We start from the raw sequence: 253,503 nt of genomic DNA on the forward strand, positions 1-253,503 counted from the left end.
TCATCATTCACAGACAGAGACAGAAAGGCTCTGATGTAGGATCACTAAAGTGCAGGCTAGTGCTCCTTATGAAATACTGGCCGTAGCTCTTCTCTACTCATCCAGCACGTTCCTCGAGCTGCTTTCCGTCTGAGCGACTACGATGACACGAACAGGAACGCTTCAGCCTTGTGTGACAAAGATACAGGTCAGCAGAGCCAGTCGTTTCCCGGTCAGAGCCGAGAGGAGCAGGTGTCATGAAGCCGTGTTTAATAGGATCTCCCCAAGCCTCTTAGACATATTCCATGACTCCAGAGCTGTGTCCCACTTTCTGGGTAATATTACTCCTCATATCATCGCTCTGTCTGGTTTGTTGCTATGTGGTGCAGCGGCTAATCAGTCACAGTTAACTGTCATATCTGCTACTTCTTATTGGCTCTAATGGCGCTGCAGTTTTTATTACCTTTGGGTAATGCCTTTAATAAGCGTGCAGAGAAATATTTGACCGTAATGTTATGCATTGAAAGCAGAGAGAGGTCAGGTGTAGTCAGACAGCAATAACAGCTTTTTTATACGCTTATTTTGCGCTGTTTAACAGGGATTTATTCAGGAACCGCTTTATGTTTTAAATATACTTAATTAAAGGTCTAACACTTTTCAAGGCAAACACCTCCCACTCGTGCCTGCTGACCTGCTTTTCATCCTTCATTTTAAAAAACAAGGAAGAGAGAGCGTACCTGACTGCCATACATAAATAACAACAAGACACGGACATGCCATTCCCAGGGCAGGACCTTAAGGGACAAACAAACATAAACAAAGACACATATGCCTGCCCAGCTCATGACCTGCCCAGACAGCCTGGCACACCGAACCGTCTGTCGATTGTATGGTCAGCTGCTCATTACAAAGCCTCTTGACAGCTTTTGTCTTTATTTAGTTCTGTCACCTAGCTGGCTGTGGGTCAGCTCTGGCTTGCAAAAGGGCTTATTTCCTTACTTAGGTTGCCACAGCTTACATCCCTGGAGAGACAAAGGCCATCAGAGACTTTCTGTCTACATCACCCAGCTGACTGGACGAAGTGTCTGGGTGCATTGGGTGCTTTGTTGTTGGTTGTGGTGGTGAGACAGAGATCAAGGATCTGGCTTTGGTTAAATTTAGATTTGAAAAGACACTGTGCTTTCTCTTTTTTTTTTCTTTTCAAAGCACTTCACATAGCCAGAGCGGACACTACAAAGCAATGAAACATCTTTAGAAGGCACCAGCAGGAGTTGTGATCTAGTTCACTACTTTTCTGAAGGGAAACTTACATGTTTTTCACAGAGATTTTCAAGAAATAGACATTTTGGGAAATACACTTACAACCCTCTTATGTTTGTGCGTTAAGTATGAAGCTGGAGCCCAGAGGGAATTATTTTAGCTTAGCATGAGAAATGGTTAGCCTGGCTCTGTCAAACGGATCAAAAGAATGTGTCTACCAACACTTCTAAAGTTCACTAATTATTAACAGATGGTATCTCTGTTTAATCCACTCACAAACAGAAATATAAGAATGACAACTTGTGGTTGAGACGTACAGAAGCCAAGAACAGCCAATGGCTGCCATTATTCTTTTGATGCCGTTATCTCAAGATAACAAGTTATTTATTTTGTAAACTCTGGATAACAAAGTATGTTTTTTCATGATGAAAGGTTCAATTATTTTGTTATCCTGACGAAACAAAAAAGCTGGTTGTTGAACTGAAAAAATGTGTTTATTTAAAAATATATATATATAAGCCTGCTGTTTCTCCCTGCTTCCAGCCTTTCAGCTAAGCTAAGCTAAGCTAATCATGTCCTTGCTCTGGCTTCTTTAAGGCACAGACATGAGAGTGGTATCAAACTTCTCATCTAATTCTTGGCCAGCAGGTGAAACATATTTTAAGTTCTTAAATTTGAAACATTTTAGAGATTCTCCTTCTTCTTTCTAAGGAGTCTTCAAGCTTCACATCTACTGTACGGGACTGATAAGGAATTATTAGCTAAAACCGCTCTGCCCTACTCTCTGGTACATAACGATAATAGTTGCAGCATGTAGTAATGAACTCAGGTTGGACATATGGGATACATATACAGCAGATATGTAACCTAATAGTTGCACAATCCTGAGTAGCTCCACACAGCACTTACTGTAGGGGCACCTGACCCCTGCATTAACCCCTGCTCTGCCGCCACTGAGCCGAGCAAAGAGATAGATATATGCAAGCAAACATAATTAAACCTGTGGGTTGAAATAGATCACTAGAGGCGATGTGAGGGAGATGTAAGCATCTGTATCCTGACATGTTGTGGAGCTTCCTGCCTCCTCACACATAATGCTGCACATTTGTCACCCCCGCTCCCGCCTACACTCTCTGCCGCTGATGTGCAGGAGAGTTCATGCTCTTTGGAGTGGCAGCCTCACTTTTATAGCAACAAGCTAGTCCGGGGCAGACATGCTCGCTGGCGGACATATTCATTATTCAATAAACATTTTACATATTCAGAGTTATGAGAGCACAGCTCTGTCTTGGTGTGATTATCCTCTGTGGCTGTGTGCTCCGGGCTATCGGGAGAGATAAACTTGGCATACGGATGATCAATGTCTCCGAGGAAGGGCAATAATGATGTATTAAGTCAGATTTGATTGAACAGGGTTTTCAATACTCTGTCAATTTTTTAAAGTCCAAAAGTTTAAGCAGCCTGTAAATCAACGTTGGACTGAAGCACAAACAACTTTGCGCTGATGCGGACTCGACAAGATTTGATGTTTGTTTTGTGCCATCTTTGATATTTTATAAATCTTGTCATTATATACAGCACATTAAAACAAGAATACTGGAAGATGGAGCACTTTAACACAAACAGATCACTGACACTATTATTGTTTGTAAAGGATTACATGCTGCACAGTGTGGTGGTTGGAAATAGAATAAGCTGAGGGGTTAAGGTAAAAGGTTAAGGTTAACATGTAATGTTGAAGGTTAGGGGTTAAAGAATGAATATACACCGGTAGAGTTTTCTTACACACTGTGGGTGGGTACGTGTGTATGTGCTTCTGTGTTTGTTTTTTTATGTGTGCATCTGTGTCTGTTTCTGCAATGCTGAGCTATATTGAAAAGATAATCTGTGTTTTTGTGCCATTCCTGCCAAAAACAGTAGACTGATAACCTGATTTGCTGGTAACCTTACACTTGGGGGACACTGATGACAAATACCTTCCTGGGAGGCCTTGGCAGCCGCAGCCCATATATTACTGAGGGGTCACCTTGGCCCGGTCCCCATCTCATCACAAAATAGCGTTCAGTACCTCCTGACTGTGGACAAGGCCATACTTCATCCTGCCATATATCTTACCTGCCGGAGCATCTCTGGGTGTATCAATATAAATAGTAGAAAACTGATAAACTCAGATCCTTGCAGTGTTCTGCAAAAACAATAATATTTTCTACAGCGGCCCAGAGATAAAAAACTGCCTGCTCTCTGTTTCACATGAGAGATTAGACTTTCTCTGCGCCACACACACACTCACATGCAGGCACACACACATATGCATGGAGCCAGGCATACAAACAGACATGAAAACACTCATGCAGAGTATCATCCAAGACAAGTATAATACAAGATTAAGTATTGATGTGTCACAGCACCATAGCCTGAGGTATGAAACTGGATCTGGCATGTGTTACAGTAACTACAAAAGACAGTATTCCAAATGTGGAATAGGCCTTGTAGCAATTGTACTATGCAGCAACTTAAGACATGCAATAAAAGTAAAGAGTATAATAAAAAAAAAAGTAGAGAGGGGTTGATAAATGCTGGTTACCTAGCAACAAGCAGCTTAGAGCAAACTCAAACAATAGCTATGGCCCGTGTTCTGCGGGCAAGTGTCATATCATCTGTCATGATTAAGCACAGAGGCAGAGAGAGAGGCAAGTCAAATTCAGAGACAAACAATCATGGCTGTGTTAATGGCACGGCTGTTTCAGCCAAACCATTAGCTTTTGTTTTGTGGGATCGTTTCCAGATAGACAATAATCAAAAATTGTTACAAATGGTCACCGATTTTGTGGTGTTAGTTGTGTTTGTGAAAATGTAGCCCGTGGCAAAAGATGTCAGTTTTAGAGTGTTGGTCTAATGAATAGATATTTTGTCTGATTAGTTTAACACTGATGAATACTGGTGTCTGGCTCTGGTGGTGTGTGTGTGTGTGTGTGTGTGTGTGTGTGTGTGTGTGTGTGTGTGTGTGTGTGTGCGTGCGTGTGTGTGTGTGTAGTCTTGAGTAGGAGGAAAAGTTTGTGGGCTAGAATGCCAATAAGAGTGTGTGCGTAAACAGTTCTTATGAGTAAACTTGGGTGTGTGTGTGTTTGTGTTTGTGTGTGTGTGTGTGTGTGTGTGTGTGTGTGTGTGTGTGTGTGTGTGTGTGTGTGTGTGTGTGTGAGTAGAATCTGATAGGTGCTCCCTTTCTTCTCACTGTTTCACCCTCGATCAATGCCCTCCCACAGGAGACCCCATGACTTCACTCACAAAGAGATTCTGTTACCTTTTCCCCCTTGTCTAGGAAACACGACCCTCCTCAAACCAAAGAGCTTTTTTGTTTTTCAACCATTTTCTGTTCGGGGAGCCTCCATTTCATTACCCAGTCTTTTGTGTTACTTGCTCAGTCTTTTGTGTCACTTGCTTATCTGGATGGAGGGTCCCACTAATATGTACTGTACGCACACACAGACAACACAGCAGATGAAAGGTGCACTTGTCTCCTGCTAATTGATTCCCATCCACACTGTCTACTGTCAGACTGTTGGCAAACATAAATTTAAATGTATTATTTTTTAATAATATGTAGTATTATAGCTGTGTCTCTATGAATGTTGGCTGGAAATTCTCGCTATATGCTACTGTGACATTTGGATCAGGTTCGTCAAGTTGCAGTCAAATTGCCAACCAATTTCATCACTTCAATAAATGACATATTTGCATCAACACTTCCTGGACGTTGATGACATTTTCACTACGTACTGTCAGCATCAAGTCGAAATAACTGCACAAACGTGACACTGTCAAAATTGCTGGAGTGAAGGCGGCAGCGGGGATTTTGTGAGCTCCGACAACTAAATTAACCACACTTCCTGATACGATATCAGAACCCCTTTCCATCTCTTAGCGCCCAAACCATGTGCACAAAATTACAATTAATGCAGTGAACTGCAAAAGGTCTCCACAGGTTCAATGGCCATTAAAGGATAATTACAGTATATCAAAACATTGGCCTTGTTTTTGTCATCAGTTATGGGACACTGAAATCACACTGCAATATCCAGCCTGGTCCCACTGCCAATCATATCCCTCCGCATCTCATAGAGATGCAAAAAGTACCCTTCAGCGTCTGTATGAGACACACTGGGCTTTAAACTAACACCAATATAAACCCATCATAATACCCGGCTTTTGTCAATCAGCATTCACTCCAGTAGCCACGGGTATTTATCGGCTCCAGCTCCAATTGGCTGTGATTGAAACACAACACCAGGACGGACACGCTAATTTTTGCCCCTTTTTTAGGCACCGTGTTATGATACAAGCCTAAGTTAAGGATCCTGGCTTCTTAATACTTTTCCATCTCAAACATCATGCAGTCGCCTTTGAAAGCGAGACAGTAAAAGATATTTAATATCTAACCACCGTTTCTGTTCATTGTCAGTAGCTTCTGTGTCACTCTCCAAGTCCTGCCAGCTGCCTGAACAGTACTGCAAAATGAGCAACTCTCAACAGAGATGACAAAGAAGTGAGATGTCTCACTCATTAGCAACTTCCAACATCAGCGCCACAAAAAACAATGTGTCTAATCAAGAATCTTATTAAGACTTTAAAACAACTTGTAACATCTTGTGGATGTTGTCTGATTATGTATATGATCTGGTGCCTTGTCCTGTTCCCTATTTTTCCACCGTGTTCCTGATGACAAACAAGACACACAAGAAAATAAATAATCAGAATCTTGTGTCCTAGCAATGGGAAAATAAGTCAATTATGTATTTTTAGCTGATTTACCAACATTTAAAAAACCTGCATACACAGGCAAATTTTTGTGTAAAACCGACAAAGAAGCAACGGTATTTGACAAGCTGATATGAGAATGTGTGCAACATCAATAAGAGAAAATCAGATGGAACAAGAAACACAAAGACATCAGACAAGTTGTAAACATGCTGTACCAGTATTTTAGCCAGAGTGTCTGAAGCACTTTTTTGGAGGTAAAACTGATAGTGACTGCAGGCAAATTGTTAGTAATAATCCCTTATTGCACAGGAAAACTGCGCACGCAAACTGCGGTAAATACATGTTGCCAAAGGTGAGTGTGACTGGAGGTTTATGACATATAGTTTGGGACAAAAATTGCATTGTTTGTCTTCTAAAAAGGTGCGGCTGACCTGGTGGTTTGTTTAAAACCTGTGCTGATCATCTAACTGCCCATGTTTCTTGCCCTGGTGGTCTGATGCTGCAACCATGGCTTTTTTATCCCATATCGCAACACTTATATGTAACTTGACAACAATGCTATAAACATAAATAGGATGGGGAATGAGTGCCAAAACTCCAAAAATAAGACCCGAGTTTGAATAACCTGGAATTATCCTTGAAAAGTGGCGTTGCATGATGAGTACCTGCCCGACTCTTTACCCCAGTGTTGAAATTATATGTACAGCTTACTAGCTGATGTGGCTTAGTGGGAGTCAACCAGCAACTGTGAATTTTGCAAGTCTAAACATCATGTTCAGTGTAGCACTATGCAGAATTTACAGACGATATACACAGTGACGAAAAGGAGAAACTTTTAGATATTTTGGGAAAGTGTAGTCCCATGTTCTATTCTTTCTAGTTTGTAAATGTTAGAGCCAGGACTACAGTGTAGTGCCAAGCAAAATAATGAAAAATAAATACCAGTGTGGAAGAAGAGGAGAGTTAGGGACATTGTTTATGTGACAGAATGGTGGTGGTTGCAGGCCTTTGTTTCACCCCCTCAGTGAAGTACTCAAGCTGACTCCAAAAACTATGGTTCAACAACTTTGTGCTTACGATGGCAATTTTGGGGACATCTGAAAGTGGCTGCCGACTCATGCAGAAGGAGCAGGTTGACAGAATGATGATTCTCAGCCTCTCAGTGCTTAGCAAATACAGATGGTACAGTGTGTAAATGGAGGCTTAAGGATGCAGAGGGAAAAAGAGGGGGGAGATGCAATGAGACGTGTTCATCCAAATTGAGACAGTGAGCAGAGCCGAATGAAAACAGAGTGCGGGGGAATTAAAGGGGAAGATAATGGGACGGGGAAGAGGGAAAGAGATGAAGAGCGGCAATCGAGGTGGAGTGAGAGAACACAGGGAAGATACAGTGAATGGGCAGAGAGTGGGCTGAGCTGAGAGAAAGAGCTGTTTACCAGAGAGAGGAAGGCAGCGAACGAGAAAGAGACTGCAATAGAAGAGAGATAGATAATCGACGTGGGTGAGAGGGAATGAGAGAGGGGGTGGTCGAGAGTGAAACAGACAGTGACAGAGTGCACAACGGGTGGAGAATAAGATAAAGGTACGCAGGGGGCGAGGTTGTGAGGGAGAGATTTCCAACAAATGGGAGACAGTTCCCATCGCTCCTCCTGGACGCAGCGCTGGAGCCAACCACGGGGCAGCCAGGACGGATGCGACCCTGGTTGCGGCTGTGGAGGGCATTGGGCAGGACGAGCACTTGCGATGGGGACATTAACAAAGCGTGAAATTAAAGCTGCCGTGCTGCAGGGACCCTGGGCCCTCTCTTAACCCACCATCATCATCACCCCTCTGAGGCCTGCATGGAGGCTGGAGGGAGGCAGTGGCAGTGGGGCATTGACAGGGTGCTGAGGGGTAATAGAGCCTGCTGTATTACCGTAATGATGTGTGGAGAAAGGACAGACGAGGGAGATTATAAAAGGAGGCTCTAATCACTCCTGCGTGACAGCACGGCATGCTGGTACCACAGGCGGTAACGCCACCACACGCAGGTGGAGTGTTCATGGAGTGACAGCCCTTCTGAGCTGTGAATTAAAAAATGCTGACGAGGCGTGTGTGTGTGTGCGTGTGCGTGTGTGTGTGTGTCTTGCTTCCCAATTTGAACAACCGTGCACCTTGTCACTCACTGTATCACACCTGCTTGTCTGTTGTCTCAAGTGGAGTTCAGCTGACAAGATGAGGTGACATCCCGGTAAACACACTATTCAGCGTTTCGATTTATAGCTGACATACTGACATGAGATGGCAGTGGACATAACCACGCGTTTCCAAGTTTATGTTATGTTTTGGGTTTTTTTTAGTTTTCTATGAGCCTGAAATGAATGAGTCACCCTTCTGCAGCCTCTCTGCAGGTCACACGCAGCTTTTCCTCTACACTGCATTTTCTATTTCTATTTTCTGTAAAACCGCTGATATCTTGAAACTTCATTTATGGTTCAAATGTTATCTTGTAGCAGTTCTGTGCTTATGTTCTGGTTAGGTTTAGGCACAAAAAACCCAAAAAACTACTTGGTTAGAGTAAGGAAAAGATAATGTTTTAGCCTAAAATTACTGTTTTGGTCGCCACAAACACGGCAACAGATGTCCAGAGGCCTCGTTACAAATATATAGTTTTGTTGCCACAAACACAGCTGGAAAGGTCTCAACTTCCTGTTAAGTGCGAATATTTTATCCTGGCAACTGGGCTTTGTCGTTACAGAGGACATCCCAACAACATCTGTGGAGGGGTAAACAAATCACGACGAGATTGCTGCACTGAATAGATAAATCCATTAATCATTTTGTCAATCAAGAATTAACAGAACCAAGTAACTGTTTAAATGGCCATGCCAGTGACTTTGAATGTCTTAATATAAAAAAAAAACTAAACAGCTTTTTGTGAACCATTCTGTGGTTTAGAAATTGAAGCATGCCTTTGCTACCATTTTTGGCATCTATTGACTTCCATTTATGTAGGTTCACCATGTAGATAAATCAAATCATTTTGTCAGACTTGCATTATGAGGTAATTATATCCACACTTTTCACATCACTCAGCACTTTCAACAGTCTGCTAACTGATTTACATATAGTACTCTGTAAAAAAAAGACTGGAAATCAATAGTGGATATGATTTGCAGAGGAAGCTGATCACATATGTTTTTAAGTTATTTATTAATCAAAAATGTCACACATTCACTACCTCCAGCTTCTGAAATGTGAGGATTTGCTGATTTCTCTGTTTTGTAACACTTTAAATTAAATATATAAAACATTTAATATTTTAGACAAAACAAGCATTACTCCTTGGGCTCTGAGACAGGCATTTTTCTCTTTTATTTACATTTAAAAGACTAAGCAATTAATTGTTTAATTGCAAAAGTAATCAGCAGATGAATCAAAGATGAAAATAATTGTTAGTCGCAGCCCTGTAAGATTTCATGTTGATGGAAGGAGCACAAGTACAACGTTCTTCCCTCGGGTGATATGTGTATAATGAGATGATTTTTGTATCACTTAATAAAATGATGTGGTGGTCCTATGCAAACCACCACATCAGTGCAAATGTGCTGTTGAACTGTCTCTTCTCCTTGTGTCTGCAGTCATTGTGAAAAAAATCTAACTCGTGGTCCTTTTCCCCTTATAGATCTCAGTTAATTTCTCTCTTTGAGCCCTACATTTTAATCCTGAAAAGCTTTCAGTTTCAGCATTCAGTTAGTAGAAGGGAGAGACTGGAAGACAGTGCTATACTTTGTTCATGTCTGTGTCACTGTCAGGGGAGCTCTGGTGCTCTGCTGCAGTGGCGGCCAGTTAATAACCCTGGTGTGAGGTCTAGTGACGGGGCATCATCATCCGGCTCTGTGCTGCTGTCAGGAGCCATTTACCCCAAGCAGCTCCTGGCCTAATGGAACATCTGAGTCAATAAAAACAATCATGACTGCCAATCTTTCTGAAAGCAAGGAAATTATTTTAGGTGGTTAAGGAAAACATGGCTGAGGTGTTTGAATCTCTCTGTCCAGGGAGCGTCTTGATGTGCACTTAGCCAGACAACATATTACAGTCTTGATCTTCTGTATTTGTCTTGTGTGAAGACATTGATGATCGCAGCAGGGTTTGCTTCAGAGATGCAAAGGCGGCTGCAGCAGCAATGCAATGAACCGGCCATTGTTTGAGGATGCAGAACCTGTATTTCGATCTCTCTTGGTGGGCTTGGGTGGTTGTTTGGTGGGAAACAGAAATCTATGTCCGGCTGTGTTGGACGTGGTACAGACCTTATCAACAACCATGTTTTTACTCCCACCAAGGCTTAATGAACCACTCTCAGCATCCACTCAATATCCCTTCAGCGAGGACCTCCATTGTGCTTCTGAAAGGTCAATAGCTGGACAGTGTGTCTTTGAGAGGCTTTCTTCCTTACTCCAAGACTCTTAATGGTGTTCAATGGAGAGACCCACACGACATTCCCAAGAGGCCGTTCCCAGATATCCGCCCATGATACCTAATCCGGGCCCATTAGCTCTCCTTCCAGCCTTGAAAGAGCGCGGCTCCCTTGCATCTCAGGAATTAAAAATTAACCAGCTAATATCCATTTGTCTGATGGGATGCTGTGCGCGGTTGAAACAGCAGATTCCCCCAGCGATGGTCTGTGAGGGATGACTTGTGGAACCCAATCTGCTGGAGGGAAAACGCTGACAGACATGGCAGGAAGAAACAGAGGGATAATGCCTGTCCATCACATCCATCACAACTGACTCACATCAGTAACAGCTGGCTACCGAGAGATGACCTCCTCCATAAAATCAGAGTCTATTCCTGAGCTGTCATGTAGCACACATTACTCCGCGCTGTATCCTGTGCAGCAGTACATCATGACCTTGCTGTTATTGTCCTTACATGTGCAATATCTGCATTCTCAGTTGGCCAGAGTGGGAGCCATACATGGCACATACCACACGACATGCTGCATGTTCAGTCGTGTCCTGCGGTATATATTCAACATATCATGAATAATTAGTGAGTCATCACACAAGATGGCATGTTTGTCGTGCTCAAAAGTGCTGGACTGCAAAAAGGGAAACACTGTATTCACACTAGGCTCTAACATGTACATATCATCCATCACTGTCAAATATAAATCCTGCATGCTGTATGTACATGCATATACAACACATACTCATACCTAAACAACTGAATAGTCTGATTTCCAGCGACTCCCAAATGACATATACCACTGTTTCAAACAACACGACCTTTGCAGCATACCAACCACAGCCATACTGGACTTTTGTCGCAGGCTTGTAGTTTAGTTGGGTTTAGGCAAGAAAATTGCTTGGTTAGGTTTAGGAAAACATCGTGGTTTGGTCTAAATTAACTGTCTTATTTATTTAACTTCAATTACGAATGTACCTACATTACTTGTGAGTTAAAATAAGTCGCCGATTACTGTCACACTGGAGATGCACAGCCGTCTCCTGGATGAAAGTTCTGTACTTGTTTGACCCAATTATCCATCGCTCTTTATATTAATTTTCCTGAGTTCCTCCTTTGTTGCCTTAATAATTACTGCGTCCACAAGAGGTCACTGCCTAACAACGTAAATATGGGTCGTACTAAGCTGTTTTTACAGTCGACCTATATGGTAATTTTTCGGATGAGGGCAGCCTCTGCATATACTGTATATAGCCACCCACTTCATGTATCTAGAATAATCTATTACATAACCAGTGGTGGAATTACAGCAATTCTGAGCTACTTGTACTTTACTTGAATATTTCCATTTTCTGCTACTTTAAACTTCTACCCCACTACAGTTCAGAGGCAAACATTGTGCTTCTTACTCCACTACATTTATTGGACAACTTAAGTTACAAGTTTCTTGCAGGTTTAGTGTGATAATTTAAAATATAACCAAGAAATTAATTATGATATAATATTCTAGATCAATATGAAGCTTTACCGAGCCTCAGCTACCATAGTTACCCAGCAGATAAACTATATACCAGACTTCAAAAACTACATATTACCAGCCCCAAGCTTAAAGTGATTAAAACATTAATGCACCCATAATAATAAATTAGTAATATAAGATATCTTGCCAGTCTACATTATGAATACTTTCACTTTTAATACTCTAAGCATATCTGGATGCTAATACCTTTCTACTTTTACTTAAGTAAAAATGTAAGGCTCGACTTTTATTTGCAATCCATGTCTCTCCTGCTCCTGCTCATGCAGTAAAACACAAAATACATTTCAGATATCCCTGCCCACTTTATCCAATCAGGACAGAGAACTCCTTAAAGAGGCGGCAATGGGGGAACAGGTAAAGCTACCAATTTCTAGTGCTCCTGGTGACATATTTGGTGCTTATACTACCAAAAATGTCAAGCAAAGAAAAACTCTTGAGGAAAAGAAAGAGGCGAAAAGAGCTGCCTCAATAAAAGAAAGGATTTGTGTTAGTGTGGTGACGTAGAGAGGACGGAGGGGGTTGTTAACTGCAAAATGGACGGAAGTTAGCTAAACAACAATGCTCGCAGCAGCTTTAAGGAGATAAGAAGATCTGAGTACTTATTCCACCTCTGTACGAAACCCACACAGCATTTATTCCTTTGCACTAGTTGTATTGTTTATTGTTTACAGAAACATTGTATGTTGTTGGCTGTTGCTTTTTATATACTTATCCGTACACCTCTTTTCTGGCTTGCTTGTATGTTCAGTACACACAAGTCCTACTGTATGTTGAATGTCTATTTCTATCAGCCTGTAAATTGCTCCTGTAGCTGTGTGTAAGTACATTGAGAGCAATGTAAAACCACACTCAAATTCCTTGTGTACACATACTTGGCCAATAAAGGCGGATTCTGAGTCTGTATACTATATATTGTCACTGTTTTTCTTCGCTGCAAAAGCAGCATTCGACACTCAGCAAAATCCTCCACATTGCAGAATATAAACCAATTTGTGCTGTGTCGCCTCCTATTCCTTCTTAGATCCTTGTGCTCAAGGGCCTCGCCAACCTGCTGGCGACCATGCATCTCTTCTCTATTGCTGAGTGGCTAACTACTCTAACCACAGAGAAAAAAAAAACAAAGAAGAGGAAGACAGGCTTGTTTCTCTGCCCCCATCCCTCTGCAGGAATTTTATGCCTTTGATTTCTTCTTTTTTCAATAACCAAGGGCTCTTTTCGCTGTTGCCAACTCAATGAGAGCTTATATGTCCTTCATCCAATTCCAACCCACCACTCTCTTTTTCCCTCTCTCTTGCCGCCGCTGTCTCTTCCTCTTCGGTTCTCTGCATTGCCCCTTTTAAATATAGCCTCTGTGGAAATGCTGCTGTGTGTTTCTTGTGGCTCCAGGCTTTGAAGGAGCAGAGTATTTCAGATAATTCTTGTCTATCTCTCAAGGCTAAAGAGGTGTGCTTGTGATGCAGTAAAATGCTCTTTAGTTGATCACATTCACATTAACTACAATTACACTTTACACTTAAGCTAAATTCTTTAGCTGATGAATCAGTATTGTAGATACCAAACATGAATAGCTTATTAAACTAGGGAAGAAGAACTGCAATGAGATGCAACCTTATCCCCACTGATATATTAAAAAAACAGATTGATTTTTGAGGTAGTGATTGTCAGAGCTTTCATATTAAAAAGGTCTTAGTGTTGATATTATTATCTATATTATTGGCAACTGCTCTGAAGAATTAAAACATACCCATATCAACACCACAATGCTGTATCTCTGGTTAACTGGCACTAAAGAGTCTCAAGGATTTGATCATCAACTATTTTTCTGTGTGTTGCACTCAAAGACATGACTATTTGTAGCCTGAACTAATCAAAGATGAGGGAAATGAGTCACAACACAGACTAAATGAAAACCTTTTAATCTCATCACAGATGTCTAAGTATTCTATGTCTAATACTGTTCTTCTCCGTATCCTTCTAGTCATTTACGTGGCATCACTGCTGCATCTCACACATGTATTTTAGGCCTGAAATTGAAATCCGGAATCAGATCATAATGACTAGTTATTAGTGTGCTCAGTGCAACTTGCTGTGGTGTCCTTCCATCTCAAGAAATGCAGCAAGTTGCAGCAGCACCTCCGCATGTACCTACTTAAAACTGGGTCCTCATTCTGTCCGACTGCTGAGATAGAAACCGCAATCATTAACATGTTTGACTGCGTGTTGGTTAATGATACAAAGAGCTCGGTGTGTTCTCATCATTAACTTCCATTAACTGTTTTCCTGCCTCATTGAATCCTGCGTTAATTGTGCAACAGTTACCAGATGAAAGTATCCTGCTCTGGAGTCTAAGGTCCCCTGATCATTATGTATCAACACGTTTTTAGTGTTTTTTTCCAGAAGCTAATTAATAATGAATATAATACAATTAGTATAATAACATATTAAAGTTAAACTTAGATATCAGAGTGATCCAAATTACACATATTGTTTTTGATAGCTTGATAAAAATGTTTGATTATGATTCGGCACAGTTAAAATAAGTGCTATTAATACATCATTTTCTCTCTGAATTACTTTATAGAACATTTTATCACAAAAAAACATTTTATTCTGATTGCAAGGAGGCTGACAAAAATAGGTTGGAGCACAAGACAGCCAAAGTGTATGCAAGCTGTGTCTGAGAATGAATTTATCAGATTAAAATGGGAACATCTAATGTTTTCTGATGAAATGATGGGTTGTAACACACTCTAACACCCCAATCAGTCTCATGTGCAAACAATTTTCTGGTAAAAATCCAGAGAGAAAATCTAGGAATTAGCAGCATCTAATTTGGTTTGATAACACTGATGAAAACTGGAGATGCACGACCAACAAAAATTGAGACCAAACACAGACAATAGGATTTTCAAAAGGCTGGGAAACAAAGTTATCTCTGAGCTGAAATTAGCCAAATTCCACTTAGCTCAAAAATATGATTGAGACAAAGGGGAATTTGAGTTTCTCTCTGAGTGCAGGAAAACAAGCCATCTAAAAATAACATCACACACTAATATCAGTCAGTTTTCTCGAACTGATGAAGAACATGTGAACCAAATAAATTCCTTGAGAGGCTCAAAACCGATGATGCGTGTCTACTTGGCAGAAAGTACATTTAATTCCCCCCATTATACAGCAGGACACATTTCCTATGACATCCACAAGAAGTGGTTGTCAATCCTTTTATTAGGTGAAGACCACACTGGTGCAGTATTTATAGACCATTTCAAAGCCAATCATTTCCTGTTGTGTTCATAGAACTGTCATTGAACAACTGACAAAACAACTTAAAACCAGTAATTTACCTCCATATTTGATGAAATTGACCAAGAAAAATGAAACTTCTTCTACTTGTTATCTTGTAGCGCAATCAAAATCAAAGTTTATTGAATTCAGTGTGGTTTGTGATGTTGAGCCTGGATCTGTGAAAACTATTAGGCAATAATTTGAAGCAGCATTATAGTGCCAAAGGTATACACACTGAGGGATTTAATTTTTATTCTGTCCCACAACACTGTCATCATGTGAAATAAAACATGTATGCTGATGACAACATATATAGATACAGCAACACAAGCTGCAATCTGGTCATTACCAAAACTGGGACTTCATTTCTCTGAACACCAATTTTCAGGGTAAAAGATCGACATGGTCTGATTACAAATATCTTGGGCTCCAATGTAGCTAGAAACAAAAATTACAAAATATTTAATTCAGTATATTTTTGACAGTTTAAAAGCTGAGTCTCCAAAAACGTAACTAAGAAATTCACATGTTCCATGATTGTTTACCTCAGCCAAGCTGCTAGAATTAAGTGTTGGGACTGTATGTTTTCGTAAACCATGCCGTTGTTCAATTTGTACATTTCATACTTCAACATTACCACAACACGTGTCATAACAGATAACTTGTATATGAGCTGACCTTCGTGCCAGGAGGTGGAGGAGTTGGTGGTAACGTGGTGGCGTGACAGCTGAGACCACTGCTCAGGACAGTGTTTCAACATTTGAGAGCGCTACACCACATTGTCAATGAGATGTCAGGAAATTTCCCAGCCATGCTAGCGGCAACAAAACCCAACATTTTTGACAAGACATCGAGACTTTCGCAGCTGAAAAACATATATTTTTGACAAGACGGTGAGGCATTTTTCAGCAGTGTTAGTGGCAACAAGATAGGATATTTTTGGACGAGACATTGGGACAATATGCAGCTGAAAAGTGGGTACTTCTGACAAGTTGTCGGGAAAGCGTCTAGCTTCGTTTGTGGTGGCAGAACCAGGGACACCAAAAAATGAGCTTTTCTTCAACCAAGCGGTTTATGTGCCTAAACCCCAACAGACCATTAAAAAACATTGTCATAACATAAATTTGGTGCTTTGGGTTGGTTGGTCTGGCTGGCATCCAACCCAAAGCGAGACTAAAGGTCCAGTTTATAAGAGAGTTTATAATTAACTCTCTTATAAACTGGACCTTTAGTTTAAACACAAAGAAACAATTAAGTTCCAACATATCGCGCTTTGCAGTATCACACAATGTCAACATTTATTCTGGTAATTGGGTTGTTTCCCTTTTGTCTTACTGTGAAATAACTTCAGACCAACTTGATGAAATTATCATTTAACCTTAAACACTAAATAAACAGGCCACTGCTCATAAACTAAAGGGTTTTTCCTAACAACTAGAATTTAAAGCCAGGAAATGCAACCTGTTATGGCCACCAAAATGGATTGACATGGCCAATCATTACACAACAACTCAATACTGCCAGTTGGCTGTGAAAGATTTGTTTAGATCAGCCATGTTAATCAAAGCAGGGCTATTAACAATAAAGTAATACATGTTTTAAAAAAAAACACACACATAAAATGCTTTTTGTGGTAGTACTTTCTGAACTTTTCTGAGAATTTCAGATAGAAAAGATAATCAAACCCTCCTGACTATCGCTGGGTGAGAAAAAATACACTAAAATATGTAAATCAAGGACGTTTGAGTGCATATACTGTTTTATAACCTGCCAGGGGAATTGAAATCTGGTACAATACAGCAAATTTGTTTTTCGACACATCATCAAAACGTGCTCAGTGACTGTGAAAATCGAAATGTTGGTCTCATTTCTTTGCAACACAACTTTCTGTTGGTCTATATTCAATTTTTGATGACTCTTTGTAACTTGAATGGGGGACTGAAAAGTAACTGCACCAGGATTTAATCAGCCTTTAAACCATCAAGTACCAAGTGAGGGTGCTTCTTGATAGAAATGAATCTCTTTACAAGTAATTTCTCCCAACTAATTTCCCCATAGAGTTCAATAAAAAAATTAATAAGGAGGAACAGCTGATAAAGGGATCCATGTATGAAGCTTTATCCCAGGAATGTTATGGTTAGAGGCTGATTTGGTACCTCAGACTCTTTTTGATTTGCAGTAATTTAGTCAACCATTTATTCCAAACTGCAGCAATAATTAAGAGCAAGAAATAGTTTAGAGTGAGGGGTTTTGTTACAATACTCGGATGGTTATAAGATGTTTAATTGACTGAAAAAATGGGTTGAAGATTCTATATGTCATTCCTTAATTAATATAACATTCAGCTGCAGATTTTCTGTGTTATATTCAATAGTTATGTGAAACCTGATTGGACGAGAGGTTTATTATGTGCGGTTCAACACCAAACGTCCAGCTGAACAGGACCACAGCATCAAAAGTTATCAGGAAACGTTTGGTGCTCAGGTTAGAAAAATCTGTGAATTGGTGGATGCTTTTGTTGAATGTCTTGCAAGGGCAAAGCATGGTTGTCCTCTAAGGACTCTTTAGAACCATAAGTGCTAAAAAAAAAAAAAACAGCACTGGACATCTTCTTTGACCTCCACAAAGGTTGTTTCTAGGTCTCCTCCACTGTCCACAGGAGATGTCCAAGGCTGAAAAGCAGGCCTGCTGTTGGCCACCAGAGACACTTAACAGCATTATTGAGCACATGCACCAATTTCTCTGTCTGGCACCTACATATTGATGGTTGTTGTATCAAAACAATGGCCTTCCTCTGAGTGTAATAGTGCTGGCTGGGCCTCCTATTTGTCTGACAGGATCCTATTCCTGGAACATTGGCACTGTCCAAGGTTATCATTTGTAAGCTAAAAGGAACAGAAGTTGCTTTCAGTCACTGTGAGGTCGCATGATAACTCATTTTATTACATGAAGTAGAGGTGTGTATTGTATACGTGCGCCTGTTTGTGTGTGTGCATTCGTCCGTGTGTGTGGTGCGTGGAGGGCCTACATGATTTCTCAACTGCAAGAGACATTTATGGCAAGGTAAAACCTTGTGTAAACGTCATTTGCACCAGTCATTAGGAGGGTGTGCCAGGCGGCAGTTCAGCGGGAGTTCTGCCAAGCTAACGATTGATCACGGTAAGGTTAGAAGGCGGAGTAGATGGGTTGTCAGAATCCTAAAGATATTCAGGTCCTCATTACTGGGGGTCAGAGCGTCTATGCCCTGCACGTTCAACCGAGTCGCTTGAGTGCTCATGCACTAACAGCCAAGCTGCACTGTAAGCAGAGCCCTCGCTCTGTCCCCATTGCACTGCCTCACTTATGAATTCTGTAGTACCCAAAGTCTGTCCTTGATTGCCAGTTGGTTGTAATTAAATTGGAAATGCCAAATTAAGATTTGAAGCATTTTTGATGCCATCTTCAAATATGTGAATCACAGTTGAACTGAAAGGACCGCAGAGTTTGGGGCCTTTCTTAATATCCAAATGTGAATAAGTTGCAAAATCAGTGAAGACAGCTTGTTAACATGCTGTAACTGGACTGTGGGGAGTACTCCCTGCAACACTCTCCCAAGGCTGTCTTAAAAAACTATTTCAAGTACGGCGAAAAGAGCCCGAAACTTGGCCTGCACTTATAAATTAAAAATTATAGTCTTGTCCTGAGCCTATACAAGGTGAGAGCAAGGGTGACGATGAGTAGTGGGGCCATAGATGCATTTTATTTGCTGAAGAAAATGGGGATAATAGGGCAGTATTTATAAATGTTCTATTCTCAGTGATGATTCATGACTGCGTTTATTGGAGAGGCTCCCAGAGTGGGGCTGGGGGACCACCTGGATTAGCTGTAGGGGCTCCTCAGGAAAATGTCATAATGAGAGAGTGTAATATCAAGTCTGTGCTGTTGCTCATACCTCCTGTCAGATCCCCTAAATCATAATTCACCTCCATAATCTCCTTAGGCTGTGTTTCCTTGTGCAAAACCGTTGCAAATATAGGTTAATTATATGTTTTTTTTAGCAGGTGCTTAGTGTAAACAGAGGGATATAAAAAAAAACAAGAAACGACAGGCTTGTGATCTCCTCTGTGCGGGACTTGAGGGGCAGGAATGAATGGACACAGCAGCGAGTGTAGCCGAGTGAATCCGAAAATCCTGCTGACCGACCTGTATGCTGTTTTCTCCACAGAGGCAGAAAGAAGCGTGACTGTGAAGGGAGAGACGGAGCAGCTCCCCTACCTTCCACAGCTCCTCCTGGGGGGGACTGTGCCTACAGACTCGCGAACCAACTCGCAAGAGGACACAATTTTCACTCGCAAAAGAGAAGGAGAAATCACATTTGTGCTCGCCCTCTCTCGCACGCGGGCAGCGACACTGGACACTTGAGCGAAGCTGACGTTGATTTAACCCGTTAGCGGCAGCAGCGGCGGCGGCAGCAGCGGCGGAGCGACACGGGAGCTGCCACGAATAGATCCAGTATCCACGACCCCGGCCGGCCGACCGGGATAGGACCTCGTGTTTCGTCTGGCAGTGGACTCCTTACCTTTCCTCCCCACCCTGTACCCTCTCCTCTCTCTTCTTTAAGGCTCCGGGCTGGCTCTAACTCTTGTTATTTTGTGGCTGTTAATTACATGAAGTGGAATTTTGTGCTTGCTTCAAACTGAAGACGGGACTAAACGCAGCGGTTCAGCGAAGGAGAGAAATGCCAACGGCGGCGACAAAGAGGAGATTCAGTAAGTGCAGCGTTATCTTTTTTTTCTCTCTCCTACCCCCCCATTGAACTTGAGACGCGTTAGCTAACTCACTGGAAAAATTCGGGGTTGTTTATGTGTTTGTTGTGGACTTAACTTTGGAAATGCTCCTGTAAGGTGTAACGTTGACGGCGAGAGGTTTTAAGTCAGCTCCGGGCTGCCAAAATCGGTCCGAGTCGGCTAACGACAACACGGTTTGTTGCTGCTTTTAATCCATGCTAACTCTGAATGCAAAGCTAACAACAACTTTTTTATCTCAAGACCGAATGAGGGCCAAATAATAACGCTTGAAAGTGTCTCCCCTTGGAAATGCTCGGACTCCATTTTAACAAACAGAAATTAATGTGAATGGAGAGAGAGAGAGAGAGAGAGGGGGACAGAGAGAGGAGGCAGTGGTGTTGTACCATTCGTCTCAATCACTTATTTCACAAGTGATTTTCGATGCACAAACCTGCGCAGAGTTGTCAGCAAACTGAGCGCAGCCACTTCTCACTGAGCGGATTGACGTGGCTGTGGTCTTCGCAGGGATTGAAGGCTTCAATCAAGCAGAAAAATCTGCCGAGGATCACTAATGTGGAAATCATGAATGTGTGTGTGCGGTGGTGAACTGTGGGGCGTGAGCCAGGCTTCACCCCATTTTGTTGTCTTACTTGCAATGTAAGGATTTGTTTTTATTTTTTCCCTCCCCAGTTCATATTTAAGGTGCCATGGCTCCTTGCCTTTCTGCTCATGGGTGCGTGAGCGCCCCCCGGCATGTGAAATCTCCCCTCTTTTCTTCAGCTATTTGAGCTCTTGCATCTTCATCAGCTGCAAAGGCTCCTCTCAATGTATGTGTCATTCATCTGCCCTTAAAAATCACTAGTGCTGCTGCAGCGCTGGCTGCGGAGACAGGTTTGATGTCATGCATTTGCTCCTTTTGCAGCTGAGGTAAAAGCATAAATTTCATCCATTAGGGGATTCAGTTGTAATGGGAGTTTTTTGTGTCAGCGTTCACAGGTGCATCACTTCAAATTATAGCCTGAAGCCCTCTCGAGTTCTTGAACATATTTAAAACAAGGGAAGTGTTTTTTTTCTCTTTCTTTTCTTTTCGGTGGATATACAGAAAGATTGTCAGCACAGCATCAAGCCTGCAGCCCCGTTTGGTTTATTTAGAGAAAGGATTGGATGCAATTTTGTGGGTGAGTGACATCCTGAAGAAGCCTCATGGCCATCCTTTATCAATACATGAATCCGATTATAGCTGTCACAAGCACAATGAAGAGACCTAACCATGAGCCAAACTGTAACAGGATGATACAGGGTGGGTTAGTTTCTTGGAATTGCATCAGAGGCTTTTCTGCAACTGAATCCTAGGGCCCGCTGCATGTTTGGGGTTTTCTAACCTTCAACTTCTGCCTGCTGAAAAGGCAGTGATATGGCGTTCTTGATTCAGGCATATTTTATATTAAACTGTCCTGTAGACTGTAGGGAACACGCTACCACAGTATGAGGCCTCAGAGGGAAAGCCTGCTGTAAAATATTATGGCTTTTGCATGTGGGCTGTTTCATCGACACCGGAGAATCCATGCCGATTAGTGGAGCCACACTGTAATTTCTTTCATAAAGCAGATGTCTCTCTCTGGTACTGTTTGGATCTCTGATTCAGAGTAACCTGTTGTTATCTGGTGGATAGATATTCTATCATTAAACCTGTGTTGACAGTGCTGTTAGGTGCCACGCTGCTGTAGCATTAAGGTTTTCTTCAATCATGTTGTAGCGTAACTGCAAGGGGTCTCTACTGTGTTCATTCTATTTTCCTGTTTTTATCGTCTCTTTTTGTGGGCTGTGAGAGCTGTCATACTACGAGTATTTAACTTTTTGATGTTATCTATAAAATATGTGAATGTGTTTTGCCATAATTTGAGTACTGGTGTTTGTTTGCTGGTCCTGCACGCTATTAGGCCTACTTTATATTCCAAACACTTCATGAAGAGAAGAGAAGAAGACATATGACATATTTGACCTAACCCTTGTGACTCCTGAGGGATTACAGGGTGGGCCACAAAGGATCACTGCATTGCTTTCGTCTTTTGTTTCTTGCCAGAGGAGTCTACGGTTCATTTGGTGTTTCTGTTAGGTGCCTGTGAAAGAAAATAGCCTCGGCCCTTAGCTGGTGACATCATCTGTTAGGCGTACACATTGTCAAAAACTGGGCTGCATAGAAACAATTAGCATACATCAGGTAACTGATATTGTAGCAACGCCGTTTTAATTGTTGTTTGTCTATGGCTAGAAGAACAGAAACTCAAGTTTGATTTTTATTTCATTTATCTTTATTTTCTTCCATTTACCAGAGCTGAAGAGATTAATTTACAGGGGAATCAACAATATTGTTTGTTTCTCATCAGACTATTAAGCAAAAAATAGACCTGTTTCACAAGTTTTACAACTGATACAGATGAAAATAAAGTTGAAACAGCATCAGAAAACCTTAACATCTTTGGTTCAATTGTTTTGCAGTAGAATCCCTCTCATTGAAATACCTGTAAATTAATTTGTGAGTGACAACAATAACCAGTGTTGCATTTTAAATATGTGTGGCGTGCTAACCTTTGTAGGGCTGCACAATTGGGTCAAATCAGTCATTTTGTGATTATTTTGACAGGTATAATGATTGTGATATGATTCGGGATTAGTGGAAATTATTATTTCTGCATCACCATTTTCATTTTTGCTGAAAAAAGTAGAAATGTCATGGTGTGATATTTGTTGGGGTCTGTATCAAACAAACATGTTTTCTTTCATCTGGAGAATAAGATTTGTAAGCTCGCTCTGCAGCACTGCAGTCCTTTGTCATAATGCTGTTTCATCACACATTTTACCTTTACCAAGAAATGTCTGTGATTTGGATATTGCACCTGTGATTTTGATAATATTTCGACTAGAAGTGCAGGCCTGCTCTGTGTTGTTTTTATTTCTTCTTTTGAGGAACAAATTCTGCCCTCAGATGAATTTACTTCAATTTTTTAAGCTGTATCTCTTCTGTTTGTTGACCTGGGTACGCCTCTGGCTTGTGTGAGTATTTCAATGTAGTTGTATTTGGTATTTCCTAGCAGGTCTGGTCTGTGGCGAGTAGCCAGAGCATCTGCCTCAGCTTCCTCAAATGCCGGTGCTCCCTGGCAGTGGCAGGGCTTAATGGCACTGTTAAAGAAAACCAGCTCCTCTGTGACCACACGCTAAAAAACCACTCGGTACAACCCTTTCCCAGCTGATGCTTTCTCATGCTTTCCATATGGGTAAAATCTCCGTAATTTTGGGGCCCTGGAGTTCTAATGAGAGGTTTTGCTCAAAGTGTGTTGGTCTGTGGTGGGCGGGATCAGCGTTTCTCGGGTTTTATAGTGGATTATAACTGTTCAGAGATGCCTCACTGTCCCACTGTAAGGGCGTTGGCACAGAGAAACCAAGTACTCTTTTTAAACAGGCAAACTGGTTCAAACTGGTTGTGATTGGGCTCTTGTACATGGGGGTTACATGATCTAGGCTATAACCTAAAGTTTGCATTCAAAGCTGCAAATCAGGTCTAGTACTGTTGGTTTTAAGAGTCAAATTCAGCTACAGAAATGGGGTGTGCTGCTTTTCTGCTTATCAGGGTGTTTTACTCTTGCACCTATAGGGACACTGGGAGCAACTGCTTTTGTCCTGTTTAGCATGCCATCCCCACATAGAGACAGGGTGCTCTTAGTAGCACGCTTGGTGGATTTTTAACAATGCTTGTTCCTTAACGTCAGCAGCATAGAGGCAAGAAGAGTGATTTACTACTCTGTCTGCGAGGGTAATGTAGGAGCAATTTGACTGCTGATTGAAACCAGGTCTCCCATTTCAGAGTCCAGTGGTGGCATTATAAACCATTTACACCCATGTTTTACAGGGCACCCCTGCAATAGGGAGAGTGGAAACAGACACATGGCCTAAAAATGGCTTGCACTACCATCAGAGGCCTATTTTTATCCATTCTTTGCATGATTTGTTGTTTTTTCCTCAAAGCATGTTAGGGCTGCGAGTGAAGTAGTGAATATGAATGACATTGAAAGGTCAAATGCTAATCAGTTTTGTCTTTCATTTAAGCAGGAGGACTTCCTAGATATAGGGGGTCCGTCTGGTTTGGATTATGCAGCTTTTTCTGTGAGTGGTCGAGCTTTCTTCTCCAGCCATTATGTCTGAATCAGTCCAATTTCAGTGAAAATTGCTGTGTCAAGCCCTTGTGACATCTTTGCACTTGCTCTGTACCAACATATGTCAGTAGGTAGCCATTACGTAAATGGACCAAGCGGCCTTAATTACATTTTTACCACCTAAGCCTTAAACAACACACAACTAATTAGAGAGTCAAAGTGCTGCTGAAGTGCAAGAGCAGCAGAGTTCTTTATAAGAATAAGTGCAAAGACTAACGAATGAAGGATGTCGGAATTTGATGGCTGAATCTTGAGGTTGTCTGTGTTCTGTTAATGCTGCTGGTAATGACTAAACATTAGCTAACAACATTAGCTGCAACTGCTTCACAGTAAAAGCCTTCGAGCCAAGATATTGACTATTGTGCAGCAACTACAGGATGTGTTCAGTCATTAGTGGTGCCATTATACCTTCATTTTACTGTGTTTCAAAAAAGGTTAAAGATAGTCTAAATCTGCATGTGGATTTGTCACATTTTGTTTTTGTTCATCAATTACCATTATATAAGTTATTTACCACAGTCGGCATTAATGCTGCATGATAATTCAAATTAGGTTAATTGAATTGGATTTTTTATAAACACTCCCGATTAAGAAGTCAAAGATAAGAAGCAGGTCAAGGTTTCAACTCCTCAGTTTCCTTCCTTGCTGACAGCTCAGAAATATCACTGCTCTTTTTGCTGCTGGGAGATTTTCTGATGTGAGAAACTGAACTTTCAGACAACTGAAGAATATCATACTCACAATGTGCAGTTAGCTACCCATTGGTATGCATAACAAAGCCTGTAGTGAGATGTAGAAACTGTTGCTATTCATCTGCTGTCCCTGTGATCTCAGAGGCTCCCAGATGGCTTTGCATTCTCACCACACAGGCCATCTAATTATAACTTTTAACCACCAAACACATACAAGTGGATTGTTTACAGGTGTTGTAACTGTTCATTATTTATCCTTTCATTTTTTCCCAAATAAGGATACCTGCATATCTAGTCCCTTATTTTACCTCTCTGCACTGACATTTTAAAAGTCATAATGTGAAGCATATTATTTTGTGATGAACACCCACTGTAGCTGTAAATGGTTGAGATGTTGACAAAAGACCTTTTTTTATAATTTGTGATGACACTGTGTTTGCAAAAGTTTTTGTGTTTATTTTGTCTGCCATTATAGTCAGGGATTACAGATGCTTACAGAGTTAAACATCCATAACAGTGTGTTTAGCAAACTGGTCTGAACATCACGGGCATTGCTAGCCCACCCATGTGAAAATAAATTATTGTTTTTTGTCCAAACATAGTAATTACCGGTTTGGTTAGGTGCTTACTCATAACATGCCTGCTGGTAATGTGGGAAAATGTTTTTCATCAAGGTGTTTCTGTAAAGTATGTTCCGTTACCCGCAGTGAAAGGCCTTTTACTTTTTGTGAAATAATAATAAAATATTTCTGAAATAATCAGTCAAATAATTCATTGATTAATCATTAAGTACAAAAAAAGAGGAAAAATGGCAAACACTTGATGGTTTCAGCCTATAAAATGTGAGAATTTACTGCTTTTTTATGTTAGAATAGATTTTTTTTTTTTTTTTTTGGGCTCTCAGAACTTGTGAGATGTAACCAAATACCAGGATAGGCCTTGTATATTGTCAGAATTATGACAGTTTTTGAATTTATTGGACTGGCCATACACAAATTTGATGAGAACATTTATAAATGGTACTAACGGTTTGATTATATCTTGTGTTTATGGGGTATAACAATACATGCAGTGTGCTTGATCTGACACATGTGGATAATCAAACAATTGACCATGCAATTTACTCAGCATTTATCAAACAATACAGTGGTGTGGTTGTTCAGCTGAAGTGATGTCTCCTGCTTTGACACCACATGTAGTTGTTTTTGTTGTATTGTAAAGGGCTGCTTTGGTTTGGTCTAATCCCGCTGAGAAACCTCTCGAAATGGAACAAAGCTGTATTGTTTAATTTTGTGCTCTCGGATATTATACTTTTTATACTTTCATAAAGTTGAGTGCTGTAGTAAATTGAAAATGGAAATGTGAGACTCATTCTCAACAGTACTTATTTATCCAGCATTGAAAATATATAAAATTGTGTTGCCACTGTAATGCATCAAATCCAACTGTGAATTTTATGAATCATTAGAGCCCAAATAGCTTCATGTCCTACAGTTGTCACTTGTGGGTCATTACGTCTTTCGTTTGAGATCCTAACATGGATTCTGTATGGATGCTCATCCTGGTTTATGGCCCAGTAGACAGTTTTATCACATCTTGTGTATTGGTAAATGTACCAGGGAGTTGACAGGAACATGTGACAGGCGTGTAAGACCTCAGTGCCTTGGCTGTGCATCTGCCCAGTCAGCAGAAGTTCACAGATGACACACTATTTCATTTCAGACAAATGGAGCAACGGCTCGCTGGCTGGTGTCATTCGTTTTGCTTATCATTGTCAACCTATTCTTTTCAGGTTCTCATAATTAGAACACACACGGAGCCACACACACACACAACGGCAGCTGAACTGATGCAGAACACTACGTGAAGGTCAGTCAGCCGTCTCATCAGGCTGGACTTAAATGTGACAAATCCACATAGGTGATGTAGATTTATTTGACGGTAATGAACAATGAGCCAGTTTTCACACTGAACTTGGCCTGGAATCTCAATATTCAATAGCCCTTTATATTTGCACTGTAGGCAAGCAAAGCTACCCTTGAGAGATAGAAAATGTCCCTCTGGTATTACATTTACTTTATTGTTCACTGCTGACAATGAACATGCTGTAACCATGTTGCATAACTGATGATGTGATAGAAATATTTGACATCTGACAGTCAGAAAAATGTTAGAGAACAAATCGTGACTTTGCGTGCTTTAGCTTGCATGCTTTCATTCATTGGACATTCAGCACATCATCCCTGTTTTTTTTTTCCTCTAAAAGCTTCTTTCCTCACGGGAATCTCTGTCCAAGCCTTTACCAGTTTTGGCTAGAATACTCTTATACAAGCACACGGACATCAAAGATTTTGTGTGCACTTTGAGGTGCAAAAATCACGATGACTATCAGCTCCAAGACAGTTTTTCAGGACACTCAACCAGGTTGCTTTTAGCTTACAGAAGCGGTAAAGATGAAGGTGAAGAAGTTTTTGACTGACAGTTGGAACCACAAACACTTTTAGAAGGATGACTTTATGGCAGTGGCATCGAGATGAGGAAAGGTATTTTTTGTGTACATCAATAAAAATTCAGTAACTGACCATGTGTTGATTGTAGTAGTGAAGACTGACACTGGAACCCTCATTACCACTATCTGGGCATGCTAAAGCACAACAGTGAATGGCAGAAAAGTGCATGCCTTGCACTCCCTCTGCCCCCGCTGATACGGCAGATGGATAGCATTTTAGGGAGAGAGGGCGGGCCTCTTTGGCAGTGAGGGACAGAGATGACAGCTCTTCGTCCGTGGAGGGCTACCAGGGGCCTTGGCTCTGAGCACCTACTGTGTCCTCCTGACAGAGCCTTGATGCCATCATAGACCATTAGCGTTGACAGCATGTCATCATGTCACACTGGAGCTCATGGTCAAGCAATGAAAAGTAAGAACATTGAATTAAGATGGCAGGCTTAGGAATAAACAGGATTTTGCTGATGCCGATCTAAAGATTTCTTCCCACTTGACATCATTTTTACATTAAATCTCAACTGAGCTTACATATAAGCTCTACGGATGATGCTTCATTTTGCAATATCCTCAATGCCATCCAAATTCTGCCTTGGCTCGTGGCCTTCGCTATGAGCACAGACTGTCTAGAAAGCCTCCACAGCTAGTGTTGGAGATGTTTTTCAAGATGCCGAGATTTGATTAACCCCGAATGTATGACTCAAGTGAAGACAAGTGACTCCCATAAAGCCATGTAATGCAATAATTCAGTGACTGAATTAAGGCCTGAGCTAGGCTTAAAAGAGTGCTGTTCTCACAAGTAGGCTTAAATTGCACAACAAATATAAAGACTTAATGGGGAATTCCAGTATTTTAAAACCACGCTTGAATTTTTATCATTAAATTTTTCCCAAAGATTTGGAATTTGTCCAGTAGATCGCCTTAGCTGGCAGCTGTGGCAGTGCTGCAACATAATCCTTTGGGGCAACTCAGACCGCAAAAGTTGCATGCAGTAAAAGTCTTTCTCTGAAATCTTGTGAGAGGGAAGTTGTTGCAGGAACATGAAGGCGGAATAAGTTAGAGAGAGGAGTTTTAATTATCTAGAGGAACTGCCAGCAAGAAATTATTCAGAGTCATGGCTGAATTTTAACGTGTTTTTGCTTGTTGAGATTGTTATTCTGAGTGTATGACAACATTACAGAAATGATTCCTATGGAGAAAGACCTTTTTGTTAAATAAAAAGATTCCTTTTGTAACCAGAAAAACAAGTCTCATTCAAGGAGATGTCATGCTCTGAAATCTCGTGAGAAGAGTTGTTACAGTTGTCAACTCATCTAGATTGTCTATATCAGTTAAATATTCAGACATGGCTTTGGAAATAAATTCTTGCTGGCAGCTGCTCTTGATGAACTCCAAACTCCTCTCTCCAACACCTTCCACTGTCATCTTACTGCTACAACTCACCTGAGATTTCAGAGAGAGACTTTTAATGGACATAACATTGATGGTCGGAGTTGCCCCAAAGGATTATGTTGCAGTCGTTGTAGCTACAGCGATCTACACGACCGATTCCTAAACTTTTGGTAAGTCATGAATCATTTACAACCCAAAACATGTAAAGCGCTTGTGTTTAAAAATACCAACATACACACAAGTATGATGCTGCTTACTGTAAATAATTTACTCTAGCTTGTGCTTGTCAAATGTGGAACTATGTAAAGAAAGCTTCATATACTTAGACTGTAAAGAAGTCTATCATTTATCTTTAATATCTTCTATCTCCTTTATATCATTTATCTTTCTGTACTGTTAATAAGGGACACAGTTTTAAATTGCGAAAATTTGATGTAGTTAATGTGGACACAGTTGTCACAAGCATGCATATAAGTATTTTGTCTTTTAATTAAGACATATAAGACACATAAAAAATAGTTTTGGAGTATTCTAGGATGCTGGATGCTGGAAGTACCAGTCCAACAAAAGGGATGCACAGTAAATACTGATACTGAAACAACATTGCAGTCATTATCACAGATGATTTCTTCCTTTTAGCCTGTCAGTGTTAATAGTGTACTGAATAACTCACATGCTTAGTTTGTAGAATACACCTCTTATACCTCGCTATTTTTTTAATTGTCGAATCGCCTCAGTCATTTTCACACCAAAATGTCAATATTTTACTTGTTCCAGCTTCTTAAATGTGAAGATTTTCTTCTTCTCTTTGTCATTCATAATAGTAAATGAAGAGTCTCTGGGTTTTGGACTGTTGGTTGGTCAAATAAGGCAATTTGAAGATGTCACTTCCCGCTCTGGGAAATTCTGTTCAGCAAATTTCTTACAGTTTTTTGACCTTTTATAAATTCATTGTGAAAACAGTCTGCAGATCAATCAATAATGAAAATAATTGTTAGTTGTATCCCCGCTTCAGTGCTTGTTATTCAAGTCAGCCCAGTGTGATATTACTTAGATAAATCACAAACTATTTAAAGTTGAGAAAACTGCCAACAGATAAACCTAAAATGTATAATACTTTCCATCAGGGACATGGTATTACTGTTCCACTCTTATATCTTTGCACAAATAAATGAAGTAACAGGGAGTGAAGAAACACTGAGACTTTTGAACTTGCTTTTAATGAAATGTCTGCGCAGTGACCGAAATGATAAGTTGTTTCCTGTATCCTGTTTATATATAAATATGGGCTATGATAATATAAATGACCCACTACGTAGTTGCACATTACTAACATTAATCAGACTCGCAATAAGTACGTTTCAAGGTTACACACTGTAATGCAGAGCTGAAATCATGTACGTTTTCCTGAGTGTAGTCAGAAAGTAATGGAATATCACAGCACGGGGTCACAGAGTGGTGTAGGTGGTGGTGGGGGGAGGGGAACTCATTTGGCTTTATCTGTAATAAATGGAATTTATTGTATATTTAATGTTTATGGACACTGGATACAAAGGCTGCTTTTCATTTCAACAAGGTTTACAGGTTATTTTCCATTGCAGCATTCCATGGTTGTGGTAGATCCTTTATATAAATAAATATTTTGTATTAATTTTATGTTTATATTTATAGGGACAGATATACAGTGAAAGAACATTCTCGAACAAGGCTAATACTACATATCATAGCATTTACAGCCTGAGCTCATTTGTGATGTTTATTGCCAAATGGAGTTACATTGAAAGAAAATACATTTGCATGCCATAAAAAATACATATGCCATCATACAAGATAGAAACATAAATATAGAATACACATTAAAATAAATGTGCCATATACAGACATAAAATCCTAGAGGTTGACACCAGATCATCCATGACTACACGCCTGATCTGGTTCAGAAACTTGGATTTAAAGTGATCCTGGTTTTGATCCATTGCAAGTTATGTGGATAAAGAGTTCCACATATTGAACCCCTAAAGGTAGAAAGCTGTCTGTCCAAAGAAGGTTTTATGAGAGGACATTTTACAATTCCCTTTAGATCAACCCAGAAAAAATGAGCCAGAAATGTTTAACCGTGTTGCTGAACACATCCTGCTCCTGTAGACAAGCGTATATATGAGTTTGTATTTGCATAAATTTAATGATGTGATATTAAAGCCTAACATAAATCATTTCTTTAAACCATGGCAAAAAGGGAGATATTGCCAAGATATTTCAAGCTACCTCTGACAAAAGTATACAGCTACTTTTGGGAATAAAATGTAGAACTAGACAATAACAAATCTTTCACATTCCTGTTCTACAATTTCTTGTTACTGGACAAAATATTCAGCAAACGGCTATATCACCAGTCAGCTACCATTGGCATTGGCATTGGCCATTGCCTATAGCCTTACCTTCCATATAGATTGTTGATTTATTTCTCTTTTTATTTTTACAACCTACAAACCGCTGCCTTGTCTCCTCGTTTTTTCCCCCAAACTGTAAAGTATTACCTGGTGATGATATCTCAGAGTTCTCAGTCAAATTGCCCGATCCTTGCTTACTATTAATACCGTATGAACCCTGACCTTTGAAATAAAGTACTTATCCCATCGGGATTTGGTATATTCCAACCCAGCAGACTAACAATAGTTTACTGTAGAGGTGGCACTGCCAGCTTCATCCTCCAAACCTGGTTATTGCCTGCTGAGTCCTTATTCTTCATAACTTGATTTTTCGATCCCCCTGGTCATAGTTCAAACACTTTCCTTCACTCCCACCCTTTGTTTCTGCCTACTAGGACGAGTCAAGAAACCCTACGGACAGAGCAAGGTGAGATCCATGCTGCAGCTCCTCTAAAAGGGCAATGATTCATGAGGCTGGCTCTCCTGTCCCTGGGGCTGGGAGGAATAGCTGGCATTATCTTCTGCAAATGGGTTTGAAAATGCTCTTGGCCAGGTTGACCAGGGCACTGATTTATAGCTCAAGATGCGCTCAACGCTTAGGCTCTCCTTTCAAGCATAGGTATGAGCCCCTCCCCCCCACTACTGCATGCACGAACATGCACACAAACTCCCATGTGTACTCACACCTCCCCACTTCAGTGCTAGGAATCTGCATCTATGGTTTCAGTTTACTGTAGCCAAGAGAAAAAAAGAAAACTAAATTATGACACCAAAGTTGTGGAGTGAACGAAGAAGCCTTTTGTTCTTAATACGCCAAGCAAAGGATAAGCAGTTTTTCCACCTTTATCTTTCTTTGTCAAGGCCTATATATAGATATGAACCTTATCCTTGACTTGAAGTAGGAACCACTGTCAGAGAAATAAAAATTGCTTTCTGAAAATTGTTCCTTTTAATCTTGAATCTGAAGAGAAAACTCCTTTTCTCTGAAATAGTGTGAAATAGTGTGGTTAAGCCCTTCTGGATAGTTGAGTCTTAAGGAAGGCTGCTGATTGCTTTGTGTGTCTTCCTCCCTAATAAGCTTTATATCCATGTCTTAGCTTTGGAGTCTCCCAGCACTTCTGAATTTTTACTTTCAGCCAGGTAATATCGCCTACAATATTTGAGATAATTAATTGACAGAGTAAACCGAAAATGTTTGAAAAAGCTTGACTCACTTGAAATAGTGCAGATTTATTTGAAGCCTTCAATTGTCACAAAGCAATTAGTGTGCAAACAACTTCACTGAGCCCCATAGAAGGGCTAAGAATTTTCTAGTCCTTTTTAAGGCAGACAAACTCTTGTCTGATTCCCACGCTGGTTCATCTGCATTTCACAGCCATGGTGTTATGCTTCAGCATAAGCAGGCATCAGTCTCATTATAAGGATTACTAACTGAGTGTAAGTGATAGTCATGACAGAATAACCAGTATGTTTTCACATCAAGCATGCCCTTTCCTGTGATTGTGTGAAGGCTTTTCTCATCAGAAACACAGTGCCTGGCAGAACCAGGGGCAGGAAAGTCGGATAGCAAACAGGGGTTGCACAAACCGGATTTGACTGACTTTGTGAAGCGTTTAAAATGCAAGCTGACAGAGAATGTTTTCGCCAACATCACCTGCTTCTAGTGTTGCGGTTCACCCCATTAGAAAATTCCCAGTCCTGTCTCACCATTGTTACATAAGATCTACATGAAGGCAGAGAGGGAGCTCTCGTTTTCTTCTCTCCAAGGAGCCAGTGGAACTCTCTAGAGGATCTGCAGCAGTTGCTTTGGGATTTAATGAGTGACATCTAAAGTCGGTGTGTCTTATAAGGTCTCCACATGGTGCCAGTCCACGCTATCATCCATCTTCTAAACCTCCTGCGCCCTCACCCACCCATCAGAAAATTACCTTTTCCCAGCTAGATGCTAATGTTTCTAAATGGTGTACTTACAAGTGGATTATTTAAAAGGCTACGTGTCAGACAGATCTTTATCTGGCGGCTTGGCAGCTTGACTCGGACTCACTCGGCTTCCTGTCTCTGCATGTTGATTAGCTTGTTTTTCTCCTCTTTCCTTGCTTTGCTGTGCAGTCTTCTGTACTAACTCACCTCATGTGATTTGAGCCAAGTTGGAGAACTCCCAGAGAATGGTTAATCCTTGTCTTCCTCTTAGTAATCATAGTAAAGACTAGACTTATGTTTTAATACACAGAATAAACGATATGATGACATTTTTCATTTTGTATCACTAGTTTTATAGGCCACATTTTGAGTCTTTAAACCACATGCACCAGAAAAAATGTCTGAAATTGTATTGCTCTGGATGGTTTTTCATGCACAGACCATCGATTAGGGCTGCTATTGGGATGATGATGCTTGAATTGAAAAAAAGAAAATCTTGCTGAATAAAAACCAGACTGAAGTAGGATGTTTAAGATATTGTTTGACATCCGCAAGTGCACTGGCTATCTTCCATTTCATTCAAGAAAGGATTATGGTCCCTTTAACCCTTTGATCATCTTACTGTTGCTTGGCATAAACATTCTCGGCAGACTTACCCTTCAGTATGATCTTTTGGAGATGAGGCAAAGCAAGATAATATTTGGCAGAATAAAGCGCATTTTTAAGCAATATTCAAGTATTACATATCACATCAGAGTGTCACTTCAAGGTTAGATACCACCAAATAAACCCTTGTGTATTTTGCTGTGTTTCAGTGAACATTTTCCAAGTATGTGGAAAGGTGCATTGATATTGGTATTCATGATTGCTTTTCATACATGAAACTCTGAAGTGACAGAGGGATAAGTCAGAAGTTGCACACTAAGCTTTCAAGATGGGGTTGATTTAAGAAAAGCCCAATGCATTATTTACAACTCTGTTCTTGCAGTTTATTCTTGTCTTTTCACACCGTGTAGGGGCTGTCATGATACCATGCCTTGTTTAATATTCGGCTCTTTGTTGGAAAATCTGATTAAAAAAAAAAAAATAAGGCTACAGCAAGTACACTTGCTTAAAGGCGCACCAATAATATGTAGCAGCATAGCCTAACAAGGTATTTCTCATTTGTCTTGCTTTAAGTCTTATCTATGCTTTTGTACCTGCACAAAGCCCAGACACTTTGATCTGATCTGAAAGTAATGGGCAGGCATACTTTATCTGCCAAAGGAAGCACCACAACCAAGCAAATAGACATCAAAGTAAAGTCCAGCAAGTTGGGAAATAAGTGAGATTATTTTAATAGAAAAATTAATTGGGGTTGTTGTTGACTCTTTCTGAGGTAAACCTTTGGATGATATCTGATAGAAAGAAGGAAACGTGGTAAGACATTAAACAGTCATACTTAAAGTTTAAAGGATGTAATTAGGTGCTCAATTTTAGATAGGATACAGACCAGCCTACAGAATTATAGGGCTTATGTTTTTTATAATATTAAATCAGTTCGGTAATCTTAGTCCCTGGGTATAAATTGGTGTGTGTGCAGCATAGAATAGATTGAATCCAAATGTTGATGGTTCCATTTTCATCAAGAAAAATCAGAAAGGTTATTTATAAGTCTGCAGAAAAGTAGTTCATGAGTAAGGTTGGAAGTTTGGCAAATTTCCTATATAGTACAGCTGTTACTTAAACTGGGACTAATTTAAGATTTGAATATCTCTTTATCTCTATGGAGTACAAAGTTAAAGAGCAAAGTAAAACAAAGCAAGCCTTTGCTACTGGCTTTGCATGCCAATAATCATCTGTAAAGTGATGGCGTTTCACTTTCATCATTGTGCACTGGGTAATGGTTACAGTGTTTATTGGAGAGTTATTGGACATTCTTGTCAGCTAGTGTACCAGTAGTAGACAAAGGATTGGAAATGGATAGTTTAATACAGCTGATATTGATCCATCCAAAAAAAATGGCTGGTTTGGCGCCGATCCCAGTGAAGGACATCCATCTAACCACACAGGAAATTCTGACCACATCAGAATTGGCTGTAGTGGTCTGAACATAATGGTTTTACAGCTACGTTTGTAACTGTCCACTTGTGATTAGATCACCAAGGCAAGAGAGGGAACAAGGTCGACATAGGGACTTTCCATACCACTGGATTAAACGAATTAAGGCTCCAGTTTTAGGTTGAGAATCAACAATCTGTAGTCCTTCAAAATGCCAACAAACAAAAAATGATTTATAAGATAAGCTAAAATAATTTGTGGTCGTCTGCATATTCATTGCTGACTTGTCCCATTATTCAGAGGCTCATTTACATTTTAAGCAGCATATCATGGTCAAGGACTGTGTGTACTTCCTACTATGGGCCCCTGGAGCATTCCAATGAGTTTACTCTTTGAGGGAAGAGATGAGCCTATTGATTAGAGACAGCCTGACCTGTGGTGGTAGCAGATGAGCAGTCACACAGTTCTGAAGCTTCAAAGGCAACCGCATCAGTGATTGACCTTGTTCAAACTAAATTAAGACAACAAAAACGCTTATTCTGTAATCATGATTAAATATGCATAAATATCCTAATTGGGTTTGTCAGATCAATGGATTTATTGTGCAGTGAGTTTTTTAAGGAAAGGCAGGCCTTTCAACTTTCGATTTGCCATGATGTCTTGCCAATTATCTTACTCCCTCAGGCTTTCATCTGCAGGATTATTTGTCACAGATGTTGAGTTCAAGTAAATGTTTATCAATAATATGTCTCTCCGTCTGGATTGATAAATATGACATGTGTTGTGTTGGATGTGTGACAACCTAAATATAAGCAACACGTGTGACTAAGTTGTGAAATATCTAAGTGAGCTGTTAAGAGATGACATCGCACCATCCTTGGTGTTTGGCCAAGGAAGATTTGTGTAGATTGTTTTAATATTTAGTGACTTGCAGAAATCCTTAAGTAATGTTTTTTAGGGCCACAGACAAACTGATACTGTATGTTAGAGATATGTAAGACATCGATATGTTTGGAAAATGAGAAACAAGAGTGATAAATTATCCACTGATAAATTGGAAAATGTAATTACCAGCCTTATATTTTCCAATAATGGAATTTCAGCAGGTAATTACAACCAGTATTAAAAAATATACGACTGTTCTGGATATTGTGGTTTTTTTTTTACATATGTTGAGCAATTTCCGTGACTGGAGAATCATTTTATTGTATTTTTCATTGGGATGTGCAGAATTGAATGTGTTATTTGTGAGTGCATCCCTCTAGGCTACAGAATGATGAATTCATTGTTGCTTCTTTTTCACTGTTGCATCTTTTATAACTAACTTCTAAAACCAAACTGGTGTTTTTGAATGCTTTAGCTCATTCTAAAATGTTCTCATGCTGTGCGATGTAGCAGCTCTGTAGCAGCTGGACTTACTCTCATTCAACAGTCTGTGTGGGGGCTGAAACTTGGTATGGCGTACCTTGGTATGCATTCATTTACTCTTGGGAAACTCCAACACCTGATACTTTTGTTGTTGACGAATGCAGCCAAATTCACATCATCAAGCAAAGAATTTGATATTGGTTGGACTCCTGCATGTTTTTGCTTTTGTGCTTTCAAGGCATGCGCTTCAAAGCCTCATAATGAACATGAGGTGTATAGTCAGGAAAATAAATGTTTACTGCAGATGGTATTTACAGTAATTTTCATGTCAGTCTGGACTGAATATGTCACTGCTGTGGGATAGAATTGCAACGATTAATAGATTGGTTGATCATAAGACAATTTTGATAAACGGTCATTTCAGTCATTTTTCAAGACAAAATGTCAAACATTTGCTAGTTTCAACCTCTCTATATGAAGTTGTGCTGCTTTCTCTGGCATATAATGCCAGTAAATTACTTTTGGTTTTGCATTGTAAAAGAACCATTTTGAAGCAACACTTCTGGGAATTTTGAACATTTTGAACATTTTCATTATTTATGAAAATATTCGTTGGTTGCAGCCATGCTTTAAATATTGTCCATCTTAACATTCTTAAAGAACTTCATTGCACATAAATTATGGATTACAGTTAAAACTAGTGTCAAGGTACACAACATTGTTTTTATATAACCTACATTATATTAGTGCATTATTGCTAGTCTTGAGCCCTCAGTTCCAGTGCATTTTATGTACAAAAGCAAAATAGTAAAATTAACTATGGATTACAATATTTTCAATAGTTCACACCATAATCAGTCTACATTCCTATAATCATAGAGCACTCTTGTAACATTAAGATATATGAGAACATACTGTGCAATGGTTATATCTGTCTCGTGTAATTCAGAAGTCATAATACTCAAGAAGCATGTTGTCTAGTGCAGGCTGCAATTCATCTGAATATATCCAAATATGAACTGAATACAAATTCTGTAAAGCCTGTTGAGTACCAGATAAATTGCCCACATCCAAACGAAAAGCTGTGAAATTAAACAGTTCCTCTTGTGTGTGATACTTTTCAAGGTTATCTCCGTCATTAAACGGTGGGAGAGACTGACACAACAGGGGTTCATGCTGGATCTTAAAGAGCGCTGAGGCAGCCACAGGACCAGAGCTCAGTAGGTGTCTGTCCTGAGGCTCTTCTCCCCTCTGGTGCACTGCTCTAATGTGAGCATGTGCTTCTTCACATTAGCAAAAGCAACAGTGCAGCTGCCATTTGACTGAGCTGTTTAACAGGCAGACGCAATGTTTGTGTGTGATACTGACACAGGAGAAGCTGAAGTGAGAGCCTTTGCGGAGGACTGAATCCTCTGGCACATGTCAATAAACAGCTAGGAAGATGAGGATTATATTGCTCTTGTCAATCTAAAAATTCAGGATAAGTAAACGACAGTTTTGCCTGCGGATGGCTCCAAATAATGCAGTATCTTGGCTGCTGTATATGTCATTAATCTTCATGCTAAAGATTATACCCACTAGCAGGGTTTGACAATAACAATTGTCCTGTCGCTCCGGGCAAGTTGCTCTAAAAGAGCTTTTGGTCTTAATATGTGCTCAGAGTTAAGGCTGTTGTCTTTGCCTCTCTGCTCTGCTTTGGTCCGTCTCATCGTTTTTTGTCCTGAGAAAATGAGATTGGACATTATATCTGTCTATAGTATACTGTCTTTCTACTGTGTCAGATGGTCATGAAAAGCCTCTTTGTCTTATGAAGATCTTGTTTGATTATGCTTACAAAATGCAGGAAGAATGGTCAATTTCTTACACAAAATTATATGTGTGATTTGTGTTTTATTTTTTGTTTTATCACTCCCCTCGTCTCCATATTCTTCCAAGGTAGAAAAATAAGTGAGTTTAAATAAGTAGGTAGCTAGTGGAAAAGTAGCAGTAGTTGATTTGTGAGTCATGGAAGGCGCTACTGAAAGGTAAAATACAACACAGAAATGTTGTATTTGTTACATGACTTAACTTTTTTAGTGATTTACAAATATATATATATATATATATATATATATATATATATATATATTTTATTTATTTATTTATTTAATAAATATGTATTTACAAATGGCTATAAATTCCTGTTGTTGCAGATACCACTTCTGACCCATGTGCATTTCTGACTTACATGAAGATGATGTGATGTTAGCTAAGAATTTCCCCATGCTCGCTCAGTTTACACTATGCATAGTCATGATCGACTACAGTTTAATTTTAGTACTGCTGTGAGCTTGCAATCAAAGCTTTCCCACACTAGCCTACTTGTAAAGTCATAAATATATCCACTGAGGCTTATTTATTCCCTAAGTTTAATAAATAATTATTCTTATGATTCTTAGGGTATGCACTTCCATGTACTGTTATGAGCACTGCTCACTGATTTGTTTCATGATGATCAAAAAGGTTTTTGGGCTTACTAGCTTATTTTATCAATCAAATGATATAATAAAGCAAGGCACACACTCAGTATCATGCATTAAATGAAATCAAAGATGTTTGGTTTTGCACACAAGCCCATACAAGTGACTTTGGTCTTTATGCTAGTGATTTATTAAAGCAAGGCATGACGAATGTTTAACATGTTATCATGGAGTTGACTCTGTACTTCACAGCCTTTCAGTGTTCATTTTCCTGAAAAGTTTGAGTTGATAATTGCAAAATGTTACCTTTCACATAGAGGAGTCAAAAGCTAGAAAAAAACAAAAACAAAACAGTTTTGTGAGCTGGTTTAAATTGGTATGATTTTCATAATCAGCTCAGATTTTAATATTGAAATTTGTTCTGACAGCCTTACTGGATGTCACCTCAGAGTTAGTCAGAGGAGCACTTGGAGCAGATGTGACATCACGTAACTTTTGCAACTTTGACACAAAAGGAACTACTGCACGTTGTTTGTTCCATTGTGTAACCACTTTCAAGGCTGAAATGATGAATACGATTACATGTGTAGGCGATTGTTGTGTATGGCAGATGTATCTAGCTGACTTTTTAGGAAAAATACTGCAAACACTGACTAAATGGCCATACTGTAAGCAGAGCCAGCAGCACCTACTCTGCACAGTATGTTGGCATTGCAGCTTTTTCACACTCCCACATCAGGTCCCATTAATGTAGTGGCAAAACGGATGTGGAGACTAACTAGCCTCATGAATAGCCATTCTCCGTGATTTTCCATGTTAGTGCTGATTACACTTTCAGAAAGGCTTCTATCTGTTAGCAAAGAAGGCTTACTCATGAATACTAAATGTGCAGTGAGGGCCAATTAATATTATGGAGTTGTTAAAAATAATATATTTTAAATTATTCAGAGTCAGTTCAAGGAACACTAAGGGATTTTCCCAAGAATTTTCCCTAAAGGCTCCGACTTGCCCTGTAAAACAGCCGGTACAACACAGCATAATAATTAATGAAAAGATTAATCTGGTTAGTCAAAAATGATTAATTCAGTTTGTGCCTGTCCAACCAAACACAAAAACATCAGCTTCAATTAAAACTATTTCGTCCATATTAAGAGCTTTCCATAATGAGAATGACACACTAATGTTTTTACTAGTTTTAGTTTTTGCTGTTTCCTTTCATTTCTTGTGCTCCTTTTAGCCCTAACTACACTTGCCTATTCTGTCAACGAGTAAGATATAGTAGGTGTTTCATAAGTGACTCAGTATCCAGCTAACACACTCAAAATACACTATTTAATCCCCCGACTGACAATCAAAAAGTTTTTCCTTTTTAAGAACTTTGAATCCATGTAAAGCTTCTTTTCTTGTCACCGTTGCTCTATTTTGCACTCATCTCAAGATGTTTCTGCATTGCTTGAAGAGAATGAGAATGTTTTGCAGCATTAAACACAAGAAAATGACTGTTATCCGCTCGGGACAAATGAAATTGAAACTCATGACACATCCTAATGTGCTTCTTATGGTTGAATGACAAAAACGGCTTCTTCTTTTTGGACACAGAAATGCAAAAAAAACAAGTACACGCTCCATCCTTGGGTAAGGTAAAAAAAGGCCTGTTTCCAAGTGCCTTGTGACATCAGAGATTTTTTATGGTATGTTCGTTTCGATATGGGATGCCTCATGAACCGCCCCAAGATTTGTCTCATCAATCTACCATGAGGGAGTGGGCCTGTTCACAGGCTGTCTGCCATTCTTTCATTCCGGCCCTGTTGGGAATGGTGATTGGATCCCAGTCAACCAGCATAGATGGATTGGCCCTCGACCAAGATGATTGAGTGGCGCGGCTGTCTATGCACGTGTATATAGCTTTGTGTGTGGTGGTGCGTGGCTCTGCGTGCCTACCCTGTATGCATGCTGCTCTCTCTGAACAACAGCACATCTGTGTCACTCCATCTCCTCTCTCATTTGAATTTTGAGTTCTCTCAATCATTGCCAGTACTGCTGTGCTCTGTCCCTGGCTAGTTGGATGCAGAGAAGGGCGGTATTCCTGTGAACAAGTATTCTTGACTTCGCCATCAAATTATTATCAAGACACAGTTGAATGTAATCCTCATGGAAATGAGCATTCAGGCTGACACTGAGCATCTGTAGTGTAAGATGAGGGGGCATATGTAATGTGTGAGAGAAGACACACTTTGTTTCACATTCCTGATAAAAAAAGAGCAATTTCAGTGCAACTGTTTGTATGTAGAGATAATCAGAATTGATCCAAACTGCATCCATGCTAGATTGCACAAAAATCTAATACCAAGAAATTCACAGAATACACAGTTTGTACACACAAAATACATTTTTATTTTTGTTAAAAAAAATCCACGCCAGCTGATCTCAAGGCATGTCACTCATACTTGTGTGCACCATGTTGTATTAGTCTATTCCTTTTTTAATGACTTGGTAATTGCTTTGTCCCTGGTTATTGAGATGACTGCCATGCACTATTACACCAATTTAATGGTGTGTAACTATTCCTCTTAACAAAGCCATCAATCACAGGTGTTACTATGGTAACAGCATTAGCCATTATGCAGATGTTATAATGAAATGTATGACACACCTTGTCAGGTTGCACAAGTACAGCACACAGCCTCTTAATACATGAGGAGGTCAGGCTTTTTTGAAGAAAGAAAGCGCAACAATACAGATTCTGTGAATGCTGTCCTTTCTATGGAAGCTATTTATATTTTAATTGAAATGACGCCTCAAAATTGTCGGACAGTTTTTTTCCCTCCATACTTGAGTTACACTCTCTGAAAATTTTCACGGTCTGCAGAACAATCAGCAGAAATTCAATCATCTGTTTTTGTGTAGAAGGGCCAAGTTATTACAATCAGAGCCGCTAAAACCCTCGACTACTCCTTTTTACTCTGTTCAAGTTGTTTGATAGTTTTGTACTTCATTTATTCCATTTAGTATTGTCTATTTTGCCTTGAAACTGCAGCACATAAAATGGAGCATGGCTTTGCAGAAGACATTGTGTATCTGTTTTTTTGCCTATGTGTTGGGTCTTAAGCTATGGATAACCCTGGTTTAAGTACTGTGTGGTATTGACCCTCTGGAGATGACAAATGTCTGGAGTGTTTCTGCTACAAAAGAGGTTGTTAAAGATGTTTTTATTCAGTGTAGTAGCCTCCAGCTTGAAGACTATAGATTGCTGGTCCAACATGCTGCAGCGACTGCCCTGTTTCTCCATCTTGATAACAGAAAGACACTGTGAAGTGTACATTGAGGTTCAAGTTCCTTCTTTACCATATGTGCAACCCAATTAAAGTGAAGCAGTCATTAGCAATGAAAGTCTTGTCCTTGTCCGTACAAACGTCTGTTCGTACGTCCCATTCTTGTGAACGCGATATCTAGAGAATGGCTTGAAGGAATTTCTTTTTGGCACAAATGTCCACCTGGACTCAAGGATGAACTAGTTAGGACGCTGTGACCTCACCAAATATGTTTTGAGCCACAACTCAAGAATTCATGCTAATTAAGTGAGATTAAAGAAAGATGTCTAATAGGATAAGATGATGACATGATAACATTATATATCCAAAAGGTCAACTTCACTGTGAGATCGTAGTGTTCTGCCAAAACATTTTTCTAGAAATCAACACTATAACTCAGGAATAGATGGGGAGATTATTACCATATTTCACATTTGTTCGGATACTGAATTCTCCACCACAATCTCATTGGTTTTGCTGATATTGAACTTCAGGTGTTTGTCACTGCACCATGTGACAAAGCTTTCTCTCAGTCCTCTGTAAAAATACAGCATGTTTCTCACTAAAAGTCATTCACTATAATCAGACATTCAATATAGTGATAACTTCAATTACCCCACGAACTGTACTAAAAACCTGTGTATTCATCGCAAACTATTTGGTACAGGATGTTCAGTTTGGCCTGCAACATTTTCAGTTTAAAGCACCCAAATGGAATAATTACTACTGAGTTAGCCTTTACATTCCAGTAGGTCTTCATCTTAGCATGTGACGAACATACATTAAAATTTTTCAGTTTCTCCCGGAAAGCCTTGGCAGTTATCTGTTAACTTAAACATGCTAGTTGCTAGTTGTTTTTTTGAGTGTCTTTGTTATGAAAAATTAAAATAAGAAACCAGAGCTGGGTTGAAGAGTCTCCATTGTCACATAAATCCATCACACAGGAGCCTTATGGTTTCCTAGTAAGTTACAGGACAAAGAGTAATGGATGGAAACTATGACCCACAGTTGGCTACGTGTTTAGAAACTTAAACAACAATTTAAGACGGCATCACTTGCAGGGCTTGAGCAATGCTATGTTGTTCCTTCACATTGTGCTATTATGCCTGCCCTATATAAATGAGCAATCTCTCTTTTGGCTTTCTGCACGAATGGATGGACCTCCAGGGCTACTAAACTGTGTAAAACATGATAATGAAGTGAGTCGCTTTAACTAAGTGTGCAAAGCTTCAATTGCACTGCTGGCTCTAATTTAAGCAAACGACACTTGTCTTAATAGGCACATTTTTGGGCCAACTTTTGGCCATTGAGCCACATTTAGCAGTGTTTTTTCAAAAAATAAATAAAAAAATGTTATATTCAGTGATTCTTCGTTTATTGTATTGGAAAGATATTAAACTATGGCCGGCATACAAACCGTCAAAATTGTATACTGTTACACCTCCACAACAAAGGCATTCAGTTTATATTGTTAAGTGGAGAAAAGCATTACATTAGAAAAACAGTAATTACAGTAATTACTGACAGCTCCTCAGCAATTAATGAGGAGTTGTCTGAATGGTTGGCAGTGGCTGGTAGGTGGAGCTTATTTGCCTTGTGTTGCATAGTTTTTCCATCGTTTCTGAAAGTCTGACTAACTATTGGGTCATACACATTTATTCTACATATTTATTACCCATACCATGCTATTGGTAATCTGACTCTTTTGGAATGAGTACTTTGGGTATGGCATTGTGACTGGCTTGGCTATGCCCCACTTGCCTCGCACCCCCCACCCCTTGACCTCTTCATTAGACAAATAGGGCAGTCTATTCTCTGGCCCTCACTTGTGATGGACAGCATCTAGCTGTTTCCGATACCCACCGTGAGAAATGTGGAGACAAAAGCCTCCCTCTCCTTCCCTTTCTCATAGTTTCCTCCCTTTTCTTGCTCTTTCGTTTGCGTCTCTCAAAAACTGAGCATTGTACTATATCATATGTCTTTCAAAAGGTCCGCAGATGTAACAGAGGGTGGGACGGAGCAGATGCTGATTTTCCCCACTCGCCGTGTTGTTTTTCAGGAGGAAGTTAAATTGATCGGTCACACTTGCACCAGTACTGTGGTAATACATCCTCCTATGGCAACAATGCAGCACTGGTTGCCATTTTTCTCAGACATATCTTCATGCATTCCTGTGTGGATTTAGACACATTAAGGGAATTATTTGGCGTGTCAAGTCAATACCAGCCTCTCAGCTGATGTTCTCACCACAGAAACTGCTTTACTGTATAGCTTCTCTTCACGTTTGTTTCAAATATTACTTAAGGTACAGCTGCTAACTGAGAGGTGACTAATTCTAAGGCTGGGAACTTTAAAAGTACAAGCTGTATATTTCGTCATCCTCCATGTTGGGAAGCCGAGTTGTTGTTACATTTTGGTAATGGCTGCACCTAAAGGTGGAGTGTTGTAAGCTGGAAGTAGGTGTATTATTTCTTCATATTGAATTATAAGATTCCAATGATTTATGACTAATTTCATTGTTAGTTAATCTATTGATAAATTTTACAGTAAATTTGGCATCTGAAAAAAATTGATTAATGATTTATTCTATTTGCATCATAATGATGTAAAACAGATAAAAGCAACAAATGCTCACATTTATGATATGGTATGTTTTCCTTGAAAAATGACTCGTCCTCAATCCAAAACTCATTTGGGGACTTTCTGTTGGTCTACCACTTGCTTCAGTACTATTTACTCTTAAAGAGAACTATGAAATTCTTTGAGTAGAAGAGAGCTTTCCTAAGCTTTACGACTGTCATTTTGAGTATATTCTGGCCTGAACAATGAACACAGCCAGGCCTAATTCTGTTAGAAAGTTTGAAAAAGAACGAAGAACCTACATTAAAAGAAAATACTAAATCAATACTGTTGAATTGCAGAAATGTCACGGAAACACACAGTTTAGGCCTATATGTTGTGATATGCCCGAAAGCTAAGCAAAAAACATTTCATCAGCACTTCTGTCTCCTTACTCTATGTGCACTAGTGCAGGCAGACAGGCAATCCATCAGCAAGCAAATATAGTATGTGTCACTGAGAAAAGTACTCCCAACAGCAGTGTGAGTGCCTTATGCATCCATATATTTACTGTCCGTATTTGATGTCTGGTCTTCCTGGCTTGAAATTCAAAACCTTGGGTATCCTCCCGAGCACAACATGTAATTTGGTGAAAGTATTAAATTCTATAAAGTGGTTGATCTTACTGCATGCATTTAATTTATTTATTTAAAACATTTTTTTGCATGTTTTTTGAAAATAAATCCCAAGCATACCTATCATCAAACATGAGACCATAATTGCGTCTAGGATTTGATTTTTTTCTCTGAAATGTGTCACATTTTTCACAGTAGGAAGAAAATTTACAGGGGGTGGCATCTAAAAAAAAAAAAAAAAATCAAATGGATTTTTCAATATTCAACCTGATTCACTGCGACGGCACATTACCAAATGAGGCTTATGCTTATTGTTAGATTAGAAGTGCTTTCTGAAAGAGTGTTTGTGCCCTCCTCCTTTGCAGCTCATTTGGTAGGCAGGCTGACAGTTTTGAAAGAACAGGCCTAAGGGAATGCAGCGCACACGTCTGATGTCGTATCTCCTTGGTCCAGCACTTGTTCTTTTGGAGCTCTGCTGAACCAATCCTGCTCCTCATACTTACCAGACCCTCAGGCCCCACTTTGATCTCCCTTAACAACCAGGACAGCAGTTGAAGCATCTTGTTATATTTGACTGTTTAATCCATCAAATGTGTTTGTCTCAGCAATAGGCTAATGAACATCTCTATCTAGGCCTTTCCGCTGCTGAATAACTCCTGTGATAACAAGTTTATGTGGGATAGACTTGTGTGAAATTTCAAAAGGATAATTGCTTGTTCCTGCAAATTGCTAATGTCCTAGTATTGTTAAGTTTGACGCTTATTTTCCACACCTTCACAAAAATACTGTGACTTTGCATGAGGAATAGCTAATTCTAGCCACCATTAAGCATGGAATTTGAATAGTGTTCTCTGCTCTTGGTTGTTTGACAATGTTTTACACAATTTTAGAAGAGCATAGGATTTAGACTCCTGAATCAGCCTTTTAGGTTGTATCCTTCTGCTTGCATGTCCAATACAATTTACTGTATAAGCCCCCCTGTGGCTAAAATGCCAAGCCACTAAGCAGAATGTCTGAACTAATTAGGAGGTTTAGAGCAAAGCTGTAGAAATGCATCATATGAGTAACTTTCCTTTCTTCTTCTCAAACCTACCATATTGGTCTTATACTGTGACTCTATATCAGTGGGGTTTTTTTCATAAAAACCAAAGCAATTCAAAGTCAGAGTGACTGACATCTGATCTTAAGTTAGACTTAAAATTAGGGCTGCATATTTTATCAAAATGTTATTAAAATAATGATGTGACAACCTACAATTATTATAAACAAAGCATTATGTGGTGCTACAGAGACTGAACACTGGTGCTATAAATTATATTCTCCAGACATAAGGGAACATGCTTGTTTAGTAGAAACCCTAGCAAAACTCACATCTATCATTTTATCTTTTCTTAGTATAAATTAAATTACAGTAATTACCATTCCCACTAAAATCACGACTTATGTCGCAATTACAATATCTTTCAAATTGCAATTTTAATTTTTTTTCACTTATCATGCAGCCCTGGTTTCAATTCTCAAACTACATCCTAACTGAATTATATACTACGCTTGCCATAGGACTTTTATGTTATATGAGGAACGTCTTTAATTGGAGTCACATGTGTTCGAACAATACAAACGTAGCATGTTAATAAAAGTGTCATTCAGGTAGTTCATTCTCACTGTGTTTGGATCAACCATTATTTAAAAAAAGTGTTGCTGTTCGCACCTATGAATGATTGTTAGCTATTTAGAACAATGCTTTCATATGAAATGCTGCCAGGCTTTAGAAAAAAAAGTGTGAATATCAGCAGGAGTAGGCAAATTTTGAATTAATGTGTTGGAACTCAAGGGAATTTATATCCCACCTGTTTTTGCCCAGATTGACAATTTCCTAAAATATACCTAAAATCCTCTGCTCATTGTACTACACAAATGTGTTTTTAATACATTTGACTTTAGCAACTTCCTTTGAAGAACTCATTACTAATCAAAATACTGTGTAATGAAGTGAAGTGACTTTTTTAATTAACATTACATGGATTGCTAGCAATCAAGCAGAATGTTTGTACAGTCAGTCTCCAGCTAATTTAGACTTCAGTGTCTGGGCTAGCTTCCTATGTTTCCTGAATAAGTTATTGGATGTAATGATATCAACAGTGTCTTCCTGTTGTGGTGATTTGCCGGGGAAAAGACTCGTACAAATTTGATTATAGGTACAGTTTAATGCATTTGTAGCACATTCTTGTTCTTTCCCACACTTCTGTTATAAAATCCCACTGGGAACTATACATTATTGCAACTAATACAATTTCTATGCTCTTCGAGGTCTGTTTCAACTCCTGACAGACATTTCACTATTGTGTTTGTGTTCTCAGTGCTGCCGCTCCCAGGTGCTCAGTAGATCTGATCTGTATTTCATAACCATTTACATGGCTCACACAACAACACTTGATGTTCCTTTTCCCAATTTTGCATAGAACCTTGAATTAACGCTGAACTATTTTTGAGTCTTTGGGGTGGTGCTCCTTTCGTCTCGGTAATGTGTTTTGTTGCAGAAAACAAAGACACCTGGATTCTGTGTAAAATCCATAGGGGAGGGACAGAGTAGAGGATGTGTCTTGTTCATGAGGATGTATGGACTATCACAAGGATTGTCAGTTCTCATTTGTTTATTTCATGGCAAGCACTCTGGTGAAGCAAACTGACTGGCTCTCCTTGAGAGTATCTTGTGCACGTCAGTCTGTATTATTGATGCAGAGAAGCATGTAGAAAGGATAAGCCTCGGGGATCTCTGTCTCTATAAGTGGAAAAACCTCTGTTGCCCCTATTTTCTAACCTTTCTGAACCCAACAAAGACACACTTGCACTCAGCAATGTCCTTTATGTATCAAGTGTTACACCTGGAAGAAGGGATCTTGATGCACATTCTGACACTTAAATTAGATACTAAGTGCAGATCAGATACTGGTGGTCTTTTTCCTTTTTTTTCTCCTTCATTTTAAAATATTATAATCTCTACATGTGGAGCTGGTTAGGATTTTTTTTTTAACATGAGTTTTAACTATTCAATTACTACTATAAATATTCTTTTTAGGCCTTTGTAAAATTTAGGAGTGCAATTAAATATTAATTTCATTTTCAATTAATCTATCTGTCTTTTTTTGGATTACTTTTAATTTATTATTTAGTCTAAAAAAATGGTGAAAAACAAGTTTCTGTTTGTTGATGTCCAAAACCCAGGTAAGATATCCAATTTACAATGATATTAAGTGAGCTTGGTCACGAGGTTCACATTTGTGAACCTTTTTACTTTATTTTTTACTTGATTTTAATTCAAAGAGTTCTTGTTCATCAGAATCATGAAAATGTTACATTTTTCTATTCACATTAAATAGGAAACACCTGAAATCATAGTTTTTATATTGTTGGCCAGTGTTAAGCTCCAATGAAACTGTTGGAGGTTAAAGGCCTTTCTCCTCTCTGCTGACTTTTCCAGCTTGGCATTCAAACCAGGCTTGGCTAATGCTGCCCTCTAATATACAGCATATAATACCTCTGTTAGCAGCTTTCAGTGTGTGTCAAGTGCCCATTAAATTTGGGGCTGACACTAAGCTTGCTGAGGCTGGTTTTCATGCATATAATGCTGCTACTTATAATTTTAATGTGGAGGCATGTATCTTAGGCTTCACAATGTTCTAAAATTATGTTATAATATTTCATGTCTTTATTTTAACATTGGAAAAGAGGTAGGTGAGCCCACATACTGTGATTACCTGGATTTGAATCATGAGAAGTGAAGACCCCTCGGTCCTTCGTAGGCTCCGTGCATGACTATGATCCTTCTCCTCCATTCCACCCTTGCACTTTGCATAGAAGTTTGATAAACCTGACACCAGGAGATGGATTTCCCAGCCAACCTAGCTCTGAAGTAATGGGAATCCAGAGCGTAACAAATGGTGGTGCCAGTACAGAGCTGGCTCCGCTGGGTGTGCAGGTGGTCCTCCATTCCCCTTGTCAAACCCCCCACTGCTCCCCCAAAGTGGCCATGGAGACTTGAGCAAGATTATTTGGAGTTCAGGTTAGAGACCAGTTCTTTCACTACCCATTAGTCACACTCCAATTTCTGTGATGGGATTTTTTTTTACTCTCCCTTCACATTTTGTAAATGTATACACAGCCTTTCCCCCTCAGACTTGAAAGGTCACAGCATGTTTTTGTAATTTCTTGTCTGCTCTGATTATTTTCATCTTTACTGGGGTGCTGTGCCTGGGAAAGCTGATGTCATTTAGGCTGTACATTTGGAAATTATAGTGTGGCCTCATTTTGACATAAATGATGATGAATAAACGGTTTGCCATCGAGGTAAGAGGAAATATTCATTCAGATTTCAAGTCAGGAAGTTCAAAGGATTTCCTCTTAGACTTGATCTTGGTTTTCTTACAAATCCTGGCCCTTACTGAGCCAATAATGTGTATTGATTGAGTTCAGAGGCCTGTTTGCAATTGCAAATGGAGGCCTGTGTGTTGTTTTATCTGTGATTTGTGTGTAGATTTTACCTAAGGTATCTAAGATAAAAATGAACACCCGAGAAAATCCAGAAATATAGGCTATTAGACTCCAAGATTTTCTGAACAGTTGATACTGCTGTATGCCAGCAAATGTCAGGCTAAAGGGGGAATATATTTACTCTTTAAATTTATGTATTAAGCTAATGTGACACCCAAGACAGTTTTAATTGTTGAAATTTGATGTGGCTGTCCAACTTGCTACTGAAACTTGAGTCATATTTTGCCCCAGAGACTATTCTCATTCCCCCATTTGTATTATTTAGTCACTGTTAAGCTACTTGATTTAAATTGCCAATTTGGTTTAGGGTATTTGACATATAGACTAATCTGCATAGTCACTTTAGGGACACAAGGTTAGTTTAATTCAGCAGTGAACATATTTTGCTGCCACAGTGGCTTGTACGCCCACAAGTATTGGCCATCTGGTGACACAATTTCTAGACCTCTCCCCAGGAAAATTAGGCATAGGGTTTCCAGAGGAGTTATTTTCCCCAAGAATACATTATTATCACCACGGTAATGTGCAAGGGGTGGACACAATAACATAAACATTGCACAGTGTAATGGACAATGGCCCTGAAATAAATACCGTCTGTGTGAAGGTAATAATGTTCCATTTTAGTTGCAGTTTTCAAGGGTGTAGTCTGTTGTGTTTTTTACATTATACTGAAAGATATTCATGTTGTTTCATCCTACTATATGTTTACTGGGAAGGGACAAAGTAGCACAATGGTAGCTTTTATTGCAGGGCTCTTGTATTTGAATGCATTGCACTATTATGTACTTGAAGTAGAGTTAAACCAATTTTTGTGGCATATGCCGGTACCGATATTAGGGTGTTAAAGGATTGTGATAATGATCAGAGACCACACGTCAAATGTGGTTATCAAACACTTATGGCAAACATATAATAGACTCAACTCTCAGCTCATCTCAACTTTATTTATAAAGCGCTTTGCACACAACACAGTTGATCCAAATGGCCTGACAGGAGACAGAGGAAAGCCAAATAAAACAAAAGGAGACAAACACAAGAGAGGAAAAGGAAATAAGAGTAACGATACAGTAATAATAATCATTTAAAAATAATAACAGCAATAATAATATATTGTCACTGTTATTATAGCAGCATTCGTTTAACAACATTGGCAGCAATATAATTATTGATAATATATTGCCATCATATTGTAACAGCACCAACAGCAGTAACAATAGCTGTAATAATAAAAGTAGTGAAAGCACAGTTATAATTAGACACAGCATTAGGCACAGTTAAATGCTAATGAGTGAAAGTGTGTTTTAAGATGACTCTTGAAAATGTCGATAACGATGCAGGAAATTTTACAGTTTAACAATAAATTTTAATATTGTCAAAATGACATCATCAAACTTCACTGGAAATTCAGCAATTTTAAATTACCCCAAGCACCTTTTCTGCATTATGTTCTGTAAAAAGAAAGATTTCATATTTGTATATTGGACAGCATATACGCTGATACCCATATTTTAGAATATTTAATTATTTTATGGTCTTCCTGCAGTTATAATCTTTTTAGCAGGCATTGTCCTTTTGATTCTAGAAAGAACAACAGATTCTATCTGTACATCATTATGCATAAAGTAAAAACTTTTTACAATGGATGTTTTAAAATGTTATTAGATGTTACAGGCAGCACTCTTTTGTTATGGTTACACCAGTATTTACAATGCAAACAATCAAGGAGGGTTGCATAACTGTCAGCTGTATACACCTGAAACGTGAGATCTGGGCTAAAAATCAACATTGTGCACTGGCCTGGCTTGTACTCCTATCAGATCTCATTAACAGGTGGGCATATACGGCTCCAGTCTTGATGTTTCAGGTACCTGCATTAAATTATAATGTAAAAAAGACCAATCAGACAGTTCACATTGAAGTGTCAAATGTGGAAGCATCACCTTTGCCACATCCAAACACAAAGGTCACATCTAAAAGACAAGTGTAACCCTGGCCATTCACACATGGTGACAGAGAGGTGGCATTTGTCCACTGCAGTGCTGTACCTAATATTGTCAGAGATATAACTGGAGTGGCAAAACTCATTACAGAGATCTGAAGTGATCTGAACATTTTCCTAGCGGGAAGCCTCTTCATAGGCGAACACCAGGCGAAACGCATCAGGAGATGCTGGAGGAAATTACATCACGGTTCACCTACCATTTCAGTTTGGGGCTGTCCGATGGGATCAGCTGCATGGCTCCGAGCAGAGAGATCGACTTGTGGAACGAGCAGGGGCCGTACCTTTTTTGACAGACTAACTTTAAATCATGCAGCACCTCTTAAAGTCTGATCTGTGGTCATGATGGCATGCTGTGTTTACTGGGTAGCAATAGCTACAGTGTGACCTACAGTATGACTTTGACCTCGGCCTGAAATATATGATTGCTGTCGGAAGTGGGGGTTGTTCTTGGGTGCCTCAGTGCCACCCACATGGTGGACCTGTTAATGCCATGCTGGTAGGTCAGACAGTCGGGAGCCTAAATGGAATTAAGTAACTCCAAGAATGTTTATCCCTTTGACACACCCAGTGCACACGCAATAAGAACAAATCTATCTTATTTAGTTTGAGATGTAGTATTTTAACTTGTAATTACCAATAAACATACACAATATACAAGTAATACTGTTTGTAACCCTCAGAAGTTAGCATTAAATGACATTAAATCACTTAATTCAAATGGTATTACATTTAAGGTTTCTTTGATTAGCTATATTACACTTGGGTGCCTATATACAACATGCTACTGTCTCTTTGGAGGCAAAAAGGTAAACTATGACAGAGTGCATGAGTTAACAAATGTCTATAATTCATGAAAATTGTATAAGCATGGTTTTGAATCTTTTGCTTTTTGATTTTCAGCTCCGTGTTGCTGATCACATCCTCAAAGTCAGTACTTGTTTTTTCTGTCACATGAGCCACTGGCGTCAGAAAGTGACTTGACAGTTGGCCTGACTTGACTGTCAAAGTCCCAGAGGTCTTAGTAAGATTCGACATGTGCTCTAGGCAAGAGGGTGCAAAAATATTTCAATATGTCAATATAAGACATTCTGTGGAAGAGTGTGTATATATATATATATGTATGTGTGTGTGTATATGTATATATATATATGTGTGTGTGTATATGTATATATGTATGTATGTGTATATATATATATATATATGTGTATGTATGTGTGTGTGTGTATATGTGTATATATATATATGTGTGTGTGTATATTGTTAATAAGGCAAGACATTTGAGGACGTCATCTTGGGCTTTGGGGAACACTGATTAACATTTTCACCATTTTCTATTTAACTAATCTATTAATAGAGAAAATAAACAACAGATTAATTGACGTTGCGTATAATCATTAGTTACAGCCCTGCTATATGTATGCAGTATATGTATATAAAAAAATATATAATAGGTCTGAGTTGAAGGTTAGGATGTCTGGGTATTTTCCTCACTCACAGGTATATCTGTGTCTGAGATACAGTGTTTTCTTTTTTTTTTGGTTCCCAGCTCAAAGAGCTTCACTGCACTTTAGCACTTCTACTTTCCCCCATCAAGAGGTAAAAACGGCACAGAGGGCTATGGACTATTTGAAAAATTGTTCTTTCCCCCTGCAGCACTTAAGCTCAGATCTTTGTCATTATTAGCTTGCTCCTTTAGCCGCAGATTCCTCTTTTATAACGATAGAGACCAATGCCCTGAACCCAGTTTGCCTGATCTGCCACGCGTCAGAAATCCCAGAGATAAGTAATAGAAGGTGTAACACTTAAAAGGCTCAGTGAAGCTGAATGGGAGGAAAGGGAAATGACTGGCTTTGTTCTCCATTAGCACTCAAATTAATCCACTCATTTCTTCTCTATAAATTTATGAGCCACTGATGCTATAATAAGAAGTTTTATGTTGAATATTTCATTTCCTTAATTATTTTGGGCTAGCTTTGTAGTCAGTCAGTTGAGGTCCATTTGTTACTCTCTGCTATGCACGGTTAATGAAGAGAAAAGCACTAAGAATTCCTGTAAAACTGTGGTAGGTTCAGATTACTGTTTAGCCTTGGTCAGTTATTTAGTTATTTATTGAGTGTATTCAAAAACACTGTGTAATCCACTTGCAGGACAATCTTCAGCTCATACTTGTTATTTAACACCTCTTAAATATAGAGGATCCAGTATTACTGTCAGGTCTAGCCTAAGTCTAAGTTAGAAGTAAAATAAAACCACACGTTTAATCAGTCTTGTTGTAGTTCTTATAACCTTGGATACTCAATATTAATTTCCACACAAAACATCGGATCATTTTAGTCTCTTTTCTTTGATGTGTGCACCGTTTTGGTCAACAGAGGGCCCTTATCTTTCACTGTCAGTCCAGCTATTGTCGAGGAGAGAGACCCTGCAAATGCAAAATGGCATGAGTGATGGATTACTCTTTTATTTGGCAGGCTTTTCATCTGTTGAATTGTGTATGTGTGTACCCGCGCGCATGCATGTGTGTGTGTGTGAGCGCGCGCCACGTATCCTCGGCATGTTGACGTCTGTTTGGGACAAATGGGAGAATTTCTTTGGGTTTGTTTTGAATATGTGGAAGACCATGACTGATGCTGACTCAATTTTAACATCTCATTGTCTAATGGTTATATTTAAACTTTTAGACAACATTTAGTGACTGTAGGAGGAAAGCAAAATATAGGATACAGCCTGCACATTAAAGTTTCATTCTTACTATATCATATGTACTATATATATTGGATGTTGGATATATATTTTTTGTATCCAATATGTCAATATAATCATGTAATATTTAGATATATTTGCAAGCTATTGCTACTATATCATTATATAGCCTAAGCCATAAGTGCTCAGCCCATTATCAGTTTTTCATGCGAGGGGCGAGCTCATAATTTGTGGTTTATTTCCTTTTAGCAGTGTAAGCAGCCTACTCCAACAGAGGGAATAATTTCATTCCCTCTCCTTTCGATTCCACTAAAGTGATGCACTCTGGTGCAAAGCTTGGGGAGATTTCCTAATGAGAGCTATTAACAATGCTGAAGTTCATTTCTGGTTTTGAATGCATCCCTTTGTGTCCGAGTTGTTTTTCCTGCATGCCAATGTGAAATTATTAGAATAATAAAATGCTTTATAAAGACACATGACGGTTTGTTCTATGATAAAACAAGTCCAGGGAAGCATGAGAATCACTGTACAGAATCATATGTGGTCGTTTTTGTGTGGTTCAACATTGACGCTGAACATCCACAAAGCTTAGAGTGTATTTTAAAAGTAGTTGACACATTTCACTGTAGCCAGTCAGGCTACTTATCTTCTTGAGTGCTAGCACCTTATCCTCTGTGTGAGGCAGAAATTTATGGAGGGAAAGCATCTGGAAGGCTGTCTTGTCAGAGACAAAGTGTAGCCTCCTCGGGTTGGGAGAGACTCACTGCTCTGTGGGGCTTTTATTAGGAACCTCACTGAAAGTTTTTCAGATTTATCAAAGTCTCCTCAGCACACTGCATATTTTCTCCATCCGAGATACTGCAGGAAGTGCTAGCCCGTTTGGTTTGTATCCTTGACCTATTCTTTTGAAACATTTGATGTGTGTGCAAGTCTGTACTTGTTTTGATGATGGTTTTCTCAGCCACTGGGGAATATCTGTTTTAAGGGGAAAACGCACCAGAAGACACTTTAAAAAAGGCAGAATTTGCCATCGTGCTGTTAATCTCTGTAAAAATGTTGCTGTTTGTTGCTGGTTTTCCTTACTCTCTTGAGATGAGTGGCTAGATGAAAATGATTGTAGTTTGTAGTTGACAATTTTTTAACATGAGATAAGGACATGGTTTGACAAGATTCAGGGAGAACTACATCATAAAAGAAGCAGGTATCAGTTTCTCTGCTGACAAAAACATCACAGAATGCATTGTAGATCTTTGTGGATCTGTTGACGCTAGCCTGTGAAATGTAACACTGTTGAACAGCTGGCCATAGCACACCCCAGCATTACTCTTTCTCCATGCTGACTTTTCCTGACTGGAAAGCAAACTAGGCTGCTTTTGCTATCACTCTCCACCTAGACAAAAGGTGAGACGTCTTGCGATATCCTGCTCTCGTAACCCTTTTGTATACTTCAAGGAAACCGGCGAAGGAGAGTTTTGTTGTTTGTCAGTGCTGAGGTGGCTATCTGTTCTAAAAGTCTGCCTGACAGTAATCTCAGTGGAATGATCATTGATCAAAAAGACAAATAGAGGCCTGAAAATTAGACCAAGGGGAGTCGTATTCAGGTGAGAAAAGAAGTAGATTGAACCATGCAGGCTTTAGAGTAGGCAGAGGATGACATTGAAGGTCACCCGCTAAGACACGTTGGGATAAATGGAGCCAACATCCATATCATTGATCGCCAACATACCCTTTGAAGTTGCACAGAGTTGCATTTAGTCCCCAGTCTTGCACGCTGTTCCAGACCCTGCTGTATGCCTCTCCACCCATTGGGGATCTCCTCAGTGCTACAGAAGTGACTGTTACTCCCCAAGAGGACTCTGCAAAAATTCTGTATGCAAGATGAAACAATAAAAATAATGCTACGTCACTTGTGCTCTCACAAACAGAACCTCCCGATGTATTTCACCTCAAAGCGACTTTTCTGAGCCACCCGTTTCTTTGCTTTCATTGCCACCCCCGTACCCTTCACTGAGAGCAGTAGGCAAGGAAGTCAGTCTCTGGAGAGATTCAGGGAGTGCAGCGGGGCCAGAGGGTGAAGAGGGGGCACAGTGCTGTAAAGTGCCTCAATGTCGCTTCATTTCCCCATTTTAATTGGGCTATCTAAATGCACCCCCGGTTTGTCAATACCCGCCAGGGTCCCAGATAAAAATGATTTGTCTCATGCATTCGGCGGCACGCTCTGCTGTTCCCTTTAGAGAGCGTGCCCCGCCAGTTGTCAGCAGCAGAGTGTAATGGAGAGCGCTCGTTGTTTTTGATTTTCAACGAGGAGGAGGAAAATAAGTGCGTTCCCCTCGCACTTCTACCCGTCTTAGTCTTATTTCTTTATTCCTTTCTCTCACTCTGTCTGTAACTAACAAGTCAATATAGGCATGCATTCAAACGCACCTCCATGGACGCATATAGAAACGCAGACTAGGGGACACATGCACAAATTCACATGCTTAACACACACAGACACGTCTGTACAGGCACGTACACGCAGGCACTCACTGAAGGTCAACACAGCGAAGCCAATCTTATCTGTGTTTTTATGTGCTCTGTTTCCCACTGTCCTTGTCTTTTTCACACCTCCTGCCGTCGTGTGCCATCACCTTCCCTCTCAGCGCTGGAGCCAGCGTTATCTGCAGACAGTCCTGAGAAAAATTCTGGGCCAAAAGTGTGCCCTTGGTGTTTGGACTGTTTGGACATTTTCATTCATTTTTGCGGGCTCAGAGATGCATTGGCCTACTTTGCATTGTAAAGATAACCATTTTGTGCTCAGCTATCTACTCTGCCGCTCTTTTATTCACTTAACTGATGAATGAAAACATGATGGCTTGTATGGAGAAAATGACATATAATTAGATCACCAGATGTATAGCTCTCACATGCTGCCTGAGGTACATTACAGTGATAATTTGCAAGTACCCTTAACCACTGTTTGTTGGTTAGAATATGATCCATGTATAGGATATAAGAACTACCAGGACTTCAATCTGGAGTTAAATTAGCTTACAAATAGACCATAGCAGTAGCCAAGCCTCAGTAAATTGTGAATTGGGCTGGGAATTCTAAGCTAACAGGTGTTGCCCAGCTGTGCTCTTGGACGTGATGACATAGTGCTAGTCTTAAGAGCCCATCAGCAGCAGCACACTGACTTTCACAGCTCAGTGTTTACGACACAGGTCAGCATTTTTTCACAGGCATGCAGCCAGAATTGTGTTTATCAGTGACCCTCTGAATGGGGGATAAAGCACATTTGTTTTAGATGTCATTTAAAGGAAGTTTTTAAAAATGTATGACTTTAGATAATAGCTAATACTTTGTTGAATTGTGGTTTTAGATGGTGGTAGGCTGCAGTGTTTCCAAATGCAGTATATATTCCTATAATGATAGACATCAGTTATTCAGTCAATATGTGCTCTTCTGACACCAGACCAAAAAACTTGCTTTCTTACCTCGGAGCTGAATCTTGTTAAAATGTTTTGGCAGACTTGTTACACGGGGCAGAAAGTTTTATTGATAAAGCCCAGGGCCAATCCCATTGGTCATCAGCCAGTGCAGTTTCCCACCCAGTGATGCTGAGGTGTTGGGCTTGATCCAGGTGGTCTTTACCTGCAGGTAACCCTGGAGCTGCACAACAGATTTAGTAAATGTAATGTTTCACAAAATAAAGCCGAAAAGCCAGAAAAAACATTGATCTCATAAAATCAAGCTTTCACATAAATCTTTTATCTGATAGCAAAAAGTCAGTGAGAGGCCGCCCTTCTTCAGATGGAAGAGGTGTTGACCTTTTTTTCAGTCTAATGAAATGAGCGGGGGATGGGTGGTTGTCACAATGTTATAAATTCTCAGACTTGGTAGGGGGTGTTTCCAACTCTATTCAAGCTCTTGGGGGGTGGGGCAAGAGATAAGTCCTAAAACTGCCTGAGACACAATACCTCACTCGAGGCAACAGTTTTAATCTCGCATAGAGGGTTACTGTTGGAGTCCATCTGTGTTTTGAGTTTTACATTGCACTAAAATGAGATTACACTACTACAGATGAAATGGCTCATGTTGTGCAACTGACACACTACACTGCATTACTGTAGCTCACAATTAATTTTCTCACCCACTCTAATGTTAAGACCACCAGCCAATCTAATCTGTACTTCTACCTTTTACCACTGAGTGATTTGTTCAGCAATTTGATCTCAGATGAATGTGACATTTGAGTTGGCAGACTCTTTACACCCACAAAAATACTTTTTCTCCTCTCCTCAGGGCTGTGTGGGTGTAATAATTATTCTCCAGAAGGTTCCCTCAAACTCTCATGAGTTTGTAGGCTTCCAAAATGTCCAGATTGGTTGTTCTGCTTTTACAGATAGTTTTGATCTAAGTAGGGTGATGTAGGTAAATGGTCTGCTATATTATTTTAATTATTGATTAATCATTTAGTCTATGAAACTGTCAATATGCTCATCAAAATTTCTCAGAGCCCAAAGTGCCATTTTCATAGCTTCTTTTGTCCAACAAACAGTCCAAAACCCAGAAACTCTTCATTAAAAATCCTTACATGTCAGGTTGAGTTTTTGTGCATGTTGTATGCTTGAGATCCCATTTTTAATAGTAAGATTATTGCAGCACAAACAGCTTGAAAATGTTTATATGTCAGGCTGTACAAACTGAATTACTTTTTAATCAGATGGCCCACATCCTAGTTCTAAACTAGAAGGAAAAGTTAAAGATAAAACAATTCTTTCTCTTGCTGAAAAGTCTGTTATGTGCAGTGTGTTGCCTCCAGTAAAATCAGACTGTCTCCCATTGTTAACGACAAAGAGAAATCTAGAACACATTGCACTTCGCCATTTCCTACAGCAGAGTTTAAGCCTAAAAGACATTCGACATTGCTGCTCTTTGCGTGAAACCATCATACATGTTTTTTAGAACTTCACTCTGAATATCTTTTTTTATGGTCTTGACTGTGTCTGCAGTAGGGCTGCACAATTATTGGAAATATAATCAAAATTGAATCATGGCCAAGTGCAATATCCCAATCATGATAAAGGTTAAAATGTGTGACAAAGTAGCATTATAATGAAGAGCTGTATCACTGCAGAGTTGCACTGGTTGTCAAATCTTGTTCTCCAGATGTAAGAAAACATGTTTGTTTGGTCCAGACCCAAACAAATGTCCCATTATCATGTTTTTAATAGTTTTTTTCAGTGAAAATGAACATTGTGAGGCAAAAATTATCATTGTCCCTAATCATGAATCATATCGCAATCTCAATTTTTGGCAAAATAATCACATTATGATTTTTCTACCATATCATGTAGCCCTGATTTGCAGGACTGCCCTTTTTAGATCAATAGGAATTACACTAGCCAACAGTATGGCAATTCTTAAAGTTTATCTTCCCTTTCAGAAAGTACTTGCGTATTATGATATAGTTTGTAATGTATAATTTAATTGTTAATGCAACATGGTATTATATATGGCTCCATCTAAAAACATTTGTCCCGGACCAGGTCAGGCCTTGCAGCGTCAGCAGTGCCACTGAAATGCATAAAAAAAACATCATTACGTCGAGGGCGAAACATTGTTGAAGCATTGCTGGATGAGTCAAGTTACAGTCCACACAGTATTATTGGGATAAATGAGCAAACCTCTCCCCAAGGTCCTGAGGCTCTGTGATCTATTAAGGCGCTGTCGTCTCGGATGGTGAATCTCAGAGAGCGAGGGAATTTTGGGGGAAGAGAATGGTTGTGCTGACATCCTCTCTCAGTGCAATCCCTTGTCCTTGTAGGACGGAAGAGAAAAACAGCACCAGAGGCTGACTTGGCTGTTCCTCTGAGCTCTGTCATAAATCCAACTGAACATTTCTGAACATCTGTTGTGGATGATTAGCTCCATGGCTAGCAGAGTTTGACCGGAGGGAGTGAGAACCAGTGTGTTTGGGACTTGTGTATATGTGTGTGTACTCAACGCCTTGCTGATTTAAGAATGAGGATTTTGCATATTTATTTTCTTTTTTTTTCAGCAACAGAGAGAGAGCGAGAGAGAGAGAGAGAGAGAGAGGGCAAAAATAATTTCTTGAAACAAATTAATTACCCCCAAAACATGTTACCGGACATGTTATATTGGCACAGTCCTCTGGGAATGCTTGTTTGTTTCAAGGTCACATTTTGTTTACACCAATTGATTTTGAAATACACAAAGGACTTCCATTCAAAATTAGAATTGGGGATATTGGACATGCTGTTTTTGGTCCAGTTAAGGATAAGCCTGCATATGAGCGTACAATAGGTCACATTGGCCCCCTCAGAGGTGGTAGATAGAAAAGACATAATGGAGAATGGAGAATACATAACATCACGTGTACTCCTACCTCAAACCTTTTCTTCCTATATGCAGGTGCACTACAAAATTGTTTCTCATTGGTCAAGGTTCAAAAAGGTAAGGCCCCGCAGCCTCCTCCCTCTTCTCGCTGAAATTTGACACCAGTGACATCACATAGTGGGTTTGGCTTCTTGCAGGCAGTCCCTGAACACACGCTCAGTGTGTGAACAAGCTTTGCCTCTGAAGGATCTCTCCTCAAGCCACATTGCTGTATAGCCACAGCTGGAAACGTATTACTGGAGAGCCAAAAAGACAGTTCGTCTGTTTTAATGAAACGCTGTGAATGGAATAACTGAGCAGGAACTGGAGACTACTTTTCTCTCACACACTTTTTTATGAGACATCGTTCAGGGATAATCTTTTGTGGATACTGCTGGATTTTCTTTTCCATGATTTTGGATACTCTGTCTCTGGAATAAGGAATAAAAAGAATTTATTTAAGTGGACCTAACTGACATGCATGGGTAAGTGAATTTCGGATCACAGACTGTACCTTGTCACTGATGAAAACAGAAGTTCTTTAAAAAAAAAAAAAGATGAGGCTCAGGTTTGCTGGAAACTTGCTGGACTCTCCTAGACCCTGAACTTTATTTCTCTCTAGATCCCTGTTCCAGGATGTTGTTTTTCATCTCAGGATATACCTTTTAACTTATATTTAAAGTAGCAAAATAAGTTGATGTGTTACACTTCAATGGTCAGGTATTTTCTTACTATTCTTTTGTCCGCTTTTCTTTTGTCCTTGCTCACTCTTGCTTGTTAAGCCAAAACAATAGTTTAACCTCGTCTTGGCTTAGCTCTATTGGCTGGCTCTCTGGCAAATTGCCCTGTCTGGTGCAAGCCCTCCCCTACGTATTCAGAGGACTTTGAATAGAAGAGCCATAGAATGTCCCCTAGCTACTGCTGCTAAGGTGAGGCTCCCTACCGTTCTACTGCATTAGGCCTGCGCTGAGGCCAAACAACCTGTTTTTCTAGTTGTCTTTATCTCCCTGGGCAATCTGGAGGGTTAAATTTCAGCGACAAGAATTCCAGTTAGAAGGAGACACTGAAAGACTTTGAAATCCCAGATAAACTTCTGGAAGTCCGAAATTATAATTTTTAGAAAATGTTTGGACCTGGTTTTCAACAAAGTGTAACTGGTATGTGTCTAAAGTGTGATTCAAAGGTTTTCTGTTTGTTTTTCTCTTACTGTGAATATCAGCTATATCTTAGTTGAAAGATATTTTGGGGAAAGACTCTACTGACGTCACATGAAAACTTTCTGTACCTTTGTCTCTTCATCTTTACAAAGAGAAACCAACTAGAAATGTCCCCTTCAGCTGTAATTATGTCCTAAATCTTTTTTAATTTTTTTAATTTTTTTAATTTTTGATTACAACATAAAACTTTTATACGCTTGTATGAGAACTTTTGGACAGTTCATCTTGTTCTTGGTCGAAATAAATGTGGCAGTAGTTGCTCAATAGGTTTGTTGCTCAATACAAGGAGCTGTTGTCAGTTGAAAACATATCCTTTTTGCTACTCGCTCTTCTTTGTCAAAGCTGTCTTAAGCTTTCAAAGAACATAGTGTAGACAACATGTCTGTCTCGTTTTGTTTGGCCTTTGAAATGGCTAGACTTCCCTATGGGTCTGACTCACTGCAAAAGAAACTGTGTTTTCTTTCTTAGTTGAGCTGGGCTCGCTTTTCATTATTTATTGTTTATATTTTTCCTTTTTATTTAATGTTTTAGGAGTACAACCATCACTTTACAGCTCATCCCTGTTACGCTTGACTTGGAGTGGCAACCGAGACTTGATTAAAAAAATGACCTTGAGGTGAAACTTGAGATGGACTCTTGTTAAAATGTCTGTTCAGCTGCTCAGGAGTGTAAACAAACAAGACAAAAAACTGTCAGCTATCTTCATCCGTTCAAACTGGATGACCTGTGGGTCGTCCTCCTTCACCTCCACCTTTACCGCCACTGACCCTTCATTCCACTTTTATGACTGTGCTTCAGTCACTTTGTCACCGGTAATGTTCCAGAGAAACATTAAGTGATATTAGGAAGTGACCTGAGGAAATAACTACAGCCATTTGTATGCCTCTGCTCCTTATTAGATTTCCTGTCCAAACATACAAAATATCCCTCACTTTAATGACTGCAGTCTTTCCTTTTGGAATAAATTACTCTGTTTGGAGCAGTCAGTCACTCAGTTTCTCTCCCTATTGGATTCCTCAGAAGTAATTATGGGCTGAGTATATGGATTTTTCCATAGGACTTGATTTCTCATCATCGCTGAATTGGGTGATGTGTAATGGCCTGTTAACGTATGATGGATCCCCTTAGTCACTCTAGTCCCAGTTGGAACATGAAAAAGGTTGCTAACAATCACAGATCAATGTCTGTGAAGGCGATTGTGTCAGAGGAGCCAGACCTTTGTCTTTGACGCATACTGTAAGTAGACACAAGCCTACTAGCTTCTGTTGGGTTATTAAAGTTCAAAGCTTTGATGCTGTAGCTGAAGTGTAGACTTATTTATGATTAGGCCTCAGACTTGGCAGCAGAGGAAAGTTTCTCATTTATTTTCATGTCAGGAAGTGTTCCCTGATGGTGACAAGGTCATGAGTAGTTGTTTTATGATGACAAGGCCTAATTGTCAATCCTCCGATCTTTACTAAATCAGATGTTTATGCAGTGTGGGGTGAGTGTGCTGGATTTGCTCTTGCGTAATGTGCTGTGTCAATCAACGGCCACCGCCTGTGTGATGTGTTAGCTGTGTTGATAGTCACTTTTTGGTCTCAGTTGTGACACCTCTTTCTCTCAAACAGTCGCTCATTCATTGTGACAGGTGCTGAGGAGAAGGTTTAGAAAAAAGGATTTCTTTATCACAAAATTCACCAGTGTTTTGACACAAACACTTATCTTCAGCTGCCCCAAGCAGAGAGCTCTTTTGATTGAACTCTGTCTATGTCTATGCTTTGACATCTACACACGCTTGCTAAACACACCTTGAGGTTTTGACAAGGGACCATATTCAAATAAACAAACAGGTTTATTTTAGAGAAGGTGATGTTATTTTTGCTGCCAATTAGTGCCTAAATGGAAATTGAGTTGATCACAGTGCTCAGGCTCAGATCGTATTCAGTTCTATTATTACCTTGAGTCCTTTTCTGTTCTCTTTCTACGCTATATGTTCTACTCTGAATTCTTAATGTACCCATCTACATTTTATGCCCAGTTATCAACAGCCGCCAGAGGTCTGTTTTGTGCTCATATTCTTGCACCTTTTGATTTAAACCGTTACACTATACATTACAACCATGGGTTTCTCAACGGGAACACAAATCCGCTTTGTCAGAGAGGACATTTCCCTCCTTGCACAAAAACTCATTTCAATTCCACATCATCCCATTACGCCTCCACACTGATTGAAAAAGCCTACATTTCCAGGGGCAGCTGGGTTTTTTTTTTGTGTGCTATGTATGTATGACAGGGCCAAAGCTTGTGCTTATGTGTTTGAAATGTGCAGCAATGCTGGTTAGGGTCACACTGCATTGTGGCCATAGCAAATATAAATTCTACCATGAATTACGCTACTATCTGAAAATAGGGGAAGACCAGGGATTACTGTTCATTTCTTTGATGTTATATCAGTGAATTACTCTATGATACGCTGTGAATATATTGTATTTAATATTGTTTTTTTCTGCAGAGAGGTCAGATTGGTTGCATTTAGACTGCCATTGTGAATTAAAGGTCACAGCTTTACCTTGGTCTCGAGTATGAGGGGATAACTGTGATGCTAAACTGCAGTAAAGCAAATAAAATTGAATGTAGGTTTGATTTATTTGGTGCTTGCTTCTGGGAGTACAGTCATGTGGCTGATTTATCCCTCTGCCTCTACCACCCCCCCTTGTTTACTCAGCTTCCCAATTTCTTCAAATGCCTGGCTTAGACTCAACATTCTACTTGATTACTTTATCAGCCCTCCTGCCACTTCCTCCAAAGTTATGACTTCTTCTTCAACAGTCCACTGCTGCTGATCTCAAATAGCAGCAAGCAGGACTGGTTCCTCACTATCAATAAGGTGTCATATAATGGCATAATAAGTCTTCACAGTCACAAACAGGCTACTCAAAGACAGGCTTGGACCTGCTCACACTGAGAGAATGGCACGTGTGTTGCATGTTTTACAGTGGGATGTATTCAGCATCAGTACAACGTTTGGCTTTTGTTCATCTCGTGGTTCGTCCTCAAACGCAGGCAATAACTCTTCTTCCTGCAGAACTCTGAGGTCCCTGGCTTGTTTTGGGAAGATGGATGGAGATTCATTTGGTTCCATTATAATGCCTGACTTATTTATAGCCTGCCTGTGCAGCGCCTGTTGGCCCACTGTGGCCCTGTAAGGATGCTGGGGGCTGAGGCGTTGATGAAACATTCCTGTGTCCAGGGGGTATTCTCTGAGGAGAGCACTGCTTGTTTAAGGGAGGGCAGGGGGGTGACAATGCAAGAAGAACCGTGGGCAAGGCTGCTGAAATCTAATTCCACCAGCCCTGCCTAGCTACAGCATTCCTGTTTGAGCGCTTTCGCCTATCAAAAGTCTTACACTGTGGGGGTGTTGGGCTATATAATGATACCACATCCCAGCCCAACAACATGGGAGAAAATATATAATATGATCTGGCCCTATAAAAGAAGTTACCACAAAAAAGGAAGCAAATTTGCTAAGAAGAAATAGCTCCCCTGAAACTTTCACATTTTGCTTATGCACAGTTTGGAGTTTGTAGTTCCACAGCACCAATCCCAAACCTTTATCTGGATCTCCCCCCTCAGCCTCAGAGATTACCGCTTCACAACCCTGGAGCAGGGATGCTGTCTGCCTGGTAATTTGATGGCTAATCCCCTGCCTCTTCCCTACAAATCTCTTCCCTGATAAAGGGGTTGCTTCTACATTAGTAAACATGGGAGACTTGGCTGCCTAGGCTGACAGTCAGACAAGAGGACTGGTTGAGGAAAGGGGAGATAGAGGGATAACCAGTTCTTTATAGTTCATAGGAAAGCCCCCTTGCATCTCATCCTTGGAAACTCAACTGAAGTGCCAAGAAGATGAAGATTTAAACCATGGAAATGCCTTGAAGCTTGCTAGTAAGGCGATCTAATTTTATGTATGAGGTAAATAATGCATAGCCCTTTTTTGAACATGTTGGTCAGTGTTTGAAAAAAAAATCCCAGTGCTCAGTATCTCATGAAGCTAGTGGTTTTAATGGTTTGATGGTGAGCTGTGAATGTCTGCCAAAGTGCTGTGCTTTACAGAGAGTCTCCATACAGTCCATTGTTAATGCACATTCATTAGCTTTTTGACCCGAATATGTTATCCTAATGATCACTGCCCTACTGCTGAGGCTAGACACGATGGCTCACTTAAAAGGAATTTGCTTTCTCAGATCTTTCTTCACAGGCTACACTGAGCTGTATGGACTGACTACGTGACCATGCGTGGCTGTAGTCCTTATAAGAGTTGTATTATGGAGCGTTAGCCTATGCCCCCTACATGATTTCTGTTTCCTGGCTGGTTGCTCAGCTCCTGTGATGGTGCATCAACAATGAACTAAAGCAGAGGAATCAAAAGTGACGCCTTGAGCCTAAACATGCTCAGCCAAGTTTAACAGGACCTGGCAAGATAGCATTTAACCAGTCTATGGAATGACTTCAGCTTGATGACTGCAGCATTGGCTGTGATGGCTTTTCATTTGTTGACCTGACAGAAGCACTTTAGGCGTCAGGGTGGATCTGGTGGGGTGAGTGACAGGTCCTGTCCCTGCGTGTCTTTCTGCTATGTGTAATGGCTTGGTGTTCAGTCTAATCGTTGTCAGAGAGTGAGATGAAATGTCAGGAAGAATTTGGTGCGATCTCTGGTTTCAGCACATAGCAGACCAGTCAAACGCTATAACTACACAAATGGACTACAGTGAGGGCTCAAAGTTTTGCATGTTTGTGCATGTTTTTTTTTTTTTACTTTGTAATCATTTACAAATGCAAGCAATACACTTTCACACACATCTTTGAACAACATATGGGTATATTGTTGAGTCAAACGTTTAGTTGTAGCAGTAGCTCTGCTGTTATCTAAGGTTCTTAATTCATGTCTCAACATGTGATAGCAATTCCTGAAACAGCCTAATTTTTAAGTTTTCCTGATTTCTCCATAAATGTTGCAGGTTTATTTTCTTGAGATAGCTTTTCTGGTGTCTTCACCTATTAATTTCCGCTCTCCTGTCACACATGATTAAAATATCAGTTTGCTTGATTGGATGGATTCAGGCTCTTGTTTAAGTTGAAGAGGATTTTCACCCAACTCTTTGATTAGTCAGTAAAATCCTCACAGTCAGCTCAGAATTTCTCTAACTGGATGTGTCCAACAGATCTGTGTGTGTGTGTGTGTGAGTGCACTGTGTCTATGTGTGTATGTCTTGTTAGTCAAGCTGCAGAACAGTGACTCTACACTGGTGGTAATTGATAGTCTGGAGGCTGTCTCAGCTGCAGGTAAATCCTATCTGCAGCTGTACTATGAGGGAGAAGGGTGGGGTGGGGAGATGGTATAAATAAGTCTTCCAAGGACTAAGGATTTCAGAATAACTAGAGGAGCTGGTGGGGGGACGAAGGGCGAGGAGAGCAGATAGCATAGCTGAAAGACAGGTTGATATGGCAGAAGTTTTCCCTCGCAGACAGTTCACATTTCTTTGAGATTGCACAGGCTTAAATCCACACTTTGGCTTCATTTTTTAAAGAACATTTCTCTGAAGAACATTGTATTACCCCGTGTTGTCTTTGTTCTGTATGCTTGCCTTGTGCTTGAAGCTAAGTGCTGAGGCTTAGGTGTGGCTTTTTGCCTCCTTTAAAGCATGTCCATCAGATTGACAGAGTGAAATTCAGTCTTATGCTGTGCTCCGGGAGATGTACTGTGGAGAGAAGCAACATAGAGCGAAAACGGGAAGAGCGCGAGAGAGATTGGTCCCAGTGAGAGACTCATAGGTAGTAATGAGGACGTTGGTGGAGTGCAGGTCGTCGTGTTGTGGCTCCGGCCTGTCAGTATAATGGACCTTGCTAGTCAGCTGGCAATCGATTGTACTGCTCACAACCTCGTCTGCCTGTTGTTCTTCACTCCTGCTGTCTGTCAAACTGCCACCCAGAGATGGAAGGGCGAAGCAGAATCTGCTCCCAGACGACAGATACAGCGTCCAGATACTTTCTCATTACCTGTAAGGTGGTCTGAGGTGAGGTGGGAAGGAAGGCCGGTCTGACTTCTCATTTCCAGCTGAGGTAACTTCAAGAGAAAGCCTCAGGAGTAACAGTTTAATTATTTTCTGTTTATCTTTGCTGGTAGCTGTCAGCGTTAAGTTGGTGTAATAAATTGCGAACTTGTTTTCAGGGTTCCCGCAGCTCCTTTAAAAGGTCTTGAAATAAAAGCAAGTGAATTGAGGTAATTAATTGTTGTTGTTGGTTTTGTGTGTTTTTAAGGCTGATGGGAAAATTGTAGCCTACCATAAAATGCCCATTAATATGTATTTCTTTGAATAACGTCATTACTAGTTCTACATGAAGTTGACGTTCCATAAGCTACCTATAGACGTTGGTGTAAAGCTTTGTCTGATCTTTTAGTTATCGTCAGTTGTGGTTGCTAGCTAGCTAAAAAACTGAAGTTTTGGATGCGACTGGCACCGGCAGAAAATTAAGCAAGCTATAGTTGATGCTGAGGTTCACGTTAAATCTGAAAAGCACCAGTAGTACACAGGGGCAACATGTGGGGTTCTACTGATGCCTGTATTGTTGGCACATACCACACCCGAAACTTCCTGACTCATTCGCAACTTCTTAACGGTCAGCATTGAGCAAAAACAGTGCTAAAGTGCTGGAGGGTCTTCAGTGGTGAGCAGGCACTATTCATTCAAGACATAAGTTGTCTTTCTATTTTATCAAATAATTTTTTTTCGACATACTTGAGGTCTTACATTTATATTTGTTTAATAATATAATATTGATTTTCACTGATTTTGACTTTAAAGTATTTGCAAAAGCCCTTGTGTTTTTTTCGGATCCCAACTAATCGTTCATTGGTGAATCGGTCAATCCCAGAACCAAAGGCACAATTTCTTGTTCTGCTTGACCAACCATCCATAAACCAAATATATTCAATCAAGTTCACACATTTGAGAAGCTAGGAGCAGAATTTATGGTATATTTTTTATTTATTTGCTGAAATGTTTTGGTGATCATCGAAATTGTAGCAGACAGATTAGTTCTCTGTTCATTGACTAATCAATGAAATACACAATTTTCATCTAAATCTTCAGCATAAGTAGAAAAAAAACTGTCATGTTGTCATCTTTGAAGCTGGAACCAGAAAACCTTTGCAAACCTTTTTTCCTTGGTAACAGACGCGATAAATTTGTTATCGATTCATTTTCTATAGACAGAAGAAAATCTATGGGCATCTGTTACCAATAGAAATACATTATCTGGCTCTGCTCATATCTTGTAAGGATTAGACACTGAGTAAGCACAGATATGCCAAGTCACTGGTGAGTTTAGAGTCCACATATTTCATAGTTCATTGCTCTATAGCTCAGTCATTGTGTTTGGGAGCACTGTACTTGTTTGATGAACATGGTCTTAGCTGAGAGTCCTTACTTCTCTTGCCCTTTATCGACTGGTCCCTGCCTATTCCGCACTCATCTCTTTTACATTTTAAATCCTCAGGCCTCCGGAGAGCAATGGGGATATATGGTTCCATCTGCTCCAACAGACTGGCTCAGGGCTCAGACAGAAAGAAAGAGACAGAGAAGGAGACGTGGCCAGGGAGAGGTGGAGGAAACAGGGGGATGGAGAGAAACGCAGACTGACAGAAAGACAGAACGGCTTATTAGACTCTGCCTCTTTTCACTAGTTAGACAGCGGCTGAGAGGATAGCCGTCTGTAATAGAACGCAGGAAAGGAGTTGGATTAGAGCTTTGGGATCCTTTTTTTCACATTTGAAATGGCAACTAACCCATGTTAAATCTGTTAGGTCTTAACTGTTTCAGGTAGTCCAGGAGTCTCGGCTTTTCATTGTGTAAGACAGGTTTCTTTTTGTTCCAAGGTAATTCTAGGAATAGCACATGTTTAGATTCCCCCAAACACATTTCTCATTAAGGGGTCCTCCTTTCTAAATAGAACCTTATGCTTCACCACAGACACCATCAGGTACAATGTTTCTGTTTCCCACCACAAATGTTTGATTATATACGAAGTGCTTTTCCCAGCCCTCCCTGAGTTAGTCTAACCCTTCCCTGTGTCAACACTGGGTTTGTTCTTCTGTACCTTGGACCGCAGAGGATTGTTTTCCCCGAGTCGTTTACATGCTCTGTTGTAAGGTGAAATAATAAAACCGCTGTGTCAATATACAGCTCCATCTGCGCGTTTCAGCTCTGACTGAAGACAAACAAGCCCAAAACCATCCAGTGGAGTATGAAAAGTCTTGGTCTTTGTGTGTCATAAAGTGAATGTAGGCCACAGTGACTCAATTTACATGCACAGAATATTCCAGAAAAACATTATTCCTACTAGGTTGTTTACATTGCTAATGAAAAAGAATATCCCACTAATATTTCAGTTTATATACAGCCATGCCTACTCTGATTAACAAACTCAGCCTCCCTCTTCCATTCGTTTAAACACCTTTTTGAAAAGGCTGGAGTTGAAATATTTCATGCATATCCAAAAACCCATTTAATATAATGTTTAAAAGTAGATTAAAACTAGAAATGTGGGCTTTTCTTTCTTTCTCTCTCTTTGTGTTTGCATCTTCTTCCCTAACCTCGAAAACTTGTTGGCGAGGCAATGCAGAGCTTCCTGTAAATGGGCAAAAGGGCTGTATATCAACATATCCCATGTCTTAATCCCAAAATGCTCCATTTGGAATAATGTCTAATCCGGAATATCCAAATAGCATATGGTGTTTACATTACCTATATTCAATTCTGAATACTGTCACATTTGAAATAATAGTGGAATACTACTGCGCATGTAAAGTCAATGTCAAATGTAGTCAGTGTCAATGCATGTCCTTAGATTTGCAGTCAAGGATGTAGTGAGATGAGACCATCCATCCCGTGATGAGTGAGTGATGAGTGATGAGTGAGTGAATGACTACAGTTTTTGATTAATGGCCAACAGTTATAGTCTGGCTGATCCTTCCACAGCTAATTTGAATTTTGCCAGCAGAATTTGGCAAATCCTAATACTAATGATCAACAGATATGGGTTATTCAGAGCCAATTCCAATACAGATTATTAGTAATCAAAGAGACCAATTACTGATATTTGTAACTGATATACATTTGCAGTAAAAATGAAAATCTTCTTGTCAAAATTTAGAATAACAAGAGCTTACTCAAGTTCTGTATTTAAGTACAGTTTTGAGGTACCTTGCTTGAGTATTAATTTTCTGCTGCTTTATATTTCCTCTTCACTACATTTATTTGATAACTTTAGTTGCATGTTAATTTGCAGATTCAGAGTTAATAGGCTATTGCTCGTGATGTGTAACCAATCAGATATTGTTGTGGATGGGACATTGAGTAAGGATACTGCATCAGAGCCAAACTAGCTCATTTTTAAATTAAATTATTTTATGAGCAATTGGACAAAAACAGAAAAATCAATATGATAATCGTAAAAGTGCTGAATATCCACAACGATAATTTGCCAGGCTGATAATCGGTGTATCCCTAGTAGGGGGTGCACAGTATGGATGAACTCCAACATAAAACTGTATTTTAAGTGAGTATTTTAGCATAATGATGAAAAAATCCAGTATTGCCTGCTCATTGATTTACTTTTTCTCCAATTATTAGGCATATTAAAGTGGATGGAAAGGGTGTAGAGAATTCTCTGTCATTCTCACAGTATTCATCCTCATATAGCCCAACCTTAGTACAGAGTATTGTTGCAAACAATTACCAGAGTTGCTGCTCTGTCACTGAGCACAGAGGCCACAGCTTGGTTCTCATGTAGACCTCTGGAGGGTCCCTGCTGGCGAAAGAGCTTCACCAACAGCCCGTTACAGTCACTAATCTGGCCTGACACCAAGCTGATTTATAATACCCCCCTACCCTAAGCACTGACTCACTAGAGGTAATTGATTTAGAACAGTGGAGACACCTGCTGAATAGTATGAAGCCCTCAAACCCCCCCGCCTACGCTCTTATACAAAGTTGGGCCAAATACCCTTACCTCAGTGCAACCTGTAGATAATAAATACCCATAAAACCTATGGAGAAGTGGAAGGGGCCTTTACTTGTTGAGCAATACCAGTGAGAAAGCCCGTCTTTACAGTGGGTTTCCATTCCACCGTAGTTCTATAATGCTTAATTTTTCAAAAATTCAGCTCTTTCCAGTTGCTAAAAATCCAGCCATGATATATCCGTGGATTGAGCTGAGCCTGAACAACTACCTCTGTTTGGCCAGCTATTGATCTATGGAGCTCTGTATTTGCCAGTCTTTCTGCTGACATGCCTTCACTCTATTTGTCTTTTACTGGCGGAGACCAGGCTTTCTGCCCAGGGGGTGGTGAGGGTGGGGGTGGGTGGAATTGAATTGAAGTCCTCTGCGTGGTGTAAGGGGGGAGTCCATGCCTTCTGTGCTGCCTGCCTGCCTAGTCATTTTATGGCACCATCTGTCCACAAGCAAACCGTCAAGTGGTGACATCTTAGGCCATCTTTCTTGCTTGACAGAGTGAATTTCCTTTTGATATATATGCACATCTGCTGTTGAGAATGTGTCTCAGTTTATATTGCTAATTTAATGTTTGGCCATAGCGCAGAAACATTTTTAATAATGCAGTAATTCATTTGTAGAACTCTCTAAAATGTAAACAAACACAAATAATAAAACTTTTTTCAGTCTTTGAACTGGGGCAAGGCTATTTAGAGACCCTGAATTTAATAAAAAAGCTTTGATATTATTATTATTATCATCCTCCATTAGTTTTGTTTAATCCTTAGCTTTGTGGAGTTACAGGTTGGCCTAAATAATAATAACAAAATGATTTTTTATTTATAAATTTATACTTTTTAAAACAAAAATACCTCAAAATCAACAGAGATGAAAAGCAGAGAATATTTCAGTTAGACAAAGATAAACAGTAGTGATTTATAATAATAAATATAATAATGTTAATACACATGAAAAACAAAACAAAACTGTTGTGTATTTGCAGGGCTTGTCTGTGAGTCGAAGATTATTTTTTTAAATGTAACTTTAAGTTTTTATGGATACTCCATATTATCTTCTATTTATCACATTATTTCAAGCATCACTCGTTTGTATTCTATACATATGGCTTCTAAGGTTGGTGCTACTTTACAGAAAGCCGCTTCATCCACTCGATTGGTCAAGTTATGCACACCGTCGCTTTTATTTGATGAATGTCTGTTTTGCATTGAGCCTGCTTTTTGATTTATTGCAGGCCCTTTGCCCAGCACTTTGTAGCACAAGCCATTTTCTCCTTGCTCTGCAGCTCGACAACGCCAATAATCACTCTCCAATAAATTCAAATGGAAGTGGCACTCTGGTATGTCTCTTCTACTCCGTGTAATACATATCAGTGTAATACATATCACCTTTCATTCCCAGATTGATTTGCAGCTGAAAAGATTGGTGGCCCCCCAGAGGTGATTGTAAATCCCTACTTCAGTAGCAATTTATGGAGGTGCCTGAGTTTTGTTAAATGTTCACTCAACCAGACTAAATGCCAATCGACATTGTATCATATGGGTGAAACCAATATGCGATGGTCTTTGCATTCTGACGAGAGGCGAGTTAGAGCCTGTCAGAAGCCTGGTGCATTGTCTCTCACCCTTGTGCGTCATGGATTACATCACAATGCGTCATATAGACTTCTGTGTCACATGTTGTAAATGTCTGCATACATTTCATGTGGCTGTAGTAGTATACGTAATCACTGAATTAACTACCTGATGAATTTCTGTGAGTCATCCACACTGACACTTCACTCATCTGATTTTATTGCACGAGGCATATAATTGTAGGTCAGCATAATCGGTGCTCCTTACTTTCTATTGCTCAACTTGAGGAAGTGCTCTTGTCTGCTGTAGGTGTCTTTCGATCTCTCAATCTTCTGCGTTAACAATTAACTCTGTGGAATCAGCTTGTAAACAAAACTGCTGTAAAACTTGATAGGTCACAGGACATTACCCTTTGTTAGGTGAATTTCAATGCAGGGCCTTGTTGCAGTCCTGTAAAAAAGACATGCACCATCAAGTTCATGGATAGAGTGAGGCTTTCAGAGTTGGAGGGAAAACCTAATTTTGTTACTTTACACTTTCATTTTACGATACAGGCGGCGTCGGCTCGCAGTAATTCTCTAGGGTCCACGCTGTGTGTTCACTGCTGAGGTAAAAAAGGAGCACAGACTTGTGAGGGTGAGCCTTCTAGGGCATGGAAAACTAATCAGGGGCCAAAACAGTGCTGTCGAAATGCAGCTTGTAACTGTGTTTATGGAGCCGTTGCAGGCTGCGCCAACACAAACCTCTCCGGTCTGGGTTTATCACCTCCAGAGACGGCCATGATTAGCTCCCCACACTGCTAGCCATATATCTCAGCTGTCCCACCTCCCCGCGGTCAGGATGACCCATTAAACAGAGATGGAGAAAGAGAGAGAACATGAGTAGGAGGGATGGAAACGATGGAGAGCAGAGATGCTACCTGTAGTTAGTGTAATAGTAGTGTTTACTCAGCCTCTACGCTGTCTCTGCGCAGCTGTGTGTCTCACATTGTCTGTTTGTAGACTACCAATTCTGTATGGGTGGCCACTCCCTTGCCACACACACACTGGGGGTAATAACTTGAATGACAGGCACCTGATGTGGGTGGCAAACAAGCAAACAGGATAGGTGTGTATTTTGTGTTAGGTTCCCCTCCCTGCTGAACTCAGCTCAAAGGCTCTTTTGTCCTCCACAGTTTACCGTTGGAAATGTTCACATCCCATTGTTCCCTTGTTAATTACTTCACTAAACCTCTTAGCTGTCTGCCTATAATACCGCATATATACAGTATATGTCACGCTCTGCATTAACTGAGAACTCCCAAGACACTCAAGACTCCAAAGCTTCTTTCTAGAAGAGTGACTGTTCGATCAGGGCTAAGGTCATTTCAACTTCAGTGTCACTTTAATGACCTTCTGTTCTCTTTCACAATTTCTTTGTGTCGAGATAAAATGTTGCCACCAGAGATTCTTATATCTATATAAGATACATGATCTTGACATCTTGACAAATTGGACACAAGACTGAAAGCTGCACATAAATTGTCTTCAGCCTGGTTGCAGACCTCTGAGTCACCACCTACATGTCAAAGTTCTGGGCTCTAATGAATGCCTGTGTCTAAACATTAGCGATTCAGCCCAGGAAGCTTGAAGCTTGAATTTATTAAACACAGCTTTTCCTTTGTTTCTTCAATTAGTGTCCATGTTCTAAGTGATAACGAGGTGGTGGGAACTGAAGAATCTTGGACTTTGTCTATTACTTTCTTATATCAGGATGCGTCATCACTGTTATCTGCTAATTGTGTTTGCATAGACACAATAAAAATTCTGTTCTCCATAAACTTTTATACTGTGTTAAAGGCACACTGGCTATTGAAGCCTCATTTCTTGTTGGACAGAACTGACTGGTAATTAAAGCCCGTCCAAATTTTGTTAGCTAGAATTTTACACATTACAATTTTTAAAAATATGTAGAACTTGAGCTATATGTTGCGGCATACTTTTATGCACTGAAGTTTCAAACTGCATTATTGTAGATAATCCATCCTAGCTGTAAAACAATTAGGCTCCTGAATTCATCCTGGCTAATTACATGATTATTAATTAGGATCTGAATTTGTGGTGAAATAATCTGGATGATCATTTTCACCATAATTAGGCGCTGCTAACTCTTTCTCTCTCATCCCCACTTTCCTCACTCACTCTCACTCACTCACCAGGCTTCAGAATTAAATCATTACCAAGACAGAAGGATTCACGTACAATCTCACAAGGGCACACATCCACCCCTACATGTTCTTACTGTTTTTCCCTCGCTCTCCCACATAGTTGCAAACAATGTTTTCCTGTGTGCTGAGCCACATGCTCAGATTTTGGATTACACGACACCATTTTCACATAGGTGCCCTGCCCTTCTCTCAGCAGCACTACCTCCACAGCACAAATGCACATAGTGGCAGGTGATTGTCCCTTAGTATTTGTGTGCAGCTGGGAGGCACCGGGCTGCACAGGGATAAATAAGTAGCTATATACAGTGAGGAAAATAAGTATTTGAACACCCTGCTATTTTGCTATTTCTCCCACTTAGAAATCATGGAGGGGTCTGAAATTTTCATCGTAGGTGCATGTCCACTGTGAGAGAGATAAACTAAAAAGAAAAATCCAGAAATCACAATGCATGATTTTTTAACAATTTATTTGTGAGATATAGCTGCAAATAAGTATTTGAACACCTGTGTATCATCTAGAATTCTGACCCTGAAAGACCTGTTAGTCCGCCCATTAGAAGTCCACCTGCACTCCATGTATCATCCTGAATCAGATGCACCTGTTTGAGGTCATTAGCTGCATAAAGACACCTGTCCACCCCATACAATCAGTAAGACTTTAACTTGTAACATGGCGAAGACCAAAGAGCTGTCCAAAGACACCAGAGACAAAATTGTACACCTCCACAAGGCTGGAAAGGGCTATGGAGCAATTGCCAAGCAGCTTGGTGAAAAAAGGTCCACTGTTGGAGCAATCATTAGAAAATGGAAGAAGCTAAACATGACGGTCAATCTCAATCGGAGTGGAGCCCCATGCAAGATATCACCTCGTGGGGTCACAATGATTCTAAGAAAGGTGAGGAATCAGCCCGGAACTACACGACAGGCGTTGGTCAATGACCTGAAAAGAGCTGGGACCACCGTTTCCAAGGTTACTGTAGGTAATACACTAAGACGTCATGATTTGAAATCATGCATGGCACGAAAGGTTCCCCTGCTTAAACCAGCACATGTCAAGGCCCGTCTTAAGTTTGCATATGACCATTTGGATGATACAGAGGAGTCATGGGAGAAAGTTTTGTGGTCAGATGAGACCAAAATAGAACTTTTTGGTCATAATTCCACTAAGCGTGTTTGGAGGAAGAAGAATGAAGAGTACAATCCGAAGAACACCATCCCTACTGTGAAGCATGGGGGTGGTAGCATCATGCTTTGGGGGTGTTTTTCTGCACATGGGACAGGACGAGTGCACTGCATTAAAGAGAGGATGACTGGGGCCGTGTATTGTGAGATTTTGGGGAACAACCTCCTTCCCTCAGTCAGAGCATTGAAGATGGGTCGTGGCTGGGTCTTCCAACACGACAACGACCCGAAGCACACAGCCAGGAAAACCAAGGAGTGGCTCCGTAAGAAGCATATCAAGGTTCTAGCATGGCCCAGCCAGTCTCCAGACCTGAACCCAATCGAAAATCTTTGGAGGGAGCTCAAACTCCGTGTTTCTCAGCGACAGCCCAGAAACCTGACTGATCTAGAGAAGATCTGTGTGGAGGAGTGGGCCAAGATCCCTCCTGCAGTGTGTGCAAACCTGGTGAAAAACTACAGGAAACGTTTGACCTCTGTAATAGCAAACAAAGGCTACTGTACCAAATATTAACATTCATTTTCTCAGGTGTTCAAATACTTATTTGCAGCTATATCTCACAAATAAATTGTTAAAAAATCATGCATTGTGATTTCTGGATTTTTCTTTTTAGTTTATCTCTCTCACAGTGGACATGCACCTACGATGAAAATTTCAGACCCCTCCATGATTTCTAAGTGGGAGAAACAGCAAAATAGCAGGGTGTTCAAATACTTATTTTCCTCACTGTAAATAAAGAATAAACCTCGCTCTAGGAATTTGTCTCATTGAAGATGAAAAGCATCTGCCTCTCTCTGGCATCTGCTGTAAAAGATATCCCTCCACCGCCAAGGGTTTGGAGCACGGCGAGTAGCCAGCTCTATCAGCCTCACTCACTCTCTACCCACCGACATGAACCAACGTAACGCTGGCGTACATAAAAATGAGTGTCAAAACAAATTTGTCAGCCAACAAACTTGATGTGACTTACACTCATTTTGCAAAGCTAACTTAGGGTATTAACTTGAAATAAAAATGGGGCCTTAATGTCTTTCATTCTGGTAGCAGAGTGGGGGTGTGATCCAGTTCTTTGGCACACTGAGCAGCGTATTTGTGTATCTTTTTCTTCTTCTGCACTTCTGCAGCTTAAGACAACAACAATGAGCAGCTGTCTCATTACCAGTGAAGGTGAAGACACAAGGGGATTTTTTTCCCCCCAGAGACTTATAAATTAATTTAACTGTATTTCTCAAAAGTCTCCATGCCAGGAGGAGTGTTATAAAGTTTGATACTATATCAGCTTGAACTTTCACTGATGATAGATGATTTTGGCTACAACCGGTGTTTAAAAAATTCCTTAGATATAAGGGTGTTTTGCATTGGAAATTTGTTTAGTAGACATGAAAACCTCGAGGCACATTCCTGTAAGTGACAAATAGTGATGAAGAGCTAGCCTTCAACGAAACCTGTCTGCAAACATGTCCAGGTGAGGCACCAGCACTGTGACTCACAAATACCATTCCTTCACATCATTTTACTCAGCCGTGCCCGTCTTTTCCTTTGCCAAGAGAGCTGTCGAAAGAGGTTAAAGTAGAGCTCAGATGAAGAAAGGAAACTCTTGAAATTTTGCTTTGCTAAGATCTCTGCCTGGCAGAGTGTTTTCCTTGGTCTTGTTTCACAAAGAGTGTGGTCAAAGAGGTGCCCAGTGTGTGCGTTTTTTTCAGTGTTTCCACACATTGAAATAGCCACATGAGTAATGGGCTGCTCAACACCTCCACAGGCTTAAGAATGGAAAGGGTTTTTTTCCACAAGATACTGGAGGCATTGTGTTCCTGACACTCTAACTTATTTAGCTCAACTGAATAGACTAAAGCTGACCGGCCACCCAGCAAGCCTCAAGATATTCTACATTGTGAGAGCCTCTCTTTCTCTTTTCACAAATATCAGCAATCAGTATTGTTCAGTCGCCACTATAAACTCAGCAGTGAGACTGAACAGACGAGCTGAGAAAGTTTTCAATTCAATTCCAATAGGCCTCTTCTAGAAGCTTTGAACAGAATCATTGTCAGGGAGCCCTTGAAGACAGAAGAAGGGTTACTTTAAAACTTATAAAACTTTTCTCATTTTTGTTCATTTTTCTAAAGTCCTCTGGAGATACTGCTTTCATTTTAAGGGAGATATCTATCCTTACCATATTGTGGTCTGGTTTACAGCGTTATGATTACTCATCACAAATGGCCATGGGCAAGAGGGATAAGAAATTTAGTTAGCTTAGTTTATGGGGATACACAGTTCCTTTGTTCATAATAGCATTATACATCGAAACTGCAGGCTATAACAAACTTAAGGTCATATATCTAAATCTTATCAGTCGGCTTAGTCATTTCCTACACAAAATCTAATTCCTAAAAGGACAGAGAATCAGTGCTTGTGCAGTTTAATTTGAGGGACAGCCTTTGTCTTTGCGTCTCCACCCACTATTTAAGAGGATGGAGCAATGCTTTCCGTTTTATAGCTTGGTTAATTATGGTTAATTTGTGGTACACCTGCTGCTGCTTTGTTGACCAACCGCGTCCCCCTTGGGATGTTGTTGTATGTTAAATGTTTATGTATGCACACATGTTGTCATATTATGAGATCACTGCACTTTGTGTGATTTGAACCCATCTGGAAGACACAGTTTCAATTTCTTAATGGGTAACATTAAGTGGGCGGAGGTCCTTAGGGAGTCCTGTTTAGGAGGTCCTTTGGGTTTTTTACTGATCCCCATTGTGAGGGGAGAAGCTGAGGAGCTTAATCCTGCGTCCTGACCTCCCCTTTGTTCTTGCTATTTCTTCCCATGATTTCTCTGTAGCAATGTACCGCATTTGTTCCAGAACTCCTCTGCTGATGTAGTTTGCGTGTTACATTCGCTTCACTTGTACTTTCCTCTGCCCCGGGCAGGATTTTGTTGTGGGTATTGGGTGCTTTGTTGATCGCAACCAAAGATCTCCAGCGTTGTGTGCTGTTGTATTCTTACAAGTATACAAAATTTCCATCTCCTTTGGTTCTGTCTCATGTTTGATATTTCTGCTTTACTGTGTTATTATGCTCATTCAAATATATGCAAATATATGGCGAGTTTGAATACTAATGTTCCTGTACTTCTGTTCTGCGTGTGTTTTCTCTCCCAGGTGTTAGTCTTTGATCCTGTCAGAGTGGGACGTGTCTAGCAGGGGACTGAGGAGGGAGCAGTGCCAACTTGGAACATGGTGCCTAATATTCACCTGGCAGTGCCCCTCCTGCCCAGAGGGGCGTTGCTGTTCTTGCTTCTAGTCAGCTGCATGGTGTTCTCCTCTATGGCAGACAGTAAGTGACCTCATTCACCTGTGAAGTCCTGCGATGATGTGATAATACATTAGGCTTAGTTAATACATTAAGCTTCAAGTATTTTGACAGTAAAAGCAATTTGGGCCCTCAAAATGAAAAGTACTCACAATGGGAGGTTAAACAGCAAGTTCTTTGAAGTAATATCAGGTGCCTTACCTCATCTACTGATCATCTGAACAAATGTAGCCCCTTTGAACATGTTCTCCTGGTTTAATGTGTGGATATTCACAGAGAACAAGCTCTAATGCTGTGCATTACAGAGCTTAATTTAAAATAGAATATAGGTTCCATTTACATTTGTTGTCTTCGGTGGATAGCAGAAAACATAAATAGCAACTACCGTGATCCACATCCCAAAGTATAGAGAGCTTTTGCTTCTGCATTAAGAATAAGTACACTGCATGCAGCGATGCTCCATCGGCCTCTGTGACCGGCTGTCAATCTGGATGACGGTTTTGGCTGGAAGACGCAACTCGAAAAAGATGTGTCACCGTTGCTGCGCTTTGGATCTCAGGAGCAGCCAAGAGGCACTGCCCTGTCGAGGACGGGGTCAGGGACAGAATTAATTCAACACATGACCTCACCTATAGTGCTGTCATAAGGGTCACTGTAATTCAATTATACCCCGACCCCTCCCATTCCCCCACCCGCCCACGCCAACTGCCCAGTCCTTTCAGACATGGGTCCAGTAGGATTTGTTTTTCTGTACCCTTTGTCTTGACTCATTCAGCCCTGTGTGATCATCTTTGTCTCTTGCGGTGTGTCCAGAGTTTTGCACAGTATCAGTGTGATCTTGACCTTGCAGAAAAGTTTTGCACTCCTATCTTTTTTCTTGTGGTCTGGCAAGACTGTCTTTGCTGTCTGCCTGTAATGTGATCCGGCCAAATCAAACCTTGACTGGAGCAGTGATACTTTAATGATGTGCCCCACTGCACTAAATCCATTGCCAAACCTAGAACAGTGGCATGAGTTTTAGTTAAGTCCAAAACTATTGCGATATGCTACGATGTCTAGTCCCTCCAGTGCATTCTGATATGAAATAAAAAACTCTGAATACTGATAATTACTTAAGAATCCAAACAAAGTATGACTTTCTGATGATTAATTGTCTAAAGTAAAATAATTAGATAACTGCAAGACAACTCTTAGTCTATGCATAATTGACATGGGGCTTTAAAAGGCAAATAAGATCTGTTATGCCAGTAACATTTATTTATTGGTAGTGCACCACGTTTATTGTCATGTTACGATTTGTATGCTCTGCTATGCCTGCATTTTAATTGCCATCAAGGGGATGACAAAATTAATTCAATTGCATTTGCTTTTTAGAGATCATCAATTTTCAAAGGTAATGTCAGGGGCATTGAAGGTGCCAGGATATTATTTGATGTGCAGTCTGTCAGATGCCCAGTACAGCCCACAGTTTGGATGGGGCCTTGATTATCACTGTGCTGCCTTATGTGCTGTTTTGTGCAAATAGCGACATGTAAAAGTAAATATTAAACTAGCAATAGACAATGTTTTTTGCTTTAACATACACTTAAGTGAATGTTCATTGCCAAATTTAATGGCAGTAGAATAATAACACCACCGGTGTTTAGATTGGTTCCCTATAAACCATGCTTTCACCATGCAATTTTGCCTGCCACCAGGCACAAAATCTCCTGTCATGATTGTATCTACAGTATTTGGGTCATACAATCTCCATTTGCCATTTTTCAATTCAACACGAGTTATTTAAAGATTCACACACACACAGCTAGACAAGGCTATAGCCAGCTTGTGTTTCACTGTGTTCAATCACTGAACAATGGGTTAATGTGGACAGTCCACAGTGTGGAAGTCTTTTGTAAATCAAGTTTTCTTGTCTTCTTATTCCTTGCCTCTCTGTGTCCATGAGAGCAAGATTGCCTTAGTATCTAATTTTGGTAATCATATCATTTACGGATAAAAACACAGCGCCACGCATTTTAATTAACAGACAAAGATACTCTGCTGTGGTCAAGCTGGTACAAGTGTTTAATTCAAGATACACCCAAACACTGACACATGAATAAGGAACTTGAGAAAAGATGGAATATCAGTTTCAAAGAAAGATGAAACAAAAAATAGCTTATAGATAAGCCTTGTTCTGCTCCGAGGTTAAGTTATGGTTGTAGTTTAATGTAAGCACACATGGAAAAAGGCCCAGACCTGCTATTACCCAGACTGTAAAGCAAACAGACATAGAATTAAAATAAGACAGTTGGGGGGCAAAAATAACACCTACCACTAATGGCAGGGTTGTGTGTAGTTGATGCCTGTAATTTGTATGCAACTTAGTTATGTGAACTTGATAGTTCTGGTTTGGATTTCCTGTATTACAGGGCAGACACCAGACAGATATTATGGGCGGGTGCCTGGCAAGTTTCTGATTACATGGGTTCAGTCTGGTGTCCTTGTCTCCCCCTTGAAAATGTTCAGCTGACATGCAAGCAGTGTTCGGCCTTTTACTTGAGGCTGGGCAATGTATGAGTTTTACACTGTTATTGTGATATAAGACTTTATATTGTCTTATATTTTGGATATCATAATATCGTGACACGCATTTTCCTGGATTTAAAGGCTGCATTACAGTTAAAAGATGTAATTTTCTGAACTATCCAGACTGTCCCACTTGTTCTAGTACTTGACTTTGTGATTACATCCACATCTGCTGCAATGTTGCAATATTTATATTTAACTATTTGTTTAAAAAACCCTCTAATATTGAATTTTTTTGCCCAGTTCAGGCGTTTATGAAGTTCTTCTAATATTTCAAAATATCATGATATATATTATGTATCAGGCTATAGTCTAAAAATATCTCGATGTTTTTATCCATATCCATATTGCCCAGCCCTACTTGTCTTTACATAAAAACTTTTTGTTTACAGTGCATTGTTGGCTTGTTTAGGATGGCCACATTTCCAAGGTTGTTGTCATACTGTTTGTTTGGTGTGATACTTATGATGGTACAATTCATCATTATTTAGACGCACAAATAAGTACAAGAAATCCTCCACCAACACTAACAGTGTTATAGCCCTGTGACATCATCCATCTTATACCGTCATTGACTAGGCACACAATACAGTGTGATTACTCTGAGTGCTGATCGCAGACGTCCCATCGATCCCTGGGGAGCTCAGCCTAATCAACTAGCTCCCTATACAGCCTCCTTGTACACAATAGGCCACTGGCCCACAAGGTCAGCCTCAAAGTCACACATACCCAGCACTTAAATATAATGGTTATCTTTTTGTAGTGCTGTCATTGTGAGTTATTTCATTGGCTTTAATAAGCTTTTGATGTATGTGTCTCCTCTCGTGCCTCTCATGTTATAATCTTAGGTGGATTTTCATGTGTCGCACGGCAAGACCGCCGAGGCCTTTGTGCCCGCGCCTGCTCTTTTCACTCCCAGTGGCAGAAGGATTACAATGGCACCATAATTAGCTTAATAAGTTAAATGTGACACAAACCAATGTCTCATGCCACAACCTTATAGTCTCTTATTTGTTTTCCCTTACATACCACTAATAGATTGATTGTAGTTTGTCAGCTCTATTAAAAAATTCTAAGCCATTGTGTTTCTTTGTTGCCAATGGCTAGACTACTGAGAGGTTTCCCACAGGGCTGCTATGCTACATAAACCCTTGGCTTCAGACAAAAAAATATCCCCAAATAGGCAGTGATCTAGCATATTTTACCAGAATTTTGAGATGAAAAACGGTTTGAAATTAACCTGTAAAACAAGCTCCATAGATTGATTTGGCAGTTTCTCCAATGGACTGATGTGATGGAAGTGCCAAAGTGGTTTTGAGAGGGGTGGCCAGACGGGGGGCTGAGGGGCTGGAAATTGGATTGTATTTTTAAGTGTCCATATGGTCACCCAGCTCAAAAACTGACAGGGATAGAAATTGATTCTTTTTTAATTAAAAGTAACCATATCCACCTTGGAGAGCCACTTGGAGAGTAATGCAGTTAGCACACAGCTGTGCTCCACACACATCATACAGACAGGCACAGTGAGAGAGAGTCTGAGGTGGAGGGAGAACTAAACAGTAGAAAATGCACTCTGAAAAAATGCAATATACGTGAGAAAAACATCTGCAAGATAAAGTATTGGAGAAATGCAATTTAGAGGTTGTGGCAATACGATGGGAAGTTGTTTTCATAAGCCAGTGCAGCAATGTCAGAATGGAGGGAGGGTAGGGTCATCGGAGGTTAATGATGTGAGATTAATAGTTTAATTAGGGAGCTCAATAGCAGGGCCAGAGGCAGTCACCCAAACCCGCTGCTGTGTCCCGGATTCGGCAATGCCACAGGATGACAAGAACCGCCAGTGTCCTTCCAGAAAAGGGCAGATGGAGAGAGACATTTTAATTCTGTTTTCATAGCAATGGCTTTATTGAAAACTGAACACTTCTATTCCTCCCTGTTCCTTCTTACTTGCTGCTTATTACATTCTCACTTAATCTTAGGCCACTTTGATTGAAAATAATTATGCTGATGCTGAAGAGTTGATGTGGATTTAATTTGTGTTGAGCAATATTATATGGGAATTATTCGAAGTATTAAAGGAAGCTCATACAGCTTTTTTGTCACATCCTCCTAATCAATGATCAGACTCTGAGATTGGATAAATTCAAGATAGCAGGCTTTAAATAGGACAGAATCAAGTAGCTCACAGGCATTTTGCCACACACCTGTGTATTGTTTACTTTTGGAGCATCCTCCAAGGTGCATTTAAAGGCATTTAACTCATCCCAAACAGCCTGTGGACATGGAGCAGCATAAAACATGGCTGGATCTCAAGTGGGAACTATTTCATGGGTAAATGGTCACCTTAGCTTTTCAAAGATGCTAAATCAGGAGGGAAGCGAAAAAGAGCCTGTAAGCACATGTAAAGCCAGAATCTCTTTGTTGTTCCACGTCCCTACAGTAACATAATTTAATTTCTCCCTCAATTTTGGCTAGTGGAGAGTCAAATTACTTAAGACCTCAGGGCTGTGTGGGTGAGACGATGAGAACAATGGTAGGAGCTCTTTGAGGTCTCTGAGGAGGGCTAATCTAGGGGAAGCAAATTAATGAGGTTAGTGGGGTCGCAAGGGGGTGCGTGGTGATGGATGATGAAGCCAACCCCAAAATGGAATCTCTGAAGAAGCAAGAAGCCATCACAGCAGCAGAGCCACCAACCCAACTCCTCCTGGGATCACTTAACACACTTAACATTTTCCCCACACTGGTCTATTAATGTTAGGGTCTGAGCCAAGGTGACCATTGGACTTTACCCAGCAGCATTAACAAAGCCCTCCATCAGTTGCCCAAATCTCTTTCTGTATTCTCAGAGCAAATTCACAGAGTAGTTTGTATTTCCATTACAAAGGTGCCATGCTGTATACTTTATTACATATTCAAGCTGCATTCAAAATGTTCTATTCCCTCCTCGCATTTTGTTTTGCATGCGTGTGTCCCCGGGTTGACACTCTTCTACCCACCCACACATGCCTTTAAATGCAGCAGTCAGTCGTCCTTCACAGCTTCAGAATGGAAAAACACTTAGTTTCATGACAGCGCAAATGAGAACATTTCATCAAGTGAACTAAATGAACATCGGAGGTGATGTAGCCCCAGGGTTATGCAGATGAGCTGTGCAGTTCAGCCGACACATTAGCAGGCTTGTCTTGTTGGCAAGAGCCACATACTTCACAAAGAGGCTGTTCATTTGAATCATTGAGTTTGCATTTTACATTTGCATTGTCCATACTGTGTGAGAAGCCATACATCAGTTGTTTTCAAATAATGATATGGTGACTCCCCAACCAGCAAGAAATGATGGGTGTTAGCAGTGAGAAGTGGAAACTGTAAAACACTAGCCTGGCATCGTCAGACTATTTCACAAATGCCTAATAGTCTTGTCCCTCTCAGTTCATTTTTGATTTCCAACAGGCACAGACCAGAATGCTTCTGGACGTAGTTGGATTGGCCTCCAACTAATCAGAGCAACGAAATGTGTGATGCAGCGTTGAGTGACACAGTTCTTGGCCTGATCACAAACATTCTCAAATTACAGCTAAACTTTACACTAAAATGGGTTTCTGAAAAGATTATTTGCAGTGGAGTCTGACTGATATATCAGTTGGCTGATATTATTACTCCCTAATATCGGTATTGGAATCGGCCCCAAATATCGAGTATCCGTCACTCTTTACTATGCTGTAACAGAATGTTATATTTAATCAGCAATATCTAGTTTGACATTTTTATGAGCCTGTTGAGTTGCTGGACGGACCAGAGAGACCCTCCAACAAATCAGAGAAGCAAAACATTTGATGTGTGACTTTTCAAATCTGGACCAGTGACAGTCATCATATAAATCCTACCCCATATTAGATAAACAGTTGTGATTGGCCAGACACATTTTATTTGCACTGGAACAAGTCTCAAGGAAATCTGTCTGAATGGGAGGGGGGCCAAATATATCAGTCAGAGCAAATAGAACATGATCTCGGCAGATTCGTCTGGTTCCCAGGCTGGTTAAACTTCTAATTTTCATTAAAAGAGCATTAAGTTTTATATTTTTCCTCGTGCAACGGAAGTAGTTTTATGTTAAGAAAGTATAGCAAAGAAATCATAGTGAAATGCCTGCCTTTATCTAATGTCTGTTAAAACTTTCCCTTAAGGAAGCAGGTGGGTTGAAAGAAGCCACAATAGTGAGTCATCTTTGACTGGATTCAGTTTGGGCGCCAGTTGAAATACCACAGGTAATATAAAACCTCAGACTCTAAATCGTGTGATACCCGGAACACCCACATCCTCACAATCAAAAACTACACAATGAAGCGTTTATCCTCGCATGTTTTTAAACAGTTGTTTTTAAATGCCCACTCGAGGCATTGGTCACCGAAGCACATTGTGTGTGTGGGTTTCTTTTTTCCCCAAATGTCATTTATTGACTGACAGACAAGAAGAGAGAAAGAGAGAACAGGCTTGAGAGATGCCTCCCTCGTTCATAATAGGCTCGAGAAGATGAAAGCCATTACATTAATGTTGCTCACACTGGGAAGAGAGAAGTGAAGGGTAATTGCACTTAGAGTTCTTGTTCTTCTCTGCTTTCTTGAATAATTCACTGAGGGCTGGAAGGCCTGATTGAAAGCCTGTCTTCGTGGTCCATGAGGGCATTGAAAGTTTGATGTTTTTCTTTTTCTTTTTCTCTTCTATAGGTTTAGACGTTTTGCCTTAAGTACACTATCCCAGTGATGATGAATCACATTGCTCGTGTGATTTCACAGAAGTTCTGATAAAGCTTATAAAACTCCATCAATCTTCGACCACTACACTATCATTCTCACAAAAGTTTCTGTGTTATCAGGAGTGAATGCAGTGTGACTGTCAATGAGAGGGAGTGGATAGTGCAACCAAACAAGACCATACAGCAAAAGCCTGTTGAGACGTGGAGAAATAAGCTCACTCCGCCTATGTAGGTCGCAGTTGTGTTTGAAACCAGGATCTTTTTATTCTAAGGTGACAAAACTAGACACTGAACCTTTGTGATAAAAAAGTTTAGGCTAAAGATATTTATGCTCATTTAAATGAGCTTAAAACATCCCAATGTGTCTCATTTACCTTGCTAAGTATCTGTTTAGCCAGTTCACAGTTAGGGGCATACATGATGTGGTGTGATCGACTCAGCAAGAACAAGTGGAGTGAACTCAATGTGACAAAATGGAAATTAAAATTTTAAAACCACATGATAAAAATAAATCATGTTGACCTGAAATACATCCACCATGGGGAGATGATGATGACAAAACTGTGCTTGATTCATGTGCTCTGTTCATGTACCATTTGAAAAAAAAAAACCACAATGCCAAAATGCTTTAAAAGAGAGGTGTAGATAGCAAACATTATGTTTATTGGTATAAACAAACAGCCTGAAGTGCAGTTGACTTTATCGGGGTAAATAACTTACAGGGGAGGCAGCTTTATATGGAATTAATTGCAAACAAGTTGCCTGCTAATGGCCCGAAAAGGCCTTAATGGAAGTGTTCCATTAAAACAACCAGTGCTGATGCCATCAGACAAATTTCCACTAAGTGTTGCCTCATGAAAATGATAACTTGCTAATCCATTATTAATAAGAATTAATGGTTTTCTCTCTGCCTTGTGTGTATCGATCCCTGATACTCTACACCACAGAGTAGCTCTCATTGGGCACTCTGGCAGGCTTGGGAATACACTAATTGTTAGCCACACAAGTGCCATTTACACGACTCTCCCTGCTGTCTCTGCATTTATTACAAGCTTTGCTCTGAGGACCCTGAACACTGTATAGCAGCTTAGGAAACATACATCACAGTAACACTGCTTTGAGTGGGTTAGAACAGGGGAAATCTGTATATGAATGAATAATTTAGTACACCGTACACCATATTATCCTGTCTTTTAAAGACTTTTACTGTTAACTGTACATTGACGGGCGTTCCCAACACTTTAAAATCTGTCTAGTGAAAAATAAAACACCTGTAGCAATACCGGACTTGGGGAACCCCCTGTACCTTTCATCTCTCTAATGACCTCAGACCACACAAATACTGCTGCAGGCATTAGGTTAACTGAGAGAAGCTGTTTAATCCCCCCCACACACAGCAATCAGCAGCCTCCAGGCTCCTTCTGTACTGTCTCAACCAGGGATCTATGCAGATTTGTCAATAACCTCCCCTCAAATTTCAAGTCCACAGGGTGATGCATCCTTTAAGGAGAATACACCTGGTTTGTGTACACACTACAGTGTAAATGGCAAATATCAAGAATACTACTGATAACTACTCCTAGATTAAGTCTTTGAACATTTGGCGTTAAAAGTGCATTAATTTCCCTAACAACCCTATCATTTTTCAGGTTGTCTGTGAAGATATGTGGAAGCAAACAAGAAACACCTTGTTAGTCCCACAAAATAAGACATGTAAAATTTAGGGTTTCCACTTGTTTGTGTTGTTTAGCTTAGATAACTCATGTATTCATTACTCGTTAATTGTAACATGAAAGCCCTTTTGCTCCACTAGCAACAAATGTGTTCGCTTTTTTTTCACACACCATGCTGGTGTTTGTGTACAGCAACACTGTTTTGCATGTAGATCACTTTTTGATCTTTCCTGTGCATTAATTTGCTAATTATAACCAGTAGATTGAACGATTGACTTGTTCAGATGTGCGTTCGCTTTGATTTTGGTAACCCACTTTTTGTGTTTACATGATAGCATCAGTAATTAGAGCAATGCATCAATGTGGTTAGTGCGAGTAAACTAAAGGTGTTAAATGAGGCACTCATGAGTTGATAACTTCAACCCTGAAATTCTGGCACCTCGCAGCCTGTACTGGGCCTGACAGTTGTGGCAGTTTGAAGAGCGCATGGGTTAAAGCTGTGTGTGTCAAGATAGGAGTTTTGAATGTGATGTATCAAAGCTTAGAAGAAGTGCAGCTCAAAGCTTGCAGTCACTGGCTGAGTGAAGGATTTGCATAGGTAGGCTTATGTGTTTTCCACCTCGTCCTTGCCATTGTTTTCATGTGACAAGTGCCTGACAGCCACGAAAATGGGACACAGGCAGAGTGTGGATTTTGTCTCTTTAAGAAAAGAACTGACAAACCCAACAGTTTGATATCCTCACCAGCCAGTGGTGGCACCATGATGGAGGAACTCAGCAGAGTCTTAGTCCAAAAATAAATACTTATGCCCTTTCATTGGAGTGCGTTAGGACCACTATTAACTGTCCAGATTTTGTGATTTAATGCTTGGTGAGATCTGGATTAGCGATGGACAGCTCAGAATTTGCCATAGTTTCGCCTCTGAGTCATAGGTTAACTATCGAGATTCAGGAGAAGCTTGTTTAAGAGGATTAGTACAGGAAGTGCTCAGTGAGGGCCAGTTTACCCTTTTCTTCCACTTATCCCGAAAAATCCTTATGATTTCTAAGATCCAGTAGTTCCTCACTTAAATGTTTGCGGCAATACATGAGCTTACATCCTTTAATTTGAAGCATGTGCAGGGAACTCTTTAATGCTGCCTGATCCTCCATCGTAACCACAAAGTGAAAAGCCCCTCACATCAGCTTCAACAGAACTGCTGTGGACAGATGTTAGTAGGAACTCTTGGAAGTCAAAATGGAGATAATCAGGTCTTGAGGATTCCAACTCACCACCCATGCATGCACAAATGCATTCTCAGACGCTCTTAAGAGCTTATCAGGTTTGAATCATTAGCACAGCACCCTGCTGCTGCCTGCATGTGTGTCACAGCTACATTCTGACGCTATAGAAGAGGATTTATCAGTGTGCTGTTGCAGTCTAAATCTTGTCCGTAGGAGTGCCAGGACGAAAATATCATTCAAATGTCAGGTGGGTTTAGGTACTATGAAGGGGTCACAGGTCACAGATGGATGGATGGATGTGTTTGGATTACTGCGTATTGCCAACTGCACACATAACTGCCTACTCACACACTACACTGCACCACAGTGCACTTCAGCCTATCAGTTATGTAAAGCACCGGGGATTTATTTGTCATTGTCATCTTATCATGATTGTTTTTTAAACAAAGGAGCATGTTAGCTTTAATCTCTTTTGCTAATTTGACAGTTATTTGACAGATAACTACTCCAAGAAAAACAGGTCATAAAATTCATCATTACAAGAATAAATGATCTCAACTTGATTTCTGCATTTTACTTTTTAATGTCCTGAAGAGATGCTATCTTTTAGTGCATTCCTATCTTGAGTGTGCGGAGCTGTTTTTGGTATTACCTTCTGTCTGACTGCACTTTTGTTATCTGTATGGTCATCTCAAAGATATAGTATGTAACATCTCTGCATCAAAACACAACTAGATCTTTGTTGTATATTGTTATCCCAAATGTTTCCAACATTGTTTAAACTAGGGGTCAACAGATATGTATTTTACAGGGCCGATACTAATTATTAGTAGTAGACCAATAACCAATAATTGGGTGTAACCAATCAGATAGTGTTGTGGGCTGGAAATTAAGTGAGACCACAGAGTGATGACTACAGGCAGAGAGAGAAGGCTGCATCAGAGCCAAAGTATTTCATTTTTCAATCAATTTATTTGATCAGCAATTGGAATCCACAAAGAATGCCGATACTGATAATCGGAAAACTGCTGAATATCAGCCCCAAAAATCTGCCAAGCCAATAATCGGTCTACCCCTAGTACAAACCCAGAAACATCTGTAACTTTACTCAGGGTATCAGAACATTTCATGCAGTCACCTGCCATTATAACTTCTGTGACAGAGTCAGAGGGTGAGGAAAGCAGTCGTCGAAGGACTAATGGGACTAAACATTACGTGAATAAAACCTTGTCCATTAGCATTTATGCCTGAGTCACACAGACAGTTTTCCATCTGCAATGGTGGTTGTTTAACAATGAAGACAACAAGTCCCATAACCCCATGCTACTTACATCTTCTGTTTTGTGTTGATTGAGAGACCCCTAGCAGCAGAAATTACATACTTTGCATTTAAAGAATGCATTTCGATTCGCCATAGATTATCCTACATGGATAGTATGCTTTTCTTCAGGAGCTACATTAAACATCTCATATTTCAGCTAGTACCTCTGTCCCGCCATCTAGCTGCGTTTGTGTGTGTATAACCACCTCACACCAAAGTATTATGTGTGTTCGCACATGTCACAGCCTGCATGCTCGCAGAATCTCTTTTGTTGTATACTGCTCTATCGCTTGTAGAAAGCCCCTATGCACAGTTGTCCTCAAGCAAGGACAGACAGCACCACCTCTCTTTCTCTCCAGCCAAGTAAGGGCAGAGGTTGAGAATGTGCTCACTAAAGGCCCTATCTATATCAGAAAGAGGTACAGTGCTATGCTAACTAGATGCTGACCCCCACCCACAACACCTTCTTCCACCAGTGTTATATTAGAAGACATAAAAAAGAAAAGAATGGTGGCAGCCATTGCTGGATTTTCCCCAGCGTGTGCTCAGAGAGGAAAGGCTGCCGTCTCCTCTGTGTACACAGCATAATGATTCACCCCTTTGTGCGTGTCTCCACGGTTTCGGTGTTCCCCACCTCCCTCTTTAATGACTCTGGAGATGAAACACGAGCTGAACGGAGCTGGTAATAACTACGTGGTGTCACATTGTTGAAGCCAGACTCGTATTATGCACGTCTGATGCTGTAAATAAAGCATTGAGCATGGCGGCTATAGCGTGCAGCCAAGGTGCGCTCATTGTAGAATCATGTCAACTTAGATGGGCTGGCGCTGAAACACACACTTCATTGTCCCAAGTATAATGATGTTGGGTGTGGTACTCGGTAAAAACACCCTGAAGGCAAACATGGGAATTACGTTTGTATGTGTTCTTCATGGTAGTCCCCTGTGTTGCCGTAAACACACATTATCTAAGAAGTCAAAGAGAGGTTACAGGATCACAACATAATTGTAGCCGTGTTCGGGTTTTAGGACGTGCCAACCAGTTTTGATACCTGTAAGCCAAAAATGAATGTTTGGGTGCTATATAACCTGATAAATTCCCCACATGTCTAATTTACCAGCATCTCACTCTTCTTTCTTTGTGATTTTTGTACTTTTTGTGGAAGAGTTGGATTTGATCTGCTTAACACATTTTTTCCATTGAGTTTAATGCAGCTCCTCATGTTCAGTAGCTAGAACTGCAACTTCATTGTCTGTGGGCGACAAACTTTGCTGTTTCAAACGGTGTGTCAAAGCAGGGGTGAGAAATTCAACATGATACAGTGACAGGCAGGCACACAAAGACTGAATGTTTCTCCCATGACTGAGCTGCAGGTGTGCACAGCAACAATACCAATGTGTGTTTTTCTCATTGTTGCTTTTGTGTGGAGAAAGTGATACCCATAGATAAGTACGTTTTACATGCCGATGCGACTGGCACTAACATCACCTTCATCCCTCCCCCTCCCCTCTGCTCTCCGTTGCCTCTTTCCCTCCCGTTTCTTATCACTTTCCATCTCCCTCTGCCCCTTTTGCTCCGACTCTCTCAGGCTTGCCAAGTTTCGTCAAATCCCCAGAGGACCAGACAGGCATCTCAGGGGGGGTTGCATCGTTTGTGTGCCAGGCCACCGGGGAGCCCAAACCCAGAATCACCTGGATGAAGAAAGGCAAGAAAGTCAGCTCCCAGCGCTTTGAGGTGAGCACTCATGCGTGACTCTCAGATCTCTGAAACACTCACATACACACCCACGTGTACACACATAAATACAGACAGGCACAAACACAACACGTGACAAAACATTACAGGCGTGGGCCTTAGTCTGCCTCTAACCGTCTCTCATTAACACAGACACATCCGCACTCACTGGGTTCACACTCGGCAAACACATACACACAGCACACACAATCAATTGCCCTGTTATTGAGCATCACACCAACTCTTCTTTTTTCCAAGCGAGACCAGACAGGCTTCCCTTCTCTTTAATCTCCTTCCATCTTGATTTATATAGTCCTCTTCATCTCTTTCACTCTTTTCACACCCTCATCCTTCCCCTTCTGTTGCTCAACTCCACCATCTCTGGCCATACATCCCCTTGATGTATTACTTGATTTATTTTCCCTCCCTCTTTTTGAACTCATATGAACAGAAGGAAGTACCTAAGGTGGGAACTCACACTGTGTCTGACCAGTATTTTCTCTGTAACATAATGTAGCTAAGGTAGCCGGGGGTGCTATTGGGTAATACTTCTGGTTGGTCTTACTTTATATGATCCTTGTTGTGGTTCTGCTGTACATCACAGTGTTTTTGGATATGATTTCATAATACAATTCAGTCAAAACATGATGGTTGTTTCTCACTTGTTTTTAAGTTAAACCTTGAGCTAGATTTTTAGTGAGAATAACAGACTCCTATCCTACTTCTGAAAAGTCTCATTTTTGTAGCACGACATGAAAATAGGCTGAAGAAACTGGTAGAACCTCAGATCAGAAACACAAGAGCCAAGCAATGTGTAATCTGCAAGTCTAAGTGAATGTTATTTATGTGTTGCAATAAAGTGATATCTTCGGAAAAGAAAAGGAGGCCCCTAAAAATAACATTCCTGGCCTTTTGCTTTGCTCCGGCTCTCCCAGGTGATTGAGTTTGATGATGGCTCGGGCTCCGTACTGCGGATCCAGCCACTGCGCACACACAGAGACGAAGCCATTTACGAGTGCACAGCCACCAACAGTGCTGGCGAGATCAACACTAGTGCCAAGCTAACAGTGCTTGAAGGTAAGATAAGTCTTTTTTTTTTTCACTCGGTTTCTTTCTCCATCTTGCTTTCACTCTTTCTTTCTTTAACCCCTCCACCTCCTTTTCCTTCTGCTGCTGCTGGGTTTTAAAGCTTTTATTCCAATACATCCAAAAGCAAATATGGGTGTTTGACTTAATAATTCATACATAAACATCTGCAAAATCTAGAGGATTCCTGGTATTGGCGGTGTCATGGAGGGGTAGATTTATCTTAATGTCAACTCCATAAGGCGGGAAAGAAAAATGCAAGGAATGCATTTTTAAATAAGATACCATACAGTTCAGCAATTCAGCAAATATATGACCTGGCACACAGTACTATTCCAGGCAAGATTTACCATTTATTGGCTGTAAAGCTGTATTTACGTTGTCTCCTTCTTCTATTAATGAGCCAGTCGGGGTCCTCCGCCACAACAAACCATCCCATAATCAATTGAAAAAATAATTCATTGTCTCATCAAAAAGCCTTATTATGAATAATACAAGTTAATGATTCCCTGCTTATCCAGAGAACTGAAAGAAAATTTCTCCATATGAACATATGAACAATTTTTCCACATGTAGTGCTACCCTCTGTGCCTTCAGGCTAGTTTGACCTCCATGGACCTTCTCTCCCCTTCTTGCACACAGAGTTAATGTACGTGATTTATCTGGACAGGGGTTCTGCACCTCTCCCTGCTCAGCCTTCCATATCACTGAGCTGCGAGCATGAAGTTCTTCCTTAGTTGATTGTAATTTTGTCATGTGGGGGCTCGTCGTCGCAGGAGTTGATTTCATTAGAAACTTTCAAGAAAAAAAGCTCCAGAGCTGGCCAGCGGGAGGATTAGGGCCGTCCGTAGCCATTACACTGGCATTAAAGCAGATCCCCTCTCATTCAAATACAGCCTTTCCATCCCCCGTTCGAATCCCATCTTTCTTACACCCACCCTTCCTTTTTTTCTCTGCACGCTCATTTGATGATATCATCGGCTGGGCTTGTGTAATCTTCCCGAAGGGACTTTTCTCCTGCTCAAAGAAAGGTTTTCTTTCTACCCCTCCTTTGCACTATATCGTGAGGAATGCTGTTGCCTGCACCAACAAACAGCACTAACATGACATGAAGCGCACATGAATGAGTTGAGATTAATAACAGTCTTAGTGTTGGAGGGCAAAATAGGAGACAGAGTGTGGATTTTCTCAGTTAGTGGACTGGAAGGACGGACAACAGTCTTACTTAACAGTGAGCAACTGTTCTCACCAGCCGACGTGCTTTGCATGAAGTCGTCTTCTCTCCTTGATCCTGTGCTCGGTGTTGTAGCTGCTAAGCCCAGAGTCAAGTACCATGCAGACACCAACCACATGATGGATGCTTTTATCTGTAGAGCTTTGCTAGTGCACACTCAGTGCATACATTTAAAGCATGGAATGGGAACCAGGCCTTTAACCATGCCAGTCTTACAAACACTGTTTTTTGACAGGAACTACATGTGAAAGAACGGTCAACATACAATCTTTAAAGTCACAGTGAAATCATGATATACACATTTGCAAAGCTAGAGTAAGCAATGTTGTTTACAAAAGTACGTAATTCAGGAATAGTTTTATGAAAGGGTTGGTTGTGTTCATGTTTCCGCAAAGTCAACACCTGAGTCTTCACCTCTACCCAGAGACAAACCCCTTTAAGCTCACTGTTTTGTCTGACAAACCAAAACAATGTGGGTTCATTAAAAAAAGTGTGGACAGCTGCACTCAGCCCACACACTCAAGCAAGCCTGTACTATGCTACCTGTCCATAGTGAGATGGCAGACAGCCAAAGTAAACGAGTGGCTGGTGAGGTCGAAGTCTTTGTTGAACATTTAGCAGGACGAAGAGAGACAGATATTTAACTCCAAACTAGTTTAATAGAATGCTGCCAAGTTGTTTTATATTTCCTGAAAGTGAACGGCCTCTGCCAACACTGACGTAGCTGACATAACAGGCTCGAGCCTGTCTTTGAGTCTTTCTGCTTATTTTTCAAAAATATCTTATTACAGATTTAACTGTAATCTTAATTATTGGAAGTTTTGATGTTTATCTGACGTACATTTTTGATGCAATCTACATGACTCATTGATTTGATTCATTAGCATACACCAAATTGCAAACCAAGGAATGTCATAAATTATTTTGCTCCTTAATTAAGTGGGTTGCATTTTGTAAAGTTTTTGATAACCTTTAAACTAGTCCATCAGCGGTTTTCTTATTTTATCTCAGGAAGACTCACAAGTGTTGCCGCAATCACAGAGGCCAGTAGAGAACAGACCAACACATCATATTTAATCAAAATAACTTCTTTATTCTGCTCATCCACAAACCCGGAGGATGTGCCTGATAACTTAGAGCCAGTTCATGCATTCACACATTCATGCATATTCCTTGACACATGCAGACACACACTCTCACAAAGTAATGTTGTCAGCTCCACTCTATTTTTAGACTATTGTTTGTAGCCTAGCGATACATCAAGTTCATATCAGCAGCACCACACAAGAAAACACTGGGGCAGCACCAAACAGACGGAGACTAATGATCCTCCTCCCTAATGGGGCGGTGGTAGCCTGAAGGTTTGAGAAGTTGGTGTCACATCACAATGTTGCTTTTTCAAATCAAATAATAAAATCTGGAAAAAGTTAGAAGGAACTTGCTAAACTTCTGTGAACTTATTTCATTGTGGTACCCTTGAGCAAGGCACTAAAACCAGTATAGCTCCTTAGAGACCAATAGTAAAGGGACTGTGGCCGTCCGGGGTAGCTCTCCACATGTGAATGTGCAAAGAAAAATTAAGCTGAGCATCGCATAAAATCCTGTCACGTCTCAGTCGACCTTCCCTGAATGAATCAAGGTTAAAAAAATGACTTTATAAACATAAAACTTCCTGTTTTTGCACTCCAAAAGAAAAGCCTCACAGTCCCCGTGTGACTTTAAGTACATGTGACTTTGCATTTGCATGAAGTTGTCATAATACGTTGAGCACTCCTATCCAGTGAGGCAGTGAGAATGGTGAAGTCATTATACCACTAAGTCGATCTGGATTATAGGTTTTAGCAGAGCAAAGGAAGGTCGAGCTTTAATTATGATTATTTCATATACTGGCTCTTTATTTTGTTATGCCAATCCTGCAAAATATGGATTATGACAGCCATATTGGTGCAGCTTTACACGTGCCTTCAGTGTCCTCAAAAGAAGACTGTAGTATGTAAATAAGAAATACCAAGGTTCAGAAGTGCACTATAGCAGCTGGATCACTTGCTTGTGATTGATAAATCAATGGGCCCATGTTAATTTTGTATCAGCATTGCTACCTTATTATGTAGCATCAGGGGACTTAAGAATTTCCTTCAAGGGACTGACAGCATAATGACACAAAGGACAAAATAGTGATTGATGCAATTATTTTTTCACTCATTTTAAGTTGACTTCACTGACAGTTACTTCACTTTCTGAGTTAATGTGGCTGGGTCACAGCTTGTCAAATGTTGCCAAATACAGTTGTAAAGATTCCGGTTGTATATAAATAAATATGCATGCCATACTAGACTTGTTCCCAGTGTTCTGTCCACAGTGGGTGTTGTGTCTGGCGTTGACAAATGGTCCCTGTCTTCTTCTTGACCTGAGAAGATGATCGTAGTTTTGAATGTACAGTTTAGTCTGTCGCTCACCTGTGGCAAGTTGCAAAGGCATGTTATCACACCAAAGCTGAATCGGGCTTTAGCACTTTTGCAGTCATGAGTCTTGAGACACTCTGTAATTCTGTCACGCTGTAACAGCCCCGCTCTTTGTTCGTGGCAGTTCTCACGCCCCCACCCCGAGAGGTCACACTGTTGAGACTTACATACGGGCCCAAAGTCAGCTCAGCCATTTCTCATTGTGTGTGTGTGTGTGTGTGTGTGTGTGTGTGTGTGTGTGTGTGTGTGTGTGTGTGTGTGTGTGCGCGCGAGTGAGAGAGGGACACACACTGATACAGCGGCAGAATAATAAGAACAGAGTTGTGTTTCTTTATTGCTGTCATAAGTCAAAATCTGATGATCCTTGGCTGTTGTCATCCTTTTCTCGCTCAGATGTTTTGAATGATGGTCTACATGCAAAATTACTTTTCAGATGTTCAATCCTGCTCAGACTGTGTATGTGTGTGTTTGTAAGAGAGAGAGAGTCAGTCAGCTGTGTGCAGGTCTGACCTGTATGGATAAATAATGATGCAGACGATGCTGAGACCAGAGGGGGAGGTGCGATTGAGAAATATTGTTGCTGTCAGTCCTTCATTTCCCTTTCTCTTCCCCTCTCTTTCATTTCTGTTCCTGCCTTCTCATCTCTATAACTTGTGTTTTTTTTGTCTTCTGTCTAATCCTCTGTTCTATCTCCTTATCTCTTTCGCTGTTAAATATAGTGGACAGTGCGGCAGTGGTATGACGTTGCAGGGTAGTATAGAGAGATGACCAGAGGGAACAATGACTCATTACTTGGGTAACGATGCCGATGTTTTGACCTTGAGCGCCCCTCTTGAATTGAACTGCCTCAGTAAATGTTCAGGTAAATGGTGCTTGTCTTGGTGATATATGAAATAAACTACTGCTGGCCAGAAAAGACATCTCAGCTCACAACATCAGTCTTAAATGCAGTGTGCTGCCACTTCTCCGTGTCGAAGCAATATTTCATATTTTCCTCGCCGTTAACATTTGATGAGCATGTAAAATGTAAAATGCAATGACTCAGACCAAGAAATGACTAAGGTGGTGTCAAAGCCATGTCATGACAGTAATGGTGATGATAAAACAGATGAGGCTCTGTGGTGGAATGGATAGATAGACTGTTTTTACAACTGTAATGTGACAGATTTTCTCCAAAACAAGAGCCAAATTATGTGAAATTGCCTGGAGCAATATCCTTAAAGCTACAGCGTTTTAATTGGCTTCTATCAGCAGCAAGGGAATTGCAACATTGACAAGTCCTGGGAAGGGCCTACAGCAACCCAAGATTTGTAACTAGGAAAGGAATAATGCATGTTTCTAGTAGGTGAAAACAAATCAGGAAGATACTTAATAAGGAAATTAAATACAAACATTTAATTGGAGGTCACAGAGAAAAAACATGGTATAAACAATGCTGCTTGTATTTGTAACAGTTGAAAGCCACAAGTCCAAAAGTTGAAAGCCATAAATCTTCAGACAAAGCAGTTGAAGTCTTTGTATTAATGAGAAATGCTATCAACCCCCAGGAGAGTGAAAATCTTAACCTTATCCGTTGTCATTTTCAGCAAAACTCCTGCAAAATAAAGAAGCAAAAACAAACATAAAACTGTCAAACTGCTCCCTGTGACTCGAGAATATTCCTTAAATATGAGCAGATACTCTTCTGCTGTGCTGGAGAACAGCAGTCCTCCTGTCCTAAGGGAGACAGCGGACCTGTCTCTAGAAGGGAGGAATGTTATCTAATGGTACCAGATCAAAAGCTCCATCATTACCGGAATCCTCCGCTGTCAGAGCGAGAATTAGAAAGGTTCTCCTACGGACCAGCTGCACACCTTTTTTGAAGTTCCCTGGCAACTCGTTTCTGAACATGTAATGTCGAGAGAAAATGTGATTTTTGGAAAGGTCAAGAGAGAAATATGCAAGGATTCAAAGCTTCTGCAGTGGAGAAAAAATAGCCCCTTGTTCGGCGAAAACATGTCAAACATCAAACTTTGGAGTGATGCAGCTCCTTGTAATATTAATAGAGTTCTGCCCTATGAGTCCATTTTATGCCTCTCCAGTTTTTGATAGGAAAAGAGGCCATAATTATACAGCACTGTTAAAAACTCATCAGATTTTGCTCTCGGTTTGAAGAAATTCAAAATGGAATTCAATACAGTATCCCAGTTTCACGGTGTTGACTGTGTTTAGTGGTCGTGTTGGGTGGCAGTAAACAAATTATGGCCTCACCGGTTAGAAAAGGGCTTTATTTGCTTCGCATTCATTATATTCCCTGGTGCAGAGGCAAAAAATGGCTGCGACACAATGCCAGTAATAAATATCTCAGGAGCCAGGCAAGTGCGGACAACAAACCTGACTGGATAAACAGCATAGAAATCGCATTGCGCCTCTTCCCAGGCAAGATAAATACATAGAGAAGCTATATCGGAATGATTTAATACCGAGCCCTGCTCCTCCGACAACTTAATCCTCTCCTTTCCTTCGCGCTATTCAAATCATCCACAATGACCAAAATAAGGTCTGTTGTGTAACTGCTGTTCCCCCACATTACTTTTTCACTCTCTCCCATTCTCTTTTTGAATGCTGGTGGCTTTGTGTAACATTCATGCTGCCATTTTAACGGCAGTTGCCTCATGTTGTTGAAGAAAGCAGGTGGTCAGGTGACAGGTCATGTTGAACGTTATATACTGTAGGATGTTTATGAAAATGACGCAGGCACGGCAGAACAGGTTTGGCTTCTGTTTTAGGCACAGCCGTTATTTGTCACAACATGCTGAAGGAATACAGAAGCACAAAGTTGCACGCAAACAAAATCATTCAGGGACAAACATCCTCACATACACACGCACATATCTACAGGTGTACACACAGACACACAACACAGACTGTATTTCTGAGCTCCATTGTGACGTTGTGTCACAGATTTAATTTCTCCCACCATCTGCTGGCTGGAGGCCCGGCGTCGTAGATCATATCCAGCCTGACAGATACAAACTGCATCTGTCTATGCATGCTTCTACCAAGGACTTGTACAATATGGCAGGGTGGAATCACCCTCCTGGCCACCCAATCTGCATCCTCACATCCTTACTTCCAAGGACTTGGGCACTGGTAAGGGGTATAGATAGCTTTTAAAGTTTGGTCAGGGCTGTCAGCACCTTTATTGTAGTGCCCGTTTTACCAAAACAAATACACAGGGAATTAAAATGAGAACAGCATGAGCTTGCTCTCAACCTTGAGAATCAGTTCAATATATAATATTAAAATGAAAAAATCCAACATTAAATCCCAAAGAATCCCTGCCAGCTTGTTGTATATCTGACCCTCTGTGCTAGTCTTTCTTTGTGTGATCAATAAATTATCATAAAAAATTCAAATCAACCGGGAAGCAGATATCCGAAAGAACTAACCTGGTTAATTGATCTGTCCCAAGAGATTTGTTTGACACCGGACTAAAATTCCCATGTTATACGTAGACATCTGGATGGAGTCAATGTTGCTTTGAGGCTACATCTTATCATCTGTACTTGTCCATCAATTGCTACATGCTTTTGGCGAGCTGTATCTGTAAAGACTGCAATGTCTGGTATGTCTACGGCGTCAGTGCTGATAATGTCTGTGGCCTCAGGGGAGAGAGAGGGAGGGAGAGAGAGAAAGAGAGAGAGACAGGGGAGGGGAGGGTTAATGAGTAGAAATAACATTAATAAAAAGTGGTTGATAAAAACAGGTGAGCTAAGACAGTCAGACCTTTGCTTGTATGAGAACCACTGCACAATTTAAGCCTTTTTATGTTTTTGTTGTGTGGTGAATTTCTTTAACTTGATCATTACAGCTTTGGCTCCCTCCCACCACTTTCTAAATGGTTGAAAGCATGTAATTAGGTATAAAACTCAAAACACATCTGCAGCCTGTCCTAATGACTCAAGAGGAGAGGATTTACATTTCTCTAATATATCCCATAACTTCAACCACTTTGGGAAAATTTTTACATCCTGAAAGGTGTTAAGAAAAGGCTAATGCTGGGACATATTTATCCTATTTTAAGTGGGCCAGTGTTTTTTCAAAGAGTGTTCTAACGAGTCAGAGCTTTCCTCTGTCTCCCAAAGAACACATTTGATCAAACTTTAAAGCCCAAGAAGCAGTAAAAGAAAATAGGAAAATGACTTTAATGAAACGAAACAAATTTTATGAAATTCATCACTTTAGTATCATCTGGTGCATTGACGATGCTGATGTAAGCTCCAGTCTCTAGAGCAAACCATCAGAACCATTTCTTTTTTCTAAGCAGAAACTAATTATGCTGAGTTGAAGTTGTTTTTGTTGTCTCGTGTCACCATCTCCGGATCGGCACAGTAATAGTAACACCTGGACACTAGCAATCCAGCAATTTATATTGCTTTTTTTTTTTTTAAAGATTACAGTGGGTTAAACCAGGAACATCTCATTTCATGTCATCTAAGGCTGGGTGATATATAAATATTACATCGTTATGATGATATGAGACTTTGGAGATTTTGGAAATCATGGTTTTAAAGGCTGCATTACAGTAAACTGATATATTTTTGTGAGTTTACCAGACTGTTCTACTTGTTCTAATGCTGGCCTTTAAAAAATTATATCCACAATACTGATGATTATTTATCAAAGATCTCATAACATGCATGTAGTTGTTAATATGTCTGCAGTCCATGCTTCATAGCTTGTGCACTAAAATACTGTTGCAGTTGGCTTCTGTCCGGCATTTATTTAGAGCAGAGCTGTAGTCTGTCACTGTTTCTTTTTAATTCATGGCTGCTGTTGTATGTCAGGACATATTGAACTCCTCATCTGGATGTTGTCTCTGGGCTTCAGAAGATATTGGAGATGTGACAAGACATGCACATCCGTTAATATCTGCACATTGTCAGGAACAGACAGGGATATCCGTGAATTGACATCTGCTATTAAATATCTGCCACAAACAGATGCAACAGGCTTTCGTTATTCAATTACAGATTTTGCCCTAGACTTGTCTGCGAGACCATGACCAATGTGATTTATCAATATTGTTTCACCATGCGTGCATTCAGAGTGACAGAGTGTAAGCACAGAGTGTAAGCACGTTAACAGGTAGTCATTTTTGCCTGGGATTGATTCACTTTTTGTTGGTTCCTACATTTGTATGCATTTGTTCTGGTTATCTGAGCTTAGAAGTATTTACCTGATTGCCGTGTTTCACTCTGAAACAGACAAGGGGCCAGCAGAGAAAGAGAGTCGGGCATCTAAATGTGAAGATCCAATATTATTTTTCCAGAAATATAAGCCGTCTTACTGAATGCAAACGCACAGGGTGGCAGAAAGTGTCACTCACAAATGTGCACCTGAATCAAATTGATATTTGAAGGGTCAAATGCAAGTCAAACACTTACTCACACCTGAGCAGTCTGGGCCCTGCAGCCAGCAACAGTGTAATTTTGCAGCAAATCAATTTGTTCATTGCTTCATGCTGTTTTTTTACTTTAGTTAAAAGTATTTAATGCTCAGCCAAGGTTCAACCTGTCCCCCAATCTTCGTGCCATTCTGTGTTCTTCTTATCAACAGGTGCTAAAGATGTCTGTTACATGGAATTATTTCTCTGTGGCACAGGAAAATCATAATAATATTAAAGAATTGTTAATCAGAAATGGGCTGAAATGAAAAATAGAATTAGCTGAACAGTAGATAATAAGCAGATGTTAGCAGAGAACCAAACCTCATGTTGCTGTAGATGCACTGCTTTTGTCTTTTATGTATGGCTTATTGACATTGACATCAGACCTAACTTACTTTTGATCTCATTGATTTAAAGTTTCATATTATAACCTCTTGTTCATAATTACGTGTATTGTATTTCTTTGATTTAGTATAGATCATTTAATCCAAATGCTTTGATCTTGATAACAGGGAAAGCTGCCTGCGTCTGTCTCTGAATCGTGAAAAACTGATGATTAGACAGCACTCTAACACAAATCACTGTACAATGGAAGACAATGAACAATTTGTCATGAAAGCCCTGCAAACTGATGGCCACAGTTGTGTTGAAGCACATTTATTTTTGATATTTTTTAACATTTTTCCCACCCTCATTTATTTATACACACATCACCTCAAAAAAAAAAAAAAACGGGTAATGCATCACTTTCACAGTTATATTGTGATATTATAACTATTTATCACTTGTGCTGCATCATATTGTGCAGAATCCTCAATTCTATATGTGAGAATAATAAAGTTAAAACATCACACAGTGCAACGAAAGAATGACACCTTGGGCCTGTACCCCTGCAGGTGAAGAGCAAGGTCCACCTTAAAGCTCTGCAGGCCAGTGAGTCAACGGCTCCCCAGGCCCTGACTGGTTATGGATGGATGGGCCTGCTGCATGTCAGGGGAGTTCTAATACCTACACTCAATGAGCTGGCTAATGGGAGTCCTTTCACCCTGACCCCCTTTCCTCACACATTTACACACCAAGCCCTCTTGGCTTACCCACTGGGCCATAGAAGGCAGGGGAGAATGGCTTGGCTCACTATCAGCCTTATAGCTTGGCCTTAAGCTTGACATTTTTCTCATGTTTAAGAGGCATAGTTCCATTTCCTCTAAGCTGCTAAACTGTGTTTTTCAAGGTTGTAGTTGATCGTACTGCTTACAGCTGTCAAAGGCACTGTTGATTTTGCATGCATTACATCTGCATCAATATTTTTAACCTGTTTCACAAGAGATCGTTGACTGAACAACAAGGTTCAGCTTCTGGTCTGCTCTGTTAAACACTCAGTGTCAAGGTATGTTCACACAGAGTAGTTAGGAGCACTTACTTTCACGTTCTTTTATTTTTTGCATTGTATGATGCCTCACCCAGCTATTGACTGTTACTGCTGGGGAAAGCAGGTCTGGGTCCTTTCCTGATGAAATTACACTGAGGTTAAAACCTCACCACAGATCAGATCATCATACCAACTATTCTAAGCGTGGTGATTAGCGGATCTAATCACTAAAAACATCCTGAGCTGCAAGCTAATTCACTCTAACCACAGAATAGTACATACCATCAAGCAATTTGTGGTCGAAGGTCATGTTTCAACCTTCCCCTCGTCGTGTTTCTCTCGCCTCTTTGCTGCTGTTGACCAGCTTTGATGAATTTATTGTGTTTGCCTCTTTTGATGTGAGCAGTCTAAAGGTTATACCAATATGTGATATTTCTGAACACCCATCACTTCACCACTACAAAGTTGAGGCTGTCGACATTGACTCACAGACTTTGTGTATTATTCATTATCTCTGACTGAGAGAATAAGTAAAGGCTGTCACAGGAGCCCAGTCAGTGAGGATTTAATTAACAGAACCTGCCACATTCCACTACATCCACTGCCTTTCTCAGAACTCATAAAAGCCATCCCTATCTGCCGTAATTACACTAAACATGTCACAATAAAGCTCTGCCGATGATTAATTTGAGTTGTGGAGAGGATCAATTAATTCATTTATTTGCAAATCGCCGCTCTGCTTCCTTTCGTACACCGATTTCATTAACCGTCACGCTTCCTGGTTTTTGGTCCTCTCCTTGTTCTTATTTCAGAGACACCTGGAGGAATAGCCTGTCTTATTAGCCACATCACATTACCACAGAAATTTACCATGAGCCCTAAGGTTTTTCCATCTTAGAGGCAGTTACATTAAAATGAGTAGTAAACCACAAACCGTGTACTCCGTATTACTATAATCTCAAGGGTCTTCAATCAAACTCCTGTTGGTAGGACCACAAGGCAAGAAGTAGAGCTGTAATATCAAAATGAAAGCCTACAGCTGTGCTACTCATATAGCATAGTTAATGGAGGATATGATTCTGTGCAGCAGTGCTTGTCCCGCATGGTGACTCGGTCAGCATAACCATGTGAATTCAGAAGACCACCCTTGGGTTGCAGTAATGGTCGGAGGCCACGGTTATGTACTAACTGGTGCGTCCCGGCATAAATAACAGGCGTGGAGCATCTGGCAGGGCCGTAGATCATACTGCTGACAGTGGAAGTAGGATATCAGATCGGAGAAAAAGAGTAGAGATGAATAGGAAAGTGGAGAGAGGGAGATGATAAAAAGAGAGGAGGGAAGGAAGGAAAGGAAAGAGTTCGAGGGGGGGATTAGATGACTGTTATTGATTATCTGCCTGTAGGCGAGGAAGTAAGGCCAAATGTTCTGCTCAGCCAGACAAAAAAGTGTATTATTTCAAAGGTCATGGCATGCATTACAGTCTTTTTACACCAAGTACACTTGGATAAACAGCAGAATAACAGCGCAGTGATACGTCCACTAGCATGTAGCATGTATTAACTACTGCGTTCAGAAACAGTGTTTTTGTTATGACTGCGTTTTTGCGGTGGTCCGTTGCATGCAGGTGTGCCTGTGTGTGCAGTTCATTTGTTTGTTGATGTACCGCTATCTCCATAGAAACTGCCAAAACACCTGGGCTGAGAGTTAGCGTGCCAGAGACAACTGGCTTGTCAAGATGTTCAGACATATTTCAATTCGCATTTCATTTCACACTGTACATTTGCCCCCATTTCCATGGAGATTTTTTACCATTTTCATGTCATTACAACAGTATTACATCAATGGCCTCCTTGCCGGGTCTTTGATGTTGGAGTGTGCCGTGTCATCCCTGCTGAGGAGACCTCTGCAGTGGGAGCTCTGCCAGCTAGCATTTCTCTGAAGAGCAAGAGGGTCCTGCTCACATGCCCCTCATGGCACAACATGTGAGAAAATTCCTTGCCCTCCGATGCGTTGCATGTCAAGAGCGCGAAGGCAGTGCATGAATACCGGTTGGGTCTGTCTGCCTTTCTGTCTGCCTATTAGTCAATGCTAGTCGCAGGATTTCAGAAAAGAGTCACCTGCAAGTACTGCCATACATTTCAAACACACACAAGGTGAAAGTTGACTGAACCACAGGAAATGTAATTAAGCAACAGCTGTAATGTTGTATAGTTACTGTAACTGGAAACACTGTAATCCTCAGATTTTTATCCATTACCACAGTCCAACAGAGTGTAATACCACCATCACTTTTGTGTTCCTCATAAATCCATCCATTAACTATATCAGCTTATCCTTCAGCCAATCCTTCGCAGGAGGCTGCATTTTCATATTCACACCTGCAGGAAATTCAGAGTAGCCAATTAACCCAACCTGCATGTCTTTGGGAGAAAATAGGAGCACCAGGAGGAAACCTACATGTTGTCAGAGAGAACATGCATACACAGAAAGGCCCCCAGCCAGCTGGCAGGTTTGAAGTCATAACCTCCTCGCTGTGAGGCGACAGTATTAACTCGCGCACCTCTGTGCCGCTCCTCGTAAATCCTCCGCAGTTTAACATTTTCCGAGTAAACTTGCTGAATGTTTTATACACCATCAGCAATCCAACTATTCATAGAGCTCTTTCAGTTGGACTCATGTTAGCTTTGGCTTTCTGTTTGCACCTCCTGCTGCAGCTGACACCTCTCACACACTTCCGTGTCTCAGGCAGATGCAAATGTCTGTCTCGACGATGTTCATGGCTGGAAACAGCCGCAGGCCACGCGCTTTGTTTCTGCAGACGGCCTGTCTACTTTTCAGTGCCAGATTGACTCACGACCAGGTGAGACGTAGACAACACTTATTGCACTATATTTAGCTTTCCTCTCTAGCGAGAGGTGAATAATTAAAAAGTTTTATCGGTTAGACATAGAAAACCCAGAGACTGAAGTCTTTGTAGTTTTCATACCTAACACATTTAACAAAATGGATTGCTCTTTGAAACTTTTAGGCATCAGTTAAGAGCTTAATGCTACACATCCGCACACACAGGCAAATGAAACCCCAAAATGGCCTACATATTCTCTAGAAGTGCAAAAAACCTACAGTAAACAGACTGATGTATGTTTAAAAGGGTAGATTTGAGAGCAGTAGTATTTCATGAGGCAAGTGGCTGAGTTGCCGTCACCGTGGTCCTTTGGTTGGCTCTATCAAAGGAGACATCACCTTTAATTGTTGTCATCCATCACTTGCAACGGGCACACGTGGAGATCATACGGCCTTTTATTTCTTGCTCGAAATGAGATCAGCTCAGATGTATAAGCTATTGAACATCAGAAAAGCGCACCTTAATTTTTGATGGCCCATGTTGATGCTGAAATAGATTAACAATTGATTCAGAATGAAGCAAGATGCTGCGGGCAGCTTACAAGTATGCACACAACTCCTGTTCATGTAGTAGCAATGTTCTCTCATGAATATTCCTTGACATATGTTTTATGACTGCATGTTCTCTCTGAAGGGACCTTCACAGGCGCAACACTAATTTAAAACATTCATACAGTAACAGCACATGATATTCAGCACTTTTGCACTTGAGTATATAAAGGAAGGAGATACTGGGGCAGACTGAAATGGAAATGAGGCAGGCATTTTTTTTGCAGAACTTTTGTATCTTGTGCCACTGTGTCAGGGCTCCCCTGTTAGGAAGGAAGGGGGGTGTCTGGAGTGTTTTCCCCCATTGAGATGAGTGTGTTTGGGTTGAGGGAAAAACGCTGGCTGACGTTAGTGTGGGATTGAGCTCCAGCAGCCTCCCAGTGGGACAGAAGGACAGGGACGGGTCTCTTTCAGCAGGGCTCTGATTAGACCCATCGCCCTAGCTGCCACGCTCCACTCACACTGGTAATTGGAGCTGGCAGGAGGTTGGCATACACCCCTCCCCTGCCCCCTCCTCTTCTCCTCCTTTCCTCTCTCCTTTTTGCTTTTTTCCTCTCTCTTCTCTTCTCTCATCTAAATCTTTTCTCACCTTCATGCAACTGTTAAAACAGAGACACACCTCCTTGACACAATGGTTTGTGATAACTGTATCATGTTTTCTTCATTTCAGTAATTATGATGTAACTAGTGCCTCTTCTCTTTACAAATTATGTCGCCAGTGTTTCCAACATGTTTTGTGTATAGTCAAGTCCCCCACTGCTGTCCTAATTGAGTAGTACAACCACACAGCCACATTAAGCCATCACCTTCTGCCCTGTCATTTCACCACACTACTATAACCACTGTAAACAAGTACATCTGCGAAGCAGCTCATATTGCACTGTGACTCTGTGCATGATAACCAGCTGTTGAGAGAACAATGGTCCTCTTTTTTCAGATCATGGAGGAACCAGTTCATGCATACCTAGCTTTGCATCTGACGCCTTTCTGGCTGTGCCCCTGGCTGTGCCCCTGGCTTCACTCATTTGCTAATCCAGGGCGTTTCTACTACTTTTGTTGTAACAACTGTATCACAGGATATATTGAAGATACATTAGATCCCATTAAATACCGCAGCTTTCAGACAGGTTGTACTTATCTAGTGTTGTCACGATACTGGAATTTCTAACTTTGATACAATACCTGGAAAAAAAATAAATAAAGATAAAAATAAAGATACATTTAACAAGGCGTGTGTATTGTATATTAATGACAATAGAATCTAAGTTAATTTACCTCTGTCAGAGTATTTTCCTGTCAACTGAAACTTTGCTGTGTGAGATTCCTCAGGCCTGATAGCTCTGAGGGGGATTAGCTTAGCTTTGAAAATCACAGGTGGCTGTTGGGACAACAACAGGGCAACACTATTAACAACAACAATTTACTGGCCATCTTGTTCAATGCTTCAGTGATGCTGAATTCAGAGCTTTCACAAACCTCTCAACATTCTTTGTCTGTCCTTCAGGTGCTTTGCTAACTTTGTTGTCTTAGCACCTTTCGTTAGCACTGGTCTGTAGCAGCGCTTCTATATAGGCATGCAATACCTCAAATGTAAAGTATTTCGAAACAGCACTCCTGCTGTATTCTTTGTCAACCAAAACTGGTCGCAGAAGCTCTGCCCTCGCCATCTTTAATGAGCTACAACACCATAACGAAACCGAGAGAATGAGCTATGAGAAGACAGCACTTTGAGTGACTGAGAGGAGCTATGTGGGTACTGCAGTGGTGTGTGTCAGCTCACTGTCACAGAGAAGAGAGAGCGAGAAACTGCAGCTGGTACCAGTGTATCAATACTGCAGAACACGAGTATTGAAACCGTTTTAAATTTTCAGGGTCGATATGTATCGGTATATTGACATTTTTGACAGGACTAGACTCATCAGCATGATATATCTACGACACTATATTTGATCAGTAGCAGTGCAACATATGCATGCACCATACATATTTTTTTGTGATTATTAAGTCTGCATATATGAAGAATAAATTAGCAGTTTGACAATTTAATTTCAGTTACATTTGCATTTAGCTTAGTTTTGTTGCAGAACTCTTCATCTTAGTAATAGAGCGCCTATGTGACATTATCACAGGATTCTCTCCTTACTCATATTTCCTTGCCTGGACTAGACACAAAAGTGGAGCTTTTTTTGATGAATTACACTCCAGCACCAGAGGGCCTTTTTATTAAAAATGCCCTCTATCTTGACAAACATCAACCTGCATCGCCCGCACCATTTCATTGGATTCTCTCCAAATTTCCCCATCGCTTTTCTTTTCCCTTCAAATTAAAGAGGACTGACCAAAGGCATGTCTTTGTCTTCCAGGGATGACAAGTTGGCAGACGAGGCCAGCCGCAGGAGTTGCTGTAGTAGGAGCAGACAGACAGTGCTCAAATCTTACCCATGAGCTCGAGATCTTTGATAAGCATTGTGTATAGAGAGAACTCTCAATTCTTCGTCTTTTTTTTTTTTATTATTTATTTATTTTTTTTAACAAAACCCAAGGACATAGGAGAAGTATTTTAGATATGGGCTGCATGGTCTTGCAACCATTGAAAGACAAAGAGAAATTCCATCTTTTCACGCAGAGCATTGTGTTAACTTTGTAACCAAACTAAAACAATTAAATGTTAAACCGTTTGAAAGAGATTTTTTAAGTTATAAAGTTGTTTATCAGTTTTTTAAGGGTTGAATCATGATGCAAGCCTGGGCTTCTGAAGTGTTAGAAATGTGTGGGGCCTGCATGTTAAAGACTCACTCATATTCAGTCAGTGATTCTTTCGAGTACAATAGCATAATGGGGCATACAGTTCAAAAAGCAAAACTTAAACACTAAACACGTTTGACCTGCAGCTCAGAGCTTTACATTACAGACATTTATTTTTATTTTAACATTTTTGCTTTTTAATTAATTTTTTTTAACAGGCAATATGAGGTTTTGATCTTGTACTTCCCTGAGAACAGCTTAAAATTTGTTTCTATAATTTCTTTATTATTTCTGTACCAATTAAATCCTTTTTGTTTGCTCATGAAATTGAGCGGCTATTCTGTATTCTTCCCGGTTGAGCTACTAACCTTGACAATTTCTTGCCCACAGTATAGTACGCACTATGGAAATAACATTGAAGCTCGTCAATGCTCTGCCTCCTACATATGTATTACATCTACTATACATGCAGCCCAGCCCGGTCTTCCATTCAACTTTTTCCCATGTCAGAATTGACACACCAAGCCAAGCCACAGTGCACTTTCTGATCAGTTACACAGTGACAGAAATGTCTGCTAGTTGTAATAACAGTTCTCCTGCAATGCAAATATTAACTAGAGGTAGGAAATGGATTCATGTATGAGCTGTGCGGCTGCTGTGCACCTCTTAAACTATTCCCTGTTTATGCTTCATGATATGACAGAGCCGCTGACTCGTGAAATAACTCCTTTGGTGTCTTTCACCCAGTTTTACCAATGGTGTGCACTTTTCACAGCCCAGGAACATTTGCCAGTAGTCTTAATCATAAATATTCTATAGGCAGCTATGCAAGAGGGTTTGGTTGAAAATATTCTGTGCAGATATTCTACTTTCTCCAGTGAAAGGTAGATTTCCACAAAGCACTATAGCATAAATAGCTTTTTCCCCCCAGGAAGGTTAAACACTAATTTCTGTGGGCAACTGAATGTTAAAAACCTTGGAGTGGCCGCAGATACATTTTGGAAGAAAAAGAACAAATCTTTGGAAATTCACCTCGAAATATGGTATGACAGACTCCTCACAATTCTGCACAATCCCCAGGGTAACAGGCAAGATGCGATTGACAGGTCAGCGTCATGCCTCATTGAATCATTTGTCTTTTACACCATGTAGTTACTTTATACTTGACCTAGAGGGAAGCAACACCGTTTTCTGGTTGAGAGATGGAGTGATGTGTGGGGGCAACAATGTGTTACACATACAACACTGGGAATCAGTAAAGGACTGGTATTAAGACTGAAATGTAAAGCATTTTCTTTAAATTTGATTGAAGATCAGCCATCTGCTCTTTGCTGTATACAAAGATGAGGGTGTTTAACATTCTAATTTTGCACAAAGTTTACTCCTGAGAATAAACCTGACAGTTTAAATTAACTGATTAAATATATGTATACAGAAAAATCAATTAAATTCTTGTGGAGACTTCAGTTTGCCAAGTCAGTCAGTTTGTAGATAATAACTCCATATGGAATAGTGTAGTTGCACCAGTGCGCAGACATGCACACTGCCTAATTTAGTTCTACTGGAAGGTCCCCAAACGCAACCCCCTGTCCCTGAACACAACCACCAGAACCCACACCAACTATGCCTTCCACCCAAGTGTATGTGCACTTGCGGAAATTGGGTCCATGTCAGCAGCCTCAAAGGGACCTCCTCTCAGGTGATCTGTGGCCATTATGAACATGCTCTAAGTGAATTTTAAGTGGGTGAGACAGGAGTTCAGCTCCCTCTAGATTTAGTGTTACTTAATGGTTTCCTTACATTGAAACTTACAAGGAGAATGGCAGAGAAATGCTCATTCCTCATTTCTGGCCACCATTTTTTCTCTACCTTTTCTCTTCTCTTTGAAGGTTAGAAGGAGCAAACCACAAAGGAACACAGGGCGCTACTGTTACCATTGTTCATGCAATGACAAAGTACACAGTATTATTTCATTGTGCTGTAGTTGTCTGTTTCGTAGCAGTATCCTGATTTCAGTTGGGATGTCTGAAAACAAATCCTATATCGTAAGACAGGAAGTAAGCCTCGCCGCAAAGATAAGAGGTCCATCCAGAGATCTGTTAACTACATCTGAATATGAGACGGTCTGGGCTACAGGCCAAACACAAAAGAGGTTGGGTGAAAAGAGGAGCAACTGCTCTGCTGGGGATCAGAACAAAGTACAACACCCATGCACCAATGCTCAAGCCATATAAGTTTACATATAGATTTTTGACTCAGACAAGCGAAGTGAGCAGGGAAACGGAACGAATCTCCAGCATCATGTGTTTGACAGCCATCTCTGTCCAATCAAAATTAAATCAAAACACAGATCCACGTTTTAAATGTGCACCAATAATATTCAAGTGGAGCAAATGTAGTAATAAATGAGTCAGAATCACTTCTTGTGACAGACGATGTTTGGTTTGTGTGTGTTGAGTCTAGAGTGAAAGACAACTTTCATATCTTAATTACTCAGGGAAATATGCAGTGAGTTTTTTAGGCCTATTCTCCTTCTGTCTTGTATATGCACACAGTTGCATTCACATACTTACATGGTTGACTTTTCTCTCCATGAGGTAGCAAATGATTAATACCTTGCACCTCCAAGACACCTTGGTGAAAGTTTTCTTCTTTTTTGTTCTCCTCACCTATCTTGACCCAAATTTTGCAAAATATGTTTACATTTTTAATCTTGAGTTCATCTCTAGAGGATCATTCAGTTTTACTTTTGTCCCATTGTAATCCCGTTCTGGACAGAATGTCCTAAAACTTTCCTAAATCGCAAAATCTCTATCTTATATTAATTCCTTTCATCCCTGTAGGCCAACTGTTTTTTGCTTATTCTTAACCTGCAGTTAGGTATCTTCTGATGGTGAACCGAAGGCAGGAGTTACAATCATTAGCACTGTTCTAAGGATTTAATCTCAGCACTTTGGCCCCAAGGACACATCTACATATGAGGGAAGAGATAAAAGAGATTACAAGTTTAAAAGCAAGATGATAATAAGACCCCTCAAGGGCCATCGTGCTTCCTCTTGATTAAGGCTGTCCACAGGTTAAATTAGGATTTATTATAAGGGCAGGTTGGGTCTGATTTAGGATGTGCAGCACAGTTTTTGTGAAAAATGCAACTTTATATTTCCTGCAAATAATATAGCTAAGGAGCTGTTTACTATCATGAAACCAAAGTTTTCCACAATTGAAACACACAATGGTAGATACTGTATTCAATTTCAATTCAATTCAAACTTTAATACAGACTTAGGGTCCAGATAAAAGAAAGGACATTCCATAGAATAAATTACATACAGAAGCACAAGGAAAGATTATGGTTTAATCACATGTATATTTGGATATAGCTCTTTCTGATGAGATTTAGACTCCCATATGGCAAGCCTGAGCTGAGATAGTCAAAGACTATACTGTATATTTTACATATTTTGATAATCTTATGATAAGATATCAGTATGTATTTGAATGAATGAGGACCTTTCACCTTAGAATCCCGAATTCTGCTTGAGGGATTATACTTTATGTGTTGTCATGGATCTGCTGTTACATCCATTATGATGAGTTGGATTATTCAAATAGGTTTGTTTAGCTTGCTAAGCCTAAGGCGGCTCATTTATGCATGGGCGCCCAGAGGCAGATTGCAACTATCCTTCCTCTGTCTAAACCTCCCAGTGCCAGGTAATAAGCCTGCTATGATAATCAATCAGAGAGACTGGATTTTTTTATTCATTATTTGAAACCCAAATCATACCAGATCTACCATTCCCCGGTCGTTTATTCTGCTCCTACACTAATTTCTGTGTATGAATGCGTTCTGTTAACTGTTCTGCACCTGAATGTACTTGCTCTCTTTCATACTCTTCTCTGTCCTTGCAAGCTCAACTCAATGCCTCTCAGCAATCAAGAGCCTATTCTGTCAGAATCTTTTTGTAAACACTTTTTTCCTCCTCTTCTTGTTTTGTTTTTTAAATGTCTTGCTTTGTGTTTCGATACAGCATACACTTAAATGTGCCTTTGTACATTTTCAGAGAACCAGATCCCCCATGGCTTTCCCACCATTGATATGGGTCCCCAGCTGAAGGTGGTTGAAAGGACCAGAACTGCCACCATGCTGTGTGCCGCCAGCGGAAACCCGGACCCAGAGATCTCCTGGTTCAAGGACATGCTTCCTGTGGACATCAGCAGCAGCAACGGGCGCATTAAACAGCTTCGTTCAGGTACAATTGGATTTGATCAGACTTAATTTCAGGCACAATTAAATTTGATCTGATTTAATGATTTAGGTGATACTTCATGACATACTGATAATGTAAATGTAGCAAAGGCAAGTTGCAGGGTACACAATGTCATCAAATACCAACAGACATGACTCTTGTTAGACATGAGGATGATGTGAAAACATAAAAGGCCTTTGTTGTCATGTATGACTTCATGTATTCTCTTTCATCACGAGAGACATGAAAGTTTTATTCAAAGTTTGTCACCTTGATAAGCTAGCTGAGTTCTTACAGAATAATATTCCTCACAACAGCCTCTTATAAAGTAACACAGAAGTTGGAATGAAGTTCTTGCTGCAATCTTTGACAGTGATGCATGAGCTTGTAACCTTCCGAAGTACAGAAAGAGAATTTTTCACCATATTAAATAATCCTTAATCCCCTCTTAAACATGCAGCTTGGTGACAATGAGGCCGGCAGATGATGCATTAGCTTGGATTTAACCTTGAAAAAAAAATAAATAAATACAAAAATCAATGAGGTGCCCTTTGTTCACAGTAGCAGTCCACTTGATAAATAAACAGTGCTTGCCTGACCTGGATTAGGTGGAAACGGCGCAAGGTGGAGAGATTAGTGGCTTTTGACCAGGTTCGGTCTTGTCACTCCTTACTAAATCTACCTCACTTAGAGAGTGTCAGGCCAGGCTGCAGGTCTGCGGCCCCAAAGATTAAAGATGAGAGCTACTCCAGAAAAATCCTGGCACTTGAGCTGCCCAGTGGAAGCCGAATACAGGTCACTGGAGCACGCTCTCTTGGACTGTCTATGTTCTTGCAATATTAAAAAATGTGGCTCTACTACAAGCACAACCCGAATTAGACACAGATTCTCACAAATTAGATCCTAACACAACTACTTAACTGTTTGATAATGTTTTCTATAACAAAGATAAAGCTGTGCCTGAGACTGTGATATTTTTTTTTTTTTTAGTTCTTGCAGCAAACTTTTAATTAGTTTCCTTTCTTGCATATAGTGTGAGTGCCTGGAAATGTGCTGATATGTAATGCCCTTAGACCAACAATTCTTTTTTATCCACAACCCTTTACTTGACATCTGCTGCCGTATCTGGATTTACATTACTGCATATGACCTGAAATGAGGCCAATTTTGCGACGGCAGTAAAAGGCACAGTAATTTGCTGCCACATTGTAGCAGGGAAGGCAGACCCAATTCCTCTTATTGCATCACGCTCACTCGATTTTGAGAGAGCACACAGACACATTCGGTCTATCTTTTCACACCATCCTGATTCATTCACTCTGCGGAGATACTAACTTCTTTTCAATTTAATACCTCTGACCTGAATACTTCCTGTGCATCACTCAAATTTACTGTAGATGACTTTCATTCATTTTTCTTGGCCATTTTACTAACTGCTTTCTGCATAAATGCAGTCAGTACAAAGAGTGGGGGTCATCTTAAATTAGACCGCTTATGAAAAGTACACTTAAATTGCATACTATTTTAAAGCTGCTATGAAACAAGGACAAATGATGACGTAGCTGTTGTCTGCAAGTGCAAAGAGAACAGCATTATTGAGAATATTTGCCTGACAGAATGGCTCCTTCTTAAAGGCTGAGTTGTTTTTGGTCATTTACAGACTACAGGTATAGTGCAAAATATATCCTTGCTTCATAGCTTTGATTAGGTACATTGAACAGTACTTTGTCACATTCGATTTAAGTGGCCTCTACTCTGTATCATTTTTTTTTTGTTTGTATCTGTGGCCTGTCAGAAGCCATGTTTTCTCTCCCACTGTTGTAAGTGGATTACTAACTAATCTCTCAACCCTGTTTGCATCGAAATTACTCCCACCTAGGTGGTACACCAATTAGAGGTAAGGATGATGAAGTGTGTTGGAAAATATCACGTCCACACCCTTCCCTCACATCCATATCAGACCCCTGCATTCCTTCCCAAAATGCCACATCACCAGTTTCATCCACGCTGTCAGCGTCAGCCTACCCTCCTCCGCTTCCCCCTTCGTCTCCTCCCGACATGTTCTGTCTGCTGTCTGCTCCTTAACAAACAAATGATCGCCAACCCTGATGTCAGGAGAATGGAAATGCAAAAGCAAGTCCAAGGTGTTATCTTGTAAATGAGCTTTTTCAAGGCTCCTCCTATTCTGTTAGAAGAAGAAAAACACACCCAGAAACAAAAATATTTTGGCTCTCCTCTGGTTTTTCAGCGAAAAGGGGCGAGGACTTGCATTTTAAAATAAAGGCCACCATCGCCACAAGAGGATCTACCTGCCTCCTCTACGCAGCCTCAATGTAAACTGAAATGGCTGCATTTGCATACAACCTATGCGGCATTATCCCTCCAGCATGGGAACAGGATTCCTAGTTGAGATTGTTACGGTGGAAGCTTCAACCCCTTTTTATGGTAATCATCTGCTTTTCCCCTTGAGTGAAAGCATGATTTCCCTTCAACAACAGTGAGGTAAATATGGGACGTCTGGGGCAAACTGAATACATTTGGAGCAACCAGCTGTCCATCTCACAGTCTGCACGTCCATGGCTCCTAATACAGCCCATATTTAATTAGACGTTTACCGCTTTAGGAGTTAAGGCAGCCCCTGTGGCCCTTACATTATTTCTGCACTGGGAAATGGTGAAATGACCTTGTAGAAGATCTACCAGTGTCTGAGTATTTGGGAGTAACTGAAAGGGTTTATTGGTGAAGCCTTGACAACTGCCATAGCAGTAACCCTCTACATTCCTGTAGTACCCGTGCTGTTTTCTCCCATGGGAGAATGGGCAGATTGACAGATTGGTGACAACAGCATTAGTATGCAGGTGCATGTCAGTGCTGAATCAGACAGCGATGAGCTGAGCAAACACCTTGGAGAGATGTGTTGTCATGAGATCTGAGGTGGTATTACCACATGTCACTGCCCCGCCCTGTTTCACTTCTCTTTTTCGGTCTCGCATTGATGCGAGTCCCCTTTGGTTGGTGGTGAACCTGTTTGTTACATTCATCTCATACTGCATGATGTGGAAAAAAATGTACCCTGACATCATCTTATACTGAGTATTTTTTGTCATTTTCAAACTGCATGGTGGCTGGCTGCCTTCAATGCTGATACCATGCTGTTTTGGAGATGTGGTAACCATATCACTCGCTTGTGACACACATATGTATAAGTACTGCTGAGACAAGTAGTTTTGTTTTTAAACATACATTTTTATATTCATGGGATGCAGGTAAGATGGCTGTTTTAGGTCTGTTGTCTCCCATTTGTCAAATTACAACTTGTTTCATCTGTCAGCCATTTGCACGATTGCAATGCAATGATTATGTGATGGTTATGGACATGGTGTGTCAAAATGACCACACCGAGACAGGCCTCCAGGGCTTTCATGTTTTGTTAAAAAGAACATGTTAGCCTTCTGTTTGATGACTTCAGCTACTTGGGTTTGTGAATACTAATCTCAGCCATCTGGCAGAGGAGCGTCTCCCCTGAGGGCTCCGGTGAGACATGGTCAGATAGTTAGAAAAAAAAGAAAACATTTATGACTTCACAGCTAAATGCATACTCAACAAAGACTGAAAAAAAGATACCTGCACTGGCAGTTGCATTGCAGCAAAATCTCTCCCTCTAATCTGACTTAGAGGGATGGTTCGGTCATCACTAACTCCCTCATTTTGGTTTCATTATCGTTGCATTTTAATTTTATTTCAACTGTTAGCATATCTGAAAACATAACTTACTCTCAGATCAAGAATACTTAATCAGAGTAGCATTCCTCCTGAGGCCCACAACAGTAAATTATGTCTTTTGGAAAAACACAGATTGCATTTCCTTAGATATTTAATCCATTCTTCTGCTTTTGTTGTGGTTATTCTTCAGTACAGCTTAGCCTCGTCCTAACATGTGGCTGGCAAAGATAACCCGCCATGACACAAACACTTCGGTTTGTCAATTATTTCCGTAAGCAGAAGGCCTAATCATACTGTGAAGGTTGTGACATGTTATTCAGATGATTAATTGACCCTCAGTCATGGTCTTTTTTCTTCTTAACACGACTAGGCAAATATTCTGTTAGCGGTTTCATTAAACTTGCCAAATCAGCTAAATGCTTTTGTAGCCTTCAGCATTTCCTTGACAAAACTGTGTCCATGTCTGAGACACTTAATTACACATGAACTGGGCTAGACCAGTTGACTACAGGCTCTCTAGCGAGTCTCTGTACAGATATCTGCAGTGGTTTCATGCCAACTTACATCTCATATTCCACAACTGTCAAGACGGTTAAATTTTTTAATCCTCTATGCAGGAGCTCTGCAAATTGAGAACAGCGAGGAGTCCGACCAAGGGAAATATGAATGTGTTGCCATGAACAGCGCTGGGACCCGTTACTCCTCTCCCGCCAATCTCTACGTACGAGGTAAAGTCAAATGTCTCTGTCAATTCTTGAATTAATCTATCATTCCTGTTGTCTCTAACATTTGCAAACCACAAACAACCATGTTGTCCTTTAAAGCTTGTTGTCTGTTTTATTTTAAATGTCATTCACACACCATCTCTTTCTCCCTTTGAGACCTTTACCTTCAATTGTTCATCCACACAAGTGATTTAAGTTATTTAATTTCAGTTATTTGGGATGGTTCTCCAAACGGTGTGGGAGGTGTGCAGGCTTTCTGATTGACCTCTTGTTAACTTAGTCGCACTGACCAGGGTGGGACAGATTACTCTTTAATAAATCTTACTGGTGCACGTAGCAATTCCCAACATAGCGCTGCCCAGCTTCAACTTGAGCAGAGTTCTAATTATCCAGGATCAGTAAAAAAAACACCTGCGGAAAACACTTGCAGGGTCTTTGATTTCTGTGTAATTTCCACATTTGATGACCGCTTTTATACCTCTATTTCCCTCTCTCTCTTTCTCTCCTTCAACCAATTCCCCCACCATTATTGTTGCCTTGCCACCCCTCCCATACCAATGAGCTGAACTGACCTCAACCTCCTGTTTGGCTGGGAACGTGACCAGGTGCGGCCTCTGTGAAAAACAGCTGCATTGAAAGCGTTTCCTCCGCTGGCATTGAAAACATTGCCAGGCCTCCTTTCTTTTTTATTTTGACTGTATCGAAAGGCTCCATTATTCCCCCCCTCTGCACAACCCACAGCTCCTACAGGCATGGAGGGGTCTGGAGTTTCAGGGTTTGTTTTTGTTGTGGTTTCTCCGTGAGCAGACTAATGCAGGGCAAGGGCAGCATTGTACCCATCCTGGAAAAAGCTGGTATAGGGGAGAGAGTAGTCTAGGTCAGCCCCTGCGGATAACACCACCATGTCTGATGTACATGAAACAGAATAGCTGCTCCAGTTGTTAGTGTGGGTGGAGAAGGGAAGGAGGGAGGGAGGGATTGAAAGTGTCAGGGTAAGAAAGAGACACACTTCATAATTTTGTTAAAAGCAGATGCAGTAGTGTATCTTAGAGGCTATTTTATGGAGGAGTGCTTACATTGTATCTTTTTTCATCCATCAAGATAAAATAATTGAATTAGCGTCCAATCTTTCCCTTCAAACCCAGACAGAAATTACAAACCACTGCTTAGGAAATGTCAAATTGAATCAAGAGGACTATTTTTTAAACAATATTTCCTCTTACCAAAATGTACCCTATTAATGTTTAGCTTCAGTATTTTCCTTATTATAAAAGTATCCAAAAAGATACGACCTCCTCCTGGATCAGAGGAATCGAAGATAAAATCATCCTCGAGGACCGCAGCGGCATCAAATTTACAGATTAAACATTGTGGGCTCCAGAAGGTTTAGATCCTAAATCTTGACAGGGGAAGGTAGTGAGCCAAACAGCAAAGGCGAGAAAGGGATGTAAGTCTCGTCTATTAATCAGGGCATGTCTGTCACAGGTGCAAGCGCAGCCCTTTCTTCCCCTCTGAGGTAATTACAGTAGTTGTGTGGCGTGGCGCCAGCAGGGCCCCCAGGCCCAGCTAGTCTGTAACACCACCCAGGTAGCTGTCAACCCGTTGGCCCCGACACCAACTTTTCCGCCATCCTCACCACACCAGCGGAGAGATAGAAATCAAACCAACCATAACCTTTTAAAAGTGTACAAGTCTGGAATGGAGAACAAAGACTCCAGCCATGTTTTCACTCCATCTTTGTTACCGCTGCAAGAATGAGGAGACGAGACCTGGGGCTGTGCCATCACCCAGCTGCTTGATTGGGTTTTAAACATGAGGGACCCAAGACAAGTGGCCTTTGACTTGCCTCTCTTCCTTTCCTGTTGTTATTACGTCTTTTTTTTATTCTAAGACACCAGAGGGGGGATTCAGGGGCTTACAAAGTCTGCCTTCAAACCTGTAAACATAACAAGCCTTGGAAGCAAACAGGTCATTTGACAAATGTTAAACTTTACAGTGTTGGTTTGTTGCAGCAGGCTGAAAACAAATGGTTCCTTCCAAACCTCCGGCACAAAATTAAAATGATGCTTGGGCTATGAATAAATACATGCAATAATAGCAAAATTTCGGAATGCATTGTGATGAACAAAATAGGGATGCAGTTAACGGATTTCACTGTTAGACGGATTGTTGCTGTTTCACTTTTAAAAGGGGATATTATGGTACATTATATTCAAAGTAGCCATTTCTTAAAAGTTGAGCTTTCAGTGCAATTGAACAAAGAAGGAAAAGAAACATTGCTTTGTTTATAGATGAACACTTCAGCACATCAGCATGTAATCCTTTCAAGGGCATAACACCTGCATAAGAGATGGTTTTAATTTATATCTTTCATTTTTACTAAAACTGTTGAAATGGAGCAAATCTTTAAAATAAAGCCAACAAAGATAGAAGAAAATTTAGTGGGGAAAAATACAAAATAACCATCACTAAAAAGGCGTATGTGATTTTATACATATGTAGTGTTATGAAATAAACTAATGTACTGTAATCGTGAAATGAGGATTTATCCTCATAATAAAACCTTACCAACAAAATCTATAATAATGCCAAATACTTAAATTCAGTACTTTTGAGCAAATTATAAGAATCTGTCATTGTATGAAATTCGGCGCCTTCTAAGAATTTCATCCTTGTTGCGTAGGACAGTCATTTGCAGGCTTAAATGTCAATAAAGTTACCATTACCTGAAGGTGACATATGAAAAAGATTACCTTGGGAGAAAGAATTATGGTATTATTCTCTCTCAACACCCGTCTAACACCCGCCCACATACAGACACACACACACACAGCTGTCAGACTTGCATTAAATGTGCTTGTTATGGGTTGGTGTTTTGTGTCTGCGAATGTGTTTCTGTTTTTTTCCACTCACCACAGCTACCTGATCCAATTCCTGTCTGCAGGTACACAAACATGCTGCCAGCACCACCGTCACCACCCTTGTCTTGACATTTTAGAGCCACCAGAGAATGATGTCCTCATATTTCTTTGTGGGAGGGGGGTGGACTGAGGAGTGGGTGGGGGGGTGGTCTCTCATGGATTATTTTTCCCTTCCTGTCTGTGTATCTATTTATGTCCTTTCACTTCTCATCCATTAAGAGTGTGTGCGCGTTTGTAGGTGTGCAGGTGCACGCGCGCCTTGTTTTCTGCAGGTCGCTTTTGGTGACCCTCCTCTAAAGGAGGACTCCATCAACGTGGGCAGAATCACAAGCGTCCTGTGATTGTGCATGAGCGCTCGTTTGTCAAGTGCTTATCCCACTACGGAGGAGGGATGTCAGCTCCTGTCTGCTGGCACTCCTTCATATATCCATGTGACATGTCAATATGTCATAGAGGATAAAGTGCTGCAGCAGGGCTTTTCTTTTTTCCAAAATATCTTCATGCTGTTCTATGTGTGTGTGTGTGTGTCTCTCTGTGTGTCTGGGAAGGAAACTTACAAAATGATTAATTCAGGTCAGTTTTATGAAGAAAAATATTGAGGGCTGGAGCACATCCTGTGTCCAGTATCACACAGAAGTCTGAAATGATGAATTTAACATCATTTATTTGAGTTTTTTTTGTTGTTTTTTTTTATACCATAGATTTTGACAATTTAATTTGTCAATTGCACTACCATTTAATAAAGATGCCAGTGCAATTGTGTTTCCCTCCCTGGTACTGTTTGTTTGCAATCTGTGCCATGTCACTAACGTCCACTGTGTCTATGGAAACACTGTTCTGTTTCACTGTGTTATTTTCCTCTCCACTCTGTATCTTTTCATTCCATCGCTCACCTCCATCAAATCACTTCATCCTCAAACAGATCAGCGTGAAGGTTTGTCAGTTTCACTTTTAACCCCTTCCCTTCAATATAATACAGATTTTAAGTGAGGTCAACCATCTTTTCTAGCGCCTCTGATGAAGACACCGATATCCCCTCCCTGTAAAAAACAAAAATATTAATAATAGCTTTCCCGTATCCATCATAGTTTAATTGTCTACCTGTTTGCATGAATCCTTGAGTAGTTCTTGCATGCCTTCTGACACCACTCCCCCAAACTGTGTTTCGATTAGCCTTGCCAAAACACACAAGGAGTCCCTGTGCAGTTTACTTAAGTCATTATTAGCTCTCTGTTGTGTTCTGTAGCCGTGAAGTTTTCCCAACCGCACCCATATTGTCACTATCAACCTCATCCACTAAAAAAATATGCAGGTAGCTAATTTCACTCTCAGACTTTCCATCCGCCTCTGTACGCCCATCAGAGGTGTGTGATGGATTACTCTGGTATTCCAGTGGCATCCAGATTTGTCAGGTATTTAGTCAGCGACACCCCTGCTCTCCCACTGAGGGACATGGATAACAGAACTGACAAAGCGGTTCTCGAGGGATTATGTCTGTTTTACCGCCATGGGCATACACTACCAAGAGACTGAACTATGTGATAGGCTCATGTTAGCCTAATGAGAAGACAGAAGCCCACAAATCGTCATGTGATGTTACATCAGGAGGCCTTGCAGTTTTAAAAAGCACTTAAAAGAAAAGAAGTTCCATTTAATTTGACTAAATATGCTGTGTAGCAGTTAATCATTAACAAAATAGAAACAAGTGGTTAATACAAGTAGATTTGGTCCTTGATACACAGATTTTCAGACTGAACCTCTATTTTAGAGTTAATGAATGATGACATTTACATTGTCCAAGAGAGAGCTAATGTTTTGGAAATTATCTCCTTGCCTGTACCATCTGTGAGACTCTGCTGTGCAAAGAGCTGACCTATAGAATATTTAAGAATGAGCTGGCAGTGTGCTGACAGGGGGATGATCAGCCATCATGGTAGCCCAGCTAGGTGCTGCCAGGAAGCCTGGGAGCCCGCTGACTCTGTGCCAGTTTGCTCAGATATTGATTGACTGAACAGGTTCTGCTATCCTTGGGCACTTTGTCAAGGCAGTTAAATTTATAGGTATCCAGCAAGCAGGCAGGCGGAGTGGAGACAGGGCTTATTTTGTGGTTTTGATAGAGTCCCGGAGCCCGTCTCTCCAAGCCGCTCTCAACAGGAGAGAGGCTTCGGGGGAATCGATAACAATTACCTGCCCTCTAGTCATTTTGTTCCACAGCACCTCTCCAAACTTAACCGCACGACATGAATTATTCACAACATTAAGTGTTCAATATACACAGGCCCCATTGACTGACTGCTCTTAGCACTGTTTAGTCTATGGAATCATGAAAGAATAACAGATACTTTGAGCTTAATGGTTGTACATTAGGGCCGCTTCTCTCAGGTTTCTCTTTTTTTATAAGCATATGTTGTGAAAAATAGCTGCACTCGGAGAGTATTACAGTTGTGTGAGAAGACACAGGTGGCAGCCAACATAAGTGGAATACTAACGCTTTTTTTTTTTCTGGAAGTACTCAATGGAAAGTCTGTCGTGCATTAGTCATACTGGAAATCAGATGTTCAGTCATTTATATGAGAAAATTGGACCAAGTTCCTCCTTTATCTTCTTCTCTCAGCATAGTCAGGCTTGTGATCCCATCCCATATCTTTCCCCAGCTCCTGTGCATGCTTTGCTTGAGAATGTCGTCCCTGTCCTGTTCCCAGGCTTGTAACGCTACTTGGCCCATCCAGTCTTTGCATTTAAAAATCAGTGTGTGAACCTCAGAAAGCAGATGCCATGGCTGATGTTAATCTTCCTGGACTGTTAATGTGTGTCACTTTTTTCCTGCATGAATGTGGTAACTCACTAAGGTTGTACCCTCTTGTTCATGCGTAAACTTTGCATTGTTATTTATATTTAATAGCCATCAGTACTCTGTCTAAACCTTTGCTGACCTCTTTACCATTCCAAGTCTTACATTGATTTCTTATTCCAAGCACCCTCTGAAGGTTAGTTCCTCATAAAAATAACTGCAAAGACATTGTGGGAAAAAAAACTACAATAAGACACCCAAATTCCAAAACATGCACAATTCAGTTTGTTTTGTGGCTCAGAGCTGGAATATTAATATTTTTATACGATATCGAGCCAAGTAGTTTAAGCCCACATGATTGTATTGATTAAAAAAACAGCAGCAGGTCTATAAAAACAGCACCTCAATTATTTTGGGGAAAATTCGGATGAGTGTGAACCAGAATCCCCCCTTATTATATTGCCGTCCAGAGAACCAGCCTTTTCCTGACTGGAATCTCAAAAGGTGCTTTTGTGTTTTTTTTTTCCCATTTCACCACATAATGAGGGGAATAACAAGCATGGCTATATAGTAACAACGTTCTGGTTCAAATTAGATCGGGGAGGGAGGGGTGAAGGGTGGGGGAAAGGGAAGGTGGAGGGAGTCTCACATTTGAAAATCCATTTTCATGGAGACCGGTGCAAAAGAGCAATTACAGTCAAGGGTTTTTCTTTTTTTTTTTTCCAGAGAGACACAGAGATGTTGTAGTGCATTAGGGGAAACAGGCAATATAAATTCTGTTTCATGCTGTAGTGTTTTGAATACATACGACTAGCTCACTATGGAACTAAATGTTTAGCTTGGTTTTCACTTTCCTCATAATCAAGGTTAAAGAAGTCAGAGCTCCCCCTGCATACATTCACCACATACTATTGTCCGACTCAGCATATAATGAATTTAACTTGTCTTACACTAGTGAATGTCCACAAAGCACTGTCAAGTTAGTTTTTCTTCACCATGTGATGGGGGTAAGTTTGTTGTGGTTGCCAAAAGTTACCAGAAAAAGATCTAATGCGTGTAAATATGGCAGGCATTTCTTGTGCATCTTTATTTAGATAGAAAACAAGCCGTATGTAAATGCTGGCTGCCTGTTTATTCTGGGCCAGCTTTTCAGTATTGCATGGAGCCTCCGCATCGGTGTTTGCCTTGTCCCTGGCGACGTCAACGGGCCCTTCTTGTCTCCATGGGAACCCCTTTTTAATGTCAGCCTATCTGCATATCAGAACTACACAAAGAGAGGGAGAGAGAGAGAGAGAGAAAGACAGGCTGAGCAGAAGGAGCCAGCGAGAGGGAGGAGAAATCAAACAATGCCATCTCCACAGGGTCCCTCAATGATGCAACTCTCGCTACCATTTGACACTTTGACAAAAGAGGGCCAGACATAGTCTCCAGCAAAACTGGGCTATTTTTTTTATTAAATTCCCTTTTGTAGGCAAGAGGATAAAACACCCCCTCAAAGTTTTCTTGTGAATTTCCAGAGCCATTTTGTGACAGTCCTATTATTCCCATTGTGCTCGCCTGCACATTCGGACAAAAGCCATCAGCCCTCCATTTTATTAGCTTCCCTTAGTTAGCTTCTAGCCTTGTGGCGTTGTATGGGGCAAGGCCATTCATGCAATTACAAAAAAATCATCATATTAACCTTACACATCCTACCTATTAACTATTTTCTTCTGTTCCTCACCCCTTAGTGCGAAGAGTCCCACCCAGATTCTCTATCCCACCCACCAACCAAGAGGTGATGCCAGGTGGCAGTGTCAACCTGACATGTGTGGCAGTGGGCTCACCGATGCCCTACGTCAAGTGGACGATGGGCCTGAATGAGCTGACCAAGGAGGAAGAGATGCCAATGGGACGTAATGTGCTTGAGGTCACCAACATCCGTGAGTCGGCAAACTACACCTGCGTGGCCATCTCGTCTCTGGGCATGATAGAAGCCACCGCTCAGGTCACTGTCAAAGGTGAGAGCTGCTGTTCAGACCAGTTCAGTTTTTTTGTTCAGTCCGTCTCTGGGTGAGGTTGTTGCTGTAACAGGCGAACTCAACTGTTGATTTGATACACCCACAGATTTAGGATATTCCTGATAATGGGTTGTTATAAAACAGAGTAAATCACCTTCAAATGACCTCAGATGAAACATTGTGTACATAATCACTGCTGCCCCTGTGCTGTGGCCTGTGGTTTATGTTGATACTTAAAGGCTGTTGTTGTTTTCAGTCTTTTGTCAATGAGCATTGATGTCAGAGTGTGTGTGCTTCTTTCTGCATGATTGTTGAGGTCTTTGTATCAAAGTGTTGATTGTGAATGTGGCTCTACCCACTTGTGTGTATGTGACTATGCAAGCGTGTCGTCTACCCATTGCAGCCTCTGTTATCAGTTGTCGTCTTTATTGATCCCTCTTTCCACTCAGCTGATCGATACACAGAATGTCACAGTCATTTAGAGGGACCACAGCAATACAGACCCCCTCCTTCAAAGAAGCCACAATGAAGACCCTCTGTTTTGTTTGTCGGACACTCACAACAGGAACCACTTTTGCAATTTTCTTGTATTGCCAGTAATGACCAGGCCAGTTGTAAGACACAATATTGAGATTTTAGTCTCGCTCTTCCAGCTATTCATTTGAAGATATTGGCTGCTGACAGCAGTATAAGGATTAGTTTATGAAGCAATCATTTCAGTGCTATGAGTTACAAAAAGAAGAAATGACCAGTCATGTCTTTTTGCCACTGACGACGATTTGAGCTCTACCAGGCTACATTTTGAGAATCAGTGTATCGAATGTGTCAGACGTCCTATTTTTCTCAAATTACCCACAAGTTCTAAAAGCCTAGTCTTGACATGAAAGCTAATGCCCTGCTTCTCCCTCCTCAGCTTTGCCAAAACCTCCCACGTCCCTCATTGTGACTGAGACCACAGCTACCAGCGTGACTCTCACCTGGGACTCTGGAAACCCAGAACCTGTCTCCTACTACATGATCCAGTACAGAGCCAAGTCTTCAGACAACGGCTTCCAAGAAGTGGAAGGTGTGGCAACCACCCGTTACAGCATTGGTGGACTTAGCCCTTACTCTGAGTATGAGTTTCGTGTCATGGCTGTCAACAACATCGGCCGTGGGCCGCCCAGCGACCCCGTGGAGACGCGCACGGGTGAACAGGCCCCCTCCTCGCCACCTCTGCATGTCCAAGCTCGCATGCTGAGTGCTAGCACAATGCTGGTCCAGTGGGAACCGCCCGAGGAACCCAACGGGCAAATCAGGGGCTACCGGGTCTACTACAGCTCAGACCTGACGGCTCCACTTAGCGCCTGGCAGAAACACAACACCGATGACAGCAGTCTCACCACCATCTCGGGCCTGATTCCTGATATCACCTACAGCCTCAGGGTGCTGGGCTTCACCTCTGTAGGTGACGGGCCACCTTCTGACATCCTGCAAGTCAAAACCCAGCAGGGAGGTGAGCAGCCTACCACTATGTGTGGCTCTGTGTGTTAATTAATGAGTGAATTTTCATATGCATTGAGACTGGGCAACTAACTCATATGTTAGAATATTTTTCAGAAAAAATCTTGAACAATATGTAGTCTCATATCATGATAAAATATTGATATGTTGCCCAGCCCTAATGTGCCCGTTTTCCCTGTGTCAGCTGTGTGCATATGCTTACATTTAGTGTCAGAAAAGGTAACTATGCTGTATTTTATTATGTATGAACCTGCATCAGGAGTAAAAGGACTTATAAGGCTATCTGTTTCTCTTTCCTATGCAAATGCCCTTCCATACAGTCAGTTTTGTGGAGGTGGTTATTGCTGCTGACACTGTGGAGAACATTTAGCTTCAGTAATGTGCTCTTTTTTGTTTTTTATTCTTCAACCTCTGTCCTCTCGCCCCTCACTCTGTACACAGTCCCTGCACAGCCCTCCAGCTTCGAGGCTGAAGCTGAGTTAGACAGCCAAATCATGCTAACATGGCTGTGGCCCGTACAGGACCCCATCACGAAGTATGAGCTGGAGTACTGGGAGGACGGCTCAGACAACAAGGTTAGAATAACAACATGAAAGCTATAAGTATTTTAAGACCTGGTTTTCTCTCTTGCATACCATCTTTCGTAATCTATCTATCTATCTATCTACCTTTCTATCTATCTATCTGTCTGTCTGTCTGTCTGTCTGTCTGTCTATGATTGACTCTTTTCTCATATGCTGCTGTGAGATTGCAGACGTATAAATCTTGCAGACAAATGACTCTTGCTCTTTATGACGCAATTTCTCTGAATGGAAAGCCGTGGCTGAAGCAATGTTATAGTAGTAATGCAGTCAACTCCTCAGCATATGAGAAAGATTCACTGTAGTAACAGACAGCAAAGTTGTTCTGCTCTGTCTCTTAGTGTTGTTGTGGCCCTGTGCTCAACTCTGCTGGACCACAGCACAACTTGTAAACTAGACAATTTGTTTCTGGAACAAGCTGTTCTCAAATTCGGCTGCATGTAGGAGGAAGCGAAAGCAGGCTTCAGAATTTAATTCCTCAACAAATACTACCCCATATCTCAACCCATGAAAAGACTTTTGTGACTATCTTTGCTTTTAATCCACTGCCATCTTTCTCCAGTTACATGTGTCCTTCGACCCAGTGGGCTCCCATGCTGTGAAAGGTCTAAAGCCTGACACCTTGTACCGTTTCTCGCTGGCAGCCCGTTCTGAGATGGGTTTAGGCGTCTACACCCAGCCTATCGAGGCTCGCACCGCCCAGTCCAGTAAGTCCATAATTTTTCTGCCTTGTCTCTCTCATCTGTCTTTTCCTTGTTGTCCACTAACCAGTGATTCTGTAGAGTAACAGTCCCCCACAGCCGGCTGAAACAGGTTTAGGTTCAGGCAGGACAAAGTTGCGTTTCATAGCGCTTAAATCAGACAGCGTTGGCAACTTGAATGTCAAGTCAATTTCAGCGCAACATAAAATGCTGACAGTGCAGCCATCCTGGTCAGCCCCTCGCTTCCACCACTTCCCCTCTGTCACCAACACTAACCCTCCTGTCCATCTATCTGAGGGCAGGCCCTGTGTTCAGTGTCAAAGGTACGTTTATTGTGTCCTTTTCCCACATTTGTGAGCTGTGCTGTGTTATTTTGCCTCATATCATTATGTGCTTTTACAGTGCCAGCACGCAAAATGTCACTCTACCAGCTGACTGCTGATTTTTTCGCTGTGGTGGCACTACGCTTGTACCAGCTCACCCAGGAGGCTTATGTGCAGAGCATTTGTGCCTCACACTCATTCTGTACAGAACTAGATTTTATTGAAAACAAAAGGTTCACATGAGTAAGTGTGCCTTTCTAATTTGGTACACTAGAGAGATGACGCATCACTCTTGTGGAAATGTTGGAACTACAGAAAAGAGACATGCTTAAATTGTCGCGGTACCAATCTTTAGGATTTATTTTTTAGAGTTTTTAGGGTTAACTTTTAAAATGCATCAAAGAAATTCATGAACATGTCTTCACAACCACAGTGGTTGCAACACTAGATTAGAGAAGAATACAATTGACTGGACAGAAGGCATAGATATCCATCTTTTTTAAATCTTTCCCCATGAGGACAGACAAAATCCCAGAAGAGCCAACACCTGTGAATACCACAGAGTTATATAACTGTCAATTGAGATCATGAGTGGTGAAGAGTCTTGTGCCTCCTGTCAGCTGGAGATACAAGGACACAGAATTTGGAGAACAGAATTTGGATTTCATGCGCCACATGGACAGTATGCATGAAAGAAGTGGCAGCTTTGGGAAGGTTCCATCGGAAATAAGCGGTGGAGAAGTGTGACATTTTCTAGTGCTGCATTTAAATGTTTTGTTTCATTTTTTTAAGATTCAGAGCAATGAACATAACTAAGCTGTATATATATATATATATATATATATATATATATATATATATATATATATATATATATATATATATATATATATATTCATTATTATTATTATTATTGTCATTATTTTGCTGTTTATATATGATCAAAAACTGCAGCTCTACTACCCAGCTTAGAACTCTTCAGTCCATAAAGCTGCATGATGCTTGACTTAAAAGTGAAAATTATATCAGTAACAATAGTCAAGATAATTAGAACGTAGGACGTATACATGACGGTGAAATACTGGACAACAACTGTTAGTGTTTTGTTTGCACAGACATCAGTAAAACAGGTCAATACTTGAATAATGATTGGTTGAGAAACACACAAAATGCAGTTTATTCCAACTGAAACTCTTCACTTATGTGTGTGAATAATATACCTTAAATTTATATGATCAAATAATTATGTATTGGGCTTTAACAGGATGAAGGAGAGATAGAGAGAGATACTTTATCTTCTTCATCTATAATGTTATCTCTATTTAAAGCCCCCTTTTTGTCTTGCTCATTTTTGCCTCCAAGGCGTGTGAATTTTCCGTTTTGTTGTCTTCCCCTTGTCCAATTTGACTTTGATCTGGCAAATTTTTCATCAGGACCTCAATATCACAATTTATTCTGCAAATCATTCACATTGTTTTGATTCAGTCTGTAACCTTTTTGTAATACGTGTGCTATAGTCAGGGCTTTGTAGTTTTCTGTCCACTCTCTCGTGGACCAGGTACCACCTGATGAGACTCGATTCTCTTTTGTTAAGCCTTAATAATTTGAAAAGGTGGTGTTCTGGCATTAGTTGTATTTGGATTCATATTTGAACTAACTGTTCATTGCTCTGTTTATTAAAAAATAAATTTCATGGGCATGATTTGTAAGAACCCTTGGATTATATTTTTCTCAGTTCATTTTATTCTCTTTTGAAAGGGCCTTTTTTGTGGTGTTGAATCAGTTTGTGATTGAATTAGATGCATGTAAAGTACGAATGCTATTGTGGTTGTTTTAAGTGTTGTTCTTGTCCCTATTTTGAAATAGTTTATTGGTTTTCTGTTTTTCTCTGGACTTGAGAATTTACATGTACTTTATACGGCAACTGTTGTCAACAATTTTTTATTGCAGTATCTTATTCCAGACTGTAGTAAATCTGGAACATTTAGGAAATTGTGCCATCTGATAATGCTGTTTTCCATTACAAACCAGATGTTGACAATAGCTCAAATGTTCACACATTTTATTTATTATGAAATTAGAGCTTTATGTATGACTTGGGACTGCCCAGCGTATCTCAGATGCAGCACTAAGCTTTGACCGACCATCACTGTTATGAAGCCCAGAGCTTCTGCATCAATGTGTGAACACCAGGCAACACTGGCAAGCACTTGTTCACACTCTCACACATATATGGCCACTTTATTGCTCCCTCTGCATACTGCGAGAGGCAGCAGAGAGGGCATTTAGGGACAAATTACGTCTTTATAAAAACATTGCCTTGTAAAATTTTGGCACATTTTGTATTCCATTCAGCCCACCCTGTAGTTTCATGGCCTTGTGCATAAATGTAGTGCCAGACATAGCTTCAACAGTAGCCTGGTAATGTGTTTTTGCAGCCAATATCTCAGTCTGGAGGCAGAATCCTATTCAGTATGGAAGCTTTTTGTATTCAGTATGAAAAATGGAAATGTTATATTCAAACTTGCAATGTAGTAATATGAAATTTATCACCTACAGTATGAGTACAAATGATTTGTGAGTCTCACAAGCTCAGAAAGTGACTCATAATCAACTTTGACATTTCCATTTTAATAATTATATTGACCACTGTCCAAAAAGCTTCCAGTTTTACTTTATGTTTGCTTGCGTTTTTGTAATTTTTTTGTTTGCTTGATCCGTGCCCCCCTCCGTGTGGTTGTGCTCCCCTCCCCCTACAGCCCCATCAGCCCCCCCTCAAGAGGTACATCTGGTCAGCTTGAGCTCCACCAGCCTCAAGGTGAGTTGGGTGGCACCGCCTGCTGCTAGCCGCCACGGCGCCATTGTGCGCTACACAGTCAGCTACCAGGCGATGGCTGGAGAGGACACAGAGCGGCATGAGGTGATCAACATTGGCGCAGACGCCACTAGCTATGTGCTGGAGGGCCTGGAGAAGTGGACTGAGTACCAGGTGTGGGTGAGGGCACACACTGACGTGGGCCCTGGCCCCGAGAGTGCCCCAGTGAGGATAAGAACCAAAGAGGATGGTAGGTTAACACCTCCCTTTAAGCAGAGTACTCTCAGACTCTTCACATCTGTGTGGATGGGGGCTGCCTGTCGCTACTTTCCTTCACTTTCCTCGACTTCTACTGCACATTTCTCTGTGTCCTGTTGATCAATTTTGAGATAATGAGGCGATAGTGGTAGCAGAGCGTGTCTCATTCTCTTTTTTCTTCTTTCCAGCTTGCCCTCCGTAGCTTTAACGTTTTACATCTACAGCAGGTTAAGGCTCATCACCCCCAGGGCCTCAGCTCTGCACCACTTTCCTCTGATTTCACTGTTTAAATTCCTTCTTGTTTTCTTTCTTCTGTTCTAAGGAATAGAAGTGGAGCAGAACTCCCCCTCTCCATTCCATCGCTCTTGCCTCTTTCTCTCACTCGTTCCTCATTTTGTTTGCAGTCTGATAGAGAGCTGCTGCCCCTAAGAGAGAGTCGTCTATAATTAATGTGTTTGAAGTTTGCTACAACACAGCTAATTTCATACCAGAATTAAGGGCATTACAGACATCGCTAGACCACATGCTGTCCCGCATAGGGTGTTTTGGGGACACAGTAGACGTTGAAGGTCTAAATTGAGTAAAGATGATTTTGATTCGTGGCCAAATCTGTTCACTTTCTTCTTAAGAGCACCCACATCTATAAAAAACTCAGGAGTCATTATTTTGATGTTTTTGGCTCCTCATCACAAAACACAATGAACTGAGGAAAATCACTACTCAGCATATTTAGAGTCTCTCTTTCCTCTCTTCTTCTCCCTCTCACTGTCCATCAATCTCTTTCTGTCTTACTCTGGCTCACTCTGCTTTCCCTCCCTCTCTCCCCCTTTTTTTCTGGTTTCCAGTGCCGGGAGCACCCCCGAGGAAGCTGGAGGTTGAGGCCGTAAACTCCACAGCGATCCGGGTCACCTGGAAGCCGCCCCTGCCGGGGAAGCAGCACGGCCAAATCCGAGGCTACCAAGTCATCTTCTCTCGGCTTGAAAATGGCGAACCGCGAGGCCAGCCTAACATCATGGATGTTGCTTTGCCAGAGGCCCAGGTACTGGATGATGTCTTACTCTTGTCCAGTCTTACTTTGTCTCTCTTTCACTGTCTGTAGCCGTCTTATGTTCATTTCCCATTATTTTCATTCTTCACCGCTCCCTTATTCCCTTCCATTCTCTGAGTTCACACTTCATTTCTCCCATACCGGGCGACACACATGGAATTTTTCTTTCTGTCGACTGCAGTAACCCCCCCTCCCCTCTTTTTTTCATTGTTCTCCACATGTGACATTTGACTCTAAATTGGTACCCTGCTCCCACAGCTTTGGATTAGCTGTCGTAACAAGATCCATTCTAATTCTACAGTAATAGCTATTAAATATTTTATATGTGTTACATCAGGACGAAGCTTAGTGGAATCAATGCACCTCTCTTTGCGGTTTTAGCAGTAATACATATGCACTGCCTTGTTACCATGTTTATGAATTAGATTTTTTTTTTCCTGACGTCGCCCTTTACACATTAATGCAGGCTGCTCCGGATCGCCCCAAAGCTCTGTGACATGGCGAGATGGATGAGAGATTGTAATCCTTAAGAGGGATTCAGAGATTCATGAATATCTTAAAACCAAAAACCCCACTCTCACTTTTTCCCCCTCTTCGGGAGAAGGGAGACCAGCTTAAGAGCCTCTTTCTGATTGTTTGCCGGGAGAAACATTTGCGCAAACACGCATTCACTCGCCGCCCTCGGTAGCCTCACACAGAAACATCTCATTTGAACAAGTAATCGCTCCCTGGCCGCAGGAACACCACAAAAAATCCAACAGCCTTGCATGTGTCTCTGAGCGGTGTTTGCTAATAAATGCCTTGCTGCAGCATTTAGGGAGACCAACAGGTTGACGGTTCAGTTCCCAGGCAGTTCCCAGACACACTGCTCTCATTTGCTTTGGCAAAACACCTCACTGTCTTAAGTCTTATCATTTCAGAAGAGCACTGTCAAAGTCACCTTGAAATAACGTGTCAGATGTGCTACACCCCATGTGATGCTAAGTGGAAGCCTGTGGATCCCGGTTGTGCAGTAAAGGGTTCATTAGTAAATACATAATGAGTCACCCAAATGGCCCATCTCTCATGGGGATGTATAGCAATTTCTTAGCATCAGACAGAGATGAGAATAACTGTAAAAGATAGGCTCTGGCTGATATCACCTGGCCAAACGATCTACCCTCAACTCCCAAACGCAATCCAACACCTTTGTTTTACAACAGCAGTTCCTGGCAGCTGCTGCTGACCGTTTATTGTTATCTGACTGTGTACTAGAGTGCTTGACAGCCAGGACAGCGCCGACTGGTCTGGAGGAAGAAAATAACATGGTGGCTGCTTGTATTCTTGGAAGTGTTTTCCTGATGTCGACATGTTTAGCGTGACTTTGTTTTGCATTGTGAAAACTGAACTGAACATGACCCTACTTGTTGTGCAAACAATACTCCCCGCCATGTCTCATTTGTGCCAGGTTCACACAATAAACACAAAGACACACTGCAATTTGGTGCTCAGAACAGCTCTCAGGTTCCAGTTTGGTGTCCAGGACACCTCTCAAACTCAAACTCCCCACCCTGCCAGAAACCTGAATTTTTCCTCCCTCCTTTTATGAAAAACATAAAAGGACTTTTTCCTTTTCTCCCTCCCTCCAACTCCCCTCCCTTTCTCTCGTGTCCTCCTTTTGCACCCTTCTTGCCTGAGAAGCCGGTTGAGTAATTACCAGAGGCTTGCGTGCAGGTTGGTTACCCTTGATTGAGTCATCTCAACAGATTGTTTTCCATGAGACAGCACTGCGTAGCCAACCTGCAAGGACCTGCCCAGACTTCATTAAAGACCACACAGTCAGCCGACGCTCCCTTGTCTGCATTCGCCCAACTGGTTTTTAGAACAATCGCTCCTTTTCTTACACATCTTTCCATTCCCGTACCCCAACAACAAGTGTAAAAAACAACCCAGATAACATGAGCAAACATGCACTCTGCTGCGATCAACCTTGTAGTAGGCGTTCCAGCTGGCTGAGAAGAGTTCATGACTCATCCTAGACTCATGCAAATCCCTCAAACGCACACCTGTAATTAATGATAAATAAAAGGAAAAAAACAATTTTCTTCTATCTTGGCACATCCCATAGTGTTTCTCTCAAGAATTTGCCTAATGTGTTGTGAAATCAGTTCCATATCCACCTTTCACCTGCATTGGATGCACAGTAAGCCTGCCAGGAGGGGGAAAAAAATCCAGATTTTCCAGGGCTCTCGCAACATAGCTCAACCTCACCTTAGACTTCAATCCCAAATCTAAGATGACTGATTGGATTGCAGATTCTGTCAAAATCACTATCACCTCTCCCCTTGTCTTGTCTCTCTGTTTCTGGCTCCTTCACCCTCTCTCAGGGTTAGCTGAAACGCTGGGAGGAGAGCTAGGAAAGCTTGCCTGTGCGTGGGCGGGTTAAGCGCCTCTTTTTCTTTTCAAGCAGGAGCCCACACAGCGCCCTCATTTCCCTGCTAAATTTAAACCACAGGCCATGTTAACTGTGATGTTATCGACCCCTTTCCAACTGTTTTTCTATTGGGAAAGTGGCCTGAACCTGAGTGGGCAGGTCCACACCACGTAGCCTGCTTCATCACTATGCACACACAGCAACCTCTAGGCTGATGTTTTTCATTTACCCATCTATAAAAGTTGGCAGAAAATGGCGTGATTGAGTTTGAGGCCATTATCCACCATATGTGCTATACATTTTCTGCACAAGTTTGCCTTCCTGCACAAGTTTGCTTTTATTCAGCACTACTTTTCCAGGTTCATTTTGTTTGACCACTCATGCGTTTTTGTGGTGTGCGCGCGTTTGTGTGTGGGAGCAAGCGAGGCGATGCTTCACTGCCTCAGCGGCCTTCACTGCCTCAGATTGGAGTTGAATGTGAATCAGAAAAAAAAGAGAAAAGAAGCACCTCAGCCCGTTTCACTCCATCAATCATGACAGCTCCTTCTCTTCCACATCACTCGTTCCCCCCCTCGTTCCCATTTTTATAGCCACACATCTCAGCCCATGTCATCACATTTGCATTCACCCGCCTGCAAATTATACCGCTCCGTTTCCACAAACGACGCTTATCAGCAATGATGTGTTTTCAGCTTGCGTTGGCATTCGAAATATAAATGGGGGATAATTTATAATTCTCCCATGGATTTAAGCAGAAAGCAAGAGCAGTTGCGATAGAAAGGGATTAAGCCCAAGATGAGATAGGAACTCTTCCGAACCTTAATGTGTTCGCTGCTCTGTTGACATACTGAGTGGAGTCGACGGTAAACAAATTAAGCAATTAGGCACGTCACAAACTGTTATTCATGGAGTTAAGTAGCAGCTGTTCTTAAATGGTACTATTTAGTGCCCCGCCATGTCAGGGGAGCATGAGGCAGCACTTCTTAATGCGCCATGTGTGTCGACCAGTCGCAACTGGGACCATGCAGAAACCTCCCTTATGCTTCAGTTAGCTGGTTGGTGATAAAGACTCGTCCACTGGGAGGAGGGCGGAGAAGTTGGGTCTTTTGTCTTTTCATATGCCAACAGTCAATGGAGGATGATGAACACCGTCTCTCTCAGTGCACAATGAATCAGCAGAGTGTGCGAGTGTGAGACTCGCTCTCTCTGTTTGTGAAAGTCTGGCAAGGCAAGAAAGTTGGACAAGCAGTTAGGCAGGTAGCACTGATGAATTTTGTCTTCAAGGCTTTACGTACTGTGTTAGCTTCATGGTCTTCTTCTTAAAGAAAAAAGTTCACCAAATTACAAAAAGACATTCTCTTAATTACCTCTAATGGTATCTAGATCTTAAACACATAGATTTGGTTTAGGGTTGAACAATTTAATGAAAATATCTACTTATAGTTTTGCTTACAATAGTGAGATTTAGATTTTATAAAGTTATGGTCTAAATAACATTAAATGAGCCATAGGCTTAAGCATTATTTCTACAAGAAAAAATCAGATAAATTGCTGCAGATGCTTGTTGTAACTCGTTGTTTAGAGCCTCCCAGGGTCGTTTTTAAACCTTTTAGCTGGAGAAAAGTCAACTTACAATAGAATTAGTTAATATTCCATGGAAAAACAACTAATTTAACATTTGGAAAGGTATTACTTTGGTGTTATAAACAACTCAGTAATTTTCAAAAATGATCATAACATTTATAGGTTGCATTATATTTAATGATAGCAGCTGCATGATTGTGCACTTATGGTAATTATGACAAACAGCTGCAAAGTCTCATTTGACAGTGTTTAGATATCGGACTGATGACCCTTAATGTTGTTTGTGCTGCACTTTTGCTGTTGAGGTAACAAACTGAAAGCTGTTAAATTTTTCAGTGATGTGAACAAAACCAATTCCATTCACCTCTGATGATGTATTGTTATTATTGCAGAAAATGGAAATCTGAAACATCTGATCTTGACAAATAAAACCCAAACTTTGTGCATGGATTGATACCGATAGAGGTAGAGGAGAAAATACAATATTACTACAATATACCAATCCCCTCATGTCATCATTGCTCTCCTCCTTCTCTCCCAGTGTTCCTGTTAACTCCATACGTAATCTCTTACCACCACAACCCTTCTTCCTCATCCTCCCTTCCATCTATGTTCCCCATTTTGTCCCACATCAGTGTCACCAGTGTCATCTCTGCTGCCCCTTGTCAGCCAGGTCACCCATCAGCAAACTCCTTTGCAGCGACTGAACAGTGGAGCAAGTTGCTGGTAAACACCAGCAGTTGCGTTCTGCATCGATGGTGTTTGATGTCACAGGGCTAGCATAGCAGCACTGGTAATAGGATTTTACGCTCGGCACCGACGGAGCCCCGCGGCACGAAATGGGCTTTCACTTCCCCCGGGAATCACTTGGCCAAGCACAGTGAGCAGGGAGAACATTTTGAAAACATATTGAAATATAATGAATAAAAGGCCCTCCCTCTTTTCCTGAAAGGAAAGAGGAAATGCTCCAGAGAGTCTTGCTTTATATCCATGGTAAGATAGTTATCATACTGAATTGAGGTATTCAGTGATTAAGGAAGAGAGAGGTTTTTATTGGATTCATAGGGAAATGAGGAACAAGGCAGTGCATCATAAACAATAATGCATTTCACAACCATTGCTCAACTTGGCTACACTATTTGTTTTGTGCCACTCAACTTGTCTTCACTTCTTTTTTCTTTATTTCTTCTCTTCCATCACTCTCTCCCTCTTTGTTTTTTGTCTACTGCATGACTCTGTTGACACCTACATTCATCTGTCTTGGAGTGAAAAAAAGACAAGCGCTTTTTTTCCACGCCTGTTGTGTTGTCTCTGACTCATTTCTCTCCCCGCCCTGTGTCCTGTGTCTTCTCTCCCATCAGTGGAATATTGACGAGTCCACCGAGCATGTGAGTAAACCTCATGTGTGCTGCTGGGTTGTCTTGCAGGGCAGGCTCTTCTCCCCTCTTCAATTTTGGGGGTGCTGTGTGTGCTTGTGGATTATGAGTTTTGTGTGTGTGTGTGTGTGTGTGTGTGTGTGTGTGTGTGTGTGTGTGTGTGTGTGTGTGTTTATTTCTGTGTGTGCCGTGCTTGTAATCCACTCAGTGTGAATCCTCATGAAAGATCATAACCCCATCATAACCACAGCAAGATATGTGTGTCTTAATGATTCCTGTTTTTTATGTTTATGTATATGTGTATGTACTACAACCACAAAGCATGAGGATTTTTTCCAATGGTCTCATTTTTCAACATTTTACCATAAGAAAAACTTGTGGTAACAGCTGGGCATTCACTCAGATCTGAGGCACTTACTGCAGCGAGCATGCAGTGCTTTCCTCCGTCACTGAGCGCATAGTACAGTCAGAGCCTGAGTGTCACTATCCCGGTGTGATGCTGACATTAATCAGGCTCACCTAACCTGCTGTCTCACCTACTGTTCCAGATGACATGTCTATCTGAGGGGAGGAGCTGTGTGTTTTTTATCAGCTCTACACATCTCCAAGATTTCCACCAGCCTTTCATGTTCTTTTCATTTGCCTGGATGGCAGCTCACTGTTCCATGGCTGTCACGCAGCCCTTTGTTATGGCTTATTACCTCCTAGACGTCATATTGCACTGGCATAAATGCAGAGCCACTTACTGTTCCTCGTCAGAAATTCAATAGAAACCTGCCAGAACAGCAGACATAGTTTTCAGCATTCAAACAAGGGCAAAACAAGAGTTGTTTTTTAAAATAAAAAGGTTTATAGCTTGTAAGGAGAGGCATCAAAGAATTCATTTGAGCAATTTAGGGCACTTGTTTGCTGTCTTATAGAAAACTGGTTAATCAGTCAAGTGACCACCCCCGGAGGTTGACGGATGCTGAGTGTTTTTGTTCATCTGTTTACATATCAACACTGGATGTTTTTGCTTTCTTTAGAAATCAGCCAGCGGGATGTGCGAAGATCGTTTTATTTATTTGATAACAGCCAGTTAAACAGAAATCTGTTTGCACATCACAAATGGCCAGATTTCTTCAGCTACACCCACATGGCATGAGTCAGAATTGCCTCCTCTCCCTCTCCTCTTAACGTGTTGATTAACACCTGACAGACACAGAGCTAGACACTGTCACAGGAAGACATCTGTTCACACATCTTTATTATTTCTTTAGCAGCCATGTTTAGGCGATAGCAGTCTGTGTGCCAGGTAACTAATGTAGTGTGACTTGCCACAGACAGATGTCAACAGCAAAAACATTGGCATGTCTTGTTGACCAATGGCATGCTCAGAGGGAGGAGGATTTTCGAGAATCTTTTGTTTTTCAGATGATAATGACATTCTTTTATTTATTTATTAATTATTGTTATTATTATTGTTATTATTGTTATTATTATTACTATTATTATTATTATTATTATTATTATTAGTTGCAAATCAACACTAATAGAACACATATATTATTTATATAATATAAAAAAAAATCTGAAGTGTATATATTTAATATAACAATGCTCCGCATTTTTCCCCTGGCATTTTCTGCCCTAGTGAGGATGGTGTTATACGGAGGCTTGTAGAGAAGAATCCATTTCTATAACTAGTCGACTTGATAATCTCTGTAATGCCCTTTGGTGCTGCTCTAAGCATTTGCTCTGAAGGAAACTTTGAAGCCTCGCTTTTTCTATTTTATGCTGAGTTTCAAAAGTGTTACTAGACCCAATTTGACCTTGCCAGAATAGGGGGAAAAAGATCTTTGCAGCTGCCACTACTGAGACTGTTAAAGCTATTTTGTATGATTAAAGTAATGAGACTTCCTCCATAAAGTTAAAATGGTTTTATGATACAGTAATTTAGCATTTTCTCCCCCGTCTCTCTTAAAGGCTAGTATGGGAGCGCTGAATGTCCCTTAAAAAGAGGGGCAGTAAAAAGCATTGTCAAACAGAGCTGGCTTATATAGACTGTTAAACGTTCTTCTATGGGTACGAAATTAAAACTTCATTAGTTAGAGAAACAGCAATAGGGCAAAGCCGTATTATATTCCAAGAGTATCAGAAGTTTGCGAGGAGTTCCGGCAGGAAGGCTGGTAGGCATTGCCGTATTCGTCCTCTCAGTGGCCCCAGTCAGAAACAGACAACTCCAGCATGTGTGCTCAAGCCGCAGGCATTAATTTGTTCTCGGTATCGAGTGTGTGCTCATGTCTGCGTGTATCATTGTGTGGGTGCACATGTGCACATTTATGGTGTGTCTGAGCGTGCATGCATTATTAGTGTGTGTTTATATACAGTTTATATACAGTACACTGGCGAGTACGTGCATTGATGTATGTGTATGTATGTCTGTTTACACATGGGTTTTGTTCAAGCTCACAGAGTGTTTAATTCCGGCGTGTGTGGGTGTGTTTTTATTCAGACTGATGCAGACTGGTGAAGTGAGTGCCAGCACTGCAGCAGGTTAACAACAGCAGTGAATTAACTCAGTTGTCTGTTTGTTCCTGACTGTTGAATCACTGTTATGTTCAACCACCTTAGTGTGTCTGTGTTTTTGTGCAGAGATTCAAACCAACTGACATGGGAATCCAGAGGACAATAAACACCAAGATTCTATCTTCATTATTTAAAAAAAGGAAATGTTTAACATCTGACTGAAGCTTTTTTTATCTTTAAAATCAAGAGATTTTTAAGATATGCTCCACAGTCAGAAGTGGACTATTAATGCGCCTTTACAGACTGCAGTGTAGTGATGATCCATAACTCCTCTGGGTTTCGTAGCCTCATGCTTATCCATGCAGCAGACATGAACACTGACACACTGGTGATGTTTGAGTTCATTTGGTTGGTTTATTGGTTAATGGGTTCAGTGTGTGACGTTTGGGCACAGGAGTTTTTCTTGACTTAAGAAAAGTTCCTGGCCCTGTTTGTGTGCCTTAAAGACTTCTCTCTGTTAAATACTTGAAATGTTTAGTGTCCTGTTAATGGTAAATTTATCAAGAAAATAAAAGTGGATAGAGAAGGGTGTTTTATGGTTTCCTTTGGTGCTGTGTGTTTTGCGAGGGGATAGGAGCTTGTGTGAGTGGTGTTTTTATTTTGTTTTGGGGTTTGTTTTTTTTTTGCCGTTGAGGTGCTCAGGCTCACTGATTCCTTTTAACCTCTGACCCTGTGATTTTTCCATTTTGCAGGAGGCCATCATTGGTGGGCTGCAGTCTGAAACCACCTACTCTGTCACCGTGGCAGCATACACCACCAAGGGAGATGGAGCTCGTAGCAAAGCTAAAGTTATCACCACGACTGGAGCAGGTCAGTGTTGGTTTTATCAGTGAATACTGCTGTATTATCTTTAAGGCTTAAAACCCACAACCTCAGTCTCCCTAATTCAAGACGGTACTATGATTAGAAGACTGTCCATGTGTCTGGAATGTCATGTTAATTTTAGTGGAGTGCTGTTGTTGTGCTGCTGTTGTAACCATCATATGCTTCATTTAAGCTCCCTGTTGGTGGATATTTGTTATAAAGGTCCATTTTCAAGTATAAATCTTCTTAACCAAAGGAAAAGACTCACTGTTTCCAGTCTTAATGCTAAGCTAAACTAACCAGCTCCTTTTTCTAGCTGTATATTTAATGGACAGATATGATCATTTTTCCCCTGAAATTTTCCCAAATTTTGAACTGTTACCTTAAATTTGAGAGTTGTTTATCAGTTGTGGCATATTAAGAGGAATTACATCACAACATATTATTTTATTTCTACTTCAATCTTTTTTCAGTGCCAGGCAGGCCCACTATGATGATCAGCACCACCATGGGCAACACAGCGCTGATTCAGTGGCAGCCACCTAAGGAAATGGTGGGGGAGCTGATGGGTTACCAGCTGCAGTACAAACGCACCGATGAGGAAAACTACATCTCACGCGAGCTGAGAAAAACGGATGACCATTACACCGTCACTGGGCTGCATAAAGGCGCCACTTATGTTTTCCGCCTGAGCGCCCGCAACCGTGCTGGCATCGGCGAGGCCTATGTAAAGGAGATCAGCACACCTGAAGACGTGCCTTCAGGATTCCCGTTCAACCTGCAAGTAACAGGATTGACCCAGTCAAGCACCCAGCTGACCTGGGATCCCCCGCTGCTTGCCGAAAGGAATGGCAAGATCATATATTACGTGGTTGTGTACAGGGACATCAACAGTCAGCAGAACAGCACTAACCGCACAGCCGACACGCACATGACTATCCAGGGCCTTAATCCTGACACCACCTACGACATCCGGGTGCAGGCGTTCACCAGCAAGGGCGCGGGACCCCTCAGCCCCAGCATTCAGAGCAGGACCATGTCGAATGGTAGGATAACTGCTTGCACACATGGCTGACATTTATGCATAAACATGTCAGAGGTGTTTGATTTGCAAACATAAAATCAGGGTTTAAGACAGGCTCACATAATCATCACACACTCACTTCTACACATCTACACACGCAACCTAGACCAAAACATACGCGAGCATATGGGTGAACATCACCTGCATATATTTAGAGCACGCTATAACTGGCTCTTTTTCTGGCTTTATCACTGCCATGTCTTTCTCATCTACCACTCAGTACAGTACAGCACTGTGTTTATTGATTTATAGAGTACTAATCTCATTACACGCTACAGTCACATTACCATGCCACCTCATCCCCCCTCCCATTAGACACAAATCTAAAGCGTACCCTGCATGCATGTCTTTGTACATTTTATGATCTTATAAATGGATATTTCTTATTTATAACCAGTTGTGAGTGATACCTATTTTAAGACACATGTCATCACTCACAGTGCCACATACATTTCTTGGTTATCGCAGAGGTCTTTGCCTGTTGCGTATGTCTTTTTGCAAATGGAACAGGCTTAGGGAGATGAAGGCTATTTTTATGTGTTCTGTAACCAAGCATGAACGAGATTGTTGATGTTCTTCGAACACCGCCTGTGGCTTTTCAAGTTTGGTCTTAAGATATTGCTGCCGAATATCACATTCACATTGTTTACTGAAGGGGTTACTTGCTTTACAGGAGTGTGAAATTGAATTACGCACATTTAGTGGTGTACAAGATGTCATACTTGAGATTCTAATCAAAGCATTTTGCCACTCTAGATTTTCCCACCCTAAACTTTGGTGTCAAAGCTGTCATGAAAACATCTGTCCTCCTCACCTGGGATTTGCCACCAAACTACAAACCCCAAGTGCCTTTCAAGGTGAGTCAGAGCAATCCTGGAAGGAAAAAAACCTTCATACATTTACTCAAGGACATATAACAATCTTTTCACAGACACAGACTTTACCTTAATGATTGCTTTTCAATGCTTTTATGAACTATAATGTTTTGCAATGTCAGTTACGATCATCATATCTCAAATGTTCAATCACCAAGATAAGAATGATCACAGGAGTTTTTCTTCATTGGAAAGCTGTTAACATGAACATACATTTGCAACATAATTGTCTCGCAGCGCTACACTATTAGCTGTTCACACTTCTACCAGAGTGTGATGCAGTGACTTTCCTTATTTGCACAGAAAAATAGGAAAAGCCCAATTCATGCTCATTTATGAGGTGTAATAATCTGTCAAAATGATACTATACCAATTCCCACCCCATGATTATAGAGAAAAGACAATTTATAGTGTAAAAAAAAAAGTGAATATATCCCAATGGGTAAGTTTGACACTGAAACACATACAGTTAGATGAGGTGTCAGATGAGATGGGTGCCTCTCCTGGGACCATACTGCTTTTTTTCCATGTGTGTGTCTGAGTGAGAGGAGAGAGCATTGTATTTGTCCGGAGAATACAGTATACATTTGTGTATGTATGTTACTTAAAACTATAATTGGACATTTTCCCTGTGTGCTCACAGATCTTGTACAACCAGCAAAGTGTGGAAGTGCAGGGAACCCTGAAGAGGAGGCTGATCACTCAGCTGCAGCCAGACACAGACTACTCTTTTGTGCTGACAAGCAGAGGCAACATTGCTGGGGGTCTGCAGCAGCAGGTGTCCATCCGCACTGCCCCTGACCTGATCAAGACCAAGCCTAGCACACATCAGGCTCAGGGTGGCAAGATGACAATCAACATGCCTGAGGTCCAGACCACCACACGTGTCAGGTCAGTACTGAGACACATGGGACCGAGCGCACAGGCTCGCTCTGACTCTGGGCGTACATCCACCGAAAGATGATGGTTGATTTCCTGAATTAAAATAAGGGATAATGTAGCTTCATTTGTGTTTGATTCTTGGCTGGTGCAGTGACCAAGCTTTTCATCAGGGATCAGTGAAATGTTTTGTGTAACCCCTTCAGGCTGCCTGTGTGAAATATTAAGCGGGGCCTCCAGTTTATATTATTGCCAATTAGAACTGGAAGTGTTATTTCTCAAAAACTACAGTGGCTCTAAGAACCTGTTAGGTTCTGACATTTAGGTTAGGCAGCACTGTTTTACATACATTTGTGCAAATGTGATTGAACAACAATCATCCAGAAGTTTAATCACTCATGTAATTATTGACAGTTAATAAAAAGCACATTTACAATTTCATTTTAGGGAAAGATCAAATGTATAAACACAACAGAAAACATCAAATTAAACTGATTCTGTAAGTAAATAAAGACTAGAAATGAACAAAGGAATTAGTACTTGACATTGTTTAGGAGCTTAAACTGAACAACCTTTCTAACAGCAACAGCAGCTGAAGTAGAACACTTGTATCTGATCAATACTGAACCTATTTTGAAACTTAAAACTTCTTAGCCAACATTACACAGCACCTGATGATAATCAAGACTTTAAACATCAAGGCGAGCTGTATTATCTTTTAACTTAAATTCAGCCTGACCCTGACGACCAGCGCCTTTCCTTCAAATACACACACACACACACGTACAGACACATCTGAGTAGGGGGAGTGCACTGGGTTGATCGGTAAAAAGATTACAGGGTCGGCCAAACTGCAGCACAGATTGACAGGCAAAGAGCGCATGTGATTGCGGATGGGAGAGTGGAGGTGTGTGTGTGTGTGTGTGTGCGTGTGTGCATGTGGGGGGGTTGAAAGTGGGGTGTCTTGTTATACATGTCTTCTCCCATTCTGACTGTTGAATCACAAAGTCGAAGCCTGCAGAGAAGGGGAGAGAAGCAGCTGCTTTCACTGTCAGCAGCAGCTGATTTTACAAGCGGTTGAGCGCCGCAGTGGGGGGAAAAACTTTGAGCTGAGAGAAGACAGACTGAGGGTGAACACGAGATGGACAGCCAGACAGGGCTAGCACATGAGCACACACAGACACAGATGTTTGCACATTGTGTACTCACAAGCACCTCACAGGAATTCATTACCTTACTCCTTAGTTTGACCCCAAACTCCTAAATGTCTTTCTGATGTCTTTCTTTTCCTTCTATTTTTGTTCTTTATAATGATAGCAGTAAAAGAACACACACAAGCAGTCACATAGCCGGTCCTATTAACCTAAGGATTCCTATGGGGATCTCTATTAGCTGAAGGCTCCTCTCGCTGGGATAGTGTTTGTTCCAGTCTACATGGCAGATGTTCTTAGTGATTAGCCATTAATTGGAGAATGCAGTGCCAATCTGCTGGTGTTCGACCTTGGTTGGACCCACTTGTGTACCACTCAAGTTTTGAATTCAGCCCAGCAAGCCTCACAGTGATAGTATGTCTTTCTAAATGTTTTGACTGTGTTATTATTGCGCTGGGCCGACTTTGATCTCAGCGTGTATGTGCTTCAGTCAGTCTGTCTTAACACAGGCTTTGTTTTTCTTGGCAGGTGGTACTACATCGTGGTGGTGCCCGTATCCCAGTCAACACGGCGGTGGAAGAATCCAGACGAGATGGAACTGGACGAGGTGAGTGCCAGCCGGTGGCTGATTGGCTAATATGCAAGGTCAGGGGTCACCGACAGCATCTCCCGTTTCCAACTGGGTAGGAAGTCACTGGTTGTAGCTAATTAGCTCTGCCGTCCTGGGCGCAGGGAGGGGGGGGTGGCAGGGCAGAGAGATTTTAACAATGACTCACTCGCACAGGTGGTGAGTGTCCTGATTGGATGCCAGGTCTGCAGCCAGTTCCCATCTGCTGAATCCAACAGTTTGACTGCACAGACAATAATCTTAAATAACTACTGATGTAAATGTTAGCCAGTAAACTTTATTTGTTTAGCACTTTTCAGAACAGTAGTTACAAATTACTGCTCGACCTCCATATTTTTCTTTATGGTGTTTATAGTCAGGGTTTTGCAACTCCAAACAAAGTTTTACATAAGGTATTCAAATGAGAATAAAGATTTATGACTGCTTTATCATTCTATTGAATAAAGGTCTTCGTTGTCCACAAGAGAATTTAAGCTAGATGACAGGCCTAAATATTAATAGCATCATTTTTAAGTAAACTGCGAGGCTCGTTGGTTTGGATCGCTATTGTTTAGGCTCCCTGAAGAAATAACAGAAGAGACCATCGGAGGGAGAGAGATGGGACTCCCTGAGTCATTAAACACTGAGCAGGCCATTGTCTCCTCCCTCCGACATAATGATTTAATAAAGCTACATCTGGAGCAGCGCATGAGACATCACTGACAGAAAACAAAATGCTGCTGAAAACACAATGCCGCAGTGCTGTGTGCTCCTGCTCATTTATTAACCAGGCTGGCAGTCATGCTGAGATTGTGTGCTGGAGCAAGCACTAATTGCTCACTTCGTAGCTTGGCTGCATTGTTTGCAAAGTTATATCACTGAGCAAAGGGCATTTCAGCTGTGTGGAATCATTAACTCTTATTTGGAGCCATGTTAAGAACCAGACCCGGTCATATAGCGTGAATGCAAAGGGTTTATCTCCTTTTTGGAGATTTGGGATATGATGGAAGTCAGGGCATTCAGTTGCTCTCTTGCACGTAGATTTTTGTTGTTGTTGTTTTGTTGTGAGGCCTTTTACCTCCATGTTACTGTATAATTCTGTATATTTTACCTCTTATTTTTTTTCTGGCTTCCAATTTGAAAGGAGATCAAAGTTCAGGTTTGACTCACTTTGACCTTTGCTTTCTATGTTTTCCACAGCTGCTAAAGTCAAGTGAAGGCCCCGTCCTGAGGCGCAGACGTCACCTGGATTCCTCCAAGCCTTATATTGCTGCTAAGTTACCGTCATTGCCGACTACTTTCACTCTGGGTGATGAGAAGAGGTACCACGGCTTCTACAACAAGCCCCTGACCAGTGCACAGGAGTATCTCTGCTTTGTCTTGGCCGTACTCCAATATGAAGGGGCAGACAGCACTGCTAATTATGTAAGACACACAGACACAAAAACACACACTAATTGAATTTACCTGAATATTTGTAGGTGTCACATTTCCTTTTAAACAAATTATATAAGTTTATCACCCAGGCTCTAACCATGCTTCCCATCGAGCGTTTACAAAATGGCAGCAGCAAGCCAAATTGTTGTTGTTTTTACTGCAACTTACCCTTTACTACAGCCGCCTCTAAAATTCATTGCAGCTTGTCCTGATAACTCCCTTATCAGTCGACAATGACATCAGAGATCCAGCTTAGCCATTTCAGTAGCCAGCGGGGCCCGGCACAGATCTCTTTACAATGCTTATACAAGACTCTTGGCTTTCTAAGTGGAAGCCCTATGCACTCGTCAAACAGCACTAACGCAGAGGCTCAGCTCTCCATGGGATGGTCTGGAGTAAACTTCACTGCAGGAAGAATGAGAGTCTGCAATTGCTCTGGGCTCTTCCACTGCCCGGGACATGCATATTCAGTGGCCGGGCCCTGAGCGACCACAGAGGGAGAGAGAGCGAGTGCTCCATGTCCAAAACCAAATCCCAGACTTTTCACCTATTTCTTTCTCTTCTCACTCTCCTTTCGGCTCCTTTTCTTTCGCTCCCTCTCTGCTTCTCTGTGTCTCTCTCCCTCTCCTCGTTCTTTCTCGACCGTGAAGAGAGCAGAGGAGATTGATTAGTGCGGCTGGAGTTAAGAGGGAGACGAGGGCCTGGTCACAGGGCCTAGGGAGTCTGTAAAGCAGGCCGATTCCCTTGAAATGCTGCTTTAAATGTCCCTAAAGCCCCCCACCTCCCTACCAGTAATCCCCCACTCCTTCGCTCTAACAAGGGGAGGGAGGTGCGAAGGAGGCTACAGTGGGCAGCCATGATACACTTCACTTCAAAGGAGATGCTTAAACCCCATCGCTGCACAACACTCTCACTGCACCTGCCAGACTCACCAGGTTGGATAAGTGGCGCTCAAGATTTGTCTTTTTCTGTGTACTCCCCCTCCTTAAACTGTGTAGCACCCTCCCACCTTTAAACTTAATCGCTCGGATTAATCAGGCTTCACTCACAGGGTGAGTCAATCAGTGTGTTTACCTTCACTGCAGTAACCCGGTTATTGACGGCTTTCTGCATTAATTTCTTAAAGTCCATGCAAATAAGACATGTGAGTTATTTAACTCGGGTAAAGGTTTACGGAAATGCAATCACCAGGACTTAATTGCTGGAGAAAACTTGATATGAACCCTGAACTATATATGAACTGAAACGGTTTTATAACAGGATTTTTTACATGTGCAAGACTTTAGACAGATAATGTGTTGCTGTGACAGGGATGAAAGGAAAGATCATTACTCATTGCAGTGCATCCAAAATAATTACAACCCCAATTCCAAAAGAGTTGTGACGCTGTTTAAAATGTAAATAAAACACATGTCATATGCTTCATCAAGCTCATGTAGCAAAATCCTTTATACTTTCATACCCAATCATTATACTATCACCTGTTACCAATGAACCTGTTTACCTGTGGAATGTTTGAAACAGGTATTTTTGAATTCCCAGTCTTTTGTTGCCCTTCTCCCAACTTGTTTGAAACATGTTGCTGGCATCAAATTCAGAATTAGCATATATTTCAAGAATTTAAATAAGCTGATGAGGTAACACATTAAATATTTTGATCACATTTTTATACAGCGTCCCCAACTTTTTTGCAACCAGCGTTGTATATCCAAAGTCAGACTAACACTGACACTGTTAAAAAAAAGTTAAAGTCAAAGTAAGTTGACATGCACAACTCTAAAGTAGACTTTTTGTAGCAAGTCAGACAAGTGCACACATGGAAATGAAAAACTGTCAGTTTCTTACTACAGAGCCTGTCCTCTGACTGAACCGTCAGTCCAAAGTCAAGTAAAAAAAACTCTCTAGGATGCAGAATGATACCGTGTCACGAATTCTCTCATCCTTGGTTCAAATACACTAGGGGATAGGAAATAACTCCTATAACTGACCTGCTGCTAAAATAAACACAGGATTTAGTCCAAAACGATGACTGAAGTGCCTGTAAACACCTTGATTTGTTCATTTCTTACAGTAACCATGTTTCTTGTGTGCATGAAAGGATGTTGGTGACTACATGTGGGCTGCCATTGATCGCCACACAAATCCCCTAACCGCACTCTTTGTGAAACTCAGATACCACAGCGGTGTTTGTTTTTGTCACACCCAACGCGGTACTTGCAAACATTTATTACCAAACACAAACGGGTGCAGGAGGTAAAGCGCGCAGCGAGATTGAGCAGTTGGCAGAAGCTGCCTCGAGCAGAATCTTCACCAGACCTGGGAGAATAAGACAACAAGTACTGGAGTAAATGACTTGTGTCTTTACTACACTTTCTCGCCTCCACCCAAACTCCCCCAGCGTAGATCAAACAGGACCGCCAGGGTTTAATAAGCCCTCGTATATCAATGGCCACAAGCAGCCAGCAGTGGTTGGAGGGAAGAAGAGAAGGAGGGAAGGCAAATGGGGGATGAGAGAGAGAAAGAAGAAGCGAGTGTGCCTTCATGTCTCCCCAGCACCCAAGGCAGATAAACAAGCCGGGGGAAGTGTGAAATGGGATGATAGATGCTGGGTGTGTATAAACAGTATCATTTAATGCGAGAAGAGAGTGAGGGAGGGAGGTAGCATGAAATACTGTGTGATGTGAGACAGAGAGGAGGGTTAGTGTTGGAGAGAGGAAAAGAGGAAAGCAACATTTTTGCATTGTGTCCCGTCCAGCCTGTGAAGCTCGAATGAGAGGAAGTGAACTGGTGGAAGAGGAGGAGATTGAAGTAATGTGTGCTTTTCTTTTGATAAGGGAGAGGTGAATGTGAGAGCAACAAAAAACTGAGGGTGTTCAAGTTTGTTTACCACAGTTTTCTGTCCAGACATTTATATTCTACTCACTCTCAACAAGAATTGGCTTTGTAGCACTAATTCTGTTGGTGCTCTGGGCCCAAAACACCCTTAACATGGAAGACTGGCTTCTTTCGAAATTCAAAAGGCTTTGACAAACAATATCAAGAGAGAATTGTGAACACAAGATTTTTTTTTCCAGCAGAAAGTATAAGCATATTCAAACTCAACTTTTCACCACGGGTGGTATAAATACAGAATTCTCTCTTCAACTGTGTTATGTCACTTCCGTTCATAGTGCCATCTCCCTCTAGTGATGCCTCCAGATATCTGTATGCTCGGTATTCAGACAGCTCGAGAGGGGAAAGTGCAATTCTGGTGCTGAATGGGAAAGAGGGCATGTGAGGGGAAAAATGAAGTGGAGGGGGAAAAAAGTGTAAGGAGAGAACTACAGTATGAAGAAGGGTCATCACACAGGGTAGGCCAGACCCTGTAGCTACATTTCTGTTCTTCATAGATAAAGGCATACTCGCACACACTATCATCCTTCCCTTTCGCTTTTTGTACCTCCAATTTTTATATATGTATATATATCTTTCTCTAGCCTGTCTTCTCCCTCCCTCTCGCTGTCTTTGCTTGTGTCATGCAACGATGGGAGAGTGTGGGCTCGCCTGCCTCCCTGGGGAGGCAGAGAAGAGCGGCAGATACATAATGGGCGTCTTTGCATGTTTGTTTGTTTGTTTGTCTGGCACAACCCCCTGCGGCTTATTTAAGCCACTTTTGGAGAGACGTGGAAGCTAGCAGGGTCAACAGTGAGTTGAAACGAATGTGCCTGTGCTGTGCGTAGCGGATTCTGCGCTCAGGGGACGGTGGAGCAGAGGCTGACTGGGGAAGTTGTGTAGCCCACGGGCCAGATAGCAGACTGGATATACTTCTACTACTATAACACCTCTGCTTCAGTCTCTCTTTCACTCCGTCTCCTCGCTCTCTGCCATCTCTCATCACCCACTCTCTTTCTCTCTCTGTTGTTCTCTTACTCTGTCTCAGGCAAACACTTACAGTCATATACACACACACTCTCAGCTGCTGCGACCTAGACAAACATACACACTTGTGGCAGCTCAGAGGAGCTTGAGAAAAGGCTCAGGAAAACTGACGTATGCTCACATAAGCTCTTACACACATTTGTTTACAGTCTTTACACTCACACACTTTCTTTGTTTCCTACCGACCGATGCACACACCTATCGATAGAAACAAGTATATCCATTCACCCATAACACACACAGTTGAATAGACAGTATTTACAGTACAGTAATAATGCTCATCATTGATTTGCAGTCATTTACTCTCCTGCGTCTCCTCTCAGTAGGGATGGGATTCAATCGGATGTTATTAAAATACGAAATCTGATATCTAATCCACTTTCCAAATTCAACTCAATTATGAAATCTATTTAGGTTTGGCTCTCAATATTTTTAATCAACTTTGGATAAAAAAATTATTAAATAGGAAAGATTCAATTGAGATGTGTTAATTACTTTTTGTTGACTGAGAAGGCACTTCAGTTTTGAGTGGCAGCTTAATTAACGTTCACAACTTGTATCTGACACATTGCAATGACTTCCTACTTTGGTAAATTATCTCTCACATGCTCCAAATACTGTAATATTTCCCAAACAATGGAGTTCCTGATCCATTGATGGGCTTAAAATCATGACTTGTAAAAGTAATCATTCAGTGCGTTCCTGATTGTAGAGTTGTTTTGGAGAGGTGCTATTACCTCTCTTCAGCTGAGTACAGACACCAGCTTTCAATGACAAATGCCAAAAACCTTCCATAATACAGATTTCTCAAGTTATGAAGTTTATTTAGCTATACTTGAGACATGTCAATCAACGTAGGTGTTGGTCAGCAGAGGTTAAAAATGCAAAGCCTGCTATCCAAATATTATATATCGGTTCATATGTATCCTTGATTAAAAAAAAGTGAGGATTGTAAGAAAAAGATTTAAGATTCTTTAGCTGACTATACCTCTAACGCATAGAAACCCACTCATGTCCATACTGTACACATACATACAGTACACACTTATTCAGAGTGGTAAGAGATACACATATCTACATTTTTGTCTCTCACTGTCTCTGAAACACTCACTCTCAGGCTCACACGTTCCTTCACCGCACTATCACCCCATTGTGATACCACTATGCGAGCGGAGAGGCATTAGGAGCTGCGTGACAGAGCTTTTATCAGATATTAGGGCCGTTCAAATGGATGATCCCACTACTTTGGCGTGACCAACAGACAAAAAGCCCTCTCTTTTTGTCCGGCCCTCTCCTCTCCTCTTGCTCTTGCTCCCTTATCCTTCTCTGAAAACACAGCTGCAGTCATTTGTTACACCACCTCCAAAAAAAAGTTTTTTTCCCAGGATTCCCTGCAGGGCCACATCCTGAAGCCCTTTTTTGGGCCCTCCCGAAGGAACAGGAAGCCTTGTGGTATCGTCACATCATCAGCGTCCCACCGCTGTGTCGTTTCTCTTTGTTCTTAGATAATAGGTTCCTCCCAAAGGCGCATAGAACAGGCAAGAATGGTCTCATGTGCCTGATGTGTGTTATCTCCCTGTGTGTTGGAAAGACTGATGTGAAACTGCTGCTGTAAACTGTCGCTGTAATATCAAAATGTGAATCTTTTTACTTTCAGACTTGAGTCATCTTATGTCTGTGCCTATGCCTCAGAGCTGGTTTGCACGTACATGATTGAGACATGCTGTAACACTCTCCACACACTCCATACTGTAAATTTTTCCGGCAGTTGCCCAAGAGTACAAGAGATAACAGAACTATTTGACAGAGCGCAGGACTCTTTGAGCTCATCTCAGCTTATCTTTCCAATTAATATCTGCCTGTGTGCCGAAGAGCAGGCTGCTGTGCGGCTAATGATCCGGATTACCGCTGCCTGCCGCCCCGCCACTCCCGCTGCATGCTGGGAGCCCAATTCCCTTCGAGGGCTGCGATCTGTCACCCATGCCCCTGCGCACATTCCCCCCTCCCCTCCCCGACCTGCATCTCCCATCGTCATTCAATAGGAGACACGCTGTGCTCTAATGACACGCGGCTGGCACCTCCCTCTTTCTCTCTCTCATCTGTCACCTTGCTTTCCTGCAGTTGGACTCTTCTTTCAGACACTTTTTAAACACCACACTGCGTCACCTCGTGCACACAGTCCTCAGACACACACCTCCATCGCTCCCTCCCCTCCGTCATTTGAAGACGGAAGAGCAGGGAGATGTTTCATTTACAACCAAGGTGGAAACGCACCCTCACCGTCACCACCTCCTCCTCCTCCTCTTCCGTCACGGTGTGAACACTAATGAAGAAGAGATGAGTCCTCTCCTGTGCCCCCATTTATCTCAGTGGCCAAGGGACATGCACACTCATCCCTGCCTCTCTGTCTCTTGCCTCTCTCACTCTCCTGTCTCACACTTGCTGTCATCGTCTCTAATGTGATGCAATGCTTTAATAGAAACATAATAATAACTTCATTAACGAAGGTGGTTCGTGTTTTGTAGGAATGTGTCTTTTGAGTTATCTATAGCTTTACGGCTTGTTCTGCTGCATCCTTGAACTGTGGCCTTTTATGAGCATGAAATGACTTGATTCACAAGGTGCTAGAAACAAGAAATCTGCAGTCAGATATTTTGTTTTTCTATATCAAGAACTTAGCTAACACTGTATATATTTCATTGTCTCCAACAGTGTTATGTTAACTATAGAAAGCACTGTATAATAAATGTCCCTTTTTGATGATTTCTCTTGGTTCCTCTTGATTTAAGAATATAAGATGCTATCTGTTAACCTGTCTCTCACTGTCGCCCATTTTCTGCCACATTTAAAATTTATGACCCGTATCCATTTGTAAGCTTGGCCTTACCTTGAGTCCTTGTGTTGGAGCTTTTGATTTAGTAATAAGCAACTGCAGTTTGTCACCTGCTCATACTTTGTGATAACCAGCAAAAAAGTTAAGAGAATATTCAAATGTAGATTTAGACCAACTTTTTACATAACATCCGAGACTTCCTGCTGTTGAATTTACCTTTAAATCATGCTCACTTGAACCTCTGTTTTCCCGTGCTGTGTGGGCTATTTTTAACTTGGCTTTTAAGTCTAACAACCCCTTAGGAGGGCCACGTACATATAGATAAGAATGGAAAATGTTGCATACAGCTCCAAAGTGACTTGGCTCTCATGAACCTGCACTTTCCCCCTTGTCTTTTCTCTTCTAGATGACATTTTCAGCCAGTCCCTACTCAGACCCAATCCAGGTCACGTCAGCAATGGCTCACGGGATGGAGCAGCCCGAGATGTTGTGGGTTATGGGCCCAGTTTTGGCTGTGGTCCTCATCATCATCATCGTCATCGCCATCCTGCTCTTCAAGAAGTAAGAGCCTATGCTCAGTCATTCTTCTCAGTGTTTGTGTGAGGTTGAACTGCAGTGACACTTGTGATCGTAGGTTTCTTTTGGTTGCATCAGGAATGGTAATGAGACATGCTCCACTCTGCCATTTGCACCCGGCTGCTCACAGTACAAACTGTAACATCCAATTTCCTTACCATAATATACAGTATAATGGGAAAGGAACCAAAGGCAGATTGATATTTTCTTTCAGAAAATCCTCAAGTCTCCCCAAAAGATTTTGGCCCAGTTGACCGTGTGTAACAGTACTATGTGAAGTGTCAGTTGAAATGGCAGCTGACATTGCCTCCCTAATGAAAAGCACAGCTTGGCTGTCAAAAACCCTTAGTTAGGAGTGAGAAATGTGTTTTGGCCAACACCATTGGTCATTTCAAATAAGAAACAGAAGGCTGCAACAGAGGGCTTAACTAAAAGCTCAGTCAATATCTCTTAAAAGCACTTAAGCTGCCCCTGTGCAGAACACCGTGGATACAAACAGGCCAACAAGCTGCTGGGAAGGTACACATAAATGGATAATGACACAACTAGGGCTGAAACGATTAGGTGTTTAGTTGGTCAACAACTATTTGGATAATTGATCAATCATTTAGTGATCAAGGGATTTATTGGGTAAAAATGCCAAACATCTGCTGGTTTCTGCTACTAATAAATTGTGGAGATTTGCTGTTGTTTATTTTTTGCATATCTTTGTGAAATGAATGTCTTCTGGTTTTAGACGTTGGTCAGAGAAAGCTTTGAGTGTTTCCCCTTTGGATTTTTTTCATTTTCCCCTTCTGTGGACAGTTTGACATTGAAGAGGCAGACAGGAGAGGAAGAGAGAGAGCGGGGGTGACATACAACATGTACCAAATGTTTAGTTAATCAAACAATTAACTGACAGATTAATCAATAACACAAATGGCATGTAAACTGCATTCATCTTGTTTTTTGGACACTTTAAAAACTCGATTTAGTTGGGAATCTATTACCTACGAGACATTATTTACCACACTTTGCTTCTTCGCGATTAAGTCCCTCCTGCCTATATTCTCATGATGGCTCCATTACAATTCTTCATTCACAATTTCCATATCACATCATACCTATTCTCCAACCTGCCATCCACAGCCATGCAGACTGCTGTGCAGCAGTCGTCTCCAGCAGTCTTAGAAAGGGGCTGGTTAATAATAGGCCTTGCGACAGCTCACTGCTGAGCGGCACATCCTCTGTCTGGAAGCCCTTTCCCCATGTAGACACATATCGACAGGAGGGACTGTGGGGAGGTGGCTGTGTGCCCTTTTCACTGTGGACTGGCAGTAAATGTGCAAAGGAGTAATCACACTCCAGCTATGTTGTTATTGCTACCTGCATATTCGCCAAGACCAACACCAGCAGCGAACAATGATGAGGTTATTCTCAAAAGTCTCCAGCGAGTGTTAACATAACCTTTTATACTGTACCTTTTAAGATGGAATGGATTTACATGTTTGGAAAAAATCGATTTAGCTTTCTAAAGATGGAACAAACTTTGAGAAGTTATAGGTCCATATTGATACCAAATACCTATTAATTCCCCCTCCCCTTTCTTTTTGCCCTCTGTGATTGCAGCAAACAGGAAAGGTGGGTACTGCCGTTGTTACATCAGTCACAACTTCATCTCCCACCACCCAAGTCCCTTTCATTTGTATGGTGTAATCGGTGGTATACATCAGCTTTTAAGGCTTGCAGAGTCTGCCTCCTCTCAGCTCCAATCAGCATTACAGAAAATTATTTTTAAAAATTAGGACTTCTTCAATAGGTGTGTCTGATCTGATTTGTTCACTCTTACATTACGTATAAGACATGAGAGGCAGCAGACCCTGCAGCCTTTGATAACTGGGGTCAAACCCCTAGGTCACGTCTGTGTACCAGTGCATGTTCCACATCTAGTGCCAGTGTTCCTCCTCAGATCGTCCTGTCTGCCATGGTTTGTCTCCGTGCTGTGTTTCATTATCCAGCCAGTGTCAGCGCGCCCCTTCAGGATTGGCCCCATCTGAATATGCCAAGGCATCACCTGCTGTTGAATGGGCCATTGTGAAGTAAATGCCAGACAGGGAAACTGCTGAAAAAGAAATGTTCCCATCTTTTAAGCTGACATTTTCCACCGAGACCCATTCCTCCACTTTCCTCCCTCTCCCTGCTTCCTCGTGGCAGGAGACTCAACAAAGGGCCCTGTTCTACCCTCATTAAGTGCACCCTTTACTGCACACACACTCACACACTGTGTGTGTGTGTGTGTTGCAGTACAGTTTGTGCGTACTTACATTCTCACACGTCTTAACCCTCACTTTGAGCCTGAGATGAATAACTCCATTGAGATTGCTGCGATGTTTACTTTAGCCCAGCACTAAAGTGTCATGTAGATTGGTATCTGATTGGGTCAGAGGGGGTGTGGAGAACAGATCACAGATGCCAAACTCTTTCACCCCCTCCCCCAGCTCAGCACCAGCACCAGCACCAGCAGTGATCTCTGGGAAAACCGGATACAGTCTGGCTCAGCTCTCGGCTGGAGAGGAAAAGATGCTTGTCATAGATTAGCCGTCACGCTGCTAGCATTAGCTTAAGCCCCTGCAGCATAAGATAACAGGTGGCAGTGAGGCCCAAGCTCCAGCGGCTGAGGTGGACTGGGTTAAGGCTGTGTGTGCTTTATGTATTCTCACCACGCCAGGCGTCAACAGAAGGCCCCGCTCCTGCCTAAAACCCACGCTCGCCACTTGCAAATGGAGTGCAATGAGATGTGAAATTTCCACAGGGCGCCCTGATGCTTCCTTCCGCCCATTTCCATTTGCAGTCAGAAGGCTTCTGAGTCTGCAGCTGTATCTGTGTGTGTGTGTGTGTGTGTGCATGTGTGTGTGTCAGAGAGGATGTGTGTGTGTCGTTGTGAGAGGTGGGAAAGCGTACATCTGTTTGTGTGTGTATGTCAACAGATGCTGGCTGTCTGAACATAAGAATACAGGCAGGCTGCTTTTTCTGTTCCTCTGTCGGCCTGATGGACAAAGCTACGGTCGACTGAGCTGAGCCAGTCCAAGCTGTACTGTTCTGTTCTGTGCTATGCTAGCCTCAGCTAGGCAGGGCCTGGCAGCGCAGGTGCTGCCGAACTGGTCTAATTACCCAGTGTTGTGCCACCCAGCTGATGAGCTAATTACAGCATCCGCCTGTTTTCCTCTCAATCTGGAAAGCCAGTAAACACAATGTGTTGTTAGCACACACACACAGCAGCGAAATTCACACATTTAAATCTTTGCTACACACAAACACACACACTGTACACATACCCACACAGCAGCTGTCACCTATCCAGCGGCAAACAAACCCAACCTACCCCTCTCCAGGAAAATGATGGCTATTCTTCAAACACATTAAACTCCAGTTGGCAAGCTAATGGGGGTAATGCCCTGGTACCTACTGTCTTTTAAATTGCTGGTACTCAGAACTAGTTTTGAGAACCATTAACAATGCCATTAGCCTCATCAAGTGTGCAACACAACGATGTGTGTGCATTTCCTTCAGTCCTTTTGTCTAACAATACAGAAGATACACGGATGTCATTCTTAATCATTCTGTCATTTCCACTTGCAGTTAGCTCGAGGAATTGATGGCTATGTTAGGGTTTTTGTATCAAGTATGTAGGTGGTGTTGGCAAGATGTGGTTAACACTTTACTGTCTGTTTCTGCCACCTCAGGAAGCGGGCATCACCCCTACCCAAAGATGAGCACTCAGGTGGGGTGAAAGACTCCCTGCTGGCCAACTCCTCCGACCCCGTGGAGATGAGAAGACTCAACTACCAAACCCCAGGTAATAAATTGCAGCCTAGCAATCATACGTGTAGCAACATATGGTAAAGCTTGCTCTGATTTCCCACAGGAAAGATCCTTGAAACATGAATATTATACCACATTCATGTCACATGGGAAGAGTGGTAAAGATAGGGGAGATTCCCATTTGACATGATGGTTGTATGATTAAAGAGTTACTCATGTGAGAAATGAAATACTGTGAAATTACAATATAACATCATAACCATTAAATAACACTGAACAACATTGAAATTATGACTTGGAGGTTGGCATGATTGTTGTTTACAAGTCAGAAACTGGAAGTCATGATAACTCTGTTTTGACATACACACGGAATCAACCTCCACTCGCCCTCATGGACCTGCTTAATGGTTAATTGAGGAAAGTCTGTTATTTTAGGCAAGTTGTGTAAATATCTTTGCAGTTAGTGTTTAATTCTTAATCAGGGCTGGAAAAGAGTTCAGGTTCAGTCAACTTTTCTTTTATAATAAATGAGTAAAAAGTATATTTTGCTTCCCTGAAATTCATCAGATGATCCTATCTTCAACACTGAAAGAAAATATCTAAAGGGGACTCACCTTTAATAGTGTTTTTTAATATCTCGTATTTGCACGATTTTTTCCTCAAATGGATATTGCGTTTTGGAATGATTGTTTTTTTTCCAACCAAACTAAACAGCATTTCAAGAAGCAATCTCCACCTGCAATGACTGCCTGCCTTCCTTCCATTTGATGGATCTCTTGTTTATTAGTGCTTTGTAGCAGGTGCTGCTGTATGAAATTCATGTGTCCTGCTTATATTGTTATTTATCCTCAGGCTGTAAGTCTGACCGGTCTTCAAAAAAAAAGAAAAATGGGTCAATAAGAGAAAATAAACAAATCATGTTCCCATCATACACAGCCCTGAATGGTATCAGTGGAGGGAGGCCAAAAAAATTCAGATTCCATCCACGCGCAGTGGTGATGTGGAGGGGGGGGGTTGTGTCAGGGTGCCCGCCTCAGCATCAGCCGTCTTCCTTTTTCCTCCTGATCTCCTCCCTCCTCCCCCGGTCCTCCTCCCTCCATGAGCTCCTTTCATTCCCCCTAGCTGGTAATGAGTCCTGCTGCCTCTGATGTGAAGGTGAGCCAGGCGGAGGGAACAATGGAGCTGAGAGAAAATGTCAACCCCAGTGCACGCGCATTCATGCACTTTTCTGTGTGTTTTCTGTGTGTGTGTATGTGTGTATCCCTTCTCACGGGTTATTAAAGATCCCATTCGGCGCGCGCGCGCACACACACACACACACACACACACACACACACACACACAGCCCCTTTGAACCCCTGCAGAGGAATTAAGCAGTGCTGCCGCTCTAAAAGAGCCCTGTTCTCCCGTCCTCCCACTCCACCTCTTTCCTCTTTTGTCTTCCATTTCTCCCTGTAGGGTAATCTCTCTCTCTCTCTTTCTCTCACACTCTGTCCCCCACTCTCTCTCTCTCTCTCTCTCTCTCTGTATGTCAACATTTATCTCTGTCTTGCTCTCCCTTTCCACCTCGCTGTTTTGCTTCAAGAGTGGTGATTATCAAAAATCACCAAGGCTAGCGTCTAGCTCGTGAAAAACATGCAAGATTCCAAGGCTGAGTTGAGTGAATATTGAACAGCCCATTACTCTGTCCTCTCGTTCTTTCTCTCTTTGATTCGCCCACAGCAGGTGAACATTCCTGCTCTGATTCTGATTGTTGTTAAGTGGTCCAGCCGATTGCAGCTCATGTCTCCTGCGTGTTGGTTTGTTAAACAGACCTCGGCCGTACCTCTTGGCACTCCAGCAGCAGGCGCGTGGTTCTTTGAGAACTGACATGGTTTATCCTTGGCAGACCTGGTTCAGATAGTATTTGCAAATACTAAGTTGAGAGCACTTGTGTTTGACACTTAAAACGTGGTGTCATTTTTGGAGTAGTGCAGTTTACAGTAAGTAGTCATAGAGACATTAGTTCTTGTTGTTACAGTAAGGTTGTACTCACATGTTAATTGCTGATATCTGGGAATGTCATTAAAAAATTAGTACAGTAGAGCCAAAAATACAAGCAGTCAGACAGTTATAAAGGTTTTAAGTAAATCCCCTGGTAAGCCGAACTTATTTGAAGGAGAAAACAAAGTCAAATGGTAAAAAAAATTACCCAAACTGTTGTAAATATCCATCAAAGTGTACAGACTGACTTCCTGCGCCAACTCAACTCAACAACCATCCTGCTGGTGTAGTTATGCAGACAGAATGGGATAATTTGCAAATGCCTTGGAGGACTCCCCTTACTATTTCGCCCAAATGAACATGGTTTTGCAGGACGTAGCTTCGCACGCTTCAGCGAGTTCCCTGACCGCCTCAGCCCGTGCCCTGAGTGCACGTTGTTTTTCAATCATTTGCGTAGTTTACCCTGTGCATAGAAGGTGATATTCTGCCTTGTAAGACCGTTTGGGTGTTTTTATGAGAAGATTTCTGCTGAAAAGCTGAGTTCACAGCGTTCATTTTGGTTTTACACAGGACAGGAGGAGCAATCATGATTGGGTATGAAAGGGCCCTCCTCAACAGGCTCAGTCGTTCACAAGCAAGGATGTGGCAAGGTTCACTACTTTGTGAAATATAAAGGACATTACTAAATGGACAAGGAAAAACTCTGTAAAAGCCTTGTTGGTAGACACAGTTTATTTGCAAATGATTACTTTCTTTTTTATTTACATTTTACGAAGTGACCCAACTTTTTTGGAAACAGAGTTGTACAGCTTCATGTGCACCGAGGGGAAACACAAACATTTATATTTTACCTCTACATAAATTGGTTTAGAACCTCAAATGGTGACTTGTTTACGGCCTGTCTGACTGCTGACCACATGCATTTCATGCTCCCACATCTCAGTAATTACTTTGGTGATTATAATTTTATCTTAATCAATAACCAAAATGATGGCCCAAACTATGACAAGTTGTAATAAAATGAAAATTTCCTTTATCACCTTACTTAAAACATACAGTGCCCTTAACTCAGTAGTGCTGTTTACACTGAGCAGTCACAGGGGAGTATTTTAAAGTCAAGCTTTGTCTGCACTTGTGTTTAACAGCCTAAACTACACTACTTGAATTGTCCTGAGAAGGCAAACACCACCTGCTGTGCACTCCAACTAGCTTGAAAGGTTATTTGCAGATACTGTTTGGCCCCGGTCTGATCCTGAGCCATCCCCATTGATTGAGTGTTCTTCTTCCTCCCTCCTTCACTCTCCTCTCTTCACAGGTCCCAGCTCTCATCGCTGCCCCAACACTCCAAGTTAGTCTGCTCTCTCACCTATTGTGTATTTCCCACACATGCAGCCTCTCTTCCTCTCTCTCTCACTCCTGATCCCATTCCCCCTGTTGCAATCCTGACAGACATCACAAGCCCACAAGCTTGTTGCCTCTGGTGCTCCAAGGATGCAGCAATGCCCTCTCTTGGCTGTGAACGTCCCACAACACCTTTTTGGTGTGGAAGCAGAGTTACTAGATGGTTTCATGGACAGTTGAGCAGTGCGGACAGTAACACTTGCTGTACATTAGCCTTGTTATCTACGTCATCACCCTCCATTTACCTAACAACATGGCTGTAAAAGACCTGGCTGAACACGCAAACACACATACAGTGAGGTCCCCCTGTGTGATAGTATTAAATTAGTGTAATTGGTCAGATCTCATCTTGTGCAGTGGCCATAGTTACCAGCCAATAGCCATTAGCATTACAGCATTAATGAGCTTGCAGCAGTCGCTCATCTGAAAGCATGACCCATGACCTTACAGATGCGCTTGGCCAAAGGCACTAATGTTAATATGCATACCTCTTTTAAGTGTCTTACTGATCTCTGTGTGACTTCAAGGCAATATGTAAGGTCTCTGTATAACTTTAGAGCTTCTTCATGCGTCGCATACAGTTAACTTTTAACACATAAGGCAAGTTCCCAGCAATCCGTTTAAGCGCAGAGCCTTGCCAAGTTCAGAGGCACAGGGGGAATTTGTGTCGGTAGATTAGCAATAAATCATCCAATAACCCGGCGATGAGAAATCTAGAGAGCGGCAGGGGGGTTGTTTGAAATTAATCCAGCCCAAGCGCTCCAGGCTGGGCCGAAAAGATAGTCTATTGTTGGGAAAGAGATTTTCAAAGAAATGAGTTTTGGCTGGTGACCAGTCAGTTTTTTCCCTCTCTGGGAAGTGACAGTGTGACTGATTTGTAGAGACTTGTGGGTTCTTGCTCTGATCCCACCTCTGCCACCAATTGAGCGTTGTGGAGTCAGAGAGATGTCTGCCTCCTGCTTCCTTCCAGGAGCATGCTCACCCAGTCACTCATGTGCATTGCTGTGCCAGCCCCACCTCTGTCCTCCTCACTTAGCATGACGATATCACCAAATGTCACCAAATGTCACCGGCCTGTTTCAACTTGTTCGCTCTCTCTCTCTCCTCTCTCTCCTCTCTCTTCATGCATTGTTGAACAAAGTGCACTCTCCTCACCGTTACACAGCCACCTCATGGTCCCACTGGCAGCTTCACTCACCCTGTGGTCCAACCAGTGTTTGTGAAAGTCGATGTCCATATCTGATGTAAGAACAGCAAGATCTCACTTTTTTCTGTCTCCTTCCCACTTCCTGTTCCTCCTCTTAACTCTCTCAGGAATGAGGGAGCACCCGCCTATTCCTGTCATCGACCTGGCTGACCACATAGAGCGACTGAAGGCCAACGACGGTCTCCGCTTTTCCCAGGAGTATGAGGTAAGAGCCCAGAACTGATCCTGTGTCAACCATATAAATGTGTTTCTTTGTTATGATATCTGGGTGGAAGTTTAATGTTTATGCCTTTTTGAGCCCATATGCATGTATTCTAATGGATTATGGAAGACTTCTTTCACAGACATTCCTCAGTCATTTTTACAACTCTATTACCATTCCCACCAGGAAACCAACACTTACATTAAATACTGCGAGATGCTTTCCCACAAAACGAGCAGGTGGCGAGTTGTTTAGGCAATCTGTGTGCGTCTTGACGTTTCCCCTAAGAATGTTATTTTGCAGGCAGTCTCTCCGATGCAACTCGGTGAGGGATTATCTCTTGTCAGTGTTCTTCCTCCAAAAAAAAAAACAAAAAAAAAGGAGGGGGGTTGAATTTGCATTTAAAGTGGCACATAGTAGGTTTGGGGATGAAGCGAGGCCAGATGAAGAGGAGAGGCATCTTTGAATGCAGAAAAACAAGAGCTGTCTTTTATTTATTTGTTCTGATTGCTCGATCGGTTTTGTCTAATCAGCTCTTCTCCTCACCTTAATGGATCCAACAAAGCTGTTGGAATGATTGTAAATGTTTTTTTTTACTTTCATCTAAAAGGTTATGTGATTGCCTCTGTCTGTCTCTGGCCAGCATATGTTGCTGCAGCATGAAGCTTTCTGTGTGATTTCTCACAGAGAGACAGAACAAATTTATTTTGGTGACCTCTTGACCTTTCCCCGAGCATCACTATGAGCCCAAACTTTAGCCAACGTTTTATAACTGTTATCTGCCCTGTCCAGCGTTAACTGTGAAAATAACATCTATTTCATAGACTTATATAACCTTTCTATCCGCTAGCCGGGGGTATTGCCGGCATGAAAAATGTCATTCAGAACCGTGTTCACATAAAATGTTTGCGTTTTTTGTTTTATATGAGTAAGGCCTTATTCATTTAAATTTCATGCATGATTTTTTTCTCAGTTGTAGTACTCCAAGCTGAAAGTATTGCATTCCAGTGCAACAGCTGTGAAATAAATCCTGCATTCAAGGAGGTTATAGTGTTTAGAGAGGTGTCGATTCAACCTAATGGTCATTTTGGAGAATGTAGTTGCAGTGCAGCCCTAACTGTATTGTGATATACTGATTAACGTTTCTAATATTTTTTTGTCCACTCCCTTGTTATCAATGAGAGGAGTCTATAACATATCCAAACTAGAATGGCTTTCAGTAGAGCACTTACCTCTGCCAAGGCCCAACAGTCCCCTTTAATTCAATCAAGCCTAATGCAATATCAAACTCAATAGCCTTGTATCACATGAAAGTTTAAGCCGCCCATAGTTGGTTTCGTGGAAATCTGTTCAGTATTTTTGGGGTAATCCTGCTGACAGACCAACCAACCAACAAACAAGGACACAAGTAAAAACATTAGGTATCTACGATCTTGTATGAAATCTGTTAGAAGGAGCCATTATAATGATAAAACATTCATTATATGCTTGGATGCAACGTTGCGCATTTTAGACCATGCTATATAATTATTATGAAGTTTTTTATCTGGTTCACTGTGAAATTAGAAGCTAACTGGGGAGATAATTAGACCTTGGTAAAAATCTGCACTCAATTAAGTGCTTTCGTGTGTTGCTCAATGCCTCTCCAGCACCTCGCCCTCCCGGCCTGTTGAGTTAGTGTAAACGAATCAAGCCAGAGAAGTGGCTTGTACTGCTGCAGGCAACCAGCCCGGCCCCATTCCCCCTCCGCACCATTCCAAGCCAGGGAAGACCCCCTCCACGGCCCAGCAGATGGCCGCCCATCTCCATGCCAGCCAAGACACTGTGGCAGAGCTCATGGCGCTTTGTCACAGTCACGTTCGCCGGCTGCTCCCGTCGCTCCTTACCCTGAGGCATGGAATTTGTAGAGGCTTCACCACCTCCTCTCCCTGATGTTTTAGGCGGCCTGACACTTCCTTTAGCACAAACGCCAGTCCGCATCACACTGAGCAATGAGCACACTGGGTAATGAGCAGAATTTGTCAATCAGGCATGCTGTAGCTCCCCCTGACAAGTCTTTTTATCGCAGGAAGCACTATCACGCTGCAGTCGTCATGGCATCATTATGTTCATTTGAAGGCATTTCCAGTGTGTCAGCGAGAATATCCTGGGCGTTCGCTTCTCACCTCTTTCTACCATCTCTACCTAACTTGTTTGCTAGTTGTCATCAGTCTAGTGTGCCCGCTGTGTTCACTGAGCTCTCAAATGAATATGACATGTTTTGACTGCGAATGAAATCTTTCTCTTCGTACTGGCGGGCACGGACGGAGAAATTGGCAGTGCTGAGCTCATCAGCAGCAATAGGCATATACTCACATGAATCTTGCTGCTGAGCAATTTGGAGCTGTAGTGCAAGATTTTTTGCATATGAGCACTCCATATTTCTCATATCTTGTTCAAAAACAAATAAGCATGTACATGACTTTCTCTGAAAATAAACTTTGAGTCTCCAATAGCTTGTGTATAACTTTTATACCATATTTTTCCCACTTACTCAATAGGACAACATAATGAGGACTTTATGGCCAAGGATCCTAATCTCTACTCTCTCCAGACCTCACCTTGCAACCTTTATTTTATCCATTATCCAATAATTATTACTATTATGTTCAAGCTGTCAAGTTTTGACATGAAATAACCTCTAATAATTAAATTAGTGCTGCAGCCACGTTAAGTAAGTGAAGGAATTTCGAAGGTGTCATTCTGACTCCTGAAGGATTTGCGAGGCGAAAGGTCTGGGGAATTAGTGGACATGGTTCCGGTGCGAGCCAAGGGGGATCGATACAGAATAACAAGAGACTCTGTGACATTATCGAGCCAGGGGATGGGAGGCCGTCACATATCTCCCCGGATCAATATGTATGCAGTCTACTGTCGTCGTAGCCCGAGAGACAAATGACGCAAGAAAGAAAGGGTTAGAAACAGAGAGGGGCTGGAAAGGGAGAGGCTGAAACAAAAATACAAGGTAGGAAAAGACAGCAGAAATAGAAGATGGGAAAAGAAAGAAAGATGGAGGATGACAAGAATCATGGTTACCGCAAGAAGTCATGCATGTGGCTTCCCAGAATTAGGTAATTCAATATGACTAAAGGGAGAGGATGAGTGTTTGTGGTTGCCTGCAAATCTTTACTGATCTCCTAGCTAAAAAGACAATCATGTTGGGTTTTATAAATTGGAGGAATATGTTGGCTCAATGGACGATGGAATTTTGTTTTTATTTAAATCAACAAAACCAGCACCATTTCTTTTTCATTGGTATTCTAGGCATCAAATGTCATGCAAATAATCAACCTGTTCATGCACCAACAGCAGTACTGTAGCAGTATGATAGCTCTGCACAGTCCCCTCCACAGCATAAATGCACTTACCTGTAGCGCTCCACTGTGGCTTTTCAAGAGACATGATGTTTGTATATGTTCCATATAAAGGCTTTGTTGTCCATAGTATACTGCAGCTTAATGGCAGCAGACAGTGGGGTCATTTTGCCATTCCCTTCCTCTCCTGTCTTGTTCCATTTTATACATGTAACACTCAAGAGCCTCCTTTTGTGCTTCTTTTCCCTTCGCTCTCCTTTCCTTCTGTCTGTGTTCTCTGTTCTTTCCTGCCCTCTCCCATAGTCCATTGATCCAGGCCAGCAGTTTACGTGGGAGAACTCCAACATGGAAGTCAACAAGCCAAAGAATCGCTATGCAAACGTCATTGCCTATGACCACTCCAGGGTGGTGCTCACTTCTGTTGATGGTAAGAGCTCATCTAAAGCCACTTAACACCTTAGCTAGCCATTGACTGAGGCTCCCATCGATTGAGGCCTCCTTCACATGTACCAAGGACATTTTTGTGAGCCTGAAACTGCTGCTTTAGGCCGTGATCACACAGAAACTTGTTGCTTTGTTGCTGTTGCTGCTTTGAGCAAAAAAAGCATGAAGTGCCTGTGTAATCGGCCATCAAAGGTAGTTAATGGAAAAAGCGGTACGACTCTGCTACTTATTCTGAAAAGCTGAAAGTATTTCAACTTCTAAAAAAACACTAGTTTTTGCAGTAGTTTTTGCAGTAGTTTTTGCAGTGGTTTTGCAGGCGAAACAATTCTAGCAATGCATCTCTGTGTGATTGGATGCTTAGAAAACACATGTATCATCTTTTCATCAGTATAGATTGATCGTAACATGTAGATTGGAAAGTACCGTGCACAGGCAAATTGTCTGTGTCAATGTGCTCAATGTAAACAAGAATAAATCAGTAAATGTATCCTGTATTTTGATTAAAATGATTCAGATCTTGACCTGAGCAAATAAAGCTTGCTGTGTAATATTTGAATTTCATCCTCACTTCTTGTCTTGGTTGCAGCTGTTCCAGGCAGTGACTACATCAACGCCAACTACATTGACGGCTACAGGAAGCAGAATGCCTACATCGCCACACAGGGGCCTCTGCCAGAGACACTGAGCGACTTCTGGAGGATGGTATGGGAGCAAAGATCCAACACTATCGTCATGATGACCAGACTGGAGGAGAAGTCACGGGTAAGGAGAGACACTGTCCTTCTGTTACTTTGAAACACTGAAAATAAGGCAATCAATCACTCTACAATACTATATTACTTACTATTACTAAGGTGTCCAGAAATAGAATATTTCTCTGTTGTGAAATGTCATGAAAACACATTTGCATGCAGCAGATTATGATACAATAGCTATAAAAGCTATGAATTTATATCACTTCTTACGTGATACCGCACCCTCTACCACCACCTACTTACCAAACCAACCAACGGGTAGCTGCTATGAATGGAGAGGGATGCCTTACCAGGAGGAAATCACAGGACTGTCTTGTAAAACTTTGATGCCATTGAAGATGATAGGACTACGACCTACCAGTCAGTCACTGTTGAAAGTTCAAATCTGGGCAGAAATGGAGCTTCCTGACGTATATATGTATATATTTATGTAGCTTGACACCAAGGAAGTAACATTACACCCAACAAAGCCAGAAGGCAAATAGACGCCCGGTCCTACTTTAAAGCAGGATTTGTCAGCCTGATCAAAGTCACAAGGACTTCAAAGGATATTTCGGTTGTCTGTGGACAGTATCGCTTCATGTTGTTTCTCTTCTCCTGAGTCTTCAGCAATCTCTAAAAACTTATGCATGAATTCCTTCTAAATCTGTCTGTGAAGTAAAATTGCACAACAGCTTTTTCCCATTCCCCAATTCTCCCTCCTGTTGTTTCTTTGCTTGCCAGTTGTTATGGAGTTACTGTGGCAACTTTGCATATGATGACAATACGTGCATATCCTCGACTGAAAATAAGAAATATTTTCAGCTAAATCATGAACATGCACAGTGTAGTTACATTTAGAACTTCATAATAAGGCGACTTCTGTTTCATGTATTATTTAGAAACTGCTCAGAGAGCTCAACACTTGATTGCTACATATTTATTTTTGCAACGCCATGCCAATGTTTCATAGACACAGTGTCTCATTTGTGTTTGCTCTTTCTGAATTTTGCTCTCGAAAGGCCACGGCACTATAATGAAAACTCTGAAGTTGGAGCTAAGAGGATTGTCACCCAGCAACACCCGTGTGCTCCTAAAATACATCCAAGCTAATAAAAGCAAAAAAGGAGCACATGGGCAACTTGAGATTGAAAATTGGGATGGGTTTATTTAATTACCATCACAGAATCATGCTCATGAATTCCTTGGAGGAAATAAATCAGCGTGGAGCCCTGCCAGTATGTCGTGCTTTATTAGTGTGTGCATATGGTGCCCTAATGAAAGAAAGTCCCCTGACTGCAGACTGGAAGTAAAAGGGATTGTAAATGAAAGAGTTCTTTTCCAAACCCTCGACATTGATTTTTTTTTTTTTAATTTGGGAACCTTACCTGAAGCTCAGTTCATCATTCAGACTCTATAGTAGGTCTGTAAAAGAAGCAACTGTTTTGTTAAATAAAGACTTAAATTACTGTCCATCCTTCAAAACATACCATCATCTGTTTTAATTTTGAGCCATCGATGCAATCAATCATTTAGGCAAATTGTGGGCACACTGTGTCCTTTTGGAACACACCTCATTTATTGGTACCTTGGAGGATTTCTGCAGCGCGGATATGTTTGATAAGATGATTTTTATTACAGTCGATGTCAGCCAGGATAAACACATTACTCGCAAATACCTTTCTATACATGTAGATTTAGTGTGTCTGGGAGAGCTCTGTGACAGATCACCATGCTCTCCTGCTTTGATCTCAGAGTCACAGCCTAACATACAGACACAAGGACAAAATAACAGGAACAACACAACATGAGGAACTTAAGAGAGAAATGAAACAGCCTATCCCCACCTCCTCCACACATTTGAGAATCAATTGGCTTTCCAACACTGTGGAGAGAGATGTAGAGAACCAAACCTACCTTCCAGAAGTGGGGGTGGAAAATTTTTCTCCCCGTTTATGTCAGAGTACCTTGAAATCTTTGGTATATTAATCATCATACAGGGAGGGGTCGGTTATAGGTAGTTTCTAAACCAGTAGACAGTGTTTAATTCCACTCATTACTGCTTAAAAGAGCATGTAGAGTTTTTATCTGCATTGCTGACATTTATACTATTGAAAGAATTTTCCATACACAGCATATTTTAATGTGTTAACAGCTCGCAAAACATTTTTAGAGTTTAATTAGTCTTTAAACTGTGTAAATAAATCACAATTACAACATCCAGTATACAGAAGGAGTAAATGTTTAGTTAAATGACAATTAGCCGTATGTCGCAGTTTCTAAATGACTTTTTACGAATGCAATGTGAGGCAACTAACAGTGAATTGGATTGATTAAAATATGTCTGCATCAGTTCTGAAAACAACATTATTTAACATGACATTTTAATAAGACAAAACATCACAAAAAGCTGGCTGTACTCCAGATTAGACACACGGTATTGCTACATTTTCAGGGATTTTCGTTATTTCGCCCTCTCCCTCTGCATAAATACACATCTCATTTCTGTCTATTTCCCTCTCACATACACACACAGACATACACATATGGTGAGTGAGTCAACCTCCCACCACCCAGCCAGACTGATGTCTTATGCCAAACAGAGCAGGAGCTTGACAAATATGATGAGATCCGGCAGGCAAATTTCAGCTTCCTCGCTATCATTACTAGTTAGTAAAACCCTAAAAGGTCAGAACGTGAAATGAGACCAGAGCTATTACTCACTTGTGGTTTGGCTTGTGTGCGTGTGTGCGTGTGTGTGTGCGTGTGCGTGTGCGTGTGTGTGTGTGTGTGTGTGTGTGTGTGTGTGTGTGTGTGTGTGTGTGTGTGTGTGTGTGTGTGTGTGTGTGTGTGTGTGTGTGTGTGTGTCTCTAGATAAGAGGTCTGCGTCCTCTGCAAAAGGCCAGGTGTCGACATGTGAGAAGTCAAGTTCAAAGCAGAAGCAGATGATAGTGAAACCTGTGGTCTGTGTGTGTGTGTGTGTGTGTGTGTGCATGTATTTGCATGTGTGTGCATCTGGATCTGTTTATGTGTGCGAGGGAGAATATGCCACCCAAGCTCAGACAGCACAGAGATATTCATTACAGTGGTGACTGCTAATCCATATGTTTGCACTGCAAGTGGTTCCCCATCACTCAATTGAGTTTCTCCTGCAAGGTGTACCTCTGCCTCTGAATGGGAGCTGTCACCAGGGGAGGTGAAATGTGAGGGGGTGAATTTTAGCGCATTTTGTATGTCGATTTGTACCAGCTCGCTCAGACAGTCGAGGTGCTCCGAAATGTCAGCCCGGTACTGCAGTATCAATATGATTAGCTTGCCTGCGCCACATCTCTTCCCTCTCATGTTATCCAGATCAATAGCAGCAAGTGCTAGTCCCACCATTTCTGACATGAAGAAAGAGTTTGGATTTGCTCTGTTTTCTATAAGTAAAAAGGGAGTAGAATTGATTTATAGATATTCTGTGAAATGACTTTGACATATTGAAAATTGGTTAAAATTCTTGTATACTTTGCAGGATTTTCCTAACGTATTGACTCACACAAAAGTAATCCTTCTCAATCATCACTTATGACCCACTAGAAGTGTGTGGCAGTGTCTGTATCTGCAGAGACACTGCCCTTTGCCTGTATTTTCTTATTTTCTTAGTATAATGGCTGTTTCCCGGACGTTTCTGTGATGTAACAATGGGCAATTGCGTATAGCCCCCAGCCAATTAAAGCACGAGGTTTTGACTTCATAAAAATGTAGCAACCATGTTAAGCCACTTTCTCCATCGGTCTCCTCTGCTGTTTGTCTGTTAAGAGCTTCACTTTGGCTGCATTCACACAAAATCCAGAGGGTAGTATGGAGACAGGAGCGTGTTTATTAATGCTTTAGAACTGGCGCTGTGAGACAATCTGAAAATAATGTTGAACCCTGCTCCCTCTCTTCATTCTCTCTTTCCCTTGCTCGCTCCCTCTCTGTCTTGACCAGGAAGAGGAGCCATCTTTGAACGCTGTGTGTAGAAACAACAACTGACAAATCACACATAGTATGCCTTGGCTGAACCTGCCCCACAGATTTAACTACATGTTACACACTTTTCAATTCTTTGAAAACAAGATTTTTTTCTTGAAAACATCCACTGAGAATCAACTGAGCCCAGAAGCTAAAAGCAAGATCAATCAGTGGACTTTGCCCAGTGTTTAGCTAATGTTGTGACTCATCGCCTCTGAAAGCTCTCAGACCCTGTGAACAACTATTAAATTAGGTGTTATGAAAATCAAATGAGGCAGGATTGTGCAACTGCATGGCTATTTTTGATTCCAAATCATTCAGAAGAGGATTAGAACATATTTGCCCAACAATTTCCAGAACAGAAACCTTACTATTGCTGTTTGAAAACCAGAGCCATACTCCAGTGACAGCCAGAAGTGTCTTTCATCAATGTGACATGTGAGGAAGAGTTCATGTAAGTGTTTGAGTGAAGGAGATAAATGTTGAATTTTTTTTGAAGTCCTAATGCCAATTGAGCCTCGCTAAAGAGAGGAAGTAAAATGAAGATCGGTTATTTTCATAGATACACAGAATGAAGCAGAGCCATTCAGTGCCAGTGTTTGGAGGATCTTTAGCCTCATCCGCAGTGAAGTTTGTTCTGTGCACATATGGAGCCAGGTGGCCGAGCCTGCTGTCCCTTCACGACAGATGAGAACAGGTTTTTAGACACATTTCCCTCTAAAATACAGCACCCAATCATTACTAATGCACCAAAAGCATACATTACAAAGGGTTGCGAACCACCTGACAATTAGCTAATTGAAAATGATCACAGGCTGGTAAAAGACAAAGTGGGCTTTTTAATGCCCTTTTGAAGCCGGCTTCAAATGGAGACATACATGAATGCGCATGCTCACTTCACTTGAGTTCTTTTTTTTTTGGAGGTACAGGAGCTGACTCTGAGCCTTCACTTTTTAATTAGACAGTGGACAAAGCCTTTGATCTGACCTCTCTAATGTTCCCATCTTGTTAATCAGTGTGATCCTACAAGCCTCTCACTAGGCTCGTGGTGGATGTTAGCAGCAGTTCACTCCTGACAGTGTGCCCTCTCTCTTGCTCTGCCAGGTGAAGTGTGACCAGTACTGGCCGTCGCGAGGAACAGAGACCTACGGGATGATCCAGGTCACCATGCTGGACACTGTGGAGTTAGCCACTTACAGCGTCCGCACTTTCGCCCTCTACAAGGTACAGCACTGCCTTTTTCATTTTGCAGTTAACCATATAGTGAGAAATGCTCATGAAGGACATGTTCTGAGTAGGTAATTGCAGTTCATCACTACTGGGGTCACATTTTAAAATGTAATTTCTTATTTTTCTGAAGATAGATAAAGGCTATTATCACTGGGCCATTTTTTTTTTGCTGCTGTAATTGGTTTTTAACATCCAAGATTTGTCTCGTGTTCTCTGACAGGCAAGAAAAGATTTCACTTTTTCACTTTGATTCATATACTTCAGTGTCATGGTGATGTGACTGATGTATTGCCCTTTAATTCTCCTCTTTCTTTTTCCATTACTTACTCGTAATTTCTAAAATTATTATAATTTCTAATTAAATGCTAGTCTCCAGCTGGAGTGCTTACTTGGTTTCAATCAGGAATGGTGACAATGCCAAGAATCCGTTTCCGAGAAACTGCCTGAGTTCAATTCCAAAATTATACACATTATCTACACCTACATTTGCAGAATGATCAGAGCCATGAAGAGAACATTATGTGAAGCTATCAAAGTGATAGCACTCGAGACCTTTGCTTGAAATAGCTGCATTTCTGACAAATAAATCACTTGTGCTTTTCAGACTGTAACTGCAGAGTTTCAGCTCCCTTTCATCAAAATAGTCTGACCCTGATGTATTCAAAACAGCGTGACGAGTTGTTCTTAATAAGGCAGCCAGTTACAATTTACCATGTCACGGTATCCAACTAAACTCTTTCTACCTTCTCCTGCAGAATGGCTCCAGTGAGAAGAGAGAGGTGCGACAGTTTCAGTTCATGGCCTGGCCAGACCACGGGGTGCCAGAGTACCCCACCCCCATCCTTGCCTTCCTACGGCGGGTAAAGGCCTGCAATCCTCCAGATGCAGGGCCCATGGTGGTGCACTGCAGGTGGGTGTAGATGAGAAAGAGCTCAATATGTGTGCATACAGTACATGAACTGGTAGTTTTCATCATGGATTTATTTTTCATGGCTTGTTTTCTCCATGGATGAAAGGGAATGGTTAAGACAGTGTGTTCTTTTATCAAAAATAAGAGCCAGTACACAGTAAATGACACCACATGGAAAAGAGATGTTGAGATCTTGTTTCTTGATTCAACTTTTTTTCTTCCAATGAATTTGGCTCGATGATTCTGTGTTGCGTATAATCCAGCCAGTCGAAAATCCTCTCAGGATGCCTCCCCAATCACAATCTGCAGCAAACAATTTCGTTATGGTTCAGTTCTTGTGCTAGAGGGAGTAAATTACCTGGAAAACATAATGTCCAGTTTTCAGAGGAGAAGGTAATAGAACTGGAAAACTTACCTCTCAGTACAATAATATTCTCTATGCACCCTGCATCCCATTTTTTTTATTTTTATACCTTTTTTGACCACAATCTGATCAGCATTTCTTTAGTTGTAGTTTTACCTCCATAGAAGTGCACTGATGTGTTTGTACTCAGTGGGTCTTGTTAAAAAGTGCAAACAGACGTAAGAAAGTTATCTCTTATATAGCGAACACTAACTTATTTATCCCCTCCTCTCGGTCTCCATCCAACAGTGCGGGTGTGGGCAGGACTGGCTGCTTCATCGTGATCGATGCCATGCTGGAACGCATGAAGCACGAGAAGTCTGTAGACATCTACGGCCACGTGACGTGCATGCGCGCCCAGAGGAACTACATGGTCCAGACCGAAGACCAGTACATCTTCATCCATGAAGCCCTGCTGGAGGCCGCCACCTGCGGAAACACTGAGGTGCCGGCACGTAACTTGTACGCCCACATCCAGAAACTCACCCAGCCCGCGCCCGGCGAGACGGTTACTGCCATGGAGCTGGAGTTCAAGGTGACACTTCAGACAATTATTACTTAAGGTTATGTGTGATCTAGTGTAATAAACTGACTTTTAATTTTTAGCAGTGCTGTAGTTGACTCCTGCTAGATGTAATGTAGCATTTAACTTAACAAAAGAGCTTTTTCTGATTTATACTGCACTGAATAGTTCACAGAGGTGACATTGTGACACTCTAGCGATTTGTGATGTGAGTTTTTGTTAATAATTAACAGAAATTCGAAAAATAATGTCAGTATTCTGCATGGGTTTCTGAAGCGCCAGGTCGTCAAAAGAGTGTCAGACTGCAGTTGCAGTTTCTGATCTTCTGTTCAGGGTGTCACTATTGCACCGAGCGATTACATAGAGCTTGTTTGAAATCATTAATTCACCAAATAAGGTGATGCACAGGAATTTGTCTCTGTGACATTGGTGCTGAGACATCCCAGCAGCTACAGTAGAATCACATGTTTCAGGGACAAATGGACCAGAACAAACACACAGATCAACCCAAACACTTCAACAACACACATACACGTGGAGAAATACAGAATGACTGACACTCGCACACACACACACAGCTGGTATTCAAGGTGACTTGCAATCACACGCACACCTTCTGTCAATAGCCATCGACTGTGATGTTATTACACACTTTCCTCCCAGCGCGGCTCTGCCATTAGCCCTCTTATGACCATGATCCATTCTGTTTGAAGTGATAATAGCATCTACACTCCTGCCAACGACTGAGAATGAAAGAGTGAGAGAATGATTGCGGCGTATGTGGGGGCCACAGCCTCCGTGCCCACACAGTCTGGCCACAACACACACACACAAATTATACCGGAGTAACCGTGACTGTCCATACACACTCCTGTGCTGTCCATCTGTGCTCTGACCACTGCCAACACTGAGCTTGTCACGCCTACAATCCTCCAAGCTCTGGGATTCTGTGGGAGAGAAGCCCGTTGCATTTAGTTATACCTACCAGCAGAACTTCTTATTCATCTTGACAGAAAACCAAAATAGAGACTTTTGACAAGGCAGCATTTCAGACGTCTTTGTTTGTTTACTCCAGGTCACAGGTCACTCATTTCTTCCCTCAATCTCTCTCCCCTGTCTGGGTTCTTCCCACCTTTCATTAAACAGAGACTGGCCAACTCCAAAGCCCACACGTCACGCTTCATCAGCGCCAACTTGCCCTGCAACAAGTTCAAGAACCGCCTGGTCAACATCATGCCTTTTGAGTCCACCCGCGTCTGCCTGCAGCCCATCCGTGGCGTCGAGGGCTCGGACTACATCAATGCCAGCTGCATTGACGGCTACAGGTCAGTAAAGGACTCTCTGAGCTGAATACAATGAGTGAGCTTAAAGTGCTGACTTTGAGATTTGAGGGACAGGGCTGCATCATTCTGTATTTATCCTTCTGTCAACAAAATCGCACAAAAAGAACAAAATCAACAATGCATTAGTCTATCTCTCAATATTTTCTAACTTACTACCCAAGTTCTCAACCCCGAGCCCTGTTGTTCCTACTGAAGATGTAAATCTTGAAAAATGAGTCACAAATATGCAGTTTCCTTTTTCATTAAAAAACAAACAAAGGCTCAGTAACTCCTAAAAGAGTTGACTACCGTAGTTTTTAGCAAATGTTAGTCAACAGGAATAAATACAGTATTTTTTTGGAAAGTGTTTTCAGTGACCGATTAATTAATTTTAGTAGAGTGAAGTATTTAATGCAGCAGGATGGTGTATGTGGCATTGACTCAAAATAAACCAGTGTTTGTTCGATGTAATAAAGAAAAATGTGCCACATTGGTGTGTTTTTTGTAGTTTATGGACATAAGTTGTGTTTAATGGCACAAAGATATAAGCTATATCAGGCTTTGTGTACACAGGCAATACAAAGATACTAGTATCTATTTTTGGTCTTTTCATGGGACTCGTTGACAATAACAAATTATGGAATAGCACCACCTTTATCCTTTAATGTTCACGTCCAGTTTGTGGTAACCGCAAAAGACTTGTAGCCCTTTTCTGAACATAATCCTCCAATTTCACAACAAGGCAACAGGACAGTGATCACAAATATGCGTAGTCCTACAAGGCATCTGTTTTATGAGCACAGTTTCATTTAACCTTTATTTTACCAGAAACATTCCCATTAAGATTCAGAATCTCTTTTAGAAGAGAGTCCTGGCTAAGACAGCTGCATAAAATAGTAAGACATCTGTCAATCCAACTGAGCACTTTGGACCAGACTGAAGGCAAAAAGTGAAGATGGTTGCTGTACACTCCTGGCAGAGCATCCGGAGAAGATACGAAGTGTCTGCTGATGTTAATGAGCCGTAGACTTCGGGCAGACATTGATTGAACAGGACTTGCAACTTAATTTTAAATGCAATTACTTAATTTAGGTTCATGATAACTTTTCCAATTACTCTCTGTCTTCTGAAACAGGTCTGTAATCCTTCAATTAAATCTGAGAGTCTGTATCTGCAGCCATTTTTTTTCATATCCATCGTCCTGGAGTGCAGAGCTACAGAGCCAACACTCACTGTCCTAATGCATTCCCTACTACACTGAATATGACAGATCTGCAGGTGTTTTCTGGCAGATTGTTACAGGTGTGAAAAATACAGTAGATTTTCACATTCACTAGATAAAAATGTATGGGAGGGGACTGAAGATGAGTCCGCAGTGGGCAGTATCCAGCTGCAAGAATCACTCTCGACTCTGTCAATGTGGCTCTCATCCGCTGCACTGCAGCCGCTTTCATATGGAAGCTACTGCATGTCCTCGTGTGCTCTGTGAGTCCAAATTGCTTCAGAGAGGAAGGAAGATGAAAAGGCAGCCTCTGTTTTATATCTATATAAGTATGAGGCAGAGACAGACAGTGCTGACACTTCTGTGGTTGAAGTCTACAGCGAGGGGATGGATTTAGCCAGCCTGAAATGCCATCCAGTCCATATGGAGTTCTGTTTCATACCGGACCGTGACAGAGACAACACCTCCACCCCCTCTCCCCTAACTCCCTCCTCTTTCTCCAGTCCTGTTGTTAATGAGAAGTTGCTCTGCAGAGGCCAACCCTCAATTGTTGCTGTGTAAATAGCATAATTGCAGCAAGAGAGTATCGTAATGAAGTGTGTTTTCCAAACCCTCTCTTTCTCCTTTTTTCTCTCTCCTCTGTTCTTTCTTTTCCTTCCCTTTCCCTCTTTATTTTTACCCCATTCTATCTCTGTCTCTCTCTGTTTTCCTCTGCAATCTGTCTTCTTCTCACCTTCTTTCCTCACTCTCTGGCTCTCCTCCCACCCTCATCTCTCACTCGCCATCTTAATTTTCCATTCAGACATCATGGCAGACACAGACATATCCGGGTGGGGACCTGTTGTGTGCACCAGTGGTTCTGTGTGATTAAGCCGCTTTTAAAGCCCGAGCATAAATAAAAACTAAACAGGGGCCTCCAGTGCCCTTCACCCCAGCTCCTTCAAGAAAAGCCAATAATATGCTAAGCTAATGAGAGGCGAGCCATTGATTCCAGCTATGCTATCAGGGGCACGAGCCCTGGATATGCTCCGATGCAGGCTGGAGTTTTAGCATTGTAATGAGGTTGAAATGAAACACTATGTCCTCAAGCACTGCAGTCATGTGGGATGATGCGCAGAGTGCTTTGTGCTGTTTGGCAGCGCACTCATCAGGACACTGTGTGCAGAGAAGTCAGTATTGTGTGATACGGTTAGAATTGTTTTTGTTTTGGCTAGGGGCTGTTTTATGGCGAGGTTAGAGGGGTCCACCCTATCAATTTGAAATTTAACATTCATCCCCTGCTTAGCTACCCTCCCCTTTCTTCCTCCTGTGTTCCTACATCCTCGTTTTCCTCCCGTCTCTTCCTCTCTCTCCTCCTCCCCAGCAGTCAGTCCTACTTTGCACTATGATGACCAGCTAGAGAGAGCAGTGCTCACTCTTTTCATCTCCTCACGTTTTCCTCTCTACATCTTCTCCCTCTACTTTGTACATCTCCTCTCTTTACTTTGCATTTCTTTCCCCCTTTTTCATCTTTTTAATTTGATTCCTCACTCTGTTGCCTTCCCCTCCTCGTGTGCCATCTCCTCTCTTCTCTCCACCAATCTGTTGTTTCTTTATTTGTGCGAGCGAGGCCCCGAGCATATTCTAATCTCTCGGTTCCACATTAGTGCCTCGCCTGCAGCACCTTCATTAGTTGTTCAGCCGTGGCTCAGTGTGTGACTGAGTGTGTGCGTGTGTGTAGCCCCGTGTCTGAATATACATGCAAAACTACGGCACGCATACGTTGGTACACCTGGATGCTTACATGTGCTGCAAACATGTGAGTGTGTGCGTGCACGATGATGATGCGTGCGTTTTTTGTTGGAGTCCTCAGTTCCCTCTCTCTCTCTGTTGATCAGTGCGCTGCTGCCACCTGCTGTTTGACAAAGAAACGGCTCTGCTGGACCAAAGTCACGTAGGACACCAGCACAGCTCTGGCACCTCAGTGGATGAGCTCATCTCTAGTTTAGTGAGCATATCGAGTGCTCTCTCTCTCTCGCTCATTCTGTGTTGTGTTACAGAGAGGAAGGAGGAAGAAGTAGAGGATCTGTTCAGGCTTGAAAAGCTCAGTGATGAAGATCGTTGCCATGGATTATTTGCTTTGTACATTAAACATGTAGGGATTTGTCTTGCTGGCATTAGGCATTAGGTTTACAAACAGTACAATAACAATACCCTATAATAGGGCTGTAATGAACAGTTGTTTTAATTATTGATTAATTTGCTGATTATTTTCACTATTACTTGAAATCTTTCAGTCTGTAAAATGTCCAAAAATTGTGAAAACACGCTCAAGTGAGTCAAAGTGACATCTTCAAGTTGCTTCTTTTGTCTCAACCAACAGTCTGCAAAACGAAAGACTCTTCATTTACGATCATAAATGACAAAGAAGGCAGTAAATCCTCACATTTATGATGCTAGAAACAGAAAATGTTTGACATGTTTCTTGAAAAATGCCTGAAAGGATTCATGAATTCACAAATAAAAACAAAACAATTTTTTTTCCTTCACTCAACTAATGGATTAATCAACTAGTTGTTCTAGCTCTGCCTACTCTTACAAATTGCAGCCGAAAGCTTTTACCTAACATGGTGTTAAAGGTTTTGATTCCCTTTCCTACAAGTCACACTACGGTAGGTGCCTTATATATAAATGTCCAACAAATATTATGTGTTGCTTTTAAAAAAAAAAAATGGAGTAACACAGAGAACTTCTCTTCAGCCTTTGAATTTTATTTGAATACATTTTTGTCTGAAAGTATCTGAACACTTTATATGACATCAGTTTTGTTACATGTCTTATATCTTGGCTGTTATTAAATTTTGTGGTTCGGGTTGGATTAAAAGCCTTTTCTTCTCCAGAGCCAGGCACTCCTTTATCATTTAATCGTTTTCTGCTTATTGCTTTGTGATGTGCTTTATAATACCAGCTGTAAAAGCACCATAAAGTTAACAATTATTATGTGTAATGTTTAATACCTCCTCTGTGTGGTGTTATGTCTTCAGACAGCAGAAGGCCTACCTGGCCACACAGGGCCCGCTAGCAGAGACCACCGAGGACTTCTGGAGGATGCTGTGGGAGCACAACTCCACCATCGTTGTCATGCTCACCAAGCTACGAGAGATGGGACGGGTAAATACATTTTATACATAAATACCTGTAAGGTCATTGAACCATCTCAGGGAATGATAACAAACTTGGCTCAGTTCAGCTTAGTTACTCCGTCACACTGCTCAAATATTAATTCATTTCAACTCTGAACAGTAACTATGGTTTAAAGTCAACTCTCTTATCAGCATGGCTGGAATGTCTCTTGGTTGAAACTACCATGCTACCATGTCAGATTTGTCAATAATTGGTTGCATTCCAAACGTACTGATAATTCCCATACTGAGTGACTGTACCACACACTATGAAAAATTTGATCTGTTTTGGTAACAAGGGAGCTAAAACAGTGATTTAAACTTTTTCTTTGGCAGACTTTATACATATACGGGCCTAATTTTGTAATAACACTCCTGCTTTTAAAATAGTTTGGTACTCAGCAAAGTTTAGATTTATCAACCATGACCCCGAAGAAAGTTTACAGATTTTGGGTGTCATAAGGCGCCACAAACAAGTCAGGGAGTGAATTCTAAAAAGTAGTTTGACATTTTGTGATATACACCTGTTTGCTGTCTTGCCCAGAGTTACATAAGAAAATCAATACCTCTCTTACAGCTGTCTATTAAATATAAGGTTCCAGCCAGGCGAAGGCTAGCTTTATGCAGTTTCCCCCATGGGGATCCATTAAGTATTTCTCATTCTGAAGTCTGATTTTGATTCTTAGCTTAGCACAAACACTGGAAAAAGGGGGAAACGGCTCACCTGGATTCTCTTCCGGTTTTCCTTTGATTCCATCTGAAGACCTTTGTTGCATTTCATACCAAATGTATACCTTTGGACCCTCAGCAAAGCTAACTAGATTCTGGCTTCAGCTTCATATAATTTATGGAAAGACATGAGAGTGGTGTCACTCATCAAGAATCAAGAGATTAAGCGTAATCACCCAAAACCTCAGACTATTCCTTTAATGAAATGACATCAGTGCAATGATCTTGGTACCAGTTTGAGATTAAACTCCTAATATCTTTGACTGAGTTGTTTTTTTATGATTATGCAGGTGATTCAAACAGCACTCAACTGCATTTTATAGCTTTTATCACCCTCTCATCCATAATCACAGTTTAGGAAAAAAGCCCTCATGCACATCATCGCAGTAGTTAAGCACACAAGCAAATTATGTAAATATTTTTCCATGAATAAGACAATAATTCAGAACCACAGATTCATCTCTCCTCGATTTCCTTTTGTAAGCAGAGACCTTCTCATGACTCAAAATGACTAATAACTTACATACAGCCTACTAATAATATCCTGCACTTCTGCATCAGACAGCCATTATGTGAAAGTCTATTTTTCTTCCTGGATGTGTTTGGAAAAAGATTTGTCAAATATAGGCACTTAAAATGTATGCCTTCCTCTTCTTCTGCAGGAGAAGTGCCATCAGTACTGGCCAGCAGAGCGTTCAGCCAGGTACCAGTACTTCGTGGTGGATCCAATGGCTGAGTACAACATGCCCCAGTACATCCTCAGAGAGTTCAAAGTCACAGATGCCAGGGTATGTTGATTTCACTGTGTGTGTGTGAATATTTGTGGGTTTGTCCCTGTGTGTGTGGGGTTGGGGAGAGGGCGTGAGGATTGATTGGCATTTTACACAAATACAACCATCCAACCCAAATCCATCTTAATTTTAGGTTTTCATGCAAATGCTGACAGTCGCGCTAAGTGTTAAGAATTATACCGACTGTGATTTCAAGGTAGAGATGATCAGAACGCGTCCCGTGTTATTTCTCCTGACAGGTTGACATCAAGTGAATGCACCATCAAACATGTTTACCCGGATTTAGTAGCAGTATGCCTGCTCTATGGATTGTGTGTGTGTGTTTGTGTGTCTGTGTGTGCGTGTGTGTCTGTGTGTGTACGTGCATGTGTGTTTCGAGATCACTGTGAAAATACATGAAAAGCATAGCCTACAGTCCCCGAGGGCCAGTACCACTACTCCCTGTGATGCAGTAGTTTCAATGGGCTATAAATATACTTTACTGTCATCAGAAGGCCCACAGCACAGCAGCACTCTAATCCCACATCCACCCCTTCATTCACATATAGATATATATATACAGTATGTTCATCGAACGAGAGATAAATGTAGAAATCAACTCATAACATGTACAAAGAAACATTTAATTTACACCGCATGTTGCAGTGTTGTGTTTGTCAGCGCTGCTCCTCGAGTGCCTCAGACCTGCTGGTTTTCTCCTACACGATCATCAACTGATTTCATGTTGTACACGCAGGTGTAAATTTGTTTATTTGTCGAGTGCGTATTAGAGCGAAGGCCACAGGCAGAGAGATACATTGAAGCATCTAAAAAGCTCAGTAGAAATATGCAAACAAGAATGCATCACCTATTTGTCATGCTTTCTTCTTATGAATGCACGGTGTCACTTAAATGTACTTAAAGTCCTTATTCTGCTGCCACTCAGGACGGCCAGTCCAGAACAATCCGCCAATTCCAGTTCACCGACTGGCCCGAGCAAGGAGTGCCAAAAACTGGAGAAGGCTTCATTGATTTCATTGGACAAGTGCACAAAACCAAGGAACAGTTCGGACAGGATGGACCAATCACTGTACACTGCAGGTAAAATGAAGCCATAAAATGAAGACAAATCTGCTGCGGCTACTTCAGAGCTTTATACATGCATGCAAATGTTACCGTTTTGATTTTGGAGCAGGAGAGTTCTCTCTCTCTGCACTTTCAAATGGCATATAATCTGTGTTCCACGTGCACAAAGTACAAGCAATTGAGATAATGACAGAGGTGTGTACCTCTGCACTTTGGTCCTTATCATTTTGAGATCACCAGGTATAGAAAATCACATCTAAATGGGGTTTCAACATTTAAAAACTTTCCAAAGTATTACCCTGGCACCTGGCTAAAAGTAATGCAGTCTAGTTCATAGAGGTGGGAATCACAGAGTAACTCACAGTGCAATACGATTCATGATACGTTGCCCACGATAAGGATAGTATCACAATACAGCAATCTTGTGACAATCAATTGATTGTGAGACAATTGTCTAATGATACATCACAATATCTGTCTAACTGAAGAATAGAAAATACCCATGATATGGAAAAGTGAATGAATTAAGTATGTATTCACTGCATTGTGATGTCAGTTCCACTGAATTTGACACTAATAGAGATGAAACAGTCTAACTTGTCCATGTTCACATGTGCCATCATTCCAATGTGCTGCAAAATAACGATATTGGCACCAATGCATCGATAATCATATCTCAAGAGGCAGTATGACCATATATTGCCATATTGATATTTTGTCCTACCCTAATAAGGGATAAAATGTGTATTTTTGTGTTGAAACTCTTTTATATGTGTGTAATTTTATGGTAAATTAGGAGGCTGTATTTCGTGGTGCAGTTGAACTGTATTATATATACGGTGCATTATAAAAACAAAAATAGGTATTAAAATCATGTTGCATGCTTACAGACAACAGACTTCTTCCCAGTTCATTTTTTATTAAAACCACATTGTAGTCAGGCTTCCTTATTTAGAGCAACCTGAAATTAGTACAATGAGCTTTAATTTCTTAGTTTTGAACATTATAGTAATAAAGAGTTAATGAGCCTTGAACAGCAGATGTGATAAAGATTTCTGTGTGTGCTCCTCAGTGCCGGGGTGGGCAGGACCGGAGTCTTCATCACCCTCAGCATCGTGCTGGAGAGGATGAGGTACGAAGGAGTGGTCGACCTCTTCCAGACAGTGAAGACACTTCGCACTCAGCGGCCTGCCATGGTGCAGACAGAGGTAAGAACAACTGTTTATACTCAATATCCCACAGTGACAGGATGGTATTCCAAAGTCAATGTTGTATATTTTATTTCTTGATGTTATCTAAAGTGTCCTTTTTTGACTTCCTGACAAATTTGTCCTTAGTAGAAGTTTTAGAGGTACTTTTGAAATATTACAGCAAACTCATCCGGTGCTATCACAGAGATCCGGTGTCAAATGTTCTTCAAGTCAAGATAAAATAAAGAAAACAGATTAAACATCAAGCACGCAAAGCATCTTGATGGCATATTAAAGAAGACAGTCATGGAGTTCATAAACATTTTCAGTTAAAAATAAGGAGAGAAGAAAGTGAATGCTGTCAAGTTAATGAAGTCAATTTGTTAATTTGTGCCTCTAGTGCAAACAGCTGTAATTACTACAGCTTTAGTTATAGACAAGAATCGATTTCTTACTTTAACACAGCTCACGACATCCTCTATCTGTAGACAGATAAGGAAAAACGCTCCAAAGGAATCCTCTTCATGGACAGACACGCAGTAAATGTCATGTGTTCAGAACAGACCAGAATAGCAGAATTACAGATACGACTAGTGATAATCCAGACTTTCTTACTGAGGTCTCTTCTTCTTCTCCTCTCCAGGACCAGTACCAGTTGTGCTACAGGGCAGCGTTGGAATACCTGGGGAGCTTTGACCACTATGCAACATAACCACTCCCACCGAGCAGCCTCCCTGGTCAAACCTCTCAGGAGTGTGCCAAGTGTCCCATCTCAGCCACCATCCACTCACTTGACCCCCTCAAACCCGGCCCCCCTCCCCGCAGCCGGGGGGGAGGAGAAAGGGACGCGCTTTCAGACCCGGCGACGGGTTCAACCAATCATAGAGATCCACGCCGACTTAACCAACATCATGAGATTTTGCTTTAAGAATAATAACAGGAACATTACAATGACTCTGACAAATATGACAACTCTTGTACAGATGCGACAGCGCAGACCGGCAGCTCGCCTCTCTGCTCTGTCGAAGCCAAACCTCCCTGATTGTCAAAGGCTACTGGTAGCACTAAGAGAGCGTTCTCTCTGTTTTTATGTTAATTTTATTGTCATATTATGATTCATTACATCAAAAAAATGTTATTGTTTAGTTTATTTGTTGTTTTACATAATCATTTTAACATCAGACATTTCTTCTGTCTTAAACTGCCCAGCATAGGGCGTGCATTATTTTCATTATATATTTTCGGTACTTTTTGTTTTTTATTTTTATTCTAGGGTACTTTAGCACAAGGGACATGTATTTTTAACACGTTCCTAGATACTAATACAGGAGGACCACTGTTCTCTGAGCTGCTGTCAGATTTCTTTTGTCACATTATCTTTTTATTCATATTATGTGTTTTATTCATTGTTTCTGGTCTTACACAGTTCAATATCTCCGTTCAGAAAAAAATTGCCTTTTCACTTGCTGGTTTCGACAAAAAAAATCAACTTTAAAAAATTGATTTCGGAGCACACACACTAGCTAAAAGGTTGTCCTTCTGTAAACATGGTAGCTAGTTATAAAACAAAAAGTGAATTAGCTAACAAGACTAAATCAGAGGTGTACAGAAATGGAAAGCACATGATTTCTACGTTTTTTGCGTCTTGTTTTATTTTTCATCAGAAGCCTATGGCATTGAGGCCTTCATGCTCCACAGCGGAGAACTTACCTGAGGAAAACAGACTTTTATACCCAAAGGGTAGTTGACGGAAAATAAACTCCCTGATCTCTGAATATTGTTGCTCTTCAAGTCCCTCCCATCTCCTCACTGCCCATTAGCCTGGTCGGTTTGCTGGAGATGAACCACACAAGACGGAAAGGAGCGGAAGTGGTTCATACGGGCTGAGGAGTAGAGCCATGAACGCTGGCACCTGTACAGAATCAACCATTCCTACCAGAGGGAAAGAGACTCAGCCCTTTGAACTGAAACCTGATATTATTTTATACAGAAATAGAACTATAAATATATATATATATAATTATGATTGATTATATATATGTACAATTACATATAGATATATACACAGCTTCAAAGGTATATTGTTAAAAATGATTAATTCTGCTGATCTACCAACCCTAGAGACTGCAGAGAGCCTGCTGTCCTAGAGTGTGTATTAATGGAAACACCATTGTATCTACTGTACTACCATAGTAACTTTGACAGCTGGTTGTCCGTCTGAATGAGGAAAAACAGCACAAACCCCCCCACCCCAATCCACCCATTAAAATGGACGACTCCTCACTCAGCGCGGGCCATCGCACCACTCAAGCACACATCTTCTCCCACACGAGCCGCAGGAGGGGAGCGTCTGATCCGAGAGGCCTAAACGTGATGGTGGAAGCGGCGGCGGTGGGAGGGAGGGGGGACTTGAAAACGCTGGCGAAAAAACTAAAATGTTCATTTTTACCTTGTGAATGCTTAGTGCTGTAGGGGTTCGATCTGTTGTACACACAGTCTGTTTTCTATTTGTTGATAAAGAACTGGAATTTAAAAAGAAACTGTTGATGAAAAAGAAAAAACATTGATGTTAATAAAGTTAAATAATTGGGTTTTTGTACAAATTCTGGCTTGTGAGGCTTTTTTTTTATCCTGTCGTTTACAAAATGTGTGAACGTTGAACTATTAACTGATAGATCCTAAAGTACAAGTTTGCTCTTTTGCCCATTTGCCTTTTGGACAACCAGGAAACTCATTATCACGTGTCCTTCATTTCAAGGCATTTTTAATGGTTGTTCCAACCATGCTACTGAATGTTCAGATACTTGAAAGTGTCCGTTTTTGTGTTTGCCAGGGTGTCTGAAGGATATCTACCACCTCAAATGTTTTTAAGAGGTCCCCAAACTAATTTTCTGACTCAGATTTTAATTGTAACCCATGGGATCCTAGGTGAACACACTGTTATTTTCCAAGTCCACTTTCTATTTAAGGAGCACTCCTATGTTCCCAGGATCCTATGTTTACGGGGTCTAAATTCCCAGGGTTTAAGTTTGCAGGGTCCTATGTTCCAAGGGTTCTTTGCTCTCAGGGTGATAAGTTTCTAGGGTCATATGTTCCCAGGGTTGTATTTTCCCAGAGTTCTATGTTCGCAGGGTTCTTTGTTCTCCAGGGTTCTATGTTCTCAGGGTGCTAAGTTACGAGGGTACTATTTTCCCAGGGTCCTATGTGAACACGGTATAAGTTCCCAGGTTTCTATGTTCCCAGAGTCTAAGTTTCGACGGTCTAGGTTCCCACAGCCCTATGTTCCCAGGGTCCTAAGTTCCAAGGGTTATATGTTACCACAATCTAAATTCCCATGTTTCATGTTCTCCAGGGTCCTATGTTCCCCAGTACAATATTCTGTTAATACACATTAACCCTCCTTTTGTGTTTCAAGTTAAAATCTAGTTATCCAGTTTTTTTAATCAAACCTTAGTTCAAAACAGCTACATAAACACAGCAGAACTCATGGTCGTCACTTTAGGGTAATCCTAACATCTTTTTCAGGAGTGCCGGGAAACATAAGACGCTGGAAAAGCACAAACTGTATGTAAAACTGGGAAACATAGAAGTCTGTCATGTTCCCATTATGTGCTATATAAATTTGGGGAAAATAGCACCCTGGGAAGATATGAATGATCCACTATTTCCAGGGCTTTCTCCCACATCTCACAGTCTTGAACAACAGATGGAGTGTGCTCAGTTGTCATGGAGATGGCTCAGTTATCATCAGTAATTATTTCATTTCAGTATTTTCACCTAAAAGAAAATTCAGTTTTTGTTTTTTTCCTCTGCGCTCTTCTGACTGGTTTGAAGTGGGCAGGACTCTGGAGAAAGATGATGTCACCATGGACCAATCAGAGTTTAGTGTTGGAAACCACTGTCAATCAAACCTGATCAAATCACACACATACAACCTCTCTGAAGTCACCCTTTAATTACTGAATATTGCTGCCATTTGTATTTGAAGGTCTGATGTCTTAGTGTGAAATGTATCCACCACTCGGTAGTATCCAACAAGTGTACACTGCTTTTAGCGAGCAATCCCACAATGAAATGCATCTCAGTATGTGGATGGAAAAAATAAAAGAAGACTCAAAATGATGATCAGAGGCTGACTCAGGATCTTTGACGGGAAGGGGCGGGAAAATGGGGGCGCCAGCTGTATGTGGTGGTGCACCAGTGTGCAGAAAGCCGTGAGTCCAACAGTTGTGTAGGATGTTGCGTCTAAAATAGCGTTAAATACCTTCGTAGTGTTGATATAAAGTGATTAAATGACTGAGGGAGTGTTTAAGGACACACACATCACACCCACACAGCTCTGATGAAGCAGATTTGTTGGGTTTTTGAATCTTTTCTTGTTTAACATTAGAACTATAGATGGTTTTTGCTTATTCTAACATATTTGCCCATTTTCTGTGTTTGATATATATTTTTTAAGGTGCCTTTTGTTACCCCTCTTTCTACATGTGAGTTTGTATAAATCCATGCGGGTTTCTGTGCTCATAGCGAGGCTTGATCATCTCGAGTCCCCTCGCTAACTTGCTCAGTCTACCTCTCAACAGCAGCCCACACTGGGAAAAAAACGTTGGCGTGACTGTATCTGTGGAAAGGCCTGAAACAGTTTGGGTTTGTATATTTATCCCACATATAATGATTGTAACATATGGAAGGAAGCAAACAGGGCACCTACATATTCTCATGTAAATTATGTTTATTTGTTGCTTTCAGCATGTGGGAATGATTCATGCAGTAGCAGTAACAGGCTGAATTATCTCAAGTCTAAAGCTCACAAACATTTAAAGCTGGATTTAAAGCATAGGTGCGGATGTCGTTCTACATCATAACATAGCTTGGGAGCCTCATAATGTCATAAATTTGACTGTGCAATTAGCTCCGAGCCATGCTGCAGAAACTCACACCTTTAATGATGTTTTGTCATTTGTGTGTAATACTGATACTTTGCTGTGGTCTCTGTTGTGCAGAGAGGGTTTTTATTTTAGCAGTGAAAATATTCTGTTTATGACAGCTAATAGTTTGTTTACATGACAGTTTTTCCTTGTTATGAGTGGTGGTGTGTGAGGCGGAATTTTGCTTGCAGCATTTTACAAAAATGTTGTTTTGGATTCGACAGAACCAACACATCACTGTGACTGTATGAACCGTATCCAGGTGCATTTTCGTCTTCATTGAGTAGTAATAACTCTATCCAGTCTGCTGCTTTTTCCTCAGTACTTGTCTTTATTTTGCCCAGAAAACAGTCCAAACAACAGCACAGCTCAGTGACCTGCTCTTCCTCTTCCAGAAGACACCATGAGTAATCCGATTGGGTAAGAAAATTTGAAAGCATATGGTTGACTAATCTACATTGCAGCACATCATGATGCTGAGTCATGTGCTCTTGTAGAGATGATGCACAATCTGCCCGAGATGCAGAGGAGCGTGAAGGCGAGTTGCTCTGCTTGAAGATTAAAGCCCAGTTGGAGGATTTGTTCTCCGACAGCCACCTGGCAGAGGACGGCTTCCTGCTGAAGCATGTGAAGAAGAACAAGCAGGGCTATGTCAGTCTCAAGCTCCTGACTTGTTTGAAAAAGGTAAGAGGTAAAAAAAGAAAAGAAAAGCAAGATTTCATGTGCTTTCTCTGGTGTTTACATTCCTTCAGTTTGAATAAAAACAATAGAGTAAAATGCAAACAGCTGAGTTTCCCCACTGTTTGTCACAGATAAAGGTCCTGACCATTGACTGGTACATGACTCTAGCTGGAGCAGAGTACTCACAAGTTCTGGAGGTGAATGACGAACGCACCAAAGTGAGGCGGATAAAGCCGCTTCCCAAATGGCTGCTGTGCTCCCCCACCAGCAGGCTCCTACTCATCTACAACATTTCTGCAGAGAAAAGCGAAGGAGACGGCCTGGAGCACTCCTCACTCTCAGAGAGGATCCTCCAAAAAGTCAGCGCTCACGGCGACGTCGCCTCAGTCTGGATCCTGCAACCTGGCAAAGAGCTCCCCAAGGAGCTGCAGTGCTACGCCAAGCGCCACAAAGAGCTTGGGCAACATTTGTGTGCAGTGGTGAAGTTTGATCATTTGGATGCGGTTCGTAAGGCCTACAGAGCCTTGAAAACAGAAGAGGAGAAGTCTAACGGTGAAGGCTTGTGTGTTGTACCTTTGGGATTCCAGTCGATGCACCACAACAGCGAGGACAACCCATCAGAGGAAAACAAAGAGGACCAACCTGGAAAATCCCAGGAAAATCCACTTGAAACCTCGGAGGATTCACTCCAGGAGGAGCCCTCTTCGCCAGTTAAAGTTTCAGATGAGACGCCAGGCACGTCTCAGCCTCAGGAGTACCCAGATAACTGCATGCAAAGAACCTTTGAGCAGACCTCCACCAGCTTTAACGGCAAGACCTTCACTGGTTTTACTCAGAGGTACAGTAGGAGGAGCTGGTGCTCTGGAGACTGTGATAAGGAGAATTCTCAGAGCCCCTGGGTGCTCAAGCGCAAGTTTGCAGCCAGTGCATTAAACACCAAGGTGCACCTGAACAGGCCCTGCTTGATTCAACGGGTGCCACGCCAGCCCTTCGGCCCTGATGGCACCAAAGGCTTTCAGAGCAGACGCAGAGATCAAACTGAATATCACCACTCAGGCTGAATAACAGTGGTGAAATCATGGCGCAACAATATACCGCAACAGTATAATAGCTGATCAAGATAATAACATTATATTTGTATTACATAATAAAATCTATTTAATATTTGATATCTGTTGGTGACAGATTATTTATTCAGGGTTACATGTAGTTGTTAACCACGGACAGATGGGGGCAGCATATAGCTGTGTTCACAACCATGTAATTTAAACACTGACTGTGTCTTATTCATCAAGCTGTTGTTGCGTAGGAAGTAAATACACTGCATTGCATGCAAATAGACTAAAACAATATTAGCTGGAGGTACAAATTGTTACACAAACTGTAGTCAAAGTGTCTCTGAGTCCACACAGGCCCTTCTAGAAACACCCGTGACCTCAGCTCCTCTGGTCACAACTGGGAAATTGCATTGTATATTTGTTCTCGGGCCAGGATGGATTTACCTTGTTGCCACTTTCTCTCTAAAAAGGAGGCGTTGTCTTTCAACATGAAATAGCTCAGAAAAGGCCCTCATTGTCTCGCTGCATCACTCTCACAAAGTGCCTGTTTAGATTTTGGTTCTCTAAAAAGTAGTTTTCCACTCGCCGAGATGACATTTGGCTGAAAGCTACTTGTCCAATCATCAAACCACATCTTGTGCAAGACGAGTGAGGTAGCAAGATTTGTGCCTTATTTCCAGCCTTTCTAATGACACCTCGACTGGAATGGTGTGTTTATAGTGTTACTGATTGAGGGCTTCCTTAAAATCTTGCCCAAACCTAAACAAAATGTGTTTCTTCACTCATCCACGCCCAGTGGAAAAGCTTCAATCCGATGTGTATGTGATTCTATCAGATTTAAATTGGAAACATACTTTGTTGTTTTTTGTCTCTTGTATATTCTGGACGTCAGACTGTCGTCATGACTAATGTAATCTTAGCTGTTGAGTGAAATTTTACAGTGTAAACGTATCAAATGATTCACTCTTATTGTCTCTGACTTGATTTAGCAATTAACAGCTGTTGGGCTTTTATTGCAGCCGAGTCTGGTCCGCGAAAGCTTTGCACATCTGTGAACAATATGTATGGAGGAGAAACGGTCCTGCCCAGTGTCAGGAAATGTTTGTGTGCCGATAGTTCCTTTTCAAGGGTAGAAAAGCACGATATCCCCTGTTAACTAGGAGTCATCATGTTTTTACACATCGCTCCTCAGGCCTGTAATTGAGGTTTATGTCAAACAAGTTAGCTGAAATAATTCTCATGTTTTCTTAGTTTTGTTTTTCTTTGGACGATTTTGCACCTGCTTACCACCACCAAAATATCCACAGTGTGAAAAAAAAGAGCATGACTCCTCTGTTGATTTGTGGCACAGTGATATCCTTGAGGTCAGCGCTGAAATGAAAAGGAGAGTTTGCGTTGGCTTCACTTTGGACTGAACATGAAATCTACACTTTAGGTCACTGAGATAACAACCTTTGAATATCCATCAATGCACATTTTTGGTGCGAGACAAAGCTTGGGTAAAGATTCCTTTGGTTTTTTTCCCCTCTTCTCTTAGTCAACGGTGGAGGAATTTTAAGTCCTCCAAAGTTAGCTCTCGGCCACATCATCGCCTCACTGGAGGAACTTTGCGAGGCGTGATTTGTGTATAATTTGGCCCGAGGACATGTGAATGACTCATGGTGCTAGTATGAGATATTTGTTAGCAAATAATTTGTTTCCTGTTGACTTTTTTACTCTTCTACTCAAGGATATCTGCTTTATTTCAAACTCCTTGGCTGCAGACACAATTTTGTTAAGATCAAAATTGTCCCTTTTAATCAACTGTTTCTTTGCCCTCAAACAGCACCTGTGAGTGTATCTGCCCCGTCTCCCACCTCACGCATCGCCTTCCCTCGTCTCCAAACTGCGTGGCCTTTGTTTATACATGACTGACCCTACACACCTGACGCATTTCCTCTGTGGATGGGGTATTTATTTAGATTGCAGTCTGGAGTGCCTGATACCCTCCGAAAGCACAACCATCTGCTCCTCATTTGCCTTTCAAGGCTCAAGGGCTAAAATACTGGTTTGTATTGGAGGAGACGTGAACGTGCGATTCTCAACAACAACACGCTTGGTTTTATCTCCAGCCAACTGCAGATTGAATCATCATGAAATACCTCTGCTGTGATAATTCCATTTAACCAGGGTTAGTGTTGTCTTAGCACCATTTAAACCAATTGCGAACTTTCTTAATTCCCCCTAAAAGATTGAAAGACACAGACCCCTCTTATTTCACTGATCTGCCCAATTACCAGTCGCCCACTTAAGATGGCAGACTCTCTTGCGGCAGAAGGTGAATGTAAGCCCTTGCTCAGGCCAAAGCATCCTTTAGTGCTCCTGGAGCTAGAGCCAGGGAGATTATCATGTCAGAGTAATCCGACTCGGCCCAGAAGCACAACTATGGAGGAGGAGGAGCAACAGTTGAGGGGGGGAGGCAGGCAGAGGCATCAGAGAAGCACTCTGCTCTGCTTACGGTAACCACGCTCTCCCTCTTCACCCTAACCCATCTTCTCTACCCGCAGAGATTCCCTCCCTGGAGCTGAAGAGAAGACCTGCTGCTGGAAAGAGGGTAAGGAGATGAGCATTATCTTTCCAACACTGCTCTTGTAAGGAGATAAAAATGACCTGAAGGGGAAGGAGTTTCACAACAGATGGAATAAAAGTTAAGGCATCTGTAAGATCTGTTTATTACATGAGACTACCTCTGCTTTGCTCTGTTCCTGTTTCAGATTCAGGTTTGTGAAAAAACAAAACAAAAACGGGGGACCAGACACTGTATGGAGAAGCATGATGACAGAAGTTTTCTGAAGTGAACCAGATGTCACGTCAGATACGTTTCTAAACACACAACTCTCCTCTTTTTGAATGGAGCGACCTGAGTGCCATGCGGCACACGCTTACTTTCAGAGGAATGCTGATTTTGATCTTTGCAACATAAAAGAGTTCTATGGAAGTGCAAATATGACAGAAGAATAATACAGCCTGGACCTGAATCAAGTCAGGACACTTCCCGTACTTGCAGGCACAGGGAGCTGTGATGATTTTCAGGGGAAGACGCAGGAGTCCTGCCCTCGCTCCTCGCCTGTGATGATGATGGACTTACCCAGCCAGCACTTGCCTGTGGAGGTCAGCTGAAGACGACGCCACGCAGCTAAGTCTGGATTAGCCGGCCGAACGGTAAGGACACCACATCTTCTTTTGTTGGTTTAAGCCGGCAGCTTATGGGGAAGGCGTTAGGTTGCCACTGACAGGGATGCCTCACCAAGTGCTTGAGTGGCAGAAAACACACGTTGGATAATCTGTATCAACAAGCGGCCCTTGCTGGAACCGCATGTCAATAGTGCACAGCCGCCTGTCACGAAATGTTTGCAGAGCGGTTACCTTTGACTGCAAGGGGCATGCAAGTATGTTGGAAGAGCAACAAGAAAAATAATCACTGTTGTATACTTGCAGAGTTTGAATAACCCCTCACCGCAGAGTAAAGTTTGTTTTCTTTTCTTGCCTTTTATCCAACATGGTGGTTTGCCTCATTATCATGCATAATTGCTCTCTCAATACTTTCTGGCTTTCCTTTCCTAAACGTTGGAGCACAACTTTAACAAAATAATGATTCCGGACAATGATCTTTCCTCTGTGTTCATCGTTTTAGAGATTTCTTTTTCTGCAGAGTTGCACCTTTAATCGTTTGAATAATTAAGAAGAAGTGGGTGAAACTTTCGTCTAAAAATATAACTGTGACACTCTGAGAGAGGCAAACTTGATGTGCTCACTATGAGCATTTTACTGAAGTGATGATCCCTTCTCACTAAGCCCATATCATACGTAGAGATTATACTGTGTCTAGCAGAGCCCCAAGAGGCCGGATAGAGGTTAAGCCTGAAGTCAATTGAGCTGTTCAACTTTCATAACCTGCCAAAGCTGGTCATAACAGGAGCAAAACTGAGAGGGGAAGCTGAGCTGATGCACCGCTCCCCATCGTCTCATCAGGATTCCTGCTAAAATATACATCGTGCATGCAAATAATTAATATCTGAATCTCCTGAAGAGAGCAGAGGCTTATAAAGATGTAAAATGTCATATTTCAGATGTTTGCACTTGCTTGTACTTGCTCGCGTGGGTCATATTTATAAAGTGGTATTCAACGTGTGCCAGATGGCCGTCAACCTTTTGTAACAGCAACATCAACATGTTTAACATGGGTTTAGAGGCGATGCTCCTGTGTTAAAAGAGGATCTGGCATAGACAGATTAGCAGCCAGAATAGCAGCTCATGGACTCTTTTTTAGAAAGTACCTGAGACAGCATCAATCTTACACCCAGCGCGCACCATAAAAATGACAAGGGGTGGCGTTCTCCTGCCAAGCCTCATGTAACCTCTTTGTCTGTGAGAAAAAAACGCATGTTTAAACGCATGTCAGGACCATACCTTGACTCAACTCTTCCCATAATAGAAAGTGGCAGACAAATTGGGACAGGTGTCAAATGTGCGTCTATCTAAAGTGTATCCTCCCCTCACACCTCATTAACACCTCCCTGAGAGCAACAGGTTTGAGGTGTGAGATTTTCTTGTGAGGCTCGTTAGGTCACTGGATTAATCTGTTTAAATCCGTGGGATGTGATAGTAGGTCTTCTAAAATAAAATCTTTTTAACCACGCACCTACATCCAGTGGATTAAAAAGATGCAGGAGTCATGTTTGGCGTTTAAAGAATGAGTGTAAAAATTATTATTTTCCTGGTATCACAAACAGATGTTCCTTCCTCCTGTTTTTCCTTTTCAATAATGAACAGCAGCTTTCCCACTAACAAGGACCGGGCTTGTTTTAATTATCCTATGGTTACTGAGTGACAGAGCGGGAGCCAACTGAAGCGGTTGCCCAGCAAAATTACAGCACAGTCTAACCTAAGCCTTTTTCAGTTGCATTAGAACCAAGGCTGGATTTAGAACAGCCAATCCTGGCTCAGAACATCCACTTTATTTTACAGCCTTTTTGGCCCACCCTGGTGCCAACACAACAGATCTAACTAACTGAGCTCGTCACTTTTCTTCTTCATTATTCAGACTGAAAGCATGACAGGTTTAGAGGATGAAGAAGAGGAGAAAGAGGCGCCTGCTGCTGCTCTCTCCGTTGGCCCTGCATGCTGGCCTAACCCCTGAGTTAGAGGTGTCTGATGGATTAACGCAGACACACACACAGCAAGGCCCAGGCTCCGCCACCAACACTGCAGCCAGGTGTTAACCCACGTGACTGCAGATAAAGCCGGCAGGCATTAGTGCTAATCCCGCCCTGATCTTTCGAATATGTCCCTATTACCTCCACAAGCACTCTCTAGCTGTCCCCAGGCCTCCTGATGCTCACTTAAGAGGGAAAAGACAAGACAATGCCTCTCTAGGACTCCCTAAAGCACCTTGTTTTCCCTGCAACAACCCAGTAGGTGTCTTCGCCACTGTTTGTTATGATCCTCTGTTATCTGTTCAGCACAGGTATTTATGGGGTGTGTTCAGAGCGGTGCAAAGAGTCACATGGGTGGAGCTTAGCTGGAACACACGGCGTGGTAATAATGATCTGTAGGTAGAGGCCTCAGGTTTGCATGTACACAAAGGTTCAACCTGTGGACATTTTAGATATCAAGAAGCAGCAGTATTATGTAAGCTGGATTATCGAGTGTTATGTGATGCTGCTTGTGGGAGTGCGTGTGCGCCCTGGAAGTGAAGTGGACAACAATGGAAGGTTAGACTTTGTCATATGATTTGGGAAAAGTGAAACCACGCAATTGCTGCGTGTATGTTTATGGTATGCGTGAGTCACGGAGAGACAGGGAGAGTGAGTAAGTGAGTGAGACAGACCAGGCTGTATTTAGGGAATGTATAGGAACAAATTCTACAGTGGTGAGACATAAAAAGTTGGTATCGCGCTTTTTTTTCCCAGCACAAAGAAGCTCTTCATTCATTCCTTTTTTGTGATCTTCCCTCGCTGTAATCATGTCACACTGGTCAAGATCCAAGCAAGCTGACAAAGAAGGCACCCCCTGTCTGCTGGCTTCATTCAAAAGTGTTAACCACAGACGCCCCTTATCCCCATCTTGACAGATCTCTGGTTCATCTTCCATAGGCTGTGGCATTCTGTTGAGTGTCTCCTTCTGGGAGAAGGGAGGGAGGGGAGGACACGAGTGCCATGCTACTGTAATTACATTACCACCAGCTTAGCAGCGCCATGGCCACTGACCCAATTATTCCTTGAAAACATCAATTTTATTGTGCCGTTTGAAATAATGCCATCTTTGAGTCACAACAAGAGCTCGGTTGAGGGTTGAGGAAGGGGCGCCGGCGTACGATGCATACATAATGTCTCAGGAATGGCTTTGACAGACTGAGGAATTCTTGGCTGAGCAGTTCACTTTCATGGTTTGCCTCCGACATGTTAATGATCCCCAGGGAATGTTTTCACTCAGTTGGTAGCTCTTCAGGTGACATATGACTGACAGCAAGCATCAGGTGTGTCTATACATACCTCGTGTTCACTCCCACTTTTACTGGAAACACAAATCCCAATGACTTTCATGCGTGCAAACTTAGTCTTTTCTCCTCAATAGATGATTTTTCTGGGTTTGTTTTGGGCCTCACACCGATCTTGTCTCGGAGCGTGCATGGGCACATCAGCGCTGATGCTTTGTGAGGGCCAGAAATGCTGCGCCTGTGTGTGTTTTAGTTGTCTTTGCGGCTCATCTGCACTTTTATGTCTCAGTTTGAGGATGGCTTTTCCTTCTGCTGCAGGGTCCTCTGGGGTTCCACTATATCCTCTGCGTTGTTGCTCCTCTCTGTTTGCTGGAAAACAGCAGCTTTTGTCCTCTCAGGAAGAGGACCACTCATTCATGTCCATTGCTCTCCTAAGAAAAACACCGGTGCCTCTTCCCCCTATCAATATCTGTATATTTATGTCCATGACAGCGGGGGCCAGTGGTAGATATTAAATGTCTGTCCTGATTAATCATCCATGACCATCTGAACAAGCTGCAGAATGCTCCTTGGCACTTTTATTGGCGACAATCGACTGCAGATGGGACTAATGTGTTTCTGAGTGGAGCAATTATGACAATCAAAGCGTCTTCAGGGACATGAGATCAGTGTTTGACGCCCAGGCTTCATCCAGTGTCAGCGACTGAGACATCTGAGGACTCATCTCTTCACAAGCTAATTGCTTTATCAGGATGAGCCACAGAGCAAACCGTCCACTGGCATTGATGTATCTCGGCCGTGTGAAACTGCTAACTCAGAGGCTGAGTAATCGTCCCAAACTGACCTATTAATAGCAAAAGAAAACAATGATCTCACCCTGTGCCATATATCATAACAAACTGGCTCTTTTTAAATTAGAAAATTCATCTTATTTAGAGCAGGAGCTGTAAGATTCCTGGTGTAAGGAGTTGGTGTTGAACCAAGAGAAACAAAATGAGACTTTTCATCGAGGCTTCTATCTATCACGCAGGGAGTGAAAACCAGCAAGAATGAGACGTATAGCCGGGTAACATTCTGCAGCGACCGCAGAGCCACATCTGATTTACATGGACTGTGTCAAATGAGGTTGCAAGCTGAAATGTTTGACTTTCAAATAAATACCTTTCCCCGTTCATTGTTCAGACGCAGCTCACCACGTCAAGCCCATATGGAATTATGAGTGATGAGTCAAGCTATGACTGATAGGACTGGTTATACCTGTTTATACGCTGTTTATTCCACTGCAACTCAAGTGTGCAACTTCTTTGTATTTTTCCCTCTGCGGTGACCAAACACTCAGACGCAGCGGAGGAGTCTGACGCTGCCTATAGTTCCACCAGAAAGACCAAATGTTCCTAATTTTAACTATTTTTCGTAAACTTTTCTGTTTAATGTCATCTGCGGGAGTAAAAGTGCAAACTTCCAGAAGTCATTCATTCCAGATCTTTGTTTGTCCGCTAAACTAGACAAAGATATGTCTCATTTTGTCCCATTGTAAACACTACAGCAGCCTGTATATGTACACTACAGGATCCAGTCTGGGAAAACACTTTGTAAGGCCGGTCTGGATTTGCTGTTAGTCACTGCCAGTATACCATTTCCGGCTCTGGGGGAATGTTTTGCTCACTGGTGACATGATATGAGAAATACAAAGATGTGCGCTTTAAAACTTCTTAAATACCTGCAGCATGACAATAACGAAAGAGAAGGTATAAGGTACATTTCTCCAAATTGAGTTTCAAAAGGGAGGGGCGGTGTAAGATAAAGGGATGTACAAAACACACATATTAACTGAGGCCTCATCATAGATAGAAATGCAAATAGGTGTGGTTGAGCCTCCTGTCAAGGAAGAAATAGATTTCCCCCTTTTATTTGAAGATGTTAATGGAACATTAAGTTCTGTAAAGTAACGTTTTTTTCCACCTGAAATGAAGAGAAGAAGCACGTCAGGTATTTTGATAAGATACACAAACTTTTAAGAGGTTTCAAAGAGCAAAGTGTTGCAGAATTAAATCAACCTGCCTTCAGTTCAAATAAGAAGTTGCAGTTGTTTTTTCCTCTTCAGGCAGCAGCAGCGATTAAACACACACTGCATTCTCAGGTGTCAGCAAGTGATGTCAAGCTCGCGGATCAAGAGCCCACTTAAAGTGAAAATGAGCTGACAGCCGAATCAGAAAAAGTAAACTGACAGTAAAATAAAATCCCCACTGAGAGAAGTGGATTCAAGGCAGGGTCAAAGAAATGTGACGGCGCAGACGACAACAATTTCTGTATTGTTCTCTGTGCTTTATTGTGACACGTTGAGGAGATGGTTTACACTATTAAATGCGTGACTGTTTGAACATGTCTGACGTTTGTCCGTTTCACCCTCTCCCGACAGAGTTTCAATGCTCCTCCACGTTCTAAGATGAAGTTATGGAAAGGTGCTACTTTTGCCTTCATGCTCTGTGGTGCAGCCCTGTCCATCCTCCTTGTTAGAAACATGGCCACTATCGGACAGCTCAAACACAAGATGAAATACCCGTACGCATCTTCAGCCTCATCAAGACGGTCTTCATCATCTGAATCAGCTTCCAAGGCATCGTTGCCATCACCCTCATCATCAGCAGCAGCCTCAGCAGCAGCAGCAGAATCGACAGCGTTGTCCCGGCAGATGGGTGGTCTTCATCGGAGAACGCGCTCAGCAGACGACATGAACTCTCTCCTCTCAGAGTGTAAGATAAACTGTTATTGTCTCTTCTTCCTTGTCTGGTCTGAGATAAGGTGTCGTGTGAAAGGTCAGCTCAAGTTGAGACTGAACACTTGACTGTTGCTTATAGAGCAGGTTGTAATGTCTGTCGTCAATTAGCATCTCATAGTTCACCGACTCTCCACAGAACCATTGTGACTTCCAGGAGAAGATGACTTATCCTCGTTCACGGAATTCTGCCACTGACTGTGATACTGATAATGATAAGGCTAGTTTATAGCTGCTGTGATGTCAGATAAAACAAACATCTTGTTGGGACACGCTTTCATTGTCATGCTACAGTAGGCTGTCTCTGAGCACCGTCTGTCCTCTTCTGTATCTGATCTGATACAAAATTACACAAAAATCAGCTAGTCATCCTACCTGCAAGTTACTGACCATGTTTATTTCCTTTCTGTTAGTTTCCATGATGTTCCAGAGTTTCACAGAGGGCGAGCTTCAGCAAGTGGTTGGCACCTTGCTTGACAGGAAGAGGAGGAAGAGCCGACGCCTGGCTGATAAGCAGGCCCGAAGGACTAAAAGAGCCCGTAGGCCTAAGCCCTGCTCCTTGAGGGAGCTGGAGCTAACCGTGAGCGAACTGGGTCTCGGCTACGATAGCGACGAGACGGTGCTGCTGCGCTACTGCAGCGGCAAGTGCATGGCCCACCGGCACAACTACGACATCACCATGGAGCACATGATGCGGACGGGCTTCAGGCAGAAGGGCCGTAAGGACAAGGTCAGCAACGGGCCCTGTTGCCGGCCGACCGCGTTCGAGAAGGACTTTTCCTTCCTGGACAACAAGAGTCGCTATCACACAATACAAAACGTGTCGGCGAAGAACTGCGGATGCGTATGACCCAGATGAAATGGACTTATCACCTCTTCTTGCTGCTCTCAGCCTCTGTTGGAACAGTTGAACATGGATGCTGAAAAAGACAAACTATGGAATATAAACTCAAGGAAAGGAGGAAAGGATGGGACAGCTTTGTGGCGCCTGTCAATACAGTGGGAGCCGTATCACATGGACAGCAGGTGCTGCGTTTGTGCGGATTCCATGTAAAGAGACACAGAAAATGACTGCTCATACCAAAACGTTTTTATCATCTTTTCTATCTGTGTAGTAACACTGTAAACTGTGGTGTAACGACAATGTAGCAACAATATGTTTGTGATATTACATTTGAGTCGTAGGTGAGCCATGGTGGACTAGATTATTGCTGTTACTACACTTCATATCCACTTCAAGTCCAAATCCTGTAGTTTACATGATTATAACGGTGACAGTAAATCACCTTTCAGGTACAAAAAAAAAAAGTGCTCAAAAATCCATTTCAAAGCCACAAATAAAGCTAAAATAGAGAAAAATGTAATCCACCAATGTTTACTAAAACAATGTCTGATGATGTCCAGAAGGTTTATTAACTTAAAGGTGTGTTGAGTTGTTGTTACCACAGGTGGCTTTGTGACCTGTTTCCCTGCTTGTATGCATTCCTGTTACTGATTGCAGTGTTATTACACAGGTAAAAGAACATGTGTTATTGATTAATTTGACAAAGAAAGAAAACAATTTCTATATAGCTCCAGGTTTGATACCCACCTCTAATTATTGTGTTTTGTATGTCGATGTTGTGTAGATTTACAGTGAGGACCTGTCTCAAAACATGTTAGATTGACATGAAAATTGATCCCACCTGCTCTCCGTAGAATAATTCATCATCGCACCCAAATAAATCATCATTTTAAGTCTTTTTTTATACTTTCCCCTGTATCGCAATTACACATAATCCTCTGGAATTATTTTCCTCAGGGAATTGCCAAAGCACACCAAGTCAATTCAACACACATGATGAATTCATTAACTTTGATTCATAAACACCTCACGTCTCAAGTTCCAGGTGATATCACCTCTTTAATATCGTCTCTGGATGTAATTTGTGATGTTTACACTCAAAGATTTTAGCTAATCTGAGTTGTAAAAGAGAAGAATGCTTACAGTGATCAGTGATGGCATGTTTTTTTTGTTTTTTTTTTCTCGCTGACAGAAAACAAACTATGAAGTAGAGTCAGGATCTGGAAATGTGTTCGCACCCATCCATAAAACCCTGTAACTTACTATGATCCAAAGCCCACAGCACAGCCTTTTATTGGCCCATCAAATGCCTCCTTGTTGTATTGCCTGCTAGAGTTTTAGAAGAAAATAAGCTGTTGAAATGAGTTATGAAGCATGTTTTTCACCTTCGACAATCTTTATTTGGTTTGAACCCATTGCAACTGTTTGCCTGAAGTACAATAAATTATGTTTTGTTGTTTTTTTTTCTTTCCTGAGGAGGTGCAGTGTGGGGTGTGGATGCGGTGCATCTTTTATTGTAGTATATATTGTATTTATTTGGGAAGTAAATTATGTTTTTTGCATATTTATTTAGAATACCACACAGAAACGGGACAGCTTATTATCATTAAGCAACTGTGCCAAAAAATGTTTTATCTAACATTCTATATTGACTGCTGAATAAACATAATTTCAGAGGTATGGATGTTCATCATTTCTCCCAAGCTATCAATCTTTGGGTGTCAAATACTCTGTACTCAGATTGTATTTAAATGACTTAAATAAACTATTAATAATCAACTCTCATAATGCAAGATGCTGTTGATAATGAAATAAATAAAGATAAGAAGAGGACCCCTGTGGGGAAAGTTGACGCTCAGATTACACTTAATCAACCATATGGCAGATAAAAGCACAACACCTTTGTCATGCTAATATATGAATGTTTCCCAATGAAGCTGTCACACAGTGAGGTTCTCTGAAATCATCTATTATACAGCAGCTCAGCAGCCCATGTACTGAACAGCGATCATGACATGAGCTGATATGGCAGGGCTTGTGACCAGACAGTTTGATCACTCTGAAAAATCTGCAGGGATGTGACAGTGACAGCTCATCATTCAGTTTATTATTAGTTCAAATTAAACCACATGAGGCATTTTTTCTTGTCCTCAATATTAGGATATGGTTGTTAAAGTCCCACAAAAACAACAAAACCAACAATTAATTGGTCCAACTAACAAGTATCGCCTGTGTAGCCAAAACCTGATATAGTTTACTCCCATTGGAGTGCCACTGTTGCCCAAAAACACATTTTAAACACATCAGTGAGCCACATGGTTGGAGTGAAATGTCACGAACCCAAAATAGTTCCCAACAAACAAGCAATTTCCTCCCATTTGTGACATTTTTGCTAAAAACAGCAGTTCCCAGCTGTTTTAGGAAATCACTGAAACTCTAAATATTTACTTTAAGTTTTCAAGAGACTCCAATGGGCTCGGGTTTGTGTGACACACAAAGGATAGTGATAAGGTCACCAAGAGAAAGTAATTGTTATGGGATGTGCTGAGAATAAGATATATCAAACAATGGCAACTTTGTACTTTCAGTGACATTTTATCATTCTTTAAGAGATAATAAAAGATGACCTTCAAAAAGTTTAGCTAAAAGGTTTTATTTTTATCAAGCCTCATGAGTTGGAGAACTTTCTGGACTGCTACGTACATTAAAATCATTAAATAATCTCCAGGGTAACTGAACCTTGGGGCAACATTATGTAGAAATGTGTATTTTGAGCGATTTGGTGTCCAACACAGCTGTCTTAAATGAAACCCCAGGTTTCTTTAACAGTTTGTCAGGTGTAATGTAACGTTATGTGCTAACTACAAACAAAACTCGGCACATCATAACAATGTTACGCCATAACTTAGCAAGCCAGCTAATGTTACATACCATTCAACGGCAGCAAGTCCAGCTCGACGTCCGTCTTGCAGCATTTTGTTTAGCGAAGCTGTCGCTAACGACTAGGCCAGTTGAAGATTTACTCGTCTTTTGCTCTGTCACTGTTTCTTTTTCTCCTCTTAGCTTCCTCCGTTAACGTCGTCCTCATTCTCTTCACCTTTGTCATCGTGTCCGTAGAAGATACTGCGCTCAGTTCTGGTGTCTATTCTGGTCCTGAACCTTAAAACGTCCTCGTCCTGGTGGTCCAAAGCTGCTGTGATAGCAGTGTGAAAACCGACACTCCCTGGCGCTGCTCCAGGCAGAGTCAGCTAGCTAACAGAGCTCACTTGTAGCGACAGTATGCAGAATTTAAAGGCTACTTTCCAGAAAATCTGTAAATCACAGAGAGTTCAGGCAGAGCAGCTGGAAGACATCAGAGAAATGTTTTTTTCTATAAAATATGTGATGTCCTGCAGTAAAGCGTTGCACACTGTGATGCTACCTGCTCATCAAAGTTACATAGTGTAGAAACAAGCAGTAGGAGGAGCGAGTGAGGCAGACACCATTCCTACCCCTTTACCTTCATGATGTTGCTTGAAGGTGTAGGTTGATTCATTGTTCGTGCAAGTCAAATTACACTGGAAAATGTCAGTGGTCTGACATAAGGTGTGTCAAGTGTTTTCAGAGACAGTTTCCTTGGAAGTTTTATATCTTGAACGTGTTAGCCAGTTTCTGTTTATTTTTGCATTAACAACAGCAGCACCTCGTGTATTCGCTCTGCCAATGTTATTTTTGCATGAATTTCTATTGACATTTTTCAGGCTCTGGCTGAAGGGACGTCTGTGTTCTTTGCTGATTCCGAACTCCAAATAGAAAATGTCCAGGGAATGCCACTCACAGTCATAGTTTCTACTTGTAAACTCTGCAAATCCATCCAACTTCACGAAGAAGCAGCTGTTTGACGTCACACAACAATGGCAGCACCCATGTCGAGGGGGGTAGGATGTATCTGGAGACGACACTATCTTTATGAGGCTAGTGAATGAAAGTATTTGGATACTTTACTCACTTATATATGCAAGGAGGCCGCACTGCTGAGGATTCACTTGTGTGTACAATTGCCAAAGGACCTTGAGTTTATCATGGTGAGCCATGTATTTTGTTTACATCTGGCGCTGTGCACCTGGAACACTTCGAGGTCGGAAGTTGGGAAATTCCTGGGACGCATCATTAGTCTCACCTACAAAGCTGTGATTGGCTAGATGGGTTTTCCAACCGGGGAAACAGTCGTCAATGAGCGATCAACACCAGACTAATTAGACCCACTGAAAATAAATCAGAGATGTAGGCAGCAGATGGAAATTATGAATCAAAACCAAAAAAACAAGATTAATCATTTGGTGCTGACATTCAAATAGACACATATATTGTAGAAAATGCCATTTTTTTCCCCACTAATGGCCCTAATAGTAGAGCAGAAGGTAATAGATTTTGCATTTTGACAGAAAGACATAACTTTTGACTTTTTTCAAAGGAAGAACTCTAGATCTACGTATGTTCCAAATATTTTGTACCAAATCACGTACTTTTGCATTTTACTTCTAGGACGTACTGCAGAACCCCTTAAATGTACAGTTGCATACAATTGGGACATACTACATTGTCATAACATTGCACCTGGAACTTCAGGCCCTTGCTCATACATTCATTGCAGTCCGTAGTGTGAAATTTAAAGTAAAAAGAAAAAGTATGGAATGCAGCCAGTGTGCTCTCTTGACAGCTTAGTAAATGTTAAGTGTCTTCTGCTGAGTAAAGGACTGTGGGTCAGAATGACCAGAAAAGCATGTGTATACTTGCTCATTGTAAAATACAACTGGATGCAGTTGTTTTTTGTCATGCTGATACAGGCTACTATTGCTGCATTCTAGCTGGAGGTCTGCATTTCCCGGTTATAACCCTCAAGCCTCTACTTGGCTCCAGGTGCGTGATGCAGAAAAACTTCGATGGCTCTTTGGCAGCTGTACACACAGTTCAACTCTCAGCAGTGCAGCCTTCTTGCAAATATAAACAACATGATGCATGAAGTAACAGACACCATTAAACGTTTTATATTTCTAAATGTATAGAAATATTCCTTTCACTCGCCTCATACAACTACTGTAGTCTACAAATGCGTCCTACCACCCTCCCCATGGGTGCTACCATTGTTGTGTGACGTCGGACTGTTTACAAGTAAGGATCCCGACTCTGAGTGGCGTGCCATAGCACTTTTTACAGTGGGAGGTTGGAAATCTTCGAGTTCCGAGTTGCCTGGAATGCTGGAAAGTATTGGGACATACCATATCGTTTTCATACTAAATAGTATGGTAGCATGGATATTGGAACGCAGCCATGGCCTTTCTTGGGGCAGACATGTTGACGTGTCATAGCAGGTAAAGCACAGCTTTAATTGATATCAATTATTGTAGCTGCATTCCTTTCACATGTGTCTGATCTGGGGCTCTGGTATAGTTGATGTTGACTCACTCACATGGCTCACTGGGATATCTAAATGAAGCCTTCATTAATTAGGTTCTGTTGTTCGTGTTACCATTGAAATGTACTCATGGGTATGACTAACTGGGAGGAAAGGCAGGAAACAGGCGTAGTGACCATGGTCTAATCAGAAAAGCTAACAGCAACACTTCATGACAACTTCTTCTATACACTGAAAATCACAGTTTGATAATGTACAAAATGTGTGAGTATCTGAGCGGGAGTTTGGCTTCAAATGGAAGTCAGAACATTAAACAAATCAAAAGTGGAGTCAGCGGGTTTTCACATGATGGCGGTCATATATACAGTATGTACACTATTGTTTTGGAAATAGCTCTTTCATGTGGAGGTAACTCAAGAACAATATTTGTTTGAAGTAAATGCCAGTCCTTCAGATGCCAGCTCTGACTGTAGCCAATGTGACATACAGTATATACTATACATCTAGTGAGTGGTAATGGCTGTACAGTTGCACAGTTGAGCTGTATTTTGAGTTCACTTTAGACGTAAATTATCTTAAATGTAATATGCTATTCCCATGTTTCATCTCCTGAGTATGACTTACAGTATATGAAGTGGGGAAAGCTCTTTCTTAGTTATACATGCATGAAGACTTAGTGCTTGTTATCCCCAGGAGACATAAATTCCAGAAAAGGCCAGACAACATAACTTAAACAACTTCCTGCACAGTTTCAATGAGCCACCTCTGAAACCATGACTGCAGGCATATGGAGGCAACACAGCAATCAGCTTGGGTTACCTGAGTTTAGAGTCCATCACAGGCTGGTCATACAGAATGATGTTGGCTGACCGATGGTCCGGAGTAACAGTTGTATTTTTGTGAGCAGAAAAAAACTAATCTGTTTGCCCTTGGGTTTTATTCGGCCAAGTGGAGCACATGTTTCGGCTTGACTGTGACTTACTGTATTTACTACAGCTGTGGGGGAGAAATGACTTCAACAGTTTGTATTTTGAGCAATTTCATATTTTTTTTAAAGCAAACTACAGGAATAACAGAGAAGTACATGACCCCCTCACATCAAAGGCACATCCCCCTGAAATCCAATATACGAAGAATTTCCCCAACAGTGACAAGTTTCGCTACAGCAAAGAGTAAAATTTGGAGACCACTTCCCAGCACCTTGTATTTACATAGTAACTTTATGCAATTTCCTGGTATTTTTTCAAACTTGGAGCACCCCAAATATGCTTAAAATGTTTACAACAGCAAAGAAAGTGGAACCACTTCACTCCTGCTATAAACAGATATTTCCGTTACTTGCCACTGCAGTAAATGGTCTTCAACCGAAACGTTTACACACCCACAGAAGAGAACTGCAGGATCTGTGTGCGTGTGTGTCTGTCTGTGTGTGTGTGTGTGTGTGTGTTTGTGTGTGTGTGTGTGTGTGGGGGGGGTGTTAATGAAAGCAACACTCATGAGAAAATCCACTGCATAATAACACATGGCATCTATTTGATCTCAAAGTATGATTTACAGAATTTAAACTGTGGTTTGACATTTTAAGAGAAAGAAATCGTTACAGCTATTTGTTTTTCCTTTGTGGACTTTTCACGGGTTGATAATGGCAGGTTAGACCTTGGGCCAGCGGGAGTTAATGAACCCCAAATTGAAAGAAGTGAAACTCTATGCCAACAAGGGATTTAAACTGAGCGGAAAGGTGCTCAGAAGACAAAATTAATCCACTCCACCCATTATCCTTTCTCTCATGTGTTTTTTCTGCTGGTTTCTTATATAATCGACCACCTTGTTAGTGTTTGAGAAAAGCACATTTGAGCTAAAATCAATTATTATTTCTGTTGTCAGATTTAAAGGAAAAACCCCTTTGTATTCAGCATCAAAATTGGAGCGTGTTGGAGGATAATAGCGTCAGTATATACAAGACATCTGTTGTTGGTAACAGCACTGACAAGATCTACAATAAACATGCCAAAGTTTTACAGCCCCCTCCCATGTCCAGCTGCAGCATGTTGGTGAGTTCGGACATCTTTAGAGGAAGATAGCAGGACGGAGGATGCATCGATGACTCTAGAGGACCCAAACAGCGTGAACAACTGCAGTGAGCAGGTGTTTCTCCTCTTCCTGAGCAGCGCTGAACTCTCCGAAGATGAATTAACACAATCCATTTTGGCTGTGTTACTTTTTTTTTTTTTTTTTTAAATGGAATGATTGTATTTAGACATTGGGCGTCACATTTTTTAATTGCATTATGAGATTTATAAAAGATTTTGAGAGAGGCGAAGTGAGGTCGTGGGATACATCACATTATAATACAGATAGATGTGCAAGTCAACGAAATGTACTCGTTGACTCCTTGTATTCATTCATAATTCATGTGCAATTCACATATTCACATCCATAAATATTTAAAACCTTAAACCTAAATAACCATTAATAATTCACTGAATTTATACAAGATGCTAATTGACAAAGATGACATTGTGTGTATACAATGTATTGTGTTTCAGAAAGAACTTTTCAATGAACGATTCAACTCATGACAAGTGACAGTTCTCCATGACGTGCACGCTGTTAATACACAATCTGGAGTAGAGTAAAAGGTCTCTTGCTGGTCTCTTGCTGTTAGTGCAGCTACAGCGGGAAAGTTTTCCGATTGGCTTTTCTAAGTTTAAAGGACAAATGAAAAAGTCTCTTTTGGTGGTTATAACAAGTTTTCTGCCAGAATAACTTTTGCAAAGAGAAGTGAACGTATAAAGATAATCATTTACTTTTTTCACAGCAAGTAACACTTGGTCGTGAATTGACCTTGCACATGCATTTATTGTTTTCAGCTATTTAAAGGAATATTTTCAGTTTTCAGTCACAGTTTTATTGGGTTTCAGCAATACAACTACTTGGTTAGGCTTAGACAACAAACATACTTGGTTAGGTTAAGGCAATAAAACTACTTGGTTAGGCTTAGACAACAAACATACTTGGTTAGGTTAAGGCAATAAAACTACTTGGTTAGGTTTAGTCAATACAACTACTTGGTTCAGGCAACAAAATTACTTTGTAACCTGTGTTTCAAGGCCTTAATTATGAGACTGCGGTGAAATACTACTCAAAATTAGTTAGGGATATTTGGATATTTTAGTGTTTCACTAACCAGTCCCCCAAGAATAATGCAACACATTTCATTTGACTTTTATTGCATAACCATGCACATGCATACATGCCAATATCCCTGACTGACTAATTATAAGTAGTGTAAGGTTTACCAGTAACTAAACTGATATTTTCCATCAAGGAAATAAATAATGACTTGATTACAACCAAAACAGTGGTATAAAAGAAGGAAAAAAGGTAAAGATCTTTAATAAAAAAAATGTCTCAGTCATTTTAAATGAGGTGAATTACTTTAAAATGTGTAAAGTTTCAGGTGACATTGGGAGTGAAATCAGTGATTTCATGTCATACTGGTGATACCAAAGTAACACACCTCGCTATCCAATCAGAGCTCTGCTTACGCTCTTCCTGGTCAGCCTTGATTTTGGAGATATACGCTGTATCAGTTAGACATTAAATTTCTATCTACTGTACTCACATGTCACCTGTTACTGCAAAATGGATGGAAATCTGCAGTGTGAGTTTAATTCGAGTTCATGTGTTCCTTGTCCTCTATGAAAATGAGACATGTAAACAAATGAGTTGTAAATGACTTTTGCAAGCGTGGTGTCGGTGAGGAAAGTAGTTTTTGGTCGGAGCAACTAGTAGATGGTTATTTCTGATTATTAGTCATTTTGAAAGTCAATTGAATGAAGAGTGCTGAAACGCATAAGGAAATAAGTATAAAAATCACGAAAGACATGAGCCACTATACAGTGGTGTAATAATGAGTCATAAAACCCGGAAATCTGTTAGCATTTTTGCACTTCCGGTTCACTCCTGTCAAAGTCAATGAGTTTTTTTGAATTGGTTTTCGGTTAAATGCCTGAAATAAGGTTGAAATAAGTTATTCACACGTTTTGTTCTACGACATAAAATACATCACAATTTGTCACACAATTGAATTATAAAGTGCTTATTTGTCTTAAAAGCGGCGGTTGCTAACAAGTGGCTAAATGAGGCTACATAGGTTGTCAGGGACATTAAATGTCATCATGCCGAACACGGAGACTCATCTATTCACTAGTCCGTCTTTACATGTGGACTTTAGTTGCAAACTATTCTTACTATAACTTTACAGCTTGTTCATTGATCAATTTACAAAAAACATGTATAGTAATTGTGTAGTAAGACGCTTAGTGGTGGTGATGTTTAAGTCAACATTAGCTTTTTACTTCTAGCGATGTAATTTACGCCTCAAAAATCACAAAAGTGGTGCTCATCAGTGAAGATTATCTTGCTGAACAAAACTGTAAGTATTATAAGCTTGTGTTTGTCACAGAGCTTATTTTCGGCGATAATCCAAAATCCAATTCAAAAATCCCATAGGCTCTTTGTAACCAAGTCCTAACTTCAGGGTTGGCCTACAAGAAGGTGTCATCCTTACACCACTCTATATGTAAATGCAGAGAGAGAGAATAATCCTTTTTTTTATTTTCCTATTCAGGCCAGGTCTTTTTCTTGCTGTGGTTTTGAGTTGGATTCAACATCTTTGAAGGAGACTGTTGTTTTCACCTGGATTCTGGTAGGATTGTTTAAGGCAGACCAGAAAGGATATATTTCAAAGACTGCATATTTTCATTCCCTCGACTGGACTGACAAAAGGACATTACCGAACCATTGTTTAATGAACTGGAGTTGTTTTTGTTGTTCTGTTGATTGATATTGATAAATGATATTTGGGATTTGAAAGTATTTCCTGTAAGAGGTATTAATTCCTTTAAAAAAGAGGTTGAAAGGTATTTTGGGGAATGCATTGAGGTTAAAGGTTGTGGTTGCTGACATTTAAAGGGGACCATAATGAAAAAAAAAGTTAACTTAGCTGTGTAGTCTAAACCTAAAAGCCCTGTTTACAACTTGGTTAGGTTCAGGCAACAAAACTACTTGGTTAGGTTTAGGAAAACAACGGTTTGGACGTTCACTTTTGGTTTTACACCAACAGCGATAATCACAAAAAAAATTCTGTTTGAAGTTAAAAGTGACAAGAAACCCACTGTAAGCTGAGGCGGACACGCTTCAGGCGAACAACACTTTGTGTGACACAGCACGTGAGGCGCTGCCTCCTGGCGTAATGCCAAGTTTTGAGGGATTTCCAACTCTGTGGAAAAGGGCTCGCTCCTTCTTTAGATATGAAAGGCTCATTCTCAGGCAACGAAAACACAATGATTCCTAGTTCCTGTGATTATATACTAATAATAACACAATTGATATGAATATTATGTTTATTTTTAGCATAAAGATTTCTCTAAATTCCCTGAAATTCTACATACTGGACCTTTAAGGGGCGTGGGGAAGGGAAGCGCGAAGGATGCTTAATTTGGCAGCGTCTTCTCTAAATAGATCTTGGATGGCACCATCTCTGTGTTCAAATGAATGACGGCCATTCTGTGAGCAGACTGGCGTGAGTTTGGTTGAATAAAGAATCTTCTGTTTGCTGCGTCTGATGCCCTCCAGTTTGATAGTCTCACTCAGCTTTTCTTTAGGTGGATGTGGTTGTAGAGATGCTGCTGATAGCTGCCTCTGTGGAGAGCTGTTTGGACATATTGCAGATGGTTACACTGTTGGACAATCAGCATTAATGTTATTGATTGTAAGCAGAGATATGTCAGGCCTTTGTAGAAAAAGCTGACACAGTTATCTTTGCCTCGGGATACTCCTTTCTTGCTGTGTGCTACTTGCTGTTAGACTTAGTTTTTTGTGGTTTGGTCATTAGTCCCCATGTGGATTTCAATATGCTCCACACCTTGAAACCCTTTGAATTACACCCTTCTCAGCATCTTTCTTTAAATTATGGCTCAGTTAGGGCAGGGAGGGGGCACTTTGAATTAAAATATTTGTGATTTGAGTCAGATATAAAGAGGGCTGTGCTTGCCAGCATGTTTATTTTGTCAGTGTTGGTGGGTGTGTGAGTGTCTGTAGGGGCTTTGGGGTGGGGCGATGATTGGGAGTGGCAGGATTTGATGGAATGGGGGATTACAGGAAGAAGTGGGACAAGGTGTAGAGCTGGAAGGACGAAGGAAGTGATGATCCTGCAGATCAATTCACAGCATACGGACCCCTCCGCCGCCACACACACACATACAATACCATACATTCTGGTGAATATAGTGTTTTTTGTCTTTTTTTTAAAATAAATGTCATAATCAGATTACATTCTATTACATTTCTCAGTTTTATCTCAGGACTATTTGTGAACATGTGTGTTTAGATAACTGAGGCAAACCCTCAATAAAGCGTCAAGGCAAACCCACAATAAAGCGTCAAGTGGACATTTGAAAAAAACATTATCCAGCAAGTGCACACATTTCATCAACCTAGATTCTGGACCTTTCAATGCCAATAACAATGGTGGAAAATGGAAGAAAAAATGAAGTTTTTCAGAAGTGGTTTGCAGTTTGCACAACTGACTTTAATATGTAAATTAGATAATTAAACTATATTCACAACCATTTAAAATCTTCAGTTAAGATGACATAATTTAAAATATGGAGAACGCTCTGCACTTTTTCAAGTAAAGATCTATTGATTGAAAGCTTTGCTTTATTATAAAAAATACTTGTATTGGACCCGAGCGTGCAGAGCCTTCCTGTCTCCACATTCAACGTTGGTGATTTTCTTCAAAGATAACACGATTTCAAACATTTCAAGGCTTTTCCAGGATTTGTATAAATCCTGTTTATTTTGCGTGCACCTGGTGTTTAATCTCTCCTAGTTGTAACACATGCTGTCACAAACAACACTAATTAGCTACAACAAATCCCTGTGAGATTAAGATTTTGTTTAATGATAAGTAGTTTCAAAACAAAATGCTCAAAATGCACTTTATTCAGTGGTAGTGGCTAGTGTGTGCCATGTGAATGGGATTAGAGACAGAAAGAGGTAAAAAAAAAAAAAGGACAGAAGGAATCGAGGAGAGTCTAAGGAGTGATGAGGCTGACTGATGATATATTTGTCCCTTTTCTCTCTCGTCCAGTGTAATGGTCGACAGTAGGTATTTATAAGGACCTATTAGGACACTTAAGACTGTGATGTGAATTAAATAATTTTGGTTTGTATAGACTGTAAGAATACCTCGTACATTTTCACGCTGACATTATAAATAGTAAAATCACCATGATTCCCTTTAACTGCCTGTCTTCATGGTTCCACATTCAAAGTGTGTGAAAGCGCTTGGAGGCGTGGGACCTCTGTGCAGCTGTGATTTCCTCCTCTAATTAATCTGAAATTCATGAATCAATCCTGTAGTTTTAGGAAATTATTATCAGGTACTTAAAAGTGTATTTTTTCACATGACAGCTCCCCCTTGTGGCATAAAATAGGAATGACAACTAAGAGAAAGATATTTCAACCTAACTGGGGTTACTGTAGGCCATTGTTCAAATACAATGGGCCGGTATAGCAGTCTTTTAGAAATACTGTACATTTAATAGAAAGTTACATAACATTGAATAGTTTCGTAAATAAAATAATGATTAAAAATGAAATTAATATCAGTTTTCCTCTCTACATCACATCCCAGATGCTTCTCTAGTCTGACTGGGAGTTGAATTCATACTGTTGATGATGTGTATCATATTATGAGCTTATGAGACTGCTTTTATATAAATTATTATATTAATCTTTTAAAGTAATAGTAACCATAGCTTTTAAACAAATGTAGTGGAAGACAATGAGAAATATTTGCTTTTTGAAGCAGATGCACAAAAAGTGGAACTACTCAAGTAAAGTACAAATACTTCCAAATTGTATGCAAGTACAGCATTTAAGTAAATACATCCAACCAGTGCTGACTGGGTTACATATTGTACATTTCAGTGCATGATTATGTGTTTCTTGTAAAACTCCCCAGATAAAGAAACAAGTAAAAGTAAGAGGAGATGACCTGCATTAACCGTATACCTTTTACCACCTATTACAAGGCTACATTACCGGATGCATGGCTGGTTTCCCCCTATAGGGTTAGTTGTGGACCCCTATTGACGCCCTATTTGTGGTGGCTTGATTAAACAGAAATGTATTGAGGAATAGGCACCATATTAATTCAGACTTTGGGTGGTGGGTTTGGATGCACTCTCTGAATATACAAAGCAACCTAAATTGTCTTCCTCTTGGCTGTAGTGCTATTTATCCATTTAGATGGTTTTGGTGCGAGTTGCCGAGTTTTGGAGACATCAGCCGGTGAGATCTCTGCCTCCTCTTGAATATAATGGAACTGGATGGCACTTCAGAAGTCATGACCCTGTTAGCCAAGATAATCTACAGACCTTGTTGTGAGCGGTTTCTTTCTACCCTACACTGTAAGTACACCCACCAAGCAGTCCACCACTCAGAAGGTAGCATGCATCATCTCAGGGATGTGAGGCTCGTGGTCAAGACAGCACCGGATGTAGAAATCTATGCCGTCCTCCGATGCAGCAGAAACTAAACTAAATAATTATTTGAAACGTTCGACAAATTGCTATGGAATGAATTGGTGCTTTTCTTCCAAGATTATGTTTGTGACAGAAAATGTCATGAGAAAAATGTTCTGGCCATCAGTGTGGGAATAAAGCCAGAACTTTAGTTTCCTGTGCCTGTCTCTTCTTTGAACGTTGGGCTTGCCCCAAGATTTAAAAAATACCAGATTATTGAGTAATTCATTTATTTATATACTGAGCAAAGTTTGGACTTTTTTTTAAACTAATACCCATGCCATGCCTCCCATTCATTCAGTTAGTAATCTTGCTTTGTTTATACAACATTTCCCTCCTGGAGGAAGATGCTTCTTGTAAGAGAAGAAATAGTCATGTTGCAGTGATTCTTCTTTTCCCAGCCCGCTTAGGGATGACTTGACTCCTTGTAAGGAAATAAATGACACAAATGAAGAATTATCAGGGGATCTTTATTAGAGAGCATATAAATGTTGTTTTGGTTTTGATGATTGTTCTTTATGTGGCACCTGCTGTTTACCTAAGCTGCTTGGAAGGAAGAATATAGTGTGGCTTTGATAGATTTTTACCTTTGTTCACTGATTTAAAAACATTACTCCCCGTTCTCCACCAGAGCATACCACAAATTCTCCTTTTAGGTATTTTTATCACGATCTTCGATCAACTTCTCCCTCTGAACTTAATACACTCTGACATGATTATCCTTAAAAAATGCTCCTTAAAAAACTTCCCAAATCAAACAGAACGGCGTGACTCATTTACAGATCTGCCTTTTGTAAACAAGCTCCGGCCCACGAGTGATAGCAGGTCTTAAAAATGTGGTGTCTCAGACAGTAATTTGAATTTTACACTCCCTTTTTTTAACCCTCTGAGTTATAACACCAGTCGACTGCGTGAAGAAGAGGAATGAGTTTAGCGTTAGCAGGTGTAATTTGTTCCCCCTGAGGAATTCTTAAAAGGAGCTGTTTGAGTAATGACACAAGAGGTTCATTCCAGGGCTTTTACTTTTTTTAACAATGCATGCTAATAGGTGCTTCTCATTCTGACATCATGACATGTATAGGCTTGAAAGTAATCCAAGTCTACTGAAATTCAGGAGCTGCTGTAACTTAGAGCTATCACTTTACAACAGCTTCCACCTGGTCTGAAGTCATGCATTTGCATTTCATGGGCAGAAAAACACAGTCTGAATATTCATTCGAACCAAAACTATGCAGATTAATTCAGTGCAGAAACAGCGAAACATTTTATTTGAGCAACTACAACAAAGAACATTTTTACCGTGCCCTGATTAATATTAAAGGTGCCCTTTTGAGTTTTTGACCACCAAGAAGCAGTGTTACTATCAGTGGGTCCCTATTTTGTTTGTATCATGCCAAGAGAGGACACGATTGGCAATTTAAAACTCTCAAAAACAAAATCTGCTCCCCAAATGTTTAATGAGGAAGAAAATGTATTCCACATGTTTGCTTAACCTCAAGCATACTCACAATGTGTTTCAGTGGGAAACACGTCACTAACTGTAAACATAATTTTTGCTTGTTTGTGATAATGTTAACCATATTTTAGTACCTCCAGATAGTCAAATAAACTGTACAGGTGGTCCCCAACCTGTGGTGGTCCCCAACTTGTGACCCCCAATCTCTCATTTTAAAGCCTCTAAGAATCCTTTGAATGAAACAATCTTAAAAGATTTGAGATGTTGTGTTTAGGCACAGCTGTGGTTTAAATGGAATGCTCATGTCAGCAAGCTAACATGCTAATGTTTAGCAGGTACTGTATAATGTCCCCTGGGTAGATTTTTCCGCTGATTTTGTGGCCAAAGCTGGCTATTTTTCACAGGAGGGCGGACCATCTCCAGTCGTTGTTGTGGTGACAAAACGGGGTGTTTTTTTTAAGGCCCGAGAGGCCTGATGCTGCCTTATTTTTTTATTTTCCCAAAGACCTCAGAGTTCTTGTGTGTTTTATCCAGTTGAAATTGAAAGCTCGTGTCTGCCCAAATTTCAAGTAAACACTCGACCACTGCATCGGGCCAACGTAAACCCTTCGCCGCCATTGTTGTTAAATGATTGCAGAGAGGAATGGTCACATTGCTTATACGTCATGTCCACATTGCGCACTCATGCTTGTGCTCGTGCATGAGCAACTGAACCGTGCCGAAGCACACCTCCTTCAACCGTGCCAGGGCCAAGGAAGCTTACTGTGCTTGAGCACAGTATGGAGCGCTCACACTAGTCAAACAAACTGGACTTTGGGGGTCAAACGTGCTTGGGCACGGTGCAGATGGCCTAGTGTGAGTGTGCCTTAAGAGAGAAAAATGAAAAGTGCTCTTTGAATTCCCCTTTTCATTAACTGTTTCTTTTGATAACATCTTAGTAACTGCTGCCACATACCATAATATTTACCACGAGGTGCCGCTTAGTACTTTTGATACTCATGCTGATTATGTTGTTCCTGTCATGATTATTATCCCTATATGACGCAGGTGCCTAAAGCATACAATAAAAAAGGAAAGGCATGATTCAGAAAAACAGTTGTGTTACTATAGCAACATGCTTTTGCAGAGCAGGTAAGACCACCTTTGAACAAAACTAACTTTACTTTGGTTATTTTCCAGTGCATGCATTTCTTACGTAACAACTTTTTTGAGGAGAGACTGGCCTGAAGCCTCATAAATCAACCAAGACTACAAAAGGACAGGAGTGGAGTTTTTTTTTTTTTTTACAGCACAGCAACGTAAACAGAGAGACATCTCAATTTGATCCTAATAGAACAGAGGAAAACATTAGGAAATACATTTAAACCCACACATGATAGAACAATTTGCCTAGCTTTTAATACAAATTGTAGTGATATCCTTAGTTCAAGAAAGATGTATATGTAGAAAACCTCAAATACAAATTACACTATGAAGAATTTATAGCATATCAAAAGGAAAAGGAAGGGAGAAAAAGCCTGGAGATAACTGGAGAAGATAGGAATAATACATGGGTAAGGAAGAATAAGACAATCAATTCAAGGTTACAAGGTCATCTTTCTGTTGGAAGAACATAAATCCAATATTTTTTTACTCAAAACTGAAATTCATACAAACAAACTTCCAGAGTCAGAACCAAAGCTGGAGGCAGTGTTGTAAAATAATGTCTGGGCTTGACCTCTAATTCCTGCAACTATTTTTACAACCAATCTAAAAATGCATGTGACTTTTCAAGCAGGAATTCTAAAACTTTGTTGGTAGCAGCTTCATAATGTGAGTATTTTCTGCTTGCTCTGTTTTACATGATTGAAATTGATTATGTTGAGGTTTTGGACTGTTTGATCTAACAGAACAAAACATTTGAAAACATTGCTTTCATTTCTGAGATGTTCTGATGGGCCTTTTTCACAGTTTTTTTGACGTATTATAGGCAAACTATGGAAGCCCTGAGCTGCAAGTGAAGAACTTTTTCTAGTGATCCATTTAATAAGTCTGATCTATTTTTTGTCTCTCCTGTGTTTATGAGTGGAGAACAGGATAATCGTTCCTTAATTTTTTTTTCCATCTCTGAAGGTTTTCAGGAGAATTTTCTCCCCATGTGTAAAACCGAGTGACATTTTTATTTTCAAGAGAATAATTGTTTTTAAGTGAGACACCGACACACTGTTGATTTGAGACAAAAAAGAAAATTCTCCTGAACATGTTTTCCCCCACTTGGTTTCACACATGAATAAAAACAATATCCTGGGAGAGGAAAAGAAAAAAAATTCACTTGGTTTTACACATGAAAAAAAAAATCTCCTGAAATGTATTTTCCCCACTTGGTTACACACAATGAAACATGTTTTTCCCTCCTGTAATACAAAAATGCTCCTTATTTTTTATTTTTTCACTCACTTCCACACCTGAAATTCTTCTCCTGGGAAAAGAAATTATTTTTTACTCGGTTTCCTATTTCCCTATTTGGTTTCACACATGAAAAAAAAAAAATACGGAACTGGAGAACTTTTTTTCCATCAGTTCTCAAGTCATAAACACAGGAGAGAAAACAATCATCAGAAAAAAGAAAAATCACTGAGACAAAGATCCTGCTACTGCACAAATATTGTGTCACTCCCAGCCTGAGGCTCAGGACCAACACAAGGAGTCATGAGATGGATCAAAAGGATCACAAGATTATTACCGGGGTTGAAAAGGGTCAAATAAATCAATAAATAATCAGATTTACTTGTGATAATCACACTTTAGTTGAGCTGCTGAAGAGTTGGACATGCACCCTGTGATGAAACGGGTACTAAGGGGTTACAACCACTGACCTACAGTATGTCAACCCACTGATGTGGTTTGAAAATATTAAGACAGTAAAAAAAGACGACAAAGAAGAAAAAGAAGCTGGTAGAACAGAAATCTGTTTGGTACCTGTGGGATCTGCAAGACTTTTCAGGGTCCCCACACCTTCTTTAACACCAAATTCAATGACTTTACAAGAGCTTTCCATGCCCAATTCCCTCAAATTCAAGGACCCAATGTGGCTTAACTTTAGAAAATGATCGAGGTTAATTACTGTTACAAATGGGGATTTATTTTTTTTAGAACTAGTGACCATTTGATCTTCAAAATCTTTCAAGGCCTACATTTCCCCCCTCAAATTCACAAACTTTCCAATTTTTATTCATGTAGAAAATGTGGTGACCTTGTATCATATGATTTATTCATGCTTATAATACATCTCTGTGCTCTCTGCTTTACATTGTCTCATAAATTCATCGAAGTTTCATCGTCTGCCTGCATCTGTTTTCAGTCTCTAAACTGTCCTGAAATGTGATTGATGATATCTCAGTCACTGACAGCGGTGTCATGCTGTCAGCCTAGAGGATCCTGGGAAATCACGTAAGATCTCATCACATTCATAACAAAAACATTTGTTATTAAATCTAATCCCAATTAAAATGTTGAACTTGATTTGAAATCACATTAGTTCACTCTAGGTCTCCATTTCCTATTAAGCAGTACTGCAAAAGCCAGACCCTTCTTCGACCTAGTGATTTAGAAAGAAGTCACGCCTGGACTTGACTTGTTCACAAAATTCTCTCTATCTCAGTTCCAACTGCTCCAGGGCTTTAACAGCAATAAAACTTGGATCACACGCTTCCAGTTTTAAGTTCACTCCTCTCCATTGGCTTCCTATTGAAGGATTGATTTAAAAATTTGTACTTCTGGCATACAGAAAACAACATGGTCAGGCCCCTCTATACTATGTTGTTATGCCCTCTAACCACTGGGAGGAGTTCACATCCTCAGAGTAGGAACTGCTGGCTGTTCAAGACTTAACCTGAATATTACAGGTGAAGCAATTGCAGTTTGTTTTCTCTGGCTTTCTTTGTTTTGTTTTCACCTTATAGTTTGTAGGTTGTACACGTACACCCTTCACTTCTTTTTTTTTTGTTTAATCTCCCTCTCTTCCTCCCAAAAAGCAGTGTGAAACTTCTGTTTGTAAAAGTTCAATTTAAACAAAGTTTTGCTTGTGTATTTGCTCAGAAAGAGTTCCTGTAAGTTTGTGAAATCATAGTGAGGTGAAACATTTCATGGAAAACCACTTTAAATTATGCTTACATTTATTTTTTATACTGTCCATCTAAGGTTAGAATTCTTTTTCTTTTGTGACTTTCACTACACCACCGACCGCACACATTTACAGGAGACACCATAGAAAAATACTGAGTAACCACAGAAATGCAGATAAGGAGGAGAGTTTGAGAGCGGCTGTTATGTTTCCTAGTTTGGATGTATATGATTGTGTCAGGCTGTTTTGATAGATACATGCATCAAAAATTCATGACCTTGGGCATGATGCACTGTACATAAGCAAGTTTTGCTCCGATTCCTGCTCGGTGCAGTCAGAGCACAGCATACATCAACCTGTAGGCCAGATCCAACACATGAATACAAAACAGATGAAGCTCTTTCCCTGTCTTAAGCTGTTGTTTTGATTTAATACAGCTGCACAAGACAATGTCAAAGTATACTGCACTTTGATATCTTACTCTGACTTTGGATTTTAAGTTTGGATCTTGCACAGAAAGCCATGTGTCAGAAGGAACAATCCCAGATGTCAGTCCAAAATGGTTTATTTTGTAAAGGGGGCAGTTGGAGGAGATGAGAAAACATGGTGCGCTACTAAATGATAATATATTCAAATGTACATGACATTCAAAAAGGTATTACAGTTATCACTCAAATTTTCCACACATGAAGTTAAGTCTTCATTCCAATACGTTTTCCAAATGTAAATGGATAAAAAGTTTGTATATTTTCAAAATAAAAAAATATGTATCAACACAGTAAACCCTTGGGATGCTGAAAAGAAAAGAAATAACAGTTACATGCAGAATGTAGACTGATGACTTAATTCTCTCGACTTGGAAAAAAAGAAATAAAAAAACACAAAGTGAATGACTAACGCATCTTATTAATTTGGAGAATAATTTGAAGTGAATCCTTCTGCTCTTTTGTCCTCACATAATTAAGTCACATTGTCGCATTGTTTCACTCGTTTATTCAGTATAATATAGGTCAATAGGAAATATAAGAAACTGCTATTAATGACAACATGAGTGGTCTTGGCTAGCCAACACAAACGGCACATATGTGTTGAGATGCCTCATGACAATGATGATCCAAAATAAATTACATTTGCCAAAACCTAACGCACGCACTGGTTGGGATGGGGGGGAATAGGAGGGCTGGGCTCAATGTAGGAACAACGGACTCATGACTAGTCAAATACACTGTGAATGAAGCTCCTCTGGATGTGTGGCGTCCAGAGGTACGACTGTAGAGTGAGTAAAAAGGTCCCAAAGTAGAAACTGCAGTCTTAACATGTGCCATACTTTAAAATGTAGAGGAATACACCCTTACACTCATCAATATGATGAGCAGAAAAGTCCCAAACCAAAGCTTTGAAGTCTTTATTTTTGCTATCGGGGAGAGGAAAAAATACTCGAAAACAAAAATAAAACACAAAACAGGAGAGGGAGGGAAGAAACGACTCCAGATATTACGCTGAATGCAGAGAAGATGAACTGCACGAGTTGGGTGAGACACTCCGGCACAAGGGGTTATTTCCTGGAGCTAGACTTCTAATATCCAAAAGTACTGGTCTGGAGGACCCATGTTGGTCAAGGGGTGTCCATGGAGATGCCTACAGCAAAATGCCTCAACAGCAGCATCTTAGCAGGCTGTCCAAGAGTGGCGCTATGTGCTTCCTGCTGCCTGGCTCTCTCCTCCCTCTGAATTACCTGCAGGAAGAAAGTGACAGCAGGTTGGCAAGGGTTTTTTTTTTGTGTGGTGTGAATTTATATCACAAAACAAAAACTGTTGCAAAATGCAGGATCAGACGCCACCAACACTCCATATCATCACATTCATGTGGTTTTTAAGTAAGTAAAACAGGGAATGTTGAAACACACATATTAGGAATAAAAGTCACTCACTCGTAGCAGGAGTGGAGGCTGAAGCTGAGGCAGAGGCATTGTCTTCCTCGTCGCTGTCGTCCTCATTGGACTGCGGTACCTCCGCCTCAGGGATGGTTGTTGTTGGAGTCTCAGGCTCTTGCTCCGCCCTGCTCTTCAGGGCTAAGATACGGTGATGTAACGCTGCAGCCAGTTGACCTACGTCCTTAGAGCTACCCTGAAGAGAGGAGATAGTGGGAGAGACCATTCAGCCACATCAAAAACAAAATCATTTATCTTCTTACATTAGACAATTGGTATTGTGTAATCAGTGCAGCGACTCAAAGCTCCATGTAGATGTTTCACAATTTTGCATCAATTCAAGCAAAACAGGAGTAGATCAGGATATATATACACTGAATATGAAAATCCAGTATATAGGCCTGTCATGAAGATGAGCCCATCTTAAATTAGGCCCCGATTCCAATTTCCTGCTTCAGTGTCTTTGCAGCCTCCAAAGTTTATGAGACTGTTGTGACTCAGGACAGCTACCTGGCTCTGGCAACTTCCAGCAAATTTAATAGTGTTGTCAAAATGCTGATTTTACATATCAATTCTGAATATTTAAAACGGTTACAATATTCATTTTCTGCAGAATGGTTAGACTAACACCAGCTGTGCCTTCTTGCTCTCTGTTCTCTCTGACGCGAAGTTGACACACACATAAATTATTTTTATGGCCTGATCTAGAGAAAAAACAACAACAAATGTTTCTGAAGCCAGGTAGCTAACACAAACTAGCCAGCTGCCTCCAGATATTTCAGAAAGTACCAACAGTGGGAGCAGGTAAAATTATGACAAGGCTTTTAGTTTCAGTGTGTGTTGAAATTGAGATATTAAAGCAGATGTCTGGGCTCTACTTCACTGAAGTATCTGGTAGAGACATTCTGTAGCTACAAAGAATAACCTGTTATTGAGTCTTTATGCATTTGTATAGGGGGAAAAGAATAAAATCCTCTCCAAGCTCCAGTGTAATGTTTGGCAATACACACCGATATTAGGAAGACCTTGACCCCCTGGTCCTCTGTGTCCATGGCAGTGATTCGTACACTCTTCTCGCTGGCCTTGTCCACCTGCATCTGGGGCCAAAGTTTAGTGTTGAGGATCAACCGGAGGCTGCCCTGGGTCCTCATCACTGGAAGGGTTTAAACACAAAAACATACAACAAAAATGAACTACAGGCCTAAGAAGCCACTTGTTTGACTGTGATTTGTAGTCCATGATAGTCTACCTGAATCTATTATCTCAGCTCTGCAAGTTATTTTCAAGAAAGATAAATGATATACTCTTAATAGTAGGAATAACTATAAGCCTAAATTGCCAGCAAGTGTCCTTTCGAAGGTGACAGGGGATTTTTCATTTGCCATGATTTAACAAGAATAATTATACCTGGGTTAACCAGCATAAATACAGTGTCTCCTATGCAGTTCTGGTCTGCAATCAATACTGGTAATGCCAAAGATCCTTAAAAAAATACAAGGCAAAGAAAATCCACTTCTCAGGAAAGCCTTGTCCTCTTTTGATTTTCTTTATTCGATGACCAAACACGTCATACTTCACATTCCACCATTAGTGTACTTAACAGCATGCTGTGGTGTCTAGGCCACAGAAATGTTTAACAGAGGAGTGGCTCCCCCTTGTGTTCAAAGTCATGTATTGTAATAACAGTGGCATTGAAAAGCACAACTAAGTAACTGAAAGTGTTATCTATCCATCCCATAACTATCTAGCACAAACATTCAACTTAAAAACATTACAATGCACTTTTCAATCATTGAACCATGGAAGAACGAAGCTGTGCACATTCTTAATAGCAAGTTGTTAATATACTTTTTTCAACTTCCATGAAGATTCGGCTGGTGACTTTACCTAAACGAGACTGTAGCGTGCCGTCGTCTGTTGATGCCATGTCGTTGAGCCTCAGCAAACCTCGACCTCTCTCTATCCACGACTGAGCAGTCTTCTCAAATACATATAACTTGCACTGCATCTGAAGTAAGAAAGAGACGACAAACAAGAACTTAACTTCCTTCTGCCATATTTATTTACTGCATGTGTTAAATCAAGAAATAACCTAATAATCTACCTGTAAAACATTGCTTTCTGATTCTTCTCCAGTTTTGACGTCGACTTTCTCTAAGATGCACTTCTTGGCTGTGGCTTTGGTGTAAGCTGCTGCAGACTCCTCCAAAGACTCTGACACACTGTTCACTGCTGAAAAAAACACAGTTGCGAATGGTGGAGTTAAAATTTGGATACTGATATTTTTATCCTCCTCTCACTCTGATGACGTTTTATATTGACACAAAAACGATATTCTGTGCAGTCAATTTTGTGCTAGCTGGTGCTGAAGGGCGATCATGAAGCACCCAGGCTGGCACTCCATCACTTAACACAGAAGCTGCACAGGCTGCTGCAGATCATTTGCAGAGAAGAGCCACTTCAGTGCTAAGCCCACATTAATAAATGCCTGTGCACGTAGCAGCCATGAAAAGCTGAATTTCTTTTCATTTTCACTGGACAAAGTCACTGAAACACACTGGAAATCTACAAAAAATGCATGTACAGTATTATCTCAGTAGATGATGTAGCCTCGTATGGTTTGCATAAGAACATGCAATTGTGTCCACACATTGACCTTGGATATAAAGCACGAGCTCATGATTGGAACCAACTAAAGGAAATGCCATTCTCCAAAACAGAGTTACAAAGTACAAATTACTTACAAAGAGTAGCATAGACATAACCTCTACCTTTGTAAACATTTATTGGGTCAGGTCATGCAGTATGAAGTCTTGCATTTATAATGCATCATTTTTAAAAACAAGCAGATGATATTTTCTCATGATCTGAATTAATTTTTCTTCACACTTTGGGCAGATGTGCGCCTTATTTCTGTTTGGGAGTTATTTGCATTTGCTGAGAATAAACAGGGACTCTGATTATCTGATTTGGTCAACAGTTGTTTGTAAATGCGGTCTAGAAATAGACTTAACTTTTTCTGTCACAACATTTAATTACATCTACGACTTTGCAACAAAAAAAAAAGTTACCACTACTCCTTGTGTTATCAAATTCTATGGATGATTGTCCATACAGAAAAACTGTCTCAGAAATGTGCGATGTATCACTAGTGATATGAAATGTGCATCTCAAATCTCAAAATGCAGTGTTTATTACACCCACAGCTCTTTACGGAGTGCTAATCAAACACAAGTGCCCAACTACATTTGAAGCAGATATTAACAGACTTTACATAACTTGTCGAATAAATGTAGATCTACTTCAGTGACTGTATCTGTTGACATGCTTATTTAACTGTCCCAGGTCTTGTTTTTCTTGTTTGCTGTCATCACTGGAATGTAGCCAAGTGACTGTCTTAAAACTATCAATAGTCAAGTCGAAAATGAAACATGTTTTCAATAATCAGTGGCATTGTGTCTTTACCCTTCTCTGGGGTGGTTTCCTGTGATGACGGCTCTGAAGCAGGGGGAGCTGAAACTTCTTTATTTTCCTCATTTGAGGACTCACCCTTTGGGGGACTCTGGAAAAAACAACAAAGCTGATCATTGGAACTCGTTCAAAGCGCAATCATTAGGAGATTTCCCAATGTGGCAGACAGTAAACTCACTACTCAACAAGCTCCAACTCACCAGAACTCGTTCGGACATGTTCTGCCCAAATACAAATTTTGCCCCACTGTCTGTACTGTTTGTGGCATTTTTTGAACTGAAAGGACAGGAAAGTGAAAAAAACATTAGTGAGTGGATGGAAGTTAATCATGAATGAAGAGGAGTTGCTAAAAATATTCAAAGGACGACACAATTTCATTACCTTGGGGTAGAGATGTACTGTAAGAAATAATTAGTGCCCTCTGATTGAGAGTCCAGTGGCACACCATCCTTGGACTTTTCTTCTGTACTGTTCTCTTCCAACTAGAGCAACAAACAAATTAGTTAAATTTGGAGTTATGCCTACAGAAACCACCAAAAAATCAAGAAAGATGAAAAAAGGTATATAAATCCATGTTAATGAAAATCCTGAGCAGTGAGTCACTCCTTGTTGAAATCATATCAAAACATTTCTATCATAACAGCTCCAGACTAACCCCATCCTCATTGTCAAATCATTAAAAAAATATTAGACATTGTACAAACACCACAGGAAATGCACCTCTTATCAGGAACTGGAGCCACAAAACACAACAGGAAATTCTCTAAGCAAGGAAACTGAGACCCTTTTTGTAATGTTACTATAGAAATACATGAAAGTCACAAATTAAACATACCTATAACAAGGCAACTCAGTATTCAGACTATCATCTTAAAAAAACCCTCCCGCTTCTCTGCCTGCCACATCTAACTGCGTTTCTGTTTTTGTTTGTCACACATTCTCGCCTCAAGTTTGCACGCTCACTGCGTCAGGCAGAGGTGTAAGAGAGGAAAACAACCTACCTTTGCTCTGTCTTTGATATTCTGACCAAACACAAAAGATATTGCTACATCTGCCTCCTTCTTCTCTATTCCGCCTCCATCTTTGTTACCACTTGCTCCATCTTCCTCATTTTCATGTTTCTGAAATGGGAACAAAATAAATGGCACAGGGTCAGCTTTACATTTCTTTTTCTATATGACATTTCTCCAACAATACTTTTCTGTTCTGAATAGAATAAAAGCATTTTTACTAAAAAGTGTCACTTCCAATACAGCAATTCTAACTAACATTTGCATAACTTTTTATGAATACCCGACTCAATATACTTCCTCATTACTAAAGGTGCATGAAAACAAGGTCTTCTGTAAACGACCTAAAGCTTTATACTTTCCCACACTCTCTGATGTCTTAAACAAAGCCTGTACTGAACTGACTGCCATTGTTTTTTTAATACCAAGCCCTTGATTATAATACGCAGAGATTAAGCCACTCCTAACCAGTGACTTGGCCAAGGAGGCTGAGTGCTCTGTGTTGTTCAGGAAGAGGGACTGGGCCCCAGGCGCCCCATCTGATGACTTTTTCACACCGTTGGTTCCACAACTGGAATCTAAATGAACAGACAGAAAGGACAAAGATCATTTACAGGGTTTTTTTGTGTTTATTTACTGTGCTGAAGAAAATTAAGTGTGAAAGGCACATGCAGAAAACACACTCTGGAATTTAATATTCAACGTTAAATGAGAAGTCAGAAAGAAAAAGATGTTATAGGTTGACTGAGAACATTTCTAAGCTGCACTCACTGGACTCTATATGTGATTTAGAGGGTGGTGCCTGGAGAACTGCAGGGCGGAGGACACTGCGTTGCTGTTCCTTAGGTTTCTGACTTGGAACACCTGAAATAGAACCAACTTGTCTCATACTTTTCAAACACAGTAAGATGTTCTGTGTCTACATGTTCAAGTTGAGATGTTCCATTTCTAAAAAGGGGGCATATAAAAAGGGTGCAAGACTAGGTTCAAGTCTTTCTTTCCATTTCAATAAAGTCGGTGTGTGAAGAACAACACAAAGAATGCTATCGACTTCAAACACCAACCTGAACTTGGTGCCTGTCCATGTATGAGAGTTGGTGGCTTTAAACGGAATCCCATAGGCTTCTCCTCTGGTGAGACGGAGCACAAGAGAAGGCAGACATTAAAAAAAGATCTAAGAGTCACACAGCAACTTCTGAAGGGTGCGTTCTACTGTCTTTGCACCTTTCTAACCAAAGGGCCCGTTACCACAGCAACCCTTGTAGAGCCTCAGGAGTTGCAATCCAACTCTTGTGCAGTAACATGGCGGGCTCTAGGGCCTCTGATCTATTTCTACCACTGACTCTCCATCTCTGTGGCTTTATTAGCCTAACATGACCTGGCCCTAATCAGTGCTAAAGCAAAAAGCTGAAAGCACTTTCTAAAAGTGCATCCTCCTCTACCTAAGTTCACTACCGTGTCTAGTGAACATCAAAAATAACACATTTTAACAACCTAGGCCTCATTTTAATTTTATTAAAAGCTGTGCAATGGAAAGAAACACAACGACAAAAGCAAGCTAAACTGTGCAATTTAACCAAATGAACCAAATCAGCAGTACATGACCAGTGGTCTGCCACACTTGCTGTATTTCTGCGTGCGAATACTTTTAAGATCAATTGGTGTTTGATTTTTTGGTTGTTCATATTTGTTTTCACCCCTAAATTTATGCTTTACATAATATGCTAAAAATGGTTATTAATTATGCTGTTTGTTTGCTCAAGTGGATGCCCCCTCCTCTCTGTAAAGCTGTGCTAAGGGCAGAATGAGTAGGCTTTGTCTGTTGTGGTTTGTAAATACAACATTCAGAGTCGGCCCCTCCTCCCCGGCTCAACACCATCAGAATTACACACCCCCTGACTGCAGTTGCCAGAACACTGCCCAAAGTAGGCTACCACCTGGTTACTGTTTTAATAGTCCAGCAATTGGTTACTGGCTGGGTGCAACACACACCCACTGCTAAAGGTTGCTGCCCAGAAACATCCTGAACACAGCAAAATTAGAAAATAACAGCATAGGTCTGAGTCTCTGCAGATAGATATCGCCACACACTTCTAGTGGGTCACAAGTGATGATTGAGAGGGATTAATTTTGAGTTAGTCCAGACACTTTTCCTACTCATTCTGCCTTTAACTGGTGACATCAACCCTGCAACCAAAAAAGCAAGCAATCCAAAGCAAAAAATAAATAAGACATTTCATAAACAAAACTTACACTTTAAATAATTCACAAATTACACAGTTTTAAAGTCCCACTGCAGTTGTGATTTATTTATTTTTTATTTTCATCTTGCCTGTACAACACAGTGCAAATCTCAGCCTGTTTTTAAGTAATGTGAATTTGTGTACATTCAAATATGACTGAGACGCCTCATCGACAAATTATTTTAATCAATCAGTTTTGCATTTCTTCCTCCAATGAAATCCACAGGGTGAACTAAAACAAATGTTCTGCCTGAAATGGTGAACAGCATGCTACCAACTGTGCCGTAATAAACACTGTATGTGTGACCCACAGGGGATACCCAGCAATTTGAGACACAAACCCAAAGCAACATTTTATTCCTTTTTTTCCAGGAGAAAGAAATGCTTTTTTACAAATACAAAATGACTAATGTGGGAACGGCTATTAAACATCTAAGGTCTACACATGGCAGGATAAGGCACAGAGGCCCACCAATGTGAAACAAAACTGTCTAAGCCCGTCCTCTGACATGTTCAGTAGCACTACACAAACTGCAGCCAACTACCAGCACACGACACTATGGCATCTTACAATAAAAACCGTCTGTAGTTACCAATATCAAGCTCAACTTTTTTCCCCAATATTGCCATCATAAATTTGGCTTGTAAACTCAAAATTTGTTTCCCAGCTGAACTTGGCAGTTCAAATAGTCATAATCCAGAACAGACCTACATTATGTACAGGCATGACTATAGGTCATACAAGGTCATAATGTTCCCACAAGAAGTCTTCCCTGCATTACTAGGAATTTTGAGAAGCTCATCTTTAGCTAATTGTTTTTCATTTAATACTGACAAATAAATGAACAAAACGAATTCAACAAATACATTTCACCTCTCTCTGCTGGGCATATTGCATGTTTTACTTGCAACACATGATACAAACTGCCACAGACCACAGCCATACACAGAAAGAGAGGAAGCCCAAATTCTTTTGAAATGACCAAACCTCAACCAGAAGCTTAACACAAGTAGTAAGTTGAGCTTTGCATTCTGTAACTGCACATTTTCCTCCATCCATTTCCTGAATTATGTCAGACCTCCACAGGAGATACTTAGAGGTTTAGCTCATAAGTAAAAATACAACATGGAGTTAACTGGTGCTGGTCAGAGCAAAGAGGGTGCATTTGTAATACGCAAACCTTCACTGACATCTTATTTGCAGCTACTGATGTGACAAAATTAGGAATCATTAACACATGTTCAGAAATCATCACACAATCAATGCAAAAGTTATTCTTTACCAATCTCAGTCAATTTATCAGGTTTGTTCCAATAAACTGTTTTAACAAATTCCTTGTCTAACCACTGAAAGTATAGATTTTACTGCAGGGGGGCTTAAAGCTGTGAAGATTAACTAATGGCGGTCTAGATGCCTCACCTGGCTCAGAGTCAGAGTTCCCAGTCGGAGACTGGCAGAAACTTGAGGGCATGAATACATTGTTCTTGGGAACTGCAAAGTAGCAAACAGGCAATGCACTCAGCATACAAATCAATGTGTACACCACAAGCAAGAACCAAGAAAAAACAAATGCTCTGCTTAGTCACCACGTGCCCTTACCAGAATGTGGGGGTGGGAACGATGAGGTCCTTTCCCTTTTCACAGGGGGGATATAGCTTCCCTCGTCTTTATCTGAATCTGGAAATGGTGACAAAATATTGTCCAGTTTTAATACATCTATGAGAAAGATAACATTAATAAAGAAAGTAGCTAGTTTGGACATTTAGATTTACCTTCTCCATCCTCTGCACTTGAGCCTTCTGCAGATCGCTGCAAGAGAACACAATGAGCTTTTTAGTTGATATTTATTCCAAAAGAGTAGTCCTGGTCATTCATATTATTTAAAAGAATAAGGTCACTTAAAAAAATAACACTAGTTTGCATCTTGCTTGACCTCAGTGGTATTCAGTCTGGAGCTGAAATAATAGGAAACATTAAAAAGTGGTATCAATTCAAGCAAGATGTACCTGATGTCACCAGATTTTGACATTTCATCAAGACTTTTAACAGCCCTGCAAATGGTCAGGGATTTGATCTCAACAAATCTTCTGCAATATGTCAAGAATGCAGTCCAGACTCAATAAACAAAGTCAAATGATATGCAAATCATAATACATGGCTTCAGCTTAAGTAAATAAGTGAATAACATGGAGAAACTTACCTTCTGTGCTTTATCTTTTTGGAAAACAAACACAGGAGGCGCTATGGCAGGCTTGTCTGTTAAGAGAAGATGTAAGCTAGTCATCCAAGCACTCAAAGTGTACAGCAATCCGGTCCATTTGGTTGTTTCTTCATTGTTTACAGTGAGAAACAAATAAGCTAAGGCTATGGCCTACTAGTTTCATGGCCCTGATATTCCTCTTTAAAAAGCAGTGACCACATGGGTGTTGATAAAGCTAGTTTTAAAAGCATAATCATCAAGGACTGAATCAAACACCCAAGTCTTATTGCACATATGATACCAAAAGTCATCCAAAATATGTGGCGGTGAACTTAAACATCATAGACATCCTATAGTTCACAGATGGTATATCAGGTGATATTTTTGGTTCACAAACCTGCAGTGCTTGCCTTAAGAAATACTTCCACCTTTATGAAGCTTCCCGTGAGGTAAAACACAAATGCTTACAGTTTATTTGAATGTCAGATTTATCTGGGGTCAGTGTGAAAACAATCTGGTGACTCGAGAGAATACTGCTGAACGATGCGTAATTTCAGTGAGCGTCAACGAGGAAAATGAAATCAACTCTTTATCAGACTATACTACAGTTAATCATGAAATCCTATTAGGAACACCAGGAAGAAAGAGATCACATTAGGGCTGGACAGTATGGCCTTAAAATCATGATTTTTTTTAGGCTGTATCTCACAATAAATACCTACATATTTTGAAATGTCCTCAAAAGCACCTAATAGATGCTATGATTAAGCATCATATCACAATATTTTTGACCAAATTACATCGGTGTTAATATTGTGACAATACTGTAGGAATGACTATTGGTAATTTTACATAACATAAAAACAATGGGGTTTATGATAAATAATCATCAGTAATGTGGATAAAATGACTAAGTGGGTAAAGACAAGTATTAGCACAAGTAGAACAGTCTGGAAAGTTTAGGAAATTACATAATTTTACTGTAATGCGGCATTTAAAAACCAGGAAAAAGACAACACTTATGCCATATCATGATATAATGGTATCCAAAATCTCAGTTGGTATATAGTCACATATCACAATAATGATATACATCATATATTGCCCAGCCCTAGATCACATTATGCTGACCTAATCTGAGCAATTCTCAAAGACCAAACAATATGGCCAAATGTAAAATATATTATTGTAAATACCCATATATCAAACAACCATCCAACTTTCAGCCATCCCACATGGCCAAACAGCACCTATAGCTACTTCTGCAACCAAAAAAGGGATTTTATTCAGCCCACCACCAAAGATGCTGTGGCTGCTATAAGCCATTGTCATAATCAAATAAGCAATCGCCATCCCAGGTGATAACTGATGTCACCACGCGTCTACCTTCACACTGTAACCTCTCTCAGATGTGTAATCCTATAATGTTAGCAGACAAAGGTTTTCCTCCGTCTGGGTTGGGCCTATTAGACTGAGCAGGTGTAGCATCGTTGTCGTTGTGAGCCTTGCTGGGGCATAAAGGCATGCGGTAAAGGCAAAGTAGCCGACAGCACACAGCCAGGATTGTTTACTGCACCGACATGCAGCATCTCTAACACAACCCGTCATTGCTAATACAAGCTGTTATGTATGAGCGCGTTTAATGGCAGAAAACGTGAAAATGTTGTGTGACCTATATTTAACATCAGGCTTTGCATCTCTCTGTGACGTGCAGTTAGCTATTTTGGCCAGTGAATGCAACAATTCCAGCATGCAACACATCTATTCATATAAGACATTCAAGCAACCCGAGATGTTCCCGGCGTATGTTAACTAGCTAGCATTTACACTATATGACCCGCTCCAGCAAATAGTCGGCGCCACCGGTTGTTCCCTTAAGTACCGAACGTAGCCTAGCTTACTGGCTATAGTTAGCTTGCTAATGCGCTCCATCCCGCATGAGTCATCTCGCCAGACAAGCAAAGGCAAGATTCTCACTGATTTCTCCCATAGTCAACATTTCATCATAATGACAAACATATCTGATTAAACTAAATGGAGAGCATACAGAGAGCAGTGATTACAACCAAAGCATCGTCTCTTAGCTGACGTTTTTCTCTCTGCGCGCCTAAATGAAAGTCAAGCAATCATGCAACTGAGCGCTAACTGCATAAAATAACAAGATGATGTCGAGCTGTAAGCGTTTCCCCATCACAAGACACAGCATCTAACTCGCGCCGCGCGTACATATGAGCTTTTCCGCTTTGGCCTAGCAAGCTTTGGTTTATTCTCACATTAAATCTTTTAGCTAACCACAAACGGCAAAACATACAGCCTATAAATAGCCGGGTGCTAGCGTTAGGAGGTAAGCCAGCTAGTGACAGGGAGCATTCGAGGGCGTTCCGAAGCATTCCAGGTATTAGCCGCAGCCCAGTCGTTAGCATTGTTAGCCCGCTTGCTAACGTTGTAGTCTAATGAACGCCGCGAAGCTATAAATCTCCTGAACTCACTGTTAACATGCAGCCAAGCAGCTTCATTCCAGCTATCAAATATGCAGACAATGTATAGGCGCCGTTTATAACGGCACAGTAGCGGTATTGTTTTTCTTACACTGCCACTTACTCACCTTCGTTTGCCAAGTCCGCCATTTTACTTCGACGCTCACACACCCACAACCCACCGCGCAGATAATACAAGTTGAGGCAGAGATGTTTCAGTGGCGGCGAGCACATTGCCGCCGTTTATTGATGCAGCCAGCGACCCCCTCTCATCTCCTGTGCCCTCCACTAAGCCAGAAAGATACTGACTTTCCGTGGCTGTCACTATGTTTATGTTTCCTTTATTGAAAACAATGTCTTTAGCAATCTCAAGCAGCAGCTTAAAGTTTGTTTGGAAAGCCTGACCTGTCCAAGGCCTATACCATGCTGTGGTAACAGTTTTAAAAAGTGTCATGAGCTATGATGAGGTTGCACAGGAGGTCGAACAAGGAATATGAATAAGGTTAGATTTCTTTATCCTTGGAAAGAGCAGATTAAAACAAGTGATTAAAGTAATTAAAAAATGACTTAAAGGTGCAATATGTGTTTTTTGGGGGAAGAAATTGTAATCAGAAGAGACAGATCTTCAGTGACTGATTTTTTATTATTATGGCTAAACAAACTAAATAAACTATCTTAGTTTATGTGACTGAATAAACAAACTGACCTTAAAAGACAACACAATAGAGAGCCAAAGTTTGTTTGTCAGTTCAAAAGATAATATTTCAACTTGAGAAAGTCGCAGTTTGTCATAAAACTAATGAAATATAAGACTGTGAAAATACGTAATTATGAAGACTACACAGCCAACAGTGGCTTTCACTACTGAACGGTCACTAAAACCCGTAACTTTAACATTGTAGAGCTAATCCTGTATATTAGCAGCTCACAGAACTGACAAACTACACTTTCACATAACTGCAGTTGCCAATATGACCAGATTTATTGTGATTTTCACCTTTTTTAGTGCCTTTTCTGTGCCGAGTTGGCGGCCATGTTGGTGTTGGTGACGTGTGTTGAGCGAGACGATGTTGATCACTGAGCGGTTTCACACAAAACTAGATGATATTTTACTTAAATTATGACAAACTGTGACTTTCTTGACTTGGGAAATGATCTTTTATATTGACTAACATCATATGTTTAATGTTCATGGCACAATTCAAGCGAAAATAAGTTTTTGGTAGTTCTTTTTTACTACCAAAATAAGTTTTTTCTGAAATAAAGTCCCACAGGGCAAACTGGAAGGGCTTGACTTCGGCTCTCCATTTCATACTGTTTTACTTCATTTATATTTGGCGGACCCTGCCACCATTCAAGCGTCAAACAGTGTTCTGGGGACCTTATTTACTTCTGAGAGAAGATTGTTTACTACATTATGGAAAAAATTAATATCTCTGAGTTTGTATCATCACCTCATTAATATTGTAAATATTAAAATTCTGAGTTTAAATTTCTTCTCCAAACTACATAGTGCTCCTTTAAGGTCCATTTGCTAGCTTTTTTTCTGGGGCTTTCAACCATATCTCAGATCTTCTACATTGTGATGGAGCTGAGTTGTCATGGAAATATCTTCGCTGGCATCATCATTGTCATAATGACTGATATCATCTAATGAGCACCGAGGCCTTGATGGATGAGAAATAGGCAGATTGCTTGGAGGAGGAACGCTTGTGCACAGTAAGTAAAAGCTACCACATAAAAAGATGAAAGATGTCCAGAGTGCAACAAAATCAGACCTCAAGAGAGGTTCCTCAGGACTTCGAAGGACGAGACCTAAAAGAGAAGCTGAAAAAAGTTTTTTTTTTAAAAACTCAAGATAAGTACTACAATGACATGTCACAGGGAGAAGGGTGAGTCAACAGCAAAGGTGGGTCATAAATAAGTCATAAAGTATATTTATACATTATGTAGAAAATGGACTAAGGAGAAATGAGACTTCCAATGGATTTTTTCTTACACCCATCCCACATTGAGAGTCATTGTAGTCATGGACTTTCTTTCTAGTTTATTTACCTTTCCAGTTGCAGCTGTAGCTCTGCAGGCTTCTCCAGAAATATTACTCAACAGGTAGTGGTGGTGGTGGTGGTGGTGGTGTTGGTGGTGGTATGTAGTATAACAGCCAAAGATATGAAGGTAAACAAACAAGGCATAGTTCATGTTTCATGGATTCAGATTGTGTTTCTCTGAAAATGATCATGTCTACATTTATACACATGGTGGTGCAGTGCCGCCTCACAGTGAAAAGGTTAATAGCTTTACAGTAGAGTTGTGCCTTGTGTCTAGAAAAACAACTTCTCTGACAATTATAAGATATAAAAAACGGTCATGATGTTCACTGTGATGGTTTCAGATGTATTTTTACAATGAACATTAGTGAAAAAAAAGAAAATTAAAACAAAAACAAACAGCTCTTTGGCAAACGGTCTGCAGTAAGTTCAAGAATGAGTGATTACGAAACAGATTCAATTAAAAGAAAGTCTTTTGAGTTTTATTGACGGTCATTGTTCCCACTGAAAACAATTATGTGTGTATCCTTGAGGTCTAACACACATGGGGAATACATTTCCTACCTCATAAGTCTTTTTGAATGTTTTGAAACAAGCATTGTTTACACCAGCTTGTGCTCGCTTTCCAATCTTTTACTGGTGCACTACCTTTTATAGAGGCCACATTTGCCATGTTGTGAATCAGACATGAAAGCATGAATGGGCCACTCTGCAGTGCTGATTGGTTCCCAGAACTGTAAACACGGAAAGGCCACTTTACTCTGATCAAAGCCAGGAGTGCCACATGCTCAGACATTTAGGAAGCAAGTCTGAATTCAAGCTTTGACTCCTTTCAGTCTGTAGTTTCTGCATTATTATTATTATTGCTTGACATATTTATCGAACCCACCTGTTTTCATGTGGATCTTTTAACAGCTTTGTGGTGTATAGACTGTCTGAGCTGATTGGCCTGTGGGATTTTTCCAAACCAATGCAGTTCCCTTCACCTGCCACCAGAGGGAAAAATAGCATTGAAAACTGGAGATACAATCTCTCCTTTACACATAAACATCACATACTATATTGTGTATCAGCTTTTTCAGAAATGTTATTCAGAACATACATAACATACTAATGAATCAGTGCTTTAAATTCTTGAGGTTTGTGAATAATTTTATACACATTTTCCCCACATAAAATAACATAACATAACATAACATAATACAACATAACACAACAGTATAACTAAACATAACATAACTTAGTACAACATGATGTAACTTAACATAACATAACATAACACAACATAACACAACAGTATAACTAAACATAACATAACTTAATACAACATGATGTAACTTAACATAATATAACATAACACAACATAACACAACAGTATAACTAAACATAACATAACTTAATACAACATGATGTAACTTAACATAATATAACATAACATAACTTACTAATAAATTGTTTTCAGTGCTTTGAATTCTTAAAGTTTGTGTATAATCTGATACATATTTTCCCCACATAACATGTCATAATGTAACATAACATAATATAAGTTAACACAACATAACATACTAATGAATACTTTTCAGTGCCTTTAATTCTTGAGGTTTGCAAATAATTTAATACACATTTTTCCCACATAACATAACATATAAATGTTATAACTATATAAATATACTTTATTAAAAATGTTCAAGATTCCAGATTTTTTAGGAGAACATCATTATGTTCCTTAGGTGGGAATGGGCTCATAACTGAATCAACTGTCACACACCATTTGTGAAGACAAATTCAAATGTACATACAGTGACAAAACTTAAATCCGCCTTTCTGTAACCTGTTTTTTCTGGAGGTAACTAGAAAATTAACCTTTTATCAATAGAAAATGACACTGTCATCCAGACATAATGAGATGATTATCTTATCTTGACATAATAAGATTAAAACAATAATTTGAATTGTAGCTGCTCTCTGTTGAGGAATGAAACCCATTTTTGTCACGCTGTCTCTCATTTTCCCTCTAACATTTTCTGTGCTGTGGAATAAGGGTCAAAGCAACACCTCCAACACAAACATGTTTTAAATGTTTGAATAAGAAAGTGACTATGTGCCAGATAAAGAAACAAGAGTTGGTCAGAAAACAAAGGACAAGTACAGAACACACATAAACATAAACCAGTTGTTTGTCTTGTTAGTTCAATTATGGGTAAGGAACACAGAGTAGAACACATTTTATAAGAGTTTATATTGCACAATACTAACCAAAAGTTTTGGCTAACTCATACTTCATATTTCCCTTCAGGCACGTCTCAAACAAGCCACTGCTTGCGTTTTATGCTGTTTACCAAAGAATGCCCTGGCCTGTCAGGAGAGCTTGGCTTGTGCTTCAAGCCATAACAGTTTCACTTCTTCTTATCCTCAGTGTAACCAATGTTCAATGTCCACTGTAAACCAGTGAGTCAACATTTTTATTGGTAGTAGGCCAGGGAGCCTAACTCAAACCAGAATATAATAGTAGCCCAGCTGAATGTTTGTAGATTTTCTTGTTGTGCCTGACAAAATGTCCCCACTGAGTGTAGCAGATTCCTAAACAGGCTCTGTAACATTGTTAAAATAGTACAAATGGCTATCTAATCTCAAAATCCATCATAGACTGGTACAGCTGGCTTCTTGTCCTCCTGATGTGTGTGCAAGTCCACCTCAGACACCCTCCGTTACATAACAGGCTTCCTTTTTTAATTTGATTGTAACTAATACCTAAAGATGAAACCCACACAAATTCCACTGGAAAACAATGAGGGTTATTATGATGCAACAATTTTCCACAAAACCACAAACCATCTTATTTGTTGACTGGTATAATATTTGATCTTATCATCTGAGCAGTCTGACCTGAAGAACACAGTGTCTGGGTATTGCTAAATACAGCTCAGTGATGAATACATTTACAATAAAATTGGAAACGCTTGCTTGAAAGCTGCGCTCACAATAGTGCAGTGGATCAGCTCCAAAATGGGTAATTTAGCGACGTTTGGTATAAAAGGGCATAAATATTCATACCCATGTGATTTTTCTTTGTACACAAAACTGCAGTGGCTAGGGAGTGTGCTCTGTACGTCTATCCCAATTTGCCAGTGTCACTTAGACATAGTTTTTTTGTGTGTCTCGATCCTAACGCCAGAAAGAATTCTAATATTGGAAAACCCCAACATCTATTACTTCTGTCTATAATATCTGATTATGGTTAAAACTAAAATTAATTGCAGATCTGTGAAGAGACAGGACCTCCTGTATCAAAAGCCAGATGCAATATGCAATCATACACCAACCCAACCCCTAAATCCTTACTTACCACTTTGCTGCATAAGAGTTACACTAACTTCTGCGTTGACTGGCAAATTACAGCTATGCTATGCAATAAGTATGCTATGTTCTATACCAAAGTGCTTTTTGGAAATACTTGAAAGAGGAGGATATTAGGCTATTGCACAAGACAACCAAGGAAGGTTGAGGTGATTTAAACGTGTTGTGATGAGACAGTGTGATGTCACAGCACTGTATTTGAGCCACAAAGCGTGCACAATGTGTAGTACAAGTATAACCTGTGGGAAGTAAGTGTTATAAATCTGAAAGTGAAGTTATGGCCCTCTCCCCATTTATTCAGATGTGGGCCAGGTCTATTAGCCTGAAATTAGTGTTGCCAAGATGGCTGCTGAGTGACTTGCCTAAAAAAGGGGCTTTGAGAAAGTATGATGATGTCTGGAAGTAGCATCGTTGGAGTTGTTGTCTTTTCACTGTTCAATTACACCCATTGCCAGTGAAAATGAATAATCGTGCCCCGACATGAGTAAGCAACACAAACAATAAACAGTAGGGTGGCTAGCTAGCTAGTTAACGGGAGTGTACCTATGTTCCCCGGGTCCTATGTTCCCCACTGTTGCCGGGGAACATAGGACCTTTTTTCTAAGAAAGGGTCCTAAGTAACTAACCCTAACCCCTAGCCCTAACCCCTAACCCTTTTGGGGGAAAGTGGGGAACATAGGACCCTTTTTCTAAAAAAGGGTCTTATGTTCCCCGGTCACATACACAGCGGGGAACATAGGACCCTTTGGGTGAACAGTGGGGAACATGGGACCCTTTTTTTTTTAGAAAAAGGGTCCTATGTTCCCTGGTCACATACAAAGCGGGGAACATAGGACCCGGGGAACATAGGACTCAAGGAACATAGGGATGATCCCCTAGTTAACCAACTATCTTCCTGACTCTCTGACGTATCATCTCATGTTTTACCCAGAGGTTATAGCAGCTAAAGTGGTTATGAAGCTATTGACAAGCAAACAAATTAAATAGTTACCTTGCGAAATGTTAAGAACAACTCAACAAAATATCTAACAAAAGTCAAGTTGTTTTTAGGCATTATAATGTGTAAATGTTACAAATTATGCCTTTAAAAACTCCATCACCAATAGCAACTAGTTGATCAGTCAGGGTCGAATGTCTCATTCTCAACTTTCCACATGAGGAAAAACATCCCTTAACAGAAGTAATGATGCCATCTCCTATGAATATACTTTTGTCTGTCATTTATTTCTATGTCATGTTGTTTATAGTGTCTGAAAAGTAATGGCTGGACTTTGATGAAGATTGCTGTCTACATTGATGCCCCCAAGAGTGAGAAACCTAACCTCATGATGTTTCCTAACCTAAAACAATCAGAGGAAATGTATACTTATCACATCAACTTATCTCCAGACACTTTTGACATTAACATAGACTTTTTTCTTGTTCATGTTCCCAGCATAAGAAAAACTACTGATTTCACAACTCCTTAACTTTTCCGTTTGTCATCACCCCAACCAGAAAACCCCCCTCTGATGCTTCATAATCAGTAAAAATGAAATATGACAACCGGAAAATTATTTTTTGATGGTTTGCTTCCATTTTTCTTCTCCCAAGGGACATGCAGTTTACAAATGGATGGTTGCAACACAAGTAAATCTTAAATAAGTGTCATCATTCAGCCTACAGCAGCTTTGAGACAGCTCTGTCTACATCTCCTCTCCAGCCTTTTTGTACTGTGTGCCAAAGTAAAGTTTCTCACACACGGAAAAAATGGCTTCTTGGACATGTCTTCTTCATGTGCGTGCATAACGACAGTAACAATGATGGTATTAAACAATGCATCAAATTGTCTGAAAGGAATGCTGAAGACAACACACTGTATCATCGCACGCTCTCAGTCCAAGTACCCTTGGCAGTGGATCATTCTTCTGATAAGTATTCAATGCCATTAATCCATCAGGATATTTCAAATATGCAATCATTACCAGGAATAGAGAAAATCACAGCCAACTCTATCGTTTTTTTATGTTGAATTTATGGGCTGTTTTGCCAACGAGCGTTCAGATCTCTTTCATGCCGTGCTGTGACGGAAGCCACACTGCTAGCAGGGAGCCAGACCAGAATCGCACAAAAAGACTGAGGCAATTTATGAATAAATCACAGCATACCAAATTTATATGAACTGCTTGAAAGGCTGGGTGGCAACTGGGAAGGAGCAATAAATTCTCAGATTCTTTCTGTACAATGCACAGCCATCCATTCTGTGAGTGGAAGTGTAGTAAACAACTGAAGTGAGCCCCAGTATCCTGCAGGCGAAGGAAATGGAAAGGGCAGGCCCGTGAAATGCCTCATTGACCTTTAGCAGGGTGTTTGGATGTGAGTGTTGGTAAGAGTATAAACAGTGAACAGTGCTATCAGATGTCCACTCAGGCACTCAAGGCTCATTAATATCTGTCACAAAGCGCTCAGCTAAAATCTCTGTGAAAAGAACACCGTGGCCTGTTTTCAGGAACTAAAAGGAAAAGCTTTGGGTGGATACGCAATATGGCAACGCTGACAAGTGTTTTTAATGCAAGGCTTCTCAACTGTCAGAGCTCGATATGGTGGAAGGAAGGATACTTCTGATTCTGCACAACTGATGTTTCATACACCAAAGAGTCAAGTTAAGTCAAGTCAGTTTTATTCATACAGCACAGAATCACAAATCACATTTGTCAGGAAAAACGCCTACATTTTCTAAGTGTTTCATTTGTCACACTTTACCTGAGTTGATTTAACTAACATCAGACTAATTGACACATGAAGGCTCATTAATTTTATAATGACAATAATAAAATGCATTGACCAGTGCCAGATGTTATTTCCTCTTTTCCTGGCAGCTCCAAGGGTCAAAGCAGGGCTATAATGATTATCAGAAACAGCCTTTATGGCCTGATAAAACTTGTGTGCCATCTGTTGGGGACTTCCATACACATAAAAGTCAATGAGCAACAGCAACACTTTTGCCTTTATGCTGTACACCAACAAAATGTTCTCTAAATAAAATCTAGTGTTCACGTTTCAGGCTAACCACAGACAGTGAACAAGATTTACTCTCTGAATCAGTATAAAATGTAACACCAAAACAAACCTTGTAGGTGTACAAAAACTAAAGATTTTAAATCTTAAACATACTACAATAAACCTTTAACTGGTAATAAAACAGTCCCTCTATATGACCTACATAAGCAAACAAGTCCATCAGCTAGAAGATTGGCTATTTCTGTCTAATTAACTCCACCAAGGAGGTCATGGTTTCACCCGTCACTGTTTGTTGGTTGGTTGGTTTGTCAGCAGGATTACACAAAAACTACCAAATGGATTTCCACGAAACCTGGATGGAGGATGGGTCTTGGCCCAGAATAGACCCCATTAATTTTTAGCACGGATCCAGGAATTTTTTCTCACTTTTTTTAACATTGTGAGATAGGCCGTTTTTCACAAATCAGGTGTATTTATCTATGAGAGAGTACAATTTGATGCAAATCCTAGATCTGGTGAGCTGGGTAAGCAGTGTGATTGATACAGGACTGTTGAGTTTGACGTTGGATTAGGCTTGATTTCATTAATGGGGATTGTTGGACCTTGGCAGAGGCATTAGTTAATGTTGTTGCGCCATCATCATTTTCTGTCCAAAGGGGCCTCCAGAATCAACAGAATATCTGATCTGTATTTATGTCAATACACTACTCTTAAAAATAAAGCCATGGATTTCTGCAGGATGAGCTTCAACGGTTGCATCTTATAGCACAATAATTCACTTGTTTTGGTGTGTTATTTCAACCTTTTTGGTTAAATGCTGTTCTTAATCACTTGGAATTTTCTCAGCAAAACTACGTGGATACAAACTGAGAACAGGTTATGTAACAACAATGGCAATAAAACCCTTCATTCATCAGCTGTCATTGAAGACTTAGTATTTCTCAACATGTTAGTGTCAATGTGAGGGGCTGTTCAAACCTTTAAGTGTTTAACAGGCCAGACTCCAATTACAACATCCTAAGGCGACATGCGAGATTATTTTATGGGGAGATCTGTTTCCTATGAGACTAAGAAAGACACATTTCATTTGTCTACCACCTCTACATATATGCATTTACAACTTTTTGAGAATTTAAGGCAAACCTATTCAACTTCTTTTTTGTAGGGTCAGATTTGAAAAAAGTGAGGTACCAGGAACTGGACTTTTAAGATCCCTATGTCTGACCTGTAAAGCTCGTATTTAAATGTGTTAAAACCATGCAATTATTATTATTTTTTGTTTATTAGTTTTCACAATTAAAATATAAACTACTGTATATATACAAAAGTACAGCAAAAAAAAAAAAAACAATGCACATTTTTAATCTTAGGAGTAAATTGTCAGTTTGATTCTTGTAAGTTTCCTCTGCTAAGCCCAAAGGGCCAGAATAAGGTTGTTAAAGGGCTGCCAGTTGAATAGGTCTGATTTTAGGGACTCTAACTGCACTTGTTTTAGTTAAATCACAAGTATCTCCAGCACTCCCTCTATGAAACCCCTACATCAGGTGGGGTCACACGGTTAGACTTAAATTTCAGCAACATAAAAAAATCCTCACGTTTATCACGAACTCTTGGGCGGAAACCTTTCAATGTTGGGTTGAAGTAAAAGAGAAAAAAAAAGAAAGAAAGATGAGCTGCAGTACAAAGGTGAAACACGATCCATGATCGGGTGGTTTATAAGAGTGCCTCGCCTTGCCTCACCTGCACAGACACAAGACGAGAGCTTCAAATCACATGTACATCTGAGCATTCAAGGTGAGTTACCTGTGATCCTAAAACGAGACACTGAACTCTGTTCTCAGTAAGATTTATGTGATTTGTGTCACTTTTGATAGGGTTATTATTTACTTTTCTTTATTTTACTTAAATATGTACATAAATGTGTCAGATTTATTTTTGTGTTTTGTGTTTTATGCCTTTAGTAGAAAAAAGAGCACAGAGTCAGTTAACAGATGTGATTTTCACATTATCACATTAATGTAGCTTCTTACGAAAGTTTAATATTATTTTAATACCAAAAGATAAAAAAAACTTAATGTTTAAGATCGATTGTTTTATTCAGCATTTGCCCAACGCTCCTGTAATGTACAGAGACTAAAGAGATTTGTTCAACAATCGAGTTGTAGAGTTAAAGAGGTCAAAGTTGTTAGGTATTATAGAACACACATGTGCATGTTACACCCAGAGAGCTGATAGGAAATATTTGTTCAAAGCTCAAGGTTTTGAATGTGACCAGGGAAGGTGTGGGAGTACAATAATTACAGAGCAATAAAGCTTATTGCTGGTAAACATTTGGATTCTTTGCATCCTTCTGGCTTCTTTCAGATTTGAAACTACAGACTGCACCATGGGGTTCAACACGCTGTTTTTCCTGCTGATCATATCTTGTGTTTGCCTTGCATTGTCACAAGGTAAGATACTGTAAAACAGGACTATTCAATAACATATTAAATCGGACCACATTTTAGAACCAGGAAATGTAGATAAGCCACTCATTTTCAGCAGCCTTTTAAAACCTGTGTGTAGTATGTGTATAGCTAGTTAGTTAGTATGTGGTGACTTATATACATGATATCCATAAGCTATATGTTATGTTTACATATTTTTTCATACATGAGGTTTATGTATGCTTGACCACTCTGAGGTTGCTCCTGGGCCGGATGTGGCCCATGGGACGCCAATTGAATAGGCCTCCTGTAAATGATCAGCTTGTATCTGGCAGGACTGTCACATAGATGGCACATAAAACAAATGTGAACGTACAGCAGAGATAAAATGGGGGTCAATCAGGCAGGTTTATTGCTTAAGTACCTGCGTGGGCAGATGTGGCTTCACTGTGTACTTTTGTTTAGTGCATTTAGTAATCCCTAATTGTGTCGATTACCTGTCTATTGATTTACTTGATGTAATGGACTTTGTCTGAGTTATACAAGTAATGTTGCATCAATTTCTGACTCTATTGCTGGATTTCTGATCCTCCAGTGGCCTATGATGACTGCTGTTTGAAATATGTGACAAGAATGAGCCATGGTGCAAAGAAACATGCAGTGGACTACAGACTGCAGGTGCCAGATGGAGGCTGCAACATGCCTGCTATAATGTAAGTAGACAATAAAAACACAAGACTTCCACAGTTTTCTATGATTGCTACTCAAAATTAACATCTGTTTGCATCAATTATTCTCTAGCTTCAAAATGAGGAGGGGGCGCAAGATATGCACAAACCCCAGAGACATGTGGGTCATAGAACTGAAGGAGAGGATTGACAACATCAAAGCCAGAAAGCAGGAAGGCAAGAGACACAGGAAGGTGGGTGATGACTGAAGTTTTTGCAAAACTTTCCATCTTATCAAGTCATGACTGTCTATAATTGAGTCCTAACAACCTTGTTTCTTAAATTGAGTGAAAGAAGAATGTTTATATATTACAAAATAAGTAATAAGGCATTTACTGCACCAAAATCAAGAAATGAGATGATGAAATATGAAATCTGCTCTTCACAGCCCGGTTCACAACGCCCGAATAGAGGCTGAGGGCAGCCGCCTGCAACAATGGTTCCCACTGTTTCCTCCCTCTGCCAAATCTTATCATTAAGCAACAAGCAGTTTTATGGTGTCTTGCTGGAAGCCAAGCGAAGAAGGCTGGCCAAGGAAATGTTGTCGCACTACTTTCACTTTCACTGTGCACTAAGACAAAGGTCAAAAGCTTGGGTGGAATCGCAGAAGCGATTGGACTACTGATTCGATTGGACACCACACACTGCATATAAGATATATATGCCTAGCATGGCTGCTTGAATGAACACATTTGTGACCGCTTTCTTGCCTTTTGAGACATCAGATATTCAATAAACTGTTAATTAATGGTGATGGATTGTAAAATGATGATATATATTTGTAAGATTGAGAGTATTTCTTGCACGATGTTGATCAAACACTTGTTTATGTGAAAACTTCAATTGTTAAATGTAAATGCCTCTCTGAATGTGTGTCATAGAAAAGGAGAAACTGTCTTAATTGTCTTCTTAATGGTTTATATGTTGGTCTTTTTCATACATTTTGTATATAGATTTTATTACAGTATGTTTGTTGTCATATGAGCATTATTACAATAAACTTGCCTATTACCATCCACTTCGTTTTTTTCTCTAAACCATGAGCATCATATAAAAGAAAGGGAAAGTTATCAAATTGAATGAATGCAGACTTATACATAAACCTTATGTGTTTATTCAATTATTACATATAAAGTAACAGTCAACTTCATTACAAACATAATGTGCTTTTTAAGTATTATACACAAAAGTAATGCATTTCAAATGAGTTATTCTGTCTCCTATAATAAATAACACATCCAGCTGTTTAAAGCAAATACAAGCAATTATTTGACAACCTGGGAATATGACTCAATTATCAACTGTCCTTCTCTACTAAAGTTTTAATTTATTCACTATGGACTATGTTCACTATAGATATAGACTCATCAATATGGAACACTTTGCACTAAATGTGACCCCTTACATTGAACTCATGTGATGGAATTAGATGGAAAAATAACATTAAAATACTTAAACTCAATGCTTTAGGCAAATTATTTATTGAGTGTACTATCACCAGCATTGAAGTGACACTCACCATTTTAAACAATGTTTCCACCATCCTGTATGCAAATGAATTCACAAAGAAGTTAATGTGAATGTGGGCGGCTTTTCACATGTTGTGCAGATATTATAGATATAGCTTTCACAATTTCACACACTGTTTCCCTTTAAGATGCATAAAGTCATACATTTTGATGCACTGCACTGCAATTTTGCACCACACGTTTCTTCTACATGTTTCTTGTGTTTCCCTGCTTCTCAGCCAATGCACGCTGGGATAAGATTCATCCCCCGCTGTGACCTCGAGCAGAGTAGAACATTTATGGCTGAACATTTCTCTTTATTTTGTTCATTCTTCTCCTCTCTTGCCATGAACATTTCACAGACAGCAGGGCTTTGACTGCTTTGCATAGGATGCACAGCTAATTAGACCAAACAATAAAGACGTTAATTCAGCAAAATCCCAAAATTTGATTGCAGCTGCAGTGCAAAATATCTGCAGAAAGCAAGCAAAGCAGGCACACAGAGAGCTTCAGAGAGGTATCTGTGAATGCGTGGTGCTGATTTACAACCTGCAGAATCTGATCTGACATGATGCTGGATTTACTCACTGATCTATGTTTTTTATGCTCTCATTTTCATGGGTATTCACAAGAACTGCTGGGACATGCTGCTGATAAAATCTTTCATTGAGTAATGCAATGTGTTTGACTAGGCTGTCTGTGGAGATTGATGACTTCCACACATCCGTGCCTTGCAGAGACTTAATCTTGCAAAATTTGGGTTACAGTGTGCCTCAGTAACAACACTATCAGACAGTACAGGCCTGTGCAGTACACTGTATTAATTATTTGATGTTTGTTGATTAAAGGAAAGGTGTGAGTACATCTCCTCGTCTAATGTACATGTGACTGACAGGTGTGTTAAAAAAGTTTAAAAGTAGGGCAATCAACGTTAAAAACAGAGAATCCTCCACACACGCAGGTAAAGTATTTGTTTGAATAGGCAGCCAACTTTGCCCAAAGGCAACACTGATGGACAACTTGACAAGTACATAATAATTATTCTGACATTATTGGCACATACAATATTGATGGACAACCAAAATTGCATTGAGTATGACTAATGGATGCACCACCTTCAGAGGTCAAAGAATTGGGTTGCAGCTTGAAAAGGATTTTGGTGCCGAGGCTTCGTTTCTTCTTGTTTATATGACAACAATGCTGACAAATTTGCTCCACTCTTTGCTCTTGCATGCTAGGGCAGAAAGAAATAGCTGTCTGGCATCGTGACCAGAAACTTTAGCCCTCTTTTATCAAAGGGAAAAACCATGAAAGGAAAGTATGAGATGGAGAAACAATGTGTGCAAAAAAAATCCCTTTGGACTGAAACAAACACGATGAATTACAGGAAACGGGATGATTGAGCACCAGAAAGCAGAGAAAATGACTTTCTGAAGTGTTGCAGGAGGTTTTAAAAGACAGAAATGAAAGTGTTTAAAAGTTGCAGCACAGACTTGTTGTTTCTAATTGTTGAATCTTTGCCACCTTCATGACAAAAACAACCTGTAAAATTCATGGTAACGAAGTCTGTACATGTTGACTCCTGAGAGTGAAAAGTAGAAAGGGCAACAGTTAAAGGAAGATGAAAGCAGTCGTAAAACATTGCACACCACAAAGTTATTTGGAAATGACATTATATTTATTGTCATAATATTATGTCGTGTTTAACCTAACTCCAAAACTGTCAGAACGGTTACTTTCTTCCACCATGAGCTGTGAACTGTCTTTGTCAAATCATAAATCTCTGGACTATTTTATGCTAATATGTGACAGAGATATTTTTCACCATCATGAATGTAGTGAGTAGTGTTTGTCATTTTTAAAGGTCAGTAAAGGTCAATGTGCTGTATGTAGGTTTCAGGAAATCTCTTGAGATCAAAATTTAAATATTTATAGGTACATATATATATACACATATTTTGACTTTAAAAAAAATAAAATTACACATACAGTACATAGGAAATATATGGCGATACAAGAAAAAAACCCATCAAATTCACAATTTTGAAGAAATAAAAAGGATCCAATTTAACCACTTCCAGATATAAACTTCACATCCTGCTTTGAATAAAAGCTCAGTATGGACATTTTGTGAAGTTTTGCATTAATATCTACATACATAGATCTACAATAAATAAAATAAAAAATAAAATTCAATGGAATCCATTTAATTATTTTATTAAAAACATAGTAGCTAACACAAAAAATAAATAACCTATCGTCCAGCAAATTTAATGTATTTACTAAAAAGGGATTCTTCTCTTAAAATGAAAAATCAGATCCCTATTAGTCTTTCTCTGATTGACGTTTCATTCATGTATAAAAACCACCTTCATATGGTTTTGATTTTTCCACATTCCTATTGCCTGACTAAAAGAGGGATCTCAGGGTCACTGTCAGCCCCCTTGTGAAATGTCTTTCATGCTCAGTTGGTCATGCTGCTCATACTGTAAAAACATTGGATTTAATCATAATGTACAAATGAGTGCCAAGAATAGTCACAGAATATGCCACCGGGTCTACACTTGCATTCACAGTGACTCACATGAGAGTGAGCATGAGAATCTTACCTTTTACCATTGCTAAAAACAGTAAAGTTATTATAGGAATAATTCAACATTTTGGGATATGCTTATTCATCCTCTTCATCCAAGAGGTGATTAGCCTAGCTTAGCACAAAGACTGGAAGAATGGGGAGACAGCTAGCCTGGCTCTCTCAAAAGTACGACCACTAGCACCATTACAGTCAGTAAGTTATATGTTGTATTTGGTGTTGATGAATCAGTTTATGAATCTGACCAGTACTTTCATGTTTGGCAACCTCATGTGACAAAAAGACTCTGGGAAGTCATTGCATCTTCCTGTCGTCTAACAAGAATTTTTTATAGGACGTAACTTTCCCTCAAACCAGACATTTTGTTTTAATGGACCGGTATGTAAGATTTAGTGGCATCTAGTGGTGAAGTTGCAGGTTGTAACCCACTCAGCACCCCTCGCCTCACCCTTCCCGATGGTAGCCACTAAAAATATCAAAGCCAACTAGCTAGCCAGTGTTTAGTTTGTCCATTCTGGGCTACTGTAGAAACATGGCGGTGCAACATGACGGACTCTGTGGAAGAGGACCCACTTCCTGTGTAGATATGAGAGACCCATTCTAATTATATACTAATGAAAACATAATTATGAATACTATATTCCATTTCTGCCATTGATCCCCCTAAATCCTACAAACTGGACCTTCAATATTGCTGTTTATGTATGGATTAAACAAACAGAATACAACGTGTTGATTGTGTTAAAGACGATAATGCGTCGTGACAGCAAATCCATTGTTTTCCTTTGGTAAGGTGTGCCTGGGCTGTGTTCCCCTCTTGCTCTGTGAGTTGTGTTTTCTCTAGTGGTTTTTAGAAATTGAAATATTTTCAGCCTTTTCTGCAAAAGGCGCAGAGTCGCACTACTTTTTCCATTAATTGCACATGATGGCTGGTTGCGCACCCCGCCCTGCTCCACATGCGCCCAGTGCTGTTTTGTCCAAAACACACTTTTCCAAGGCGCGTTGAAGCAAGGCT

The 253,503-nt window shown here is 40.8% G+C and overlaps 5 protein-coding genes across 9 annotated transcripts; 4 read left to right on the forward strand and 1 right to left on the reverse strand.

Annotated features, from left to right (window-relative positions):
* Window positions 1-19,547: 19,547 nt before the first annotated feature.
* Window positions 19,548-189,784, forward strand: LOC141016430 (receptor-type tyrosine-protein phosphatase F). Of its 3 annotated transcripts, none has more exons than XM_073490789.1 (33): window positions 19,548-20,016; window positions 80,573-80,747; window positions 93,847-93,992; window positions 94,928-95,069; window positions 115,835-116,023; window positions 120,361-120,471; window positions 127,911-128,180; window positions 129,094-129,675; window positions 130,125-130,258; window positions 130,827-130,971; window positions 134,048-134,353; window positions 135,207-135,400; window positions 140,768-140,794; window positions 144,043-144,160; window positions 144,628-145,200; window positions 145,995-146,095; window positions 146,757-147,004; window positions 148,672-148,750; window positions 149,951-150,175; window positions 157,345-157,499; window positions 161,237-161,349; window positions 166,014-166,111; window positions 169,765-169,888; window positions 170,492-170,667; window positions 175,740-175,859; window positions 176,621-176,775; window positions 177,428-177,713; window positions 178,848-179,026; window positions 183,269-183,395; window positions 184,798-184,923; window positions 185,852-186,006; window positions 187,064-187,199; window positions 187,825-189,784. In XM_073490789.1, the coding sequence occupies exons 2-33, from the start codon at window positions 80,648-80,650 to the stop codon at window positions 187,891-187,893; spliced, it is 5,709 nt and encodes a 1,902-aa protein (XP_073346890.1). In that variant the 5' UTR covers window positions 19,548-20,016; window positions 80,573-80,647; the 3' UTR covers window positions 187,894-189,784. The 3 variants fall into 3 exon arrangements, with proteins under 3 accessions (XP_073346890.1, XP_073346889.1, XP_073346891.1); XM_073490788.1 differs by lacking the exon at window positions 19,548-20,016 and adding an exon at window positions 61,407-61,675; XM_073490790.1 differs by lacking the exons at window positions 19,548-20,016; window positions 140,768-140,794 and adding an exon at window positions 61,407-61,675.
* Window positions 189,785-192,592: 2,808 nt separating this feature from the next.
* On the forward strand, window positions 192,593-193,851 carry LOC141017037 (la-related protein 6-like). Its single transcript, XM_073491657.1, has 2 exons — window positions 192,593-192,793; window positions 192,922-193,851. Exons 1-2 carry the CDS (start codon window positions 192,593-192,595, stop codon window positions 193,849-193,851), a joined length of 1,131 nt encoding a protein of 376 aa, XP_073347758.1.
* An 8,921-nt stretch (window positions 193,852-202,772) lies between these two features.
* Window positions 202,773-203,952, forward strand: LOC141016260 (uncharacterized). The gene is made up of 2 exons (XM_073490520.1): window positions 202,773-203,079; window positions 203,516-203,952. The coding sequence occupies exons 1-2, from the start codon at window positions 202,773-202,775 to the stop codon at window positions 203,950-203,952; spliced, it is 744 nt and encodes a 247-aa protein (XP_073346621.1).
* A 20,091-nt stretch (window positions 203,953-224,043) lies between these two features.
* On the reverse strand, window positions 224,044-237,060 carry ranbp3b (RAN binding protein 3b). Of its 3 annotated transcripts, none has more exons than XM_073491080.1 (17): window positions 236,957-237,059; window positions 234,352-234,407; window positions 233,924-233,960; window positions 233,751-233,828; window positions 233,571-233,642; window positions 230,972-231,037; window positions 230,679-230,771; window positions 230,376-230,485; window positions 229,899-230,018; window positions 229,279-229,379; window positions 229,098-229,173; window positions 228,892-228,988; window positions 227,531-227,658; window positions 227,314-227,434; window positions 226,437-226,579; window positions 225,427-225,622; window positions 224,044-225,231 (listed from the first exon to the last, which is right to left on the reverse strand). In XM_073491080.1, exons 1-17 carry the CDS (start codon window positions 236,976-236,978, stop codon window positions 225,188-225,190), a joined length of 1,560 nt encoding a protein of 519 aa, XP_073347181.1. In that variant the 5' UTR covers window positions 236,979-237,059; the 3' UTR covers window positions 224,044-225,187. The 3 variants fall into 3 exon arrangements, with proteins under 3 accessions (XP_073347181.1, XP_073347182.1, XP_073347183.1); XM_073491081.1 differs by having other exon boundaries at window positions 225,105-225,231; window positions 227,531-227,655; window positions 236,957-237,060; XM_073491082.1 differs by lacking the exon at window positions 236,957-237,059 and having other exon boundaries at window positions 225,105-225,231; window positions 227,531-227,655; window positions 234,352-234,450.
* Window positions 237,061-247,619: 10,559 nt separating this feature from the next.
* On the forward strand, window positions 247,620-248,862 carry ccl25a (chemokine (C-C motif) ligand 25a). Its single transcript, XM_073492122.1, has 4 exons — window positions 247,620-247,683; window positions 248,255-248,372; window positions 248,461-248,581; window positions 248,776-248,862. The coding sequence occupies exons 1-4, from the start codon at window positions 247,620-247,622 to the stop codon at window positions 248,803-248,805; spliced, it is 333 nt and encodes a 110-aa protein (XP_073348223.1). The 3' UTR covers window positions 248,806-248,862.
* The last annotated feature ends 4,641 nt before the right edge of the window (window positions 248,863-253,503 follow it).

This window comes from Pagrus major, chromosome 21 (assembly GCF_040436345.1).
Source record: "Pagrus major chromosome 21, Pma_NU_1.0".
In the NCBI taxonomy this organism is placed as follows: domain Eukaryota; kingdom Metazoa; phylum Chordata; class Actinopteri; order Spariformes; family Sparidae; genus Pagrus; species Pagrus major.

Bases quoted from the DNA above. Each gene is read 5' to 3' on its own strand.
- LOC141016430 (XM_073490789.1), top strand. From the start codon at position 80,648: ATGGTGCCTAATATTCACCTGGCAGTGCCCCTCCTGCCCAGAGGGGCG. The intron at 130,259-130,826 runs GTTAGAATAACA...ATCTTTCTCCAG, and splicing joins AGGACGGCTCAGACAACAAG to TTACATGTGTCCTTCGACCC. The intron at 166,112-169,764 runs GTAAGAGCCCAG...CCTCTCCCATAG, and splicing joins GCTTTTCCCAGGAGTATGAG to TCCATTGATCCAGGCCAGCA.
- LOC141017037 (XM_073491657.1), top strand. From the start codon at position 192,593: ATGTGCTCTTGTAGAGATGATGCACAATCTGCCCGAGATGCAGAGGAG. The intron at 192,794-192,921 runs GTAAGAGGTAAA...TGTTTGTCACAG, and splicing joins TCCTGACTTGTTTGAAAAAG to ATAAAGGTCCTGACCATTGA.
- LOC141016260 (XM_073490520.1), top strand. From the start codon at position 202,773: ATGAAGTTATGGAAAGGTGCTACTTTTGCCTTCATGCTCTGTGGTGCA. The intron at 203,080-203,515 runs GTAAGATAAACT...CCTTTCTGTTAG, and splicing joins GAACTCTCTCCTCTCAGAGT to TTTCCATGATGTTCCAGAGT.
- ranbp3b (XM_073491082.1), bottom strand. From the start codon at position 234,435: ATGACTAGCTTACATCTTCTCTTAACAGACAAGCCTGCCATAGCGCCT. The intron at 226,580-227,313 runs GTAAAGTCACCA...AAACCCTTCCAG, and splicing joins CACGCTACAGTCTCGTTTAG to TGATGAGGACCCAGGGCAGC. The intron at 225,232-225,426 runs GTGAGTGACTTT...TTCTTCCTGCAG, and splicing joins AGCCTCCACTCCTGCTACGA to GTAATTCAGAGGGAGGAGAG.
- ccl25a (XM_073492122.1), top strand. From the start codon at position 247,620: ATGGGGTTCAACACGCTGTTTTTCCTGCTGATCATATCTTGTGTTTGC. The intron at 247,684-248,254 runs GTAAGATACTGT...CTGATCCTCCAG, and splicing joins TTGCCTTGCATTGTCACAAG to TGGCCTATGATGACTGCTGT. The intron at 248,582-248,775 runs GTGGGTGATGAC...TGCTCTTCACAG, and splicing joins AAGGCAAGAGACACAGGAAG to CCCGGTTCACAACGCCCGAA.